Raw genomic sequence first — 225,184 nt, forward strand, 5'->3', positions numbered from 1 at the left:
CCTCCGAGAAAAAGGTCAAGCGCGAGGAAATTATTCACTCACCATCCAGCGTTCGAATAGAAAATGCATTAGTGCATCTATCTGTCTCTCTCTCGCGTACGTACGACGCGAAATGATCATGCTGATGAGAGCAACATTGACCAAGAAGGAAAGCGCGGCGCCAACTTGGATTATCGACACGTAATTTGCGTGGGAACTGGAGCGGCGAAAGAATCAATGAATGGCAACATATGCAAAATCCAGCACCCTTATCAAGATAATTATTTGCTCGCTATACCTGTGATGTTTTGGTTATATAACATAAAATAATATAGGAAGGAATGTCAAAATGAAACTGTGCAAATTTTAATTATGGCTGAAAAAATGAGTCGATATCAATTAATTCAACAAAATTATCGTTTCAAAATAGCACTGTTGAAATACATTGAATCACCGATTTTGCACGTACATAATTAGAGAAAGTTGGAATTTTTCCAAATTTTCATTTGCATGCATATATTTTAGTATAAAAATTGACAAAAAAAAAAATGACAAAAATTTAATACAACTAAAATGAACAAATTATTCTAATCAAAATTTGTTATTTAAAAAAGTACACCATAATTATAGTTTCGGTTATAGTCTGCAGTCCTGTTTGTGAAAGAAGAAACTGGAAATTTTTCAAATCTCTCACTTTTCATTGATAGAAAATTTAAAAACAATAAAAAACACCACTCTAAAACTTCTGAAGAATAGTTTTCACTTTATCATTCATTTTTTTTAACTCTTCAGGAATCTTCTTTGTGATTTCTACAGACTACAACGAAAAGTAGCTCTACTAATACAAAATTATACTGTTAACAACAACAAAGTTATTAAGAAGATTAGATTTTTTTTATTGCAGGGAAAAGGGGGGCCCTCTCATGCTACCCAATAATGTTAGAAATTTTATTATTTTCTATTTCTAGTAACATATTTATTCCATCTTGCTTAAAACTTGTTTTAAATTCCAATCATGACAAATTCTCGTCTGCTACATTATGGTGATCCGGGCAGTCGTAAAAAGAAATTTTATTCATCCTGTTTTGGCCAACATCCGCGCAGATGTGGGTTGAAATAGCAGACGGGGCCGTTCCGAAAATTGAATTAAATGTAGCGAGATGTGTGTGTAAGAAAAGTGTTCAGGCGTTAATCCGAGACCCCATGCTGTAGTGAGAGTTGCTCGGCCGCTATGAATTTCAAGAAACGCTCCGAAATTATGGAGCGACTCTCATTGTTTGACCCCGTAATCGTCGAGAAAACGTGCTGCGTTTACCGAGAAGTGTCAGACCGGTGAAACGAAAAGAAAAAAATTGCGCTGCAAACACGCGAAATTACTTTTTGAAAACGCCACACTTTTGCTAATCAAATTACCGGCGTAAAAATCGCAACAAAACAGCTGGCATGTCGGGTCATTAATGAGCTCTAAGTGCTCGTTTAACTGGTCCAGAGAGCGACGAGTGTGGAATATTTTGATGCAAATTAAGTGTGCACGCCTCTCTGTTCGCAAAGAGATGAGACGGGAGATAATAAAGGTGCTAATTCACGACTAGCGCGTGCCACGGCAAAAAATGGTATTTTATGAAACTGCGAGATGCACCGCCTGTTGTAATCCGAGTTGATGGAATAGGCCTGCAATAAATCACAATTAGCGAGGAATTAACGCAGGTGGAAACGGCAACATTAATTTTGCGAGGCAATAAATTTTCTCTTCTTACTTACTGAAAAACAAATATTCATTTTCATTGCGTGCAAAATTTAATTTGGCATAGAACAGTTAATACTGAAGGATAAAAAATTAATTTTCATGTTAAATGTCACAATAATGAACTTGTAATGTCAGTTATCTATTGAAAATTGATAATTATAACAAGCAATGTGTATAACATAATACAATTTACATCTATTGGCATGATTTAATAGCAACGGTACGTCAATAAATTTATTTTTAATTAGCTTTACATAAGTATGTACTTATATCATTTTAGAATTGCATTATCGTTAAAGCTTGGCATTGCATTTTATAATAAATAAATTAAGTTACTCCATTTCCTAAAAATTTGCAATATTCATATAAAAGTATTGATTTAAATTTTATATTATATAAATTACAAGTACAATATTAAATATAAAAATTATATTATTATAAAAGTTTGATGTTCATACTAAGTTAATGAGTACAAACTTTTCATAGTCGTGAGAGTCATAATTAATTTTTAATTTATAATTTTTATTCTTACTCATTTCATTTGATCCAGCAACTTTTTTCACTGTATTGTAGATAAATCAAAGTTGTTCTCAGTCTTTTCATTTCTCTTTTGCAATTATTTCTCCTCCAACAATTCCTAACCAGTTTTTCCTTTTCGTCTTTATCTCTCCGTCTCAAATTCACTTCTGCTCTCGCAATGAGGGCGTCCAATTTAACTACCTGTTCTGTTTTCTCTGTTTATCAGCCGATGCCCATCAAAATGCCTCATCACCGAGAATTATTATTTTGTTATCCCCCGACAAGAACACGTTTGTAGTCTAATCTCGTTGCAAGTTGCAATTCCCGCGATAAGCTTTTGATTTTCGACACCTCCGCGCGTCGGAGAGAATTTCCCTCGTTAATTGGCAATCAAAAATCGAGAATCTGCTCCTGTAACAAGCTCTTATCGAATGAATTATTATTATTCACTCTAGAGTCTGTGCGTTGGTTAGTTCGGCACGCACACAGAGTTTGAAATTACATTTTCCTCTTATCGTGAGGCACAAATCTGGCTCTCTCTACTTTTAATTACTTCGCAAGTCCGAACAGTAAATTCCACCTACAACTTTATTAATTCACGCCGAGAAGATTTTCTTCATTTTCGCCGAATTACGCACCGGAACATGCAACCCAGATTTAAAAAGGTGGCTTCGTTTTTGGCCAAATAGATACAATGGAAAGAAGATAATAAAGTACAGAATTAGGGGGCGGCCGAATTCAAATTTATTCAAATCAGGAATCACCTGAGCAAACTTCCTTGTCCACCTTCGGCTGTTTGTTTTCGAGCGTAATTAGCCCCCTCGATTGTTTTCGCACGCGCAAACGATTTTCGGGGCCCCAGTACGAGTTAATAGGGAAATAGGCCGGGCGAGATGCGATACCTGTTATTTGTTATTCCCAGTGTTTGTTGAATGCAAATTTTTGGCATTGTGGTTTTTGCACATGTGTGCTGCCGGCGCACAGGATGCGCTCCAAGGAAATCCGCGGAAGACCGTGCCAATGAGCACGAGTGTTAAGTTCATTCAGTGCAAGCGCACGACCTGTACTTTCTTTTCAATTTTGCACAAAATTTGCAAGTATAAAACCGTTTGAAGAAAAAGAACTACGTGTTCTACATGTATGCAATTGAAAAAAGTATTATTACTATTTTTATATAATAAAATAATAACACAATAATATTTTTTTTAATTATATCTCTTATTTTTACATTAAATTAGATTTATATATTATGTACTTATTTTTATATCTCAATATTTTACGTATTAACTTGGTATAACTCTGTAAGCTACTATGGGTACAAAAAAATAATATGTAAATATTGTTCAATCAACCGATTCCTTTATCACTTTTGTTAATAAACTATTCTCATCAACTGATTGTTTCTACGTCTCTATATCTATTGATATTGTATTTTACATTTTAATTTCATGACAAATTGTTGATTGAAAATGAAATAAATGGCCTTTGCTCAAATATAAAAAGAGATAAAATTAACATTTTTATTTAAATAACTTGAAATCTGTATCGTTGCGAATTTTTATCACTTTTAAAATTCACTGCCAGCATATAGTCATATAAAAATTTGGGCATAAGGTTTATTTTGTGAAGATAGTGCTTTTCCTAACCCAGAGCTTTCGGCGCCCTCCATATGTAGATCAAGCTGCAAAGAAAGTTTGCCATTTAATGACCTCCGCGTCTGTGTATAGATTTTGATGATTAGATTTGCTTTTACCGCGCGGCGCCCATTCTGCATACTATAATATAGGGCAGTCGATTAAAATTCAATTGCGCCTCTTTTTTTGCCGTTCATGCATGATGTTTTAATTAAATTCGGCCCCCTCGGAGCTCGATTGAATTAGAAATTATCTCTTTTTATTATTCGCATTGTACTCGGCGTGCACACGCGGTTTGCGTTTCGCGCAGTGGATAATGGAAACAATAATTTCACTGGCCCGAAACCGCCCGGCAAAAATAAATGAACCGTCGTGACATTTTGAGCGTTTAATTCATCATGTGCCGGGCCTGCGTCGGTGCAACAACAAAAAATGTTTGGGTGGATATAATGTAAAGCGAGAGAGTTGCTTTTGAGGTCGCATTGTCGAATTACACCAACGACGACACGAGCATTAATTCTCTCATCTACTTGGTCGTTGCTCGATTTTTTCCTGCCATTTCTGTGAACTCGACACGGCAACATGTCTGTTCACCGCAACACAATTTCAATTCTCACAAATGACATCTCGCAGCGGCAAAAAATTCGTCCGGCCGTAAAACTGGAAGATGTGCGCACGCTTTCATTGAGACTCTTTTGCTTTTTTGAGAAAATTGTTTTATGTCGCGCATCTCTCGCAGCAACTGGAAATTTGAGCAAAATTGTATGTCTGCTAATGGATTTAATGATTCCTATTAAGTATTTAGGTCATGAATTTTGTTTACTCACGTGCTCAACACAAACGAATCATTTATAATGTGTGGCTTAAGTTTGCTATTCTTTCCCCCTTTTCTATGCTGACCTGCGAGCACTTTCTAGCTCGGAAGGAAAGTTTCATCAATTTGATAGATTAGGAGTTTTTTTTTGCATTAAAATTATCCAATTTTTAAAATTGGATGTTTGTGTTAGTTAACCTTTATTCCAAAATTGAAATTCAAGCAAAATCAATATTCTAAATTACAATATTTAAATCAAAAGTAAATAATTATGTTAGAAGATTTGGATCATGTCAGAAAAACGGCGTTCATTTTCAATAATTATATAGAACGGTTAAAATTAAACATAACGAGTAATGAAAATTTATTTATTTAAAGCATTGAAATGAAACACATGAAAAATTGAATCATGTCTTTAAATTATTTGATCTACCACAATGGAAAATCTCAGAAGAAAAAATCGTAATCAAAAGCCTTTTTTTGATCTCTGCACATATCATTGCATTTAAACGTCTAGTGGTATCAAATTTGTGAATCTCTAGAGATATGAATTGTAAATAAAAAGCCGCTTCATGTGTTTCCTGTAATCCCTCATGTCGCAACGGGTCTCGCAAACCGCAAAGAGACGCACCGCTTTTGAGCATAATTTCCGAAGCGGGGGACATAAAACAATAAAAAAGTGCAGCGTGATGCATTGTGTGAGAGATGAAGCGATCATATATGCGAAATAAAAGGCGCCGAACAAGTTGTTTGTTCCCATGCGAGAGTGTAAAGAAGTGTCCCCCTCTGCTTCTTTATTCATCTCGGAGAAGTCTCGTCATTTTTCCATGTCAGTTTATTGAGCTAAAAAGAACCGGTGTGTGGCGTACTGAGCCATAAAAATGTCCAATACAGGCTCGGGTGGGTATTCATTATCTGGCGGGCATCGTCGTGTAATTATACCAAAGCGCATGCGATGAGTGTGCACTATTTATCAATTATTCCATCGTTGCACGCCGAGAGAGTTTTACTCAGCCGGAATTATTATAATAAACTCGTTCCGATGCATATAATAATGCACCCATACAATGCGGCGCCGTGTGCTTTATTAATCTTAATGATCGCCAAGCGTAACCATTTCTGGAGCACTTTGACTCTCGCCGGTGACTCTATCTATTTGCATCGGGGACCTTTCCGCGCTTGCCCTACAAGGGTATGAGAGAAAGAATATGAACTTGAGGAGAATTTATAATTTAGCACAGAGGAGAATTGTAAACTGTGGTTGAGTTTAATTGAAATAGGCTAGCTTCAGATATTGAGATAAAAAAAGTAAATTTACTAATTTATTAGTTTTAAAAAATAAGAAGAAATTGTATCTATTATATTAGTTTTTTCGGGTAAACGTCACTAAAATTATATTTTTTTTTTCAATAAAAGGAAACTCAGAAAAACAATTAAATTAAAAAAATTTACAAAATTAATCTAATTTGTTGACAATGGTGTGCCTTTTAGCGTATTTCCAGAAACTCCAACAGATTATTTTAACCGCTGCTGTGAAGTACTCGCATACATGTAGTCGCAATTAAATTACATAATTGCGCCTATTTTCTGCACGGTATTAACAGAACTTTAAAAAGCGCTCTGTCTCTTTTAACGCCGCAACAGTAGCAGCTTTTTACGAGAAATTTTAATAATCACGCATGTTCTCTTGTCCAGATTTGTATCACCGACTTCCAAGTGACATTTTTTCCTGCGTGCACAAAAGCACAAACAAAGGAGAAATAGATTCATCGCACAAGAAAATTTGCGGCCCATAGCCAGCAGCAGAATATGTGTCAAAGCGATAAAGCTCAGGCTGATGTTATTCCCAGATATTCGTCACTAATTCATAAAAGAAACAATAAGACACATGAGAAAAGAAATGCATTAAAGAGAAGATATATTCATGTATATGCGCCGAGCAGTGGCAAAAGAGAAAGAAAGAGAAACGCGCGCAGAGTTAAAAGAAGTTCCGAAGGAGGAAGTCTCATAATTCTGCTCGGCATATTCAGCTACGAATGAATCTGTGGGAAATTAGCCTTGCTCCTTCTCACGCGCTGCACTGCGAAGAATCAAAACAAATTAGCTTAAGATGCGACCGAGAATTGAAATTGGCATGGGCCTAGTTTGTTTAATTGAAGTTGGTTTTAATTTTTAATCACCACCGCCTGATATTTGACGATGGAATAGTGAATAGAAAATAAAATTAGCCGCAAATAAATGAAGCAATTATTTTAGATCTATTGAAACATAATTTAATTTTAAATCTTAATTAACTTAAAAGTTTTCTATGGGCTCAGGGGTAACAAAAAAATAATTAGTTATTATCTCCTGATGAAGTATCTGGTTAGTAAAAATTTCAAATATTTAAACAAAAATGTGAAAATTAATGCGTACATAACGGAGTGAGTGAATGAAAAATTAGGATGAATAAACAATAAAAAAAATATGATTCATTTATGTCCATAACATGTTGTATTACATCAAATTTATTACGGAACTGATTTAATTAAAATATTATATTTAGATACTGAATTCTTAACATAAATTTGAACCATCAGGAGATTTTAAGCATTCTTTATAATAATTTCCACTTGTTTCCTCCTTCACATCTCTGTTCATATTCGTAAAATTAATATTAGAGAAATCCGCAGCAGAGATGAAAATTTGACACCACAGTACACGCTTTTTCTTGGAAAGCAAATTATTCTCAATTAACGCCTGCTCATCTTTCTTCTCCGCCAGATGCAAAGGTTAATTTGATCGGCTGTTGCCGGAGACGAAAGAAAGTAAATTTCGCAAAAGAGAAAGAAACGCGTGATGAGAGACTCGACCGGCGTCAGCTGACGCCGACTTTGCCAGCGAAGTGTGCGGTGCGTAAAAAAAATATAAATAAAAATTTCGTGTGCTCCGTCGACCAGCAAATTGCTCACTTAATCTAAATTAAATAAAAGTGCGTGTGCGAGTCTCGTGCGACGGCGATAAATAAACAAATCTGCACATGGCTGATTTTGAGCGCCCAGTGAAAATATCCGTGATGAGTTTGCTCGCGAAAAACACTTTCGCGAACTTTGCATGCATGCATGAGTTTGAAATTAAAAACGTAAATAAAATATAACCGTGCTGCACTTGATCTGTATCACGCTCAAGGAATTTGATATTCCAACTCTTATGAAGCGATGTTATAAATTAATATGGTCGCTATTTGAAGTCAAGTGTATAATACTATTTGCATAATTAGTCATTACCATAAAGACTGTGAAATTAACCTAGAATATATCAATTAACTATACACAGACTGTAAAAGCTTTCCTATTTAATGCAAATTTAATTTTCAATCATTTTTTTTTGCAGATTCTGAACAAAAGTGCCTCTCACAACAATAATGGAGAATCGTTAACAGCCTGGAAATGATTCCTAGGATTTTAATTAGATTTCCTAATTTTGCGGGACGAGTCTAGAGATTTTTAAACTTGCATATTCCCAAATTTTTAATACCATAAATTAGTCCTCTGGTGAATTTTATTATCTTTTGTAACAATGCAAGAAGATGTAGATAAGACCATTACTTTTTTTAAATTTATTCCATTCCGTTATATAAAAATATTAATAATTTTTACAAATTATAATTCTTTTTTAGTTTTAATTCTTTTGTATAATTAAATAGCTTTTTTTTTTAATTATTTCACATATATAAGTCTTATTTTAATTTATTATACAAGTGTGCAGTACAATTCACTGGTGACAACTATTGCAAAAAAAATTCAATAACAATTTCTCCTGATTATGCTTTTGATATGAAATTTGATAAAAATTAATTTTGTTAGCCACTATTTTAAGTTTTTAATTAAATAATTATTTATTCAGAGAATATCACAAATTTAACCCTAAAACTTCATATTAAGTGCATTAATAATACGAAAAATACCATAAAACAGTAAAAAAGACACGCTCCAACCTCGAGTTGAATTAAAAGTGTCAGTTTTACTTTTCAGAGAGCCCAGCATTGCAGAGAGGCATTCATACCATATCGCAAGGAAAGTTGCTCCAGTTATTAAATCCCCCTTGCCAGGAGATGCACTTCTTCTCTCATCCTCCCACCCAGCGTTGGTTGGCGCGAGAGCTGCCTGCCGTCGGTCGACTCCTTCTATCTCTCTGCTGCTCACGCCGTCCGTTACGTCGGCATACAAAAAGCTTGTGGCCATCTCCGGCAGACTCATATTCCTCCTGGCGTTCGGCAAGGTCGCATCGCTGCCAAAGTAACCTCCGAGCAACCCTTCGTCGTCCAGGATACCCACCAAGGATCAATCTCGAAAGGTAGGACTAATTCAATATATACTTTCAATACCCTTTTAAGCAGTTTCAAATTTTAATAGAAAATAACCACAAGAACAATTTAAAATTTAAATAATTAGGACATTTTTATTGGCCTTACTTTTAAAGTATTTGATTCAATTAAAATCCTTTGATTCCGTCAAATGAGATTCCAATTTTTTGCTAAGTTTACAGACACCGCGTTCTAAGTTTTTTTATTTTATTTAATTTTTTCCACCGTCCGCACACATTCAATTTAAATCCTACGTTATATTGGCATCTGCACGGACAAATAGAAATAGTCCTGCGGTCGCGAGAGTTACACATCATAAATTTTAATAGCCAATCATTTCTTCAAATCAAAGCGCACTTAATCATTCAGCCGTTTCATAAAAACGAAGATAAATCAACTTCAATTTTCTTCACTTGTCGCCAAAAGTAATGGAAGTCGGTATTGAAAAAGAAAAATGAACCCGCTCTGGATTAAAAAAAAAAACTCGAACTTGACGCAATGCAATTTCGATTGGCCACAGGGCAACGTTCGACATTCGAACGACCTTGATTGTTTTACGCGCTCATCCCCAGCCGGCGCCTGGCCGCAAGTGAAAACTTCGCAACACCTATAATAACAACAAAACCCGTTCTGTTTTTACGCAGAACACGCATCAGCGTTTTTTGTGTGTGTGCTGAACTCAGCGATTGGCGTTTTTTGATTGATTACCATTTGTAAGGTTTCGGCAATGTGCAATTATTGAGCTTCGAAGCGATTTCTCTTGAAAGAATCAACATGAAAATCACATCACGGTTTTAAAACAAATCTTTTTTTTCAACAAATTTATTTTTGAAATTTTTAGACCTTTTGAAAAACGAAGTATTATTCTATACGTTTCACATAATTTGCGGGGTATTATTTTTGACTAATTCTTGATTTTAAATTGAAACTGATAATTATTATAAGTATTTTAAAGTAACGTTCAACTGTGGTTCAGCCACTTATTGCCTCTGATGGTGGGCGTTAATTTTTACGTTCGACCCACAATTGAAGTGCAAACAGAGTAGAAAGACCGACGGTGAACGCCCCCGCGCAATTAATTAACCAAGTTTCACGCCCGTTTACAAAATTCTGGCTCAGAATCGTCAGAAACCGGAATTGGGCCGCTCTTTGTCAAGGTGGCGCGCATTGTTCGGTGCTAATTAGCGAGTGCCGCCTTTGTAGGCATTTTCGGCGTAAAACGAGCTCGCCGTATAATTTTCATTAAATTAATCGGCCGCAAACAAAGGGAGTTACCTTTTGTCGGCGCAGGCAATTAATCGCCTTCTTTGAATGGCCCAAGAGCTCATTTGTAATGCTCTAGTGGCACATCTTTGTCCGGCCCGCAAATTATGTTATCATCTCGCGCGGTGCGAAAACGGCGCTTTTTTGCTGCAAACGCTTCTGCGCTGACAAGCCGATGATAAATCGAGAGCATGTCACAAGAATGAGCCATTCAAATTCCGAGTTAATTTGCTGCCTTGTACACGTAATAGTGCTGCTTTGGTCGCATTCCGCGCGGAAAAAGGGCGATTTTGGACGCTTCTCTTTCTAGACGGGCAGCCACTTTGTGAGCCGCGGATCTCTCGTGTTTTAATTGTTTTCCCCCAAGGTTGAAAAAGTTGCCGGCTTTTGAAAAGGAGCGAGTAGGATGGATGCTACCGTCTGCGCGTTCATGCCAGGGAAGCTGCAAACTTGCATGTGTATAATATGAGGAGGTGTGAAAACGCTTCTTTCAACTTGTAGAATAAGAGGCGTTTAACCTCAGGCCAAGCTCACTTGAATCTGGACTTTGCAAGTGAATACTAATTATTCAAAACCAGACGAAATTCTTTAATGATCGTTCTAATTTAAATTTTCTCCTAATTTCTTATTTTAAAATAATTGAAAATAATTTTACTCTTAGGAAAAAACAATAGAAATGGGAAATTATGAATATTTTTAAGCCCTTCCAAATAATTTAATCATTTATACTCAACTTTTTTTGATAACATGAATAAATAATGCAACCATTAACATTATAAGAAATGAAAAGGAATTATGTTTCGTTCCGTGCCTCAGTTAGTTTTAAACACTATTTTAAATTTAAAAAATATAAATCTGACATAATTTACAAAATTTTTATATGAAATTGAAGGAAAAGTGAAAAATTATGTACACTTATTTCCGTTAACAAGAAAGTTTGTGTTTTTTAATCTCTTGTAATTGATATTTGTTTGTGTCTTCTGTAACTCTACCTTGAGATTTTCACATTAAAAAAATAAAACTTATAATTTGTACTAAGCGTTTTGTTCTGGATGGCAAACGAGACACCAATTTGGGTAAACACGTTGAGAGGAAAAGCAGTTCGCTCTCGATCGTCCGTAATGAGAAAACGACTTCGAAAATGATTATTATATTGTAAACAGAAACTCATCTTCTTGCTCGTCACTCAAAGAAGAAAGGCGTCCGTTGTTCGATTTTGCGGTCGGAGCTGCAGTTTAATAAGATGTGCTGCAAAAATGGAAATCACCGCAGAATTTACTTTCACATCTCATCGCGCACTTTTGTGCTGTTTTATCATTATTATTTTTGCCTCTGCTGATTTGGCTCACTGATCTACTTTTGCCGCTCTCGCTAATTGCGCGCTTGGTGTCTATTTTCCGGCGAGACGCGCGATCGCTGCTCGCCCATGCGAATTCTGCAGATTTGGAAACAATGCACTTTTGCATCATTCATGAAGCGAAAAGGCAAAGGGAAATATTTCGGAGCTCGAGTGAGACAGTGAGAGAGAAGCCATTTTTAGGCGGTTTGTTCTCACGCCGACTGAGGAGGATTTTATTAAAAGAATCCGCAACCACGTTTCCAAGACGTTCGCCTGTTGAAAATATATCTTTTGTCTTAATTTATTTAGTCCGTTCACTATTTTTCTTCTTAATGAAATCTTTAAGATAATAGCTTATTAATGAAAGTTTAAAAATTTTCTCCCTTTTTAATTTTGTTTCAATCAACAAGTTGTAAAATGGAGTTAAATTACTTCATCCTTTATAACGAACATTAAATTAAAGTAATTAAAAAAATTTAAACGTTTTTAAACGGTTCATTAGCAGACGAAGTTAAAAAGGTTACAACCTAATTCCTTCTGCAGGATCTAAAAATAGGATGCAGAAAAAAATAAAAGTCATTTGCCAATTTCAAAGATATAGTTAAGAGGCTAATTAGTGCCAATCGTCAATAATGTCAATTAGCTGAATTAACAGTGCTGGCCGTTGTTCTGCCAAAGTCTCTCTTGACAATGGGCGCAGAGAGTTTCGCGTATTCGATGCGGCGTCGGTGGCCGTCCGAAGCGATTGCACGCCCTCGCAATTGTCTTTTCAGCCGGCCATTGTCGATTTGCAGGCAGGCCAAAAGTGTGTGGGAATGTCACGGCTTTGCATGCGTTTGCATGAGAGCGCCTCTCGCGCCGTCTGTCTCTCTCGATTAGGCTGGTCATGGACTATCGCCCGAAATCGCCGCCGATTACGCGGCCTTAATTGCCGCCGAACAACGGCAAACTGTCACAGCGTATGCACACCGTGCCGATTGTCTCGGAAAAACTCTGATGAATTTGTTTCAACCCGCATAGTGCTCCGGGCAGCACGGCTCATTGGTCAACGCGCTCTTGAACGCTTTGTTGGTTGGTGGCTAAGTTAATTTACCGGCAATTCCAAATTTCCAGCGGCACGGCCCGTTTCTAAAAAGCCTCTCGGATTAAAAGCGGAGTTTTTGTTGGACGCCAAATGATCCGGTAAGCATTTAGCATCAACTCAAATTTAAATGCTTATGCAACCCGCTTTAAAGAGGAGAGACAGGGGTTTCTTATAAAAATAGAACTGCTAGATAAGTAGATGTTCATAATTAAGGCATTAAAATAGTTTTTATCAATAAATATTAGAATAAATAAATTTAAGTCAATTATTCAATTATAAGCATCAATTAATATTTATTATTATTATTTTAATATTTAGATGCTTTAATTTTGACTTTTAACTTTTCGATTAAAATTCTATTTTTGTTAAAGTTAATATATTTTTTATTACATATATCGTAATATATATTGTAACTGTACAAACGCTTTGAAGCCTATATAGTTCAGTAATGGTATTAGAGAATAAAACATACTTTTAACAATACATTTTTATTCAGAAGCAACTGGAATAACCATTTCTATTTGATCATTTGATCAATTCTGCATAGGGAGACGCAATCTTCTAAGTAGAATAATTTTGAAGGCAGTAGAATTTTCAAGAGTATCAAATAACGGACTGTGATTTTCGAGCAATATTAGAGCACTTGAAGCTCAATTGATGGGCACACTTGCGCAGGCAAACATGCGAAAAAGCACACAATCATGCCGACACCCCTTCGTCTGCGCCTTGAACGGTAGAAGCGCAAAAACCGCTAAGACGAACAAAACTTGTGAAATGCGCGCATCATTTGTTGCGAAGAATATTTTTCCGAGTGCGAATTCATTAAGGGTCAATTTCACGAGAGGTTCAACGAAACTCGTCAATGCGCCGCAATTTATGTGTTATTGTCAGCGAGACGGGTTCAATCACACTTGGGTAATAAGGCACATGCATGTAAAAAGGAAAATCGATAATAATTCAATGCATTGTTGAAACCGTGAACCCCGACGGGGAAGATTGCACCTTTCGCTTTTTAATCTGGTGCTGCCCGGGTCTTAATGATGTGACTGCCGGACACACACTCACAAAAAGAGCAACAACCCGAGGCCATCTCCGCTCTGATGATACATTTTTTCTCGCTCTCTTCTAACTCCTTTTATTGCCGGTTTCGTGTGTTATTAGTTATTATTCAGCGAGTATCCCCACTGATTATAACGAACCGCGCGTCTAAATGAACGCGTATTAGGGAGTGACAGCTTTTTAATCAGTCGCATAATGATACGGCGGCTGCCTTTTTATTTACCGTCATATATTGCCAAATCAGAAAGAAATAAATAATGACCGAGCGGGACTGCACAAGAGACGCCTGATGAGAGGTTTTTTCTGCCCGTGCAGGCGTCAGCGGCACCGAGGCGGCGTTTGACGTGATAAACAAACACACTTCATAAAGGCAAACACATATTTCGCAAAGTTGCCAAGGCTCTGAAAATATTTGCTTAATTCACTGACCAACATTCGGCACGATTTTCACGTGTTTGATTAACTGCCCAGGCCATCATAAATTTGAAGTGTTTGATATACGACTGTGGTTTTTCTCTTTAATTGGGACGTTTCGCTCTTCTAATAAGAAGATAATTATTTGCAAAATGTGCAAAATGAAAATAATAAATTATTGACTTACCTTTAATTTTAAGATTAAAACTTTATTCAAATTTGGCAAAATTCTCATAATTTTACAATTTTTAGGGACAATTGAAGAATAAAGTACTTTTAAATAGGCAATAAGAATGAAATAAATTATGCTCAACAAAATCTAGAGTTGTGATAGTCGGCAATAAATTAATTTTTATTTTATTCTCTTGAAATTTTTGGCTACAAAAACTTTTAAAAAGAATTGTCCTTTGAATCTCTCTCCCTGCTAATCTTATTCACATTCGTTATGACAACCTGCTAATCCTATAAAATTTAAGCGAGTAGTTTCAAAATGGAAAATGAAATTCACGTTGAGACGAAAGTCTTTAAATTTTACATCAACGGCTTACTTTGTCAGTGCGGAAATCTGCCCACTCACGGCAAAAAGGCGAAATTAGTGTTAATAACCAGCGGAGAGCATGTGCGATTTGCTCTCTCGTTGTGCCGCCACAAAAGCAGAAATCTGCAAGGAAAGTGCTGCGAAACATAATGAGCCAGATGGACAGACGGAGTGCAAAAAGCCGGGTGAATATAACGCTACAGCCCGAGTGATTTTTCGGACGAAACAAAAAGCAGCGACGACACCTTGGTCATTTTCAGCTTATTTGTGTCCATGTTATTAGGCCCCCTATGCGCGTCCGATTGAGAAGAAAATACGTTTATAAGAAGCCAATTAGCGGACGGCATTTGCGGGCACCGTTACTCTACGTACACGTCGCGTTTTCTTCTTCCTTTTGCCAAATTACTCGCATCTCGGACACCCCATAGTTGCAGCATCATTCACGCCGGATGAAAGTTCTGTGCTGTCAACGCGCGCGGCGCACAAAAGAAATCCAGAAATGAATTTAAAATTGCTGCAATTGTCTGCGCCGTGCTCTTTGCCTCACTCTCGGTGCCAGAGAAAAAAGTGAACTTGAATTCATTACCCCTGCTAGGCGTGGAAGTCGGAAAATGGGCTCAAATCGGCAAGGTCGTTGACCAACGGAATTTCACTGTTAAAGCCAAACAAAGAGGTGTGTGTCCTCTCGCATTGTCAGTCTGACCAGCAGACTGTAAGTTGAATTTTTTATCTTCACTGCCCACACCACCTGTGTTGGCGCGGGAGTTGAGCTTTTGGGATTATTCTGCACCTTGAACACGTGCGCAAAATGGTAAACGCTCAGCTATTCACATAATCTGGCGTGAAGGATTCCCATTTTGCAGAATGAGAAGTCGAGCAAATAGAGATTCACAAAACATTCTCACTGTTAATTAACAACAAATATTTTTTTTTAATAAAACATCCACTATAATATAATTTGCAGTTTTAGTAATTTTACATTTTTTTTAAATATATTTTATTAGTTTAATTTTTTTTATTTATTTTTTAATTAAAAAAAAGGTATTTTTTAAGCACAAATGAAAACGTTCCAATCAATTGACAAAAATTTAGTAATATTTAAAAAAATATATTTAAAAAAAAGAAGTAATTATAAACATTTTGTAAAGCAAAATCTTATACTGATATTTTTTTCACACTTAAGATTTATGGAATATAGATGTAAATTAAGAATCAAAATATTGAAAAATATCTTTACCTCCAAACTCATAAATATTGACCAAATTAAATGTTCTCCGTCCTCTCCCTGACGTTTGACAGTTTAATCAATAAATAATAAATCGATTTCTCACTTGGCTGCCGTTCAAAAATATTAATAATAATAATCCACTCAGAGTCAAGTTGGAAAACAGCCATCTCTTTACCTCTCTCATGCTTCTCTCCACAGAATATTTAAAACTAAACGGCGATTGGAATTCCGGCGCGCCGCAGAGAGCAAGATCAATACCGGTCGCCGCGGCATAAAAATATAGTTTATTACCCGAGAGCGAGGTCGGAACTCGGAGATAAGTGCAATTAAACGGAGGCTGTGCTGAGCTGCAGTCGTGTAATTACCGCGAGAAGTAAGTCACGTCTGCCGGCTTTTATTTTCGCAGAGCCGTGTGCCAATTGATTCGAGCGCGCGATAAACGTCGTTAGCAAACTCTCTCGCGGGGTGGGTCTCCGCCGATGAAATGCAGCTCTGCTCCTTTTACGGCGGGGCAGCCGCGCATTAATCGGTTTATTATATATTGTCCCTCTCATTATACGGGTGGAGTGGAGCGTGAGAGCCGAGATGCGGCGGCGGCCAACCTAGTCCGCGTGTTTACTTAATGTCACCTTGTTGCTTCCCATTAAGGAAGATAAGAGTCACATGCAATAAAATAAAAATAATTGTACGTATAAAAGAAAACAGACTGAGATGCACTTCTTGCGACTCTTCTCTCTCAAGCTGCAGTTCTCCCACAATTTGCGCGTGGTGTGAGAGAAAAATGCATTTGTGCAGCGACTCTAGATGGTCAAAGGATACACCTTTCTCACGGAAACTGCAAAAATGCATTTGAATAGATCTGCAGACGTGACAGCAATGCAACTGGAATCTATAGACATATTTATAAATATTATATTCATTAATGAGTTATTAAATTATGAGCCTTTGTATGCATATTTATTAAATTTAATTAACTTCAGTTAAAGAAGGTTTGAAGGAAGTTTTTTTAATTTCTTTGACTATTAATTAAAGTATAATTATGTACATTTGTTTTTATAGTTTTTTTCCTATATAACAGTTTAAATTTTCTTAATAAGAGAAAATTATTAATTTGTGAAATATGGAAAAAAAAATTTTTTATAAAGTTATATTACAATTATAGTGTAAAATATTATGAAATTTTGTAAATTAATTAAATATAAGTTAAAAAATAAATTTTAAGTGGTAAAATTTCACTATCTAGGGTTGATTTATGGTAATTATAATTTAAAATCGGCTTTTCCTCGATGGTTTTTGTGAGTTGTTTATTGTTTATATTATTATTTAACAAAATCATTATTTAGGTTTTGATTACTTGTTATTTATTGCTGGTTGTGTTGAGTCTAATTAAAAAAAAAAAAAAAAACTAAATGACAAGATAATTTCATTGCAATCTATTGGCGAATTCCACAGCATATTGTATTGTCGCCCGACGTGAAACAGAAAGCACATCGGAATTGCATTCCTCCACAGGTCGGAATGCCTCTCTGTCGCATTAGTAGCCAACAGAAGTGCCACGATTTACAGTTCAGTACCGCTGACCATCAATGCAGTCAGTTGATCGCACCAACAATGGGCGATCAGTTACGTAAGGCATTGACTTTATTATATGGCCACATTATTATGGGCGCGACACCACGCACTTTAACCTCGTCTCGCGTGTAATTCGCCAAAAAAGATAAGCTCAAATCACGTTCCACACAAATTTACACGCCCTTCTCTTTATTTCTCTCCGTGCCAAAAAAAGTGACGCGCATTCGATTCTTTATAAAATAAAATCTCGGCTAATTACCCGGCGCCGCAAACGAAAGAAAGCACTTACACCTCATGCGGAAAATGGGGTAATGGTTTTCAAGTGCAATTATTATAATAAAGCTTAGACATTGACGCCCGGAGAAAGATTTGTGGCTGCTTTTGTTCACCGTGCAAAATTAATACATAAAACATTTCTGCATTGTTCAGCTCGAAACAGGCATTGAAACCTCTCTATGAAAGTACTTTTGCTCCGCGGCCAACCTAATTACTAATTAGAAAATCTGTGGCCCGCGAAACCAACATTTAAGAGTTGTCACCGAAACGACAAACAGATCTGCAAGTCGCGGAAAGAGAGAAAGAAAGGATAAAGAATAATCGGTTCGTTTGTTGGCCGTAAAGAGTCAATGGAGTGTGCTGGCGATGAATCGGCTGCGTGGAAATCTTGTGGGAACACTATTGCTCCGTGATGTGTGTAATTTGGTATAGTTTGTATAGCCACGGGCGGACTATGAGACTGAGTACAACACACTTGACAACAACTGTCTATTGACCCAAATAAGTAAATCAGATTTAGCAGATTTTAACATGTTTTACGTTAAATATTTTTTATGAATAAATTCTTTAACTTCAAATTTTTAGTCACAAAGATAATTTTGATAAATTTTCAGTCTCTTATCAGTCTGAATTTAAAACAAAATAATATTGTCCAAAGTTAGCTCGGAGTCCCATGACCCATGAGTATATTAGTGCTGAAGGAAACGACAGGTAGACACGTTATTGATGCCTTCTTGCACCGTCAGAAAAGGCAGAAGTGATTCTCACGCAGAGATTATCCCGTCCAGCCACCTTTCCTCACAAATCAATAATCGCACAATCCGAGAAAAAATGTAGGTCTCTGCTTGAGCAGGAAGGCATCTCGTCGGTTTTGCTATGAAAATTTTATTCCCATAAGCATGCGAAATTTGCTGGTGATTTATTTACCCATGCACTTTGTCTCGACGCTGCGTGTGGTGCCGACAGAATTACAGGTTGCAGTTGTACGTGCACTTTGTTTGCAAGCGCGGTGAGCAGCCCCCGGGAATTAATATTTGCTGACCTCGGGTAATGCGCGGCTCTTCGCCGCGGTAATGATCACTTTGTCGAACGCTTTTTTACGACGTTCAATTTATTTTCCTTTCGCGGTGAACATGCACTACGATACTTACAAGTCAAACGCATTAAGCGAGTTGCGGATTGAGATCTGATCCCTGCACCGACATTTTATGTGCTATTTATTTGCAATCAATTATCTTTTTGCGGTTTCCTATTTCACTATAGCAGAGAAGTGAAGCGCTCTAGCTCAATACAATGTCCATTACATTTTTTAATAGAGTGAGATTCGAAGGGATCTGTCCAGTTCTGTTGGCCTTAATTACAAAGATCTAGAAAAATTGATTTTCCATTCTTTATCATTTAATTAAATGATTCATTTTTTTATTAATTCAATTTTGACAAATAATATGATTCAGAAATTCCTAATGAGTTTATTAAAAGATGGGACAACAATTATTGCTCACAAAAATTTGTTACAAATTCAAATTTTCTTGGGACTAATAGATATGTTAATTCTAGGATTCAATTAATTTTTGTAACGAGCGCCGTGAAAGAAATTTTCAGGAAAGTTTTAGCTGCATATCAGTTTATTAATTTTTTTTTTCAATTTTAAGAACATTTTTTGGGTCTTATTCATTTCCTGGTTATTTACTTGCCAATCATTTTCCACTCAAATTTTAATTCAAATGCAAGAAAAAAAATATATACATATATTTTGGCACATGTTATTAAAAGTGTGCGGAAAGGAAACTTTTGCCAGTCACTCGAAGCGTATAGAGAATCGTATATTGATAATTGCCTCCGCGAAGTTTTTTGCTATTCCACCTGTGCATTGCGGCTTAATTACCACAATCTTGTATAATGAGCAATTAAAATCCCATTTAAAAACGCCGATTCCTTTGGAAGAGCATCATCTGTGAATTCCAACCAAGGACGCGCTCTTGAAAGGGAAAAAGTATGAAAAAACGAAAACGCTGGGCCGTAAAAACCAGTTTTTACGATCGCATTTAACATGAATCTGATTTTTTTTTGTCTCTCAGCTTCAAATTGAGTAATTTTTACTACTCGGCCGAAATTGAATTGGCTGAGATCATCTCGCGTCTGGCGCACTGGAAAAATTAAAATTGATGAGCCGAGGTTAGTCACGACATCAAATTAGACAGACGCTTTTGCTCATCCGGTTTAAAGGAGCCAATTTTTTTCAAAGGTCATTTGCTGATTTGTTTTCGATTTGGTTTAATACCAGAATAATAACGCCTATTCCAGGCAAGGACAACAATAAACTCTCATTTTCTAAACCAATTATATATTAATCGAAAAATTTCTAATAAATGAGACAAAATCAAAAGTTTGCAACTAATTAAAACTGAGAAAGTAAATTGGGAAAAGCGGGTCTCATAGTTGATGATTTATTTATTTTTATAAAATTTTTGGACTTGGGGCTAGAAAAGTGAAAACCAACATGAGAATAGATGCCTAGCCGCAGATTATAATGTCTTCTTTCCTCGATCGATGAACGGAAATCCACAACAAAAGAAAAGAAATTTGTTCCGAAAGTGGTTTGCAATTACGCGGCAGCGGCGTTTTAACGGGATGACTTTGAATACGGCCTTGGATGATTGCTCCGCGAGCACCAATTTTGAGCCAAAGTGGACCGTGGTAAAAGTACACACATCTCTGGCTTCATCTGGCCGAGAGGAAGTTGGTTTTTCTACACGCGTTATTATGTACTTCTTACACGTCCTTTTCATTCTCTTTGATGTTCGGCAGAGGAAGTAACGCGGCCAAGTTGGTGCTGGCAGATTTACATCAATTACCGCTGATGTGTTTATCTGTGCCGCCTCGATCGGCCATTAAATCGCCTGCATGAAGCGCGGAAAATTATTCAGAGAGTATCATCTCTCTTGTGACACTTGGCACATTTCTTACGAATTCTAGTTCATCGCCAGTGAGAGGGAAGTTGCTTCCTACCTGTTCAGGAAACGCGCTTTTCAGCAGCCGATCTGTAACGGATTTGACTGAATATCATATCTGTGGGCGTATAATTATGCATTGCTCCACGATTCGCTTTGCTTCAAGTCGGTCAAAGTTCTCTCAAACCATGAAGACTTCCGTGTATTTAAATTTAAATTTTATTCTCGTGAATTGATTTCTTATTCAGTCTAGATAAAAATCCCAAGTATTCCAGCTGTATGATTTAAGTTTCAAGTTATGTTTTGCACTGATAATTGTTGATAAAACTGGCTTTAAGCTGCTTAAATTGTGAGCAAAAGCATTAATCAATTTGTTTAAATACAGAATGTAACACAAAATTTGAATATTTTAAAAGACCATTTTTGTTGATTAAATCTGTTGTTGGCCACTAAAATTTAAAAAATTGTTCTACTTTATAAATAAATTGAATTTAAAATGCCATCAAATTATTTGCTCTGCTTATAAAATCAATTAATCAATATTCGTTAACAAATACATATTGCTTTGCAAGTTCAAAATACAATTGGCGGTGACCTAACCCAACTGCGCGCGTAGTAATTGGCGCAATTAAGCGCACAATGCCGCGGCATACGTAATTTAGCCCGTGGGTAGATTCAGATGCAATCACATATAATGTAATTTGCCACAATTAAAGACAATGCAGCGAGAGTAAGAAAGAATTAAATACTCATAGTCGAGCGCGCGATACAAACTATACAAAGTCGCAGTTCAGCGCCTACGGTGCATTTCTCGCTGAGGTGCAGAAGTTTATGTTTCAACCCGACAACATGAGTTTGTTTTAACACTGGTAGCGGTCGTTGATAATTAAATAGGCATCAGATGCACTGATGCTCTTTGTCGACATTTAACTGCACTCGAGAGAAGATGATTAATCGAGGGAAAATGAGTTCAAACGAATTCTGCTTTTCTAGGTGATGGATTACTTGAGCTTTTCAAAGGAATTAAACACTGCAGCCTATTTTTCAAGCCAGGCCAACGAGATAAAAAATTGAATTTAAATCGTTTTCTTGCTCGAGATGCGAGCAGGAAGTCTTTAATTTTTTTGGAAAAACTGACGTTTAAAGTAGAGAGCTGCCCTGAAAAGATAATATGCAACTAACGGTTCTATCTGATGACTTTTGAATTTATTTTAGATTAATACGTGCATAAAATTATCTCACAATTTCAGGGAATTTTAAATTAGTATGGATAAGGTATTTTTTACGATTCAAAAGTACGAAGAAATATTAATTTATGTCACTTTTGCTTTTTATCGGCGGCAAATAATTTTGTGTTACTTTCAATACCATTTCTCATTCCTGGCAAGTGAAATAAAAATTTAATTCTCCTTTAATGTTACCCAACTTTTCAAGTTAACATTTTTTTGCTTGGCTGGGAAATAATTTATCTCGGACGTCTTTTTACTGCGTCTTGTGCAAAAATGGCGTAAAATCCGAGGCATAAATCATGATGTGTCCGATGCCTCTTGCAATTTTGCAATGATTGAAGTCACCGCAGCATCAAGGCTGCCTGGTGGCGAGCGGGCAAGAAGCTCTCGATACGCAATTCAAAGATCTTTGACCACTCGTTGGCGACTGCATTCCGATTTTAATTGCCCGACAATGGTCGCAATAATTAAGTAATCAATTGCCGCCCAATCTCGTTCAGATGCTTCTTTTTTCCTCGAAGTGCTCAATTAAAAATCTTCATTCCGTGGGAATTAATCTTTATATCGAACGCGTGGGACTCCAACTTGACCAGCTCGCGTTTATAATATGTGCCATTTGTAATTGCTGCTGGCGTGCAGTCGTAAACATTGACCTTGATTATGGAAGAAACTGCAGCTAGCCGAGAATGTCCATCTTCGTTTGTGCGGTGAAATCGCCTGGGAATAATAATAACACGCGATTTAATCGAATTATTAATTCTTTCTCTTTTTATGGCGAATTAAATTTATGACCGTCTGCTCGGTCAGTCATGATGCAGAAACAAGCAAAACGACAATAAAAATAGAAATCTTCCTTCATTTGAATAATTTATTTGTTCATCTCAGTCATTTCATATGGAAATTGACGTCCATAAATAATTTTCTTTTTTTACTATTACCCCGGTTAAACTTATAATTGCAATTTAAATTTATAGAAACTGAGAGATAAAGTCACAAAAATGAGTTATGTAGGAATCAACTATCAATGTAGTTTTTGTTGGTTTCAATTTTTTGATTGACGTATCAGTGCCACCGCACACGCAGCTCTAGAAACTTGACACCGAGCAGTTCGTCTCTGCTCTCATGAGTCAGTACTTGCAAGTACAATAATTATTATTCGTCGAGATATTTTAATTTCTCTTTTTGAGCGAGTCACAGCGAGTGTCGTGAGCAGACGGTGGCACGTCTCTGCGGTGATTACTTTGCTGCATTCCATCTCAGCTTCTTTTAATTCCAGCAACATGTTTGTTTTACGATGAAATCGCTCTCGCAGAAGTTAATGAGCCTCCGAGTAATTAAAACTTTTTCAATAATTGAAGAGGCATTAAAAAAATATATATTAATTAAAAGGAAATTTGTAGAAAGTGCTGGTTGAGAACTAATTAGCTTAGTTAATCAGTGAAATTGGTGATTTAATAATCAAATTAATTCGCCACATTTTTAAAATTTCCTGTCTTCCGTTTTACTTCAAGCAACTTTGGCGTGAAATAGAAACGATCAGTGCTCCACCTGTTGCTGTCAGATTTTTCTTCACTTTTGACAGAAATTTAATGAAGAAAAGACGCAGAAACGAAGCATGTACCGTGTACAATTCGCAATTCCCGAACTCTTTCATCCGCTTGCAGCATTTACGTGTCCATCAATATATGCAATCGATCCAAAGGCGGTGTAACACGCGAGGAGAATGCGCCGCAAGTGGAGCGTGCAGAGAGCCTTATGAAATCCCGTCGCCCGCCGCGCGTCAGCGAGATGCACCGGACACAAGAGATGGATGAGAGCTGGAGCATCTCAGTTCATCAGAGAGAATGTGTCTGACACGGAGAGAGAAAAAAAATTGGGCAGCTCATTCAATGAAGCATAATATCTCTTTTGCACCTGATGCGCTGTCCCGTATAATTTCGCCTCTTTGTGCTGGCCGTTTTTATCTTATAATTGCATCCAAAGTGGAAAATTGGTGGTCAACCCACAATATTGTGTGGTTCTTATTCTCAGGATGTCACAATGTAAAATTTACAATTTTATATAATATCAAATCAAAATGAGCTTATGGAATTTTGTTTTGCTAATATTTATAACAAGTAGTGTTGAGAAAAAAAATATAAAAATTATTTATTATTTCAAATTATTTGCTTTCTTTTTTCTATTAAATATATTCTGAAAAATTTCTTAACAAAAAATTATTAAAATATTCATAATATTTATTTAATTTTTTTTTTAAATTTCTATGCGTGCTACATATTTATCTCATAATAATAAAAAAAAATTGGGATTATAAAAATTTATAATTTTGCTTGGATTCGCACTTAATTATAAAGTATTAATTTAAAAAAGAATCCATGATTCTTACTTGTATGTGTCAAACCAGGAACAAGATATTATTGGCAGACTCATCTATTTTTATTCCATACGTACCTCTTGATGCACTTTAGTTTGGACACAATCCAGGTTGAATATGACGGACAAGTCGGGTGCACCAGAATGACTTTTGCAAATGAAACGTACGATCGTGAGCCAAGTCACACAAGCACTTTTTTGTTCGAGCACGCTGTTCCAGGAAATGCGGCAATCGAAGAAGTGCATTATTCTCTTTGCAACTGTAACGGGCTTTCATTCAATCAATATATTCGTAATTGGTGTCTGCTTTTTATAGGACCAACAATCGGTGCAAAAATCAACACATAGGAAAAGAAAGGTACACCCTCTCTTCAGATTATCTGATTTGCGGAGCAAAGTACCGCTCAGTAAAATTCTGCTCGAGACGAGCGATGGGAAAATGCGGAATCGACGATGGATTGTGATTGAATCGTTCCCAGACGCCTCAAAGGTGTGCCAAAAGGTTGGAGAAAAAAAATCGGGCGTGAAATGCGTGTCGGAAAATTGAAATGCATTGTTGCTCAGAGGTGCCATTTTTATAAAAACTATTCTACCTGAAATGATGTCTCTTTTCGCAGCTTTGGAGGAAAAAGTAGAAATTTTATAGCGCCATGAAAAGTTTTTAATTTTAAAGTTTAATAAATAATATTTTATAATTATAAATTTTAGTTTATTTTGTTTAGTTTTTTATAAATAAATTTTTAAATTATTTAATTATTTGTTATTTTATAAATAATATTTTTTATCTTTTTTTTAACTTGGCAAAATGTTTATAATTACGTACTGGTATTTCTGTTCCTATTCTTTAAATTTAAATTCTAAGTTATTTTTAAATATATCATGAAGCTTCATATTATTTCAGTATAATCATCAAAGCAAAAGAAAATGGAAGAGTTTGTTAACACCATTCAGTCGATTTATGAAAAAATTATGTCACATGTAATATAATTTTCCATTAAAATATTCATACACAATTGTGTAACAATCTAAAGTCTGGCATATGGCTAGCTGCCTTAATAACAATTCACGCTAACTGCTGTTTGACAATTTTACCTCCAGAAAGAACAAGGACCAAAATCAAAAGCGCATTATATCCAACAAAATCCGGCGTGCACCTTTCATAATCGCCTCTTCTCGATCAATGCTCATTTTTATCTCTCTCAGTGAAAAAAAGCGCAGAATCACTTTTCCGCTTACATACATTTCTCGCTGTCTGCATGAGCAGCATCGAGGTGGTCACAATAAATTAAATTTATCTTTCTCTCGGCGGTTGGAGCGAAGGCGTTATAAATCAAAAGCTCTAATTGAATTTCGTTTCTTGGGCGCACGAAAGGAAGGATTTAATTCGAAACTGATTGATCGATATCGCGGAATAAGTTGCTCTATCTCTCTCGGAGTACGGTTCCTCCGCCTGAATTATTCTGCACGCCTGCAGGACCACACATTGCTGCACAAGAACAAGAGGGTAATCTGCCTCCGACTCAAATAACCCAAATCCATTCGAAATCGCCGCAGGAAACACGCGCATTGCGGGATCTCGGTGCAAAAATCACCGACCAAGTATAATTAATGCTTTTCCTGCGTTTCCTCGGCTATACCGAACTCATTGTGCACATATTGCTAGATAAGGCGAATTTGTAGATGGAGTTGTTAGAGGAGGACCAAAGATGGAACGATAACAACTGGAATGGAATCAAACCATCAATTATTTAATTTTGACCTAGCTTATCTAAGAAGTTAAATATACAAGTTCTGACCTGCCTTCAGGTAGATTGTGAATTTTTATCCTGGCAGAATTGACGTTGAACTTTTGTCCATTTCACATATTCATTTCTTGTGCAGCGAATTAAAAACTTTCTTATTGATTCAAAAACTTCCAGATGATAAAAATTCAAATAAAATTAAAAGCTTCAAAATTTTTGATACACAATCTAAAATTATCAATCTGCTTCTGCTATCATTATCGGTTTTTTTTTAAGGAAGTTCACAATTAATTAATTGCGAATCCAAAACTGTGCGGCTTCGCAACTAAGCACGTACGCTGCTCGTTCCGAGTTATGCAAAAACAACGAAATCGCGCTCTTCAATCTCAATAATAGCAACATTCTACACGGCAATTATCCGTGTCTTCCTCCGCCCCGCCGGACTTTAATTACAGTATTTACGCAGGGTAACAGTACTCGGCGTGGCGTCACATGCTCAAATCGCTTAATACAAAAAGAGAGAGACAGTTGAGAGCAAATAATGCTGCGAAATAAAAATATTCGCTTCTTGCTCGTTTTTGACCAAGAGCATTGGAGCCGAACATGCGCGCTTTCAATCAGAATCGGTGCCTTTTTTGCCCGCTCAGAAGCAAATGACTTACTTTTCTGCTTTGTAAACACGCCAAAAATGAGAGGCACTATATTTGCAAGCGAGAGACGAAGCGGGCAAAAAATTGGAGAGAGAGAAATGGACAGAGGCGTGGAAATTGTCATCCGCTTTTTCCGAATTTTGAAGAAAGAAGGGATCCAGCAGTGAAAGGAGAAATGACAGTTTGCTTTGTTTGTTATTCACGGTTAAACGGTTTCAATGCCATGCCCTCACTTGATATGCAGAACAAGCAAACTCTGCTCCTGTACAAAAGGTTAATTGGCACTTGATTGAGGTGGAGAAAAACTATTATGTGGAGCAAAAGTGAAAATGACCCTTTGTTTGAGAATGCAGTTTTTTTGCAATGATAAGCAAATAAAAGAAAAGGACAGGCTAGTGGTCTGACTTTTCAAGTTAAAAAGATGAATAGTAATGGAGTTAAAATCTTTTAATAATTTTTAAAAGAATTTTGAAAGAGCTGAAGTGAATAATTAAATTTATTTATTTGGTATTTTTTTCCTCTTTTCATAATTATGAATTCGCATTGTTTGTATTTTCCTTTGCTGGATAATGCAGAGAGAGCCAAGAGAGACCACGCACGTCACATTCCACTTGGCAGTATGATTAACAGCTCATTAACGTCTAATTATGTAGATACCGAAGCAGCGGGACGTGAATTGTTAGGCCGCTTATCGCACAAATTCGCTCTTTCGCCTACACAAAGACTTTCCTCTCTGTAAAAACAATAAATCACGGGTAAAAATCCTTCCCATTTGTTCTTATCAAGATGTAACGTTTTCTCCGAAACTGTACAGCTTATTATTGAGCAGCGTTGACCACCCACCTGCACATAGACCATAACTCATCCTCGCCTCAATCTTTTTAATGAAGAAATTAACGTGTTTCTTGAGGAAAATTTACAATTGAATGGTTCGAATGGAATTAATTCCGATTATAATTTAATTCCTAAGAAAAGGCCGAGTTTCGCCGTTAGGCGCGAGAAGCAGCTCTTGGGCGCTTCAAAGTCAAGAGTTAAATTAATTCTGGCGAGATAATAATCGTGAGAATAATAACACCATTCGCGGTGGCGAGCCTTTTTCTTTCTTTATTGTGCCGCACAGGAGCAACATTTTTGTCTGAAAACATAGCCCCGCGTATTTGGGTCACTCATTTGAATTTAATTTAATTTTCGTGTGCGTTCCATCGTGGCCGCCCATTGTATTGTGCCCGGGCGTAATTGAAATCCGCTCATGTAATAATAACTGTGATAGGAGAGATTGATGCTGTCTGTCTGCACCGATAGTATACAAGCGGCCTTTCATTGCTCTTCGATCTCGACCCTGCTGTCAATCGTGAATGGCCGTTTTGTAATTCTGCTTTTTACCGCCTACCTAGTAAGCAGAGAGTCGGTCAGGAAAGCCATTTAGAGGTAGAGTGATTGAACTTTGGGTGCAAGAAGGACCCTGCAAAAAAGAGGATCCAAAATGAAGCAGTGAAATGCGCAATACTGGAACAAAATGAATAATTTTAGGCGAATTTGATTCTGCGGGTTTTATTTATTTATATTTTTCATTGGATAAATGATAAATTTTTTCATGTTAAAATTTGTGCGGTATTACAAAATCAATAATCCAAAATTGTCATTAATTTTTTAATTCTAATTAAATAAATTAAATTCAAACAAAAAAACCTGTTTGCCTGAAAAAAAATTGAAAAGCTGTTTGAACTGACGGGGCCGGCGCTGACGTCAATGTAAATTTCGCATTTGTATGGATAAAAATTAATTAACTTAAAAGCTTTTAACTAAGCAATACTTAAGTCTAAACATTCGCATCTCCTGGGTCAAGACCCTATTTAGTCACGAAAGCGTCGGCGGCAAAATTAATTAAGGCGAAACTTTCTTTCGGTAAAAAAACAATCATGTATGTGCGAAAATCGCAATCTCGCGAGTTGATATCTCCACGAAACTGAAACACGCGGTTATTGTGAGCAAAATTGGCCTCGTTTTCAATTTCTCTTCGTCTCTCCACGTACAATGGGAAGAAAAACTAGAAAATCTCGTCTCTCTCTATCACATGTCGGCGATGACTCTCGTTGGCCAACAAAAAATCACCACTTTTCATAGCGTGTTTTGCCCCCATTCATGACAGTTTCGACTTAGAGAAGTGAACTCATTCGCTCACATAATGATATGAGAGATGAGAACCGAGTTAGTGTGTTACACTTTCCGCCGACGTGGAAATGATATATCCTCGAGTTTAAAAGTGGGAAAAATCGTCTGACGAGACGACTTCTGCAGGTTTAAATACATACACGCGTGTAAAGATGCATATCCGCATGAGTAATGTGTCGTATCATAATCCTGCTCTAGAGTCTAATCACAGCTGCGAGAAAACATCTTGCCGCAACATTTAATTGCATGTCTCGCGCGGAAAATCATTATGCACCGTTGTATGAGAGTGGCGAAGCACAGAAATCCACAAAAATTTCTGTCTTCTTAAAAAAAATAAAGAAACGATGTAAATTGAATACAGAATATCTATATATAGATTATTATTATCACTTATCACTTAATATTTTACAGTGAATAATAAAATATGTTTTCATATTTTAGTTAGAAAAGGTGCGATAAGATTAAAAAAGAAAATTACTTTAATTGAATTATTTTCATATATGTTACTTTGAAGACTTTGCATTTTCTTTAACAAATTTATTAAAAATAAAATAGCATTAGAGGATACAATAATTACTTATAGTTTTAAAATTTATACTTTTTAATGTAGTTTATAAAATATATAATATTAAAAAAAATAAAACTTTTAATAATAATGTTTAAAATTTTTATTTTTACAATAATTACAATTACATTTATTTACAATTATTATTATTTCTGTATTTTAATTACTTTTTAATAAATTATTATAAAAATGTTGCAAAAATATACTTTCATTTATTTTTATTTATATATATTTAAACTTCTATAATGTAAATATTTTTATATAGATGTTAGTATTATATGTTGATAAAAGAATTATGATTAAAAAATCATTGGTTCTGGTTTGCTGTTCAATTGGCAATAATTATAATTATCTAATGGGAAGTGATAAAAACATTTTTTTTTTTAATAATCAATAATCACTATCTACAATAAGCTAATTATAATGATTAATTTCGAAAGGTCAATTCTTTTAGTGTCAACCACCAAAGGAAAGCTAATGACAATATTTTATTCTGGAAAGAGAGATAAATCAGTCGAAAAAGTGCGTCATAAGAGAAACCGCGAAGTACTCTCTCGCGCTCATTACACAAAAGGCAAAATACTCATCGGATCGCTCGAGAGCGTTAATAAGGGGATTAAAGTGATGACCACACGCGATAGATGTACAGGCGAATAATAACTCTCGCGACCAGCAGGTTAATGGGTCACTCCAGCTCGTTTTCTTCTCAACTTGGTGTAAAGCGAAACCGAATGGCACTCGCAGTCTCGCGCCGCCACCGCCGTGGTCACCAGCACGTTTTCCTGCGGATTTATAGCATTTCTCTGCGCAACTATTGAGAGAGACTCGCTGTCGTGCTTTACAGGTAGTACATCCTTGTTTTATCGGCCTTTCGTTAGCCACTGGAGGATCAGAGTTCGATGTCATTTTCTCCTTTTGGAGAAATCGCTTGTTAGATATTTCATTAGATTTGGCCCTAATCAAAGTTTTATGGCCTCGTGAAATTAAATTATTTTGAAAGTGTTGCTCACATCTTTCCAAATTTAATTATAATTTATTGCGTTATTGTAGGCCTAGTTTTAATATAGCCATAAATTGAGAAATACATAAACAGTAATGGATGTTTCTCTAAACAATCAATAATTTTTAAGTTGTGGACCAAAGGAACTAGGATTTTTAGTTATATTCTTGCACAAAATGAGAAAAAATGTCTAATTTTTTTTTTCAGGATTTCATTCTTTGCTGATAATTATATCTGATTTTTTTTATATAAACCAACCTTCTACACAAAACTGACATTTAATCTTATTTCGAATTCGGAACTTCATACAAAATTATCTGTTTTTATTTTATTTATTTTTTTCAAAATACTTAACGACTTTACATCTTTCACAAAAGCTAACCAAATCCAAGAAAATTGATCCTATCCGCACAAAGGTATAATTTTCCGTGTTGCTTTTTTTGTGCTGTTTGTTTTCATCCTTTAAAATGCAACAATAGACTTGCGGTTTGCGAAATGGAGATGCTCCTCCATAAATATTTGGCACGCTCCTCTCTCTCTCTCTCTCTCGCTGCGGATGCTGCCCGAATCCGGAATGCGCTGCTCGTTAAACAGAAATAAAATCTTTAAATCTGGCGTGGATGCGCAAGGATGAGCCGCGGCAGTCAATAATTCGGCAACTAAATACTTTTATGGCTATTTTCCTCTCCATCATCGAAAGTGGGCTGCTAATAAATGCTCAAGGACGTCTCTTCTAATAATTGCAGAGAGCATGCAAGGAGCAATAAAATCCTCGTGCGTTTGAGTATAATTTTTGGCCAAATCGCCCCAAAAGAGAGGAAAATTCGATCCAGCCAAGAGCCATAAATAAAAACTCGAGCTGCAATAAAAAAAGTTGGAGTCTTCCTCGAATTTCGTTCAGCGTCTGGTTGTAAAATTGAAGCCGAGCTGAATGAATCTTGAGAGACGAATGTGCGTAATAATAGAACAAAATGAAATTATGTCACTAGTCGCACTAAAAAAAATCCGAAAAAGCGTGAGATCCGGGCTAACCGCGGCACATTCACATGCTAAAAGCACTCTCACGTGACTGCTGAATTTTACGCCGAATTATATCAAACAAAAACCGTTTAGCACCTGCGCTTCAACATTCCTGCTCTAGCCGTCTTTTGTTTCTCTCTCACTGCCCATGATTACATCTGCATGTAATTTTTAATAAGGCGTCAGATAATCGCAAAGCTCTCTAATTAATAGCGAGGCAGGTGCTCACGACTGTCAAAATTCAAATGAAAACTCTCACGAGTGTAAAAATAGGGGTCTTGCTGTAAAATACATACGTTTCTTTCTAGCCTGTGCGCTCATTGTCGCTGTGAAAAGTCACAAAATTTTAATTTCTTAAAGTTTTTCCTCATCTGTGGTTCTTGGCAGGATCGATTTACTTGTAAATAATTTTTTCCTCCTACGGGCGTCACCTGCAAATTAAATTAAATTCGATACAATTATCATTTTTCAATTTCCTGCGGCACCCATGTAATCATTCTCGCGCACAGCCTCAAGTATTCAATGGACACTTACATTTTTTCACCTTTTCCGCGAAGACGATTTGGGCAGCTGTGTAATTTTTGTGGCTGCGTGACCGCAGAATGTTGCTGGGAGGGGTGAATTTTGTTCTAGCCTTTTTTTACTTAAAGTGACTAATATGATTTTTCCTGTCTTTATCTATTTTTTATGGTAATAAAATAAGTATTTGAAGGTATTAGCAATAAAGTGTTAATGTAAAATGTTCAATTTTCATTATTGTCAAGAAATACAAGCGTCTAAATTAGAAATAAATAAATAGACTGAAATAAAATTAAAACGGAAAGTAACATAATTTTTAGTTAATTTACTAGTAATTAATTTCTATTTGTAAAAAGCAGATTAAAATATTAATTTAATAACATAATATTATAATATAATAATAATTTTTATTATTTTAAATATTATTTACTATGTTTTTATTTTCATTTAAGCTTGCATTTGCAACAGACAAAAGACAAAAGATTGTTAGTGCTATTTACTAGAATAATAATATAATCAAATAACCCAGTCTCGCACATTTTATACAGAATTTATTATAACCAAATATCTTAAGCAGATTAATAACATCTACGTTAAATAATTGTATCTTATAAGTTGCTAAAGAACATTTTTTAAATCAAAATATAACATCGGTTGTACCAGTGGGAATATAATCAAATTAAAATGATACTTTGCATTCCTTATATAGATGTTGATAAAATAATATTCAACTAAGCAAGCTCACAGGCTTTAAAAGCAAATTTCATTTTCATACTCACTGAAATCAAAACTTGCTCTTACTTGCTGCCGTAGGCGTCGACAATAGTCGTTGATTTTCAAAGCACAAGACTTCCGTGTATGAAATTAAAATCAATATTTGTGCACAGCCGAAATGCGCGGTGTGTGGGAGCCGTGCGGGTGTAATCGACGGTCCTGTTATATCACACAGCAGCAGATCGAGCCGGACATTGCATGTGTGCAGTGTCATAAGCCAGTGAGCATTCACAGGCCCAGAGCGCCCACGCCGGCCGGCCAATCTAGCGAGTTGCATTATTATTGTGATTTATTTTTCTTCATATTTGCGGTTTGGCACGGCGTCTATTGATTCGCATCTACCGTTTTTCTTTCTCTCTGCGGCTTGTGTATATCTTTTCGTTTTTTTTTTAGTCAGACGCGCGAATTATTGAGAGTTAGTTTTCGATTCGGCCAGCGGCGGCCAGAGAGATCAACGTCCTCGGGATTCTTTCGCACACGCAGATGCTCCGACCTTCCAAGGATGCGGCCTTCTCATCTCGTCGCAGCCAAACACAAATAATCAGCGGCCAACAAAGGCGCGCGCTAGAGAGAGAGAAACTCATTTTCGCCGCGGGCCAGCCTTTAATCAAAACACCTTTCTTTCTTCATCTCCTTTTCCTTCTTGGACTGACGCACCTCGTCACGTACAATGAGAAATGATAATTTGAGAGATGTGGATTGTCTGGTGATTGCCCCGCTTGCCGGCACTCAAGCGGCGCTCGTTATGGAATAATTCCAAAATGGCTCGGACCATTGCAGTCCTATTGAGAAATGCACACACAGAAAAAAACTGTCCGCTCATTTATTATGTGCTGAATCTACACATTTTTTAGTTTTTTGTCCTCATCAGAGAGTAGAAATAATTTATACCAACAGGAAGTTTGTTGCTTTACGAAGTGCCAAAATTATGATTTTTGTTTTAAAATTAAAAAAACAGCAAATTATGAAATCAATATGATTTTATTTTTATAGTAGAAAAATTTAAAATAAAAGTTTATAAAATTAAAAGTTAAATAATGCTCTATTATGTAAAAAAAATTGTATATTCTCCTAATTTATTGTTTTTATTTATTTCATTAATTTAATAAAAAATATTAAAAAAAATTTTGAGTTATTTAAAAGAAACTTGCTTTAACCCCTTATAAAATTTTTTCATCATTCTCATTTCTCATTTTTATAAATAAAATTCAATTCTGTATCTCACAGCAAAATAAATAAATTAAAAATTATTCTCCTTTGGGATTTTGTATTCATCTTTGTTCAATTGTACTTCTCATCAGGAGATTATATTCCCATCCCAATCAAAAGTGCGAAACGGAAGCTGACTTGCAATAACCGACACGCAAAAAGGTTGGACGTTAACGAGAAATTCTGCTGTAAACTTAAAATAAATAAATAAATGAAGTCAATTATGTATTATTATACATCCGTCTCGATTATCAAGACAAAAAACTAAAGCAATAAATATGCGCATACACGATCGTCTCGCTTTGAGATTTCCCCGTTTCTTAACTTTCAAATGTGCCGGGTAAAAAAGACACACAATTACATGCAAGCAAAAAATACTCTCAACAGCTGTCGAATTTATCCACAACCCCGTTCGGGGCGTTGACCATCAGCGAATTATTTGTGCTGTGATTGCGCTCCGAAGAATTATTATTATCGCCAAGTTGTTGACGTCCTGCTGGGTGATGAATAAAAAATCTGATTAAATTCACCAAGGGTCTTTCGGTGCCGAATAATGAGCCTTGTATATTTTAGTTTGAGCAGCTTTGGAAAAAAAGAATCGGCTCGAGCTCGCACACATAATTACATCCCTGGCCGCGGCAAGTAATAAATTGCTTACGCGGAAAATAATTTCGAGCGGCGGCGCCGGTGCACACAAACGTAATGATATGCCCTTTTTAGCAAATGATTCTTAATGACTCACTCTAAGTGATGGTTTAAATCGAAAGTTGTAATTTTTCTGATCTGCAGAACTGGTTTTTATTTGGAACAAAGAATAGAAAAATCATAAATTAATACTAACATGGGAGGTTCAAGGATGCTAATGCGTTTGTGGTTCGTTTCAGTGGAATCGTTCATATTTGATTAGACGTTTTCGCATTAATTGTATAATAGCACCGACCTATAAGATAGGATAATCGGTGATTATGCTATTAACAGATTAAGAAAACGATCTGCGATTTTTTTTAATTAACTTGTTTGTTGAGGTTTGCAGGGATAATCGGCATCATTCACAAATCAGACTGCTTATTTCAGTGCTTTTTTACTGCTGTTCATAAGTTCATCTGAAGCAATTTAATTAAAATATTAATATTTTCATAGTAAATAATCTAAAAATGGAATTACATGGATATTGGCTAAAATTTAGGAAAATTCTATAATTAAAATTTGTAGTGAGAAACGAAGTTATGTATTTTTGCCTGAAGAGACGGGGATAAAAAGAATAGTTATTCAGCTTTGAAAAAAAGGTGGCAAATAGTATCAATAATTTTTGCTTTAATTTCAAATTTTTTCTATAAGCACTTTTGCCAATCTTGTTATATTACATTTAAAACCAGCTCTTTTTATACTTCCTGCATTCCTCGGTCTTAAAATAGAATTAAACTTTTGGCGTCTTTTTTGCTTTGAGAGATGGACGGCGACGCTATATATTTACTCTCCATTATTTCAAACCAGCTGAGGACAGAAGAGTATAAAAAAAAATACAATTTTCTCCTAAGAAAGAGTCACTGTCGAGATGATGGACCTGTTGACTTAATCATTGTGGAAGGAATCTCTTTGCTCTGCGCGAGTTCTGAGAAGCTAAAACCGAAAGGAGATTAGCAAACTGTAATAAGAAACTCGTGCTCTAGGACGCGTAATCGCCTTAAACGTCACAAAAGATCAAAAATTGTTGCTCTGCGACCGCAGAATTGCTATTTAACTTGTTGACACCCCACTTGTTGTGCGAAATGGAATTTTTATATACTCGAGTTTATTTTTCCAACGAGTCATTTTGTATAACAGTGAATCCGCTTCATTGTGTTTGGAGCTGCACACAACACAACAGCGTGCAGTCCCTAAATTGGCCGCTGCTGAGCGAGATGATGGACCAAATATGAACGCGCACACACGCCGAAATTGACAGTCACTTTCTTCCGCTTCACTTTTATCCGCGCGCGGTGCTTTTCAAGTGCCGTTAATTTGCGTCTGGAAAAAGAGATTAATTCGGTTAGGCTGCGGAGACACGCACAACATCTGTGTAATTCTGCGCACCGGTGGATGCACTTGATAGGCTTTTCATAGAACTGATTAAGATGCTCACGGCTCGCGGGCCATTTACCTTGCATATTTGGGCAAATAATAATTTTCGAGAATAAAAACACTAAAAAAATTAAGAAGTTCAGATTTTTGAAACCTCACCTTAAAATATTTATCAGGTACGAAGCCATAACCTGCACTTTATTTCAACTTCAAGCAATATCGACAAGCAAACTTGCGAGCGCCTGGCCATTTATGCAACCGGCAGCACTTGCTTGCTTTCATGCAAGAAATACAGAATTCGATGCAAGCATTCTTTTTTAATATATTCAACATGATTTAAAATTTAGTTAAATTTGTTTCTTTTTATAATTACAAAATAAATAATATATATAAATGGATTGAAATTTTTAATTTATTCATTTTTTAAATGGAGTCGCAAATTTTACCACTTCATTTTTCTTCTTGTAACTATATTATAGAATTGAAGAAACTTTTTCTTATTCTGAAATTCACTAATTTATTCATACTTCATATTAAAGTACTTAATTAATTTATTATTCTATTTCATTCAATTAATAACGATCGATATTATTTTATTTTTCCAGATGACGTCCTTCAGCACCTTTGCGACGTTGCTGTGTCTCTCCCTGTTTGTCCTTCTCGTGTCCAGTGCCCCTCTGAACACGAAAGAAGACACCCCTGATCCGGTGGCCAGCACCAGCAGTCGCTCCAAAGGTTCTTCGAGGAGCGCCAGGTACCTCGGCTCGTCGTGGTTCGACTTTCTGACGCCAGGGGGCTTCCAAGAGCAGATCCTTCCCAGGGCCGCCGAAGAAGACACCTCTTCCAACAACCAGCCCGACTCGCCCATTTACTACATCCGACTGCCGGCCAACCCTTACGTCTACATGCCAGGCATGGGCTACGTGAGCCGCCCTGCCCCCGTGCAGACCCCCGTGGCCAGTCCTCCCCCCGTCATCCCCCCACCCGTCAGGAGGCCCAGTCCCTTCTACCAGCTTCCGCTAGATTTCGTTTCTAATGGCAAGCCTGGCAGCACCGTCCAGATCTGGCCCAGGGACCCCGTCCCCACCACCACCACCACGACTACGACCACCCCTCCTCCTCGTCCCCCTCCCGTCATCAAACCCTTCAACCCCACCAACATCAACCGACTGCCAGGTCCGTTCTTCTTCAACGGCAAGCCCAGCGGCTTCTACATTTTGCAGCAGGACCCTTACAACTCCCTGTACGCGGACGTGTTGCACAATTTCTACCCCTAAGAAAAGCGCAAGAAGGTGGGAAGCACCGCTTCGGACTGAAAGTTTTTAATCCAAGCCACAAGCTGTGATTGCCGCGCTAAGTGTTATTTAAAACAAAAATAAAGCAGTTCACGCAGGGGACGATGACAATGAAGTGTGTCACAAAATGAGACGCGATTCAAAACTATTTAGTAATTTTTCTATAAAAAAAAACTTATTTTTTGCTTCATAAGTTATTTACCCTATTAAAAGCACTAGTTTTTAGCAATTAATTGAAGCCATGTGAGAGCAAGAGTCGATGTGATCCTTTGTAAATTAATGCTTGATTGTAATGCCTGTGCAGCGAGTGAACGCCAAAAATGCTTAAAAATAACCTAATAATTAGCGTAGGTATAGAATATTATTTATAATTAATATGTTCTATATTTAAGACGAGTCGCAATGCAACGTGAGGAGTTACGAGAACTTACTTAAAAATAAATTATTTTGATTTGTTTGACTGTGCTGCATGAAGCGATTGATGAAAGTGTACATGGATTATTTAAGATTGTCAAACTTTTTAATAAAGAAATTGAAAAAAAAACGCAACTGATACATTATTATTATTATTAGAAACACCTTACAAAAGAAATAAAAAAACAACATAAATAAATAGCTCATAGAGTGTTTTGAAGACTGAATAAATGACAAAAAATGTTCAAGTAAAGAATAACAAGAATAAATATTATAAATTAAATATTGTTAATAATTTCCAAAATAATTTTACAATGAAGAAACAAAAATGAATCGTCTGATAGACTGTCAAATAAAATGAAAGATAACTCCGTTTTGTTTATTTTGCTTTATTTGTTAAAAATTACAAATTACTACTTGGCAAGAAAAATGAAACATATAGACAGAATTGTGTGTTATGAAAGAGTTACATGAAATTAAAAGTAATGAGAGTACAGAAGTCACCTTAAAAAACATCTAGTACAACCTGATACATATGAATATGAATTTTTGTTTATAAATTACAGTAAAAAGATTTTCAATTATTTACAAAAGACACATTCTAAAAATTCTAGATAGCAAATCTCTTTATCTCTACAGGATGCGTTTTTACTTCATAATGCAACCTGTAGAAGGCACCTGCATGCATATTATGCTGCACCGTGAAGCACGTGAGCACAGCAGGTTGCATAGCTACCAGCTACTTTTGTTCGTGTGCCGTTTTAAAATCCTGATGATTGCTACACAGAATACTCGCTCACTAGCAATGGCACAATCAAATCTCCGCGCAACTTGATATTAAATTTAGGCTTGGGAAAAGTGAATGATTTTTCTTTACACACATTCTATCAGTAACGCACATCATGTATTTAAATTATAATAAGATTTTTATTCAAAATGCCATTAAGGAATACTAATTAATTGTCATTAAGAACAAAAATGTGAAATTTGATTCACTTACTATGAATGGTTCAAAAGAGTAATAGAGGAGATCGCTTACTTTTCCCAAGTCTGTTTTCAAATCCAATCAATCTGGGCTAAACATTTATCTAGCATTTAGTCCAGAGATTCACAATTTTTATAATTCCTCAAATTTTCAGACGGAGATTTGTACTTAACTTTACCATTATTTATTTATAAGTATAAAAATGCTTTGTTTATAATTAGTCTTACTGCTAATTGCTTTGAATAGGTGCTTGAGCGCAAGAAGCCTGTTGGGTGGATTTTGTCTAAATAAATATTGTGGAAGGCGAATCGTGCTCAAGTACCGCTCTTGCCGAGGACAACCTGCTCGAGACTTAATTGATTAAGAGCTTTTAGCCACCTGTGTTTGAGTTTGAGTAAAAGTGGAGAAAAACAGAAGCCTGAATAAATAAATGGGCAAAAAGCAGCGTTTTTTCTTCTTCACTCGAGAGGTCCGTCTCAGTACTTGTTCATCTTCTTGTTGCCGGTGCCGCTGATTCTGTGGATGGGACTGTCCTCGGACGACTTCTTCCTGTACCTCTTGATTTGCACGGTGGTCTTGGCAGGGTAGTGGTCGTGGTGGGCGGTGCGCTGCTGGGCGTGTTGGTGGTCAAAACTGGAGCGCCTTCGCTGCATGTTCTTCTCAAGCTCCATGTGCTGGATCACTGGAATGTTCCAGTGGTAGACCCTGGCTGGACGACCGTTGCCGGCAAAGCTGACTGGCAGGAGACGACGAATGGCCGCATGACCTAGAATAATAAATTTTTACTTCAATTAAAATTTTTCACACTAGTATTTTAAAAAATTACCATAAAACAAAATTTGTTAACAATCAATGATATTTTTGTATAATGATAAGACGGCACTTCTTTAGAAAAATAGAAAATTATCTTATTTTCTAATTTTAAATTTTATCTGATGCTTTTTTTTAACTGAATATTAAAAGTTGAAGTAAAATAATCCATTCGCTTTGACATAAACTGTATAAAATAAAAAAAAAACTACAAATGTATAAAAATAACAATTGATCAATATTAAAATATTTAATAATTTTCTTCATTTTTAAAAAAAATTATATTGGTTTCCTAAAGAAGGACCGGCTGCTAGTGGTTTTCTGACCCAAATATTTTGAAAATCATACATATCGTTATTGGCATCAACATTATTTTAACAAACCCAAATTCCACGCATTTCATTCCTTGAGTATCATCCGGTAAAAATCGCTGAAAAATTGCACCGTTGCTAAATTTTAAATATTCCCAGCAACTTGTGTGTGAGCGTGAGCCTCTTAATCGATCGCTTTGCAGTAAAGGATTAAATGGCGCGGAACTTATCAGCGGGATCGGATGAAATAAATTCTCTTTTACGACCCGTCGCTTCGTTTAGCATACGGCTCTAGGCAAATTTTGCGAACGCGCAATTATACGTGCCAAAGAGAAGCGGATCATCTTGAAATCTTCAAAAAGACAGCTCACAGTCACGGAAGTAAAGAGCATAATTTTATTCCAATATGATTTGATTTTCAATTTTAAATTGATTAATATAATATATTTTTCTGGCTCAATTAAAAAATATTTTACTTCAATTTGCTTCTCTTAATTAAAGATCTGGTCGCGCAAATAAAATAGCTATTTAAATTACAAATTTAAACAGTTCAGGAATTAATTATTGCGAGTGTGAAGTGTGATGTAGTAAAATGACTTGCCGTGAGGTTCGTATGGGATTTTGCTGCTGAGGGAGCTGTAGTAGTGAGTACTGGCGGGCAGTTTGACGTAGTAGGTGTTGGAGTCGCCGGCGCGGCCTGCCACCGACCTCAACGGCATCAGTCCGGACGGCTTTTTGTGGTGCGAGTCTTTGCCCACGTACTTCGAGTTGAGCAACTCGATTCGCGCCTCCGACGCCAAAAGCAGGCTGCACAGTATCGAAAACAGCACCAGCATTCTGGAAACAAGCAAAATTGTTCAGATTAATATAAATTTATAAGAATTAAGAAGAGTAACATATTTTGCAAAATAAAATAAAATTTTTGCATACGAGACTACTTTCTATTTGTTTGCATAAATTATCGTGTAAAAAATATTACTATTTTTACAACTTGATTAAAAGAAAGCAAAACAGTTAATTCATAGTTTTATAAAATTTAAATTTTATGATAACTTACAAAGGTTGGAATATTTTTACACATAAATACAACTGTGTGTCACAAGAAAAGCAATTAGTGCATTATATTTAATTTTTTTCAAGTATCTAGAAAGTATTAATATGTTGATTCAAATGTGACTGATGTTTTTTAGGTTCGAAGCGAATTCCATAGAAATTATTATTTTATTAGTATTTAATGAGCGTTTTGTTCACGTTTTCTTCAAGGTTGCGGATTGCAGATGCAAATTTATGCTGACAATCGCCACTTTTGCTTTGCAGCACACGACGAGCGAACGAGAGCAAAAAGCGAAACGTGCGCCGAGACCAACATCGGCCGAGAATAACAAACGCAATCAGCATAACAAAGGGATTCGATAAAAGCAGGCCGAGCAGCATCCTGCAGGTAAATAAATCAAAGTACCCTCTCATTATGCTCGCAAAGGACATGTAATTATACGCATGTATTTTCATATGCACCGCGACTTGTCGTAAATCAGTCGCGCAATTCACCAAAGAGAAAATTAATATTTCGACTCTCAGCGGCTTTCGTTTTCCTCGTGGCGCATTGCGAACAATAAATTGTTCGAAGAGCGGCTGCTGATAAATTGGCCCCTCGCGCGCCACGTTTTACAAGCAGGTGCACTCCTGAAATTCGTTTTTCCGTTATTCTAGCGCGTAATTATCGCTTTTACAACGTGCAAAGAGAGCGTGCGGTGCATTTATTTTCTTTTACCAAAAGCACTTGATTCTTACAAAACGCCAATTTCGGACAATGGGCATTTCAAAAAGCAGGAAAACACGGCGTTTTATTGCTCTTTCAGCTAATTGTTTTACACTCGAATGAAAGAGTCTGGTTTCTTTCTCTTTGATAATTTGTGTAAAGGCGCGATGACAGGGTCCAGAGCAATAAAAATTGTAACGACGCAGGTGGCCCGGGTCGAGTGGTAAGAAATTCGGGCGAGGTCTTTCTTTTATTATGCATTGATCCGGGCGTTGAACCCAAACTTTTGGCAACTAATCTATGTTATTATTGAGTAGCCGCTACCATTGTCTATTTCCTATCTATCGGACTATTTAATGGCTTGATCCCCATTTGTTCCTAGAAGCTCGTGCGAAAGGGCCCGGCGCGTGCGTGCTCTATCATTAGCATCCATTCTTCCCACAGGGTCAGCTCGAGATTGGAATCTGATGCTCATTAAATTTGTAATGGTTTAATTGCTTAGAGGTGTTTTTGAAATATTCAATAACCTCTACCGCAGGATTATAGATCAATATAGACTGTTATTCATCTTTCATAATTATTATGAACTAAAACACTAAATTAGTTATTGTTAGGATTAGTTAAAATTAAGAACAATCGTTTATTCATTTCAATATTATTGCCTTGTTTATTTATAAGTTAAAAAAAGGTTTCTTATAATACAAAAATAAAATGAAAATTGTAGATTATAAATTAATTACATTAAGCTATAATATTTTAATAATTAAACACAACACAAAATTAATTTTTTTAAATGGAATAAATATTAATCAAATCTATAAATTCGCTCACCGTTTGTGAGTATTATTTTGAGCAAAGCTCTTATGGAGTATAGGGTATAGGTATTAAATTGTGAAATTGTGATTGTTATAATGATTGAGACTGGTTGCAGCTTATTAATTATTATTTTAATCTCAATTATACTTATGGTATTATGAATTGAATCAATACGATTTAGTATTTTGGTATAGAAGCAAAGAAAACTATATCTTTTTGATTTTTTGCATTGACCACAAGCTTTCAAAATAAATAAAGTCATGATTATTTGTACAAAAGCGAAAAATTTATTTTTGATATTGCTTAATATCATCAAATTTGTATTTTCTGCGGCTGATAATATCCACATCAATTTATTGTACCGTAATTTGAATCAGGTGCGCAAACAATTAAGGGAAGTACCGTGGAATCGAAATATGCTTGCAATCCGTGGTGAAAAGTAATTTTGTTGAGAGGGTCCTTCCAAGAAGTCAATTTTCTGGTGACCGCCAGCGCAAAATTGCAAATTTAATAAAATATAAACCAACCAGCTGGCATGATAAAATCTTCAAAATCTGCGTCTCGGCATTGAGTTAAGCAATTTCGATCGGAAATGCCGCGTAAATTGCGGTAAATAACTGGAAATGGTCAGTGCATTTGCCTCTGAAAGATTATTGACCATCATTAAAGTAAGAGGGAGAGAAAATAACGAGTGCCCAAGAGAGTGGTTGTTGTTGTTATTATTTTCACATAAACGTACATTGCAATCGCTTAAGGAAGAGCGATTTTCCTCTTCTCGTCAAGGTCGCACAAGGCTGTTCCCAATAAAAGATCTCGCGCCCAAGTTAATTACCCGAGTCATGCAACACTGCATTCCGATCAAACAATGCAATAAAAATCCAAAACACCGCGAGCGGAAAACCTTTTAAACAATAAAATGCACTTTACAGACACAAGTTTCTTTGGTTCGAACTGCGAGGCGCTTCTTTTGATGAACGTTAATTATTTAATTATTCATGTTGCTCAACGATAAGAGCAAAAAACAATTTCGCCGACGAATACAGAAAGAAACAGCCTGCAGGCTGATTTGCAATTGAAAGGAAACTGCCAGTGAGCATAAAATTGCACAAGAAACCAGTTTCCTGAATAAGTTGTTTTATTAATAAAAAGCGAATTGAAAATTAATTTAATTGCACTCATGCTTCATTCATGAGGAAACATGTACAAAATTTCACCTTGCGCAAGACAAGATAAATCTCAACCAATCTTATTATAACTTGCTCAATCGTCAGACGCCAGTTTAATGAAGTTAATAACTGAGGGAAAAAAACGCAAATATTTTACGTATAATGTTAAGTAAAATCTTTCTCTGTAATATTTTTTAAAGAACTTGCAGCGAAGATAAATGTCGAATAAAAACTCCAAGTTATTAAACTCTGGAGAATTCCATTTTAACATCAGCAAAAAAGTTAAGAGAAACTTGAGAAGCAAAAGGCCTGAGCTGTATAGTGATGTCACTATTCGCATGCATGCTTTTTTAACCCTTTCTTGTTCACTCTCTCAAATTAAAAAAGGGCGTTATAAGGAGAGGTGCTGGAGGTGCTGCGCAAAGTGATGTTTTGCGTGCGGAGAAATTGTCAAAAATAATTGTGACCGTGTAAAATTTAGTTGTTTAGACTGCAGAATCAGTCAGGTAAATAACAAGGAGGCGTAAATTCTTCAAACTATAATCAACAAAACGGATCTTTGCGCACCGAAAAACGCAATTATCGCCGTAGCACGCAAGCAAGGGCTGCGTTTACTTGTCAAAAGCGATTTGCGATGATAAATTTATTAGTAAGAGCCTTTCGCACGCCATCAACAGGCGAGGTCGGCGTTCGTTTAAGAACTCATTACTGTGTAATATTATAAATAATTTCTACTATTTTATTAATTTAACTAATACAAAAATTATCATTTCGAATATCATATAATTGCTTCATATTTCAATAAAAAAAAAATATCCTTCAGCAAAATTTTCTATCAATAGTACAGAAGAAAGACGTGCATTTTGCCTTCTTTTTTTAGCTCTGTTCCTCTGATGATCCACTTTTGCGCGTCAACATTTTGTTTTCTTAATAGCAAGTAGTGACAAAAAGGAAGGCGTCTCTTCACTTCTTCACTGAAATAATATGCGTATAGAGCCTTTTTCTATGTGGACCGCGGGCCAAATAAATTCCGTTATTTAATCCTGCCTCTCATGCAACTTTTTTGCAAACTAATCTCTCCATTAAGGAAGCCGTGGAATGCAATCGAAGCTCAATTATCGCAAAAATAGTCTCGGAGGAGCTCCTCCTGAATCACGAGTTGGCTCGTCTGCGACCCTTGACCCGCTCGTCGTGTCCTCGCAGGGAAACGACGCGTCGTGCCTTTGCATCTTTTCTTATGCTCAAGTTCAAGTCGGCATATTGCGGCAGCAGGTATGTAAAAAGGTACTCTACCGGAGGGCTTTCGTAGCGGACTCCCGAGAGCTCCTCCTACCGCTCTCTCCGAGGTGTGTGTACGAAATTAATAATTCATCAGCAGCTGCCTTTATTTGTGCACTCTGGCAGAATGAATAGAAAAATGAGGAGGAAATAATAAGGAAATGGGCCCTCGAGACGGGCAGCACAGTTATGACTGGAGCTGTGTTTTCGTATCTCTCTCTCTTCGGGATTTAATTTCTTGAATTTCTGGTGCCTCGCTAATTGGAAGTTTTTCGCACTGGCGCTTGGCAGGAAAATTAATTTGGATGCTGGTGCTCGCAGCCTGAATTCCATTAATTCAATTCCATCAACACTAGAATAAATCTTTGGTGGAGGTCAAATATTTTTTTATATTTAATACTAAAAAAAAAATTTAAGCTAATTTTATTGTCTTATTGTTGGAAAGATTTATCATGATTTTAAATTTATTTAAATTTATTTTTATTATTAATTGTTTTATAATAATACGTCTATGATACAAAAAATATTCGTCAAAGGATTTGAACTTTCTGTATTTTATTTTGTTTCCAATTAAACTTTTTTATTAATTATTTAGCACCCATTTCCCACAAGATTTTATTTAACTTGATTTAAATATTTAATTCCATATTTGAAAAAATTATGATGCAATTGATTGAAATCTATGATTGTGAAAGTTTTTATTTTCAAATTTAATAAGACCCTATAATCATTCAAAATCTCTTCACTCATCACCGAAGATGAGAAGTCTGTTGTCGGCGTCTGTTATGAGGTTACGACCAAATACAAAAACGCGATGCTCAGGCGAACACAATGCTCACACGTCCAAAAAAGGGAATGCGTTTTAGAGGGCCCTTGCTAAAGACTGGTGCACACGACGAGAGGAAAAAGGTGCTAATCACCGCAGCAATTTTTCTCCTATTAGGTCTCCATCATCCGTAATTATTATCACTTGGAGTCCAGACGCTCGGAACATTTCTTTTGACTCATTTTTCAGTGTTTCCAGTTTTGAAGATAAAAAGTACCTCTGCTTTCGAGCTGTTTCCGCGTGTGTCTGGTCTGGGTCAGCGATTATTCTGATTGGATCAGAGCACACGTTACTCGCGCGATCGTAATCGCATTCTGCCTGCCACTCGCGTATTTACGGTGCCGCCTTGCAAAAAGGGTTCGAAATCGCCAATTTAAGATTTCACATGCCTCAGACCGTATGTCTACTGAGCTAATAACAAAGTGTAACCGACTGCAAGAGAGTTTTATCGCTGCACCATCATTATTTCCAGCGAGGAGGGACGCCGAAAAAATCACCCGCTGCTGGATTTAGCGTAACACACAATTGCAGTACCTGGTAAGTGATAACGTAACGTGGCAGGTGCTGAATTGAATTGAAATTAAAAAAGTGCTAACTGTACTCCTTGCTACTGCACAGGCCGGATTCGGAATTAACTGCGAAATTGCGCCAAATTCAATTATTTACCTTTTGAATTGAAATGATTTTCCAGCTGAAGCTACAAAAATTTAATTAAAATTTGTAAGTTCACATTTAATTTTTATTGTATTCAATACAATTAATAAACGTGTTCTACATTTATAGCTTTCATATCCTGGCTTGACGATGGTTATATTTTAAAAGTACAAAATATGAATTGTGAAAGATGAAAAAGTTAAATAATTAATAAAACATCGAGTTACGTGTCACGAAAAGTTGAAGCCAAGCAAACCTCACCTTGAAGAAATCTTTAATAAAAAGTAAATATAAATTAGTTTAATATCAACTAATTTTAGTATATTCTTTTCGTCATTATTAACGTCTCTGATCACCTATTTCTCAGGCATTTTAGTTTCAATAATTAAATTGTCTCATTTTCACACGTACAATTTTTTTTAAAGGCATGCAATCCTTTAATTATTGACCTTTGCATTACTTCTTGCAGATCATTATATGCTCCACATCTCTCACAACATTATGATCCTTCACATCGTGGCTTCCCAGAGTGCAATTTAATTATAATTATCCTGATAATTCATCTTCGCAGTGAACGTGAAACCAGTTACTTATATCTTTAAGCAAGTCAACGGTCGGAATGCAAAACGAACCGCTTCATCAATTTTTCAAAATCTGCCTACCATGCTGCTGCGCACACGGTTGAAAAGGCAGCCAGAGGCCAAAGGGTTAATAGATCAGGGAATATTAACGACGTTCACACGTTTGTTTTAACAATGTGAACCGACATCAGTTCAAAAGATGTTACAAAAAAGTTAATTAATTCTAGAAACTTTTTGAAAAATATATTCAATACAATCTTCACGTTAAAAATTATAAATCTAATTAAAACAAAATAATTTAACTAATGTATATCAAAATCACAGAAGAGAAATTTATAGCTGTATTTTATAAATTGTATGTAAGAATTATAATACATATTTCTCTGCATCAACGTTGAGATACATATTATTATATTTTGGCTACTTTAATTAAATGCTTCATATAAACAAAGTGCTTTTAAAATTACTTGTATATCAAAATAATTTGTTGTGAGATGAACATTTTTTGAAATTCTATGAGCATAATATGTATGAAATTATGAAAGACCTAATGGTAAGAAAAATCCCAATTTTACCTTCCCATCTGCAAGATCGAGAGAGACTCCTCAATCACAATGTCAACAGTCAACAATTGTGGACCTGTGGTGCTTGTACAGGTTGAATGGCCAGAATAAAGCAATACAAATTGAGCTGCGCCTGCAAACGAGTTGACGCTTACTGCGAGGAGCATATTTTTTCGAGCCCACTGAAACGCAGCAAGCTTTTATGAATATTTGCGAGCAGCATTCTTGCGTCTTGTCTCTTTATCCTCAACGAGACTGCGTGTTAAAAGGCGGAGGCCAGTTTTTATTATTGGCTTTTTTATTCGCAGACACGGGTCGCAGCATGTTTGTTTTTAATTGAGGCACGACGCCACCTGAATAATAAACGCGAAAAAATCCCGTATGAAGTACAAGAATATATGTATATATGCATGACTTGTGGGACCACTTGAGAGGAACCCTATCGGAAGATTCGATCATTGTGTGGCAGAATTTGGCAGATGCCAATTAACCTTTAACACAAACAACGCAACCTCTTCGTTATTGGGGTCTGACAGGCTGCATGGGAACGAGATGGGAGGAAAAATCAAGGCTTGACCTGGGAAGGTCACGGGAAATGGCTAATTATCATCGCACGCCACTCATTAATTATTGGTTTGTAAATTTATCACTCAATCTAAAAAACTAATAGACGAATTTCCTGTTAAAGATCTTTTAAATTTTATTTTATTTAAAAAAGAAACTTTGAATTAAATCGAGACAAGTGACCTTCTTCTTCACTTGGAAATCATTTGTTCGTGTTCTCGGTTGATGCCAATTTTTAGGAATTTTCCGGTCCACGTGCAAAAAAGCAAAAGTGGCCTCGGCGGGCGAAGATGCACTGCTTTTCGTCTTGGGAGGTTTTGCTGATTTCCTTCTCGATTTCTGCAGTAGCCGCGGTAATCCACCGTGAGGTCGGCGGCAGCAAATCTCATTATTCGCTAGTCAGTCTCTCTTGGCAAAACTCCACTGGGAAATTAAAATGCTGTCCGCTTTTTGCACCACTCCTTTGCACTTGAAATAATCAGCGCGACCTATTCTTCTCGTGCGCCCCTTAAACGATTCGCGCACTCGCTTTTTGCAGGGCTACTCACAATCAGTACAGAGACGCGCCGAAAAAGGCTTGCGCTTTTTTCCGCCTTCGGCCCTCCGCGGGGTCCAATTATGATACATTTTTACAGTTTGTGTCGCGATATTGCGAACAAATTTGCAGTTGCAGAACCAGTTTTTGCGACGCGCCACTACTGCGAAATTAGACGAGGCCAAACACACAACGGTTGGACCTTTTCTCGGAGAGGAGCGGGTCGAGTCAAGTGTGGATTATTTATGGTAACGGGTGTCCATTTCGCGTGTTTTGGGGCATAATTTGCCTTAACATAGACATAGTAGTTGGCCCAGCCTATTATGCCTATGCGAGCATCTACGTCGTAAAAATGAGAAAATAAGGATGTGATTTTCAAGTGTCAATAAATATGTTCCCAATGTCCTGATTTGGCTGAGCATAAACAAATGTAGACTAAATTTCGCATTTATCTATGAAATTATAATAAAAAAATTGACAGAAATTAAATTTTAAGATGGGAGAGAAGTAAATAATTATTACTGCATAAATTTACATACATATTAATGGTTTTGTGAGCAATGAACTACTCAGTTATTAATTTAGATCAGCAATTATAATTAGCAGGATTTCTATAATATTTTATTCTACACAGACAGAACACCAGCTGTAATAAAGATAACTATTATTAAATAAAAAATATAACTCTAGAGAAACTTGTTCAAAATTAATATTTGATGACCAACAATATGTAGATTTGGTGTAAATGCAGCAAAATTTCCTATTAATACTTATTAATTTCAATAATTTATGCTAATTTAAGCGTAAAAATAGACTGCATTAAACAAGAATAAATTTTAAATAAAGTTTCAAGAGAAGAGACTGAATAGAGTAAATCAGAACCAGGCAAAATCAATGATAAAAAAAGGATGCATTTATATAGATTGAGGTTTGGCTGAATGGCATCGTGACCTCCTCGTCCGTCCATCTCTCCGAATTTAAATCCGCTGTTTGTCTGCGGAATCAATGCATTCGTTCTAGGAATTCGGCTGGTAGCGAAAATGAGGCCGAGCACCATAATTGCATATCGCGGCGTCCGTCCACTGGCCGGTCATCTTCTATCTACCCATCTGGCGGCCTTGCCATTCTAATTCCACAGGCACAAGCAGCGGGGCCAGTGACTCTCGGCAGTCCGAAATGATCATCATTCAAATGTACCCTGGGGTGTCGGCGATACCTTTCCTCCTCAGCACAGAAGCACACGAAAGAAAGAAACAATGAGCGAGAAAAGTATAGTCGAATGAAGCATTACGCCGAAATTGTTGCTCTCGCCAGCAAACCGCTATTTTCTCTTTTCCCGGACGGCGCGCAATAATTTGGACGGAATTCCACGCAGATTGCCAAATAATTGCATCTGAAGGACGTGCTTTCGATGAAGGAAAAAGGAAAATGACCTTGCCGAGAGATCGATCTGAAAATTTCGCCTCAAGACGAGTGAAAAATAAACGCTATTTAGCTTTTTTATCCGACCTTGTTGTTTTGATATGATTAAATTTTTTTCTTCGTACTCGGTATTTTCTGAGGAAGATAAGCGAAGGAAATGCGCTGTTTGTTTGCATTTTATCTTCATTTGCATTGATTTGCATAATTAGTCTTACTTTGTTAGTTTCAGATCAACTCGAGCATTTGCATATTTCCTAAGAGCGTCTGATGCTTATCAGAATTGGCGTTTTTTCTGCAACAAGGCGTGCACACCATAGGAATTACGACTGCTTTTGAGTGACTAATCGCAAGGCAGAGAGCGGTATTTGTGTACGCTTGGAAACCCAGCAGCAACATAAAATATAAGCGTAATATTCCCGAGCATAAAACCGAATTCTCACTTTTACAGCTCGGTTTCCGGTCAAGTATGCGAATTTTAAAATTAAAATGCGTGTTTCGGATTTTTTATTGCTGAAAATGGTTTGCATGTGCAGTTACAACAGTATTTTATTGGTGTATATCTTCAGCTTTTTGCACGATTATGAAACAAAATCAGCAGTTTAATAGCAAAATGCAAGTGTTAAAATTAATTTAATAAAAAAAAATACTTTTTAAGTTTAATAATTGAAAACATTGTGAATATCAAATTTGTACTAACATCAAAATAACATCATTAAAATTTGTCAAAAATTTTAATCAATTTTAATTATTATCATGTTTTTAATATTTTATTATTATAATCAATAATTGCTACATTATAAAACAATAATACATGTGGAGGATGAATTTTAAAAATATATTAAAACTTTTCATTCATACACTTTTCTTCACCGTGTCTGACAAACGACAGATAATTTTTTCTGCTGCACTAATATTATCGTTGATTACTAATTATTAAAAAATTTAACTACTGAATATATGAACGTGTATTAAAATAAATTCTAATTTTTTCGTTTCTACATTTCTGATAGTGATATTAAATAACCAAATTGTAATGGTTCCTTTTAATTGTCACTGCCGTCTTGAAATAAATTGCATTCTTTTGAATTCAAAGCAGGCGCCTCCTGTTAATTAGTTTGATGTTTAGGGATAACTGTTCAAAATTAGGAAAGCAGTGGCCGATTTTTTAACAATTTAATTTCAGAAAGCCGCATGTGGCCGCTAGGGGCTTCCTGCAGAAGCAAAAAACCTATTAATTCTTGAGACAAGCGCGCAGACGGCACCGTTTCGGCGAGGTGCTTCCTTTTCAGATTTATTTCAATAATATTTCGCGCGGCATCAAACGTTGACGACTTAATACCTCCTTAGGCATACTCGTTATTCTCATAAAGACGTCTAATAAAGGGGATAATGACACGCCGGCTGCGTTTTAATAATGCGCGCTCCGACCCGTTATGAATAGAAAATAAAAATCGACGCGTGCAATAATGAATTATTTCCGTGCCGCGGCCGGCAGATTATTATTTCGGCCGGTGGCCGCAAATTACATTGTGCACGATTCGCGCCTCGGCTTTTTGCGCGGTGCGCGCCGATGGCGTGCATAATGAGCACCGTGTAATGCGCTTTTTGCCCGTGGCCCTTGAGCACCAAATTCGGGTAATCGCTTTTTGATTGAGTCAATCACTCGCGATTATTCTCCTCAATGGCCACTTCAAAGAAGCTCCGTAGGGAGCAAGGAGTTGAAATGAGCAACTGGTTTTTTTTTGCCAAAAGTAAAAAAGTTCTCTGCTGGGAATTAAGAGACAATTCAAAAATTATAAGCTGGCAAGAAAGTTCACTTATCAATCTTAATGCCATTATAAATTTCGATTGCTGGAATGCAAAAGGAATTCCGAGAAGATCGTTTCGCCATTTATTTCACAAAAAGCCAGAACGTGTTTTTTGAACATGCCCAAATCGGAATGTGCAGGAAGACAAGTGTAACTGTTTTGCAGCTTAAAATTTGCGCACGTTTCAACTGCTATTGTCTGTATTTGCCATTAAATCAATCTTTGGTAAATTTATTTATTGGATAATTCTGTAAATTCTTCATTATTTAAAAATTAAAATAAAAACTTGTTTTCTGCAAAAAACATCCATAAGTATAGACTTTCCTTAATGTATTCGCTAAATGTGAATTTATTATTTTAGTAAACAAAAGGAACCTCATTTAAAACGTAAAAACTGGAATAGCATATTTTCTTATTACATTAACTTGTTTATTTCATTTTGAAAGAATGTTCGTCAATCAAATATACTTATAATTCATCTCTTATTTTAAGAAGTAGAAACAGGAGAAACAAGAAGCGTCAAAACCGTTGTTACTTAATTGCAGCCAATTTCAATTTAATTAAGACATAATTGTACAAAAAATTCCAATCGAAGCTTTGGAAAGCGCTTGGAGCGACACGTGTGTGTGTGTTTTTTCGATATTCCAAAGATCTGCTCCAGATTCAGATGGCCAGCAAGGTCTCCGGTTTCCCATGCACTCTGAGGCGTGGGGCGATCAATTGTGTGCTTCAGTTTGCAATGCGAACAATACGCGTTGGTACCGCTATCATCAAATGGCACACAAAAATGCGCGATTCTTTCATTCAACTCTCCTGCCTGCTACAGAGAGCGAATTGTTGGCGCACCTTTGGAGCGAATTGAATTGTGAAAAAGTTGCAAATTTTTAACTGTTCCCATTTCATTTGAAGAAATTTAATACAAAGTTAAACATGAAACTAACAAAAAGAAATTTCAAAATTTAGGTTATAGAACTACAGAGGAAAACTAGAAACTGTCCTTCATATCATCGACGCGCGGCTCAAATTGAAAATCCCGTGAGGTCTTGTGGTACCTGTGGACGGTCTTTGCGGTCGTTGCTGGGAAAATATCGATTTCAAGCTCAGTCTGGAAACCGATTCGCCTCAGAATTAATGGATTGGAAGAGCATTTCACATGCCTATTGGTGGTTAAACATTCTCAATCACTTTATACACGACAGACGTAATCAATTTTTATTTTCACGACTGATGAGGATTTTAAAAATTAACAGTTTTATTTTACATTTATGTAACGTGTTGGCATCACTTTGTTCCTTATAAGTTTTATTGATTTGCTCACGCAAATCTTTTAGGCGTAAAGAAATTATATTGCATAGTATAAAACTTGGCGAAAAAATGAACATTTATTGCGCCGCCAAGCGGGATGGGCAGCCGTGAAATGAGCAGACGAGAAGATCCGTTTTCAGGAGGTGTAAATATGGGCAATAAAGTAACAAATTCGTTTTTGGCGTGATCAGGATTTCGAGAGTTTTAAAATTTACATAATATCCATTCAAGTGCCTGCGTGTGGTCTTTTGACACCCTTTCCCAAAGGCGATGGAACCATTGGCCTGTTATGGTAACGAGATCCTGAATGTGATTAATTACTGAATGCACTGCTGCCGGAGTTCAAAAGCAGGGTGAGAGATTTCGAGCGCAGGTGTGCACTTCTTCACAGAGAGGCAACGGGACGCAATTTGTAATTGTATCGAGTGAGCAGCGATTAATCAAAGCGCAGTCAATCAGGCCTGATGAGTTGCATTCAGCTTTTGTTTGATATCATCTTGCTCGTTTGATCTCATCTGCGAAACGAGTGCTGAGCTCACTCCGTTGATCTTGACGGGAAATATTATATCAACGGTGCTGCGATGATTCAGTGCGAGGGAAAAATTCTTTTCGCTCGAATCATAAATACACGACGATGCGTAAGAGATTAAAGTGGTCAGGTCTAAGAGGTGGCAAATTCTGCGTCATCAGGCAGCCGAGAGATATACGCACCTGGGAATTTAATAAAAGAAACACTAAAAGCCACGAGAGAGAGAGAGAGAGAGAGAAAAAATCGGTGAAAAATATTCGCTTGTAAGCAGTGGCAGAAAACAACTATTATAACTGTAGTTTTTCTACAACAATATCAATTTCATAAAAGCTTCTACATATATTAACAAGTTTTAATTTATTCTTGCTATAAAATATTTAATTTCATTAGTTGAACTTTTGAAAGATGAAACTTAAAAATTCGTCGTTTTCTCCTTTTTTTGTGAGCATTAAGGATTACATTTCTTTTAGGCATAGTCAAAATAGTCTTCACAGCAGTACGCACAATTTTTTGGCAATTATTGAGAAAACAATGGGAAATTTTAACCATATCATTATTGTAAAGATAGTTGCCCTTAATTCGAACCCAATAAACATTTCTTGAAACTAAAGACTTGCTTTGGTTATGCTAATATCGAATTTAAAAGTTTCATAATTCTTGATTTTTGTATATAATTTAATTAATTAATTGAATTCCCCTTCATAATTTGTATCATTTTCTAGCTATTTTTTTTTGTCATTTTAAATTCTATACAGAACTCTCTGTGAAAATTATCTAATGCAACACCCAACTCATCAAGTGGCCATCTCGCCGGCAGGCACATGAATTTTCCGCAGAGACCACGTCCGCCTGCCATTGTTGCTCGCATGCATGATCGCCAATCCGAGATGACACTGCACTTCGGATATTTCTCATTGTGCATCTCATCTCCGCGATTATGTCCTCTATCCCAGGCAGACAGTTAGATTAATGGTAATTTTAAAGGTCCTCTTCGAACCAAAGTAAGTTATTTTGAGTGACACATTTTCTTTTTTGTCACCGCTTCTTTTACAGTTGCATCACGCACTCGGATTTTCCTCCGAAATGTCGTGTACCATTTTGTAAAATTTTTGCTTGCTCTTGGGGTCGTGCGCGACCGTCTCGGGTTCAGTCACCTTGGTCGATGCGTGTTGAACGCTCAATGGCAATTACATGGCGAGTACGTGCCCTTACGCCTCCGTACTGCACTCGCCCTCAGAGTTCACGAGAGAGAATGTTATTTGTTTGTCCGTTGCATACGTAATCTGCGCACAGCATCTCAGTTAGTGCTGGACCATTATTAAACAGGTACGATTAAAAAGGCTGTTTGCGATTTATGCGCCAAGAGAGACAGCTGGCCGTAAAATTGGAAATTTATTTTGCATATACGCACCAGAGGTTGGAATGATGTCAGACTTACGACTGAGATTAATCTGCTTGAACACAGTAAGCCAATTAATGTGACTTTAAAAAATAATGTTAAAAAACATCAGTGGACTTTTGCGGCGTTTCAAAGAAAATTAATGTAATAATCAAATCATGATGATAATTTTAAAAAACATAAAAAGAACCTATGAAATCGATTCAGAATTAAAAACAAAATACATAAACTTTAAATTTTTTAATTTATTGGATGTCATTATTAAAAAACTAAATTTTCAAATTTAATAGATACTTTTATAATTTATAGGAGAAAACTTGTTGCGAGGAGAATTTTATGTTTTAATCAAATCCTCTTCAGACGCTAAATTGATTAATTGATGAACATCAGCCGTCTGGATAATTAGTTTGAAAAATTCAACCTAACACCAAACAGATTCTGGATGGAAAACAGAAGAGCGTGATCGGTGTGCTTGATTTAATGATGATTGATTACATGTTTCAACTTTGAGCTAATTACGGTTTCCGAAGCTTCAAAGGCTGCGCCACTATTTGAGCTCGTCTGGAAAATTGAATTTTTGAACTATTTTTGATCCGCCGGCAAATCCGTCAACGATCACAATGAGAAAACGGTGTTTGACATAAATTCCTTCCTCCAGCGTTTGTTGCCCATTCTAAGGAGGTCCACTCGCTTTTAATTGCCGTGCCAAACCAGTTTTCTGTGGCAATTATTCTCTTCCCATTTTGATACATAATAATTTCGTCGTAAGCGCGGTGCTCTACATTCGAGAGAGCAGACACCTCCGAACTCCATGTGATAATATGGTGTGGTCATTTCAGAGTAATCACGCGGATGTGAACCGAAACTGTCCAAATAAGGACGCGTCGTGAGAAATACAATTTAATATTGGGCTCACGGGCAATTACTTGGCTAGATATTGCCCGGACATCTAAAATTACATTGATCTCGGATGCTGCTGATGAAGAAAAAGAACTACAAAAAATTGTGCTCTACATTCTGCAATGGTTCAATCTGATATTTACCTATAAAAAATTTACTTACGAACGCGAGAATTATTTCGTATGAAAATTGAAAAATTCTTTTTCTAAAAAAAAGGATTGACATTTTTTGTGCACTCGACAGTTTTGTGTTCAAAAAATCTAATTATTACTCATTTTTAATTCAAAAACGGTTAAAAGTTGAAATTTTAACTTTAAAAATCACTTGCTCTTCCAATTATTTACAGTTTATACGAGTTTAAAACAATAAATCACTATAAATTCAATTTTATTTAACAAGAAAATGGAGAGATGAGGTGTATATTTACATTGCCGCACGGAGGAATGTGAATCAGTAGCATTTTCATTGACAAATCGCGTCTCATTTTACTTCTAAATCGGTGGTAAATTGCACGTGGAGATATTTCAATTGGCGATTCATTGCGAGCTGCTGGGGGAATCGCTTAGAATCCGAGAAGCATCGCAGGCGAGAGCGAACATTGAAACAAGACGCGTCTCCGCAGAATGAGAAATGAGAGTTCGACGGATGGAGCAGAATGAAGAAAAAAGAGAGCCGCGATGTAAAAGGTAATCCTGAGCGGAGGCACCGCCGTATCGTAATAAGCGAGTGCATGCACAGCCAATAGGTTCAACAACCACTTACATGCAGGCTGCTCTTTTATGGACTGCACTTGGCGTCCCTCCAGCCACAAGGGCAGAATTCTGCTTACAATTTTATATACTCCGGCGGTGCTCATTATGCATTTTGAGCCAGAGCAAAAACCCTGGCGCGAGATTTATAGTTTCGCGGCGAAAAAACGAGACCTTTTCTTACAAACGAGAAATAATCTTCTTTTGTCTGCGCGTTGAATTTCAAGCCACGCATGCACAGTGCATTTGCATTTAATTGTGCAGAGCCGAACGCTTTGCCTCGAAATTGGAATATGCAAATGAGGCGTGGCTCAAAGCCTCAAAGGGTTATCGAGCAGACAGCCTGTTATTATAGCTCAGCGCATCTTCTTCGCGGCTCAAATTTTAATGAGCAGCGAACGGTGCAGTGCAGCTACGAACGAAATTAAAATCGCTTCCAGCTGATATAGCGGCCGACGCAACAGATTTCCGTAAATCACCGTTTTCTTCTGCAGTATGAAAATTTGTCTCTGGAAGGGAATGCCCATCGAAAATGACCGGTATTTAAAACGTCGTTTTCCAGGAAAAAAACAAAGCGAGGAAAGCAAAGATTATTGTACATGATGAATGGGCCATGGTCATTGCCTTGCAACTCAGTCAGAGATTCAAGGTGCATCATAATGTTTAAAAATAGCTACTTATTCCAACGCAGGAAAGGATAACTGTTAAAATTTGTTACATTTTCTGAAAATGAAAATCCAATTCATAAAAAGCAGTTTTTTTTAAATATCTAAATAAATGCAAGGATAATTCTTTCAAGATATAGAATGTTCCTCTAATTCTTATAAAAATTTCCACAAACGCGTGCGTTATTTTCTTGTTCGTCCACGAAAGTTTAAAAACCACAAAGAATTTCCATCGTTTGCTGGCAGACGTGCACACAATTTCTGATGCCGCAATTGAAAATCATTCCCGCGATGTCTATCGCTTTACAAGGTGTCATTATGCATTTTCATCTGCGGCACCAGGGAATGTTCGCCGCGCGTCTTGCCCATCGTTCTTGCAAGAGCCAACTTATTACAGCCTCTTATGTATCTGCGTGGACAACAGCAGATGTGCGGGAGATAAATTCCGAGAACGCCGGCATCTAATATAATTATCAGACGTTTCATCGAAATTTGCTCAAGTTTGCAAAACTCATTTTTATTCTTGGGCTAAAAGATCAGAGGAGGAAATTTTATGAAGTTTGTATGGTTGCTTTTTGCCGCCCTTCCTGGGCCTTTTCATGGAAGAGCCAAAAAATTGTTCAAGCGAGAAGCAAAGAGGAAATTTTATACGAGTTATGAAACACGTTCCATTTATCATTTATATTCATAAAAAAGAATAAAAGTCTAACTTTCAGCGAAACTCTTGTATAAGTTTTTTTTAATATTTTCCGCACAATTGAGTTAGATCTGCCGAGACTTTCCCTCTAGAGATATTAGAATGTAGAATATAAATAATTTTATATTAATAATACTAATTGTAAGAAGAACGCTATGTTAAAAGCTTAAATTCATAAACGTCAAAATAAAAATAATGAAGAAATTCAATTTTTTTCAATCTTAATAATGTGATTTATATAATATTACTTTTATAAATATTTAATTGTATTTTCAAGTGTAAAAGGTAGAATTTTTGGTTCGACACGCACTGCTGGTTCAAATAGAGAAATTAGCGTGGCCGCGCAAGCGAACAATGCGAAAAAGCAATAAAAAGATTTGTCGTGGTTTATGTTAGTTTAACACTTTTGCTTTCGTATATCTCAGAGTCCCATAAAACAATTTCGCTAAGACGAGTCGATTAATTTCATCTCGCACCGCGCGCTTTTACAATTTCGCTGCCGTCACGGGATGAGCAGCAGATTTAATTGAATAGCATATGAGAGATGGTTCTGTGCAATTAACTGCTCGCATCAAGTGCCAAAGACCCAGCCTTGACATCGGATTCTCATGCTTCAGCAAGCCGAGCATCCTTGTCTTTGCACACACCGGAGGAAAAAAAACGGGAGCACCGATCGAGACACACTCGCCGGACCGACATCACCAGTGCACCCTGCTTGAGTGATCTCGCAAATGATGAATTCGTCATTTCCCACACCGAAAAATTCGCTCGTTCGCTCTCTGCCGATTTTCTTGTTTACTTTTAAGGATAATTGAGTAGCCGCTCAGCCGTTTTGTTCATTGTGTTCGGCGACGAGATGAAAGAAAAAACATATTTTATTTATGGACTGCCTGATGTGAGCGAGCACGTGTTGAGTTGCCATTCAAGTGTTTGGACGATGACGTTGGATAAAAAGGGATCTGGATTTCTCGTGTGTATTGACGATCGATCGACGCATGCCAATACAGTTATCGAAAAACGGAGCCACCATTCTGTTAAATTCACTTTTTGCTCCGCTGCTTTTTGTCCATTTGTTTTGTCTGCCTCCGATTGTTTACTGATCGTCTTTCTGTGTTAAGTATGCGGCGAACAAAAGGTGAAAACGTTCATTTGGTGATGAAAGAACGCACAACACATTCCATTATTTAATTTTATGGCAGCCGCCTAGACGGAAGATTTAATTTTGCTTTTTAGCACGCCGCATATAAGAGCTAAAAGCATCTACATAAAAGGTTATCATTAAGTGCCATCAAAGAATGGTAAAATAATAATGTAAAAAGAAGCACAAGAGAAGAGACAAGGTTTCTCAATTAGATCTGTAAAAACTATATAAATAAACAAAGGAAAAAATAATAATTATAAGATCCATTCTGAGCATTACCACCACCATTAAAAATTTTGCCAAACACTCTTGTAAAAACAAATTTGATTTTTTTTTTTTTGTGCTAAAATTTTTCATTGATGTTATAATTTTAGGAGACTTTTTTGAGATATATATAGTTAACAAATAAATTAAAATGCTTTTGAAATAATTGAGAAAATTATTTTTTGAATAAAAATTCAAATATTTTCAAAGGAATATAACAACATGAAATGAGAAAAAAAAACACCTCCTTTTGGTTTTAGTTGTTATGCCAATTAGAGACAAAACTGCATATCCACTTGAAAGCGCTCCTAACTCACGCTCACTCTCAACTATACCAGCATCATTATCTGGAGAAGCGTCTTCGCCGGTGGATAATAAGTGCAACAGCAATAAATTGAAAGCGCGTGCAATCCCCGACGAGAAGAGTGATTACGGCGAAAAGCGGCGGAAAAAAAGCACCGACCAGTTTCCAACAAAGAAACCTGCAGGAGAAAAACAAACGCTCCCACGCATTTCGTATTCTGTGTGTGGCACAAAGTATGCTGGTTGAAATTGAATTTTTCTCGCGTCTGCCGAAGCAAAAAAAGGAGCTTGGCTGGTGCGATAAATAATGAAATGCTTGTTTGATTGCGTGAAGGTCGGCCATAAGTCACACACTTCTTCAACAACCAGAGTGCCGCAGAGGCAAAAAGCAGCGAGTTAAATACAGGCCGTCTTCCATTCTGGGGTTTTTGTTCTTTTCTGTTTACTCGGCTGGAATAATGACTGGCGCACATCCTGAAGCACATGCTCAAATAAACCATTCCTTAGTCCGCCTCTCCAGAATCATAGGGCTCTTCACAAGTGGGAAAAAAATAATGTAATCATTAATCAATAGTTTCAATTTTTGTTATGTAAAAATGTTTCTAGTCATTTAAAAAAAAAAATCAGCAGTTCAAGTAATTAAGCTTATAAAAATATGCTGATTGTCAGTGGAGTTATTTTTTCAGATATCTTTTAAAAAGATGTCTGGTTTATAATATAATTTTTGAAAATGACTTTTAATAGAAAGTTTATTTATAAAAAATTTAAATTTATTATCATTTATATTTTTTATTTTCATAATAATTGTATTTAATTAGATAAAATTATAGTGTACTGCAATAACACATCAGGATCTTAAAATGAATAAAGTAAAATTTTGTAATAAGTATAAATTGTATGGGAACTTGTATAATAGTTAATACCTTGGACTACTTGAAATCTGCTGGGCTGCAGGCTGCACTGCTTTTGAGTGTTTATTTAATACAATATTTAATGATTTAATAATACAATTTCAACTTTTAACATGTAATTGTATGATTATTGATTTGATTCAGTCGTTTTAAACTTTTCTGCTTAATTAATTTACTCCATTTAAATCAAGAATTATTGTGTAGCTCTTTATTTTTTCATTCCACGTGGTCATAATTGTTAGGCTTTGATGGAAATAGCACATGAGAATTATATGCGAAACAACCCAGCATTTATGCACTTTGCTTTTGAGGAAACAATAATGCCGTGATTTTATTTTTTGAATAGGCCTGCGGTTCCTTTGGCTGCCTCCATAAATGCATTATCAAGATGTGGCCGCGATTAAAATGTGCCTCCGCGTGGTGTGCAAAAGAGCTGCGGCGGCATGCGACGGAAGACGATAAATCTCGCAGTTTTGAAGGAGCATGATTTTTCAAAATTTGCTGTTATAAAATTCCTGCCGTGTGACAATGGGCAGCGCAACAAACGTGACATCCACTTTACATGACGCGGCGTGCATTACTTGAACTTTATCGCAAAATTCGCGCGCGGATAGCGGTTTTTTGTCGAAGCGAATCCTGCACAGCATGCGTCACTTAAATCCGACATGCCCTCAGCATGGGCTCTCTGGGACACGATTTACATACGTTCTCATGATTAGCCTAACCTGATTTTGCATAATGATAGACTTACGGCGGCAAAAGTCCTTTTTTACCCAATGCAGTGCTTGCCGAGGATCAACTCTGACCCTTTTATTGGACAATAATGGCTTCATCGTGTCTGCATTTTTGATTTTGTATTGAAAGGCGGCGTTACCAGCAATTCTTACAAGTTTTATGGAGGCGATTGAGGCAAGCACAGTACTCTACATGGCAAATTATTCTCACGTACATAAGGAATAATAGATAGTGTAGTACCCAGAATTACATAAAAGCTGTTCTATTAAATTATTAGAGTCACAGGATTAAATTAATAATTGTTAATTGTTTAAAAATTATTAAAAATCTTTGTAAGCTTATTTGCAAAAAAATAATGCTTTATTCTAATTCTGAGCAGAGTTTTAATTTTCAATCACATTTATGCAGAGCTACTAATCTAACGTTATGAAAAGAAAAGTGAATTTTATATTTTGTGACATTAATATAATAATATATTGAGTACTTCTATGTCTCAGAAATCCCAGATTTTATTGATAATTATAATTAACTATTTTGGTAAGTTTATATTATTTTTCAATTTGAATATCAATACAGTAATTTCAGTTGTTGATTCCGTAATTAAATTTAACTTGTTTTATAAAGCCAAAATTTGTAAACTTTTTTATTCCAGCTATTATTACACTTTTTCCCATGAATTTTTGTACTTATTCTCCATTATTCTCGTTACTGATGGGTGAACCAGAGGATATTGCCGAGTACATAAAGGGCTTTTTCACTGCAAACCACACACCAAATCAAACAGACAGCAATCACCGAGCTACGAGATTGTATATTAAAAGACGCCGCATTTCTCAGGCGGGATATTTTCGATTACATTTCAGCGGCTCCCATTCGTCTTACTTTAAAACTTTTTATCTGCCAAAGGGGAGATCAAATCGAGAAGCAAAAATCATAAATCTCGATCCATTATATTCCGGGGCAAGGCGCAGGCGGTCCGCCGAGTAATAACACATAACAACGTCCAAGAAAAGAGAAAAAGAAAAACGCCTCCCTCACCTTCGCTTTCAATACGTACTATAATTTTGATTTACGCGCGATGCAGGGAGCTCGGCGGCCAAATAACAGAGATTATACCCATTGTGAAGCGTTGTGTGGCCGTAGATTTTCGGAATTAGTCAGCACCATTCGCTTGTGAGCAGCATTCCAACTTCTAACCCTTTCATTTTGAATGTCAAGATGCGTTTTTCTCTTTTTCCAAAAGGAAGACGAGCGAGTTATAGAAAAAAGTGATGAAGGACGATGGATGCGTTTTTTGTAGCAACTCGTGTCCAGACAGACATGGAAATGAGTTTTTTTTTTACTTTTACTCAGCATGGGTCTGAGAGATCGTTTTGTTATTATGCTTCACTGATATCATCGATTTATTCCAACGCCTATTGTGTTTTTACATTTTCATAGGGTGATGTTCATATTCAAGTTCTCGTTCTTTCCAAGGCCAGCAATTTTTTCAATTAGTAAAGCACGCGCTATTTTTGGAAGGTTTGCGGTTGAATATTAAAAAAAAAAAAAACGATAAAAAAGCGTTTTAAATTTTCTTTGAGGTTTCATAAATTTTATAAAAATGAAGAAAACAATAAACTTGAAGGGTAGTTGCAATGCGTCTTTAATGTTAATTGTATAATTAAAAAAAAGAAAATATGGCGTAAAAATTATATTTAATTTTCACGATTTATTATATTATGAGTTATGAGGTGAATTTGATAAAATTAAATTCTATCCGGGGCTATTTTAGTAATTTAGATCGATACTTTCATCCTAAATAATTCACCTATGAGAAATGTGAGAAAATTGTTGGTAGAATAAAATGACAGTATTGTACGAAAATTAATTTTGTATAATATTAGAACATATGAAATTGAAGAACACTACTATTCTATATGTGCTCTATGTTAACTTTGAAAGCAATCTTATAGTAACACTTGAATTGTTTTAAGACGAAATTTTTTACAACTTTTTAAAATTAAAGATTCTTAAAATAATTTTTAACAATAATCTATAAATCTTTAATTGATCTTGATTGAAATTTACACAACATTTTCAAGTTTTCAGTTAGCAATGAATCTTACCTTTGAGTTGAGTTGAGCATGTTGAGGTAGTCTTGCTTCTTTTGCTGCTGTTCAAGGCAGGGAGTTCGAGGAGCGACTGAGCACCGCGGCGTGCTGCGTCCCTGAATTTACCTAGGCCGAGTGAAGAGAGACCAGCCAGAGGGGGGAGATGCAAGTGCTAAACTCTTCTTGCTCCGTTCGTTCGTTCTTCATGGGCCGGCTGGTGTTGCGGCTCAGATCAGGAGAGCGCCGACGGTGTTTGCACTGTCAAATGGAAAATACACACAGAGAGAAAAGAACCCCTCGCGCCGCAGTAAATTTCTCTCAAGGGGGCTCGCAATAACCACAATACTTGCATATTTAAATAATGGATCAAAGCCCCGGAGCTCTTGTTTGTAATTTCGCGTCGCATTTTGCCTTGTAATTTGTGTGCAAATGCACCTCGGCCTGGCACATACATAACAAGAGCGGAGTCGAAATGAGTTTTCAAGTGAGAGACGATGATGCGCTTGCAATAAACTTGCAGTTGGGAATTGTTAATTTAAACTACAGAATTTAAATAAATAATACGATTGTTAAAACAAAGAGTTATTATATGATTAATGGTATAAAAAAAATGTTAAGAAGGAAATTCAGAAATAAAATTAACTAAGTTTGAGGGGTTTTTTTAATTGAGGTTTCTCAAATATGTAATAACAATTTATTACTTGGTGAGCACAGTTTATGTAACAAAAAAATAATAATGATGCGCGGCGATAGAAAATGTGCAATTACTGATTGAAATAATTTGATGGTGGCTTCGCAGTTGCTCAAAAGGTAGATGAAAATTACCTATAAAGATTGATCTAAATGCGCATCAAAACGCTTGATTTTACATTATTTATCCTTCTGCGATTGTCGTCTTATGATTAGATTCCTGTTCCAGTTGCCTTTCGAAAGCGATTTAATGATAAAAACCGCAAGTTTTTCTCATTTCTGTAATAGCGCCCTAAATCTACTTCTCTTGGCGATGAATAATCACAATAGGAACAGGAATCGGAGAAAAATAGACATTTATCAAAAGTAAATTTGAGAGTGCCGATTTCTGTGTTTGTGTTACGCTGCGGACTCTCTCCTGACCATTTATAATTGCCTTAATAACCGACACAACACAATGCATTAAAGAGAATTATATCCAAAAGCGCTTCCAGCACATTAACATTGGAGGAATTTTAATTGCGGAGGCAGTAATGAAGCCAACAAGTTTCATGACGGAATAAATACGCGTTTAATATACTTTAATTTTCATAATAAAAAATTGATAAATTACATCAAAGTGCACTTACGGCCAGGCAAGAATCAGGCGCAGTTGTTGCCCCAAGTTAGACGGAGGACATGATCTGCCTTTCTTGCCGTTGGTTTTATGAAGCCCAGGAACTGCAAGTCTGCAATGGATTGTGTAAAACGAGCCCTGAATTTCAGTTTAAGGTTCATATCCAACTAATGACTATAATATATAATAACTTTTTTTTCTTTTGAACTATTTTTTACAAAATACCAAGAATTAAATGCAAAAAAAAGGAAACAGACAATTAAACATTTACTGAGCTTTCTCTCAAAAAGGATACTGCGTTTTTGTGCTTATTTTGCAATCTTCTTCTTCATCATCATCATGTTTGCCCCCTCGTTCAACAATTAAATTGAAAGACTGAAATACATTTATTTATATTTTCGAATTTTTGTTATGCTATAACTGAATCTCACCTGAAGCCAATCATAAAGGTTGATGTGCTTCATGAACTCCAAATGCAAGTGATAAGAAATGCAAACGTCTGGGTACGAGGTGCTGATTCCTTCTTCATACTTCTGCTCGCAACATTTGCACTGGAGGAAATAATTTTAAAAATGTTACAAAGCCCCGGCTTTGAATTTAATAATCCTGGAATTACTTTTAGGTAGTGGTGAGGATTGAAAAGAGCTTTATTCAGTGCAAGTCTAGAATTTCCCATCAGTTCCTTTTTGGCCAGATCTAGGTTGTCGAACAGCAGCAGCTCATGCAATGGCAGCTCTTTAGGTGGCACCAATAATGTTTTGAGCATTTGCTCAATCGATTTTATGACCTCATCTCTGGCCAGTTCAAATTTATTTTGAGAGGGCGACGACTTTGAAAGCTCTTTCAGTTGCTAATGAATAAAAATATTAATGAAAAATCAGATACCACGGCAACAAAACCTACTTGCTGCAGCTGAATTCGACTGAGTCCGGACAGCTCTGTTGGTTTATTCTGCTTTTTAGGAGAACAGGAGGCACTTTTTTGTCCTGAGAAGATCTTTTTCAGTTTTTCGTTAGCAGCAGTAATTTTTGTGATCCACTCTTCCAAATCAGGAAGGTCGCCCAACGACTCTGTTCGAAAAAATAATGCATTTTGATTTAAATTATCAATTTCAAATCAAACCTTCAAGGATCTCAAGAAGTTTGTCAACTTTTTCTTCCATCTCCACCCCTGACAGGTGTTTCCACAAACTGACACATTTAATATATTCAGGTTTAAGCCACACTTTTTGGGACACAGCCTCAAAGTACATGTCACTTAGCTAGAATTTAAAATTTTGTGTTAGATATTTAATGCAAACCTGAATGAAAAAAAATACCTGACGTCCAAGTGGCTGTTGGGGCAGAAATGCCGTCATCTCTAACAAACACTTTAGTCCAACAAGGAAGTAATTGAAGTGCTCGAGCAAACCAGTGGCAAGACAAATCAGAGTATCCTTTTGAGAAAATAAATTATTATATAAATTTAGATATAAAATTTAAATAAACACACTTTGATATGTTCGTCATTGGTCAGCAAATTCAGTTTCTCCTCGCCTTGGTGCTTTTCGACAAATTTGCGATACGACTTAAGCTTGGGCACAATGGACTTAGCAAGTTCTTTACTTTTCATAATTTCAATTGTCAAGTCTTCTTTGGAGTAGAGTGCAAAAATTCCTTTGTCAGCAAAGTGAGTGAGCAAGCAAAACTGGAGAAAAAAATCATTAATGATGTTAACTTACACTGGTAATATTTTCTATACCTTAAATTTTTGCAAGAAACTCTGAATTGAAAAGTCATAGAACAGGAAGATATCAGTGAGCATTCTAAACACGTCTCCACCAAGTCGAAAGAGACACTTGGGTGTTAAAATCACCTGTTTGATGCAAATTTTCAAAATAAATATCAGAACTGTTACTAAAATGTAGAAAACTATAATATACCTCATTAATGAGATGATTGAGAAATTCCTTGGAGTTTTTAGTGGCAAACGTTTCCATGGCCAATCTGGACATGATTCTATGAGGTAATGAATCGTGGACAGCTGTCTCTGTTGTAGCAACTCCAAAAACAAGAGCCATCGGTAAAACTTTTCTATGCTCACTATTCAATACAAAAATAAAAAATAATGGTTTTATTTCTTTTGAAATCTGATATTCTTTTACCTAGCTAGGTAGATGAAATCTCCCAGTACATTGGACGCAAAAGCTTCAAAATCAGTCAAGACAACTATGATGGGCTTTTCAGAGCCCTGGTTATTGTACCAGTCAACGACGTCAGCGAAAGTACATTTGATGGCCCGTTTTCTGGATTGATTACCAGCGAATTCACAATCAGAGTCATCCGCAGATTCTACGTCCTAAGTAAAAAATTCATTAGTTTACTAATAAGAATCAAAATGTATTGAAATACCATTTCAAACTCTCCAAACTGGCATTTATTCAAAATTTGGCCTAGCAAATGCCTGGTGGTGGAGCATGTTCGCGACGAAAGGAGCACCACATGCGGAGTAACATCAGACACCAATCTCTTTTCCAAAGCATTGTAAATTATGGAATGATCAGGGAGGTTGATACCTGCAGCAAAATACTAATGAATAGACTGAAATTTTTAAGTAAGGACTATTATGGTACCAGTCAAAATACACGCTGTTGGGATTTCATTTGCGTTTTTAGCACTTGATTTGCTTTCAAAGAACGAAGATACATTTTCTAAAAGCTGAGCAAACATCTGACTGTACATTTTCTGTAAAAAAAGAAGAAGAAAACAATAAATTAATAATAAATAAATTCTATAAAAAAATGTATGTATCACAGTGAAAGAAAAACATTGAATAAATACAAATTTATCAAACAAAAATATGGCGTAGATTAAAAAATCTGTATTTTACTTCAACTTCATCTTCCAGAGAGGTTAGAACACTTTTGTAAGCTGGGTACCAGGGTTCACTAGGATAGCCTGTCATTTCTACGTGAACAGCTCTTCTCGCTTTATTTGGGGAACCTTTATACGGGGAGCCTTTATATGGAGATCCGCTGCTTCGAGTTTTTGACTTTTTCCTCTTATATACAAACACGCCCTAAAAGCAAAATGAGAGGAAAATTACGAAAATTAATAATATTAAAATGTTGAAATTAAAATATTCTGTTAGGTAGCTCAGAAGTACTTGCCACTGCAAACTTACAGTGGACATTGAAGAGGTTTCCATTGATGATTCCATGGTCGATCAAGAACGGATAAAGTATTCCTTGATAACGATTAGGTAAACGGAACGAATCAAGTTTGTTTCAAAATAGATAAATAAACAGATAGTAAAACGGCCTCCTTGTTGCCCTGTTGTTTTCAGTCGTTTGCCGCGGTTTCTGAGTGTTTCCATATGACGGGCCAATGATTTTCGCATCGGCGCATTCCACATCATCGATCATCAGACACACATGTGCTTTTGTTGTGTTTACGTCGTTTTAAAATTTTAGCACACTTTACTTCGCTTCCAATTTATAAATCTACAGGCAAAATGAAAATTTTGAGTGACGAGAGGACAAAAATTCTTTTCGAGAAACTGGCAAAATTGTAAGTTTCTCAAAAAATTTGATAAAACTGAACTTAATTTGTATTTTTTTACTAGCATTGGAGGAAATGTCAAGCATCTCATTGACCGGCCTGATGGAAAATACTGCTTCAGAGAGCACAAGGACCGAGTCTACTACATGTCTCAGGCAATCCTAAATCTGTCCTCAACGTGCAATCAGGAGCAGCTAATCTGCGCGGGAACGTGCTTCGGAAAATTCACAAAATCTGACAAATTTAAATTACACATCACTGCCCTTAACTACCTAGCACCTTATGCTCAAGTGAGGCTTTAAATTGCTAGAAAACTTTCAAATCTGATAATATTCATCTCTGCTCCAGTATAAAATTTGGCTAAAATCCAGTGCAGAGCAGCAGTTTCTTTACGGCCACCACGTTTTGAAGTCTGGATTGGGCAGAATCACGGAGGGCACACCAAAAAATCAGGGTGTCGTGATCTTTTCAATGAACGACATGCCATTGGTAAAATTTATTTAATTTTTATTTTACTTTAGCTTACAACAATTAATTTTTCAAGGGTTTCGGAACTTCTGCCAAGGCAACAGCTGACTGCAAAAATGCTGACCCAATCGCCATTGTTTGTTACAACCAAGGAGACATCGGAGAATATATCAGAAACGAGGATACTTTGTTGTAAAGCAAGAGATGTTTTGGACTGAGCGTAAGCTACGTTTTTTTAAATAAAAATACTTCAAAATTCAATTCCACTGGATTTCACTATAATATTGAGATTAGAATAATTTTTGTAGAAATTGAAAAATAACATCATTTTTCTGGCATTGATTTATTCTGCTGACAATAAATTTTTTTAATAACAGGAATCAAATTTTTCTCAGTTAAACAACATTAACAAACCTTAGAGTACGTATTTTTTCAATGAAAAAGAACTATTGAATCGTGAGCTTGTTTGACGGAAAATTAAACTTCACTCTCCTCAACATTTACGATGAAGTTTCTTTATGGAGGTGTAATGTTTGAAAGCTACCAGTTTGTCTGGGAGTTTTGAAAAAAAAAAACATCCAAATCTTGTTAATCAATAAGTTCGAAAGGTATTTATTCATTTAATTCAATTAAAAAAGGATAGAATTTTAAAGTGATCTTTGATTTAAAAATTTCGAACTATTAAAAAAAGAAATTTTGTAGCACATGAATTTAAAATGAATCAATCTCCTTCAATATTGTGCTACTGCGTTGGCGATTGACTTATATTTTCATGGGTTGCCGCCGTTGCCGGGCCATTGTGGGTGTGGGTGGCAAGCAGGCCGCAGATGTTGAGCTCTCCTGGCACAAAAACTAATTGAATGTGTTTGTGTGTTGGAGCAGCTGCAAGCCATGCATTTTCGCCCTACACAACACAACCTAAGGCAAAATTCATTGAGTTTTCCTGTTGCACATGAAACCCCAAAGCAACAAAACCAACGATACCTCCTCTATTTTTATGTATTCCTTGCCACAATTTAACCAGAGGGTGATGATTTTTATCTTTCTATCTATCAACTATTTTTTATTAAAAAAAAAAAATGATTTTAATATTTTGTTTGTTAATAGGATGAACCAAACAAAAATTCCCCACTATATGTTATAATATTAATTATATACTTAAAAAAGTTCATATTTTAGCAATGCCCAGGATTGAACAAAAATTGTCAATAATTTGCTAATTAAATTATAAAATAATTATGAAGCGCGCGGTGAACAAGAAAGGCCATAACTACTTGACCTTCCTCACGTTCAAGGCGATTGAGGATTTTGAGGAATAAACAAGGTCAAGACCTTGTTTTCCAAGGCCAGGCGATCGCTGGGCTTTTCTGTGCCAAGGCTGAAGGAGATTTATTATTGAAGGGTGAATCACCCGACAATATTGATAGCTTAGGCGCATAGGGAGCAAGAAAACCAAGGCCGCCGTTATTTTTCTTTGCTACACGGTGTGGTAGGGAGGTTTTTGTGACTTGAAGAATGAACCTCCTATTTGCTCCGCACCCGCATCAATCATAACAAAAGGAAAAAATGTTCGCGTCTTATCTGAGATCTGATCTTTTCACCCCTCACTGCAGATTGCTACTGGGATTTCATGCAATTCTAGGAGTTTGAGGGAAAATGAGTGCCATGGGGTTGCAATAGCCAACGCCGCACCTTTGAGGAGCAAAAGAGGGCCCCCCACATGAATAACACCACTCACCGCCACTATGAGTGAGTAGGGAGCTTATTTTCAGCTTTTTAATAAATTCTTGCATGCTCCTTCAATGCTTATTATTGGAAAAGCACGCATAGTGAAAATTAATTATGTACTTTTTAATTTTATAGTTTTTATAGATTTCGGAAAAAAAGTAAAAGGAATTTTAAAGTCTTTTTAATTATTCTGGATTTCAAAATTACTAAACCCTGTACCCCTGTATAATATTGAGAAAAAAATTTAATGAAAACGTTTCATCTTCCACGTGCAATACATCTCGTGTGCAACTCTTGCGTATTTTTCATTTTATTTTATTAGTTTTGAAACACATCAGCATTATACTACTTCATCAAATAATTAAAAGTTCAATTTTAACACAATTAAATAAATTTTTATAGAGGTCATACATTGATTTTAACCGCTCGCCAAAATCACAACAGGAGCAGCGCTTTTTCTTCTCCGCCACCAAAAGACGCGATCAGGTCCAAAATGCTTGTATAAAGTCCGGTCACAAATCCAAGGAGGCCGAATAAGAAAATTAAAATATTTTTAACCAATTTCCAGTTTCCCCAGCCCCAGTCCTCCCAATAAACAATCGTCTCCACAATTGCAGGAAACATGAGCCCAACGGTTGACAAGCAAACTGCTCCGATGAGGCCCATCAAGGCAGACAAATTTGGGATTGCAAGAGCAATTGCCACTGAAAATTATAAATAAAATAAAACTTCACATTTTTTGCCCAGTAGATTTTGGAGAAGAAAATATATGCAATGATGCAATTCAAAATTGATAAAGTTTATAAATTGAAGTTTCTATAATTAAGAAAATTCTAATCTTTTAAAATTAATTTGAATTCATTATTGACAGTAACAATTAAAATAATTTTAAATCATTTAAAGCTTACTTGTTAGCAAAACCAAAAGCACTCTGTAAATGTACTCTCCAAGCAAGCCACTAATTTTTGGCACTTTTCGCTGAAGGAATTTATCTAGCGAGGGCCACGTGAACTCCATAGCGCAGTAGAATTGCAAGGGGTAGGTGAAGGCCACTGCAGCCGCAAGCATGATTTGTGCAGTTTGGGCCGGGCTAAAGTTAAATTTTTTAAATATAGATTTTTCAGTTATTAACAAATTTTTGCTAACATTTCGCCTTCAGGTAAATTCAGCGATATGCTGCCCTCGACTTCATCGCCGTATTTCAAGTAACCCATAAAGCCGACCAGCGCGTAAATACTGACAATCATGGCCATGGCTGTATTTAAAACTCGGAAACAGCCCGTGAAATGTTGTGGCGTTTTCATATTGTTTTCCAGCGGCATAACCTGGATGAAAAATTTTACATGTGTATTATATTATAAAGTTAATTAAATTATTAAATTATATAATTTACGAATTAATTTATTGCAAAGATTTAAAAAAGGAACAAATTAATATTACCACTGTGATTCCTTCAAGAGCAAAAACGGCAGTGCTGAAAAATACTGGCAGTTTTGTAATGGACATGAAAGCCTCTCTTTCGTTCACGCTTGGCAAGTCTTGAAAAACGTAGTAGAAAACAATGCCTATTGAAGCCAGGAAGAGGACGTTGCTAAGAAGCGAAAAGGGTGAAAGGAGTCGCAGATTTCTGATCATTGCCAGCGCCATAAGCACAGCGGTCACCATCAAGATATAGAGCTTGATGTCTATTGTGGTGCCTGTGAAAAAGTCGATCACCTGAAAAATTGGTGAAATTATTGGCTTTCATAATTTTAAATCTAATTTGAATAACCGCATTGAATAAAAAGTAGACAATTTATATAAGGGATAAAAAAACTCAGTCATAGATTATTTTTAACTTGTTAATGTTTTCTTTTCCGAGTCATTTTTTTCATGCTTATTTTTATTCACAAATCACAAAGAATGAATAAAGGAAAATAAAAATTTAATTAGTGCAATATTAAACTGCTTTTTAATTGCACCGAAAAGATATTGTAATTAATATTATTATTCACTCATAACATCTGTACTTGCAGTGTAAATTAAATAAAGTACGTAATGTAACATATTAAAGTACAAGATATTAACTGTCAATCAAGAATCTTTTTTTTTTTTAATATTAATCACGCGCGCTTCTACAAAGATAAAGTCTTGTAAATCGATTATAACTTTTTCTTTATGAAGTGACGAAGAATATATAAAAAAAATCGCAACTCTTTATGAAAAGGGCGAGCCCCTGGCACTTGCATGTGGTTATTGTTAAAATGATTGATGGCTTCATATATTAATATAAATCAAAGTTATGCTGCCACCAGATAAAAAAGTTAATTAGCAAAAGTTAATGCGCTCGTCTTTTTTTTATCAAACCATCAGCTGTACGTTTTCCCGCACCCACGTGTGTTTTAAGTCGAATGTTGCAAACTAACGATTAAGATTATTCCTGATCATCCGGCCTTAATCTTTAATCATGCATATTTTTGTAATCAGACGGCATTTTTTCTTAATATAAATTCATTTACCTGTTGGAGATTGGAAGAGACAAACACAATATAGACACAGCAAGCCCCCAGAGCAACAACCACAATGAGAGTTTGAATAAATCCCCTATTTAGGAAGAAAATGTTTAAATTTTTTGTCGATTTAAAATTTATATAAATTTCCAACCGAGCGAATCCAGACGCCGGCCTTAGGCTTTGAGGGCCGTTCTTAAACGCAGTCTCAGCAATGTCACCAAAATCAAGAGCTGGGATATTATGCCTCCAGCAAAGTTCTTGCGCACTTTTAACCTGCAAATAAATTAAAATAATTAATTTTTTCATGATTTTACTCGTCAAAATACCATTATATGAACGCAGTGAGTGCAAACGAAACCAATAAAAATGGTACCAATGAGGCCGAGTGCAAGTCCAGCGTTGCTAAATGCAAAGGGCATAGCCAGGACACCAGTCCCAAGACTGCCCTTTGCTAGATGGATCAAAGTTTCTATATCTCTGAAAAATTAGGCCGGCATTTTTTTATTCCGCTAAAAAATTAAAAGTCTTTACTTACGACGTTGGATGTGCCACTTCTCTTTTTAAAAACGGACTTTCGTTAGCATTGCGCTGATTCTTTTTAGTGACCACCACTTTGACATTGTACTCCGCCATTATTTTGTCAGTGCTGTAAAACACGTGGTCATTTTTTTAATAAAATCTCATTTAAAATAAGGATTTCGCTCATACTGGATTAAATACAATCATCTATAAAAAATTTATCTTAAAAAAATATGGCTTCTTGGTATGATGATTTTCCAAACTATATTTTTAAATTAAAAAAAAAAAATAAAAAATTTGAAAGAGCATCAGAACGCAGTGCTCTTGAGCAAGCTGTTTGCAGCAGCTGTAGCTGGGGGCGACGAGCGTGTGAAAGAAAACCAGCAGCACCCCCAAAGTGCCTGGCCTCTCATATTTCACACTGCGACATTCATCCTTCCAAAAACAGCCCTTACCCCAAGGTCACTTTGCTTATCCAGCCCTGCTAGAGGCGCATGAAGGCCTGGCCAGAAATGTCACTTAATTATTACCATGACGAATTGTGTTCTTCCACGTGAGCGAATTTGCTTTGTTAAAAATCTCAGCAGGACGCACTTTTAAGTGCCCTTGTGTGAAAAGCTGTTGCGCTTTCTAAGGGGGAGAAAACTTTGTGCCGATCGGGAGGAATTTTCATTTCAACCACCTACCCTTAAACCAATTCACCTCCTAGACAATACTGAAAACCTAGTCCAAGCGTCTCAAGTTTAAAAACAAGTGGCATCTTCAAGAAATTTGGGGTAGCGAGGGAGGATGCAAGAGCAGGGGTGGCTCATTTTTAACCGTAAGCACAACTTGAATTTTTTTGCATCGCTGAAACTGCTTTATTCTGGACCCATCTAACGTAATTTTAGATAATGAGAACCTCTCAAGAATCGTTTATAATTTAATATTTTTATCTTCAAGGGTCGGCATTGTGCCTTATATTTCTGATAGTGCAAATATTAATGTCATTTAATACGGCACGCATGAATAGCCAGTTTTTATTGTATAGGAGTGAAGATATCTGCGCACTTAAATAATAATAGCCTACTCAACATGTGACTCTAAAAAACTAAAAAAAAGTATTAATTAACTTACAAGTTGAATTTTAAATTTTAATACAATTTTTATAATGTAAATATGTCTTTGGATGTGCTAAAAACCTAAATTTTCAATACAGCCTTTTTTTCTCAGCTTGGAAAGCAGTTTTTATGATTCTTATAAATGAACTCCTTCACGGAATAAAACATGATTAAATTTTTTTCTGACTAAACCAAAGTTATGAAATTATAATTTAAAATGCTCTGTGAACATTCAAAATGTTCTAGTTTTGTGTTATTTGTGTCAGAAATTATTGGAAAATTAATCTAAATTTAAAAATGTAAATTAAAGCAATAGGGCGCTTTATAAATTCATAATTTAACTAATTTAGTTTGAGGAATAATAAATTTAAAATACCTCATTGTATTGGTGAGCTGAGAATATTTGGTCTCTCCGTTCCTCCTTCAGTGCGGAGAGCTATGACTCCAATAAATCAAATGAGATTGCCCAACAACCCTTCATGTCTACAATCTGACAAGCACCTCTTTATCTCTCTTGACCAGATCAAATATTCAAAAGCAATATATGAAAAATTATACGCCTTATCGCGTGGTCGATACTCCACGCGCTAATCAAACAAATAATGCATTTTTTTAACAAATAATATTAACAAAATTCTATCTCAAAATTAATAAAATTTAAGCAAATTGAGGATTGAGGGTCAGAAATTTTTGAAATTAGTGAAGCTTTTTTAATAACATATTTTGAACTTTATTAAAATAATTTTTTTCATTGATTAAAACAAACTATCAGAAAGCTGCTTTAAGTTTGATAATAGGCTGCCCTCTTCAGGGTCACCACCTTGGAATGAGACAATCAGCTGCAAAATGCTTCCAGCAAAGCCAGTTATGAATACCAGCATGCCAAACAGGAAAATCAAAATGTTTTTCCACAGCATCCAGTTCCACTTTCCCCAGTTCTTCCAATAAACGATCGTTTCAATTGTTGTGGGAAACATCAGCCCCAATGTTGAGAGACAAACGGAGCCTCCAATCCCAATTAAAGCTCCCAAATTTGGAATGCCGACCGCAATGATCACTAAATTTTTTATTATTAATAAAACTTTTTTAGATTTTTCTTATTAATAATACCAGTAATTAAAATCAAACAGAGTCTGTAAATATATTCTCCTAAAAGTCCGCTGAAGCGAGGAAATTTTCTGCCAATCATCGGCGCCAGTTTGGGCCACGAAAATTCCACGCCACAATAAAATTGAAGAGGGTGGCTCAAGAGAATTGCGACCGACAGCATTATTTTCGAAGACTGCGCCAAACTGAAAAAAAAAATGATTTCAAAGATGTAAATTATTTGAGATCAATGAGAAATACATTTGGTCCTCGGGGAGATTTAATGAAATACTTCCTTCCGTTTCTTCTCCATACTTCAGATAACCAAAAAATCCAACCATTGTGAAAAGGCAAACGATCATTGTTAGAGCTGTGTTCAGGACGTTAAAACGGCCAAGAAAATTGTTTGGAGTTTTCATATTATTTTCCAATGGCATCACCTTTGTAAAAAAATTATCTCTTTGAAAAATGCAATCGTTGAAGTCTCTGCAATTAACGATTGTATTATTTATTTATTTATTTTATTATACCACGTTGATTCCTTCAAGCGAGTAGACAATGATGCTAAAGAAAATAGGAAGCCTTGCTGCGGGCATAAAAGCTTCTCTTTCGTTTATGCTCGGCAGATCGTCAAATATGTAAATGAAGACTATGACGACGGAAGCCATAACCAGTATGTTGCTCAGAAGGGAAAACGGGGCGAGCACTCGCAGATCTCGTATCATTGCCAGTGCCGTCGCCACCACCGCGACCATCAAAATGTACAGCTTTATGTCTATATTCGAGTCTGTGTAAAAATTAATCACCTAAAAATTGTATTTACGAAATTAAAAATTATAATATGTAAATATTACTGGGTTCCACCTGCGCTATATTGGATGCGACGAAAACTAAAAAAATGGAACACACGCCAATTGCGATGATCATGATAAAGCACTGTATAATTATCCTAGAAATTATTAATTTAAGTTTTAAGCCATTTAAAATTAATTACTTAAAATCCTGACTTTATAACAACTGCTAATTTTTTAGTCTTCTCTGGACCTTCGCGAAATGCAACTTCCGCTATTCCTCCGAAATTTAGAGCTGGAATATTATGCCGCCAATATAGTTCGTGTGCACTTTTTACCTAATATTGCACAATCAATTGCAAATATTTTATATTCAGCAGATTTTGTTAAATTTTTACCAATATGTGAACACAGTGTGAGCAGATGAAACCAATTACGAGCGACCCTACAAGGCCCGTCACCAGACCAGCGTTTGCAAAGGCAAATGGTATGGCAAAGACGCCTGTTCCAAAGCTTCCTTTTGCTAAATGAATTAAAGTTTCCAGATCTCTAAAATATTTAATTAATAATTATTTTTTACGCGAATAACTTAATTACGTTGTGGGATTAGCCAAATTTCGTTGAAGGAATGGATTTTTCTCAGGATCCCTGATAGCATTTTTGTACTCGCGCCGCGGCCGCGCAGGTGTCAATGCAGCTTCTGCAGATGAGGCGGAGCTGCAACATTCACAAATATTTTTCTTTCAAAGATTATTTTTTCTTTTCTTAAAAGCCTCCCCCGCCTGGTCCAGAGGGAGGCTTTTCGGTGCACCTCCTCAAAACTCCTGCAGACCTGGCTCAAAAAGCCACGTTAATTGCCTGCGTGACAAATGAAATCTTCCACATGAGTTGTCCGAACATAAAAGAGGCATTAAGATCTCACATTCCCATGCACTCTGCAACCCCCACATGCTGTGAGGGTAGCTCGTAAAAAATTCTCGCTCTGCAAGAGGCCTAAAATTCTTGAGAATGAGCGGGGGCATACATCACACGCACAAAAAAATAATCTCGACCTGGGGAATTTTGTAAAAGCGCTTTCAACCTGCTGGCCGAGCATGAAATCCTGGCCCCAAAAACTTCTTTTATAAACAAGTGTCTCATATTTCTGGTGACATTTTTATAATTTATTGTCACTACAGGGGGAGAAATCTACACAGGCTATGCTGCTGTAGATGAGGGAATTATATTGCTCCTGCTGCGCGTGCTGTGAAAATCCAAACAGTTTCCCGTTCTATATAATAAGGGCCGTAGCATACGAATACGACCAGCAGCCAGCAGGTTGCATTATCTATTACACCATTGTTCCCTACTTAAAAAAAAAAAAAAAAAATCATTTTGCGATATTGAAGCTTGCGCAGTTATCTGATAATTAAAACATCCAGTTAAAATAAAAAATAAAATAGAGAGGAAAATTTAACAGAAGTTCAAAGAAATTGATTGATTTTACAGGCAGAAGCAAGAGGAAAGCTGACAATGAGATAAGATTGTTCACAATAAAGAGATAATAACAGGCGTTTTTCCCCCAAATCAAGGCTAATTCATTGTGTATGCATGCTACCGGTTTCTGTTATCGTAGTGGAATTGATTTGACGTTAGAGATTGTTCATTTTTTATGTGATATAGCTTCCGTGGCCACATGCACCCTTTTTATCGCAACTGTGGGTCCATGTACAAAACAATCATTTATTTTATTTAATCATCAAACTCTAGTACTCATTTGATTTAATGAGCAAAAAATTACTATCTAGAAATTGAATTAAATTGGAGAAATAAATTTGATTAAAATGTCTAGTGAAACAATATTAATTTCCTTCTCTAACAATGTTTTATTTACTATTACTAATTTATTAAATTTTTTGATTAGAGAAATTAAATATAATGTATTATGTGTCAATTGTTTGTGCTACTAATGCAATTTGATCAAAATCTGATTTTTATAAAGAATTATCTGAAAAAAAAGTTTGTTTGAATCTCACCATCTTTACGTTTTCCTTTAAATTGGTAAGATTAAAAGGTTCTCATTCTATTTCGAATTTGTCAATAATATTCAGCCCGCTAATATGAAACTTATATATGGGATATTTAATATTTATAAAAAAATAAATGAACTTGTCACATTTAAAGTTACCTGGCCGAATCTTTGTGTCTCCTTCCGAAACGCATGTTGACTGTTGCAAGATTAATAACACTGCTGAACAGTGCCGTCTACTCATGGCCACAGGAGCACGTCTGTTTAATCTGTTATCGATTGACAGTTTTGATGCCACATGCGCTTATTATTTTTATATGAGAGTAAGGCTCAATTTGGTATCTCTTTTGTTATGTCTTAAACGTTTAATGTTTTGAATTTTTAATCATGACGTCTAAGCCTAATTTAATATTAAAATAATTTTTAAAACATTGATAAGTGGTTAATAATTTATCAGTGTATAAATATTATGACATATTAAATGTTTAATAATTGCTTGGAGACCTGAAGCATTACCATTTTTATAAAGCAAAATATATCTAAGAGCCATTTCCAGCTATTTTGCTACAGACGCAATTTTTCTATGCATTTCCGTATTCCTGTATTCTAATGGTCAGCAAGGATGTAGCGCACGACTGGCAAAACTAGATTTTTTGCCCCGCAAGTGGGAGACCCAGGTATAAATGCAAAGGTTGGCGGCGATGTGTGTTTTTCTGTTGTCTGGCCGTTCAAAGGCAGAGACAGCGGCAAAGGGAAATTCGTACGCCCAAAGTTGAGAGCTAATAGTGTGGTGCTTCCTAATTCCATCAGGGCACCATGTCATTCGTTCAGGTAAAACATTTTTGCAAATGTTTATACAACTACTCATAAGTGTCTTGATATTAGACGTATTTTTTTTTCATTAATGTAGCTTTTGTGTCAAACTTTATTATAAAATGTCAAATTATTATCTTATTATACCATACAAAATTAAATATATTTTTTAAAGATTTCTTTCAAAAATCTTTTCTAAAACAAAACTTTTTTAATTAACCAAAAATAAATAATTTGCAATTGTCATAAACAATTTATCATTGTTTCCAGACCGCAGTGGGTATTACACCCTTGCTGTGGAGCGCGGTGCTTTTCTGCGCCACAGTGCCTGTTTTGGTGGCGCTACAGCGTTGGCTAAGGGTTTTCCTGATGGCCCAGCGCCTGCCTGCCCCAAATGCACACCCAATTTTGGGACACGCTGCGGATTTTGCATCCAAAGAAAGTACGTAAAATTTTTAATTGTTTTTAATTTTTCAATTCTGACGACAATATTAATTTTTTAGAATTTTTTGATCGGGCCCTAAAATGGTGCAAAGATTTTCCCATCTTTCACAAGACGCAAATCCTTTTCCACCCTCTACTTCTTGTCCACTCTCCCGAAGCTGTTCAGGTAATTTGAAAGTGTGTTTTATTATCTTATAATTAAATTAATATTTTTAACGCAGGCAATTTTGAGTCGAAACAAACATGCCGAAAAAGGGTTCATTTACAAGGGTCTGAAGGCGCTACTCGGAGAAGGCCTGATCACTAGCAAAGGTAAATAACCAGCAATGAATGACCTCAGCACCTGAAGGTCGCCCTCTTACGCGCTGCACTCTTGCTGTGCTGCTCTTATTATGCACCTATGTACAGACCGGTTTACCTACTTTCGATTCATAGTGATTTACCTGATTACGCGCGAACACAAAACTGGAACTAAATTCACTTCCTCTTATTTCTTAAGTTGATTTTCTTATAACTAATGTAATTAAAATTCAGGAAGCCGCTGGCATGCTCATCGTAAACTGATCACTCCGACTTTCCATTTCAATATTCTGGAAAGCTTTCTGGACGTGTTTGTGCGAAGGAGCAAAGAGTTGATGGAGAGGCTTAAGGAAAAGGAGGGCACTGGAAGTTTTGACATCAGTCCATACACCCAGCGGCTTACTCTTGATTTTATTTGTGGTAAATATTTTTGTTTTTATTGAATTATGAAGAAAATATATTTATTTTTTTCCTATTAGAAACTGCAATGGGAACTCCAATTCAGGCTCAGAGCAATGAGCGTCTTGAAATTGTGTCTGCAATTCACAAGTATTATTGTATTTAATTAATAATGTAACCGGTTATTAACATTTATTTACACAGACTTGAGGAAATCGGCATTTATCGAATGATCAGGCCTTGGCTCTTGTCTGACTGGATCTTCCGTTTTACTCAAAAAGGAAGGGAGCAAGTCAAATACAAGAGCATTTTGCACAACTTTACGGACAAAGTGATCAAGGAAAGAAAACAATTTATAGCGGAGCAGAAAAGCAAGGATAAAAAATTGCAAGTTGTGAAGGAGGGTGAAGAATCTGATTTTGGTAATTAGGCTTTAATCCTACTTTGGTTTTTTTTTAGTTGCAAAATTGTGTTTATTGATCTATCTATTTTTTATAAATATTTTTTTTCTCAGGCCGCAAAAAGAGAGCTATTTTCATGGACTTGCTGATTGAATCTTCAGACAACGGTAACCTTTTGACCGACGAGGACATTAGAGAGGAAGTGAACACTTTCATGTTTGCTGGCCAAAATACAACCCAATTGGCAATCAATTATTGTATCTACCTTCTGGGAAATAACCCAGAAATTCAAGTACGGTTAAAAAAAACGAGAAATAAAACAATAATTAAATAACTTATTTTTATTTTAGGATGAAGTTGTGCATGAATTGGACTTAATTTTCCAAGGATCAGATCGCGACCCAACAATGGACGACCTCCGTGACATGCATCTTTTGGAACGATGCATTAAAGAGGCCCTGCGTCTTTTCCCCAGCGTTCCAGTTATTGCCCGGACGCTGACTGAAGATCAGCCCATGGGAAAGCACATCCTTCCTAAGGGCGCAGACGTTCTCATTCTTCCTTATGTGCTTCACCGAAACCCTGAGCAGTTCCCTGACCCAGACACATTCAACCCAGACAACTTTTTACCAGAAAATGTAAAGAAGCGCCACGCTTTCAGCTATATTCCTTTCAGCGCCGGACCTAGAAATTGCATTGGTAAAATGATAAAAATTACAATGGGCGTCTTTTACTAATTCTATTTTTTTAAACAGGCCAAAAGTTTGCCATGCTTGCGGAAAAAACTATCCTCTCCACCATCCTTCGTCGCTATGTTGTGAAATCGAAAGATCCCAGGGATAAGCTGGTCGTCGTGCCCAACACCGTGCTGGTACCCAAGCATGGAATCAAAATTACTCTGACTCCAAGATAACACAATTTTTAATTACTTGTTATGCTTTCCCCTCCTTTGACTGAATTTTCCCCCTTGATCGCCCCATTTTAGGATCTCATCAAAGTATTTTGTCATTCATTGTTTCATACATTTACTCATTACTTTAATATTCAATTTTTTATTAAACTTGGCCAATAAAATAAAAAGTTTATGTATTTTAAAATGCTTGTTTGTCCTACTTATTTAATGATTTTACCAGTGCCTAATTTTATTGCTGCATATGCTTTAGCTTGATGGATTTGCTGGCGGCAATTTTAATCACCCAATAAGTTTGTGTACAATACAATATCAACATTATTATTATTGACAAGTGTTTTAATTAGCTCACGGGCACTAGCCGCACCACATTAATTATGACCAGTGTTTCAAGCGAGAAAGAGAAAGGATGCTTTTATTATATTTATACAATAAACTTCTTAGTTATATTGTTATTCCTTTCCAATATAATTTGAAAGCAATGCGTCTAATAATCATGAATTATTTTTTTAGACTTAAATTAGTTTCTAATATAGTTTTTGTTTCGAGAATTATTTTTACGCCTTATTTTTCACAGACACTCGAAACGTGCACGGTAGTTTGAGTTGTCTCTTAAACTCTTCACACCGTAATGGATCAATTGCTTTCATTGCGCTCAATTTTGCAGCAATCTCGCTCTCCATAACTGATTTGTATTGGTCAGCTTTTCCTAATTCAGCAACGTCTTGCAAAAATTGGCATCGATCGTGAATATCTTCAATGACTGAAAATATTTTCAATTATTGCAAAAATTTTAATTGAAAAAAAAACCTTCAATAGCAAATGACTTACGCTCGTCGAAGCGGTCCTTTCTTTCTAAGGATGGAACTCTTCTTACAGGGCCTTTCCCTCTATCGGGCCTATCAGAATATTGAGTCATCTCAATGCCAAACGCCATGATATTCTGCAGTTTTAATTTTTGTACGTCTTTGTCCACTTCAAATCATCATTAAGCATATATTTAATTTTTTTAAACTTGCATTGCAATTAAAAAAAGATATACCTCCAGGTTTGGGCTTGCAATTTTCCCTCTCATACGCACCCATTGTAGCTATAATAGTTTTTGTTCTTTTCCGACCGATTCTAACTTGCTTTACGCCATCTGTCACAGCAGTATTTTTTATTGATCTTGAAGTTTTGTTCATTGTTGTCGAATTGAGATCACTCTTTGTCAAAGCTGGAAGCGGCTCGCCTCGGTCTACGAATTGCTGCAGACGTTTTCTCTGAAGCATTGATAAGCGGCACTCTTCCATCATGCCTTACGAGATTGATGGAAGTAATGAAATTTACGAAATTTAAGTTACATACGATTATTACGATTTCAATATAATTAAATACAAGGTAAGATACTTCACCTTTCAAAAGTTCTAGAGTTTCGTCACTGTACTGTTGAGTAGCGGAATTTGGGGCTCTAGAAATTTCCCTCATTTTACCCTTTTTGCTGTCCTTTGTAAGCATCTTGAATTTAGCTAGAGTGTTGGAAATATAATTCAAAAATACACAATTAATATCTATATTGCCTATATCGATTGAAACGTTTTCTTGTTTCCACAGTAACCATCGCGCTATAATCGCACGCACGTCACTTTCGCGCCACTTGCTAACCAAAAGGAGCTCTACGCATGCGCATTCATTTCCCACGTGAACGAACACGAATGGCCGCTGATCTGCCGGAAATTTTTGTTTACAATCGAAAAATCACTTGAAAAGCGGATAATTTCCGAATTTCTACTTTTATCAAGGTGTGTATCTCTTACAGTAAATGTTTTTCACTTAAACTTATCTTAAATTTTTATCTTCAGAGGAAATTTAAACTGAAAATTATTGATTTTAAATACGTGTTTTTGTGAACACCAACTTGTAAAAAATTCCCATCTCCAACTCTGGTTTTTGCATGGTTTGATTTACCACTTATTCATAACTACATATTACTTTGTATAAATTGATTTAATAACCAAAACAAGTGTTCATGTCCGAGAACTGAGGCTGTGTGTCCACATCCACAGCAAATCAGAATGGAGCGAGTGCTGCAAAAACTGGTGCATTCTAGTCGGATGCTACACTTTCTGCCGAAGAGACGGTGCCTGAGCAATCTGAGCAACAAGAACTTTTTCATCACAACGCCGATTTTCTACGTCAACGCCTCACCGCACCTCGGACACCTGTACACCTCCCTGGTGGCTGACGCTGCCCAAAGATTTCAGCACCTTGTTTCAAAATCGCCGTCGTTTCTCAGCACGGGTACCGACGAACATGGCTCCAAAGTGCAGAAAGCGGCTGGGAAAATTGACACTCAGTTGTACTGTGACCAAATATCCAATCAGTATGTAGAAATGCTTGAAATGTACGGCGTGGACTTTTCTAAATTTGTCCGGACAACCAGCACGGAGCACAAGAGAGCCGTACAAGCCTTCTGGAAGAAACTCGAGGGTAAAAATTTAATTTACACCGGTGACTACTCTGGATGGTACTGCGAGGCAGACGAGGCTTTTGTACCAGAAACGAGAACTGAAAAACTTTCAGATGGGGCCAGAATTTCCTCCGAGTCGGGCCGTCCTGTTGAGTGGACCAGCGAGCAGAACTTCCTATTCAAAATATCTGCGGTAAAGGATGACCTTCTGCACTGGTTAAAGGACAAACACGTCATCCAGCCTCGCAAGTTCCACGACTTGGTCCAGCTGTGGGTCGGGGAGGGATTCCATGACGTTTCCATCACCAGACCGTCCCATCGAGTGCCCTGGGGTATCCCAGTCCCTGACCATCCTGGACACTCCATTTACGTCTGGATGGACGCCTTGATCAACTACCTGACGGTCGCTGGCTTTCCAGACACTTTGCAGAAGTGGCCCGTCGACGTCCATGTGATAGGCAAGGACATTTTACGTTTCCACGCCATTCTGTGGCCTTCGCTGCTCATTGCGGCTGGTCTGGAGCCTCCGAAGCAAATCCACTGTCACTCACACTGGAAAGTGGACAGCGAGAAAATGTCAAAGTCCAGGGGCAATGTCATTGACCCTAGAGGAGAGATAAGGTTGAAATTTACTGCAGAAGGGTTGAGGTACTTCCTTCTTCGAGAAGGTACAAACCATAGTGATGCAAATTTTAGTGAGACGAAGGTCTTCAACATTCTGAATGCAGAGTTGGCTGGAAAGTTGGGCAATTTGTTAAACCGCTGCACAGGAAAATCTTTAAATCCAAAACAAGTGTGGCCCGTTTATGTTTCGGGACTTGTTGGCGACCAATACTTAGTGGAAGCCCTTCGAGAGTTACCGGATAAGACGAAGCAGCATTATGAGGATTTCAATTTCTACAAAGCAGTTGATGAAGTGATTTTGGTGCTGCAGGAGGCGAACAAGTTTTTTGAAGACCAAAAACCGTGGACGCTGCAGAGAGACAGTGCGGAAATGCATTCAATTTTGAGTCTGACTCTGGAAACTCTACGTGTAGTTGGAATTGTTCTGCAGCCAGTGATTCCTAAGTTGACTGGACAGTTGTTGGAAAAATTAGACGTTCCTTTAGAAAATAGATATTGGGCTGATTTGAAAACATTTGTTTGGGACAAAACGTCTGCAGAGAAAACTTTGCAAAGCCAAAAGTTGACCTTGTTCCCCCGACTTGGAGATGGGAAATAAATATGAAATTAGTTAATTAATTTTTCTGTATTATTCTGTTAGAAAATAAACACCTATTGGTTTAAAAATATTCTATAATTTTCATAATTCACGAAAAAAACTTAAATGTTCTGTTGAAATAATTTTAGATGGGAAAACACAAGGAGAAGTCGCACAAACGCGATCGGGACAGACATGGTGAGAGTAGTAGCAAGAGGAAGCGAGATTCTTCGTCAGAAGATGAGTATGACCGCATGGAAAAGGAGCGGCTTCGAGATCTCAAGGAGCGAGACGAGTTTGCCGAGCGCCTCAAGCAAAAGGATTTGGACAAGACGAAGAAAGTCGTGGATAAAAGCAGTATGTTTTCAACTATCATTTTATGAAATAAACTGAAATAATCTTAATAAAAATTTCAGATACCAAATCATATGAAGAAGCGGCAAAGAGATTGAAAATGGAGGCCTTGGATAGAGACAATTTGTTGCCTACCTTGAGAAAAGAGTCGAGGCGACAATATTTGGCAAAAAGGAAGGAAGAAAAGGTGGATGAGTTGGAAGCTGACATTAGGGATGATGAATATCTCTTTGATGAAAGAAGGTCAGTTTTAATAATTTTTTTTACCCTACTTTGAACTTATTGGTAACAAATTCCATTATTTTAGTCTGTCGAAACGAGAAAGGGAGGAAAGAGAGCATAAAAAGAAATTGCTCCAGCTTGCAAAAGAACATGACAAAGCGAGGGAGTTGGAAAACATTCAAAGATATCATATGCCCGTTGGAAAGAAAGTGAGTTCTTAATCAACTTGTAAAATGTGCTCATGTAATTTTTTGATCGTAGGGAGAAGAAGACAAATATGTTGAAATTGACGAGCGAGAAAAGGCTCCACATTCAGAGCAGAGAAAGTGGGAAGAGGAACAAATGTCTTCTGCACAATTCAGATTTGGGGCCAGGGACGCAGGCAAAAGAAAAACCCAGGACGAGTACGACATGCTCCTTGATGATGAAATCGAATTCATCCAAGCTTTGCAAGATCCGGGAAACAGGAAGAAAGATGAAATGGAAGAGATTTCGGAGGCCATGAAAAAGAAAATGACTATCGCAGAGACCAAGAAAAGTTTGCCAATTTTTGCATACAGAGACGACCTCATCCAAGCAATTAAAGACCATCAAGTGCTGATTATTGAGGGCGAAACTGGCTCAGGAAAAACCACTCAAATTCCCCAGTACCTGCACGAAGCTGGCTTCACAGCCGACAACAAGAAAATCGGCTGCACTCAGCCTAGGCGTGTAGCTGCTATGAGTGTTGCAGCCAGAGTAGCCCAAGAAATGAGTGTAAAATTAGGAAATGAGGTCAGACTAATTAATTTTTTAAATTCTTAATAACGTTGAAATAATAATTTATTTTTAGGTTGGGTACAGCATTCGGTTTGAAGACTGCACTTCCGAGAGAACTATCATCAAGTACATGACTGATGGAACTTTGCATAGAGAATTCCTCTCAGAGCCAGATCTCCAAGGTTATAGGTGAACAATTTTCAATTTTTTTTTCCATTTTTTCTTATGCACACTATGATTTTTATAGCGTCATGATCATTGATGAGGCTCACGAGCGAACACTTCACACAGATATTCTATTTGGCCTAGTGAAAGACATTGTTCGCTTCAGGTCAGATTTGAAACTGCTGATTTCCAGTGCTACTTTGGACGCAGAGAAATTCTCCGAGTTCTTCGACGATGCGCCAATTTTCAGAATTCCAGGCAGACGATTCCCAGTGGACATTTACTACACAAAAGCCCCTGAGGCTGACTATATTGATGCTTGTGTTGTGTCAGTGTTGCAAATCCACGTCAGTCAGCCTCTGGGAGACGTTCTAGTTTTCCTCACTGGCCAGGACGAGATTGAAGCTTGCCAAGAGTTGTTGACAGAAAGGTCAAGGCGCTTGGGAAACAAAATCAAAGAATTGCTCATCTTGCCAGTTTACGCAAATTTGCCATCAGAAATGCAGGTACCAAGTTTCGTAAAGTATTTTGCATCCAATATATACTAAAATAATTATTCTCTGCAGGCAAAAATCTTTGAGCCAACTCCTCCAGGTGCTAGAAAAGTAGTTTTGGCTACTAACATTGCTGAAACTTCGCTCACTATTGACAACATCATTTATGTTATTGATCCTGGCTTTTGCAAGCAAAACAACTTTAACTCAAAGACTGGTATGGAGTCACTTGTGGTAGTCCCCATTTCGAAGGTAAAAATATCACAATTTCCTATTGATTTGAATTAAATTAAAAACAAATTTTTTTTTTTAAATTAGGCTTCAGCAAATCAGCGGGCAGGCAGGGCAGGTCGGGTTGCCGCTGGTAAATGTTTCCGTCTTTACACAGCTTGGGCTTACGCTCATGAGCTGGAAGAGTGCACCGTTCCTGAAATTCAGAGGATAAACCTGGGAAATGCAGTTCTGATGCTTAAGGCTCTTGGTATTAAAGACTTGATGAATTTCGACTTCCTCGATCCGCCTCCTCATGAGTCACTAGTTTTGGCTTTGGAGCAACTGTATGCTTTGGGGGCACTCAATCATGAGGGTGAACTAACCAAATTAGGTCGGCGAATGGCTGAATTTCCTGTTGATCCGATGATGGGAAAAATGTTATTGGCTTCAGAAAAGTAAGAAATGATTGTAATTTGCGCCTTTTTTCTTAAATCATAAATTTAGGTACAAGTGCTCAGAAGAGATACTGACAATTGCAGCAATGTTGTCAGTAAACAGCTCCCTTTTCTACCGGCCGAAAGACAAAGCCATTCATGCTGACACTGCCAGGAAAAATTTCTTTGCCCAGGGTGGAGATCACCTGACCCTTTTGAATGTATACAATGAGTGGGCTCAGTCTGATTTCTCAACACAATGGTGCTACGAAAATTATATTCAACACAGGTAAAAGCCAAAATAATTCATTGAACTTAAATTTTTATATTTATAAACTATGTTCATATTTTAGGTCAATGAAGAGGGCAAGAGATGTTAGAGAACAATTATCTGGGCTGATGCAAAGAGTCGAAATCAAGTTGGAGTCCAATCCATCAGAATCTATTAATATTAGAAAGGTAGTTAATTTATTAATTTTATTTATTGTTTATCATTATTATAATTTTTTTTTCAATTTCAGACCATCACTGCTGGATATTTCTATCACATTGCGAGATTAGGCAAAGGGGGCCAATACAAAACAGCAAAGCACAACCAGACTGTTACAATTCACCCTAACAGCTGCTTATTTGAGGAGTTGCCACGATGGGTTTTGTATCACGAACTAGTAGTCACAACTAAGGAGTTCATGCGACAAGTACGCTATTTTAAGTTAATATTTGAAATAAATGTTGTGACTTAAAACCATTGTAGGTGACTGAAATTGAAAGCAAATGGCTTTTGGAAGTTGCACCGCATTACTACCAGGCCAGGGAACTGGAGGACTCTACAAACAAGAAGATGCCGAAGGTAGTTGGAAAGTCAAAAAGCCAATTAGCAGGCACCTCTGCTTCGTCGTGATTGTGTGAGTGGTCGATTGTTGAATTAAGATTAAACTTAAAGAAATACTTAAGTATTTTTGAGTAATTTATTGTCTTCAAATTGAGAATAGTAACTGATAGTCTATTATAGTTAAGATATGTTAGTCGATGAGCATGCACAATTTTACACATTTTAAAACCAAGCTAATTAATTAACATCAGAATTTAAAAGATAGTCGCACACGCAATAAAAACAGCTTGTGAAATTTAAACAGAGGTTGTCTCGTGTTGGGATAAAGTTCGTTGATGCATCTCCGTAGCAAAAGTCAGGGCATCTGCAGAAGTAGGTCTGTCGTCTGGATTTATGTTCAGGCAGCAGTATGCCAAGTCATGCAGCTGAGAATTAAATAAGTTTTTATTTATCGACCTAATAATTATCCACATGTGCTTACTTCGTCTGAGTAAATTTCATTTTCTATTGGAGGATACATTGCCCTCTGTATACGCTCACACAGGTTTTGTAGATTTATAGTTGCCGAGTAAAAGGGAGAGACGAGAGCAGCCATCTAGGTGTTAAATTTCTCTATTAAAATTTTTTAATTTTTCAATGAAGTTGTATTACCTCATAAAGAATACATCCCGTAGACCAGATATCACTAGCAAAATTATAGCCTTCTTCTCGGAGGCGTTCAGGACTCATGTAGAACGGAGTTCCTAGCAAAGAATGCGCAGACATAGTTTGAGCGCTGAAATATCGTCCAAGTCCAAAGTCTCCTATCTTGACTTTGCCATCAGCAGTGACCAAGATATTGGCTGGTTTGATGTCTAGAAATATTTATTATTGCTTACTCCTGTTTTTTTCTTCAAATTCTCAAGTTTATTAACCTCTGTGCATGATTCGCTTTTGGTGCATGTGATTTATTCCAGCACAAATTTGCACAAAGAACTTCCAAATTGATGCTTCAGGGATAGGCTTCTCTTTTTCTTTGAAGTGTTTTATCATGGCAGCAAGGTCTCCAGCGTCTGCCAACTCCAAGGCAATGAACAACTCCAAATTTGACACCCAGGAGCCCATGTACTTCACAACATTAGGGTGACTGAGGCGCTGTAATGATCAACTTATAGATTATTTTGACTTATTGATGAAAGAAAAATTAAATACTTGAAGTAAAGCAATTTCTTTTAAGCAATCAGCCCTGGCTTTTGAGTCGGCCAGCTCTATTATTCGCACTTTCTTCAGGGCGATCCTTTGCCCAGTAGATAGTACACGGGCTCTAAATACTTCGCTGAATTGTCCTTTGCCAACCCTCTTCTCAATTATCAGTTCATCGTTGTTAGAAAGGCAAGCAGGGGACAAAAGCACAGGAACAGATTCGTTGACATTATTTGCCTTTAGGTTCACCAAAAATAGAGAATGTAATAATATCTAAGATCTTTTACTCTTAATACTTTATAGTTTGACATACCATTTCTAAGCCCAAGAGACCACAACTCTTGCACCAACATATGACAGCAGACTGCCTGTGAGTTGTGGTCTGGATTATAATTTCCAGCACATTCATGAAATCAATATGCTCGCACTACTTCCTACTGCACTCTAGGGGCAAAATAATTGCGTGCACATTCCAGACTCGCTATGAAATGCTGGAAATGTCACATTTTATGCATAGTGAAGATACCATCAGACTAGATGGAAAGATAAGAAACTACTGTCTCTTGCGTGCGTATAATTTGTCAAAAATAATATCATATGATTTTTTTGCTGCAAAAGCGCAAACAAATATTATTCAGCGTACAATCAAGTTAATCAAATAAATAAAATTGTTTGCAATTCAAAAAACTTTTTTATATTTTATTTTACAAGAACAGGTCCAATGGAAACAAATTATTAAAACTTGTCCACCAGATTCAAAATGTGCTGTTGCTCTTGAGACCTCCATTCTTTATCTCCAAGTTCGCCAAGATTACCAGCGTATTCTACAAATTATAATTCATGATATAGTTAAGATAAGACCATTAATTAAATCAAGTACCTCTCATTATCTGCTTGATTGTTTTGGTAGAACCGCCCCGAAGATTCAACATTTGCAGAGCTCTCTGCTTAATGGATGGTTGTCCACTGCTGCAAATCTCCAAAATGACATAGTCAATTAATTGTAATGTGAAGAGCCCAGCATCCAAGCGCTTCAAGTAAATAGTGTCTTCGTCCTCCTCATCGTCACTGTCATCACGCCTCCTCTGCTAAAAAGCCTTATTAGTTGAGTGCCTGATAGATATAAACTTGCAGCACCTTTCGCACATCTTCGTCAATGGCTAAGTCAGCTTTTTCCATCTTCTCAAGATACTTAAAATGCAACTCTATGAGCCGGTCAATTTTTTCGTGGTCATTTTCAGCAAATTTTGTAAGCAGTCTTGTTCTTTGGCCTCCTCTGCAGTTCCTCAACATACTTGCAATGACAGAGCTCACATGCTCTAATAAATAACATATTAACAGAAAATTTATTTGGATTGTTATAATATACCTTCGTGTTCTTCTGTTGAGATTGTTCTTTTCTTGCTTCGTGGTGGTGTCTTCATGAAAAGAGGGAAAATTGTCCGAAGTCCCAAAATGTCCACAAACTTGTTGCAGTTATCCTTTCCATCGGGCCCCGACATAGCATGATCCAAAACCTTCAATGATCCATTCCTTGACTGCTTCTTTTCCCTGAAAATCAATTTGATTAATTTAAATATTATCACAAAAACAATTTAAATGTTACCTTAGCATAAGGTTCATTAGCTGCAAACCTTCACCCTTGAGAAATTTGTCCCTGTTGGAGGCAAGCATGAGGCTACTGCAAAGGCAGTCAAACAGATTCTCCATCATTTCTAGCTCCTCAGAAGATGAGGGGTCATGTCTCTTGTAATACTATGATTAAAACGATAAGTATCAAAATAATTAGATTGGAATTTATAATTTACTGCAAGCTGCTGAAGGAGAATATCAATGCCTTCCAAATCTCCCAACAGCTGCCGGTTTTCATTATTGCTTTGCAGCAATATTGACAACATCTCACTAGTGTAGAGTTTATTTGCGTGGAATGGCATTTTTGCTTTCAGCCTCTTCAAGAGCCAAGACAGGAGTCCTTGACTGGCTGCATCATTACATATTTGAGACCTTACTTCCGTTATGTTTTCAAATATTGCTAAAAATTAAAATATAAACAATAATTATGATTTCAATTTAAAAAATCCTTACACAATGTGTTGTGCACACCCTCAGCCTCCTCAGGTACACTCTCGTCAAGCCTATCTAAATTTTGTACGAGCAGAGCACAAGCTTGCCCTGCCATCAGTGCGTCCACAAGGGCTTCAGAGCCTTCCTGACTTTCTGTTAGGGTATCAATGTCTGTCAGCTCTTGGAGAAGATTCACAACAGCAATCGCAATGTCAGTGTTCTCGTGCGCCAAAAGCTCCAGCATAGAGGGAACAGCTCCTAATTCCACAAGCTTTGGGTATAGCTCTGGAACGGTGGCCAAGGCTCTGAGTTCTGTCAGGGTTGTGTGAAGTTCAACTTCAGATTCCATGAACCTTCATAGGTTAAAAAAATCAGTTTTGGAATTAATTTAATGATGTAAATTGATCATCATACTTTTCAGGCGAGTCTGGAAACTTGATCCTCATCTCTTGGTTTTTCAGGGCCCTCTTTTCGAAAAGCAGGACCATTCTCTTCATAGCATTTTCGTCCAAAACGTCAGACTCACCAGCGCCTCCCTCATCCAGCGAATCGACAATCTGCTTTATTTTTTGTCGACCTTCTTCATCTGCGTCTTCTTTGAATTTGGGCTTTAAATATTCATAATACATAAATAAGTCTCGTGAAGTATTTTGAATGGCGATAATCATTAATAAATTAACTTACAGGTGCCATTTGCTCCTCTCTTCTCCGAACTTGTGTTGGCCGCTCATCGAGCCGCCGCATTTTTCGGTACCGTTCATACTCGCCAGGGCCGTCATCTGACCTGCCAGGCTCATCATCCTGCGGCCTTTTAGGTGTGTTGACAGGCTGAAATTAAATTCGAACGACAAATGGTTAATTTAATTAGATTTTGGCAGATATTTGAGCGGTACCTTGAATGTCAACAATTCTTCGACATCCATGTTTTTTTTAAACTGACTACTCTGATTAACACGCCCCTTTTTCACTTTCGACATGTTTTGAAGGGTTTGAATTTAGGCGCGAAAAATCACATTTTCAATAATGGCGGCTGTTTTTGGTGTCCATGTGGGTAACACCACTGCTTGTTTAGCTTGTTTTAAGGTAAATTTACCAAGAAAATTAGGTTTTCCTGGAGCTTTCTTAAAAATATAATTTATTTTATCCTAATGTAATGCATTTTCAGGACGAGAAATTGGATGTTGTTGCCAACGAAGCCGGGTATCGAGTCACGCCGGCTGTTGTTGCCTTTCACGAAAATGAAAGAGTGAGTTAATAAAGTTTTATGCGATTTCTGTTTTGCTGTTCATTCTAATGTATGTATTTTTAACTGAATTTTTAATTGTCTATCAAAGGTTACTGGACTTGAAGCCAAAGCAGGCGCTGCAAGAAATCTCTCGTCGACCATAACACACAACAAATTCTACCTGCACATTGATCCAAGCAGTGAGGAGTTTGACAGCGTTTGTGAACGCAGCAAGGGAAAAGTTTCTGCCCGAAATGGGCTGGTTAAATACACCATCCAGGAGGGTGATAGAGAGATCTCCATCACTCCTGACGAGGTTGCAACATGCATCTACAAAAGCATGCAGAGTAAAAAAAAACTTTGATGAAACCAGAGAGATCTTTAAAATGATTTTTGTATAGGAATTGCTGACACAGCTGAACGTTCCGTGGAAGCCCATAAAGCTGTCCTCACAGTGCCTTTGAAACTGTCAACACCTCTGCTTGAAAGAACAAAAAAAGCTGCAGAGGCCGCTGGTATTGAGGTTTTGCAGATGATTAGCGAGCCCTGCGCGGCTGCACTGGCTTATCAAGTGGGCATGCAGGATCAAAGTCAAAATTGGTATTTATTTTTAATTAACCTTGTAATTTGAAATTTCTAACAGCACCTTAACTTAGCTTATGCCTTGTGTTCCGTGTGGGTGGAGTCAGTTCCGACGCTACTATTGTGAAGGCAGTTGGCGGTGCCTATTCGATAGAAAATTATGTCCACTGCCAAGACTTGGGTGGCGATAAATTAAACAGACTATTAGCTGAATTTGTGGCTGATGAGTTTCAGAGGTATTTCGTGTTATTTTTTTTGTTTTAAATATTGAGTTTTGAGGATAACATTATGATTTTCTTTTGGCAGAAAATTTAAACTAGACCCTAGAGAGTCCAAGAGATCAATGGCCAAGTTATTGTCGGCAGCTGAGAACTGGAAGCACATTTTGTCCAACCTCAACTCTGCAGACTGCTTTGTGGAATCTTTGCACGAAGGCATCGACTATCGAGTCAATATTTCCCGAGCAAGATTCGAAATGCTTGCTTCATCCGATCTGCAGGAGTTTCTGCAGCCCATCCACTCAGTTTTCAAATCTTCAGGAATCAGTTCTAAAGATATTACCCATGTAAGTAACAATTAATAAGCAAGAAATTTTTGACTGATTATCTTTCCTAGGTAATTTTGTGTGGAGGAACCTTGAAAATCCCCAAATTGCAGAAAATGGTTTCTGATGTGTTTGGAGAGGCAACGATCCTCTCCGGTCTTGCCCCTGATGAGGTACTAGCCATTGGGGCTACTAGGCAAGCTAGCTATCTTCCTCCTACCTGGGATAGAGACTTTGACGAACAATCAATAACAGTTCAAGCATCTTCTAAGGCAATTTATTTTAAGGTATTTACGGGTAATTTTATTTGCTTTAAAAAATATTCCTCATTTTCTTTTTCTTAAAAAATTCAGCCTTCCGATGGAAAGTGGCAGTGCTTGATACCAGCTTTGTCTCCCATACCTTTCATGAAGAAATCGAAGCTTCAAGTACCAGATGGAAGCACTGAACTTGTTGTGGAAATTGCTGAGGAAGGAGCAGAAAATGGACAACTCAGCAAATTAGGTTCAGTCAGCTTGAATGAAATGAAGAGTGGGGCGTCTGTTTTAATGGAATTTAAGTGGACAAAGTAAGCAGTTATCATATTTATTTTGTTAATTTATTCAAACAATTTTTGTTTCTAGTACTGGCCTTCAAGTAAGCTTAAGCGACGGACGAGAGAAACGTGGAGTTGCGGAGTTTCCAATTAGCGATTAGCTGGCTTTGTACAGTTTCTAATAATTAAAATGCCATTTGCAAACTTTTTAATGACAAATTAATTACATATATTCAATTTTCTATCAAAAAATCCCTAAAATAAATTTTAGATTATTAATTAAAAAATTTAAGGCTTTTCGTAGTAAAATAAATAAGAAGTTTGATGAGTGGCCCTCATTTCGCGTTTCAGAGTGAAAAATTCACGCTCCCAAGGACAAGTGAGCAGGAGCGCAATTAGTGCAAAGATTCTGTTTATGGAGGGCGCGAGCGGAATTGAGTGGAATTTTGAGCTCTTTTGCTGCTCTTTTGGAAATATGATTTTGAGCCTATTAATTTCCCTGCTTTTATAATTTTATAGTATAATATATTCTGATATATTCATTTAAAATTATCTTTTAGATTAAAAATATTGCCATTTGGAAATAATTTGATTTTTTCCTACACACTTAGAAGTTCGGGCAAAAAAATTTCTTGTGCCACTTGAAAAAATCTGATGTGTTTTCTTTTTCGGAGAATTACATTGAAAAGTTAAATTAGCCATTGATTTGTGAACATTTTAAAGTTTTTCAGCATAAAAATCTACATCAATAGATGAACACAAGTATAGAGAAGAGTTTGAATTGGTTAGAATCAAACATACAAGATTTATTTCTTTATTACTTCCCCCCCCCCCCCCCCCCACCAGAAAACGTAATTCTTTTCCAAACTTACTATGACGTGTAATTGTTGCTGATGCTGACATTATTATTTAAACTTATATTTCGGTTGGTATTTCAAATTTGTTTGTTTAATTTTTTTAATACGTAAGTTGTGGGTTAATAAATATTTTTAAAAACTTTTAATAAAAAGTATTTTCTTCACATTTTGTAATCTTTTTCTTTTCATGACTTGATTTGACTTGTTTTGTGAAGCATAAACAATAATAACAATAACAAAGACAATTTTATCAGAGAAATAGAGCGGGAGACTTTATTTAACAAGCTTGAGCGGGAGCGAAAATCGGCAGTGTGATCGCAGCGGCCTTGATAAATAATATTTTAAAAGTTTTGTTATAATCTTGTAAGTTCTTGTGTGCTTCTTGAACGGCTTTAAGGAGATTTAAAGATAAAGAAATTAGATATTGTTTTTTTTCTTCTGTCAAAATTAAAGATAAAAATGACATGAAAGATGAAAGCAACCCATTATTTTGAGTGAATGATAACAATTTTCAATAATTCAAAGTGGCTTTTGCACACGGCTATTTTCTTAAGTATAAAAGCTTTGATCAAGTACAAAATAGTTTTAAAAGTAGGAGCAACTATGAAGGGATTCATCGTTTTTGCAGCACTTTTTGCGTTGGCAGCCGCACAGAGTAATTATAAAAATTGCTCAGTTTTATTTTACAATAACCATTAAATTTTTAATCATTGACAGGCTGCCCCAATATTATCTCTCGCTCTCAGTGGGGTGCCCGCCCTCCCACTAGCATCTCGTACCAAAACAACCCTGTGCCCTTTGTTGTTATCCACCACGGTGCCAGTGCCTCCTGCAGCACCCAGTCCTCTTGCACCTCTATGGTGCAGTCATACCAGAACCAGCATATGGATGTCAACGGATGGTCTGACATTGGCTACAGCTTCATCGTAGGTGGAGACGGCAACGTTTATGAGGGACGAAGCTGGGACAAGGTTGGTGCCCACGCTCCCGGCTATAACAGCCAGAGTATTGGAATCTGCTTCATTGGAACCTTCACAAGTGAGCCAAACTAAAATATTCTTCCACAAATTTAGTAATAATAATTTTTAATTATTAAAGGCGCCACCCCTGTTAATGCCGCACTCAACGCCGCTCAGCAGTTGATTGCCTGTGGAGTTGGTCAGGGCTACATCAGCGGCAGCTACGGCCTCATTGGCCACAGGCAAGCCGTTTCCACCGATTGCCCTGGAGATGCCCTCTACTCTGAGATTCAGGGCTGGCCCAACTGGACTGCTAATCCTTAAATCATGTCTTTGATTTTTATAATACAAATTTGACAGAAAAAAGAATTAAACAGGTGTGTCTTTAAAATTTCCTTCCATTGGTCCTCTTAAAATGATAGAAAAAAAAATGAAAATAAAGAAAGCTTTGAAAGAAAAGTGATATTGTAACTTCATGTGCAGTGCTCATTTAAAACCAATTTTCAATTAACTGAAATAAAATAAAAATATTTTGTGGGAAAATTTTAAGAGACAAATTTATCACAAAAAAGCTTTTTTAAGCTCCTGACAAAGCGGTAAATAAAATACAGATGAATTAATTATTTCCTGCATTTTTAAAATTTCAGAAAAGAAAATAAAAATAATGAGCAGTTAATTTTATATTAAAATTGTAACCAAAAGCGCAGAAGTTAAAATGTTTTTCTCTGATAAAATAGCGGAATGTAATTCTTTTTCAATTCACCAAACCGCGGGAGTGCTTTGTTTTTATTCGGGAAGAGTGCATCTTACAGGATCGCAATGTCCAGGCCTATGAAATGGCTGCAAGGGATACTCCGACATTAGTTGGCCAGGCCAAGGAAATACTGTAAATGTGTATATGAGGGAAGGGACATTGGACAGAATCAGTGTGAACACATGATACTTCTATATACGCGCGCAATAATGCGGAAACAAGAAAATTGATAATTCAAAGAGACTAGTTAATAAATTTGGCAAAATTGATTATATTAGATTGAAAAAAGAGGTATAAAAGTTTGGTATACAAAGTTTTCATTGGTTTTCATAGTTTTTTTCCTTTTTTATATTGCAAAAAATGCCAAACCACGCAGCCAGCACTTGCATGCAGCTTTGGCCGACCCTAGCTTTTAGCAGGGTGGAAGAAAACGGCTCAGCCTTTTAAATTTTCAACGCAAGATGAATTTCTTGTTTGTTGTTTGCTGTTATGTTTGCCAGGAAATTTCGTCAAACGAATTGTTTCCAAACGAATAAAATATTTATCGCGCAGCAATTTAATAAATTATATTATTATTCTTTTAAGCCTCTATCTGGCCACAAACTATACACGCAGGGGGCAATTTCCTCAAACAAATGTTTGCGCACATGAAGCTAGACAATAATAATGTTTTACGCACCTGAGTTTTTTCACATGATGTTTATTTCAAGTGGAAAATTGTCATTTAAATGGTATAGATTTCACACTACTTGCATTCGTAAATGGTGGTAAAACGTCACTGAAAAACGGAGAACGAAAAAGCAGGTTCACTTGAGTCGCTGTACGTGTTTATAATATAACTGTGGGAGAGCAATTCTCTGTGGACAAAGAAAGCCATCCATTTAAAATGGTATGTAATTTTTCATTATATTATATTATCAATTAAACATTCAAATCCTTGTTTGGTTATGGTGAATATATGACTCTAAAATTATTTTTTAATATGCTTATTCATTTAGGCCAACAAAGATGACGACCGTGTCCTGATTTTCTACTCAAGGAAACTGATTATATTGTTGAAAATCAGCGGCGTTTTGCCAATGAACCCAAAAGCAAAATTGCTGAAGTTCTTCTCGAACCTATATTGGATATTCTCGGCGTTTTGCTGCGTATACACCATTTTTGAAACACTGCTGTTTTTCTTCATCAACGCTGAGAACATGCCAGCTTTGTTAAGTGGGCTTTGGATCAAAGGCAGTCTGCTGATTTCAGACTTTCAAATGATCGGCTTCTTTGTCAAGAGGAACGTTTTGTACAAAATTACGCACAACTGTCCTACGGTGGTGAGCAACCGGCTCGGAAGCAAACTAAGAAAGTACTACATGAGGAGAGCCACCAGACTGTGCTACTTGCTCGTGTGGCTTTACATTTTAATATCTGTGGCTGTTTCGATTACCATAGAATACAGGTGAAGTATAATTCAAAGATATTAATATTTTTTATTATATATAATGATATAATGCTTCAAAAAAATATGATCGTTTTGATTTTGGGTCCTTGAATAGTATATGAACGAGTATTATTCAATCACATATATTTTTAAATTATTCATTTTGATTGCTTTATTTATTTTATTACTTTTATTTTTATTTCTATCCCTCCTATAGCAATTGAGGTCAATAATTAAATCATTTAATTTTATTGAAGGACCAAAATATTTAACGATGGCGAGGAAGAGGCTATGCACAAATCGGAAAACAAAAATGACGATTTCTTATTCTTGTCAAGTACGGCGATTGGCGCTTACGTTCAGGAGGCTATTGAATATGTGCATATCTTTGTCTTCACCTCCGTTGGGCTGTATCAACTTGGATATGCCATGATTTACTTCCAGATCTGCTGCTTTATTCAAGGATATGCAGACCACTTGGTGGAGAGCATGGAAAACCTTCAAATGATGCAACAAAGATCCAATGAAAATCGCCAATGGGCCTCTATTTCCGACTCGGAAACCGTTGATATCAGATTCATTGCTACTCTGCACCAGTTCGTTTTAACGTAATCATATATAATATATATATATACTTATAATTAGACTAGTAGAATAATGATTTTAATATCATTAATAGGCTGATCAAAAATGCAAACGAGGTCTTTTCGATTCAAATGCAACTGAAAATGTGGCGCATAATTTTGGTCCTCTGCCTGACGGCAAAGGAAATCACCGACCACGTAATAATTTTTAACACAAAGTAAAAGTGTTTTATTTAACAAAAATTTTAGGCTGAACTTTCAAGTACAAGTGCTGTTCTTGCGTTCGAGTTTGCGATTAATATGTTGGAGCTTTTCATTTTTGGCTGGTTGGCGGAAAATTTGATTGCTGCGGTAAATTTCATCTCCGTTAAATATCTGCTAACTTATAATAATCCTCAACGGATATAGGAAAATCGTTTTCGGCTCGCAGTTTTGAACCGTCTTGCTGCAGAATCATACATCAATTCGGCAGACTACACTTCACTTCAGATAATTTCCATCGGCAGCAACATACAATATTCCCTGAAGGCTGGACCTTTTTACAAGTTGTCCAACAAGACGTTCAACGCTGTGAGTATAAAAATTGATTGAATATATTTAAACTTTTGATTGATAAATAAAACAGTAATAATTAAGCCACAGCGTTCACTTTAATTTTAAAATATAATTATTTATTTATTTTGCAACGTATTTTAATATGATACAAGTTATTTTACTTCTAGATTATCGCCGCTTCTTACAGTTACTACAGCTTTCTCAGAAATGTAAAAACACGTTGAAGAGTGGAATATGTAATCAATATTATTATTTTACAATTTCAGCACTGTGAGATTTTTTAACTATATAATTATTGCGATTGACTAAAATTGTAATTAATAATTATATAAATCAAATTCATGTCTGCAAAATTAGAATTAAGTGTATGTAATTAGGTTGCTTTAGACAGAGAAATTTTGCTCAATGTCATGTTTAAATCAGCATAAATTCTAAAGAAAAATGCTAATTGTTGTCGATTTGTATTTCATTTTTTTTTTTATATTTTGCATTGATTTTCTTTGAAGATTTTTCATGTAATTTTTGGTGAACGTAACTCTGGTATACTTGTATATTCAACTTGTGTATATTTACATTAACGCACGGTGTGACGAAACGGCTGCCGGAAAGGAGTAAGTAGAGGTTTTTCCCCAGTTTCCCCACATTTGAGCACCATTCATAATTTCATTGCAATATCCCACCCAAGCAAAACTTTCCACAAGGCCAATGCCAATGTGCTGTTCACTCTTTATCCGCCCAAAAATCTATTGCACCAAGAATTTATAAAAGTACGGTGATCCACAAATAGTGATCTCAATTGCATTTATTTAATTACTTTAAAAAAAGAATAAAATTGCGTGGCACTCAAGAAAAAAAAACGCTATATATGACTTTGCAAGTTTGCAGTGGTGCACCCACTCTTTTTTAACTTCCCGGCTCATAAAAGCCGGAAATGACATGATGAACTTGGAGAAGGGACAGATTTTTCTCAAGCATTTTTTAGTGTTATCAAGGCTTGAAGAAGCTAATGCAGTTTGTCTCGCGTTAGTCACCATGAAGCTTACATTGACAGCAACTCTCTTGCATATCTGCAGTGCCCTTTATTCAAGTATTGCAAAGGCTGCTCCTACATTTGCTTTACCAGGTACAGTCGTCAATTCCAAGCTCAATTCATTTAAAAAGTATTCGAATCTGATTGTAAATTTAATTCAATTTGAAAGTTGCAAAATTAAATTTAATAAAAATTTCACATTTTTTACTTTTCTAAAAACAGATGATTGTCCGAAAATTGTGTCCAGAGATGAATGGGGTGCGAGACCGGCGCGTAATTTCACGCAGCGAGACCCATTGGCGCCCTACTTGATAGTCCATCACGGTGGTTTCAAAAAATTCTGCAGCACGCACGACGAATGCGCCAAAATCGTGCGCTATTATCAAGATTTCCATATGGACGATCGTGGATGGGACGATATTGGGTACAGTTACCTGATCGGCGAAGACGGGAATATTTATGAAGGGCGAGGGTGGCAGAGAGTTGGCGCGCACGCACCGCCTTACAATAATATTAGCATTGGTGTTTGCTTCATTGGAGATTTCTCAGGTAAGTCTTTGAACCTTGTGTTAAAATAAAAAGTAAGAAATTATTTTAATCGATAAACATTTCTAAGCACAAATTTTGCAGTCTGTTTTGATTATAATTTTAAATAAACAATTTTGAATGAATGTTATACATTTTTTCAATTTAAAATTTTTACAAAAAATATGATTAATCAAATTTATCCATATGCATCCTTATAAGAGGATTTTTAAAATTTTAATAATAATTATTTTAAATTTACATAGATCGATTGCCTAATGAGACGGCTTTAGCTGCTTTACGCAGTTTGATCAAATGCAGCATCAGCTCTAATTTTTTGATGAATAACTACACAATGTTGGGGCACCGCCAGGCAAAGGCAACATTGTGTCCTGGTGACGCTCTTTTCAAAGAAATCTCGCAGTGGCCTCATTGGAAGAGCACCCCTGCACCAACTGAGATTCGTAAAGTTGACGACGTTATATCGCGCCCTAACAACTGGGCGTACGAAGCTATTAATAATATTTTGGATTTTTTTAAATCACTTTTTTGAGGGGAAATAATTTAAGTTGCAAAATTTATAGTTCATAAAAACTTGTTGTGTGAAAATAAAAAATAAACACATTATGTTATTCGTTTTGATCAAGTTGAAATTGTTTATTTTTTGTGTTTAAATTTAATTTATAATTTTAATTTTATGCTATACCTATTTGACCTATTGCATCGTCAGAAAAAAGTTTCTAATCATTCAGTTATATTCTAAAACGCTAAGAGATAAACAATGTTTCTTTTATATTGAATCATAAATCATAAGTAGATCAGATATCAAATATTTATAAGAATAAAAAATTTAGAAATTCCCACAGCAAATATTATTCCATTAAAACAATTGCGCGGGTGTTGCATCACAGGTTTCAATTCGTCGGATCAACAGAGCGCCTTATTACAAAAAAATATAATATGAAAGCAAGGGTGCGAGTGGGATTGAAAATAGATTGTTGAAATATATACGAGGCGGAGTTTGCGGCGGAGTTCGCGTGCCGCCGGTATGATAATTTGAGATCTGATTAGCGTGTGGCGCACATTAACTCGCAGCAGTGGCACCAGCAGACTCTGCTTCTTCTTCTTTGAAAATAAAACTCCTCACACGCGCTTGGGCAATTATGTACGGGACGTTCAAGGTCTCGTCGACGGTCAGCGCCGGAAAAATGAGATGATTGAGGAGTGCAGGCAATTTGCTTTGTGATCTTTTCAAGGGCTGATCTCGAAATTGATAATATGAAAGGCGCTGATTCTGCCTGATAAATCGCACATTAACGCAAAAAGGCAAATTAATTCTCGACACAATAATTAACAAAAATAAATACAAAAATCGATCTGAATATAATACATTATGTTAACGTCCAAATTCCAAAATAAAAAAGTTTTCGACTAATTATTGAATTATTGGAAAGGAAAAAAAATATATTAAATATTAAATAAACACTTATAAAATGGAACAATAGTATGTATTGAAAGCACGCCAAATTTTATATTTGATATTATATTCATATTGATAAAAATATAGATCCAATAGGATGAACTTAACACCTTTATTTACCCAAAATGATGCAAATGCTTAGAAAGATGGAGATAATTTTTGATTTAGAGAAAAAAAATAATTAAAAATATGCACAACAGGAATATTTAATTTTTGAATAAAAAAAAACGAGAGAACCACTCTGGAACCACTGTTAGTTTTGCACCTTTCCTCTAAAAATTTTTGTCTGCCAGTTTGAGAAAGTTGCCAAATTTAGCCTTTTTACGTAGCGGCGATTTTGGCGATTTTGAGTGGCATGAGCGTGTGGGGGTTTCTCTGGGTGCCTGCTGGTCAAACACACACGCAAGGCGAGGGGTGGCCGGTCGGGGGTGCGCCGTTCTCCATTGCCAAGGTGAAACGTGACGCAGCCCTAGCCAATATTGGCCTTAAGGTGACCACTCGCTTCGCTGCATCACCACGGAGAACAAGGTAGGCTCTCGCTCCTGAATTATTGAGCGCAATTCGTTTTCTTTGAACTTGGCAAAGCGCCTTTTTCCTCTCTCTCTTTTGCCTTTTCCTCCCGGCGCACAAGGAGAATGAGGAAAAAAGCGTTTTGGTACATCCTTGGCTTCAAGGGCACTTTTTTAACTCTTACTTATTCCTTTGTCTTGTAAAAGTAATGTTTACCTATTCTTTTTCATTCTTTTTTAAGTGTTCTTTTGTGGTCAGAATTGTTTATGACGTAAAATACAATATATATATAATCAACATGATTTATTATCTGGTTTGTGTTAAAATTATTGGCAAATGGTTTCAAAACACACCAATTTTTGATACAAATATTCTATTGAACAAATTGTTTTATCAATGCATTATTGTTAAGCAAACTGTAATTAATTTTTTTTAAACAACCACTAATGTAAATTAAAAAGAGGGAATACAAATCAAAATGAAAAATTATTGACTTGTGATTATTTTTGTTCGCAGATAACATAGTTGTGGGCAATTTGAATCACGTATGATAAAAATAATTATCATTATTTGCACAATCTGATACTGCTTCATATTTTGTAAAAATAACCAAAAATGATAGCAGGCAATAAAATATCTAAAAAAAATTAAATTAATTTTAAATATTTCAATAAGGTTTAATATCTTCTGTTTTAAATTTTTGAAAGTATTTTTAAGGAATAGTGAACTAAACAAATGGATGCAAAAATTGCAAAATGCCCAGAAACAACTTTTCATTATCACTTTCGTGGTTGAAAAGTTATAAATATTGTTCATTGTAAAACGCTCTATACCACGTACGGTTATAATTTGTTATAACATAATCAGAAATTATGCAGCAAATTTAAATCGAGATTTGAATATTTTTGTATATGTCTGATGCATTAGAAATAAATAGTTTGTTAACTAGTACAGGTACAAAAATACGAACTATTAAGTTAAAAATGTTGTCCATTGCACTCAATGACTAATTTTAAAAAGCATGAATTTTTACGCAAATGACGCTTACACACATAAGACACATCAATATCAATATATTTTCAAATTCTATATAAATTGACCATCTGTCCAGCTAGCAAGAAGGATCCTAAAATATTTTACACTAACTTTTGAAAAAAAAAATTCATGAAAACTTTTAAAACAACATAATCTCCATTTTACGAAAAGAAAAATATATAAATAAATAAACTTCTATTTTGATGTATCAAAATTGTGTATCCAAGGTTTTTTCTATCACTTCCTAAGGATTTGTGTTGCCAATATTATTGATTAAAGTATCATTATCATGTACTCTATTTTACAAGATAATTTATATTAAGAGCAAAACTTATAAAGTTAAGTACCAAAACACTTCAGCAATTTAATCTCAAATGCAAATCCAAATATGCAGATATAAATTTTGTTTGTCTCATTTAAATAGGTTAAATGTTATCAATTTTTATTATTCATTTATTTACTCCAACAAACTATCTAAATCACAGGTGGTCCCTTGCTTTTGCGGGGCGTGCTGGGGCCCAATGGTAAAGATACCCTCTCGTCCAGGACGTGCCCTGGAAGAGGCGGTGTCTTTATGGTTGGAAGTGGGCAACCTGGCCCCTCTGGAGCACGCGGTGCTCAACGGCTATGGCCAGCTGCTCGAGGGCAGAACGTCGCGCATTCCCAGAGTCAACGCCTTCCTCAAGAAAGTGCCACGATTTCAGGTCAGTGTCAATAATACAGTGTTTATTTGTCAACTGTCTGATTAGGGCAATTGGGTCAAAAACAAATTAATACACTCTCTCAAGCGGAGAAGTTTCATTCACTTTCGATAAAACTAGCGTTTCAATTAAAGATAAAGAGTAATAACACGTCGTGTCGTGCAGGCAAGGCATTATTCATCTGCATGCACACAAAAACAAAACCAAGACCTTGAGACGATAGAAACGCGCATTTTAATTTAATGCACTCACATGCCACCACGTGAGGGGCAGTTGATCGATAATACACCTTGCTTTTATGTATGCACAGTGTTATTTTTGTGAGCTCGATTTGCTTTGCGAGCGTCAGTGTCAACATTATTGTGTGGGGCACGCGAATGTTCAAAATATGATCACATGAAAAATGCATGAGAAGCGTTTTCGCATTCACACATCAAAAGAAATTGGTAACTATTTTGATGCGCCCGAGAAATTTTTATTTTTTTTTAAACTTATTTATTTCCTTTCTGCTGAGACTGCAAGTAATATTTTTTTTTTTCAGTAAAATCCAACGAAAAAAATTTATTAAAAAAAGAAACTAAATTATATAATTTAATTACGGTATTTAAATAATTTTTGGGCACTGTGTTTATGTCTACAAAATGATCAAATTAAATTATTAATACACCCAATAGCGTTACTGAATCGTTTTTGCCTGTTTCTTTAATTACTTTAATGATAATGTTGTTATCAGAAAAATTAAACATTAAAATTTGAATTTATAATCGATTGTATCATTATTAAAAGTATATTATTTACTCCTCTGGAACTCCATCAACAGCAGCCATTTACTTCCTATTAGATTTAACGCGTTTTAAGTATTCAATTGAAATTGAAACTTATTTTAAGATTGGTGTTCTCTTGCAACGCTAGAAAAGCTAGAGCTCTCGAAAAAATAATAGCTCTCTCAAGATTATCTAAAAATAATTTGTTATTTGCTTAATTGCAGGGCAGGATAGCAAGGGTACATGAGGCAGCCAAAAACGGTGACCTCACGACCTTGGCCCTGATTTTGGACCGCCCTGAGCTGGCGGTATCAAGAGATGACACTGGCAGCACCCCTGTCCACAAAGCGATGATCACTAATCACATTGCCGTCGTCAGATATTTGCTTCATAAGGCGCCCAAGAGTCTCACTGCCACGGATAGGGTATTTTTTTCTATTAAAAATTGCTTCCAACACCAGCCAAAAATTCCTGAACTCAGCAGAACGAAAAAAAATTCTTAAAAGCAAATACTAAATCCAATCTCTCTCTTAAAGCTTGATTGCGGCTAGAAAATGTGATTATTTATTCAAAAATCAGCACGGCAAATAGTAAAAACTATGCTAATTAAAATATGACTAAAATAAACTAGTGATCTGCGGCCAAGGCTCTGGCCGTTTTCAATTTATAAATTCATAGTTTTATGATATATTTCAGCATTGTTGCAATTTCATAATTTTTTCCAATATTACCAAGTAATATGAGTAAATTTAAAAGTTGTAATCTAAAAGTCAATATATAGTGAAAAATTTATGATTTTCCCAGATGGGGCGCTCGCCGCTGCATTACGCTGCCGCTCTGGACGGCGTCAAGCAAGGCGGTGGAGGCACCGGTGGATTTTCGTGGTACCAATTTTTGCTAGAGGAAGGTGCACCCGAGGACTCAATGGATTTGGTATGTTATAATTATAATTATGGTGGTTTATTTTAAAACTAACGCAGAAGAAATATAATTTGAAAGCCATTCTTTGCAAAAGCATTGTCAATTGACATAAACTTAATCATGAACAAAGAAAATAATCAACTGAATATGAAAGAACCCAAAAGCATTGTTTTTTTTTTGTTCAGATTGAATTTTGATTCTTATTGGAAAATTCCAAATAGCTCTCCTTGAATTATTGCAATATTATAACAAATTACATTGACACTAGGAAAAATTATTAAACTGATAATATTAAAATTAATAAGTGAGTTTTAATTAAAATATAATTTTCAATTTTGCATTATAAATGCATTATAAGGTAAAGATAATAGAAATCAAAAACTTTTTGTGATTTTAAATATAAAATAGAGGCAAATTTCCTTATTACAAGGGATGCAAAAAATGACTAATGCGCCATTTAAAGCCACAAAGGCTAATCGTGTGTTGGCAAAACAGAGGCAATAATGTTTCTCAAAGCCTCTGCCAATCCACCTAATGCGTTTTCGCCCTACGATGGCAAGCGACCCAATTTCTCGCTGAATATTTACAATACCTTGTTACATCCGAAGCGAGTAACCACGCGTGGCAATATTTTTGTTGTTTAAATTGCGAGGAGTTTGATTGATGAGGATTCCCTTTCATAAAATTTGTGTCGCGGGAGCGCCTGCATGTTAAGCATGTGCTGCTCTCATCAATCCTGCCCTGATGGAATTTCGTAATGAGAACGATGACTCTATTCGCTAAGTGTGAATGAATAGGGGTCACACGCGCCCTTTGCTGCGATTTAATTAATCAAAGTGCTTTGTGAGCGAGCCTAGGGTAATTAAAATTTGCGTATGACAATCTTCATTATCATGCTTGTCACTTTGCAACAAAACTAATCCTTATTGGACACCCTTGGAAATTTAACTTGATGATATTTATGCATTCATTACAGCTGGGGAGGACGCCAAATTTCTACCGAGAATATTGCGAGGAGATTTTGATGCGATCCGCGAGCAGTTGTTCCACAGAGAGCAACTGTCCAACACCGGACTCGAGCAGAAGCTCAACTGCCAATGAAAGTGAGAGAGAGGACAAAAGCAACCTAACCTTCCAGGTCACAGTTAGGATAGAAGAGGTGGACTCCGATAAAGATTCTACTGGTTCCGATTATTCATAAATTAAAAAATTAAATTTAATGTTTAAATTTATAAATGATGTAATAGTTTCCAAAAGAAAAATGGTCCTTATAAGATATTATGCCAATGTACAAAGCCATGAAATTTAGCAATTCGCCAAGGCTCAATTAAAGAATTTTATTCCTCCCCAAAACAAGGATTTTCATTTCCATCGCAATTGTTGTTATAAGAATTTTAGTTTACGTTGATTTGAAATTTGTTAAGGGTTATCAAAGATTTTTCAGTTTTGGTCAAGCATATGATAAAAATAAAAATTGTGGATTACATAGGTATACTATGAAATTCTTGAATAATTATAAATAAACTTTTAAAACAATACAATACTCCACTTCCTAACTTGAAAGAAGGATAACGTTTTTCAACTCGGTTGAGCTACCTTAATTTTTAGTTATTTGTGATCTATGTGAAAAAGTTGTAACATAAAGAATCTGTGCCTCTTAAATCAGTAGTGCCTGCAATACGTCATAGGCAGTAGTTAGAATAAAAATTAATTACAAATTTTGGGCTGACGTCAACTTGCGTCGCTGATGCAAGCATTCAATGCCGTGTGTCCAAATGCGGTAAATAGGACAATGCTCCTGTTATTGACTCATTTGCAGTTTATCGCGTGCTTCTCATCAACCCCTGCTTTCGACGTGTTTATCTAAACACTAACGCGTGTGTGGCCACACCAGTCAAAACTAGGAAATTTGATCTCACCACTGGATTTGTGTCTCCACATAACGCGGAAGCATTTTTTTTTTCATGTTGGATATTAAGAAAAAAAGAGTATTAAAATAAATAAAAAATTACTTGTAATAAAATTTTACACATGTAAAATAATCAGCAAAAATAATAATTGTATTACTACTATTATTGTTGCTATTTCGTTCGCAATGTTACAGATACTTTGTTTGCATTCAATCATGGAAATAAATTATTTAAAAAAGAAATTGCTGAACAAAACGGTACAACCAGTAGCAAGATTCTTGCTAAAACATCTGAGATCAAAAAGCCGTCGCGGTTGACTTAGTTTTAGTTCTTATCACTTATAACAAACTTTGCCACAGGTAGGCCTTGCAGAGGGTGGGAAACTGTTCCATTGGGAAGCGCTTGGGAAGCGCCATTGGGAAGGTTATTCCAGGACCGACGATCCTGTAGGAAAAAATAATCCTTGGCAAACTTGCTCTGGATTTTATTTTTCAATTTTTTTCATTCTATACTTTAATTAGCATAATATATATCATGTATTTATTTTAATATTTAGTATTTCTGAGAGATTTGAAGCATAATAACAATATAAAATTATAATGACAGGACTTGCATTATGAAAATGATTCTACCAAAACTATAATAACAATTATTATACCTTTCTTACAAATATAATAATCGGCTCTATTTCAGCAAAAAGAAAAAAATCAGTTCAGAATTCAGGAAAATGGCTCGTATTTAAATATTAATAATTAAAGTTCGACTGAAATTACTTTCTTTATTATGAACTACCCAATGGTGACTTTTGATGCAAAACACAAAAAGCCTTACATATTGAGCAATTGTCACATTACTTTGCACTCTAAAATCCATTTATGTGGCAATAAAATAAACATTGACCAAATCATCTCGATTGGAAATGAGCTAGTCCAAGGACAGACAAACAATCGCATCTATATTGGCCACGAGTTGGAAGGCACGCCAGCAGGTCAGTGGGCCAAATTTTTCCGATGCAAATTAATCATAATCTCTTCAAAGGAAGCTCTAGTTGAACAAAGGGAGGAAAAAAGCGGCGAAATTGCGGTGAGATGAATAATTAAAAAGCAGTGGTCACTTGGATACCCGTGTTGTTAGCAACACACGGCGGCGGCGGGACATAATGGCATGCATGCCATCGACCCACGCGGCGCCGCCGCCGCTCCCTTGATCACTCGGCAGGTGTCCGTCGAACGTCCGACACCGGCCATGCCCTGACTTCCGATTCGCCGCATGGCAAAGCCTAGGGCCGCCAACTGCAAGCACCCTCACAGAAACTTCACCACGAACGGACTTTACCAACACATCAGTCCGCCTAGAGGTAATGTTTTTCATTTAATTGCTTGTGATAATTGTAATTTTAATGACGATTTTGGCAACAAAATAAAGTTAAGTAAAAAAATGTCAAAATTTGACAATTTCTATATTGCATAATTTACGATTTTTTTTAAATGATCTTATTATTTTGAGGACAAAATGAAATAAAATGTAGAAACAAAAACACTCAATGAATGATAATTATTGTCAAATAACGACATCACCAGCACAGAAGCAACCGATTAGTTTGAAAATTTAATCGTATTTGTAAAAGCTGATCTGAAGCTGATATACACTTTTGATTTACTATATTTTTCTTACAAATATATAAATTTAAATTTATTGGATTGTGTTATTTTTATTGAAACTTGGAATTAATTTTAGGGATTTAGTTAAATGTGGTGATGAATTGTTTTACAAATGCATTAAAATATTGATAGGTCTTTTTGACAACCCAAGCTATAATAAAAGTTGCTTCTGACTCGGGCAAGTGCACGGTATTTGCCAACAAGTGGGAAAATTTCTCGCGCGCCGCACTTGACATCGCGTGCGGTCAAAGTTTCACCTTTGTTTGATACTTATATTAATCCTAGGATGATGGAATATCGGAATTGTATTGGAATTTTCTCACGGCTCGCGTAGCGAAACTATTTATTATTGCATAATACTAATGCTATTTTTCTTGCAATCAATCCGAAAATGAGTCTTCTTCTAATATATAATTAATAATTATTAATTGGTATCAGAAAATGACAAGCTTCAAATGCAAAAATTCGTTTTTCCGGCAATAATTTGGGGACATCTGGAATAGAATTTCAGTTTGTGTTCAATCTGTAAAAAATGGAAGGTATTACATTAAAATTTTCTTTTTAATAAACGAATTTAAATTTCCAGTTTGCTGACTTATTTTCTGTTTTTCAATTCAAAATATTACAGATAAATTTTTGCTAGATTCCTTTGCGGCAGAAATAGGAAGCCAAAATTACTTAGCTAAAATTCTATTTTAACAATGAACTTATAAATAAACAGGAACTCTTTTGTTATAAACAATTTTCTTATGATATTAACCCATATTTTTATCTGGCGGCGGCCGTGACAGGCGTGTTCCTGTTGTCGTTTTTTTTAGCTGACCTCTGCTAGTTGTGATACCCTTTCTGCTCATCTTTCAGATTTTTCTTATTCAATTTTCTTTTAAAGTGATTTGAGTAGAGCAAGCAATAATGTTTTTGAAATAAAAAAAATTTATCAAGATAAATTAAAATTTTCTGTATAACCAAAAGTTACTCTCAAACATTTTACATCAAATTAATAACCAAGTTTTATTTTGCACTTGTGCTTTCCGTTTTTTTCTCCCACGTTATGAAGGGGAAAGAGTAGAAAAAATACCATTCTTTTTATATTGTCACTCTGCTGTGCCAATTTACAAATAAACTCAATTATTATAAAAGTAGGTTATCTGCCAATTTAAAATTTACAAAGTCGACTCATAACAACGCAAATTTCAAATTAGAACACTTTTATCTAGCGTCATGGGGGCAAGGGGTGATTTCCATTGAAAGAAAAGTAGGCCAAAAATGAAACGAATCAGGAAGAAGTGACACCCTCACGCATTTTCACGTACGTGCGCGCGAGTCGCGGTGAATGTGTGTCACAACAAAGTGCGGGAGGGCGGAATTGTGTGTCACTATCTCATGCACACACGTGAAAGAATTGAATAAACTACGAGTTAGCACGTTTAATCGGGCGAATTATCGACCAACCTGATTTCCCCGTCCGATCAAAAGGTTCGCCTCACAAAGGACGCGAGGGTGCGGAATTTCCCGCGCCTTCATGAATGCGTACCACGCCGTACCCCTTTTGGACCTGGGTTCGAGGTTTGCCCGTCGTGAGCCCACAGTTGACGGCCCACCCTTGGAGCGAGGACATACTCGCCAATCTCACGCCTGATTTCAATAATCAAGACCTCGATCGCGTGCCCTGATCAATTAGAGCGTTTGATTGGAGCTTCTCAATTATTAATCGGGTTTGGTGTGCTTTTGTTGTTGGCACCAATTTAGGGCAGTGGGCACTGCAACTAGATATTATTTAGTGTGCTTTTAGTCTTTGCTTACTAGTGGCGACTATGGTCAGCAATTCGTTCTGTATATTTTGTAAGTCTAACCTGAGGAGCAGCTGAACGTTTTAGGATGATTTTTTCTAATATCATAAAATTAATGGAATTTATTATACCTCTCAGTAATCTAACATTCTTTTTGTGCAAAATAAACTTTCACAGTTTAAAATTGTTACGAAATTAATTTTCCTGAAAACATTAAATAAATTTTACGTAACATATAGATTTAGTGTGGCTATATATAGAAAGATATCACAGCGTATCACAGAAAGAAAACAGTTTTTTTTTAGGTTATTATGAATTTCAAAAACAAAAATTATCTTTTGTTGATTTATCAGCGGTACCAGCGCTGAAGCCTGAAGCGTTGCGGCAGTGGCTAAAGGAGGGCGACGTCGAGAGACTCCGCCAACTGGTCACCGACGGTCAGGGACACCGACTGTTGGGCGAGCGTCCTCCTGTGCCAGCTGCCAGGGGATTTTTACGGACGCTACCTTCGCTCATGGTAAGTTTTTTTATTGATTCCATCAACATAGTGTTTAAATTTTATTTTTTATCTTGAACTTAAAATGATATATGTAAAGTAGAAAAAAAGGTCAGTAGTCAACAACAGAAGCATGATTATTTAGAAATAATTTATGTTTATCTTAAAGACGTAATAATTTAAGTCTTTTTTAAAAATTAAATTATTAGTTATTTAAAATTTCTAGTTTTTTTATTCTTAAATTTGAATAATTTTTTTTAACTTGAATTTAGTTTTTAAAAATAATCTGGATTTTAGGCCAGACAAGAAGAAGTTCACATCGCTGCTGAAGATGGCAAAGCAAACGAAGTGGCCGCCATGCTTGAAAAGGGCGATGAAGGTGCTCGCCTGGCCATCAGCAAGGACGCCGCGGGCCTTGGTCTGCTGCACAAGGCGGTGCTCCGAGGGCACGTCGCCCTTGCTGAATTGCTTGTGGAGAAGTACCCTTTGACCATAAACCTCCGAGATCATGTGAGAACCAAAACTAAAATTTATCAAAACGATTATTCACTTTTAAATCATCTAGGAGGGTAGGACGCCTTTGCACTACTGCGGGGCGAGTCCAGAGGCGAATTTTATGTGGGGCCTGCTGGAGGCAGCAGGAGCGGACTTGGACGTGGTGGACAGGCGTGGCAACAAGGCCAGGCATTACCTCAACATGAGCAAAAACGCGTCTGGCAGCAGCCTAGGTTCCTTGAAGCGAGTTCGTCGGCAGGAACCAGGCAAGTTTTAAATTTTATTTAAACGTGTTCATTAACTCAATTATTTTAAAAACGAACTGATTGAAAAAATATTTTATCGCTGGTGCAATTATTGCGACTCTCTTTAAATAATATTTAGTTATTTTTATTTTTAATATCACGCATTACATTGAATTTATTAATATTTTTTTTAGATAGGCAACCTGTTTGACTTTAATGTAAGTTGAATTGCCTATCCCAACATAAATATGATGTTCAGACGTTTAAAATTGCATACTAAGAATAAACAAATAATTAATCAATACCAACAGTAAAAAAAATAGGAAGTATTTGAAAAAACTACACAAAACTTTAATGTTTAAATATTATATAATTAAATATTATTAAATTAATTTAGATTCATAATTTTGCAGGATTGATTTTGAAATATGTCTTGCATTTTATAATTAAGCAAAATTAAGATAAGAAAATCAAAGAGCCCGCAAAGCAATTAAACTTCGCGCAGCAACCACTCGAGTGCAATTATATATAATTGAGACGGCGGCACAAGAGTTTATTCGCAGCTGAGCTCATTAAGTAAGCGGAGGTGTCGGGTGGTATTGACTGAAAGGGCACTTATATTGCAGCATGTTACGTTACGCGACGAGGTAATTGACCGACAAGTTGCACATAAGCGAATACTAATATTCATACGCGAGTGCCTGTCAACCTTGTGTGAATCGCCGCCTCTGACTATTGATACGGCAATTATTATTGAATCGAATCGAAGGTAGTGACAGTTGCCGACCTAGATCAGTCCATCTAATAGTATGTACGAGAAGGAAAACAAGAAAGAGAGCCTCGCTCAACTTTGAATTAGTCATTGCCTGCGACCTTGATTTAAAGGCAGTTTGTTTGTTAGCGACTCGCACAAATTCGATTTCCGACACAATCAGTTAAAGAGGGTAAATTATAAAAAAGCGGCTCAGACATTTTTAGGGGGGGGGGGGGAATAAATATAGAGAACAAACAGCTCTTTTTAATTGAATTTAAAAAATGAGGGCAAAAAATGATATCAAAGTGTAGTATTTCTAGAATAAGAGACCTTCATTGATAGTATATTATAAGAAAACGACCTATTTAACTCGACATCATTGATTTATTCACATTCACACGTCCCTAATATTTTCTTTAGCCTTCTTTTTAATATCAATTGAACCTACACTATCATATTTTTTTTTTTTTTTAAATTAAATGGAAACATTTACGATCGATCTTAAGAAGGTCAGAACTTACATCCAACAATTCGCAGCCCAAATTATATAATAAGTTTCTTTATGTAGCTCTAGAGCATTCTTCGAAATTCAAGTTTGATTGATTTTTTTTTTTTAAAATAATAACAATATTAAAAATGCCTAAAATTGAATTCAAAATATAATTATCCCTATTATCAAAAATTCTTTTACAACTTTTTTAATTTATGGAATGAAAAATAAAATGATTAAATGTAAATATAGATCTGCCCGTCATCGTGACGAGGGCGCACATTCGCAAGTGGATTCACGAGCGAGATTTGGGCAAGTTGGAAAAGCTGCTTTGGGCAGGCCACGGCGACAGGCTTTTGCTCGAAACCAGCGCCAGTCCCAAAGTCCGCGGCTTCCTGGAATCAGTTCCTTACATTCTGGTAAGAAACCCACGTTCAAAAGTACAAACTCGCAGGCTATTTAAGCTGTATCAATCACCCACAGACGGTGATAAAAGAGGCGCATTGTGCTGCTGTCACGGACAACATTCAACTCTGGCGTTTGCGAACGTCGCCTCCAGTACCTGAACACGTAGTTATAAGTAAAGATAAGAACGGTCTCGCCCCACTCCACAAGGTAATTTTTCTTTCAATTTGAGTGGTTTTCATTCTTTTCTTACAAAACGTCTTTTTTGCACAAAAAGGCTGCTGGTCTCGGCCATGTGGACATTGTACACGAGATCCTTACGCGCTTCCCAGACGCTCACAAAGCGACGGACGAAACAAAAAGAACTCCTTTGCACTACGCCGCCCTTTTGAAAACGGATGGCCCTACTTACAGAGCTCTCATGGACGCAGGAGCAGATGAAAACGCTCCTGATAAGGTAAAATGAATTACACATTTTTTTTTCTTTCAAAAGTTAGTTCAGTTCGCTTAACTTCCACTATTAGCCATTCAACTCAACTCAAGAAAATTTGATTGAAAAAATAAGTCATGGTTTTAAATTTAAAATGATTTAAATATTGGAAATTAAATGGTCGCAGACCGTAATTGAGACTGGTAGAGCTGTTAAAATGTAAAATATTTATTTTTTTTAAAAAAAAAAAAACCTATAAAAATTAATATGCGTTGATAATGTAATAAGTTCATAACAATAATTTTTTTTAAAAATTACATTTATATTTAAAAAGTAATTTAAATGAATAATGTTACGCATAATTGGTATTTAAAAATTATAAAAGGCTTCTTCTTGCAAAAAGAAAAATAAAATAATAATAATAATTGATATATTTATTATACTAACATTATGTTATTTATATAAGTTTTGTTTTTAAATGCTATATTAAAAATTAAATATAAAAATGAATTTTTCAGAAAGGACACACGCCGTTGTTCTACGCACAACATCCACATGATCACATAGACTCGTCCTTGCTGACCCACGTGCCTGAGGCCCCAAGGGCGCACAGCAAGTTGCCCACGAGCTGGAATTGGAACTTGCTCACGTTGGCTCCAAACGCGATCGCCACTAACATGGTGCCCGAACCTCTTCCTCTACCTCAGCTGCCGAAAAGGGCGGAAAAAGCGCCGTTGCCCAATATCAAAAGACAGCCGCCCAAACCTGTTCAGCCCAAGAACGAAAGCTCAAAAGAATTGGACTTAAAACAAAGTCAAAATAAAATAGCGAAAAACCTACTTGACTCCAGCGAGACGAAATTTTCTGCTTACCAGCCGCAAATCCCAAAAAAGAAACCAATCTTAGACAACAGCAGTTCCAAAATTTCTGCAGAAAGTCCACACAAACCTTTGGAAACTTCCGGTGGCAAATTTAATAACCTTCCGTCTAGTCCGATTAAACCAATTGACACTTCTGGAGGCAAATTTAATTTGCCGTCAAGTCCAATTAAACCAACTGACTCTTCGGGGGGTAAATTTAACCTTCCCTCTAGTCCAGTGAAACCTTTAGAGACCTCCGGAGGAAAATTCAACCTGCCTTCAAGTCCGAAGAAAATCCTGGACCAATCAGGAAGTCGCCTGAACACCTCCCTTGTTCAAACAAGTCCTATGCGTGTATACGACTCGTCTGGCACCAGGATCATTTCGACCCCTTCCGTTTACGTCAGTCGGCAACCCCTTTCGACCATCCCCCTGGCGGCCACCGCCTTTCCCAGCTCTCGCGACTTTGACATCGCCCAAACTCCTCCGACCACGTTCTCCTTTTCGCCGAGCACGTCCAACCGCACCCCTTTGGGCATCAGCAGAATCAACACCCCCTTCAACCCCAACATTACCAGACCTCGGTTCAACCCCCCTGTGCCGCCAAGTACAGCTCCCGCTTCCACCCCCAACCAATCAGCCTTTGCAACCACAACGGTGCCCAGCACTGCCCCTTCGGTCACCACTTCGACAGTCAACAAACCGTCAGAGGGTGTCAAGGAAAGGGTGGAGGTGATACCTGAAACGCCACCCTTGGAAAGAGTTCAGAACCTTGCCACGGACGAGGAGCTTCTTCAAAAGGAGCTGGAAATGATTGAAAAGGAAGAGCAAGTTGGTGCAAGACTTCCTGAAAAAGCGGAGGCGGAACTGAAGAAGGAAGATTTGGCTTCGGTATTCTTTCATTAAAACACACGTAGAAAATTAGAAATCAAAATTGCCTGTTTTTCAACTCTAATTTAAGTTGTTGGTTTAAGGATAAACCGGTTAGGCCAATTTCACCCCCCGGCACTCGCATGCACGCACCCCTGATCGAAAAGTGGGTCAATAACGTGGACATGGCGCGGCTGGAGGACGCCCTGCTAGAAGGTCGCGGTCAGAGGGTGTTGAAAATTATTTCAAACTCGCCGAAGAGTGGCGATTTTAAAGGATTCGTTGCAAGAGCACCTGGATTTATGGTTAACAATTTTTATAATAGCTAATTGATCATGTATTAACTTTCCAAGTTTAAAAAATTAGGAAGCAATGAAATTGATCCACTCGGCCGCCAGGACTGGAAACCTCGATCAACTGAATGAACTCGTCGGAGTTTACAAGAGGATTGCTTTGGCCAGGGATGAGGAGGGTGCGCAACCCTTACACGCGGCCGTTAGGGCAGGAAACGAGGACGTTGCCTTGAGAATTTTGGAGATTTTTCCTCAAGGTGCTTCTGTTCCTGATTGGGCAAGTCTCAATTCCCTCTATCTATTTTATTTAAAAATCCTATAAAAATTATTTGAAAAATGAATGCTGCAAAAGCTAATTATTGTTTATATTTTTTTTTCAACATTTTGTGATTTTAAGTACCATCAATAATTATTGAAAAAATTGTTACATATTCAAGACAAATATCTTGGAGTGACAAAATTTTAACTTTTCTCATTCTCATTTTCACGTTTGATTAAAAATATCAAATATCAAAAGTTTAAATTTTAGAATCTTCAGAACAATCAATATCTATCATATGCTCAAGTGGTGGCCAAATGGAAATTTAATAAGTGATAACTACATAGTTAATAATTAAGATTATTAAATAGGCTTTACGATACACATATTATGAATTTTTTAGCATTTATGATAATAAAAACTTATTTATATACCAAATACAAAAGCTGTAAAATTAAAATTAATATAAAATAAATAAATAATAATAAAAAAATTCATTTAATAAATTTTAAGTTAAAATTTATATTTTTTACACTATACTATTTTTATAAACAATGTCAAAAAGATTATAATTATACTTTAGATTCTGTGTAACTAATAATAACTAATTTTATAAACAATATTATTTACAAGAAAATTTCAAGAAGCAACAGATAATTTTTTGTTCGTTTTATTATACTTATTATGACAAATTGATATAATATTGTAATAAATTTAGGAGGGTCGAACTCCCTTGCATTACGCAGCAATGTGTCCTGACATTGAGCGCGGAATTTCATGCTATCAACTTTTATTGGCGCACGGCGCACCGGAAAACGCAAAAGACGCGGTGAGTCCCGCGATTAATTCTTTTTTTGTTTGTCTGAAAATATAAATAATAAAAAAATCTTGAAATTTAGACTGGAAACACGGCGCGAGACTACCTGGAAGAAACTCAATCGCAAGTGCAAAATTACGATGAAGTTGTGAACACGCAAGATGCGATCGTCAAAGTGGCAGAGGAAAACTCTGCCATAACTCAAAGTTTACCGCCGAAGCCCAGCAAAGTGGATGCCGTTTTAGAGGAGGCTAAACGACTGGTCGCTGAGCAGAACACGGAAAAACTGGCCGAGATGGTGCTTGACGGCCACGGCGAAAAACTTTTAGGGCTGCACTCAACCAACCCCTACGTGCAGGGTCTTTTGGAAAATGTTCCCGAGTACATGGTAAGTATACAATTATTTTTGTGGAAAATAAAATTATTTTGAAAGAGAGAAATAAATACTGCATTAATTTAAATTAAGCATTGACAAAATTTGAATTTTTTTAAATTATTTGTTAAGATATACAAAAGTTGTGGTTTATAATTTGACTAAAAGTAAATCACCTACCTTTTTGTGCAGTCAAAAATCAAGAAGGTTCATGAGGCGGCGGAGACAGGGGACATGGTGGCCCTGCAGAAGGCCTTGGAGCGACGCAAGTTCGTCACATCACGTGACAAGTACGGCGCCACCCCTCTGCATAAAGCGGTGCTCCATCAGCAGATGACGGTGGTGCGGTACCTGGCCAGCCGCTTCCCTGAGAGTCTCAAGGCGCAGGACCAGGCAGGACGCACGGCCCTTCACTACTCGGCAGTCCTACCTGACAGAGGCAGCGTCTACGGAATTCTGGCCTCTCTCGGGGCTGACGTCAACATACGAGATATGGTAGGAAAAATTAATTTTTATCAATAATTCTTCTTATGCGTGGTCAATGCAATAATAATCTCCAATGCTGTCTCTCTTTTTAATTTGTATTTTCAATTTTTTAAACATCAAAAATATTAACTAGAAATCATTAAATTTCGAATATTTCTAACAGGAACATGATGAAAAATCATGAGTTTATCAGGATAATTTATTTAAGCACATCAAACAATACTTTATTACGCATTAATTTCAAACTGCATGTCCTTTAATAAATCATAATGTGAATTTAAGTAAAAATATCACACCACAAGATTACGCTTTATTCTTTCTCAAATTTACTATATTCCTTTTAGAAATGATGAGAATTTAAAAAAATGGAGTGAAATAAAAATTACTATAGGATAATATTTTTTCTATTTTTTCCTCTACATGTACATTTTTCCAAATTGTTGAAAAAATATGAAATTATATTCTCATTATTCAATATTCATGCAAATTTAAGCTGGTCATCTAGACACTCCGTACGCTTTTGAATTAATTTTAATTTTAGAACCCTCAACCCTCAACACTGTAATTATACTTGGAATTACAATCTATTACCTTAATGCACCACCTTGATACATCTCTGTAGTGAAAGATGAAATCTGAAGTTTCCGAATGTTCATCACGGTCTCGATTAGGATAGGATTAAGCGATATTTCAGGCACTTCATTTGATATGTTCACCTTGTCACCTAAACGCGATTAAAAACTGAACGTAAACAGCAGTAAACAGTAAAAACGTCTGTTGCGGTCTGTTCCATTTGACCCTCCCACTCCTTGTTTCCATTGTGAGTAATTATAAGGTAATATTTACAGGAAGACGCCAGAGGGCGGCGGGTTTTGTGTCTTTTTGGCGGCAATAACAGTGAACAATAATTGTAACAAAGAAATGCTTGCATAATTTGTTCTGAAAATTTGTGGTAGACGAATGAAGAATATTATATTTTTATATGATTTTACTCACTTCGTTGTATCTTATCCTAAAATAGAGTCTTAAAGTTTGTCTAATTAATACATGTTTCAATAAATTTTTTTCAAATGCAATTTTTAGTAAAAAAAAACCATGTACTTAAAATTTAAACTATAGAATTAGAGGAAATAATTGTTATAATATGGTACAAGGTAAATTGATAAATTTCACTATCTTATTGCTAGCGTGGACATACGGCCTTGGATTACCAGCTTCACCACGAGCAGAAACGGAATCACGCGCAACTTCTGCTCGAACTGGGCGGCGACCCCAATCTGGCCGCCCTCGACCCGATGGACCCGACTGCTACCCTGGCCACATCGGCCGCTGGGGCCCTCACCATGGACATGCTTGAACCCGACCCAAGGGACATGACTTTTGGTACCGAACCGTCTCTTGGTATAGCAAAATAAAATGCTGTTATCGTAGAGAATTTTTTATATAGAACTTAGAAATCCTTATTTTTTTAGCTATTAGTATTTTTTTTTTAGTTTTATGCTTAATCATAAGCTGACCTTTCTGAAAATTCTAGTGAAAAATTCTTTGCCGCCGGTGACAGCTCACTTTGACGGAAAAGGTAAATAAAAATAAATTGGTCCACCCAAGACGCGGAAAAATATTTTCGTTGCTCCTTCACAAATACACATACAATTTTCCTCTGCTATACGAATTTTGGCATTTCTCCAAACACACACACACAGAAAGAACAAGAGATGCGTTTTCCACTCGTCCAACAGAGATCACACACGCAAACAAAGGAAACACTCCCGAGTGATTCGCATACATTTTTTTCTCTCTACAAAAAGCATGTCCACTCTTTGGTTTTCAGCGCTGCAAGAGCCGCTGGTCGAGGCGCTGAAGGAGGTATCAAAAAAGCGTCCCCAGAACCCAATTTCCTACCTGGCAAATATCCTCCACCAATATGCGAACAAAAGTGCAAAAAGCGATGCAAAAAAGCTCAACGCGTTGCTTGATAGCCTCGAGCAGGTAGCATCTCCCAAGTGAGAGCAATTTTGCATGGCCGCATGTCCACCACACCGCACCACCAGAATGCAAAATTCAGACTTCCAAATTGGTATGAATGTTTGCGATTAAAAGACAATGCAACTTTAGGTCTATATTAGTTGGTAAGGTACAGTACGTACAGTTGAAACTTAAATCAATCTTATACTATTTTATTTGAATTGCAATAGTACTATAGTTGAATGTAAATTTTGATACAATGTGTAAAAAAATTTGATTGATCATTTTACACAATGAATTTTTTATTCATTAACACAATAAAAGAATACAAAATTTTTTAATTTTACAAAATATACTATCATTAAAATTTTTTCACATTAAATTTGTTCAATTTTATTTTCTAACACTTTTTTTAAAATAATCTTTTTATAACATATTTAATGTTATTTTTAATTACTCTTCAGAATGCATGAAATTTTCACAGATTTATTAAAAAAAAATTATATAATGTGCATCAAACATTATTAGGAGATATGAATTAACAATTCTATCAAAGAAATTTCCAGTCAATAACGAATAAAATCCTTCATGTTTCATTACTATAATGTATTTCTCGACATTCCTTAATTAAAGAATTATCTTTTTTTACAACTGAAGTGCAGCCTAATAATTTGAATTTTTGTTGTATTTTAGTATGATGTATAGCAGGCAATTAAATAATTCTACAAGCAAAGAAAATGTAGAAATTTTTTAAATTGTTTTCATATTTTTAATTGAACTTGAAATAATAAAATGACTTGCGTTGCTATAACTCAGTACTCTTTTTTTAATAGCTTATTATTGGTTCTATGATTAGAAGTTGATTGTAATAGTAGTGAAACATTTAAGCAGAAAGTTAGAAGTAAATTATTTTGAGTATTTAGAAAGTTGAATTTTCGTTAATTTAGTCAGTACAATTATCCTTCAGAAGTTACAAAATTATTGCTGTTTTCGCAGCAAGAGTCAGGTGGCGTGAAGACACCCGAAGTGGGCCCTCCCGTCCCATTCAGTCCCTCCGAGGAAGCCGATGAGGAGGACAATGGCAGACTGACGGCGCCGCCGATGCCGCAGAGCCGCGATCGGCGCCTCGAGACGGCCGGCTCGATGACGAGTGGCGTCGGCAGCACCAACAGAGTAACAAGTCGCCCTCGCTTGCCCTTCTCTCTGCTACTATTGTCTCGGCAGGACGAGTACGGCCAGAGCATGCTGCACTTCGCCGCCGTCCGCTCGCACAGCCGCAACGCCTTCGCGCAGATCCTCAAGGAGGCCGGTCTGAGCGTTGGACAGCGGGACATGGTGTACCGGACTCCCAGGGACGTCGCCCTAGAAGCTGGTCTTCCCGAGAACGCCAGGGATATTGATGAATGGGTTCTGCACCTTGCAATGGAAGGTGAGAAAGAAGAATATGGAAAAATTAATGAATGAATTGAATGAATTTTGTGAGGTTGATAAAGGTCGAATGTTTATAGTGCAAGATTGACTTCATGATATTTTAAATTTAACATATAATTATTATAATTGAAAGCAAAGCAGACAGTTTTTTTATTTTTATTATTATGCTTATGCATTAAAAATAAAAAAACTGAAATGAAAAGAAAATCTTATTTTTTTTATTATTTATTCAAGTTCTAAAATAGAGTCAGAGTCATTTGTGATTGCTTTTTAAATGGTTAAGAGTGAATTGAAAAAATTTTGTTAATAAAAGAAGGGAGAAAAACAGAGGAAACAAAAATTCCATTAGATAAATTTAATCAATTTATTATTCTTTCACATTTGAAGATTTCCATAGAAAATTATTCATTACAAATTAATATATTTTTCAATCCAATCAAAAAATTTTATTTAGCAGCAATAATTAAATTATTTTAGCTATCAATTTTATCATTTTATAAATAAAAAATTTGATTATTCAAATGAATAATTTTTTTATAGAATTGAAAAAAATTTAGCTCAAGCACCCAAAATAACATTTTATTTTAATTTATAATTTTATTGCTACAATTTTTTTTTATCCGATAATTATTTTAATCTGCATGAGGTAATATTTTTCAATTTCTCCTACCAGGCGACACAACGAGATTAGAGGAACTTCTATTAGACGGATACGATCACATTTTGGATATTGCAAATTCAAGAGGGGTCGGAATTATAGACCTAGTAACGCATGCTAATGTGCAGGAAAGCGCTGCCTTTTTAAATTCCATCTCGGCTTTTGAAGTAAGTTGGTTAAAAAATAGATACAGAGGACAAAAGATAAATGGGGAGGAAATTCGGTGTGTCATTAGAGTCGTCGCGACTGGATCCACTCTGCGATAAGGAGCGGTGATTTGGGCAAAGTGCGCGAGGTGCTCAACTCGAGCCGGCTGGCGGTGGCGCGCAACAAGTTCGGCAGATGCGCCCTTCACGTCGCTGTCCTCACTGAGCAAGAGAAAATCGTCGAGTTCATCGCGATCAAGTTTCCAATTTGTCTCGCCGCCGGAGACAATGTGAGTTATACGATTGCTTGAAATTTCATCTTCCTCTATTTTTTTTTTCCAAGAGTGCAGAGGCTGCAAGAAAAGGTCGCATTTCAAAGCTGATTGTGAGATTTTTTGTTTCAGCTCGAAAGAACGGCGTTGCATTACGCGATGGCAATGGACGATGCAGAGAAGCTGAGCATGATTTTGGTCAAGGCCGGTGCCAAAAGGGTTACCAAGGATTTGGTATGCATCTTTTTTACATTTGATTTAACTTGGAGCAAACAAAATTTTAGAAAGGAAGACAGCCGTCGTTCTACTTTGTCAACAGGGAGGAAATAATTAGTTTGAAGGAGGAGGAGATGAGAGAGGTGCATGGAGTAGTAGCCTGAGCCTAATTTACAGGATAATTAATTACAATATGTACCTGTAGCAATCTGCATATAAATAAAATAGGGATATAATAATTGTCTATGTTTATATAGCAACGCTTAAAAAGTTTATAAATTACTATTTGTAACGCTTTAGAAATTAAATTTCGTAAATTTTTGAGAATAGAATAAGATTTTGGGTTTTCATTCAACAATAATAAAAACCATTGTTAACAATATAGCCGTCATTTATTAAATGATACATGGAACACCAAATGTTAAAAATGCTATATGATAACTTTAATCTCCTTTGGTTTAATTTGATGGGGGCGTCAAGTAGCATTTTTATTTTCACAAAGACACTGCGCTATTCAATGCCAACATCAGGTTGAGGCCTCTACATGTTAATTTTTCTTGATCAACAATAAATTCAACAGTTTTATTAATTCTCAGTTTACAGTGGTGAGCGTTCTCGGTACAGTTTAATTCGGTTTGAAACACTTAGATTTGAATTATTTACAAATAGGCTCACATCGATTTTAAGTAGTTTTTATTCTGGCAGCATGTCTAACTGTTAGCTAAGTTGATTTCCTTCCACTTCATTTCGCAAAATATATATTTATTTATATTTTATGTATAAAATTTCACTGTCTAAATTCGAAATGGGAATATATTTTTCAAATCCTAAATCGTTATTGTAATTTTTTTCAATTCATGTGGCAAAAGAGCATTTTGAAAATTCACCCCCGCGATTTGCCAACTAGCGTCCGTTATCCTCAAGTCTATTGGTCCTCTCTGGTGATCAGGCTGAGTGAAGACAATCACTGGCGCTTCAAAGGCGACTGAGAGTGGTGCTGGCTGTGGGCACTTAGGGGGTGATTTTTTGGTGGCATCGCCTCGTCAGACGCCGGTCTCTCGACGCCGTCGTCAATTTGCCACTTTTGCCTGAGGTGTGAGTGAAGCCTTTCAAGGAGCATCAGTTTTTCCTGAAATCAAACACCGTGCAAGTGCCCTTGAAGGATAAAGTACGCTTGCTGACAAATTTAATTGACACTTTTGTCTTTAATAGCCCTATTCAACCAACACGATAAAAAAATTATGTAGCTAAAAGCAAAAGCTTTTCAGAACTAGTTAAAAAAATTCAAAATTTTTGCAGACGCTAATTTTCTTTCAAACCAAAAACAAAATATTCTTGTAACTTCTAAAATTTAAAAAAAAAAATATTTTATAGCTCCCAATTTAAACAGTTAAAAAAAGCTTCAAAATTCATAAAATAAATTGTTTGACGTAGGAATTTGAAATCAGTTTGATGTTATTAATTTTGCTTTCAAAATTTCAATCGAATATTTTGACAATAATAGTGATTCTTTAATCAAAACTTATATGTAGAATAAATTACGGCATCATTGCCATCAATAAAATAATTTGACCTTTTCAGGATTTTCATACGTACTCTGACCCAGTCCTTGTTTCTCTGATGGTTCCATTGGCCCTTAATGGGTGGCGTTCGCAGGGAGAGGAGCAGCTGCTCGATTTCCAGCTCCTCGTCGTCAACAGAAATGTTCACAGGCACAGGGGTGTCAGGCTCGTCCAATGAGCCGGTGCTGGCAGGGGCACTGGCGGACGAGGAGACCCTGTGCAGTGGCAGTCTCGCTTTCACTCCACTCGCGTTTTCTGTCGCATCAATCGCAAATTGGGAAGCAACCTTCAAAAGATAAGAAGAAACAGACAGCATGAAGTTTCCTGTTTGGGAATCTTTCGGAAATATTTCACCTTTTGAGGCTCCACTTCCTTAAGATTTTTTCCTCTCAATTTTGGAGGGGTCACGTCAGATACTGCCACAAACGCATGCGAGTGATGAACTTGTGAGGAGCTTGTCCTATAAATCATAAATTGAAATGAATTAAAATTATAAATTTATTTGTAATGAAGAGAGAAAGTAAATTTTTTTTTACATAAATAAAATTCTGCTTAATAATAAAATGTTCATTATACATATTTTCCATTATATTATGATACTGTAATATAATTTCAAGAATGAAAATAATTGTTTTTAAAGATTTCATTTAGTTAATATTCATAAAATCCAATATAATGTGAAACTTTTATTGCTATTTATTATAAAAAAATTTTAGATTTCATGTCCTCCTTATACTATTATGGCGTTTAAAATTGTTTATTATAATAATTAGTTCACAGACTAGGACAGTCATACCCTTGTTCATTGTAAGGACTTGAGGTGACTCGGTGATAAGCAAACTGAGGTGTGTGCTTTCCGCCATGGTGCTCCGCTTGGCCACTCTTGGCAGGGGTGGAAGGTGCCGCGGTGGTTGTGGTCGTTGTCGGTCGGGCCGTCGTTTTTATCAACTTCTGTAGCGACTGCAAATACCGCTCTCGCGCCTTGTCCATCTCGTTCTCCAGCAGAAGGGTGTCAGGGATGCGAGGCACAAGTCGCAAATTGGGGTGACGCAAAGCGACCACCCCTTCTCTCAACTTTACGGGGGTGGATGACGAGGAGTTGGCAGTCGCCGCCAACTTTCGAGAAGCCACAAGTTCCTTATCGAGTTGCTCTGAAAAATAAAAGAACAAAAAAAATTTGAGCGAAAATTTTAATTTATTTGCTCTTAAGAGTTTTAATTAAAATAATATAATAAAAAAAGTGTTTAGCTTAAAAATACTATGAATTTAGAATCAATTAAAAAAGGCAGGAGCTTCAAAAATTAATTCCTGAATGTGTAAAAAGACAGCCGAGCCGGTTTTTTTAAAGACAAATATCAAATATCAGCATTTTTCAGAACCTATATAATCTAAGCACAACTTTCATTATGCCAAAAGATCAATGCTTTGCTGCAGATATTGAAAAAAAAGTTCCTTTTTATCTTTTCAAACAGCACAAGTTGATTAGTTCCGCCTCGAAAACCAATAACAGTAACAGCCTGTTTACGTTTTTTAATCCTTTGCGGACCGATCGCGAACTGCGTATATTTGGTGTGTTCTACCCCAGCTAAAAAAGCGATGTTTTTCATTCCGATGAAAGCCACTCTCGCGCATCTCAGCAAATTTAATCAAAAAGCTTATCAATATCGCAAATGAAAATTGCGCGCTCTGCATGATTATAAAATAACATGGAGCCGCCGCGCGTCGGTTGGTCGGAAAGTTTCTGTGGGAATAAATGAAGTAATGGGCCGCCGCACACGGCCCGCTTTTTCGCAACGTACCGATGAGAGTTGGAGGAGAGAGAGCAGCCGAAATAAAAGCCAAGTCTCATCTCTTTGTCCCGATGGGATCAAACATTTACGCATCAGTTCGCAGCTTACGTGATTAACTCTGGCGGGAGTACCGAGTAGTGTTCTATATATGGAGGAAGCAAAAATCTAAGGCGCACCAGCTGAATGAGAAGGGCAGTGAGAAATAAAACAGCAGATCAAAAGGCCCCAAAATTTTGAAATGAAATGTTCTCATTTTATAAATAATTTTATTTTTATTTCAATGCACAAAATCTTTTAACATAAAAAAAAAATGCTCAGACCTTCAGTAGATTTAAATAAAATAATCATTCTGATTTCGATTTTGCATATAAAGATACAAAAACTCGACAAAAATTAAAAAAAAAATCCAAATTCAATTAATTTTCTCGTATAAGCGCATTAGCGCAGTATTCTGAAATTTTCACGCCCTTTCCCTTTCCCTAAACTTGGCCAGTTACCCTCGCGCGCAATAAATCTCCACCAGTCGGATGTGATCATGAGTGCCTTCTAGCACTTCCCCAATCGAGGGGAGTATATTCTTGAGAGAGTTTTTGGCCGAGACGTGCCGGAAAAAACGCAATTTATTTCCAAATTAACTTCCCAACTAGTCGAGTTTATGGCGCGAGAGCGGGATTTTTAACGAAAATCGATCACGCCGGATTGGATTGCGACGGCGGGACGCGCGGCTGCTGCTTCTGAAATTACCTCGGGGAGTCTCAGTGCGGCCATTGTTTTCACTCTCGCCGCCCGACTAACTTGTTTGGGCGAGCGAATGCGAAATCGGGAAAAAGTGAGCTGGCGAAAAATTGGGTTCGTTTCCGCACTTCCCTATCACGACGTGGGCAACTCTTTTGCGGTTCTCTGATCCTCCATTCCTTTCACGGTCCTATGTTCATTGTTCTTGAGGGGATCAACGTCACAACAAGAAAAGCCTTTTCTGGTTTTTAAGAAGATGCGGATAAATATAAACATCTTTGGACTAATTGATCTGTCTACATGGTTTTTATGGAAATTCTATAATTTGACAATATTTTATTTAATGATTGATTAATTTTTCATAGTTGCTACCAATTTCTTTTGAATGTAATTAAGGCACGTAATTTAATTTAGAATTCTAAATTCACTGTATCAACTCCCTAAATTACTTGATCTTCATTAATTAAAAGAAAATAATAAAATTATAAAAAATAATCACATTCCGTCTCCAGGTTTGAATAAGGCCATTAAAATAAAATAAATGTGAGCCAACTTACGCAGCTCCTGGTGAACTTTCTGCCACTGCGCCGGGTGCTCTGCCAGGTCGACCATCATTTTGAAAAGGCGCTCGCCAGACTCATCACCGTCATCATCATTCTGCAGCGGAACAAAGGCAAAAAATATAAAGAACTATAAAAGAGCGAGTTGCTCGTCGCTTTCATCCACCCTCTTTTCGCCCCAGGCCGTATTATTTTTTTCATCATTTCTCTCTTTTCGCTCGCAGCTCTCACTTTTTAATACGCACCTGGGGAGCGTCGTTTTGTTTCGCTGGTTGCCGACTGTAATTGTTTCCCTTTTCGTTGCTGCCGAGTTGCACCGTGCGTGCTGCTACCCAGGGCTGGGCCCTTTGAGATGGGGTGGGCGACTCCAAGGGACGCACCGTCGAAGGTAGGCTGCCGGAATCCTAAAAGTGTGCCAGACAAAAAATTACACACCTTGTATGGACCTATTCGCAACTCACTTGCCGTTTATTAGTATACATCGTATATGTACATTGAATAAATTTTTAAAATTCATTAAAAAATTCCAAAAGAGAAGGAAAAAATAATTTATTTGTTAATTATTAATTTAAATTTAGTAAGTTTTGCTTTTAAATAAATATATTTAAATTTCTCTAAAAAATCAAAGCCCTTATTTAGAAATTTTAAGCGTTTGGTTTCACGTATTAATTTTTGTTATACTTGAAAAATTTATAATAAAAATAAGCGCACAAATCTATTAACCTCATCGTCGTAATCCCCATCGCCCTCCTCGTCCTCTTCTTCCTCTGCAGAACTGGATTCGGTGGCTTCACTCGCGTCCTCCTCCACTCCAGCCTCTCCATCTTCTTGCTCTTCCTCGGAGTTTTGGGGCTCGTTCACGACTCGCGAGTTTTTCTCGCCAAGTCGCGCCAACTGTTCCTCGAGGGCGACGCCGCCGTTTGAACCTGGAACAGGGCACAAATTTTTAATTAAATGGCACGTTTGGGAAACAACGCGAGAGGACGCATCGGCAGTCGGGTCACGCGCACCCCGCCACCAGAAATATAAATATACGCGCACCCCTGACTATTCTGCTCTCTCGCGCTTATTATGGGCCACCAAATAAAGAGTCAGTTTTATTTGCGGCGCCAAACACTGAAGCTGCGAGGGGCTTACGAGGGGAATTGCTCGTGTCCTTGACTGCAATAGGGACCTTTGACACTGCTGGTGGCGGAAAATTCATCGATATATCTGTTTTGTTTATTCATGCTATGAATTTGGTTAAACAAATTTATCAAAATTGAATTAAAATCTTTATAGAAACTAAAATTAGGCTAATAAGCATGCATTGCAAAAAAATTATTTAATTGTTATAAGGGAAATTCAACTAATGCTATTTTACAGCAATATTATCATACAGTAATAATATCAATAGAAATGTAATAAAAGCATAAAAAAAAAATAGAAATTGATACATAAGAAATAAATAAAACTCATCTTCAGAAAATTATTGCCATGAAAGGAGTTGGTTAACTTCAAACTACTAATCAAAATTAAATTATCCAAAAATACTTCTTGATAAACTTTCAAAATTAAAAATAAAAGATTCAACTGAAAATTATAAAAAGGCTAAGAAATGTACAACTGATTGGGTCTTACACAAGTTTTAAATGAATGGTTTTCAAAAAATTTGGTTAATTGTATGATTAATTTAAAAACGTTATCACTCCATGATTTATATAGTGATTTGGAATACATACATAAATGGTAAATTTAAAAACAAATTTTGCTATATTTTAGGGTAAATTTACAAAATTATAATAATTGATTGCTTTTGAAGTCAAACTTAAGTGAATCGATGTAATAAAGTTTCCATCAATTTGTGATAAACCAACTTTGCGGACGGACCAGTTGCGGCGAAACTCATTTCAACAAACGACTTGTGCATAATTCGCCAAATCACCCGAGACCGCCGAACTGATTTCTGCGTCAGAGACAATTGGCAAAGTTGTTCCCCACGGCGAGGTTTTGACCGCAAAAAGGCAGAGCCGGCGAGATTGCCGAAACCTGCTCGGCCCTTTCTGGCGTCCTAATTGACGGCAGCTGTTGACGACACCCCATTGTGGGGCGGCGAACAAGCTGCTTAAACACGGCGTTTCTTGATAAACGAGGTTTTGGCGGTTTGCGGTGGAAAAGCAGAGCAGTCAAATAATAATCGTCTTATTAGCGCTCAATCGGAACGGAAGAGGCGGCGTCGTTTCCCCCTCGAGAATGTAATTTTTTCGCGGGATGTGTCAAAAGAGTCAGAAAATTGAAAATCGATACGGCAGTTGCCGCCGCGAAAGGAGGCAGTTACAAGCCATTTTATGCGCCGAACCAATTTTTTTTAACTCAATACACAACATTGGAAAATTCCTGCCTTGTCGACTATTGTGATCGTCGAATTCGCTCTCAAATTTTATTTTCCACAACGTGGAATTCCATCATTTTCAGAACGAGTAGATCGATACACCACCAACAACTGTGCCCGTTGCAGATGCTGAAGGGAGATACGCTTTTCTAAAATCTGAAACCATCATTTTCTTCGGTGTCTCTGCTCAATTCAACTATTCCAATTAACTAATACTTCTATGAATTTATTTTATTAAAGGAATTACATATTTCTGGAGGAATCTTTTTAAACTGAATTTATAGCAATTTAAATATAAAAAATAAGTACAATTAAAATAATTTCACTTATAGTTAATCAACTAAAAAATTTACTTTTGTGGGGTTTACTAAAAATAAAACATGCTTAGGCAAAAGTATCAAAATTGACTAACTTTTAAGTAAAAAATTTGATGGCAAAATATTCTTATAAATTTTGCCCGTGTGACTCTCCGTTCAATATCTGCACTGCTCACCCGAGTGGTTGGTGCAGAGATAGCGAAAAAAAGCGGCCGCCTCTCGCTCAACAACTTGAGCGGCAAGAGTGATAAAATTCCAATAAAAGCAATTGAGACCCGCCGAACGGGAGTCGATGGGGAATCCAATAAAAATTCTGTTTACCTTCATAAAGCGATTTTTGCGCCTCGGCTCTAGCCCTTTCTTCCTGCCGCGGCTCCGTTTCAACATCGGGTTGCTCTCGAAGCCTGTGCAGCTCCAATTCTAGAGGATCGTCACCCTGCTGGAACAAAATACGAGCGGGAATTAAGGCTTTTGGACGCACCATTAAACAGGGGAATGGGACACACTGCGCCTGCAAAAAAGTGCCAATAAAGTGTCGTCGTGCTTTTTTCCTCTCAAAATAAGATTAAAAGTCGACGATGGCACATACTTTTAGAAAGTTTGGTTTTAGGTTTTACTGTGAAAATTTCCAAATAACTAATTCATTGATAATTATTTTATTTAGTTATTATTTAATTTATTTAAAAAAAAAACAGCAATCTTTTTAAACCTTTTAGCGATTAATTTAATTTGTAAATATTTACAAAAATTGATTAACATATTTGAATTTAGTTTTAAACATTTTTGATATATTATTTCTTATTTATCATCGTTGCAATTCGTTAGTAGAGCCTGACATGTTTTAAAATTAAAATAATCTAATAGTAAATCTTTATATCTTACAGGTATTTCTCCCCTATAGTTCATAAATATTTTATATAATAGGTGGAACAAACAAAACAAAACAAAGATAACGATATTCCCTATTCCCGCAGACTCCATCAAATTTGAATGCTTTTCACTTTCGCCCATTCGCCGAAATTTCATTTTGTTTCAACCTCTTCCACTCCCAATACATAGTCTGATAAGGTCGCCCAATTAGATAAGGGTGGCCCCGCGGGCGGCACATCAAACGCAGCATTGTCGTTTGCGGTGCTCGTCTCTTGCTTATCTGGCAGGACATTTCGGGAGCAGCCGGCAAAGGTCACAGCATTCGAAAGTGGTTGTGTCGCCCGGTTGTAATATGAATGTGATGGCGCTGGCCATAAAAAGAGAGAGCGAACACACTCACTACACAAGTACATAATATCGCAGGCCGACAATTTTGCCCGGCAGCCCTTGCACTTTGGTTGTCGCGCAGGAAGGCGTGAGCAGCGCCATAAAAGAATCGTAGGCGAGTGCAAAAGTGCCGAGCGAAAAAGCATCAAAAGCGAATTACATGTGGATGGGGAAACTGCGGCCTCCAGACATCGATACACCGATAAAAAAGAGCGAAAGGAAGAAAAAAAAAGTAAGGAGACGGGCCGCTTACTTTTTGTGTGCAAAAGAGAGGGTGAAAAACGTGCTGTGTGTCGTTTCGCACTTTGCTTCCGGAGGGGGAAATTTAGTGAGTGCAAAAATGTGCACAAAAAACCTTTTGCTATATATATTTATTTTATAACGTCAATTTTAATAATATTTTATTGATGATTCAATGAGTATTTGACACAAATTTTATTTCATTATATTGCAGAAACTATTAATTATAATACATAATTATGCAACATGCAAAAATCACAACTTTTTCATTGTTGCGCATTTATTTTTCTTTTGTTCTGAATGATTGAAATTTCTTATTAATGAAGTAAATTTTTTCTTATTTTCAAATTCCTGTATAGTGCATCATAAATCATAAACAATTTATAAAAAAATATTAAATAAGACAATTTAATTATGTTATAGTTCTTTAGCAATTTGAGACACACCACCTCAATGTGTTTTTCTTTTCTTAATAACTTAATTTATCAAAATTCAGGAGGAATTCCAAAATCTAACATTTCAAAATATGCAACCAAGTTATTTTTAATTTCAACTTGAATAAAAGTGGTGAAAAATAATACATTTTAATATTTGTAAAGAGCAGGTTATCCAAATGTTGTTTTAAAATTATGCAAAGCTTGGAGGCACGAATTCGGTGTTTCCACGCTTGTGATTTTCAAAGAGCATATTAATTAGCCCAAAAAGCAGGGAAGACTTTCAAATAAGCCACTGCTTGGCGGTGCTAAAAAAAACACGCTTTCGGCAGCCGAGGTTTAGAAACTCTGCGGGCTGGAAGGAAGGTGAACGCTTGCTTTTTGCTGATTCACCTGCTAACTAACAAGCTGTCGGTTTTTCCACAGCCAGCGGCTGCGTTTGACACGCCGACTTGTGTTTGCCTGGCAAATCAGGAAAGGAAAGCAGGGCAAAAAAATCGAGGTTTTTGCTACACAAGGCTTTCCGCGAAAGAGCGACGCTTTTCCAACTGGAGCGGATGCTTTCAATCGCTGCCTCCGCTTTGGTGCATTTACTTTTAGCTGACCGACGATGATTTGCATGTGGTGCACGTCGAGCTTGTGATTTGCATCTGGCATCGAGGAATTACTGGTCCGAGAGTGAGTGAGCAATAAAAAAATGGCAAACCTCAATCTGACAGCTAAAAATAACAAATGACTCTGTTTTGCATGGAAACTTTTTGAATACGGCAGCAGTTGACATTTTGTGGAAAAAAATCTAAATTGAATTTTGTTTATAAAAAAATCTCTCTGTAGCACTTGGACGTGGTTTTTCCATTTATTGCTTTCAACTGGCGGTAGAGTTTTTCATTTTTGTTCTGAATTAACTTGAAATTTTTGCAAATTAAATTTTGAACACAAACTTTTCAATTTGCACCAACATATTATGAATTAATTTTATTTCAATTTTTATAAACAATTCATTAGCAGACACAATGATAAACTTTAAAAAAAGTTCCTCATTTTTATAAACTCGCGAGTAAACAAACAAAGTTTTTAATGCAATCACTGGTGGAACGTTGACTTTATTTGAATGTATGTCAAATGCAAATGAATCTCCAGCGAATGCAAACTGATGCATGCATAATGCGTCTGATTGGCTAATGTACTAAACAAGCTCTACTCTGGCTGTGTTGTACGTATATGAAATTCAATCTGCGAGGACCGCCGGCAGAGTTTTCCATTAACTACTGTAATGGATCTGCACGGGTCTCAATTCAGGTCTGAATTTCTCGCTAGACAACAGTTGCGGAAACCACTTAAATCGAGATCCCGTTCGCCAGAGCAGAACCAGCCCTCATTGTGTTTGTCCAAACTTGCAACCCGACCCGAGAAAGAGCACTCGCAAAATCACTCACTCGACTACCAGTTTGGAACCAAGTGCATTAACTACTTAGCTCCAAGTCACGTCAGTCTTGGTCAAATAAACACCAACTTTTCAATAGTGCCCTGCGTTGCGTTTGAGTAGGATATCCTATTTCCCTCCAAATATTTTTCTGCGCATTCTTTCTTTATGGACAGATATTTCAACAAAGTCGCGGAACAAGGTCTATTAATTCGCTTTTTCGATTTTCGTTTTAATTTCGTTTCATGTGTATTTTAAATAGTGCGTAATTAAAGTGAGAAATTTACCAATATAAATTCTAAATTTAAAAAAAAAATGTTTATTTTCATGGAAGAACATAGAAGAACAAATTCAAGATTTTATTTTGCATCTTTGCAAAAAGTAAACATTAATATTACAACATTAATATAAAATGAGTAGTAATAAAATATATCACAGTATTTATTTGAAGTCCACTAAAAAGAAATAATTTATTTACATAGGAATAAATAACCAATGCAGACAATTTATTTAATTTTTATTGATTTTCTTTTTTACATATTGAGTATTAGGATGCATAATGGGCGAAAAAACTACTATAATCTTAACGGTATTACAAAATTTATTCAATAAAAATGGAATTTAAAATAATTTAATATACTGAATTATTTTATTTGTAAAATTGTAAATAATTTTATTAGCTTTAGTTTTGCTTTTATTATAAATATTTTTATTAATAAATGAAACTTAAATTGATATTTGCATGCTTTTTACTGTCAAATCATAAAAGCCCATTTTAGAAAAATAATGAAGATATAAAAACTGGAAAATTTCAAACGAAAGAAATACGTTTTCAAAAAACAGCACCATGTTCAGTAAATACAAAAAAAATTTCAGGGAAGTAGGGTGTGTTTGAATTGTTTATAGAAAAAAATCAAAATCAATTAAAAAGGGAAACAGGCGTTGGAGTCATCAGGGATACTGCACCAATTTCACGGCTCGTCAGGCATTGTACTCAAACACCGGCGATTGAATTTGCCACAAAAAACCAGAACAGCTCCCTCCACTCTAATTAAAACGACCATCGCGAGGAGAACGCAAAATATTTGCCAGTTTCGCACACAAACCAGTGCTACGTTATTAGCACACAAGGCGACGACCAAACAGAAGTTGCTGCGTCAAATGTTGACGTTCAGGGCAAGGGCTGCGTTATTAATGACCCCGGGGCGTTGGGAACGTCAAAGTAGTGCAGCATGTTGCTTTAAAGACTTGTGGGAATATCGCTCAGTGTTCTGTTTATTTTAAGCTTCGCTGCAAGTGCTTGATTTCATGCAGACCCAGTTGATTTTAGTGACCAATTTCAAATTTCTCATTTGATCAGTTATTTATAGACAATTTTAAGAGAGGATGCTTTCCAGTGGCGGCAATAAGAGTGTTTCAACATTGTTCATTTGATTCCCTATTTCATTATAATATTAACACAGAATTTATGCATGCTTGCTAAAATACACAGAAAAATTTAATCTTGAAATTCAAAATTTAAAATTAAATTTTTTACTTTAATATATGTTTGCTTGAAGAAATTGACACTCAAGGAGATGATCATGGAAATGAAGAACTCAGGTTTTTCCTCGTTGTTATGCTAAAAAATATGGTTTTTAAATTTTCTGATTTTTTATTTTTATTTTTCTTGCTCATGAAATAAGATCGCAGGCCGTGACTAAAACCGGTCTTGGTTTTTAATAAAAACAACCAGGGAAAAAGCCCGAGTTACTGAATGTTTATTCCAATTGTTCCAAATCTATTTATAGCTTTGTTTGATGTTTTATTATTATTTTTTCATACGCAACTTTGAAATCACATTTGATATTTTTATTAAGCTTTTTTTTTGTTATATTAGAAAAATTGCTTTTATCGTTCATGATTAAACGTGAAATTCATTGTGGAAAATTTTCCGTTGTTAAAAACCTGATGTTCTATGCAAATTTTCCAAGATTTTTTCCTCGTCTGTTTTTTTTTTTAACAAACTGTCAGGGCAAAGCGTTGGAATGCCCAGAGGCTTGAGCCGAGTATAAAGCTAATTATTCCCTTGTCAATACCTGCGCCGGCGAATTGTGACCTGATTATACTTCCAAATGAATTCTCGACTTCAAAGGATAGACTGCGACGCTTTGCCTGCTCTGAATCTTTTGATTAGGAGCGTAGCAGGCCATTCTTTTTGCACAAGAGCAGTAATGACACGCGTTATTTTCCGGCGGGTGGAATTTTAACGAGGGATTGGCCAATAAAAGCGCCTAATTGACCCGAGGCCAATTCATGGGTGGAATTTACTTTGGCGCGTTGCTGGGAGACCGATTTAAAGGAAGAAAGGCAAGTTCAGTCACAAATTGCTTCTGGAGCAGCTCGTCAAAGGCGAACGAGGTGCTGGAGTGGAAATTGTTGAGATGGGGCGAAATTAAAGCCACATCATTGTGTTCCAGCCAAAGGCAAAGAAATGACTTTTGTTGCTGCCGCGCCACACAAGAGACTTTTCTTATTTTCCTCCGCCACTCCTTTGCAGAACTCAAAAGAAAAGCAAAACGTCGGAAATAGTGTGGGCGAGTGGGTGGCTGGCGAGCATGCAGAAAAGTGAGTTTCTCCTTTTGATGTTGCCTCTTTTAATAACGTGCGCCCGACTTCGCTGCCTTTGCGTGTTTTGTAAATAATTTTGGCAATGCTCGACCCAGCTTGAAATGACATTTCGCTAAATTTTGCTGCGTGTTGAAAGTATGCTTTTCATGAGATTAAATTAAATTTCTTCCTTAGCGACTTCTTTGTTTTAATTTATCGGCCAATTCCCAGAATAACATAATCTATGAATTAAGGGAAAGTTCAATTGTTTCTAGCATGGCAAAATATTCGGATATCTACAAAACCGAAAATGAAAAGTTATCAAAACTAAATTTTTTATTTTAAATCTTGATGTATACGAAATTATTCAAGGAGGACATTCTCTAAATTGAACGTCCACAGTTGACAAATCTATCTTATTTCTTATTGTAAGTGTTTTAGCATAATAAAATTTGAGTACATAAATTACTAGAAATATAGTATCTGGGAACATCCTCAACGATTTTATCTGCTCAGGAAAACAATTTATTTTCAACTGCGATTAAATAGAATGAAAATGTATGTCTTCGAGCCAGACCAACTGACGTCAGGAGCTGTCTAGAGATAGGCAAAAAAACAAGTACACAAGGAAGAGAGTAACTGAAAGGAGGAATTTCTCGCTCTCCTCTCAATTCTCCCGCACACATCTAGCTGTTGGTTTGCACACAAAGAGCGGGTGTAAATTTCCAACGCGCTGCATTAAGTGCAGCTGCAAAAACGAGATAAAGATGCGAGAAGAGGATTTGCGGAGGCTGCTGGTGAGAATTGCAAAGCCTTTTATTATTCACGCCGCTCCTCAGTGAGCGCTCAAAGAGTTAGACCCATGGGATGCGAAACCACCGGATAAACTGATGGACCAACTTAGAAAACCGCTTGATACGAACTGGCAGGCAGCGATAGTGAGATCATTCTCATTATCCAGAAATGTTTGGTCAACCATATAGTTGCAAATAATAGTATACGAATGTAATTATCAAGAATCGATACTCATGTGAACGTACACTATAAATGTAAAGTACAATTTTATATATTTGCGAAAGAAACACAATTATTAATGATATTATTGCAGTTTTCACTTGAAAATTTAAAAAAATTGAGAGAGTCAAGCGAAAAAATATTTCACTTTCAGCTGAGCTCTTGTCTTTGGTCTCTAATAATTTTTAGAGGAACTGTTTTTAAAATTTTTCCTTGTTGTAATTAAGAAGATGAAAATTGTTCTTATTTTTAAAACTTAAAACTGGTAATCATGTTCTAATTAAAAATTTATATTTCTGAGTAGAATTTTAAATAAATCTGTAAGTTTACTTAGATCATGCACTATTTGGTAATAAATACCTCATGAAAGTAAAGGAACATTAATTAGTTAAATGAAATAATGCATAATAAATTGAATTTTGTAGAGTGGCATTTAATCTCAATATATAATTAAGGGTCGAAGCATTAATTATTAATTAAATATAATAATCATACTTCTGACTAGTTTGATGAATTATGTAGTTCCCCAGCATCAAAGCCGTGGCAAATTTTGTGCTGCTCGCACACGTGTGCAAGTCTGCATGTTAACACGCAAATTAATCAAAACGTCTCTCTATTAGCATGAAATCAAGCCGGGTCAGCGGGGGAGTTGGAATTACAGGGCACGAGTGTATGTAATCGCGAGATAAATACCCGCTGTATATAATGCAATACGTCGTGCCAACATAACATCATAATGCACCGATACGTGGTCATTATTATTTCGGTCCGTATTTGCTCTCGGTGGTCCCAGGAGAGGCGCGGCTGAAATTGGCTTTTGTAGCGCACCGTTGTTGTAGTGTTGCTACATTAGCAACATTGTTATTAGTCTCGGCTCGGCGGAATTTGCATTCCGAGCAAGAAATGCCATTTCGTCCCGTGTACAATGTAATCATCATATTGTGTGCACGAAAAAATCTCTGCGAATGTGACAGCGCCACTCGTGGGAAAATGAGAAATGAGGTTTCTTTCGCAGATCCTGTGAGCTGGAAAATGGAATAATAGAGTTAGTTCGTTGGGTAGTACAATAATTCCCGCAGCTAGAGATTTTTACAAAATGAAACGGAGCTGCTTCTTTCATTTGCCTTCACTTGACGCGCACTCTTTTAATTCCCATAACAATGTTGTAGTATGAATAGAGTAAACCTCTTTTTTTGCCAGATTAATGGAAAAGTTTTCACAGAAGTGGTTGAGAAAAGTAGCACAAGCTCTTGAGTGTCGTTTCTGCAGCAAAAATTAAAGAAGCTTTCTTAGCAAATCGGAGTCCAATTTGTTTTTAACACAGAATTCGTAAGTATGCGGGATTCTCTTTGTGTAGAAATTTTAGAATTTATTTTAAATTGAAAGAAACTCACTGACGTTAAAATTATTTTATTAATATTTTAAAATAGTTTATTTATATTTATATGAACTATACCTTCACGTCCTCATTTGCAATATAGGCTAGTATTTTTCAGTTTTGTCATTTTGTGTACAACGAAATTCATCAATTATGCTGACAAAAAGTAATTTAATAGATGTATTTCTTTGGCAGATTTTTTAACCTCCGCATTGGCCTAAATAAAGCAGCATTCCTTTAATAACTGCAAGGTGAGGAAAGCGAGAAGTGCCAAACTCCACTTAAAAAGTAGGATGCACTGGAAAACTTTTCCAACGCCTGCAGATATCCAAAACTAACTTTTCTTTAAAAGTCTAAATCCTGGTAGTGATGCAGCCGATGCTCAACTTCGCCTCTCTTTCCGCGAGGCTACATGGACGTGTTTCTGTTCGATCGAGGGTCGCATTCGAGAACAAATGTTGCATAAATCTCCGCTCTGTGTGCATTATTCGTTGGCAAGCGCGATGCACTTTGCAGCAGGATCAGCAAACTTGCCCGCGAGAGAGTTCTTAATTCTCCCGCAAGCAAGTTGCTGGGAATGCTATTAAATTTTATCGAGCGGAAGTAAGCCAGCGTGAAACATTCATTCTAAACTGCGCAAACATAGCACCTGATAATTATTTCTCCGCTTGCAAAGTTGACAACGGAGATAAATTCGAGTTAAAGTTTCAACGTTTCAGCTAAATAATTGCCCGTTTAAGACGAATTATATGTGGATAAGAATGGTTAAGAGGTGCTATAAAATATCTCCAAAGATTTTGTTTTGGGATATGAGGAATTTAAAAAAAAAGTGATTTCACGAAATTTAAAAATGGTTCTATTATAAATTTTAATATATGTGATTTGAAAAATTTTAATAAACGTGATTTAACGAATTTTAGAAAACATGGTTTATTTTCAACGCAATAATTTTCATTTTAATCCGTTATATTGATTAATAACTTATTTAAATATCTGGAAAGATTTTCCATAAATCAAATATAAATTAAAAAAAAGTGAACTGTAGGAAAAATATAAATTTACTTAATAAAATTGGGCTCTTATTGAAAAATTCTAACGTAGAAACATGAAACATTGAAAAATTAAAAAAATTCATCTACAATAAAAAAATGTTACATTTTTCAATTCTATTAACTATTAAAATTTCTCTTCGAGAACAATTTTCCCGCACTTTGCTCTTAACAAATTCGCCCGTTGCAAATAGAATTTTCACTCTGTCAGACGTACTAAATTTCACCGAGCTGGCAAAAATGTCTGCGGGTGAAATCTCTTTTTTAGGCTGGAGGTCGTAAAGAGAGAAGAAAAATTTTACTTTCGTGAGCGGATTAGGTGGCGCGTCCTTCCCTGCTCTCAACCCAAATCTGCATTTCTCACGGAAAGGCGGAAAACTGATTTATGGACTCAACGTGTCTGAAAATAGCAGAAAGTTATGGAAAATTGCACGTGTGTGCGACTCAAACACAGCGGACGATGGCGTCGAGCTCGAAAAGGGTAAATAATAAATATGAATGGCCCTCGAGCCAAATAGCCTGCTTTGCTCTCTCGCACATAAATTTATGTTGTGCCGCCGCCGCTGCTGAATAAATAAATAAATGCGCACTTTCATTTCAGATGACAAACAAACGGGCCTCTCTCGCTCCTCTGGCGTGCGCAAGATTTATTCTGCCCGACGGAGTAAAACTCGCCAGCGGACGACAAATATTGCCAAATGCTCCTCCATAAACATGATGGGAACGTCGTATTTTTATGCTATGGCGACACAGACAGCAAACAGCAACCTCTTTTCTTGTTTGCGTGCGCAGAAAAATAAATTAAATGGTGCCTTGATTCCTTTGAGAATTAAATACAATTTTTTATTTTAAAATGGAATTAGGGAAAACTTTTCGTCTTGTTTATACAAGTTGCGTTGTTCATCTCACGATCAGATGAAGCGTGGGAAGCAAAAAATACTTTTCCTTGACTAAAAAGCCTATTCCGCATTTGCAAACACGGAAAGGAAAGCCGGAGTGGACACTAAGCCTCTGCGAGCATTAGTGATGAAGTGGAAAAATACCACAATCTCCGTAATTCCTAGTAAGCTGCAAGGGTCCGAGGAAAAGCACGATTCGTAGCAAATTTCGATGCTTCTCTGCTTTTTGTCACCTGAGGGAATAAGTAGAATGGAAAGTTAGGCTTGTAAAAAATAATTGGAATCTTCTTGTAATTGTAGAATTTTTTTTAATTGTGTATAAAAGGCAGTTTTTTTTTTTATGAAATTTTATATAATTAGTTGGTAATCCTGCTAGCTTTCTTTACTTTGCTTGGACATAATTCTACTACGGAAATGCTGGTAACCTTTAAATATAATGATTGTATAATAGAAATTTTGATTGATGATAATTAAAATATTAACTATAACATATAATAAGTGCAGAGGTGATCAGTGATCACACTAATGTTTCTTGTCAGTGACTGCTTCAATCTCTCTATCTACCATAAATAAAAAAAACTCCCTTAAAAAGAATCCCGCACTTATTCTTCTTCCTTTGGTAAAGGAGATCGTCTTTGAGAGGGGTCGAAGATTGCCAAAATATGAAGTAAATTCTCAGCGGCGCGTGGACGATAAATCTCTCACGAGATCTGGCGCTGCACTTTTCCAATTTCCTGCCAGCCGATGAAATAGTTCGCCATGATCATGCAGGCGCCTCGGGCACCCGATTCGCACATTACATTATGATATCACACAAACACACAAAAGGTGCAGCGAATGAAATATTGCGTTGGCACATTGATGGATTCGGCACCTGTTGCCCCGCCACTGAAAAATAATATAATCTCCGGGCGCGTGTCATCAATTGTCGGCTTGTCGACTTCAAAGACTGACATAAAACGGCCTGAATGCAGATGGGAAAGGAAGCAATCGTAAGAACGGATGGATGGATATGCGATCGTAAAACACTTTACTGCCTTGAGAATTATTTTCCCGTTAGGTTTGAAGTACCTTTCTTATGTCTGAATATCTTCGAATGGATTCCAAGTTATGTAGAAAATGCGTGGTTTTCGTCTTTTTTTATTGATGTGCAAAATTCTGAGCCCAGCGAAGTAATAATGTTAAATATTCTATTTAAATTGACTAAAATTTGACTAAAAATTTATTGACTGGCTTTCTCTCGTTAGGAGTTTAAATTAAATTTAAACTGATTTAAAAAAAAAATTATTTTATTACTCCGATCTGTTTTAGATCATTTATTTAGTTCAATTTGGTTCATTAAAAAATTTACATCTGAATTTCACGCTCTGCAATTTTCTTCATTTTTTTTTCACTGAAATTCTCATCGCTTTCTTGGAAATTCCATCCGGCCTAATGTGTGTTCTTTTCATGCCCACGCCTGCACGATGAGTCTAATTAACAAGATATTCCTGTAAGAACGCTTTTGCTCTTGACAGTTTGGCAGCGACACCCATCTCCTTCATTAAAGCCTCTTGGCCTAAAACCCGTTCTTGAGATCGATTTTGAATTAAAAATTGCGCGTTTTCTGCAGAGGCAGACAGCAGACGAACAATTCATGCACAGTCGAGTGCTTTTTGTTGTAACACGGAGACAGGCGCCGTGGAAACACGTCGTCGCGGTTCGCGGCGCACCGACCGCCGACGAACCTTTAATTAACAAAGCAGCAGCCAGATTGTCGACTTCAGCAGCGTCTCTCTTTGCTTTTGTCTGTCTCTAGAAGCAAATTGGATAATCCTCTTGCGCGAGAGCTTTGGCAAATAACTACTGAAATCAGCTCCTTGATTCAAACTGATTGCGAATCCTCTCATTCGAATTGGCAACAATCGAGAAGGGCAAGAATTTAAAGCACATTTGCTCCAACATCTTGAATCCAACCCTACTAGGAGTGGAAGAGACAGCAGCTCGATAACTTCTCCAGTTACGCAATGATATTCCTATTTATTGGCATCTTATCAGTTTTGGGACTTCTCCAAGCTTAAGGCACGCGAATGTATGAAAAAGAGATCTTGCATTGAGATTGCTCGTCTTTATGCAGGGAAAAGCATCAAAGAGATTTTGTCAGCTATCCAAAGTTCCAAATCATATGAAAAGAAAAAAAGGAATTATAAAAATGAATTGTATTGTTCTTAAGTGTAAAATATCTCAGAGTGCCATTATTACTCTAACTAATTTATAAAATAATTCAACCATAATAAGTTCACTGAAACTTATCAAATAAAACCAAATCTAGTTTAAAATTATGTTTTTCTAACTGTCCATAAAAAGACATAATAAAATAATTTAATCAGTTAAATTATAAAGTATTTGCACTTAGAGATTTAATTTTGTTAAATATACTCACTATATTTGCAGATATTGCCTTGTGTAAATTTAATAATCTTCATTTATTTATTTTTAACAACTAAATCAGTAACTTCCAGTAACTTCTACAGTGTAGTTAAAAGGCGAATATTGATGGTTTATGTAGTTGAATTTCTAATTCTTAACGAAGGATTATATACAATAATAAAAATTTAAAAGTAAAATCATTTAAATAATAGTTTGAGAACTGAGACGTAGGCATTGCCAAAAAGTTAATTTATAATAGGAAAAATTAAGCTGTAACCCTTGAAATAATTTTGATCTCTAATCAAGTATAGAACGACTTCTAAAATCATCATTTTGCGACATTCCATTTGGTGCCTCTCCATGCAAAATCGCAAGTTTGAAATACAAAGAGACACGCCCAAAAGAAACTTTCTGCGAATTTTGAAATTCAACGCAACTCATAAATATGCGTATACAAAATTTCGCGCTTCTCCGGAGAGAGAGAGGATTATTTCTTGGGCACAGAAACCATGCGGGTGCGAAGAAACAGGCCTTTTCCATTTGACGCGAACGAACGAGCGCCCCCTTTCTGTAGAGCAAACATATCTCTTCATTATTTGCTTGATACAACAGCCTTTCAAAACTCTCTCCGGCGACGAGTGCTCTTCGCCATCCTCTCCACGCTCCCTCCCGTGGCACTTTTTCGTCCGAAAACATTCACTCACGCACCGTGTACGCTCCTGGCCTACGGTCGGCAAACAAGACCGATAGCGACACAGTTTCTACAAAAGTTTCTACTTAGAAACAATCTGCAGAAAGCAAACAAAGTTAATAATTCTGTTAGGTTTTGTCATCAACATTTGCTTTGTAGGAAATTATCAAATATTTTTAACAAACTGATTTTTAAATTGACTGTGAAATTTGATTAATTACGAACCATAATGGGATGGTTTTAAAAAGAACCCTTATTAAAATGTGTATTATGTAAAAAAAAGAAATGAATTGAAATTATCAAAGTTTTTGCTACATTTTTGTTTATAAAATGAAAGAATTAGTTTAAATTCTAGAAATTTTAAATTTTCTCTGCAATGAACTTGGATGAATTTTCTGAAATTATAACTTCCCAAATTGTGATAAAACTGGCAAACAGAAGCAGCTGGTAGTTTTCCTACACACGGAAATCAAATATTAATCCTGCCTAAAAACAGCACCTGGCGGCACCGTTCCGCACGCCAGCAGCGAGCGCGCTCTTGTCAGAGCAAAAATGTGATTAAACTGGAGCGCCCGAACAATGAGCAAACATTTGCACAGAAATTATTTGCACCCCTGGCTGCGAAAGGTAGAGGGTAATATCCGGTGTCGGGCCTGAAAGCCGCTTTACCCAAACGTAAGCTGCGCTCCAGAGCAGTAGAGTCCGCCGACGGATGGACGAATTTATTTCGCGCCAGACAGATTCGCATTATGCTGCGGTCGGGAAAGGGGCAGAATAGATTGAAATAGCGGCACTTACCAGCGTAGGCACCTCCTGGCCGCGGAAAAAGAGACGTCCGGTGTTGCTCGAGGTCTGCGGAAAACCAGCAACTTGCGAAACTGCAACAACATGAAAATTGTATTAGCTTAACTAGAATTTTGTTAATGTTTATATACATTTAATTGCAAAGTTTCTTTGACTTATTTTTTGATATACCATCTGACTAATAATACATCAATCATATATAATTATAAAAATAAAATTATAGAATTTGCCATACACAAAAGAGAAAAATGCAATTCATAATTCATTTAACAGGTACATCAGGTGTAAATAAGTAACGAGAATTTTGTGGGAATTTTCGGTTTCACTGAAATAATTTTAAATGTTTATCTGCTTCATTTAGATATAATAAGCAAAAAGCTTTCATAATTTTATAAAAAATTAATTTAATTTTGAATAAGACAAAATATTTAGCAAAATATATTAAAAAAAAAAAAACGGAACATATAATATAGGGTTAGTGGAATATTTATCTTTTACGTGAATGCTTGTCTAAAGCTGCTCATATATGAATGATAAATATCACCACTATTTTCACTATTTTACTGTAAAGTTATATTATACCATGATGTGTTAAAAAATTCTATCCATCCATTCCAGGAATTTATCATGCGATTAATTTACATCTTTTCATTTTTTAATGAAAAAAAGGTATGAAGTTACAGCGGAGATATTCATGCTCCTCAGTTTCTATAGAATAGGGCGCAGAGGTGGAAATTTTTAATTAATCTCAGGCGAGATGTACTTCAATCATCCAGGTCAAGTGAACGTTCTTTGTTTGTCGACACGAGGAGTAAAAATAGTTAGTTGCTTACTCTACATTAAATGCTCGGTGCAGGTTTTCAAAAGAGGCACGTTTTATGAATGCAGAGTGCATCTCTCTAGAGCGACGAAGAATGGGTTGCACTCCATCAGCACCGGACCAGCCAGCAGAGCTTAGGCAAATTGCTTGTCACGTGTGCCGAGCTGGTTTGCCTAACTCTGTTTTGTTCAGGCGCTCCTCTTTGAAGATGGCCACGCTTGACGTGCATAGAAAAAAACTGTGCTCTCACGGCAGTCTCTCTCATTCGCGTTGACACTCGACTTTAGCATGTCGAGTTGATGAACGGGCTCGGCAGTTTGTTCAGCTGCTCCTCGACGGGAGAGATTCGCGATAAGCCGTGCCTAGGACTTTCTTTGGAATGTTAAAAACTCAAGATTGCAAACAAACAGCACTGAACTTCAGTACAAACCCGTCATAAGATAGACTTCTTATTTTTATTTTAGCTCAATTTTTATCTCATGTTAAATATAATTTTTTTAAATCCCCCAGCAATGATAAATAGCGATGGTCATTTGCAATTGTCCAATTTCCTGCGCTTGACGACTCGATTAAATTGCGCATCTCGTATCGGATGCAGCCAAGAGGAGGGGACGAAAATCCGAATATATATTTCTGCCCGGCGGCACACCCATCACAGCCCTTGTTCCCCGATGCGCCGTGAGCATTAATGCTTGATTATTAGTCTCCACCGCACACGCCGGATAATTAATTTGACAACACCCACCATGTAGTCTGCTGCGGATGCATCTCTACTTCCACGTGCGGTACTAATAGGCTTGGGCGTAAACACAAAATTATGGTCTCAAATTCATTATGTTCACAAATTAGTATTCCATTCTGGCAATATCTCTACTCTGCAATACCTTGCATGTTTCTGCCCATAAATTTAATAATATATTATGCTCCATTACATTAACTTTGTATTGTTGTTTTATCAAACAAATTTACTTAAAAATTTAATATTTTTTACTATTTTTAGTGCTCAAATTTTATTTAAAATAATTTATTTTAAAGCTCATAATATTAAAACCACGTTTATTGATGCAGCGGTTTTGAATTCTATGGAGTAAAAAATCATTTTAATTTAAAATAAGCATTAATTTTTTTTTTTCAATTTTTAGCTGTAATAAATATTCAACCAATTGACTCACTAGTATATTCTATACAAAAGTCAAAATATTTAGTATTTTATTTAAAAAATTCAATAAGACAATTCACAACAATGAAATTGAAAATAATTAAGGCTTATCTTAGAAATGAAGATATAAGCTTAGATTTGAGTGATGGCTTTGGTTCCTGGCCTGTGAAGGGGCCAATTATATCGGGATGTGCATGCGATCTCCCTCGTCAGATTATCCCACACACGTGAAAGCAGATGCGCGAATTTTGGTGTTTTGCCTCCCTGAGGGCCTTATCTCGGCGCATCGCAGGTAAGAGATAGATGCTGCTCGGAATAAATGAGCATCCACACGCCATCAACCCAATTTGCTCAAATCAAATTTGGCCCTGGTGCGCAACTAAATTGCCTGCTTTTTCGAGCGTAAATTACACATTACACGCGGCTGCGATTGAGCAGCGAGAGGGACGTGAAATTACGAGGCAATTTTGCGCGCTTAAATTAGATCGCACCCCATGCTTCGATAATTTTCTAGAATGGCACGTGATGCTTAATTATGAGGAATGATTAAACTCAAACTGAAATTGAAGAGCGCAGTATTCTGAAGTGGAAATTCAATAGAACAGCTAAATATTGATTTAAATTGAACACAGCAAAGTTATTAATTAAATTTGTTGAAAATACTTCTGCAGTGTCATTAATTTATAATTTAATGATTCAATTTCAAATTTCTTTCAACGGTAATTTAATTTGGAAAAAATGTTGGATTTGACAAAAATTATGGAAACTCCAAAAATATTATCTATTTGCTCAATTTGAAGCAAGCAAACTTGTGGATAATTTATGAATTTGGTTTGCCGGCAAAGCACTCACTGATCAGAAACGGATCAGGCGATTGAATTGAGCCGGTGGTGGAGTAACATGTGCGGAAGGAAGGAAGGAAATTCCAATCCATCAGTCGAAAGTCCGTCCCGGCATTTGGCGGGACAGGAATTTGCAATTTGGTTGGCTGCCCATCCGCATTACTCGTCGTTTTCCAAGGCAATAACAAACGAACTCTAGTCGTAATGCGTACCTGCGGATCATTGCCAGGATTATTGCGGCTTGATTGATGTCTGGACTTTCGGGTTATCTGCCCGCTCGGACTTTGGCGCTCTCATGCAAAAAATCGGGGCGGAGTTTTTTTTCCTCTGCGGAAATTTCGTCCTCGAGGCGCTGGTGCCCGGCTGATTGATTGAAGGGATTTTACAACACGTGCGGCGGACGCGAGTAAAAAATAAATTTCAGGGGCGCAGGGCGGCCGGGCGGAAAATGAGCGAGAGCGCTCGCTTCCAGATGAATAACAAAGTGGGCCGTTCGTTGAGCACAAAAGATTGGCTTTTTTATTTATTGCAAACGCTGTTTCATCCTGACGTTTTCAATAAGGGTTCGCATTTCAGATAAGGTTGTAAAAAGTTCCCTTTTTCAATTGCCTTTTTTCATCACAGGCTTTGTCGCGTGCACTTGGTGGAAGTAACGAGAGGAAAATTAAGCCTTTGTAAAATAAGGGGAAATTCTGCCCAAAATTACAAACGAGTCGTTATGTTTGCAATCCAGGAAAAAGTGTTAAAATAACTTTCGCAAACAAGATCTTGCTCCGCCACCATGATAAAATGTTCAACAAAATTTAATTTTGTTATTTGACAAATAAAAATATTTGACTGCTGCAAATTTATTAAATGACAATATAAACTGTCGATTTTGAACTTTTTTCAACTTGTAATTTCGTTAAATTTGATCAAATTCGTTAAATTTTTCCATCTTTAACAAGACTATTTTATCAGTTAAAATTCAAAACACAAATTTCATCTGTTCCTTCTGTAGCAACAAACCATTAAGGAAAATCGATATTTATTCTTGTGTTGCTGCTGGGTTAACCACACGAGGAAAAGATAATTTAGGTCATAAAAAGTCTCCAATGTTGGCGAGTGGTGTTTGGCGTGTAAGAAAGCTGGGGTTAATGCAACATGTGATAAATTATTCGCTCGTTACGGCGATGAGGAACGAAGCTCGGAAATAACGACCGCGACGCTCCGGTAGCATAATGACATCCCGCTCGCTCTTTCCGGTGAAATGCGAGAGCGGTGCAGATTTATTATAATTGGAAATTGACGATGGGACGCCAGCGGCACCGCTGTTGCAAATAAATAAATCCGTTTTTACTCTCACGCCGCGAATCGATTCCCCGCGCGAGAAATTGCGAGTGTAAGAACCGTTCGTTACCACAGATGAACGAAGTGCGACTGGTATCTTTTTTTTCCCGAAGTCGCCGCTCGCGAAAATTGATTGCTGGCATAATGGGATGTTGGATTCTGATCGCAGATGTAATTTGCTTGACCTACATTTCTAAAAAAACTTTTTGATTCATTCTCATTATTTGTCATGTCACATTTTTTGCTCAATGTAAAAGTTTTTCAATCACGATTTTTCTTAAGATAAAACTTTCTTTGTTTTTATAGGTATAATATTTGTTTATTTTTTACGTGCAAAAGTGAGCCAGCGAAAAACTATGTATCCGTAGCAAATCTCTTTTGTTTTGTTTTGTAGAGAAGAATATAATTACGATCAAGGGTAGATTCAAATTAATTTAATAAAAACGGCAATTCCTCGGTGGTTTATTTGAGTTGATTATTGTTTTACAGGAAAAAATAAAACAATATCCTGCTGAGCGATGAAATTATTTGGCAAGAATTGGTACATAAATTGAATTGTAAAAGTGTTCTAACAAAATTGTGTTCAGATTAAAATTTGACACAAAATGTTGATTTTAAATAAATTACTTTTTATTGATAATTTTGGTCAGAATAGAAAAACGACTGGTTTGAGCGTACTTTTCTCGAGAGGTTTTCAAGGTAAAGGTAAATTTTCTGCGAGTAGAAATGCATTTTGGCTTAATTATCCTAAAGACAATAAACGACTCACAAACCCCATTATGGAACTAGCATTTTTTAATAAAATCAACAAAAATGTGTGTATCATTAATTATTATTTTAATAAATATATTTGCGCTTAAAGTACACTTTCCGAGAAACCTGCCACGCCATAAACACGAGATGCAAATAATGGCGGCGGGCGCGTTTTATCGCGAATGCTGTTGGTGATTTATATACGGCGCACCGCTGTATTCGCAACGCCGATACTGAAAAATGAAAACGCGCGTACCGTTCTGCAATGTGTGTGTATGTTTGTAAATAATGTACATATATATGTATCTTGCAAGCGTGCGAGTTTTGCCGTCGACAGAGATAAAAAATAAATAAAATGAAACCCATGGAATCAGGCAATATGTGTTAGCGGTTGTGAGATTTCATTATACCTTGTTTTTGCTTATTAATGGCAAAAGGATGCGTGGTCTGGAATTTTAATCAGAAGCTGTAGGAAAAGTTTTTCTGAATCAGACACTGCCGAATAGAGTCAAGAAGCTAGGTAGGTACGATATTAAGGCTAAATTGGCTTGAGACGAAATTGCAATCCTGCTTGCTCATGTGCGATAAAGCCATGTTTATTCCACGGCCGAGAGTTCATTGAGGCAGAAAAGTTGAACTTTGAAACTTTGCCTCTTTATTCAATGCAGACAGACAAGTTTAGTCAAATCCGTGCCCAAGATTGCCTATCCACTGAATTACCTGATTGAGTAGGAAGTTTCATTTGGTTGAAAAGTTTTAAGCTGAAAAAACAACCATGATTACCTTTTATATGAAAATACTAAAACTTTTTGAATGTTTTATAGAAGTTTTCTAATAAATATAATAATCCCATTTATTTCAAGCCAGTTTCAATACACTTCAAATAATGTATTAGGCCAATCGCGCATAAGATTTAAATATGTCATATAAATTATAATAAATTTAACACCAATTTATCTCACCAACAGAAAGAAACGCAAAAAATGCACCAATACACAATTAAACACTTCTTGATGCAGCATAAAAAAACAGTAACTAGAGCATTAAAAGTGAACTAAATGAAGCCAAGCAGCTGTAATAAGAAACACACCCACTAACAACCATATTTATCCATATGTGTGACGAAAAAAATTGCGAATAATTTACTATTTAAAACAAGAAAAACACAAAAAACGCACTGATACACAAATGAAATATATTTTGAGGGAGCAAAATAAACTGTAACTCGACAATTAGAATTTAAGGAAGCAGACAATCAGCTATAGGAAAAAATAGTCATAATGATAAGAAAAACCGGTGCATTAAAACCGATTGTCAGCTTGAGATTTTGTAAGACCCAGCTTAATTATCAAACGATTACACTGAACCGAATGAACGTGCGTTGCATTTCTAACCACCAAACACGGATACATAATCTGGGGCTCGGAAAAGAGCGTCAGCAGATTGCTGGCCATTCAAATTAATAATTTTGTATAGCCGCCGGCGTGCACGGTTTGCGGAAAGTTTCAACACGGCCCCGGCAGACAGACCCTCGTCCACGTCATTTGTACTCGCTCAAAACCCAAATGACCCTACTCAGAGCACGAGTGTAATTCAAGCAAAAAAGAGTTGGAGAGAGAGAGTTGCTGGTTGCTGGTCTGCAGAAAAGTTAGATAGGCCGATCCACTTTGCGGTCGGTTCATTTGATGATGCAAGGAGAGTGATTTCGTCCTACGGAATCGAATTTTCCGGCCGCTGCAATCAGACTTTTGATTCCCTCCCTGCTCTTTCTCGACCAGCAGGTTGATTGCTAAATATTTCACGCCCGCACTGATGGGCCTCATTTATCAGGGCCCAGTTTCCATGCAGGCCAAGTGAAAGCGAGCGCTTTCCTGTAGAGTACGCTCTCTTATCCCAAGGACGAGTATCGAAATCTGTAAGCCGAGCACGTCAGCGATCCGTCATCAAAAATAAAAAACGTGCGCCACGTCAGCCACCCCTGCATGTTGCACTTCTTGCAAGGTATCAGCACAGCGACGACGCACAGGGAAATGCAATTTGGGAATTCAGAGGGTGCATTGAGACCTCGCTACATTATAAGGGAGCAACGAGGAAGCTGAGATGAATTTTTAGGAGGAGATCTCGTGAGGAATTACTTAAAAAATTTATCAAAAATGGAATTTTTTAATTCTTTAGTTTAGCCGAAATTAGATTTGCAATGTTTCAGGAAATTTTGGCAAGGGTAACAAAATTTTTAGGGATACACGTTTTAACCCGTGGGTTAAATTTTTTTTTTATTATTAAAAAAAATATATATTCATAGAAATTTCATTAGTTTTACTATTTTATTTGGTAATTCACAAATTGCGAGATTGCACAAATTTCATTTTTTCATTTCATTTGCTCTTTTTTAATTCAAGGATATAGTAAATAATTTCAAAACTATTTTTGTGGTATGTGATTAAAAGAGATTACATTAAGTAGAGATTATGTACAAAAATTTCCATACATAAAATAGAGAATTGAAAATATCATGGATGAGGTAACCACTTTAACGTATGAGTTTTGACATTCACCCTTTAATATTTTGTATTCCCCGATACGCAGAGTAAGGTCAATAAAAATTTCTTACCCATAGTAGATTTTCAGCAAAAACAAATACATTCCGCCGATCGAATTTCTGCATTGGTTGGAGGAAAAGCCAAACAGGCACGCAAAACAAACACCGACTCGATGTTTTCACTGCCCTTGAGTGCCTTAATCGTAAATAAAACGCTTCGGAAGAGGGAAAAAAGCTCGGGAGGCCACTTTACAGGCTGGAGTTTGGAAATTTCGCCACCGATAATGCGAGCAGATTGTGTCGCCGCGGCGTTGCAGATTTATCGCACTCCAGGGATTGCTGCAAAACGCGCGGCACTCGCACGTTACTATCAATCGACAGCCACTGAAAATGAGAAAAGGAGAAAAAAATAACAGTTCAAGCGGTTGCTGAATAGTTTCCATCTGATTTAATTCCTTTGCAAAGTGAAATTAAAAGCTGCAAGTTGAAAAAATTAGAAACAATTTTTCCCCTTTTTTTAGCTTTGAATAAGTTTATTCTATACACTCGATGGTTTATATACATAATTTATTTCCAAAGATGAAAGTTACTTATTTGTAGCTTGTAATAATTGTAATGATTAGATTAGTTTGAAATTGAATTATGTTTTAAATCATTACAATAAAATTGGAAGAGTTTCTTCAGATGAATTAAATTTTAGCCCAGATAATAATTGAGTAACATGTGTACCACACAATATTATAATGAATAATTGTATAAATTATAGCATTATTTTCATTTAATTTTTGTGTGATATACATCCAAAAAAACAAATATTTTTAAAATATAAAATAAAATAAAAAAACATAAAAAAATTAAAATAAAAATAAACTGTGTGGTAGTAAATAAGTTAATAATTTTTAAATTTGAATTATTTTTCAACATTTAAGGCTTTAAAAAAAGTATTATGTATGCATATATTATTTAATTTTTTTTTATTATTATTATTTTGCAGGTCAAGCCTTACCTTGTTAATAATTAAGCTGTCGTTCAGCGTTTGGCTCTCTTTTATCCGAAGCAGGCAGTTTACATGGACGCCTCGTTAGAAGGGCGCTCTCTTTCAAGCAGCCAGCCGACTTTGAGCCAGTGCAAAATCTAATCTGCTCAAATTTGCTCAGAAAAGGGCTCGCAAGCAAGCGAGTGACGGCGGCCTACACTTTGAAAAAGCCATTTGGAGTATATGAGGTTTCCAAGCCGAGGTGCAAAAGCCCGAGAGACCCTCCAAAGTCTGCATTGGCTTAGGGTAAATTATTAATGAGCCGCACTCGTAAGATTTCTTGAGCACCGCGAGGGCAGATTTGCCTTTCATGTTTGCTAACACATTCGACAAACACACGACACGTCGTCACGGGATCAAGCACTATTGCGTAAATTCTGGGTCACCGCCGAAAAGTAAATAATGGGACCGAAATAATTGTGAATCCTTGTAAGGACTGTAATCACCTTAGCACGTGCGAAATACGTATTCTCTGGCAAAAGTTTCGCCTACCTGTTCTTGCATAAATCTTACTTAACTGGCTTATTTTCCGCTCGCCGAACTCGAAGAAAAGTTCTTTCCAAACCCAATCCGACGAGAGAGAAAACTCGGTATGTACTTTCTCTTTATCTCATTCGTGTGTCGATTCCCTTTCTTTCGCCAGCGTTATCAAGAGAGAGGCGCCGGCACAAATCCCTGGGATTCGACTTTTCAAACTTTCCTGGAAGTGCATTGAATTTGTATATTCGGCACGCGATTAATTCAGAAAATAAATTGAAAAAGTTCTAACAAAGGGATCTTGCAAAATATTAACAAAAAGTCGTAACTTGGGAGTTTTATCGGCCACCTGTTTAAAGAGACGGTCGTCGCAAGCGAAGCAATTAAAATTGATCACTCAGCCATATTGAGCACTTGAACAGCGCCGTATTTACATCGGGCGCAAACTTTTTTTCCAATGCCGAGAAATTTTAATTAAACCTCTTGCCTGGCGCAGAAGCGGTGTCCCCCGCCTTTGAAAAATCAAATTTTAATAAACGGAACCTGCAATTAACAGCTCTCGCGAATTCATTTCTGAGGCGGGCTGGACGCTTTTGTCTAACGAGCAAAAGGGAGTGATGCTCTCGATTTTTCTCTCTGGCTGTTGATGACAAAGTAATTAGCATCCAACCGAGAAATCGACAAAAACTTTCTCGCTTGCTAGATGGTGGGAAGTTTTCGCCTTTGGAACGATAAAACTTTTCCATCAGTTAAGAGTAAAAAAAAAAAAAAAAAAAAAAAAGAAAATGATCGCAAAAGGTCTGAGGGTCTATTTCAGAGTTGAGGAATATGAAATTTAATAAATTTTTGGTTCATTGATTAAGAATTTTTTTATAAATATTAAATTATTTTTATGTCTTTAATAAAAAACTGATGTGTGAATTACATTTTTCAGTTGTATATTATATGAAAAATCAAACTAAATTGCTGTTTTTATAATGACGTACGTCAATATAAGATATAATTTCGAAAGAGTATGGAGAACTCTCACTGCATAAATTTTTCATTCAGTTACAAGTAACAAGATTCCAATCCTGTAATCAATCCTTTCTTTGTGCCGTTGCCAAAGTGGATTAATTTTTGCATCGTCTTTCCTCTCAAAGATTCACCATTTTTTTCCTTGCCAAAGGCCGGAGATTTTTGTTTTGATGAAAAATGCCTTTGGCGGCGAAAGCTCAGCGAAAATAAATCCCAATTAAGTGAGTCGACGCACAAGAGCATGGTTAATTTTTTATGAGCAGCATGAAATGAATACACACAAATTGCCCACTGAAATTTATTCGAGCTTGAAGAGATTTCTCGTTCTGCTTCCCTCGTTTGCAGCAGCAAATTTAGATGCTGCTGTGTCTCAAGAGAAATATGCTCCCATTTCCATACAGCATGCGTCTCCGTCCCGAGGCTTTTGAATAATTAGCGCTGGAAAGCCAAGAAAACATACTCTACAATCAGAGTGCTGAGAGAGCAGCGTTACTTCTAGGTTTGCTCACAAGACTGTCCCTGTTACTTTGCACTAGAGATAATATTAAGTTAATGCAAGTTGTTGTGTTAACACGGGGGCAACTTTTAGCTCTAATTTTGCTAAAAGCTTGTTGAAACATAGCGTTTCTTACTAAAATTAAGTGTAATATTTTTTTTAATTAAAACTGAATTAATTGTACATTATTCGAAATGAATAAGAAGAATTGCATTAAAGAGGTCAAATCACTAAACTAAATTAGAAAAATTTAAAAAAAAAAAAAATATTAAATTATGCAAGTATGTGTAATGCATATAATCCAATATTAATGCAATATTAATTGCTGTTTCACTTCGATGAAAAATACTTTTTTAAACTATTAAATAAATGAAACAGAAAACAAATTAAATTAGTAAAAAAGAGCTCTTTTGAATTAAAGTTTTTATTATTGTTATAAGTCTTTCTGAACAAATTCAAAGGAAACAAGTGGGCATTTAAATTTTTCACCAAAAATGCTTGTGAGAATTGAAATTTTGTGCTCAAGAGAGGGTGAAAATTACTCGCCTGGCAGAGAACGAAACAAAGCTGCGTTTGGTGTACAGTTTGGCCTCTGGCACGGATTTATGGGCGCACGCAGAATTTAAGCAAACACAAAGTTAGCAACAATTTGAGCCAACTTTCGCGATTAAACGGCGGCCGGCCGGGCGCGCACGTCGGAGTTTTGTTGGGGTTGAGGGCATCAAGGGGCATAAATAAAACATTCCGTGCAGACCCGGCGCTGCGTGATAAATATGCCGCAGAGAAATGAGCCACAAATCACACTATCGTTTGCTCACTCAGCAATTCGTGCATCTCCAGCCTCCCTCACTAGAGACTATGGTAGTCAGCCAGTTCACCCACCACAGCTTTGCACGCAGTTGCAAAAGCTCCCAATTTTCGGAGAGCGCGCGCGGTGCCGAGAGCAGGGAGATGGAGAGGGCCCATATTTTATTTTTGCTCCTTCAGCAGATCTCCAACCATCTGATTTATATTCCCGGCACTCTGATATACTCGCGGATAATACTTTTAAATCCCATTTGATGAAGCCATCAACCCCTAATCAATACTCACTCTGGGAGATTTCATCTCCGAAGCGCATAAATGTAAACATTATCTGGTATGATGTCCTGACTCATAAATCTGATTCATAATAAATAAAATTAATAAATCCTTTTTGTAGGGAAAGTTACAAACGGAATTTAAAAATTGGACTAAAAAAAAAATGAATGTATGAAAAGGTACAAGAGATGAAGTTAAGCTATTTGCAAAGTTTTGAGACACTGCTGGACACACTTGTTGAGGATTTCCATCGATTTTAGGCCACTCTCCACGCCAACTGTGTTGTGCTGGCTGAATTTTCACTCAACTTTTGACTATTACCTGAGACCAAACTAGTTTTGCGAGCTAAGCAAACTTCAGCACATTTAAGTGGCCGAGAACTGTCAGGAATTATGCAGCAAAAAACTTGTGGTATACTCAGCGTTCCCTTCTCATATTCTGATAAGTTTCATCAAAGCAATATTATATTGTCAAGAAAGATCAAATCAATATTGAAGGAAATTGAATTTAACAGAAGCTAAATTTCTATTCAAAAAAGGTATTAAATTTTTGATGGTCAAAGCAAACATACTTTCCTGGGAACTTTCATACCTGCATTATTTATTAGTTTATTGAAATTAATTTAATTTAAAACAACCAAAAATAGCAGACAGTCAATTTTTTTTACCAAATCAACCTGAAAACCACCTTTTTTAAATGCACACCAATTGATCGCAGCAATGACATTCGTGAAAAAGGAAAGACCTTTCCTGAAAGCAAAGCTGAATCTCGACGGACCACACAACGCAAATCTTTCCACCCAGCTTTTAAATAATCCCGAGCTTCACACAGATTTATCCTCCGCTACGCCTCTTTCCCGGAACATTCGCGAATCCGGCTGCAAAATAATAGTGGGAGTGAGAATATCGCATAAATTATAACGAGAGGCGCTTGTTTGCCGCCGAAAATCGATTGCTGCGACCACGCGCTAGGGGTGCGAAATTTATTTCGCAAAAACGACGAAACAAAAGCGTCTCAAATAGCTACGCCAGTCGACGGTTGGTTCCTTTAATAGTCGAGAAAGGTTCTCGCAAGTAAAATGGACGCAGTGCGTTTCTTTGTGTGTAGGAAGAGCTCCATTACTAATAAGACTTGTCCCAGAGTTATTTCAAGCAAAGTTTTAATTCTTTTGGCGGGATAGTGGAAGCTCAGTGGAATGCCAATTTGCTCTCACTTTTTGTTTGAAATTTATGATGCGCAATAAAAGTTTGGCCTGCCTGACCTTTTTATCATCCAGTGTGTGATGAATTTTAAAACATGACTTTTTTGCTGATGATTCATAATTATGTTGTAATGAGTATTTAAAAAAGGGTTTTTGAAGAGAGATGCGAATTTATATAATTAGGCACAGACTTTTATAGTCTCACACTGAGGATAAATTTTTTTTATTTATTTATTTATTTATTTTTTTTTTTAAGATATTTATTTATTTAGTGCAAGTTTAAATGGTACGTTACCTATTATACTTAATCCAGGTTTTTTGTGTTTTGCTTGGATGGATATTTTGTATATTAAAAAAAGTTTCCTCTAAATGAAGGACAAAAGTTGCATATTTCTTCAATATCTCTACTTTGGTACAACGCTTTGAGCATATTGTGAATGTGCCGCTTCACAAATTTCGCAAAGTGTTCTTCTCTCTGCGCTTTCCACTCTCGCACAAAGTCAAAATGCGCCATGTTTACACTGAAGAGGACGTGCTTTTATTTTTTGCCTGGAGCCCAATTTCCAAGTTTCCGCGGCTGTAGCACATGAGGCGCCCATTTTCCCATTAATATTCAAGATACAACACACAAGCATGGGAAAAAAGGCCTGTTGTTGGACCTGGAGTGTCGCAGAGAGAAACAATATAATAAAATCACGCACCCAATTACAATAAAAACAAAATGTGTTCTCGTTTTGGTGCAAATTTCCAGCTATCTGAGGCAAACAAATGGAACACAAAAGCCCGACAGGACGTTATCAAAGTCGGAATTTATTGCCGTCCAGCAGGGCAAAAAGTGTCTACAAGTGAGGGCACATTCACTGCTAGTCAGATATGATAGGGCCGCTTTGAATTATTATATTATACACACACGCCAGGAGCACCACCCTCTGCCAGCAAACCAACCGTAATGCATTCATATTTGTATTAATAAAACAATGGTGTACTGCCAATGCAGCTTGCGAGCGCTGGCTTATATATGTGGGTCGAGAATTGTATTCTCAATGGCGAGACCTTATTGATGGTGATTTGCCATTCTCTGCAGCCACAAAGCAATATCCGTGCGGGCACCAACTGCAAATGTGACCAAATATTTCTAATCTTTGTTGATTGCGGCAGTATCAACTAAAGCTTCCAATCTGAAGCAGAAATGGTTAATTAATTATAGAAGCATATAGAAGGTTAACACATTGCGGACTTAATTGGAAACAGTAAAATTCCAATACTACGATACGTAAGTTTTATTTTTGATTCCATGTCAATTTAAAAAAATGTAATTTTTTTTTTTTTTTTTAAACTTATTTATAATTGTCCAATCTTTAATCTTTTTTCTTCAAATTCATAGATGTAATAAGATGCTAGTTTTTCTAAGTATTTTTATCAATGTTTATGGCTCCCATTATGTCCGTATCATTTGGTGAATTATTCCCGAAGAAAATATAGAACCTGATAAGAACTTTAGATAATTATTTCTGATTTCCGTATATCTTTTAATAAGATCTGCACTTTCTTTAATAAATAATTAAATTATTTTATCTATTTAAAACAAACAGCAAGAATTATTATGATTAAATTTGTGTCGTTGCTTTGCCGAAAATCCTGGTTTCACTTGAAGGGCAAGCAGCAAAATTCTAAATATTCTAGAGCCACTAGACGGATTAATATTTTTTATTGAAGATTAATGTGATATTTTCAGTGTAGAAAATTACTGTTTGACTTGTACAATGAATTTTGCAATGCTTATTAATAATTAAGTGCTTTTAGATAAAAGTTGATGAGCTCGATGAAAAAAATATAGCAAAATGATGCTTTCATCATGTAACATACGCTAATTAGAACGATGCGATCAACCTCATTTCACTATTGATCGATCAAGTCGATGCCTCACTGCATTCAAATTGAGCACTGACAACAGCCAATTTGCCAATTACAACGAGCCGGTGATTATCCATTGCAATTAGTTGCATTTTTCAGTTCAATTAATGGCAAATGCGATCGCTACGTAAGCTGTGTGATGAGGGCTGATAAACCATTGGACTGTTCCGCTGTTTGCTTTTTCAGCTCATTTGCAATCAGTTCTGTGTACATATTCAATTAGTTAAGAATTTAATTCTTGACATTTAATTTGGAGAAATTTGCTTTCTGTGCCCAAAAGTAATGACAGAGTGAGTCGGGTTCCCCGAAACAATTTTCGTCAAGAACAACTTTCTGCTGGCAAAAAGTTTTGTCATAAAACACACACAGAGAGTGTCTTGTCACTATATCTTGTACGTGCAAAGAGCCTCTCAAAATGAGAAATTCCATTCGTCTGCAAGGCAGAGTTAATTAAAATTATTGCGTCTTCAAGGCAGCATCGCGATAACAAGGAAGAAACAAGACTCACTCTGGCAGCACAAACTGCGGATTGCGTCCCAGTTGAGAACAGACAGACACCATATTTGCATGTTTCATTAGCTGCTTTCGGCCTAAAAAGTACACTCGCGCAGCCAAAGTTGGGCTATGCTTATGTATCTCTCACCACCTTGCCAACTCGGCGTATTCTCTTTGCGTGCGAGACTCAAACTATGGGGATAATAAAGTTTACATACATGTTCTCACACAGGAGTAGCGACCGTGGGCTTGAATTTACTTTGGGGCTTTGCTACACAGCCCGCTTTGTTCCTCTTGGGCACAAAAAGATGGCAAAAAATTACGTTGATAATATTATGGTCTCTGTCAGAAAATGAGGCAAAATTTTGCGCTCTTTTGTAGCATTCATACTGCTAATTAGAATGCCAAACTTGTTTTAATAAAATTATTTTTATCTTGTTTTCGGAAACTTTTTGCTAAAGTCTGAATGAACTAATTATTTTGTGTGAGGTATCTGAGCATTCTGTCATTGCCTGAGGTACGAAGATTTAAATTAGGTTAATATTGGATCTTATCTATCATAATATGTTCAGGTTTGAAGCAAAATATGTATTGAGATAGTTCGAAGATTAAGAACGTGCCGGACTACTTGGTGCAGGAGCGGTAAGCAACCAGAACCAGTAATTGTGACAATTTTATTTGATAATGTAATTGTATTCAACAAGGATTAAAATAATCACAATATATTATTCTTTAACCCTTGCTCAACACAAGTAAACTGTTGTATCAATTGATGTATATGTATTTAAATTTTTAAACTAGTAAATATTCGGTTTCAAATATTTTAAATTAAATTACTTTTTATTCAAATTTATATAAATTATAATTATGTAAAATCTTTAAAAATAAATAAATGAATTAAATTTGTAAAACAAAATGTAAAAAAGTATTTTCATGAAATAACTATTGTAATATTTTTTATTGAAAATAAAAATTTATGGCAAACAGGTAAATTATTTTATTTTCTGTTTTATTTTTAACACATATTTTTCTTAATAAATATTCTTCTCAAATATTTATATATATTGTTTTTTAATTTTTTGAAGTCTGCAGATATTTGACTGCATGAGTGGTCATGAAATGCTTTTGAGGGCATCCACTATGGAAAAATGAAGGGCCGCTGAAGGGAAGGCCTAAACGCTCTCAGCGATCGTTTGGCCCAATCTGCCTTTTCTGCCGGGGCACTCGCCCACCCACTGCACTACCCTTTGAGTGGCTCACTCGAAACATCCACCCGGTGGCGTCGGCGGCCTACCTGTGACGGTTCGTTGCGTCCCTCTCTCTCTCTCTCTACCCTCTTTCCTTGCAGGCGCGCGCGTATTTGCCCCGTTCCCGAGGGACTGCTGTTCCGACTGACTGTTCGGGCCAAGACGGGAAAGGCACCCGGCGTGCGTCTACGTGGTCACCAGGCCACAATCAATAGTCAACCTCACTCCCACGGTGAGAACTTTGCCTGGATTCGCAGACGAACGCGAGGGAAACATTTTGAAAATGAATTTCACCCAAATTAAAAAAAAAAACTGAATTTTTTATAAATGAATTCCGTTGAAAGGCTCAAAAGGTCGAATTTTTAATTAAAATAATTTATAGAATTGTAAGTGATCTTTATGATTATGAAATAATTATTATTGTTATTGTTTATTCTTCACTAAAAATAAACGCTATATAAAAAACGCCTAGTATAACATTACAGGCTTTCCTTTCTTATACAAACAGTGCTGATATATCACAGAGGAATTAATGCCCATATTGAGATATATCAAACAATTACAGTAAATAAAAATTAAGGTGATTGTGAGACAAGCAAAAATTTAACATCAGAGAGGGAAAAGAATGTACCCCATTGAATGCATAGAAACAAGCACGTTCAATTTGCATGGCGCATGGAAAGGAAAAATGGCAAATGAATGCTCATGGCTGCGACGACCGTCCGAGCGAAATAAGAATCACGTCGCGAGCATTTACTCTCGTTGCTGAATTTTTCTTTCTTATATTCCGCTCCACCAGCGCTTGTGATTAGATCACGTGTAACTCTAATGACGGCCGTGCAGTACTTTCTTGTAAATTGTAATGCAAATTCCTCTGCGCCCGGAGCACGTGAAGCTTGAAATAGCGAACAGTGAATTTATTATGTGCCTCAGCGAGCAATGATTTGTTTCTTGAACGACTTCAACTATGAACTCTATGCGATTTTTCATTTCTCATGTGCATCTATTGTATTCACTAGAAAAATAGCTAACTGTGGGCTTCATTGGCTATGTTGACCGAGTTTGATCGAAACAGTTTCAAACTCATAAGCAAATAGAACTTTCACGAATATCTTTAATTTCCAACCTCTAATACTCCTTTAAGAAGGGCAAAATTGTTCATTTATTATGTTTGTGATATCTTTTTTATAAACTTAAAGGTATTTGGTGAAGTGAACGGGAAAGAATTAAAAATTTAATAATTCTTGATAATTAAAACCATTTTTTATTTTCATAAGAAAAAGATTTTAAGGTTAAATTAAAAAAGTAAAAAGTATCTAGAAAACTACAAAAAATCATGTAATTTTCTTGCTGTTTTATAATAATAATTTATTATTTTTTTTTTGCCATGATGCCTATTATGTAAGGTGAGCAATTTATTTGCCAATAAAACTGTCGATGAAGTCATATTGCAGGTTTCATAACGGCAAAGTGGCACCGCGTGTGTGGGTTATATTGGCAGTTAAACTAATTGAAAATGCGCCCAGCAGCAGCGAGGCCGGCGTGCATGTGTCACCAGCAAAGTATTTTATTGCCATGCAAGGAGCGGTCCAGTGTGTGCATCGTGGTGCCCCGTGGACGCAGGGGTTCATGAGTGCAGCCAATAATAATGGCTGGATGCACTTCAAAGACTATAAATCGAGATTACGCCGGGAGCACTCATTCGTGCAGAGCAGTGATAGAGTCGGCGGCGTTTTAGCCGCCGGCCGCACCTAATTGCGGCCGAACTTGACGCCGCCTGCCAATTCGCAAACGCAAAATCGATTCGCCGGTAAAAGCATCGGCTTTCAGCTTTTGAGTTTCTAGTTGAATTTGCAGCACCACTGGGAAAATTTGATGTTCTGAACGCTACGGAGCGGAAATGTGTGCGGCTCAAAACTGCCAAACTAGAAAATCAACATTGACGGCGATTTGATTGTTTTGGCGTGTGTACAGGACTCGTTGGCAATTATTGAGTCTTTGATTCAGAATGTTTTATCACCGGTTTATATCAGCCAATTCAGCTTTCAATAAAATCGTGAAACTTAACAAGCAGGAAATTACTTAGGAACAAGTCAATAAAGAAGGTAAGAAATTGGAAAGAAAAAATTTTTGTAATTGAGTGAAACTTTTTTATTGTAAAATTTATTGCTTATATTTTTTTCTTAATTATTATATTCCTACAGTTTTTAATAATACCTTTGAATTCTTCTTTTTTTTACAATGATCTTCGTTTGGTCTCTATTAGAACGTGAAATTAATTTAACTGGCTAAATAAAGAGAATATTAATACTTGAGGCTTATAAGGCCTTTCAATTTAACAATTAAAGAATTTCAAACAGATATTTAATTAATATTTACTTTAAGAAAGAGTAAAAATATAACAATGAGATCAAATAAAGTAAGGATTGATGCATCTTTAAACTAAAACATTTTATGAACTGAGCTTTTTTAAAGTTTTCTTTCATTAAATTTTCGTTGCCCATATCAGAACAGGAGATGCAAACGAGGATTTTCTTTCTCTGCATCTTCTGCTATCAAACTTTATGGCTGAATGGAAAAAAAATTGCCGAAGTAAGATTGCCATGAGCGAATTGTGAGGAAAGGCTAGTGGAGAAGAAAGTTCCACATTTGAAACAGCCCTCAGACGGGCCATTCAGTACCGTCGTAACACTTTACGATGGGCAAAACATCTTGGTTGGCCGCCGAAGTCTCTGCATGTTGGATTGCCATATTTGTATTCTCCGCAGAGCATGTCAACCGCACACAATGCCTGTTTGTTATCTGCGAGTGCCAAGCAACACACGCGCGCAAAGTGCAGCGCAAAGTTCGGCCCTCGGCGCTAACTTGCCTCACTCGCATTAGTCCAACTTTGTGCACCGCGCGATTTTTCTTGGCGGCCGAATTCTCCCGCTTCTTCTTCTTCTGCGGCGAAACGAGGCCGCATTCAGCGCCGCAGACCATATATATATATATATATATATATTTATTTATACAACAACAAAGTTGGCGCAAACTTCGGAAGCAGCCAACGACTTCCAAACGCACAATGAAAAGATTGCCGGGCGCAAACTTGCCCAGACGCGATTCGTGGACCAAAAATGTACAGGAAGTTTGGAAATGGAGAAAAACGATCAGCACAATATAAATTTAACTGTCAAAAAAAGCTTTTGAGAGAAATTAAATATGTTCATCTATGTGATATAAAAATTTTGGTCTGAAACTACTCGAGGTATAAATGAAAATAATGAATAAAAAGTAAAAATTTAATTGATATATTGCTCCGATACTGTTGAAATGACTAAACTTGGAAAGATTAAATTTAAATTTTATGCTAGACCCACGCTGAAATTATCACTAAATAGTCCTAGTGCTTTTATCTTTCGTGTAAATTTACTCTTAAACTTGCGGAGATATCAAGCCTTTCAAATATCAGAAAAATTTTAATTGATAGGTTGCTCTGACACTGAAAAAATGACGCATATTGGAAAAAATGAATTCAAATTTTATGCTAAATTTGGTGTAAACAGACCCACGCTGAATTATCACTAAATAGTCCTAATGCTTCTTCCTTTCGTGTAAATTTACTTTTAAACTTGCGAAGATATCAAGCCTATCAAATATCAGAAAAATTTTAATTGATAGGTTGCTCTGACACTGAAAAAATGACTCATATTGGAAAAAATGAATTCAAATTTTATGCTAAATTTGGTGTAAACAGACCCACGCTGAAATTATCACTAAATAGTCCTGGTGCTTTTATCTTTCGTGTAAATTTACTCTTAAACTTGCGGAGATATTGAGCCTTTGAAAAATCAGAAAAATTTTAATTGATATGTTGCTCTGACACTGATAAAATGACTCATATTGGAAAATTTGAATTTAAATTTTATGCTAAATTTGGTGTAAACAGACCCACGCTGAAATTATCATTAAATAGTCCTGGTGCTTCTATCTTTCGTGTAAATTTTCTCTTAAACTTGCGGAGATATTAAGCCTTTGAAACATCAGAAAAATTTTAATTGATATGTTGCTCTGACACTGATAAAATGACTCATATTGGAAAAAATGAATTCAAATTTTATGCTAAATTTGGTGTAAACAGACCCACGCTGAAATTATCACTAAATAGTCCTGGTGCTTCTATCTTTCGTGTAAATTTACTCTTTTAGTTCGGGAGATATTGCGCCTTTAAAAAATTAGAAAATATGAACAATCAGAATAGGTGTTTTGAGAACTCGTTATTGGCAGAGTAAAATTAAACGTTTCCAACAAAAAGAGTACATATTTAGGCAATTATTGTATAGCAATCAAATGAGTAATTTTAACCATCGTTGTTGCCAAGACTTGTTTACACTTAAGGAGTCTTTTAGATCAATTAAAAGAGAATCCAATTTTTCTAATGTATATATATATATGAAAATTATTTGTCAAACTTATTTGTGTTTAAAACACTTGATTAACTGTGGAAAATAAACGTAATTGAATTGATTCACATTATCAAAAAGATTTTTTAGAGCTTGGCATGACAATCGGAATTGACTTCCGAGTCATTAAACTCCTTGAAAAGCTCCCTTGTCATCAAAAGCGCATTAACTTTAAAAAAAGGTCGATTGCAACATCCCTAATTGCCGGCAGAACAAAGTTTTCTCGTGGAAAGTAATGAAAAAGAGACCCTCGCCAAGTCGGTTCACTGGTAATCGGAGCAAAAGTTGGTTTAGGTTCTCTCCTTGCTAATTACTAAAGCGCAGCTCTTAATGAGCTTTTCACATAAAACTCTGCCAACTCTTTGTGACAGCGACGCTATTTTTCCCCAATTACCGACCAATTGCCGACGTACCCGTGCTCTGAAGAGTACGATAAAGCGATTATTGTCGCGTACAAAAACATTTTTGGTATTACTTTTTTCAGTCTAACGAGCTGATTGCGAGATAATGGGCATCGGCAGCAATAGGGTGTGTGTATCGATTGATAGCTCGCGATGGGAGCTCGTTCAATTTCCGCTTATTTGAGTGAACAAGTCGATCACTGGCAATTTTTTACTTCGAGACCAGTGGGTGCCTTAACGATGGTGCATCCAATCTCGGTAATTGTGATAAAAAAAAAAAAACGTATTGAAACGGGAGAAGAAGCTCTCAATTTCACCTGATACCATTGATTATTTTTTCCGCGTTCGTTTCTCATAAATTTTAACAAGGAAAAAAGAGCTTTTTTCTCTTTACGACGACGGCAAGAGCTAAAATTATGAGTCATTTAAAAAGTCTCATTTGGCACGGCTCCTGAATTTTCCAGGCTGGTGAGAATTGCATACGCAGCGGGCGAAACAGCATTTTCCAGCATGCGGGGGTGGAAAACTCGGAGGCAGATTTCCTTTATTTGTGTTTCTCTCTCTGCAAATTTCGGCTAATATGAACAGCGCCACGGTTTTTATTGTTATGCTCCGTGTTTGCCGGCGGATTGCAAGCAATCCTCGAAAGTAAAATAAAAGCGCACGAGAGAAATCACAAACTTGGGTGCGTGAGGGAGGGGCAGACAGCAACTTTGGCACTTGTTTTCAGCAACCCTCCCTCAGGATAAACTATATGCAGCGCGTCATGTTGAGAGCCGAGCCTTTTTTGCTGCTGAGCGCCTGTCTGATAACTTTGTAAATTTATTCCTTCAATTTTAGCCGCACAGAAAAAAGAGAGGGCGGTCTGTGAGTGAAAAAGTTTGCGAGAGTAAACTAATAAAGTAGCACCGGCCACGCATTATTATCTGGGTGCGTCTCTTGCCTCCACAAAGAGGATCTAAATTATAGTAGACAATCCAAAAGTTTAGAGTTTGCTCAATAATGCCAATAAAATATAAATTGATGGAGCTAGGTGCAAATTTTTATTTTTATTAACTAGTCACTTCTGTAAATAATTAAAATTAAAATAAATAATATGTATTAAATTTATTAAAGATTAAAAAGTAGCAAAATGTTAAAATGGCCAGTTTAAAAATTCATTATAATTATTGTAATTCATCAGAAAAAATTTATCTTACTAAAAATCGTTCGTTCTTATTTCAATTGAAGAGTGACTTTTCATATTCTACAAGCGTACGTTGAAATCCGCTGCTTTGACAAACCTGATTGCGCGACTAGAAATGAGACTAGTTTGCATGCATTGTCTCCGCCAGCGCACGGCACTGACAGCAGAGAAATCGCGGACGTTTAAAAGTCAAAGGAGACTAACAAAGAGTGCATTTAAAGCTCTCAGCGCCGACTATATCAACGTCAAAGCGTTGGATAAAATAAAGAGCACGCCAAGGGAATGAATGTGAATTGATTTGATGTGTCTGTCGTCGTCGGCCGGGCCGCTTGATGTCAACCGCAGATGGAAAATTGATGTCATTTGGCAGAATAACTCGGCAAATGATGGCGAGCGCTCCAGAGCAAAATAAACGTTCCCGCGCGGAAATAATAAAATTTAGGAGCGTATATTGGTCGGGGCACAATAAAACTTGATTGCCACGAATGTGCGGTCGAAGTTCCGCGCAGACTGGTGCTGCAAATTTTTCGGCACATACACCCGTGTTTTGACATTCATTTTGCAACACTCATGACCGGCGACCCGAATAAATTTGCCTGCCGACTTTCGTCCTGCGGCTGAACAAAAATAACTCACCCTGGGTGAGCATTAAATCTGTCCAAACTGTCAAGTTTGAAATTGAAAAAGGGATAAAAAAAATGGAATTTTACATGCAAAAAGCCTTTATGAAATTTTTTGAATTTATTCTTTACAAATTTAATCATTTTTCAAAGAACAAAACCGCGGGTTTAAAAAAAATTAAGTGATTCTTATAAAGAGATACTTATAATTTAAGGATTATTTAAAAAAAAAAAAAATGTTTACCGATGAGAAAATTCCATAGTAAATACGGTAAAAATACCTTTTTCAGTAGTAATTTTCATGAAAATTTATGCTAATAAGTGAAAGATGCTTGTAAAAATAAAAAAACTATGAAAAAGTAATAAAACTTGAAAATTTTGAGGCCAGAATTTCTGTACATTATAAGACATTGCTTTAAAGGAAATCTGATTTGACTGATTTGATCATTTTCAGATAAGGTGCCTTTTAGAACTAATATTAAAATTTATTCTTCCAAGAAAAAGTTTGTTTTAGTGTAAAGAATCGAGCTTGGGAAAAAACAATTTTTTCATTATTAAGTGCACACAGCAAATATTTGGCATAAATTCTGGTGGCGCCTATTGCAGGTATACAGCCTCATAGGAGGGTTGGCAAAGGAGGCGAATTTGGAAAAAGATAAATCCTATCTCCGTGGGTGGGTTCTGCGCGCCTGGGTTTTGTCCCAATTTAGCACAAAAGCAAACACACACGTTCCAGTTGGTTTTTATTTATTCCACCCATCTCGGGAAAGAGCAGCTGCCGCCGAGCCGCAAAAAAGGAAAGTACAAGAAGCGTAAAAAATATATATTATTAGAAAAATCTGCTTTTTTTTCTTTCACTGGCCGAAAGTAATACACACCAGCAGCTGCCTTCGCCAACTGTGCGAGTATTTTCTCACCACGTCCTATCAAGATATTATTCCGATGGTCGTCATATTGGTTCTCGTCGCTAAAAAAGATAAAGAAAAAGTGCCGTTTCTTGACCATTTAAATGCAGGCGAGCGAAGCGAATGATAAATTGCCTCCAGACTCGATTTTTAAGAATGTGGTGTGTGGTGCTCTACTTTTGCGCCGCCCGTTCCACTGTCTCAACCCACAAGTTTGATTTACGACCCTGCAAAATGGGTTTCAGAAGCTGTTTTGTTTGCTCATAAATTTATATAGAAGAAATCATTATTTATTGTATATAGCAAAAAAAAAAAAACATTTGTTGCAAAAAATTCTTATGCAAAACAGGAAATATTCTTTTTGCATTTTTATTTATTAACTACATTAAGTATTATTTAAGTACTATTTTTAAACCCTTTTCGTAAGTTCGTGCAAAATATCAACCAGATGACCAGCATAAAGTTATGATTGGTTCAATACACGTTGGAAGCAAGATTTCATAATTTAAATAATAAAATAAAGATAGAATCTTTAAATACAATTTTATTTTATAATGTTTTATATTAAAATAACTATGAATTAATAATTTTTCAAATGCAGAAACTAGCTTTGAACACATAAATAAAAAGAAAAGAAAAGCAAATATCTCGTTGATTGATACAAATTGTAATCTGATTGCGCCGACTTTGTTGGAATTTAGAGGTATAAATTTTGCTTGTAATTAATTAACAGAGCAACGCACAATAAACAGCGGTTAGACCGTCATAACATGACGCACACCGGACCTAATTAACAGCAAACGTCATATATATTTTATAATTGTGCGTGGATGTGCCGCGCGAGTGAAATACAAAACGCGCTCTCGAATGTTTGTGGCGCCAACGCACGAACGAAATGTGATGCAATGCAGAATTATAAGCACCATCAGTGGAAGCGCAAATTAAATTAATCAACGGGTAGGGCGGGCGATAGCATTTGGTGTGACAAACTGCTGGGGAAGTCGCGTGATGTTGCCACCCCGTCGGCTGTCATGTCGCATGACATGTGGAGAGAGCGGAGGGCCAACAGCCACCCTTGTATGCAAATTTTGGTATATTGTCCCCGAGCATTGTACATGATATGATGTAGCCAAAATATTTTGTCAGGGAATAAAACAAATTTAAAAATAAAATGAATTTAAAACGTCAAAAATAATAAATTGTGCTTATGGTGAAGTTTTATTATCAAAAATAAATTTAATATAAACATAATTATTTTATTTACATAAAAAAATTTAGCTAACTCTCATTGTCGGAATAACTATTTTAAATTTTGAAATAAAAAATGGTATGATATAATAAATATGGAAATAAAAATTAATAAGCCAAATTTAAGCGTTTCATTTGAAATTGCAACTATTTACATTTTTTTTTAAATATAGTTTAAAATTAAAATGTAGGGAAATGTTTGTGGCCATACAGCTTTTTACCTCAGCCTGTATGTAACACACATCAATCTCTCTCATGCCGCCCATGATAGAAATCCACTCTGCAAAATCATTTTTACTGACCAAGAGATAAAAAGCACGAGCTGGGGAGTGGTTTGCTGACACGCAAAAACATGCGAATTACCGTCGTTGTAAAAATGATCCACCACGAGCGGTAATTAAATTTGGCTTGTTTACCCCGCAGGGGCACATTCACGACCCTCGCCATCCGACGGACAAAAAGGCAAAGGGAATATTATTCAACAGCGGGCAGGCTAAGTGTAATTAATGCTGTTAGCTGTACACAGACGCACGCCACGGTCGACGAGAGCAAGAAAAAAAATCCACCGTTTGATCACTCGACCTCAAACCAACCGGATTACGGCCGGTAAAGAATTAGTCGTGTTTGCGCGATTAATTAGTTTCATCGTGGCGCGACACGAAATGAAATAAATGTGCCCCGTTCTGAATGTGTCACAGTCACGAAAACACGTTGGACGTGTGTGGCAGGTCGGTTACTAATTGAATTTATACATCACAAAAGAGTTGGCAAATCGACAGCTGATAAAATTGTGCGCCCCCAGGGATTGGCTCCTGTGAATAATTTTTACACATTCCGGTCGCTGAGTGAAGGGCCGATTCATAAATCTAGGCGAATCAATAAAACCAAGCTCGCCAAATGCCGGCGGAGAGAAGCATTTTTCACGCGGGTAAAAAGTCGGACCCTCTTCATATCTCCGTCTGCTGCCGGTTTGAAAAATAAATGGGCGCTGTGCTGACCTCTCAACGGGGTCGTCCACGTCGTTCATTGCATCAATCCCCAAACACCGGAAATTCAAGAGCATCCATTTTTTTTTCAGCGGGCGCCTTAGGGATTGTCTTGGTCGGAAACTTTATTTGAATTTACTGTAGCTGCCCTTGATGGGGGCCATTTATATGCGCATTTATCGGGCGCCTGCGTTTCTGTATGAATTTGCCATTGAATGCAGATGATGGGGCGTTGAAAAGGAAACCCTACGAGGGACAGGAAGTTTTCCGGCAAATTCAAGGAAGCGACGAAAGGGGTGCTGCTCCCTCGTCAAGATCGATCTGCCGAATGCTCTTACGTGAAAATTGAAGGAGCGTGTTTTCATTTGTATGAAAAGCACGGTTACATTTGTGGAATTCGTAATTGGTGCAAGTCAAAATAAATTTAGAATTTGGATTTACTTACTTAAAAAAGAGCTCTCCCAAAATTCGCAAGAAAAAATATTTTGCAGAATGTCTTACCTGAAACAAGAGAAATTTTGATTTACATATAAATATGAATGAAAAAATACAATTATTAATTACTTAATTAACATTTTGAGATATTTTCCAATATTTTCTACTTTAAATTAATATTTATCAAGATAATTAAACATTTTTATATGTTTTAAAAACGTTTGATTTTATTTGAAAACATAAACAAAAAGTAATTAATAATCTTCGTATTTCAATTAATTAAACTATCACAAATTTAGGTTGAAAAAATATGAAACTTTAGTACTCCTTAAATAATGACATATAATTTCTGAAATTAAATTAATTTGGTTAAAATAACCTTTAAAAATAATTAAAAATGGTACAAACGGTTGAATTGCAAATTGAGTGGGATTTAGGAGATAAAGGCAATCAAAAAGTCAGCGTGAGCATAATCAACATAAAGTTAGCATGATTAAAAAAGTCCCGACTTTTTACGGCCGACGCTCCACTCGTCAGCTAATTAAATGCTAATTTCACCCCGAAAGCAGTAAAACCCAAGGGCCGTCTCGTAAAATCGACCATCCCGCCAGCTTTTTACGTCTCGTTGCCTGCACCTAATGTTTTGTGTGTGTGATGTCTGCGCTCAAGCGCGAGCAAAAAAAATAACACGTTTAACGACAATTTAATTGAACTGCTGACACGTTGAACGTGCGCTGCAAAAATTCATAGGGACATTTGGCGCCTTTTTGTTGGACTCCATGAATTGAAAATTCTCATGAATTAATTTTATTTACCAATTTCTTCTCGTATTCAATCGCCAAGTTAGGCAAAGTTTTTTTCAGAGAGAGGGAGCTTTGTTTGTTATTTGAGTTGTCTGTTAATTGAAAGCCTTGTGTCACCAGAGCGAATTTGCTTTGAGCTATAATTATTGTTTTTCAGGCAGTATATTAAATTTCAAAGCAAGTCTGAGCAAATACAAACGAGAGTTGGTAGCAGGTCTGGATTTATTTGTGACTTTAATGATGAGCAATGACAAAAAAATCCTAGCCACGTAGAAATATAATATAAAAATGTTTCCGTGAGGTTGTTAATGATTTTCCTCTTACAGGACTTCATAAGATTTTATTTTATTAATTCTACTTTTCATAAGTAGGGACAAAAAATAAGTGATAAGAACAAAAACCAAGTCAACCGAGATTCACTGCAGCAGGTCTTTTTAATCTCGGAAGTTGTAGCAAAATTCTTGCAACTGGACCAACTGGTGGTGCCGTTTTGTCCAAAAATTGCTTTTTTTTCTTCAAATAAATTGTTTTCAACAATTGAATGTGATGTAACAGTTTGAACAAATAAACAACAACAATAATAATAATAATTCATCATGACTGATTTAAAAATTTGGAGAAGAATCGTGGTGAAATTTCAACTTAAAAAAGTAATGCTCTTTTTTATATTATGCATTGCATACTGTATTGTACAAATTTATTTTTACATAAACTGATACAAACACAATATTCTCTTTTAAGAATCAAAGTACGGAACTTTGTAAATTCTGTCAGGACATTAAAGTGCTCAAGCTCGTTTAAAAACTATTTTGTAGAAGCGTTCATGCAGATAAAAATTTAATTTTGCACGACGACACTTTGCAAAAAAATAGCACTGCCTCAATATCATTGTGCCACGGCAGTGGCGACAAAGGCAAAAATGCAATTTACAAAATTGCATTCGCCATACATAGTTTTTCGCTCGGAATGAGAAATGCCGGCGTTTTCACGTCTCATTGCAGAACAGCAATTTGCAGTCGGCATTCACACATGGCTGCAGAGGGTAAAGAACATCTCTATTTGCATTTTGCATGCCCCGAGCAAAACATTCCGAGACCATCACACAAATAGAACCGCGGGCAAAGAACGTAAAAAGGGGTGAAATCGGCTGCTTTCATTTCGAATGTGTCGTTCCACGATTGCATGAGCTACGTCATTTTATTTCTATGTGCTGCTTTGTTATACTTTATTATACGACACGGCGCAGATGAAACTAAACTTTTTATTCATACCCCGCCATTCTCATTCCTAGCTTTTTCCATCGTCAAGATCATTCCTCGTGTTTTACTTTTTCCCAAATTGCGGCACCGCAGCCTTTTCTTCCCACCATCTCCTCATAAAATATTAATTGGGCGATAAAATGGTCGTGTGTGTTCGTAATAATTTTGCAGCCACTCTCATAACTCCACCGTCAGGACGAGGCTGTTAATGGAAAGTAATGGACCTACCGTAATGAAAAACTTCACAACCACCAAAAATATAATTTAAAGGGCACTTTCCCCTTTTCGTCTCCAGAACAGCAACAGAGCAGAGAAATTAATGGCCGTGTACAATGTTAAGAGCACCCAAGTTGTAAATTTTGGTTTAAGAATCTACCGCGGTATTCCAGAAAAATGTATTAACTATGAAACATATTAACTAATGCAAATTTTTTAATACAATAAATTAATTTATAAGCTTATAAAATAAGATAATTATGAAATAAAATTTTATGTGATTTTGATATTTATTTTATTATGCTATTTAAAGTTAAAAATAAGATAAAAAAAAATAAATCTTTGAACCATTTTAGCGCACACTAATTTTATTGTGCGGGAATAGTATAATATCTATTTAATTTAAATATTTAATGTAATTTATCTCCATGTATCAGAAATGTTATAAAACTTTTCATTTCCTCATGTAAGCTATTTTTACAGTGTGGTAAAATAAAATTATAATATATTCTTGTATTTGTTCATTATTAAAAACTTAAAATAACAATTAAAAGTGAAGGCGGCCAATACAACTGTATCAGCTGATCAAATTTTTTTAATACATATTTTTAGTATGTTACTAATAATATTTCATGAATTATATAATAGGTATTTTTTGATAAAAATAAACTGGATCATAATTTTTTTCCCGCAGTGAATGCTTTAAAAAGGTGCTTGCCGTGCTTGTTTGTAAGAAAAAAGAAGAAGAGTTTGAGACGGGGTAAGAAAGACGTCCAGACCAGCTGGACAAACATTTTTTTCTCTCGTTTTTGCCTTTCAATGAAAAGGGAGTTTTTTTGCAGGGGAGGCGACAGAGCCTTCTCTCTCTTGGGCAGACGGTCGAAAAGCCTCTTTTTTTACTTTTTTTTTACAGAGGGGCGGCGGCAGAAATTACTCGTGGGACGCAGCTAGAAGGGACTGATGATGGCTGGTTGACTTCAATTTTCATCAAGTCTGATACTCGAAGTGAGGAGAAAAGTTGAAAGCGCTGGTGAGTGTCAAAAGAAATCTCTTTATCCCAAGATGTGTTGTCACAAAAGATTTTGATGGCGCGCGCGCTTGGCTTTTAATTAAATTAATGCGTTTACTGCGATTTAGGCGCTTTCTTCGGTGAGCGTCCCTTTTTGCAGTTTATTCTCATGTCTCATTCAAGGCACTTTCCGGTGGCACAACCCACCGACAAGCCGCGCCACTTAACTTTCTCTCGCCCCCTTTTCATAATAAAATATTTCGCCTCCAACCTTTCTCGCGGAATTCGGCGGTAGCGCAAACATTCTTGGCTTTCCTCTATATAATGCGTGAAAGGCTCACGGCGCTTTTGTATTCGGGATTTGCATGCAGTTTCTGGCAATGAGGGTTTTCGCCTTTCATATATGCCGTAAGTCTCGTCGCTGCACGAATTCCAAAAAGGGCAAAAAGCTTTTTGTGCTCCCTCAAAATTTCCTCATAAAAAAATTAAATGACTTGAGCAAAAAATTCAGCCAAAGAAATTTAGTTTTCCTTAAAATGTTCAAGCAAAGAAGAAATTAAAAGAATTCTTTAGGGAAACGCTAAAATCCTCCAATGGTTAATTTGAGTGAGACAGGAAAGAGGAAAAATATTCAAAAGTCTGAACAAAAGAACGTCAGTGAATTTCTCGAAAGAAATCGCCGATTTTACTCAAATTAGGTAATATTGAAGGCTTTAATAAAATTTTACAAAATCTATAACTATAATATAAACCTTTATACCAGATTAAAAGGATAATACAATAATCAATTTGTGTCTTACATTCAGAGGAATATCTTTATACATTTTAAATATACAATTATAATTATTTTCTCTTAAAAAAGGTCTAATTTTGAGCAATTTGATCAAAAGTTTCGCTAAAAGATTTATGTTCAAACAATAACAGTTTACATAAAAAAATATGTTTTATAAAATATTTAAAATAAAATAAAAGTATAATGTATAAATAAACAGATCTATAATTATAAAAAAGTTATTTTTTGTAGTTCACAATACTTCAATTTAAAATTATTTTATTTTATTTAAAAACGTATCCTTAGCTTTGGCTTGCACATAATTATTAATCATTCCCATTTTCCTTTGCTATTGCACGGGAAATTGTTTACTTCTGAATAACCAACAGATCAATAAAGCGAAAAATCACGCCTGAGGTGATCTGTTATTCTGGCGCAGAGAGGAGGATGGGGAAGTCCAGCGCAAAACTGAAATCAATTTGTGAGAGGACGAACGAGCGGAAGTAAAAAGATGCGGGGGAGAAAAATTGCTCGTCTGATTCAAGCGGACATCCGCGCGCAAGTAGGACAAGACGGGATGATCTTAACAGCCTCTTCGGCTGCACAATGATGGTGCAAGCAGCTTATGCCACGGGAGCAGAAGAAAGAGAGAGAGAGATAGTCGGCCAGCGCTGAATTGAGTTACCGCCACGAGGGGTGTCATCCCCAATCAAATTATGTCGGGCTCGACCGCCGCCTCCTCGCGAAAATAACGAGAGCCTGGAGAGCCAGCCAATTTTTCTGACAGCCAAATTTGCGGAGCAGGGAAAATGGGCAAGCAGTGACGTTGCCATGACATGTTATCAACCCACTATGTTGCATTTTCCAGAATAAAAGTAATTGAAAAGAATACAAACAGCGAAAAATGTATCATTTTTATTTCTATTTATTTTATTATACTTATTTTAAGCCACCTAAAATATACACCTTATAACATTAATATTTCTGTAATTCAATTTTTAAACGTATAACATTTAAATTATTTTAATACGCGCTTGAAATATATTTTTTCCATGACCATCAAATACTGTGTAAAGTATAAAAAGTATTAAAAAGTTAATCAAGTTTTTTTTCTTTTTCTTTGTTAAATTTATAGCCCTTGGCCCATAAATTAAAAAAAAAAAAAAAAAAACAGAAAATAATTGGGCAATAATTGGGCAATAATTTTGTTCTAATTTAGTTGCAAATTGTAAATTAATTTAAATCAATAAATTAACGAAAATAAGATTATATCTTGCCCTTATATATCACAAGATAAGAAGTCAAAATTAGGCTAATAATAAAATATTCATGTTTCACAGCCTCATAAATCACCCTTTTTGTGCAATTTGAAATTTGTGTATTTTGTGTCGTTCTATTCTCCCAATCCACCCTAGCACTTTTAATAAAGACCAGCACTAAATAACAAAATAAGCCAAACAGCTTGCCAGGTCGTGTTCAAATTGTAATTTGCGAGCGCTTGCACGAGGTTGTAAATTTCTTTACAGTCCATAAATTGCACCTGCAACAGAACGTCGCGCACACCGCGTATTACATGCATATTTTACAATAGGTCGACTGCCTGCCGGTGCCTAGTCATAACGCAGGACGCTTAACTCGCACTGTGGATTTATGTTTCATTAACCACTTAATAATTGCTGCAAATTAATTAATTAAAAAACCGCACAGAGCGCGACGCTATGAATGAATTACAACCTTTAATTAGTCGCAACGTCATTTTATGTACACTGCGCCCTTTCATTATCCACCAAGCTTGTGGCTTTCAACTTCACTTTGTGTTTACTCAGCACTCAGTTAATAAATTACAATGCTCTGATGCAGTGAAAATGTAGAGAATATAAATTATTTTAAATTTTGTTACTTACTTTAATAACTTAATACTTAAATTATTTTTTACATGTGATGATTCCCTTTGAAAGTTAATAAAATTCACAGCATTACTTTCAACACGATTATCTCTAGAGGATTGCGGTATGGATTTATCCCCCGTTATCTTCAGTTCATTTTGAAATCTTGCCTGCGAAATGAAAAGAAAAAATGAACGTTCGAAGAAGGTTTTTTTTCAAGACCCCATTGATTCGTTCACGAGCACCCAACGCCTTTTCCATTTTATCGCGTGCGTTTTCCTGAGAAGAATGGACGGTGCTCGAACGCAACCACAAAGACATTAATGCATTGTGCTGGTGGCAAGCATTAAATTATTCCGTTTTATAGCTGGAAAACACGCCACCCGCCGCGGCTCCCTTTCCCCTCTTCCGTCTTTTCTCTTTTCCTCGGTTCTCTGTTCTTTATCTCTCCAAAATATGTACGTACTCGTGTTCGTACAAGTGAAAATGTTGTTGGCTTCAATTTAGTGCCCTGGATGTGAAAAGGAGGGAGGATGGCCGAGAGTGCGGGAGTTCTCGCCCTCGGGGTCACGCGAGCTGGACTCGGGGTGGTAATGAATGGCCGTTATCAAATGACGGTGATTAGCGTCGCCGATCGCGTGTTCATTGGTTCCCTTCTGATCGGCGAGCAGGGAGAAATATCAGAGTTAGATGTTGTTCCGCTATATTCATGAAAACCGGTTGATTTTTAGGTCAAATAATTTTACGACCAATGTTGAAAACGTTAAAATTTATTCCTCTTTGCAACACATAGTTTACGGAAATTTAAAAAAAAAATTCAAAGTAATTTTTTTTCTAATAATCTTTAAAATCTCAATTCTTCTGTATGAAGAATAAAACAATCCTAGTTAAAATTATTTTGATTTAAGTCCATTTTTTTTGCACAAATTACAGACAAGAAAAAAATACGAATTATCCTTTTTGGGCAGTTGTTATAGAAGTATTCCTTACCCCCGGCGGTCAGAGTAGCGAGAAACCATTACAAACTCTTGTATTCAGCGTGTGAAAACGAAAAAGAGGAAAGCGGTGGTGAGCATTTTTCACAATTACATCCATTATTCAGGGCTCATTTCCCGAGACGCATAGGGGCGCAGTTTCCAGGAAGGAAAACCGTCTCATCTGAGCTGCGTTAGCAGGCATAAAAATAAATTGTTCGCAAGCATCACGCGGAACAGCAAAAGAGGCTGCGTTGCTGACAGGCTAGAAGTCGGTCGGTCTCTCTCGTATTAAAAATGGAAATGGAACGCACGAGCTTTTTGGGCGGACAGGGCGTAAAACATGATTACCCAAATGAATTCAAACGACTCAATTGCGACCGCAAATGTTCCGGTCCGGGCAAGCGCTGATTACATTAGCCTATTCAAACTGGCCGGAGAAAGTGAGCTGCTTTAGGGGTTCGCAACAACGACCAGCGGTTTAGAGAGGGTGCTGGTAATGGAGCACCAAAAGGGTGAGATTTAAAATGTGTAGGACACTTTTTCATTAAAGTTGTCGCAGAAGAGTGGAAATGTTTGCAAAATTCAGTTTAATTTTTTTAACCATTAACAGGAAAAAATTAGTACGTTAAATAAATTGAGACAAAACACATCAGATTCTAATTATGTCTTGAGCAACTGGTGCTAAAAAAAAGGCTCACGACAGTTGGTGATGTTGATATTCTTTCTTATATTTATCAATCCATTTTGAAAAAAAAAATACTTGATCATAAATTAAGCCCGTTTACTTCTAACCTAAAAAAAAAATAATAATAATGATTAATTTCAAACTCTTTCTCTTTTTCAAGTAACTTTTAAAAATAATATATAATCCTTTTAAGGTTCATTTCAAAATTTTACCTTCAATTTTTTGAAAAATTAAATAATTCCTACGGTTTCAATTAAAGTCCCACGCAAAAATTTGATCAAATTTTCGGCTATTTGAGCAAATGGGATGCCGTTTGGATTCAAATTTTCTCTTTCCGCGGTGCGAATTTGATGATGCGGACTTTGTGAATGAGCCCAAGGCGCCCTCGTGCCAAATTCATGGTAAAGAAGCGCCTCCGCACGGGTCTCTGAGCTTGAGCGTGTGTGTTCGCATTATAATGATATGATCGGCCGCAACTTTGATGTAACATCTGAGCGAGCAGCCTATGCGGTTCCGCCGCCAAATTTGAGCAAACGCACCCAACTGCGAGCACAAACACTTCTGACGGCTTCGCCGATGGTGTAAACACAGAGGCAGAGCCTCTCTCAAATTGTTAACACGCTCTAAGGGATTAGGCACTGCGAGAACGAGTGAGTGCGCTCAAGGGCCGCCAACTTTTCGTAGAATTCAAAATACGTATACGCGCCGTGTCAAGCGTGCTGGAGAGCTTTGACAAATTCCACTTTCACATACTTGTCTGCATCGGTAAGTATTAGTATAGATTGCATTGGTGCGTGTTGAAATGAAAATAAAAATCGAACAATATATATTTTATTTTTACTAAATTATGAATTATGAATTAAACATTGGATGCTTAAGCAGGCTTGAAGGTTAGCTAAACTTTAAATATAGTTGGTTTAGATACAATTTTACAGATGTGAAATATTGATGATATGTATTAACCCAATTTGCCAAAAAAAAATAAATCAAGTGTATTACTTAAAATGACCAAATGTCAATTATTTTAAAATTTTATTTTTAAAATCACATTTTTGAAGAAAATTAACTTATTCAAATATTTTAAATTTTAAAATCAAATATTTATTAAAAAATGTATTTTATCTAACCTCACCTAAAAGAATAAATTATTGAAAACCAATTATCCACTTTTTTAGTTTCTATTTTTGTTTATTGAATAATCTTTTTCTGCGTATTTCAAACTGAAAATATCACTTTCTTAGATTAGTGATTCATAATGTTAGTTATGTACTGTGTTATCAATAAGATGACATTGGTCATTATTATTTGGTTTCTGACCAGTTCTCATATGAAGCCATTTATTGAACAACGGCTCATTTATAAATAGGCCGTTATTCAATAAATTTGATTTGGTTTCCTCTTTTTGAACACACAAATTTATAAGTTCAAAAAAAGAAAAGAATAAATGTTTTACACAACATTGGTTATTGCCTAAAATTATTAGAGCCCTTTTTAAATAAATGTCATGATTTTATAAATTTATTTGTAATAAAAGATGATTTTAAATTACAGATGTGACATAATTTCTAGTTCATTGGTTGTGCGATTTAATTTCTGCGCTATTAAAAGCCATTGTTGGAAGGCTAAAAAAAGCCCACAGTTAGCCCAAAGAGGGGCAGCTACGTGCAATGGAAGGGCGCAATTAAAGTAATCACCTCTCTCGTATGAACCGCTCTCGACTTTAGCAACGCAACGCGAATTCCAAATCGCTTTTTCGCAGCTGCGAATTCTAATAGACGCCCCTCTTTTCCCGGGGAAATTGCTCCAAATTGCCCTACATATAGCCTGTGTGTAATTTAGCACCCGAAGAGTGGCGGATAATTGCACTTGAAGAGACTGCTGCAGATCCGCGCAGGTGCCTCGTGTTGCGGCGGGTTTATAAGAGAGAGATTTACTTTGGAGAGAGAGATGAGCGTTTATCGTCACGCGAAGCTTCACTGTAAATTACCGGCTGTGCGCTGGCGGTCTTTGCAAAACTTTGCATATACGTTGGCATGCATGTGTACGTGTGTAATTGATGGCCTTGAGAACCGCTCTATTTTACTTTGCCTTGCTCAAATTGCCCACGAGATACTTTTAATTATGGTGCTTTTACCCACTGAAGTGCTCTTCAGTTTAACATGACGCAATTTTTGGTATTCAGAAAGATTATATTTTCAAGAAAACTTAATATTCAATTAAAAAAAAAAAAATTGTTGTCTGCTTAAAGAAATGCACTGAAAACACGTGTATGCAGAAAAAATCCAATGAATTTTTCAAGCTAATCATTCATGTCAATTAAAAGAAAAAACTTTTTACTTTCTTTGTGTGCCCTTACCAGAGAAAATTGCGAAGTTGATTTGTTTATTGAATTTTTCCTGATAATAATATGCATCCAAGCAAAATGTCAGTTTCCACAGAAAACAATTTTGCAATGTGAACATTGAAATGGAAATGTTCCTTCCTCTATTGATTCCCTCTGACGTTTCCCCAAGTTTTATACGTAATCAGCTCAGGGCATCACGTGTCGATTCACTATGGAAAAGTGAACCAGTTTTTTTTCAGGCGACAGGCTCAGGCAGAAGAGTCGTGTGCTGCTGACAGATGATTTTCTGTGCGATTCAAATAATGCTCTGTTTGAATGATTTTTCTGCATCTATCGAGAGAGTTTTTTTTACGGGGCTTTGCTGCTTGCGATTATTTTCTCCCTTTGCAAACGAGAAAAACAGAGCAATCGAGAGGCGTGTATTGGTTTCAATCGTTTCCGTTTATAATTGGATTTTTAATCGAATACAGAGACTGGTGGGTATTTTCCGTATTTTCAATCCCCATCCCACCCTCAGTGCTGAAAATGAAAGGGCGAAAAACACAAGGACTGTGTAATTAAACTTTGCAGCCTGCAAACATAAAAAGGGAGTCCACAAATATTCTCTCTTGATTACGCAACTCGTCTGATAATGCTTTTTAATGGCGGCAATTTAAACTAATCTTTTTTAAAGATATGGAGATAAGTTTATGCCCAGTTTTTCGGGAGGAAGGACGCCGCAGCCTTTCCGGCGGCCGCATTTCCATTCCCGCCCGCTCGCGGCTGTGAATTTTACGCCGTTTTTATTGTTCCACTCTAATGTGAGTTTTATGGACGCCGGCTGAGTAAACTGCGCTTAGTTCCGCACTGTTAGCCCGTCTATCTGCAATTTGCGAAGTGTAGCCGCCTCGAAAATGACTGCTCGTTGAAATTACACGGAATAAGCAAGCAGAACTTACTTTCGCCGTGGGTACTTTTTATCCATAGACTTTTTGCCGCACAGCCAAGACGAGCACGTTGCATAACTAACTAAAGAAGGCACTCTTTTGTGCCCATAGTAATTTCTAAAAAAAAAAATTAGACAAAAAAACAATATTATAAATGAAATGAAATCCGGTGCAAAATTCTTGCTACTGGTGGTGCCGTTTTGTCCAACAATTCCATTGTTTTTTATCAAATACATTGTTTTTTGCAGAAATGAGGAAATAAAATAAATAAAAATAAAATTGGAAAGTTCTATTGTACTACCCAATTTACTATACAAGTAAAAAATCTTTTGTTTAGAAACAGTTATTTTCTTTAAGTTTGAAACACATATTTTACTCTCCAAGTGCCACAGAACATTCGTTGTGAAACTCATACACGGAAATGAAATAAGTTTGATTAAGCCTTTTTTCGGTTGGACAAGTTCGACTTGGTGCTGACGTTCCACATTATGATTCCATTCAACACACGTGGCTACGTGCAGAAGGTTGGAATCACGTAAAGAGCGCGTTGCCTGTCTCAAACAATTTCCTCAAATCCAAATGGAAAGCCTCTAAAAATAACACAAGTAGCGCAAGTCATAATGGAATCGCATGTCACAAGTAAATGTGACGTCAAGAGATGGGGCATTGCTGGGAAATTCGGTGCACGCGAATGACTAATGCGGTCGTACCAAGCGCCACTCGAAATTCAACGTCAGGCTGTCGGAAAGAGGCTCGGTTAACATTTTCACTCGGTTATGGGAAGGTTTGCTTTGTATTACTTTTTGCCTTGAGTCGCGGTCATAAATCAATACGCAAGTCAAGTGTATAAATCGCTCGTCCCAGTTTCATCAGCAGAGGTTCTTCATTGGCGCGCTGTTTGGCTTTTTGCAAAGTTAAAAGCGAAAATATTTGTTGTTACTAACATTCCAGATAATAAAATTGACAAAAAAAAATTAAATTATGAAGTTCTGATGTGATCGGTTGTGTAAATTAGTAATAAAGGTTGTTTATTTATATTGTTTACATTTCAAAATTTAATCATTAATATAACTTGCAATCACAATTTAAAAAATACGTAAATCACGATCATCGCCTCTTGGTAAATACTAGGTTATGAGTTTCAGTGAGTTGATCCAGTGATCAACTCACTGAACACCTATTTTTCTCTCAACCGGTTTAAAAGTATCATTTCATTAGTTCTGACTAATTAAATACTAGATAATAATTAAATTTTAATGTGAAATCCATTCTATATAATGCGTTCTGTTTTTGTGCAATGAAAACGATTACTTTGGAAACACATTATTATCTAAATAATGTATTAATTATGAATGACATTTTCAATCAAGGCTTTAATGATTCTCACTCAAAATTTCGATGATAATATAATAGCAAGTCCATTATTTTAAAGCTAAATTAATTATCAGTGAAGGTGATTAAACAATTATTCAAAGTGCAAAACACTCAGGGGAGCGTAATCAGGGCAACGTAGAGCAAAGTTGCGTTGTAAAGCAACATAGGCATGAAATGAAATTTAACGTTTAGCTGACGCAGCAAAGTCGTAAAAGGCAAGTGTGTTTGTGCAAAATTGTAATCAACGCCAGTTTCCCGAGGCCTCGAGTGTTCCGCTTTGCGACGGGGACAAACACGCTGGCCACGCTTGTAGCGAGCTCGGGCGAGGAAGAGTTAAGCGACGACATCATCATTCGCGAGAGGAAAGCGGCATTCTTCCTGCGCTCTTTTGTTTTCCATTATTAAGGCTCGGATGCTTTTTCGCCCGCTTTTGTGCTTCTGTTTACACTACGTATGTACAAGAAAGATCAGAATCTGCTGCCGTGTCATTGTGATACCGCTCGCTCCTTATCTCGCTCGCTCGCCCCGAGGCCCGTTGAAAGCTTGGCGCGCGAATGCCTCGGCAGCAAATATAGACAGAGGAATTCAGCACGACTTGAGCTATCTGATCCATCCTGGAATTAAACCCGATACTCGCGCATAACTCTTCTTCTTCTACTTCTACTCTATTCTCACAAGGGCTCGTCGCCAGCTCGCTCAGCAGTTTATATATTTTTCCTGCCTCTCTTTATCGCCATCCAATTCTCAACAGAGAGACTGCAAAGTTTAATCGTTCGCAGCATCTCTCGAGACTTCCCGCGTGTTATTTCAAGAATTTGTTCTTGTCTACTCGTATACGACAAAGTCGGGTGATACTTTTTTTGGCTGGACAATTTTTCCGCATTGGATTTTGTATTGATCGAAGTGCAAAGTGTTTACCTTCTAAACGAAAATCAAAAGCAAGCATTAAAAAATTGTAATAAATCTTTTATGATGTTCAGTGCTACCAAACATACGAAATAGATTTTTATTGGAGAAGCATGGATAAATTTGCACATGTTAAGCTTCTGAAATTTAGAAGTATAAACTAAGTTGGCCTTTAAGGCAAAGAAATCAAAATTGTTTAAAAGTTTATTGTTAGTTTTAAAATACATCATTGTGTATAGATATAATATTTTAAAATGAAACATATTATTTAATTTATACAGAACTTCACCAAAACTAATTATGTTTTTCTCATTCTGCGTTTCGTAAGAAAACTTATTTAAAAAAATTTTAATTGCTGAAACTGACACAAAAATTATAAGCCCTGATAAGCCCATAATAAAATACTACCATTTACCCTTTTTGCATCATAAATTGTTTTTCATACTAAATTCAAAAGTTTTATAATATTATTTAAATAAAAACAATAATTTACATAAATAGCCTAGTTTGATAATTAACATAATAATTGTTCTCGAGTAAAGTTCCTTTGATTTGAGCAATTTTCCCTGCCAAATTATGTCAATTGCACTTGGAAATTTTAAAGCTAAGCTTTGTTGATCGTCCTATGTTCAAAAGTAGGGACGATCAATTTACTTGTCACTCTCGTCGCGCGCGCTGAAAGAGAGATAGATAGAGATGAGTTCTGGTTAAGACGAAACAAGGCCTTCTCGTTAACTATTCCGTGCGTGCAACCCTTTCGAGCCGGAGGACGTGAGAAGCAGAACTTCGTCTCTCTGCGTGCTCCGCTAGGGAGGCTGCTGCTGGCTGGTGTTCATTCTTTGCTTGAGTGCCGGAGAGGTCCATTATTATTTTGGCCGGCCACCGCACATCTTAATTTCTATTAAAAGGAAAGTTTGCGGTGCGCGCGACGTTTATTTGCGCCGAATTGTTTTGTGGAGGATTCGCCAGGCGCTCTCTCTTCAAAGTTTTTCAATTTATCGTCGAAACAAGAGTGCGCTTGGCGGAGCCAGGGCTTAAATTAATGAAACCACGCCACGTTTGCTGTATTAGACCGAATTAAAATTGAATTAAGCACTTAAATAATAGCCACCTTCGGCGTAAGGTTAATTGGGTTAGCTCCGTTTCCTCTCGCCCTGCTCGTGATATACACACCAGCCTTGCAATTACAGGGGGCAGCAAACCAAGCTGGACGTATGTATTGTTTGTTATTGAATCTGTGGGTCGGGATTACGTTTAATGGGATTTTACCATGTTATATACAATTGACCTTTGGATAACGAAATGTTATTACGCTTCCCCGGCCTCATTTTCATATCCAAATTTGTAAAATTGTAATGTAAAAACGTGAGTTGTTCTTTTGTTTTTTCTTCAAGTTCTAATATTTTTTATATCGACAATTATTTTTAAGACAAATTTATAGATAGAAAAACCTTTCCATTCAGATAGATATGTTATTTTTGCTAACCACCTTTTCGCCAATCCAAAGTAGTTTCTTGAATAAAACGAGAAATGCTACTCCTCTCTTCGGAAGTTTCAGCACTTAATCACTCTTGACTGTTAATCCCTTGAAAATAGCTCCTAGAGACTTTGCGTTATTTAGTTTTAGGCGAGTGCAGGTCCCTGGAGGGCTGAGAGGTCTAGTCGTTAATAAATAATTAAGAGTAATTACGGCGGCTGCATGGACGACGCAAAATTAGCCAACTCCTGTTTTTCTTCCGCCCCACTGAGAGGGCGAACGTGTATTTATTTTTCGGCGCAACAACAGTTGGTCCCTAGAATTTTTCTCCGTCAATAGAGTGGTCAACAGCCCTGCGGAGATGCTGTTTACCAGCCCCTTTATATATCTCCTGCGAATTCCGCAAAGAGAGGAGGAAAAAGTCGTCCGACAGCCCTCGACCCTTTATTTTTCCTAACTTCTCTTTCTCTTGTATCCTCTCTGACTGCTGACGAGAAACGCCGGCGCATTTCCATTGCTGCAAAATGGCTTTCTTTGCCGCTCTTTCTAATGAAAGCAGCCCGCCGCTTTTTTGTGTGGAGTGTGTGCAAAGTTCCTGTCTGCGCGGGTAATTGCATTAGAGGAATTAGTCTTTGTCGACAGTGGGTGCTTGAGCTTTGCAAAATTTCAGGAAATGGGGCAATTCAGCCACAGCTCCATCCTTCAAGCTGCCAGGGTGGTTTTCCACAAGCCAATTAGTCTAAGCAAAAAAATTCATCTCAAGATAGTACCAAATTTTCACAAGGAAAGCTGTACAAAGACAAATGCAAACTTTCCTAAAAAAAGGTAATAAATTTATATTAAAATTAATTAAAAAATTTCAGAATGAATCAGAATATTTTTTTTTTTTAAATTATTGATTTAATTTTTGTTTAATAAATTCCCCTACCTAGTGACCTGCAGTGACCTGTAATGAAATTTGTATTGGTATTCAGGCAATATTTTTTAGATTACCTTATAGAGATGTTTCGATTTTCATAGTTCATGAAAAACATAATGCGTTCTAGCAAAAGCTATTTCCAGCGCAATTAATTAATATACAGAGAGCGCGCACTCCCAAAGATTAAACCGAGATTTCCTTCGCAGAGCCAGCAGCACCTCGTCGGTGCGTAAACGCGTTATCTCAAGTTTTGGCCCTAAAGTGCAGTCAAATAATGAGAGGCAAGTGGCGTGTAATTCAGTCTTGTCTCTCTTTTGCTCGCACGCCTCCCAGCCTCCATAAATTCTCCCCCCTTTCTCTCGGCATGCAAATTCGTGAGCACGCGAAAACACTATCTTATTAGCGAGACGGCGCACTCCTCCGCTTAAAACTCCATTTCGCCCATTAAAACTTCTTTTTTTAAGTGTCTGCAAATTTAGAGAGCTGTGTGTGTTTGCTTTCCTGTTGTACTTTGTGCGCTCGTTAAAAATCGCGTGCGCGCTGTTTTGCATGTCGGCCGGCGTCTCTGATAAACTGGACTGACTGAGAGATTAAGATTGCATGAGCTCCGAGGAAACAGCACGTTCAATTAACAGAAATGGGCTGCAATTTCAATTAAAACTCACTTCAAACTGCTGAGATAGTTCAATTGCTCGCTCTCCTTATTCTATATTCTTATTACATGCAGACATTTTTCAATGTTTTTAAATGTCAGTACTATTTTTACAAAGCTAGTATTTTTTTTATTATAATCGAAATGTATGGAAAATTGAGAATTGAAATTGGTTTTCAATTTAAGCAATGTGAATCAAATTAATTTATTTCCATTTATGTTACAAGTCCCTCTATAGTAAACTGATTAAAACACATTTTTTTTAGGCACGTCGATTAAATAATTTATAAAATTTATCGCTTCTGTGTAGCCATTCCATTTAACTAGAATAACAAACGAAAAAAAAAAACAAAAATAACGAAAATATGCAAAATGGGTTGAAATTACTGCCCACTGATGTGGCTAACAAGCACGTAGTGCCGATTAAAATTTCACTCTGGGTGCGCCGAGATGAAAGGACGCAATAATGACCACGCGCGCGCGTCCACTCATTATTTCCGCTCGCGCAGTGGCCAAAAACTGCGCGTCCAAAACGGCGGTGATTACATTGCAGCCGAATTTCGTTGGCCGGCGCTGAGAGCATAATGTTGTTAGTGGGCGCATTAAAAATGGAGCGTGCATGTCCCTCTCAACACGGTCGCGGCCGTTGTTATGATAAAATAATAACAATAAACCTGGCCGTGCGGCTTTTTGCGACCAGTCGACGTCCGCCTCTCACGTCCTCCTCTGCAAGCTCTAATTAAACAATTTTAGCTCCGACTCGGGACTACCCACTCGCTTTCTCCTTTGCCGAAAACTCTTTTGCCGCAGTGTGTTGAGTTCAGGCTTTATTTCGCACCCAGAGAGAGCAGTCTACGGATGATGCGGAGCCCATTCATTATTTGATTTTGTGACGCAAAGCTTGTACGTGTAGGGATAAAGTAACTCCCGCCGCCGGGTTGAAATTTCAGAGATGAGCACCTGCCTGCCTGTTTGTTTGCCAACAAAATTACATTTTGTCACAGTTTTGTTTGCTCTGCGAAAATTGGGAAATAACCTTTTGCAAACAAATTTCCTTAATAACAAAAGCTCAAAGCTGAAAAATGGTACAAAGAACTTCAATACAAAATTTATGTTTGCAAAAAAATATTTATTAATTTTAACAAAGTGAAAAAACCATGTTTTAAATAATATTTTAATTTAAAAAAAACTAAACCAACTTTTTTTCAATGATACAAAATTATACTGCGTTTGATTAGCTTTTCAATTGAAGCTTTTTACTTTTAATTGGTTTCCATCTCCCTATCTGCTGCAGTCGGCTTTTTCAAGTGCCCCTTTTCAATTCAGAAATCAACGTCGGTGGCAGAACCCGCAAGGGAATGTCTGCCGTTAGTGTGGCAAAACTAGCTGCTTTTTATTATGTGGCCTGCTCACGAGGATCGCTTTTCTCTTCGAGGCAGAAAATCAATTAGAGGCGCAATTATTTCAATTAAATACGTCTGGCTGCTACTCGCAGATAATAACAAGGCAAAAAAAGCAGAGATCGATCTGAATAAGGACGATAATATGTATGCAAATTGTGTTCACCAAAATGGCGCATGTTTGGATAGGATGATGGAATAATTCAAATTTCGAAACGCGATGGCAGTTGATCAAACAAGCAAATAATTTGCTCTAAAAAAAGTCTGAACCAAAAATTCAATAAGCCTTAAGCCATCATCTATTCATAAGAAAATAATCATATTTAGATTCTCGTATATAGGCAGAGTTGCGGCGCTGGTGCGTTAAATATATAAAATACAAGTTGTTTTGAATTCGGACTATTTGATTAATAAATTGTATCAGAATTTTATTTATTTTAAATAGCCTCTGATTGAACTATTGATGTTTATTGGGGGGAAATATTGTTAATATTATTTCGGATTTAAGATTAAAAGCAGCGCTTTTGCACATGAAAAAGGGTCGCAGACCCTGACCGAAACTGGTAGAGCCAAATGTTAAAAAAAATCCCAACGAGGAATAGCCAGATCTCTTCATTTCCTTCATCATCTCCTCGAATGTCAATTTCTTCAAACAAATTTATTCAAATAATTTAATTTTTTTGAACATTCACACATAAAATTAAAAAAAAAATTATTGAAAGATGGCAGAATATTATTAAAATTTAAAATACCTTACAAATAAATACTTTATAAAATTTTATCAATTTTTTGCATTCTTATTCTAATTTCAAGCTCCTTAATTGAAGTTAGACTCTTATTTACATGGGATTTCCTAAGATTATCAAATTTTTATCAACATTGAAGCACCTTGGCTATAACAAAATACCACACGTGCATGGATTGTGTGATCTAACAATAAATTGCTTTCCAGAACCAGAACAGTTTGTACGATAGACCGAGACAGTCTCTAAAGAGTACAAAAAGCGTCATGAAATATGGATTTGCAGCCAAAAGTTTATCTTGCAAGTGTTCATCCATCAAAGAGAGTGAAATAAATCGTCAGCGTCCGGCACGTTGTTCAATAAACAGCGGCGGCTCAAACCTCAGCGAAAGCAGCAGTCAAAGTCGGTTAACTCAGCTTGCTCTGACGCCTCGTATTTCATTATTGGCAATAATAAATCTGCCCTATCGCCTTCTAAACTCGGACAAAAAGTAGTTTTTGCCAGTTTTGCACTCGCATCGCAGCGCCCCCGCTCTATCTCTTCGCAAGAAAGAAGCAAAGAAAGTGTTCCTCAGAGACACATTTATAGCACCTGCCTCACCGCTCAATATTTTTCCCAACGACGGCGCCTTCTGCTGAACGAATGCATAAAGCCCGCGCTCGTCGAATTGAATTCATTTCCTCCTGCGTCTCCATAGTGGGAAATGAATAGAGATATCATGAAAGCCTCTCTTCACATCGGCGAACGTCGGCGTATTGAATTAAGCGCAAATAAAACTTGAATTTTTCCTATCAATTTATTAATTTTAATTTATTTTATTCGATATAAAAAAAGTTTCATCTCCAACACGAGAAAATAACTTGCAACTTGGCTTTGATTGGGCAACAACAATGGCTTTTGTAAAGGCCGTCGTCTTTGTTCAAACTCAAATATATATAAAGCTGACGTGGAAAAATTGGCCTAGATAAAAGTAAACAAAGGCCGTCCCCGACAGCAGCGCGAAGCCAAACAGAGAAATCGCGCAGACTTTTTATTGCGTGCCACACCTGTGCCTCGTAAAAGGGGAATTGCACACTTGGCTCTTTAACCTGCTTTGCATACTCACTCGCCAATCTGGCTCGAAAACTATGGCAAAAATCCAAAATCATATAATAATCAAAATCTCTTTTTACGAGCAAAATAAAATTTAAAACGTGTCAACAGCACGCTCGAAGATGATCAAGTTTTCAATTGTGCGTTTTTTTCAGGCTGTCATAGCTAAAAACAAAGTGCAATAAAATTGAACACCAGAGAAGGGCGGAACAAGTTGGCTGTGCACGCGTTGTTCAACTTTATTTGAAATATTGTTCCGAATATTCCACAGCAGCCGCCACTTCCATTCTTTGCGCGAGCAAATGCGTCTAGCAAAAAACAAAAAACAATTCTCGGCAGCAGATGCTTTGGCCACCCTCTTTTTTTCTCGCCAGCCTTGTCTGCCAAAAGTGCGTGCAAAAGTCACTTGAAATAATGAGGGCGATTCATAAAAGCCGTACCGAGCGGGTTGCAAATCATTTCATAATACTTATGCCGTTTACTGAATGTTCGAAACAACTTTTTGACGCAAAAAATAATAATAGGACTCGAAACACTGAAACCTTTATAAAGACCAAAGTTGGGTCAAAGAATTTAAATGTTTTCATTTTTAACGTCAACTTAATTTGATAGCTCATGATTTTTTTTTTATTAATTGGCTCATATCATATCTCGCATTAGATTAGAGCATTAATTAGTTATCGATAAAAAGATGGTATAATTTCAGTACATATTTTAAAAATTTTCACCTAGTACATAAAGTATATCCTCAATCACGACAATTTTTTATAAACAGAAGCGGGCCTTAATAGACAAAATGTCCAGGGGCACCATTGATCTTTTGACAATAATAAACGGTCGCGGCCGCTCCTCAAGAGTGATTCGCTTACCTTCTTGTTCAGAGTTTCCTGTTTTTCTGCTGATTTTGCCACCTCAGCCTCCATCAAATCAACTTTCCTCGGTTTTTGATGACTTAAGCACATTAATTGTCACAATCGGCCGTACATTCATTGCGATTAAAACTGTTTAAAGAGAAATTTTCTATCACACGCTCGTGAACACAAAAATAAAATCAGGTGATTTTCTTTTCTTCCCGCCAGATTTGGAGTCACCACATGTTTTACTCTCATTAGAAATTATCATGACATATGATTTGATGTGATTGATGAGCATCACGTGACCTATCGACCAATAGCGTGTTTTGTCTACAAAATTGACGTAAAAGTGCGGGAATTCCCTTTAAAGGCAAAGTGCAGTTTCCAGATAAGTGGCAAAATATGTTTGAAATTGATTGCATATGACAATAGTGTTTTAAAATGCTAAATTTCAGTATCATAAAAATTCCTCAGGAGTTATTGAGCGGGATTGAGCAAAAACTGGAGTGACTCATCCAAGCTGCAGGCATTAGGGGTGGCAATTTGCAAATTGGCGAGGCGCAGGTTAGACATTTTGCCTTTGCCCATGGACATATTTTCTAAGGCTGGGTTCCGTGTAATAGTTTCTGGGCTTGCATAATTATATAATTTAAATTATTACTGAAATCAAAATAATCAAGACTGAAGTATTTCTTCAAGATACTCTCTTTTGATCTGGATTCCATGCACAATGTGTGGAATCCAGCGGAACAAATTAGCCAAGGCAGCATAGATATTGTTTCCCGACTACAGCCGCCGCAATATTGTGTAACAATTAGACGCCGCAGGAGGAGAGAGACACGGACGCTCTATCAAATTAATCAGAGCATTGTGCGAGCGTTTCTCTTGTTGCCGTCGCGCCCGAGAGGAAGTAAATGCGACTGCTGCCTGCACAATAAGTTTATCGGCGCTGACAACTTGCGAGAGCGAATGTGTCCGCCGCAATCAGTGCGCCCTATAGAGTCTCACGCATGCAGAAATCCCGCGCGCCATGCTGTTTATTGCACACTCGACGCTGCCTTGAGCGGGTGTAATTTGGCATCGCTTAAAACCCCATGCGTGAACAGACATCAACACAGCCATTATCAATTTGCGAAAGCAAGCAGTCGAGCGGCATTCCTGCGGCGAGAAGAGCGTTTTCGCACTACTCGAATGAATTGGTCGCTATTCTCTGGGCCGTTGGTTCAGTTTTAAAATATGTAGGACAGATTTTTTTACAAATATAATTTTAAATAATTTCGATTATTTCGACTGTAGTATAATTAGACTGAAATTGCCTACTTATGAAAAATTTGTTGTGCTTTACAAATAACAATTTCGATGAAATATATATATTTTTAGCGACCCACATATTCTTTTTTGCTGTACGTTTTGAACAGGGTTAAAACCGCATTCAGTTTGCTTCAGTTACTCACAATATGCAATTAATTTCTTTGATAGGCCATATTTTTATATCGGAAATTTTAGAATTTCGGGGAGGCCACCAAAAAAATTTATTTTGAAACATTCAAGAAAATTACAGAATAAAAGTTGGACCCAGATAGTCCCGTTTTTTTCTTCATTTTTTTTTAATTGGATCAGAAAAATATCTTTCCATTCCCTTCCGTACGTAATTGCAAAGTTAACCTCAATGTTCTCTGTTAATTGTAAAAAGTTTCTATCATCGTCAGAACACCAGTGGCGATAGTGATGAAACAGATAAAATAAGAAGAGGAGCAATAAAATTAAGTTTTATATTGAATGGTTCCGAGTGAGTTCTCGGATGGAGCCGTGGGGGTAGAAACGAACAGATGGAAAAGAGAGTTGGCGCGCAGTGTAGCAATTATCAGGGCGTGATGCACCCCGACAAGAGACTAACCGAACAAAACCCTTTTTCCTAATTAAATTGAAAAAGTTTTATGAACAATCAAACTTTGAGTATTGCGGCCAACACAACTTGCGGCGCCGCCAACTGCTGCACTTTTCTCCGGATGAAATGCAAATCGTCTCACAGCTAGCTCGGCGCGCTGAGAAAGCAATTTTCCGTCCGTTTCAAATGGCGTTTCAATTATCAAGCGAGAGCTGAGAGGAAAGTTTCCTTTTTCTGGGTGCGACGAGAACCGACCGACGCGAGACTGTTAAGTGGAAAATTGACGGGCATGAATATTGCATACTGCAGCAGCACGCCTTGGCATAATTTCATTGGACTTAAGAAAAAAAATACTATATAAAAAGGGGGTGCGTGTGTGTGCAAGCGATATGGAAGCAGCAGCCCACTCTTGTCGGATGAGAACCCTCAAGACCTTAGCGCAATAAGCCACCATGAATATTCACAATATGCGGGAGAGAGCAGAAAAAAGTGGAAAAGTTGCGTGGCGTCCTTCTTAGGTGCATGTGCGGTGTATCGTGGAGAGCAATAATGACACGTCCCTCTAGCGCGATTTGCATTTTCGAGCAGACACACTCGACTAGATTATTCTCGACTTTCGTGCCCATTGCCAAGAAGCAAGTCAGGAGGGCCCACCTTTCTTTTCTGATGATGAAAATTTATTCGCCGCGTGCTCTCGCTTGAGCCTCGTGTGTAATTAATGCAGCCAGATTATCATAATTGTGCGCTTGAGAATTTTAACATTCAGGAGAGAGAACATGAGAGGAGAACAAAAATAACAGAAGTCGCTGGGTAATATTTTGCATAAAGCAATAAAAATCCCGAAGGGAGGGTAGGAAATTGGTCCTAAAAAGAGGAAAAATGTTCTGCTCATGAAAATTATAAAAATTATTTAATTTAATGAGCTTGTGCTGGATTTTTGTAGGCTCTTCTAAAGACTTGCTTTGATTCATCTTGTATATTTAATTCTCAATGAAAATAATTATTATTGGCTGTTTAAAGAGACTATGGTAATATTAATAGCATTTCAGAGACACTAAGAATGAAAAATATGAATACTAATTAATTATATTGAATTGGACAGTAAAGGAAAAATATTCAATTGCTATTAAAATTAGTAGATAAAGTCAATAGCAAAAATGATTATAATTCATTATTATAATTTATAATAATTTTAATAAATTTCAGAACCATTCTTTACAACTTAAATTATTTTTAATAATTTCAAAAATTATTTAGTTTAAAATTTGTATCGTACCGAAATGTCTAATTTTTGATCATTTATTTAACTATCTATCATTGTATTTTAGAATGTCAAGTTTTTTCGCTCAAATTTAAGTCGCAACATGATTAAAATTGTGTTGATTCTCCAAAATAGTGTGAAGAATGAAAATAGAATAATGTGACATGTAAATAACTTGTGATTTATGAGATTATGAATATATATCGCACACACCATTTCAAGATACAATTTCGCGGAAGGCATTAAAATTTCAGCAGAGTTATCCTCGGTGGACCATAACCCATAACCGCCGCAGAATAAATCAGCCAAAGCCGGTGGGCAATAAAAGCGCTCGGGAAATCGCACTCGGCAAAAGCACACCAGCGCAATTTTTTCTCCCAGTGTGTTTCCCCCAAAGCACTGTGTGCAGTGCAATATGATTCAGGAAGAGCAAAGAAGCACTTCCGAAGCGAGCCACTTGATATTTTTCTCACACTCGTTCACCCTAGCTCTAGTGTAAATAAAGCTTTTTTGTTTGCTTTCTTGCATATGTTTGCTGCGCCTATTACCAACGAGAAAGAGCCAACGGCCAACGGGAATCTGGGACTGTGCGAACTTGGATGTTGAAAACACACACGTGTGCTACGCAAACAAACCAATTCAGCCAGGACCCGCGGGTAGAGCACACGGAACTTCCTCGCCACTCATATTTAGGCTAAAATAACGATTTCTTTGTGTGTCTCCGCTGGAGAGCTGTTTTGGATTTTTTTTTCAGCACAGAGGATCCGATGGAAAATAGCTTTTTCAATTTTCTTACTTTTAATTTAAGAAAAAGCTGTGCAAAATTTTTTTTATCTATTTTAAAGTTTTTACCAAATATTCCAAAAAAAATCTTTCCTTTTTTTACATTGTAAGCAGAAAAACATTATTTAGGTTCACATTGGTTTGATGATTCAATTGTATAATAAATATCTTCGAGTACTGTCACATTATTAACTCCAAGAAGTTGCTGGAAATGTGTTCATTGGAGTGTGACCCTTGCCGGGGTTTTTTACGGTGATGCGTCTTCATTTACGGAAACTGCAGAGGCGGAAAACAAGCATAGGTGAACAAAAAAAGCTTTTTTTTGTGCAGAGGTGAATCGACGGCGGGTGCATCCCGTCATAAACAATGAGGAATTTGCATATATTCACTTGAGTGGCTATAAAAATGAAGGCAGACAGTGTTCATACGAGCGTTGCGCCGGAAAATATTGGACTCAGTCAGCATAATATATATTTATGTATGTATATGTGCGACGCTCTTGCTCTTTCAAAAGCCGCCGGCAACTGGGAATTGTGTTCGCTCTCGTGTGAAACATTTTGCTTTTGTTTCACACAGACGCGAGCAGCTTGGACAAAGTGCGGGGAAAAAAATATTGGTAGGAAATTTGGCTGAAAAATAAATGATAAAATTCCTCTAAAATTGTGTGCAGGGGAGTCTGCTAACTTAAAAAAGCCCAGACGAGTGTTTGGTACAAAAAAATTTCCGCAATATCAAGGCATAATAAACTTTGATTTATCCATAATTCCATTCCAACTGTAGAAAAAAATCTGAAGAAAATCTTTAATGCCATTTAGAACTGCGATTAAATGTTTGATAATTTTGATCATCTTCTTGAAACAAAAATTTTTGTCACCACGTGGATCGTGCACGCTCATTTTTCGCTCCGTGTGACACAGAATAAAAAAAGCGCGATGATATTACGACGTCGACTCGTTTTTCCGGCGGTGACAGAATTTTATAGGTGGGAAACTGGGAGCATTACAAAAATGCATGCCCGCGCTCTGCGCCTAATGGTAAGTAGGAGCATTACTTGACGAGCTATGAAACGGCGAATAATATAACGCCATCAGCGCGCACCATCATTTATCACATCAGTCTGCGTGAAAACTTAATATGCAGACCCGATATATCACTCCTTTGCAGAGCGGCGTGTGTGTCATTTTTCGGTTGGACGTGTTCGCCGCCACAGCTCTTTTTTCTCCACCTTCCCATTGTTCCGAGCTTGGAGCGCGATTTTTGCAGGATTTCATGAGCGCGCCTTGCAATCAGAAAATCGTTCCTTTGTCACTTTTGTGCTTGACGCAAAATGACTGGTGCTCTCAAATTGGATTTTTCGCAAGCCTGGGTCGTTCAGATGGACATTTCATTTTTGTATATTTCACATAGAAATGCGATCTCAATGGAAATATAAGTGAATGCTATATTGTTGCAGAAATTTTCAAAAGATTGAAGGTGCTATTTAAAAAGGAAATTTTACAATAAAAATCATGAATCAACAAAATTATTAAAAAAAAAAAAAAACATATTCATATATACCAATAACAGTTGGCACAGAAATACCATTTGAAAACGCCTTACTGCTCGCAAGTTCCATAAAAAAATACGTCATAATTGTTTTCAATTTTCAAAGAAATTTATTCCGCCAAAAGCTAACTCGTGCGGTTTTTCACAACAACACGCTGTAGTGCTGTATATTTGTGACGGTAAGTAATAAAAAATTCTAATGTGAAGTTTAGTAACTTGGCATGTGGGTGTGAGTTTGATTAGGTGGAAAGAAGTTTTCGAAGAAGTGGTTTGTGAAATCTCTGCGCCTCAAAAAAGCGCGTCTGAGAATTCCGATATTATTTAATTAATTTATTTTAAACCGCGTGTATTTTAGTTGGTGAATATATAGATCAATTACATACAAAAAATTAAGAATAAAAATTTCAATTAAGAAATCAATTAAATTAAAAAACCTGTCCTACCTGCTATTGTTGCTAGCAGCAAACAGGTCAAGCTGACCAGATTGACGGCCATGGTGATGAGTGAAGTTTTTGCTTTTCTCGAAAGCCGGTGCAGATCCGTAAGCAAGTACAGACCACGCGTCGTCTGAAATCAACCCTGTGCGAGGTGTGCGATGCTCGGCGCGAGACTGCCGCCGAATGATCGGCACCCCCGTGAGGGCGCGCAGACGCCCGCCGCTTCGCCTCCCTTCCAACTTTGCTCCACGCGCCAAAAGCAGTAGAAATCGTTTGTATAACAGGGATCACGTCGGTTCTCATAACAAAAGCAGGTGCGCGAGAGGCGCCGGCCGGACAGGGTGACCCCATATCCAATTAAGCTTGCTTTCATTCACCTCTGCAACCCGTGTGATTGCAAGCGTTTTTGTCACTCAATTCACTTGTTTTTTTTTTTACTTGAAATGGAAAATAAGTAAAATCCTCACACAAAAAGAAAGATTAATTACTTATGCAACCTGCACGACACCGCTAATAACCCGGTTGCATAACCTTATAATTCAATGCTATTCTTGGTTGCATTTCTCATAAAATGACTGAACTGTTCATTGTACATCAATCCTTAGTTATAACTAATTTTAAGTTAGAAAAAATAAAGTCAAATAGAAATATTTAATTTTTATGTTTGAAGAAATTGACACTCGAGTAGATCAGAGTAGATGATCATGGAAGTGAAGAAGAGATAATTTTTTTATTCAAAATCAAAACGGCTCTACCGGGGGTCTGCGACTATTTGATGAGCTAACGCGGTGATCGCTGACTAATACTAGAACCCTTCTTGCAGAACGTGACGGAAACTGGTAGAGCCGTTGTTTTTTAATAAAATCAATTTTTACAAAGAAATGCACAATCTCATCACTTAATTTTTAAGCTTTCTTTAAATGAATTACCGCAATTTTAATTAATGGTGCTTGATCGTTAAAGAACCCGATGAGAAAAATGGACTCCATTGCGTACGAATATCCTTGGAGATCTAAAGTATGTTCTCTCGTAACTGCCTAAATCCCTTTCCAGACTTAAGTTAATATAAGTAAAAAGATGCGATTTTTTTGTTTTCAACAAATTTATTTGCAAAATATGCAAAATGGTGGCTGCAAAAAACTAGGCTTAAGCAACCAATGACAAGGAGCTGAAATTTTTTTAATAATTTAAAATTACCTAAAAATTCAGGTGTGAAATGAAATTGCGTATTAAACAGAAAATTCTCAGCTGTAGTTGTACTTGAGCTTTCGAATCTCCATAAATTGTTTTATGACCTCGGTGGTAACTTTTGCTCTTCTTTCCTGGTGTGCCCCAACCAGAGCTGTCAGGATTGTGATCAGTTCTTTCTTCAACTCGCCAGTAAGAATTGCGCCACTTGTATAATCCTATGCAAAATGTATGCATTTGGTTAAATGCTGCGTATAATATTTTAATTAATTACTATTTTAATCTGCATCAGTTTGTCGTCGTCATCTAAGAAGAAGGTCAAGTACTGATAAGAAATGTCGACATCACAGTTACCACCCTTTTCTCTGTGTTCTTCAACGGTTGCACAACCTCCAGAGAAAGCATGTTTGTTTATCTGCGTAATTTAATAATTAATCTTTAAATCACATCATATCGTCGGCATTAATTACTTTATTTTTAATCTGCTTGGGTGTGTCTGTCAGGTAGATTGCAGTGTTATCATCACTTGCGGACATTTTGGTTTGGGCACCCTGCAGGGCAGGGAAGAAGGTGGAATGCATCAAGGCCGGCTTGGGCATTCCAATTCGAGGCGCCACGTCTCGGGTCATGCGGAAGTAAGGGTCCTAAAAAAATTTTTTAGCTCCTTTTTAAAAGCAAAAATTTTTTATACCTGGTCAATAGCGCAGGGGATGAGACAAGGGAGCTTGGCCTTTCCAAAAATAAAGGGAAATGACGTTGAAAATGCAGGGCTTGCTTGAATTGCTGGAAAACTAATTTTTCCAATAACGTCGCTGTCTCCAAAACCAAAAATCCCCTTTACTTGGTTAAAGGTTACGCACTTCTGGACTCGAACCATATTCTGGTAAAACGCAGGGCATTGCCTACGAGATAAATTGTATTCATATTTTGAAAAATCTGCATATAATTTACCCGATGAACTCAAGATCAGAGAAGATAAAAGTCTTTTCTGGGTCAAAACCTACGGCAATGATATCCTTCACATTTTCATAGGACAACCTTATAGCCTCTTCCAGTTTGATATCTTTCCACAAAGTCTTCTCATCATCAGTCAGTTGGATTACTAAAGGAACATCAAAAACTTCCTGAAGCCACCTGAAAATATTAAAAAAAAAAAAAAAAGATAACAAATGTATGTATGTCAAAATTATAAAAAATACTTTGTAAAGATAAAGGGAATGAGGTGCCCTAGGTGCATAGCTGCAGATGATGGCCCTCGCCCTGTGTACAAGTAAAAGGGCTTGCCCTGTTCATGGGCGGTGAGGATGGTGTTCAAATCTCGATGCGAGAAAAAGATGCCTCTGCGGAGAAAAGGGTGGGCCTTGTGCCCTGTGACCTTCTCGAACCGCTCAATGACGGCGGCGTCGATTTTGGAGCTACCAAATCTCTCTGAAAAAATTTGCAATTTCTTGTAAGGAAAAATTGAAGAAAAAAAATTGCGAACTGACTTATGAGCTTGTCATAATCGATGCCAGTGTCAGACTTGCTCGTCACGTTCCACGGGTCGACCACGTCCTCGTCTTCAGCACTCGCCGTAATCTGGACACTGGACATGTCTTCGGTCACTTTGTCCTCTGCCATTCGATCGTTTAAATTGCCAAACTTGGGAGAGAAATGGGATGCAGCCTGATGAAAGTTGACATTACCCTCAAAAACCGCATTGGAACGTGGAAATTCTTGTGATCAATGAAATTTCTGCAGCAGATGTGAACGTCAATTATTTATACGCATGCGCCTTGCGCAAAAGTAAACAAATAACAAAATTTCGGCTGAACCGGTGAAAGGTGAACCACGGAGCAAAGGCAAGGAGTGACCACATTTTTCGTGTTTTCAGAGCTTATTTCGTCCCAAATTAAATCTCAAAATTGATTCAATTTCACATTCAGTAATTTAAAACGAGCCATGGCAGCCCAAGGTGAAAAGCCTCTTCTAAATGAGTAAGTTAACAAAACACAGTTTCATATTTGCCTTTGAGATGACCCGTGTTTAAATAAAAATGTGTAAAAATGTATATGCAATTTTCAAACTAAATTTCAGGATCCTTGAGGTTTTGGAAGGATTTCCTGATGGGATTAGCGATCAGAAAATCAACGAGCAGTTCAGCAGTCACAATCGTCAAAATGTCTTGGATGCCATGAACAAACTACTTGTCCAGGTACGAATGCTGTATAATATATATTTTATGCCAATTTTTTAAATGGAATTGTTTATTTATCGGGGGTTGAAATGTAATTGATATTGACCCTTTACATACGTCAAATCTTATAAATTATAAAATTCGTGTAAATTTGTGATTGTTAGATTAAAAAAACTACTAACTTATTATATTTTAATATAGCTTCGTTTAAAAAAAAAAAGTTAATTGATATTTATTTGAATACTTTTCAGAAAAAGATTGAAGTTCTGCAGTTAAATCAAGAACTTTTCTACAGACTGAAAGCCCAGACTGCTGGTACTAAAGATCTCGAGAGTATTGAGGAGCAAATCGTTTATGAGCACATTGAACGCTCGGGGAACCAAGGGATATGGATTAGAGACATTCGCTACAAGACCAATTTAATGCCAGGGCCTCTAAACAAAATTTTGAAATCTCTGGAATCCAGTAAGAAAATCAAATCTGTCAAAAGTGTTTTGGTAAGGAAATCATGTTATTTTTCTCTGACTGGATGTGGACAATTTTTTTTACAGGCTGGAAAGAAAAAAGTTTACATGTTGTACGATGTGATTCCGGACAGCAAAGTTACCGGTGGAACCTTTTATCAAGAACAAGAGTTTGACGTTGAGTTCACTGATCTCCTCACTCAAGAAACTCTGAAATACTTAAATGAAAAGTCTGCAGCTGCTGTAGTAAATGGGAAAGGGAGACCTTTGGAAATTCGCAATATGTCTTTTGCCACAATCTCCGAGATTCAGCAATTCATCGGAAGACTCAAGATTTTTACGGTTAGATATTAATTTAATGATTTGTGAAACCTAATTTTATTTTATTTAAACAGGTACAAATTAAAGAAAATGACATTCAGAAAATACTGCAATGTCTGGGTTACGATGGAAAAATCGAAAGCTCGACCAAACCAGGGCCTGACGGTGACCCTGTTGATTGTTTCAGAGCAGTTGCTCCTCTCATCAGTCAGCCTAGCATTGTCCGTATGCCATGTGGAGCATGTCCAGTAAGTTAATTTATACGGGTTCCAAATATTGTAATAACTTTTTTTTCCTTGTGACAGATATCAGAAAAATGTTCTGCAACTGGCGTTATCACTCCAAGCAAATGCAAATACTTGACTGATTGGTTGAACGTTGATGTGAATGAAATGATGTAAAGCTGATAGAATCTATGATGAATTAATTCAGAATTTTTTAAGTCCAATTTGGACATGCTTTGAAAAATAAATATAATTCAATGGATCATTTTTCGCATTTTTCCCTTATTTTTGTGTGTGCATTAAAAAATACAAAAAATAATTCCAAAATCACAAAATGAATTATATTTTATGCTGTTAAAAAATAAAAAGATACATAAATGAAAATTTAAATCACAATTCAATTAAATTGAATTGAATTACATTAATATTTTTATGTATATATTTTTTCCTTTGAATAAAAAAAATGCGAAAACTATGGTAGGCAGTAGCCAATAGCATGTAGCAAATATTTATAAATTTTTAAACTTTATAAATTTTCCCGCCCTTTTAAAAGATTCCCATCTTTTTATTCAGCTGTTCTTGCTTCATTGAGATCTGTGTCCAGTGTTAAATCTGTTCCTTCGGCTGATCAATTTCACTCAAAAAACAGGTATTTTCTTTATATTTTTATAAATATACCACAGCCAGGGTAAAAAATAGATAAACCAAGTGATCAATTCTTAATGCTGTAACTCGAATGACCATTAGAGAGACATTCATAAGCATATTTTCACCTTTAATTTTTGCTGTTCCGAATCCATTTTTTTTTGCGCCCTCAAATGATCTTCTTAAAACATTTTTAACTTAGATAAACTCATTTATTTCTGCAGAAAAATGTCTGGCGCCGCTTCCGGACCCGTGGGACGTCCCATGAAGTACCCTTACACCTTCACCGCTAAGATCGCCCAGTTCCCTTTGAAGTGGCACATTAACAACCAGTGGATCTGGAAGTACTGGGCTATCGGATTGGCAATTAGCGCTCCTATTTTCTACAAGATCCAAAAGGCATCCAACTCACCCGCCAACAAAGCAAAGTGGGCAGAGTCACAGAAGAAGTCTGGACACTAAAAGGGGGTGTCTTGCTTGTATGAAATATTCGTGTACATTTGCTGAAGACCGTGGGAAAGTGGTAGAAACAAAATGAAAAATAAATGTTAAACTCTAGTTATACCTACTTAAAAATTTTATTCGATTAAAAAAATTCACTTCCCTTACAGATTAAAGTTTCACAAATCATGATTGAAAGCTCCGTTGCATTGCTTGCAACCGTTCCCTTAGTTCTTTAGATGAATATTTTCTTTTCTTCTCAGGTTGGTAATCGGTTAAATTTTGACTTTGGGCTTGTGGCTGTAAAAATATTCAAGATTAAGCAATTCAAATAAAGCAAGTACTATTCTGTACTTACTAAGTTTGAAAAGTATTCAGGCGATATTCCCTCTAAGAAAAGAATCCGATCTTCAATAACTTTTAACCTTGCATAGACATCTCGAGCCACAGGCTTTTCAGAATTTTCTTCAAGCTGCAGATGCCTTTCTATATTTTGAAGTCTCTCTGCTACACCTTGTGGCAACTAGAGGGAAAAATTATCATTATAATTTGACTAAGTAAAATTGAAAAGAAATTACATCCCGAGATTTGTTTTCTTCGGCCGAGGTTGAGGGCCCAGGATCAAAACTTCTGGTTTGAGGTCCCCATTCGTTAACTACTCTGCGGACTTCACCATGTATTTTTGTTAATAATATTTTTTTATTTTATTTAATTAGCTCACTTTTCAAGTGGCTCTTTCCATCCTTTCTTGGAACAAGGACAGCATTGACTCGGGCGCAGGAGTCATCCATGTCTGCTGAACCACTTTTGTCTCCGTCATTCTTCCAAGCACTGCTGCAGAAGTCGCGGATATTGATTCTGTTGACGTCATCTCTTTTCCTACTGATAAACGCCTCAATGCGGCGTCTGACCTAGGAATTTAAAACTTGATGCTTTTTTTAAATTGATTTATTCAATTAATTACTCAACCTCTTCAGGCTTTGCTTTGATCTGAATCATGTCGCTGGTCACAGCTGGGACTTCCTCAAAATTGTCTTCAGAAATTGGCTCCTTTTTTATTACTGAAATATTGTAATAGGAGGACTATAAGTAAAAAGAAATAAAAAAATCTTTTTATTTGAAAATAAGTTTGTATTTGAAAATATTTTCTACTACAACTCTCTTTAAAAGGTGGGTGTGGTACGCAGTCTTAATTGCTTTTACTGCTTACCACAATTCTACATGTCATTTTATTTGTCATGTTTTTTATTTTATAGATATCACAATATAAATTGGGGCAAAATAACTAATAAAAATTAACAAAATTATTATAAACTTTCTCCATTAAAAAGCTTTAAAACACTTTAAAATTTCCTTTCAATTCTGCGCATTGAAAATATTCAACAATAACGTGGAGAAAACTTTAAAACATCACATGCAGATATTGCACCAAAATATCCAACCCCAAGAAAATGAACCACCAAATCACCAACTAAACGAAACTACTTATTTTGAGGGAGATTATTTTTACTCCACGCACATTCCTTGTTCGCCTTCCATTCAGGTTGGTTGCTGCTAGCATCATCATAAACCTCCTTTTTCCATATCGGAACAAGTGCCTTCAATGCATTTATAGTATGCTGCACAGCTGCCAAAGATTCGCCTCGGTGCTCCGAGGAAATAGCAATTATCACGCTTGCTTCACAAACAGGAACAGTCCCTAGCCTAAAGATCATTTTTTTTTTTTCAAATGCATGTTAAGTTCTTCCAAATTTTACCTGTGAAATATTGCAATATTCTCCACTGCCCATTTGCTGCGAACTTCACTGCATAATTCGCGCATTACTTTTTCTGCCATTGAGTCGTATGCTTCATAATCCAATTGAACTACCTAATAAGTAAACAAATAATTTTAAATAATTTTCCAACTAGAATAAACTTGCCTTCTTTTCTTCAAAATTGTCTCTTGTTGTCCCTACAAAAAGAGATATGGCACCACATTTTGGAGATGTGACGACGGTTGTTGCTTCGTCGACACTCAACTTGTCATGTGTCAATTTAACAGTATCCATGCTAACCTAGTTTAAGTAAATTTCAATTATTTACCAATCCATTATAACCCAAATCTAACCTCCACTTAATGGGGGAATGACAGCAATTTGGTCACCAGATTTTAACGTTAAAAGAGCGTCGTCGGATGAAGGGTACTCTTCATTGATGGCAAGGATCAAGCTATTTTGAAGCTTCTCAAGCTTGAATCGCTGAACTATTGTCTTAAATAGATTGCTGTAAGTTTCTTCTTGGCACACTTGGATTTCAGCTTCTCTCTCACCACTGATTTCCCTGGCACTGGCAAACAGCAACACCTTCACGATGACGGACTGACCCTGCCAGTAAAAGGTTTACAACATTAATTAGAGCATTTAATTCATGTTTTACATTATTCATACTAATCCGTACCATGCCATTTAGTGTTTCCAGATAAATTCATCAAATACATAGGCTTAATCAATTTTGATTAGCCCGAGGATAACGCTGAGTTAACTTTTGAAGGCTCCTAAACCTGCCTAAACCCACTGCAGCACTGCAATGACCGCACACTTTTTGAACACAGCACACAGCAGATCTGAAAGATAAAAAAATTTACCCTTCACGACGTAAAACACAAATCAGCACATCATACTATTCTTGTAAAATAGATAATAAAATGCTGATCGATTAAGTGGATGAGGCAAAATTTAAAGATAATTCTCGTGTGATCAAGAGAATAAAAATATGATCACATGCTTTCCTCCCAATCCCACAAATGGTTACGCCCCCATGTGTTTCTACGAAGCGCCAATCACAACGCAGAATTAAACAGTATTTGGCCAATAGAAATAAAGATATCTTAATTTTCAAGATCAAGCGCGGGAGCAATAATATTATATCGCCCTCATAGAAGATCGTACTGTACCGTATGTTTGTTCGCCGAGTTTGGAGTGACTGATATCTGATAATATGGAAAGTGTTCATAATTACATAATTTTAAAACTAACTTTAATAAAGAATTCAGTATTTAAATATTATTAAAATATTTAAAATTCCTAAAGATTTATCAATTTGGACAAAAAATATTACAAGTTTTTACTCCTTGAGCCTTATAAAGTCGATCAATATAAATATGAGTATTTTCATCTACAAATGAATATCTTTTTAATCGGGATCTCTCATAAATTTATAATTTTTAAGGAGCATCAACACAACATTTTATTCAATAATAGGTTATTACACAGCAAATTTGAAATCAGAATTGCAAATTGTTCACTGGGTTCACATTAAAATTTGTAAGAATTATTGGCTGGCCACCAATTTGTGACAAATCAACAAAATCAAGTGATGTGCCAGAAACTGTAATCGGTAACTGAATCTGCAAGGTTTGGGGTACTTGATAAAATTGTGTGGTTTGAGACTGGTACGTCGTTCCTGTTGGAGCCAGGATTTGCATAGGAAGAGAAGTTGGTGTGTGCAAAATAGTTTGAGTAGGCCCAATATTTTGCGATGATGGAATGAAAGATTCCAACGAGGAGAGCGTGAGTGTTTCAACAGGGTCTCTAATGGTAACATCTTGAGAGTTTTCTTGGGGAACGACGTCTTTTATGCTAGCGGCATCAAGAGCCTTGTTGCCTCCATCCAAAACTGTAGTAGCTCGATCTTCATCACAATCCGCTTCGTCTTCTTTTTCCTCGACAATATTTTCCGAATTTGATTTATGGGTCCTCCTAAAAAGGTGTCGGATCAAAGTTAAATATATTTATTTTTATTTAATTTTTGCATACCTCTGGTGAGCACGAAGGTCTTGACTACCAAAAAACTTTTTTAAGCAAACGTCGCATTCATGATTCTTTTCACCCTTATGTCGTCGTAAATGATCATCAAGTTTTGTTTTTCTTATGAATTTTTTGGAACACACTTGGCATTCAAATGGCTTCTCCCCTATTAAAAATTGGATACATTAGACAAATAAATGATATTTTTTTTCTTTTTCACCAACCAGTGTGCGTACGAGTATGAAATACAAGTTTATCTTTCCTCGTAAATCTTGCATCACAGTGTTCGCAACAGAATTTTTTCTCTTTGTTGACATGCCTAGCAACATGAATTTTCAAGCTCTGTGGGTTACTGAGGCCCTCCCCACACACCTTCAAATGAAGAATTTATATTTTTTGTTATTATTCGGATTGCGATCTTATACTTGACAAAGATAATTTTTAATAAGATTATGCAAGCGCTCTTTGTGTTGAGTAAGAAGAATTTTCTTATCAAAAGTCTCTGGGCATTCATCACATTCAAAGTTGTCCACAATTTTTTCGTGTTTTTTCACTAAGTGCTTCTGAAGTGATGGCCTATTTTTATATCTAGCGTTGCACTGGTCGCAGAAAAAACTGAGCGTGTCCCTAAAATGAAAACCCATTAGTACTTGCTGAATAGGAAAATGATTAAGTTTAAGTTATATCACCGGTGCGTTTTCTTCTTGTGGTAGTTCAGCAATCTCTTGTTGTCAAAGGAATTTTTACAAATTTCACAAGAATAAGGCCCAGGCTTACAATTTGCCAAGTGGCAAATCATTCTCTCCAAACTTCTGTATTCTTCACAACACTGGCCACAAATTAAAAAACTAAGTGTAATCAGCTTCTCCCAATGACGTATGAGACGGTCACTTCCTTCTTTAATGGGAAGGTCAAGCTGAAATTTAAATGTTGAGATGTAAAAAAAAAAATATTTCAAATCAATTTTAATATCAACCTCTTGAATATCCTCCGGTTTCAAATTGCAGTTATGCTGATTGAATTCCTCTGTGATCCTATAAGTATGGAAGCACTGGCAGCAGCACAAAATATCAACACTGTCTTTGTCCATTTGCGAGTTTTTGTCGAGCTTCGTTTTAAGATCTGAGCTACTACTTTCTCCATGAGCAAATTTAATATGGGTATTGCATATTTCCGAGTCAGAAAATATCCTGAAAATGAATGTGTAAAATTATATTGTATATTCTTCAGGCATAAATTTAAAAATTTTTACCTAGGACAAAGAGAGCAAGGCCACTCTTTAGGTTCTGGGGTTGTTTCTCTAACTTGTCTAACTTTCCTTGTTATTATTGAGCAACCGTTGACTAAAAAATTAACCAGAAAAGTAAATTACAGTAAAATCATTTTGATTATTGCAAAATACCTTTACTTTTAGAATTGTCAGTCTGCTTCACTTGGGAAGCTCTCAGCATACGCTGGTGTCTAGTTTCATAATGATGAGTAGAGTCAAGAGCACTTTTCAAGGCTTTCTGTTTAGAAACACAATCTGTGAAAAGATTAATTTAATACATAGGAAAAAAATTTTAAATAAGAAATTATATTATACAATCAACGGCTGGCTTTGGATCATCTATGTCCATGCTATTGTCACTGTCCCCTGCAATATCAGATTTCCAGACAGAGCGCTCATTTGTGTCTGTTCCGTCGTTGATAAAATTTTCTTTGGGAAATTCTTCCAGTTTATTGTCCACTCTTGTGTAAAAAGTTTGCACTAAAAGCTAATAAAATTAAAAAGTAAAAAATTTTGTGTTTTTAGTGAAAGATGATAACAAACCTGCATTTCAGATACAAAATTCTTAGTTGTGTCAAAAATCCTAGCAGAATTTATAGTTGAGGAACAGAAGATGGTCATGGCCATAATTTCTAGTTCTTGAGTTAATTTGGAGGAATCAAAACTATGCTCTAGTTCAGAAAGCTGCAAAATTGAATTTTTATATGTAACTGCCTGATGCAAAAACACAAAATAAATTAACACAACACACCTTTTCAAAATAATTTTGCAAAGCGTGTGCTAATTTTTTAAGCAATGCCTCTGTTGACGCCATATGACAAAAGTTTTTGATGTCTACTCTCTTGATAATAATTTTTGTTAATTTACTCAGAATTTTTACTCTCTCGGCGGATCGAATTATGATAGTTATAAGTGAGAAGCAGGTATTCAATTTACGAATTAAAAAATTAAACACCAAGAACAATGATGCTGAAGTTAGCGTCATCCACATCCACATCCACATCCTCATCCACATGTGGATAGAATTGTTCCGTCAAACTCGAGCCTCATATATCGCCATAAGGTTAACATGTCCACATCCACACCGTGTGGATGACGCTATCCTCATCCACATCCTCATCCACATCCTCATCCTCATCCACATCCTCATCCACATCCACATCCTCATCCACATCCACATCCACACGTAAAAATATTTTAAATTGAAATTAAAAAATAAAAATAAAAAATAATTTTTTTTTTTATTTTTGTCAAAATTAAATTAAATTATCTTGTTATCTTCTGTAATAATTATCACATTTAAAATCACGCTAAAAAGTGTTTATCCACACGTGCACCCTCCATCCACACCGTGTGGATGACGCTATATCCACATCCTCATCCACATCCACATCCTCATCCACATCCACATCCTCATCCACATCCACATCCACATCCACATCCTCATCCACATCCACATCCTCATCCACATCCACACGTAAAAATATTTTAAATTGAAATTAAAAAATAAAAATAAAAAATAATTTTTTTTTAATTTTTGTCAAAATTAAATTAAATTATCTTGTTATCTTCTGTAATAATTATCACATTTAAAATCACGCTAAAAAGTGTTTATCCACACGTGCACCCTCCATCCACACCGTGTGGATGACGCTATCCACATCCTCATCCACATCCACATCCTCATCCACATCCACATCCTCATCCACATCCACATCCTCATCCACATCCTCATCCACATCCACATCCTCATCCACATCCTCATCCACATCCACACGTAAAAATATTTTAAATTGAAATTAAAAAATAAAAATAATTTTTTTTTAATTTTTGTCAAAATTAAATTAAATTATCTTGTTATCTTCTGTAATAATTATCACATTTAAAATCACGCTAAAAAGTGTTTATCCACACGTGCACCCTCCATCCACACCGTGTGGATGACGCTATCCACATCCTCATCCACATCCACATCCTCTCATCCACATCCACATCCTTATCCACATCCACACGTAAAAATATTTTAAATTGAAATTAAAAAATAAAAATAAAAAATATTTTTTTTTTTAATTTTTGTCAAAATTAAATTAAATTATCTTGTTATCTTCTGTAATAATTATCACATTTAAAATCACGCTAAAAAGTGTTTATCCACACGTGCACCCTCCATCCACACCGTGTGGATGACGCTATCCACATCCTCATCCACATCCACATCCTCATCCACATCCACATCCTCATCCACATCCTCATCCACATCCACATCCTCATCCACATCCACATCCTCATCCACATCCACATCCTCATCCACATCCACATCCACATCCACATCCTCATCCACATCCACATCCTCATCCTCATCCACATCCACATCCTCATCCACATCCACATCCTCATCCTCATCCACATCCACACGTAAAAATATTTTAAATTGAAATTAAAAAATAAAAAATAATTTTTTTTTAATTTTTGTCAAAATTAAATTAAATTATCTTGTTATCTTCTGTAATAATTATCACATTTAAAATCACGCTAAAAAGTGTTTATCCACACGTGCACCCTCCATCCACACCGTGTGGATGACGCTATCCACATCCTCATCCACATCCACATCCACATCCACATCCTCATCCACATCCACATCCACATCCTCATCCACATCCACATCCACATCCTCATCCACATCCACATCCTCTCATCCACATCCACATCCTTATCCACATCCACACGTAAAAATATTTTAAATTGAAATTAAAAATAAAAATAAAAAATAACTTTTTTATTTGTTGTGTGGATAATATTACTTAATTTTGAGAAAAATTAAAAAAAAAATTTTTTTTTATTTTTATTTTTTAATTTCTTTTTTCAAATATTTTTAGGTGTGGATGTGGATGAGGATGTGGATGTGGATAGCGTCATCCACACGGTGTGGATGGAGGGTGCACGTGTGGATAAACACTTTTTAGCGTGATTTTAATTGTGATAATTTTTACAGAAGATAACAAGATAATTTAATTTAATTTTGACAAAATTAAAAAAAAGTTATTTTTTATTTTTATTTTTTAATTTCAATTTAAAATATTTTTACGTGTGGATGTGGATGAGGATGTGGATGAGGATGTGGATGTGGATGAGGATGTGGATGTGGATGAGGATAGCGTCATCCACACGGTGTGGATGTGGACATGTTAACCTTATGGGAATATATGTGGCTCGAGTTTGACGGAACAATTCTATCCACATGTGGATGAGGATGTGGATGTGGATGACGCTAACTTCAGCACGGTCAAGAACAAGACGATTGCAAAATGTTTTGTTTCACTTGTCTCCGAATCGACACACCCCCTTTTTCTTGACAACTGAGGGGGCGTGGTTTGCTTTTTTATGTACTAAAAAAAAGATAAAAAGTCTCCAAAGTCTCACTTACTTATTAAAGATCTGCAAACTAATCGCACGACAGTTACAGCTAATAACCTGATAGATCCCTGTTATCACGGAAAATTAAAAGTTCTCAATTGCAATAATCTGGAAAACTAAGATTAATTGGTACTGAAAAATGAACAAAGTTGAAAATGTAGTCTGCAAACAGTTCTCTGAGAACTCAATTTTTGTGCGGCCTTATCACATGTATTTTACTCAGGTGTGTAGTTTTTAACAGCAACTATTCAAATTATTTTATATCTCTTATGACCATTATTAACATTTTTTTTATGAGTTGTGTTACGACGATTTTAAAATTTATAGTAAAGCAATCAAATTTTGCTCCAGGATGGACGTCAAAGACGGTGGGACCTCCTTAAACTCCACGATAGGTGAGACCAGCAGAAGTCATCATTTTAAAGTCCAATTTTCTTTTATATTTGCAGCGTGGCAATACTGATTTTCAACACATCTCGAAACGTCCTTGTACTAGTGAAACAGTTTCGACCGGGTATACATAAATTTAAAATTATAATTGCAAATGTCTTGATTAATTTGTATATGACTTCAGCTGTATACTTGTCAAATGTACAAGAGAATGACAAGAAGTTAGGCGTCACGATTGACACCAAACAGTACCCAGCCGAACTGGGTTTCACAATTGAACTGTGTGCAGGAATTGTAGACAAAAATAAAACTTTGGAAGAGATTGCCTGTGAAGAAGTCCATGAGGAATGTGGATATTCAATCAAACCGACCGATTTGCAAAGAATTATTTCATATAGGTTTAATAATTAATCGCGTAGATTACTGACTTGTGGCTAACACAATAACAATATTCAGGTCTGGTGTTGGAGCTTCTGGTGATAAACAGACCGTGTATTATGCAGAGGTCACTGATGAGATGAAAACGTCCAAAGGTTTGTATTTAACTTTTATAACTTCACCCAAGGATCTTGATTTATTCACTTTCTCTAAGGTGGTGGAAATGTGGATGAAGGAGAACTGATTGAAATCGTTGAGATGAGTGTGGATGAAGCAAAGGAGTACATGCAGAGAGAAGACGTCCTTAGTCCTGGTGGTTTCTTATTTGCCCTCACATGGTTTTTCCGTCTAAAAAGTCCATGAATAATAAATGATCCAAAAGACTTATCACTATTCATACTTTGAACTATACGTCTTCGTCCTCATTGCTGAACTGGGCAGAAACCCACGCCAATCCCCACTTTAAATTGGTCAGCAAGAATTTCAGAGCTTTTGTCCACTGCTCTTCCGAGTTAAATTGTATCCTTAAAAAAAAAAAAATATATATTGATATTAGGGACGTCAGAAAATTTGCTAATTATAAGCTACTTGATTGAGTAGGAGTTGCCTGATGTGGTGTCCTCAACTTTTCCCTTTTCCACTCTGTACGGCAGGCAGAAGCCGGATTCTCCTCTTTCAACTTCTTCTTTGAACTGCTGCATTAAGTCTAGGAATGCAACCATGGCAGCATCAAACTTATTGTCCCACAGAAATCGAAAGCCACCTGAGCCGTACAAGGGCAGTTCCTTGTGGTCGGCCAAAACCTATGCAGCATTTTATTAGCTATAAAATACTAGAAAAATTAAAAAAGCCTTACTTCAATGTAAGAGTGATTCCCGTAAGGAACTAGCCGGTATCTCTCAAAGGTCAAATTTATTTTTCTTGCAAGAGAGGCCAACAAGAGAGCAGTTTGTCCCCAGGCAGCATTAATTTCGCTCCAGTCGACAGGTGCACTTGGTAAACGTCCCAGCCTAAAATTATTTATTGTGCCAAAGTGGCCACTGTGCCATATGTGGAAGGTGGCATTGAAAACATTGGTGTCTTTTAGCTTTTTAAGCTGCATCCTAGAGGAAAAGAGAAGTCAATTTTTACTTGGAGGAGTATGTCTCGTAATTGCCTTGTGTAGACGAGTTGGCACTCCAGAGACCTAGTTTCGTCCTCCGTTAGAAGTAAATCTCTCCTGTGCTTTGTGTACTCCCTCCAGTATTTTTCTTCCTCTTTTTCCAACTGCAATCGTGCAGCCTGCTGCTTTTCTACAGCAGCCTTTGCCTCACTCTCTTGTTTCTTAAGACTTTCCAAGTCCTGAATGAGCTGTTGCTCCTCTAAAGTTAGCTGTGTGTTTCAAAAGTGGATTAAGAGTGTTACGTGCAACATTTTTGTTACCTTTTCTAATTCGGCTTCAAGTTCCTCCAGAGAATCATTACTTTGCTCTTCTTGCAGTCTGAAAATTAAAAAAAAAAGCTCAAAAATATTACAGCTTATAGAAGCAAAATTATTTATTTATACCTTTGTAAGTACTCCTTATAGTCAGCCTGCTCATTTTCTGTGAGACGCAATTGGTGATCCAGCAACTCAAGAATGGAATCAGTGCATTCTTCGCAAAGTGGATGATCGATGTCCGAATTGTTAGAGAGAGCATCAAAGAGTCCAGCAGTCACCTGATTCAAATATGCAAAATAATAATTACAAAGTGATGAGAATAATGCAAAAAAATTTCATGCATTTTCCATTCAATTTAATTATTCAAAAAAATTATGAATTAGTGAATTATCATACTTTATAATGGTGACTGAATCCTTCGTACTCGCCGTCTCCGCCAACTAACATAAAACCATTAGTGCCAGCAGCAGTCGAGTCTGTCAGACGAAAAGGAGGAATGAATCGGTCAAAACCAGAGGCTTGGGCTTCGAGATCAATTCCAGGACTTGGACACAGAGGCACTGGACAGGACAAATACAACAGCTTCAATCAAATGCAACCTTACAAAATAGTAAGAATTCAATATCAAATTCTATAGAAAGAAAATGACGACTCTGGACAGAAAATTAATTCTGCATCCAATTTAAATCCACATTCAAGCCCTCCAGATTCCATTAACAAACAGAGTAATAACCCACCCACAAAGGTACAGCAAAGATTTTTATACCTGAAAGTTCACCGATGGTCTGTTCAGTAAGTGCACTGAAAGCAGGGTCTAGTTTCAGAGGCTGCAAACACCTTTGACAGGTGAAATTGACGTGAACTTTGTTTTCCACCATGTTTCCTCTTCACGCAAAATACAAATTCAAGCAACCATATCACTAAAGCAGTCAGGTATGAAATTATCACAGTCGTGTAAAGGTGCAAAATGCGAAATTGGCCTCCTTTTTAGGTCAATTGTGTTTGTTTTTCAAGAGTCTCTTTTCTTTGAGGAAATGCAAAACAAAATCAGCTGGTAATGACGAACTTCTAGGTGGTGCTGCCACCTTTGCGGCGGCCTAAGCCAGTAGCCCCAATGAACCGGCAACCAGCACAGCACGCAAGACAGCACTATTCGTCAAAAAAGTTAAATTTAAAATTATATCGTTTATTCGACTCATAATTTGCAAATTTACTACTAAGTAAATTGAATAAACACATAAATATAGAGCCAATAGCACAATATTGATTTTAACTAAACACTCTGATAATAATGGAAATGGAGCAAAACTTTAAGTTTCTAATTATTGTAAAAATAAAAATATTAGAATTAGATACAAATAAAATGACAAAAAAGTGAATGATGTAAAAAGAGAACAATAATGGCTAGGTTATTAAATTTTAAACATTTGTTAAATTGATAATAGAATAAAATTTTAGCGTATTTGGTGTGTTGAAGAGTAATATTGCAAGATTTTCCCTCCCATCGACTTTTACTTCTCATAATTATGTTGAATTATTCTATACTTACTAATAGAAAGCAAGTTAAAAATTGGGGGCAGAAATCTGCAAAAAAATATATAGTATTTTATAAAACATGAATATACAGAAAAGTTATTTTCTCAATTTTTTACCTTTCGATGAACCCGCATCGCGTTTTACGGCCTATTCCATGAAAACGACCGGCCCGTGGGCCCCAATTAGTGGTTCACCCCAGTTATCGTCAACCGTATCATTTTCCTTTTTTCCTCTTCTTTTCTTCATGCGGCCGACACACTAATAATCGCTTAGGTCGCTGGCGGGGCCTGCGGGGGTGGCGGCAGCTTCGGAGCCTGGCCGCCCCCGAGGCGGAGGGCAGAGGTGGGTGGAGGAGGTGATTAGCCGCCTTTCTGCCGCCCCCGGGCTGCCAATTCCGAAGAAAACAAAAGCAAAGAAGCGGAGACGCCGCCGCGTGCGCGAGAGCAGAGATGATTATTATTATATTAGCCGGGCACCTTTCCTTTCGAGGCCAGGAAAATTGATGTGGGTGCTGCTTTTTTATGAGGGCACGCTGATATTAATACACACACGCCGAAAGGAAATCTAACTATAACAGCTCTTGGAAATTGGAGTGTTGCATGGGCTGCTCTTGGCGTTTTCATAGGAATGCATTTCGTTTTGTGCTATGGTATGAGGAAAGAGGAAAATTTTTATTAATACATGCCATTTAATGAAAGCTGCAGTTGCATGACATACTTTTTAAGTTTCCTTGTGTAACATTATGTTTTCTGAATATTCATCAGTTTAATCAGAATAGCGGTCTGAAATGAGAAAATATTGTGGGAAATTCCATATTATAATATCAGGAATAATATTTTTGAAGCTGCAGCAAAAATTATGCAGGTTAAAATTGAAATTGCAGACTAAAGCTTATGAAAAATGAAGTAAAAAGATAATAAGATATAATTGTATTGTACTACCTCATAGTAAAACTCTTAAATAATCTTCTAAGACGATTGTCATGTGAAAACTTTGAAGTAAAATTTCTTGAAGAAAGAATTAATTCTGAAAAGTTGATTGCAGGGTCCTAAAATTGAAGTTAAAATTATTTCAATATTACACAAAACAAAAATATAATGAGAAAAAAAAATAAAACTTATTAAAGCAATATTATTTTCCTTGATTGGCGATATAAATTATTATTAATATATTTCATTTTAAATAAATTTAATAAATACAAAAATTTAAAATATCAAAGTAATGGAGAATAAAATAATAATAAAAATTGATAACTTTTTCAAAACCCGGGAAAAAGCAGCTTCTCATTGTCATCAGTGTGCAGTGTATGAAGAAACGTCTCCGTAGTTACTCATGCCTCATGCCGCTTGGATTCGATCTGAAATCGCATTGGAATCACAATGAGAACAGCACTCTCTTAATTTATTGGGCCGGCAATTATCGCGCGGCAGCACAACATAAGCATGAGAGAGCAGGCGGTATCTTTCATTTGGCTTTCATTAGCATTAAAACACGAGTGGTAAAAGAAAAGGGCTTGTCCGGTTGCGGGATGAGCGAAAACCACGTATATAACAAATGGGCCGGTAGCAGAGTTATTATTATTGCTATTATTACACGACGCGCTTAATCCAGAGTGCTCTGGAACGAGAGCTGCCCGCTTTATCATTCACTCTGTGAGATATGTATTAAAATCCTTGGCGCGAGTAGCTCAGTAGCTTTTGTAATTAACAACATATCGGCGTGAGAGCAGCTCAAAGGAAAACTCATTATGCGGCGTGGTTGTGTTTGAATGCATATATATCTTTCGTGGGCAGGACTAATTAACGATTTTTTAATTATTCCGCCCCAGTGGTTCTCCGTTTTTATTGTATTCATTAGCTTGATTTTAATGTATGGAAAAATGGAAAAGGCTAATTTTTCTTGTAAGGGAATTAAAAAAAATTTTTAGCGTGGAATCTACAGAGCAATGAAAAACAAGACATTTTTTATAAATATATGTTATGAATTTTCTTGTAGGGTTTATTTAGTTTTTAAACGTTTTTTTATAATCAAGTTTTTCAATTAAAAATCCTTAAAGTTCATAAAATATTTAGTTCTACCTATTTTTGAAAAAACATAATGAAGAGAACAGAAAACTACTTTATCTCTTATCCAGCTTTCACAATTTTGCATTTTTATAATGTGATTTTGATTTGTTACAACTAAAGCTGATAAAAAATAATTAAATTTCACATCAAAATTTATTTAGAACATTTCAATTGATGGAGGAATTCCAAAAAACTGATAGAGAACCTGCGGCGATAGGCTGTGCGAAACGTGTGGTTTCATCTTAGAAGTGCTTGGTATATAATTTGAGAGATCTCTTCTTTCCAGTCGAATTCCTCCCTAAAAGGAATCTAGTAGGAATCTAGTAGGAATCGCGCGCGGCTCCAATTAATTGAGGCTTTTTGGAGCGCGCCGCAAGTATTTCATCATAATCGCCGGTTTGACGGACACTTTTGCTGTTGATACCTGCTGGTCGGGGTATATAACCGTCAATTACCCTGGATAATTTTGGCAGGTTGCGATATGGGGGTGGACGAGGGCCGCTCGTGGATTTGTCTGTAATAGAGAGGCGCCCGTCAAACACCCCCTCCAGCCGTAACGGCACCCATCTGATGGGCACCTACCTGGCCGCACAATAAAACAAAGAATAGTTTTCTTATTGTTTACCTAAAGACACAATTTCTTAAAAAATGGTAAAATGGTTTATACCGGTTTATATATTGTAATAAAATATATTTTCAATTGAATTTTTAAACAGTGGCAAAATTGTTTGTTAGTATATTATATTGTTAAAAAAAGAATCAGTTTTCAAATGTTGTAGTGTTTCTTGTCTATCACTTTGATTTTTTTTAAATCTTAATTGATGGGCCCTCTCTATGGGGCACAATAAGTGATAGTGTTACATGATATTGGCGAACGTCTGTTTGCAACAAATTTTTATTTTAATCAATTTCTCTCCAAACTTGAAATATAATGATTTTTTTTAATTTAATTGTTATTTTATCAGCCACAAATCTTGAGTTAATTTCTTATTTATCCAACAAAGAACAAAATTCAACTTGATTTTATTCTGTTGATTATTTATTATTTCAGATTAGACGCAAAGTCAAATTTAAAGTATCTTCAAAAGGCCAATTTTCAGTTCTGCGAGTCATCCACGCGAGCTAGTGAGCACGGAAGAATAAATTCTGATCAAGCACGGGCCATTAAGCCCAATGTGGGCCCCATAATGTAGAACATTTAATTTTACGCGCAAAATTTGGGCGAATTATTAGACAAGCGCGGTAATAGACCTTTTGTAAGCAATTCCGTCACTCATTCGCCGCTTTTTATGGGAATAATAATAATAAATAATACGCCATAATAGTGGAGAAAAAAACCGACCGTCTTATGTGGGTACCTACACCTGACCATTCAAAATTACTTGTTTATTGCCTCATGTGGGTAGATTATCAAATAAATATATGACGACCTCAGAGAGATAGTGACACGTAGTCCTGAGTTATGGAATGACTCCTTTACGCCGGCACACTCTCGCGGCTCTGGAAACGCTCGAAATTGAGCAATATTTCTGCATTATTTCCCTGAAAAATCTGCTTAATTCTCGCCTTGCATCTACTTAAGAAAGATTTCTTAGGACAGTTTGACTAACCTTCTGAAAAAAGCAACACTAAAAGTGATTTAGAATTTATGTCTATCTTGTGCAAGGAGAAATAAAAGTGATGCAAGATTTTAAAAGGGCTGATTAATTCTAAATCAATAATGACAACGAAAGGTGACTATTTTTTTTTTGCCTAGCCTTTAATAAATATTTTTGAATAAGCGTGATTTAAATACAATGCATAACATACGATTTTTCCACGTCCAAATTATTTTCATACACATTCAAATTTTCTTTATGAAGTATACAAATCATAAAATTTAAGAGATAATTTGATAGATGCTTTGTTTTCAATCTGCTAAAAAAAGATGTGAAATAAATTTCAAAGCCCTGCTTTTTTGCATAGAACCATGGCTTTTGTGCGCAAGGTGCGTGAACCGCTTTGTCGACCGGCCTCGATTGCTTTGCACAGCGCAAATTGCGGGCTAGTCTGTTCGCATGGCCGCGGGTCGCGGGTGATTAGTGCAGCCGAGTGCGCGGCCACTGCATCCCGGGGCGAATTTCCAAGCGAGCAGCTCTAGAGAATGAGAGAAAAAGCGCGAGCGGCGGCGCGGAGATGTAGGCGAATCTCAGCATCAAAGGGCTTTAATTAAGTTAAAAATAGCCGGCGGCGCGAGTGATTTCTTTTTATGTGTTTTTTGTTTCCAACTAATTAAATGCACTTTTTCGCCCGTAAATCTTAAAAGCTTGTTCCATTACACCCACTCGGCGGCCTCTATTATTGAGCTAGATGATCCAGATAGGGATCGGTCCATCCATCAGCAGTCCACCTACTTTCATCATTTCGTATTCCACCCGTCGTGGTCGTTTTAATTTGGGCCGTTATATTGTGAAAATCTCATTATTTATGGTTCCAACCACTGCGGTCACTCTTTTCCTTTCTTTTTTATCAGTAGCTATCTCGCTCCTCACAAATTTTATTTCTCTGCTTTTTCTACCGTGGTTCTGACGAGCCTGTATTTAATCTCATTTTATTGCCCACCGACCAAAGACCAGAGCTGGAGATTACAATTTCACACATTGTGTTCTGGAGCACCAGCATCTTTCAGGCATATGAATGTGCATCGCCGAGTTTTCCACGCTTTTTATCCATTTTTGGACAATGCTACTCATTCATCAGACTTACTGTACGCGGGCCCTTAAATAAATGAGTGCGGAGGTGAAAAGCGGGCGCAGTAAAACTTTTTAAGGCGGCTATAAATAATTAGAATTAGATGTGGAGTTCTTCCTTTTCAATTTATGATTAGTTCCACTTTCAATATTTTGCTTTCTGCGCGGACCATAATTATATAAAAACTTGGTTCACATATACAGTCAAGTTGTTTCTAAGTAAGAAACTATTTTTAATTTATCAGAAATAAAGCTTGTTATAACTCCACTTAAAATATTGTTTTCGTAAACTATTTAAAGACTTTCCATCCAGGTAATTTTGAGTTGAGCTCATTTTATTGTAAATGCTACAACCACTAAAACCAGAATATTGCAAATGAGTATAGAGTTTAAAGAGTCGCTTCAACCTTTAATAACCAAGATGCAGTCATAAATGCACTTTTATTTTTGCACGTTTCTCCGCAATAACCAAACATATAAATTAAACACGCACGCTCACATGTTATTATCTGGAATTTATCCCCACGAGCGCGGCCGGCGCTGACAAGGGCAAAACACACACCAATATATCAATACACTTCTCACACGTTGGCGCGCTATTACAAGTCACCTGCCTGCATATAACTCCTAGCTAAAGCTGCCTCTAATCGTCGCTCTCGCTATTTATGATGCATTATATTTAAAGTCGTTAATCGATACTTGTGATCTAACATGTAAAAAGCATGTTTTATGCATGCAGATAGAATCGGCGAGAGCGCGGCGCGGCTTATCGCGCGCGCGGCATGCGGTATTTATTTGAAAACATACTCGCTCTAGCGAAAAAAACACAAACGTAATGTATGCTGATGCAAAATGTATGCTTAAGAGGAGCCTTTATCAATATTTTTTAGCATCCCCGTCAACAACTCCCACGCTAAAAATTCTCCAAATAGTGAAATTATTTATTGTTAAAATAAACGTGGGAAGACGTTAGCAAAAAATTTATTTCATTTTGTGAATATTGAACAGTTTAATTTTCCAGATTGAAATAGTGATAAATTTTTATTAACAAGCGCTTGATTATTTATTTATTTTATTAAAATACCTGTCTAGTGTACACCGCTTATGGTCTTCTTATCAAGCATGAGAATAGCACGTGGGAGACAATCAAATAAGCATGACGTGTTTTATTTGCAAATGAAAATTAATAGCAGGCAATAATTTCCAATAAGTGATTATTGGGTGCTGCAGTTACATAGAAACGGGCGCTTTAATCGGGGTCAACTCCTGGAGGTCGCGACCCCACACCGCGGAGTTACAAAGACAAGTCTTCGTCGAAATGCCTTCTCTCGACTACCGCATATCGAATGTCATTGTTATCGCCGCAACAATGGGAAGCGCTTTAAACTCATCGCCCGATCATTAGCTTCAGGTCCAGGTGGATAGGCGCCATGCAAATATAAATCCAAAGATAAATATTAAATTTTTTTTATATATAAACTTTTTAGTACATAAAATTTGATATTGAATAATATTAAGTATACAAATTAGTTTCGTTTTTTTTTTTGCGTTTCGCTATAGCTTATAGCGTAAACCGAATATTACTTGAAAATGGCAAAATTCTTCTCAGCACAAATTACATTTTCACGGTCAATTTTAAGAGCAGTTTCTAAAAGAGCTCTTTTCCGAATTCCGTGTCGAGAATGACGGTGGCAGATTACAAAAGATTCCGGCTTGAGAGCGTAAGGATTGCGACAAAGGATAGCCCTTTGGGGTGATCAAAATTGATTCTGAGAAGCGTCCGAATTTAAACAACGACTGCAATTACTTACGGTAATATGCATCAACGAAGAACAATTGACTTTTGTCCGCTACGTGTTTGGTAATTGAAACTCCGCCGTGTCGTCCCTCTGCCATTCAGCACGCAGACAAGCAAGACATTATTTATATACTGTAAGTACGTACACTGCAGTTCGTTATTTTCGATTCGTAAGCAGCGTTACACTGTGGAAGAGGACGCTTGATTGATTTTTTTCAATCAGCAGACATCGTTTTTCTTGAGATGTAATCAACTGCCTGTCTTAATTGAATGGGAGGCTTAATTGCAACTGTTGTACGAATAATTTTACACTTGACAATTTTTTCGGCGGGCAAAAAATAAAATTATCCTCTCGAGACGGTCAAAGCTCAACACCCGCTGCGAATGGCACAAACAATCTCACATTTCTGACCCGTCCGTGAAAATTAATTATCCCGCGACTTTTGACGCCTTCTCTCGAGGCGGCTGACAGAAAAAGTCACTCTCCGCCGCCACTGACAGAGTGCTAAAAACCAGGCAGCTACTTTGATTTACACTCGCGTGCGCGAGCCACTTTTCGCGTTGTTCATTTTTATAATATAATTGTATAGAGGCTTGGAGAAAAAATTTTGAATCATACATAAGAAGATTAATTAAATTGCTCACAGCGGCGGCCGGGTGGGTGACACCCGCACAATTGAGACGTTACTAAATTTACAGTGACATCAGCGAGCTCTCATTGAACTCTCGTGATTTTATATACTCACACACCACACACATACAGGCATTGTGCCGCGTATGAATAAGAGTATTATAATATGTTATTATTTATGCGTGCATGCGAGCGCGCCTCTCGATTGCATGGGGGTGACACGCAGTGATTGTTATTACAAAACCACTGCTGGATATATAAATGACAAGTAGTGTGACAGATAAATATTTTATCCAATTGTCAAGACAGATATACTGCGAGAGATGACGAATAATAAATAAATTCCATTTGTGTTGAACAGGAAAGGGCTCCTGAAACATTCTTTGTGTGTTGCTTATGGTACGTAAATTGGATAATCAACTTGAAACAACATCCCTATGAGACGAAGATGGGCGGATAATTTAATTTTGAAAGATCTTTAAAAATAAGAAGTTGTACAGTATATAATATATATCAGAAATACTAAAAAGTGCTGTATCTTGTAGCAAAATAAAAAGGCGCTGGATAAAAAATTTGAAAATTTGTATATCTCTATCAGCAAAAATATTCTTCAAAGAGGATTTTTTATGAAACGTAGAATAATGCATTGGAAATTTACAGTTCACCTTAATTTTGTTTTTCAAAGTTGTATCAATTGTACTTTAAGAAAATTTTGCTTTTAATTTCCTCCAGATAAAGCGAAACAAAAAATTTTAATGATTCTCCTTTTGTAATGAACTGCTCAGAACTGATTTGAACTAAATCTTCACGAGATAACACAATATTAAATTATGTTTAAAAAAGCAAAATAATTACAATTTTTACTTCAAACTTATTTAATCTCGTGTGGTCTTGTCAAGTACTGAGAGAACATTAAAAGTGCATTATTCTACAGAATTTTCTCTTGCTTGAAACCTTTCACGGCAATTAAATCGAATCAATTATCGGCGACGGGTCACGCTGCTATGAAGTTCAGGCGCAATGTAATAACGTGCAATCACTGCTCTGCAGCTTTTGTTTCCCTGCCCGGCGTTTTACGCTCGTGCAATGCATAATGCACCTACCTGGCATTGTTTTAATCCGAGCAGAAATGCTGCCTTTATAATGAAATAATATACTGTCGGGGTGGCATGAATAATTGGCCGGAGCACGCGGAACGTAATATTTTTGCATTAACAGGTGAAAATAACCTAAGCTTTTAATGAAATAAACGCAGGGATCACGGCGAGTGTGGGAGGCTCGGCCAACAGATGGTCTCGGCGCTTGGGCTGGTTTGTTTATTTCTAAATAATATTTTATATACACACACAAATGCGCTTGTTTTCGCTCTGATGTATTTCCTAGTGGGACGAAAAACTGCACAC

General features: G+C 36.5%; 25 protein-coding genes and 2 long non-coding RNA genes across 33 annotated transcripts; 15 read left to right on the forward strand and 12 right to left on the reverse strand.

The window, feature by feature from the left end:
• The first annotated feature begins 8,867 nt into the window (after window positions 1-8,867).
• Window positions 8,868-37,912, forward strand: LOC132196948 (uncharacterized). Of its 2 annotated transcripts, none has more exons than XM_059619916.1 (2): window positions 8,868-9,028; window positions 36,682-37,912. In XM_059619916.1, the coding sequence occupies exon 2, from the start codon at window positions 36,682-36,684 to the stop codon at window positions 37,351-37,353; it is 672 nt and encodes a 223-aa protein (XP_059475899.1). In that variant the 5' UTR covers window positions 8,868-9,028; the 3' UTR covers window positions 37,354-37,912. The 2 variants fall into 2 exon arrangements, with proteins under 2 accessions (XP_059475899.1, XP_059475900.1); XM_059619917.1 differs by lacking the exon at window positions 8,868-9,028 and adding an exon at window positions 30,183-30,337.
• A 242-nt stretch (window positions 37,913-38,154) lies between these two features.
• Window positions 38,155-63,729, reverse strand: LOC132196693 (uncharacterized). The gene is made up of 3 exons (XM_059619507.1): window positions 63,570-63,729; window positions 40,493-40,728; window positions 38,155-39,536 (listed from the first exon to the last, which is right to left on the reverse strand). The coding sequence occupies exons 1-3, from the start codon at window positions 63,587-63,589 to the stop codon at window positions 39,247-39,249; spliced, it is 546 nt and encodes a 181-aa protein (XP_059475490.1). The 5' UTR covers window positions 63,590-63,729; the 3' UTR covers window positions 38,155-39,246.
• LOC132197891 (uncharacterized) lies at window positions 46,000-47,287 on the forward strand. The gene is made up of 4 exons (XR_009441910.1): window positions 46,000-46,273; window positions 46,355-46,456; window positions 46,520-46,674; window positions 46,860-47,287. It is a non-coding gene; the product is annotated as an uncharacterized LOC132197891 (long non-coding RNA).
• Window positions 63,730-64,253: 524 nt separating the features above from the next.
• Window positions 64,254-68,210, reverse strand: LOC132196619 (origin recognition complex subunit 3). Its single transcript, XM_059619395.1, has 15 exons — window positions 68,023-68,210; window positions 67,729-67,917; window positions 67,472-67,583; window positions 67,251-67,414; window positions 67,004-67,197; window positions 66,782-66,941; window positions 66,601-66,714; window positions 66,352-66,546; window positions 66,179-66,295; window positions 65,983-66,121; window positions 65,764-65,930; window positions 65,477-65,710; window positions 65,292-65,411; window positions 65,156-65,235; window positions 64,254-64,998 (listed from the first exon to the last, which is right to left on the reverse strand). Exons 1-15 carry the CDS (start codon window positions 68,056-68,058, stop codon window positions 64,887-64,889), a joined length of 2,133 nt encoding a protein of 710 aa, XP_059475378.1. The 5' UTR covers window positions 68,059-68,210; the 3' UTR covers window positions 64,254-64,886.
• A 36-nt stretch (window positions 68,211-68,246) lies between these two features.
• Window positions 68,247-69,243, forward strand: LOC132196620 (60S ribosome subunit biogenesis protein NIP7 homolog). The gene is made up of 4 exons (XM_059619396.1): window positions 68,247-68,408; window positions 68,464-68,689; window positions 68,748-68,888; window positions 68,944-69,243. Exons 1-4 carry the CDS (start codon window positions 68,353-68,355, stop codon window positions 69,061-69,063), a joined length of 543 nt encoding a protein of 180 aa, XP_059475379.1. The 5' UTR covers window positions 68,247-68,352; the 3' UTR covers window positions 69,064-69,243.
• Window positions 69,244-70,856: 1,613 nt separating this feature from the next.
• Window positions 70,857-75,205, reverse strand: LOC132196646 (proton-coupled amino acid transporter-like protein pathetic). The gene is made up of 9 exons (XM_059619435.1): window positions 75,083-75,205; window positions 73,623-73,733; window positions 73,414-73,564; window positions 73,239-73,360; window positions 73,094-73,178; window positions 72,036-72,311; window positions 71,742-71,920; window positions 71,504-71,685; window positions 70,857-71,299 (listed from the first exon to the last, which is right to left on the reverse strand). Exons 1-9 carry the CDS (start codon window positions 75,085-75,087, stop codon window positions 71,031-71,033), a joined length of 1,380 nt encoding a protein of 459 aa, XP_059475418.1. The 5' UTR covers window positions 75,088-75,205; the 3' UTR covers window positions 70,857-71,030.
• Window positions 75,206-75,396: 191 nt separating this feature from the next.
• On the reverse strand, window positions 75,397-78,871 carry LOC132196645 (proton-coupled amino acid transporter-like protein pathetic). The gene is made up of 9 exons (XM_059619434.1): window positions 78,751-78,871; window positions 77,181-77,300; window positions 76,982-77,132; window positions 76,800-76,921; window positions 76,657-76,741; window positions 76,323-76,598; window positions 76,054-76,232; window positions 75,817-75,998; window positions 75,397-75,763 (listed from the first exon to the last, which is right to left on the reverse strand). The coding sequence occupies exons 1-9, from the start codon at window positions 78,783-78,785 to the stop codon at window positions 75,462-75,464; spliced, it is 1,452 nt and encodes a 483-aa protein (XP_059475417.1). The 5' UTR covers window positions 78,786-78,871; the 3' UTR covers window positions 75,397-75,461.
• Window positions 78,872-79,407: 536 nt separating this feature from the next.
• Window positions 79,408-81,927, forward strand: LOC132196303 (cytochrome P450 4C1-like). The gene is made up of 10 exons (XM_059618857.1): window positions 79,408-79,422; window positions 79,675-79,846; window positions 79,908-80,014; window positions 80,070-80,160; window positions 80,383-80,568; window positions 80,628-80,697; window positions 80,752-80,969; window positions 81,062-81,240; window positions 81,299-81,647; window positions 81,704-81,927. The coding sequence occupies exons 1-10, from the start codon at window positions 79,408-79,410 to the stop codon at window positions 81,859-81,861; spliced, it is 1,545 nt and encodes a 514-aa protein (XP_059474840.1). The 3' UTR covers window positions 81,862-81,927.
• Window positions 81,928-82,415: 488 nt separating this feature from the next.
• On the reverse strand, window positions 82,416-83,374 carry LOC132196305 (UPF0193 protein EVG1 homolog). Its single transcript, XM_059618858.1, has 4 exons — window positions 83,253-83,374; window positions 82,901-83,155; window positions 82,690-82,833; window positions 82,416-82,621 (listed from the first exon to the last, which is right to left on the reverse strand). The coding sequence occupies exons 1-4, from the start codon at window positions 83,353-83,355 to the stop codon at window positions 82,416-82,418; spliced, it is 708 nt and encodes a 235-aa protein (XP_059474841.1). The 5' UTR covers window positions 83,356-83,374.
• Window positions 83,375-83,538: 164 nt separating this feature from the next.
• Window positions 83,539-89,102, forward strand: LOC132196355 (pre-mRNA-splicing factor ATP-dependent RNA helicase DHX16). The gene is made up of 13 exons (XM_059618922.1): window positions 83,539-83,639; window positions 85,658-85,865; window positions 85,925-86,105; window positions 86,170-86,293; window positions 86,346-86,858; window positions 86,917-87,032; window positions 87,091-87,514; window positions 87,575-87,754; window positions 87,821-88,170; window positions 88,220-88,438; window positions 88,503-88,608; window positions 88,671-88,847; window positions 88,904-89,102. Exons 2-13 carry the CDS (start codon window positions 85,658-85,660, stop codon window positions 89,048-89,050), a joined length of 2,745 nt encoding a protein of 914 aa, XP_059474905.1. The 5' UTR covers window positions 83,539-83,639; the 3' UTR covers window positions 89,051-89,102.
• Window positions 83,541-85,578, forward strand: LOC132196358 (methionine--tRNA ligase, mitochondrial). The gene is made up of 2 exons (XM_059618925.1): window positions 83,541-83,639; window positions 83,904-85,578. The coding sequence occupies exon 2, from the start codon at window positions 83,913-83,915 to the stop codon at window positions 85,527-85,529; it is 1,617 nt and encodes a 538-aa protein (XP_059474908.1). The 5' UTR covers window positions 83,541-83,639; window positions 83,904-83,912; the 3' UTR covers window positions 85,530-85,578.
• On the reverse strand, window positions 89,096-90,687 carry LOC132196360 (serine/threonine-protein kinase Nek7-like). The gene is made up of 6 exons (XM_059618927.1): window positions 90,477-90,687; window positions 90,173-90,400; window positions 89,896-90,115; window positions 89,633-89,835; window positions 89,463-89,576; window positions 89,096-89,406 (listed from the first exon to the last, which is right to left on the reverse strand). The coding sequence occupies exons 1-6, from the start codon at window positions 90,570-90,572 to the stop codon at window positions 89,278-89,280; spliced, it is 990 nt and encodes a 329-aa protein (XP_059474910.1). The 5' UTR covers window positions 90,573-90,687; the 3' UTR covers window positions 89,096-89,277.
• Window positions 90,688-90,828: 141 nt separating this feature from the next.
• On the reverse strand, window positions 90,829-93,203 carry LOC132196356 (beta-catenin-like protein 1). 2 transcript variants are annotated; one of them, XM_059618924.1, is made up of 10 exons: window positions 93,121-93,203; window positions 92,912-93,055; window positions 92,642-92,835; window positions 92,249-92,580; window positions 91,972-92,195; window positions 91,770-91,918; window positions 91,533-91,714; window positions 91,301-91,482; window positions 91,044-91,248; window positions 90,829-90,987 (listed from the first exon to the last, which is right to left on the reverse strand). In XM_059618924.1, the coding sequence occupies exons 1-10, from the start codon at window positions 93,148-93,150 to the stop codon at window positions 90,899-90,901; spliced, it is 1,731 nt and encodes a 576-aa protein (XP_059474907.1). In that variant the 5' UTR covers window positions 93,151-93,203; the 3' UTR covers window positions 90,829-90,898. The 2 variants fall into 2 exon arrangements, with proteins under 2 accessions (XP_059474907.1, XP_059474906.1); XM_059618923.1 differs by having other exon boundaries at window positions 91,044-91,251.
• Window positions 93,204-93,228: 25 nt separating this feature from the next.
• LOC132196359 (heat shock 70 kDa protein 14-like) lies at window positions 93,229-95,797 on the forward strand. Its single transcript, XM_059618926.1, has 9 exons — window positions 93,229-93,310; window positions 93,393-93,473; window positions 93,562-93,799; window positions 93,854-94,052; window positions 94,109-94,270; window positions 94,341-94,599; window positions 94,650-94,865; window positions 94,932-95,146; window positions 95,202-95,797. The coding sequence occupies exons 1-9, from the start codon at window positions 93,251-93,253 to the stop codon at window positions 95,272-95,274; spliced, it is 1,503 nt and encodes a 500-aa protein (XP_059474909.1). The 5' UTR covers window positions 93,229-93,250; the 3' UTR covers window positions 95,275-95,797.
• Window positions 95,798-96,467: 670 nt separating this feature from the next.
• Window positions 96,468-97,405, forward strand: LOC132197020 (peptidoglycan-recognition protein SC2-like). The gene is made up of 3 exons (XM_059620044.1): window positions 96,468-96,625; window positions 96,688-97,008; window positions 97,069-97,405. Exons 1-3 carry the CDS (start codon window positions 96,469-96,471, stop codon window positions 97,251-97,253), a joined length of 663 nt encoding a protein of 220 aa, XP_059476027.1. The 5' UTR covers window position 96,468; the 3' UTR covers window positions 97,254-97,405.
• Window positions 97,406-99,952: 2,547 nt separating this feature from the next.
• Window positions 99,953-100,519, forward strand: LOC132198164 (uncharacterized). The gene is made up of 3 exons (XR_009441969.1): window positions 99,953-100,047; window positions 100,105-100,266; window positions 100,419-100,519. It is a non-coding gene; the product is annotated as an uncharacterized LOC132198164 (long non-coding RNA).
• Window positions 100,520-101,244: 725 nt separating this feature from the next.
• Window positions 101,245-102,454, forward strand: LOC132197292 (peptidoglycan-recognition protein SB1-like). Its single transcript, XM_059620488.1, has 3 exons — window positions 101,245-101,374; window positions 101,504-101,830; window positions 102,073-102,454. The coding sequence occupies exons 1-3, from the start codon at window positions 101,284-101,286 to the stop codon at window positions 102,357-102,359; spliced, it is 705 nt and encodes a 234-aa protein (XP_059476471.1). The 5' UTR covers window positions 101,245-101,283; the 3' UTR covers window positions 102,360-102,454.
• Window positions 102,455-104,316: 1,862 nt separating this feature from the next.
• Window positions 104,317-108,559, forward strand: LOC132197379 (serine/threonine-protein phosphatase 6 regulatory ankyrin repeat subunit B-like). Its single transcript, XM_059620632.1, has 5 exons — window positions 104,317-104,341; window positions 105,317-105,535; window positions 106,521-106,721; window positions 107,101-107,229; window positions 108,194-108,559. The coding sequence occupies exons 2-5, from the start codon at window positions 105,353-105,355 to the stop codon at window positions 108,416-108,418; spliced, it is 738 nt and encodes a 245-aa protein (XP_059476615.1). The 5' UTR covers window positions 104,317-104,341; window positions 105,317-105,352; the 3' UTR covers window positions 108,419-108,559.
• A 1,639-nt stretch (window positions 108,560-110,198) lies between these two features.
• LOC132196306 (uncharacterized) lies at window positions 110,199-124,868 on the forward strand. The gene is made up of 22 exons (XM_059618859.1): window positions 110,199-110,484; window positions 112,932-113,095; window positions 113,372-113,584; window positions 113,640-113,835; window positions 115,311-115,477; window positions 115,542-115,673; window positions 115,741-115,920; window positions 116,412-117,644; window positions 117,728-117,928; window positions 117,990-118,193; window positions 118,894-119,004; window positions 119,075-119,380; window positions 119,558-119,860; window positions 121,039-121,252; window positions 121,386-121,430; window positions 121,683-121,854; window positions 122,764-122,989; window positions 123,041-123,245; window positions 123,921-124,072; window positions 124,141-124,341; window positions 124,456-124,557; window positions 124,608-124,868. The coding sequence occupies exons 1-22, from the start codon at window positions 110,397-110,399 to the stop codon at window positions 124,701-124,703; spliced, it is 4,911 nt and encodes a 1,636-aa protein (XP_059474842.1). The 5' UTR covers window positions 110,199-110,396; the 3' UTR covers window positions 124,704-124,868.
• Window positions 124,869-124,909: 41 nt separating this feature from the next.
• Window positions 124,910-199,068, reverse strand: LOC132196890 (uncharacterized). Of its 2 annotated transcripts, none has more exons than XM_059619826.1 (10): window positions 198,907-199,068; window positions 146,056-146,135; window positions 132,196-132,310; window positions 129,910-130,112; window positions 129,432-129,590; window positions 129,184-129,283; window positions 126,898-127,252; window positions 126,456-126,561; window positions 126,136-126,387; window positions 124,910-125,668 (listed from the first exon to the last, which is right to left on the reverse strand). In XM_059619826.1, exons 1-10 carry the CDS (start codon window positions 198,956-198,958, stop codon window positions 125,504-125,506), a joined length of 1,587 nt encoding a protein of 528 aa, XP_059475809.1. In that variant the 5' UTR covers window positions 198,959-199,068; the 3' UTR covers window positions 124,910-125,503. The 2 variants fall into 2 exon arrangements, with proteins under 2 accessions (XP_059475809.1, XP_059475808.1); XM_059619825.1 differs by having other exon boundaries at window positions 132,196-132,313.
• Window positions 199,069-199,991: 923 nt separating this feature from the next.
• LOC132196510 (tryptophan--tRNA ligase, cytoplasmic) lies at window positions 199,992-201,826 on the reverse strand. Its single transcript, XM_059619222.1, has 7 exons — window positions 201,576-201,826; window positions 201,288-201,516; window positions 201,040-201,222; window positions 200,780-200,990; window positions 200,559-200,732; window positions 200,363-200,503; window positions 199,992-200,306 (listed from the first exon to the last, which is right to left on the reverse strand). Exons 1-7 carry the CDS (start codon window positions 201,706-201,708, stop codon window positions 200,145-200,147), a joined length of 1,233 nt encoding a protein of 410 aa, XP_059475205.1. The 5' UTR covers window positions 201,709-201,826; the 3' UTR covers window positions 199,992-200,144.
• Window positions 201,340-203,542, forward strand: LOC132197885 (DNA-directed RNA polymerase III subunit RPC6). 2 transcript variants are annotated; one of them, XM_059621476.1, is made up of 7 exons: window positions 201,340-201,929; window positions 202,014-202,064; window positions 202,165-202,282; window positions 202,516-202,761; window positions 202,816-203,070; window positions 203,124-203,297; window positions 203,355-203,542. In XM_059621476.1, the coding sequence occupies exons 2-7, from the start codon at window positions 202,030-202,032 to the stop codon at window positions 203,448-203,450; spliced, it is 924 nt and encodes a 307-aa protein (XP_059477459.1). In that variant the 5' UTR covers window positions 201,340-201,929; window positions 202,014-202,029; the 3' UTR covers window positions 203,451-203,542. The 2 variants fall into 2 exon arrangements, with proteins under 2 accessions (XP_059477459.1, XP_059477458.1); XM_059621475.1 differs by having other exon boundaries at window positions 201,343-202,064.
• A 288-nt stretch (window positions 203,543-203,830) lies between these two features.
• On the forward strand, window positions 203,831-204,482 carry LOC132196569 (uncharacterized). Its single transcript, XM_059619320.1, has 2 exons — window positions 203,831-203,922; window positions 204,143-204,482. Exon 2 carries the CDS (start codon window positions 204,147-204,149, stop codon window positions 204,378-204,380), a length of 234 nt encoding a protein of 77 aa, XP_059475303.1. The 5' UTR covers window positions 203,831-203,922; window positions 204,143-204,146; the 3' UTR covers window positions 204,381-204,482.
• On the reverse strand, window positions 204,473-206,607 carry LOC132196567 (molybdopterin synthase catalytic subunit). Of its 2 annotated transcripts, none has more exons than XM_059619317.1 (9): window positions 206,470-206,607; window positions 206,282-206,416; window positions 206,117-206,229; window positions 205,879-206,063; window positions 205,329-205,420; window positions 205,081-205,270; window positions 204,938-205,026; window positions 204,718-204,882; window positions 204,473-204,659 (listed from the first exon to the last, which is right to left on the reverse strand). In XM_059619317.1, exons 2-9 carry the CDS (start codon window positions 206,408-206,410, stop codon window positions 204,546-204,548), a joined length of 1,077 nt encoding a protein of 358 aa, XP_059475300.1. In that variant the 5' UTR covers window positions 206,411-206,416; window positions 206,470-206,607; the 3' UTR covers window positions 204,473-204,545. The 2 variants fall into 2 exon arrangements, with proteins under 2 accessions (XP_059475300.1, XP_059475301.1); XM_059619318.1 differs by having other exon boundaries at window positions 206,117-206,225; window positions 206,278-206,416.
• Window positions 206,608-207,554: 947 nt separating this feature from the next.
• Window positions 207,555-212,763, reverse strand: LOC132196565 (GDNF-inducible zinc finger protein 1-like). Of its 2 annotated transcripts, XM_059619314.1 has the most exons (12): window positions 212,705-212,763; window positions 210,169-210,372; window positions 209,961-210,101; window positions 209,733-209,904; window positions 209,550-209,672; window positions 209,400-209,490; window positions 209,124-209,337; window positions 208,837-209,063; window positions 208,573-208,774; window positions 208,372-208,519; window positions 208,157-208,313; window positions 207,555-208,099 (listed from the first exon to the last, which is right to left on the reverse strand). In XM_059619314.1, exons 2-12 carry the CDS (start codon window positions 210,229-210,231, stop codon window positions 207,625-207,627), a joined length of 2,013 nt encoding a protein of 670 aa, XP_059475297.1. In that variant the 5' UTR covers window positions 210,232-210,372; window positions 212,705-212,763; the 3' UTR covers window positions 207,555-207,624. The 2 variants fall into 2 exon arrangements, with proteins under 2 accessions (XP_059475297.1, XP_059475296.1); XM_059619313.1 differs by lacking the exon at window positions 212,705-212,763 and having other exon boundaries at window positions 209,556-209,672; window positions 210,169-210,397.
• A 29-nt stretch (window positions 212,764-212,792) lies between these two features.
• LOC132196568 (uridine diphosphate glucose pyrophosphatase NUDT14-like) lies at window positions 212,793-213,987 on the forward strand. Its single transcript, XM_059619319.1, has 6 exons — window positions 212,793-213,057; window positions 213,186-213,229; window positions 213,284-213,348; window positions 213,409-213,622; window positions 213,681-213,757; window positions 213,817-213,987. The coding sequence occupies exons 1-6, from the start codon at window positions 212,974-212,976 to the stop codon at window positions 213,963-213,965; spliced, it is 633 nt and encodes a 210-aa protein (XP_059475302.1). The 5' UTR covers window positions 212,793-212,973; the 3' UTR covers window positions 213,966-213,987.
• LOC132196566 (beclin-1-like protein) lies at window positions 213,599-216,079 on the reverse strand. Its single transcript, XM_059619315.1, has 9 exons — window positions 215,788-216,079; window positions 215,418-215,581; window positions 215,148-215,299; window positions 215,025-215,082; window positions 214,759-214,973; window positions 214,459-214,705; window positions 214,191-214,405; window positions 214,003-214,126; window positions 213,599-213,950 (listed from the first exon to the last, which is right to left on the reverse strand). The coding sequence occupies exons 1-8, from the start codon at window positions 215,897-215,899 to the stop codon at window positions 214,009-214,011; spliced, it is 1,281 nt and encodes a 426-aa protein (XP_059475298.1). The 5' UTR covers window positions 215,900-216,079; the 3' UTR covers window positions 213,599-213,950; window positions 214,003-214,008.
• Between the last annotated feature and the right edge of the window lie 9,105 nt (window positions 216,080-225,184).

Source organism: Neocloeon triangulifer, unplaced genomic scaffold, assembly GCF_031216515.1.
Source record: "Neocloeon triangulifer isolate White Clay Creek 2 clone unplaced genomic scaffold, ASM3121651v1 ptg000012l, whole genome shotgun sequence".
Lineage (NCBI taxonomy): Eukaryota > Metazoa > Arthropoda > Insecta > Ephemeroptera > Baetidae > Neocloeon > Neocloeon triangulifer.

Bases quoted from the DNA above. Each gene is read 5' to 3' on its own strand.
- LOC132196646 (XM_059619435.1), bottom strand. The intron at 72,312-73,093 runs GTAAATGAATTT...CCAATTTTTCAG, and splicing joins TCTCTTCCAATCTCCAACAG to GTGATCGACTTTTTCACAGG. The intron at 71,921-72,035 runs GTAATATTAATT...TTTTTCATCCAG, and splicing joins CTCTTGAAGGAATCACAGTG to GTTATGCCGCTGGAAAACAA.
- LOC132196890 (XM_059619825.1), bottom strand. From the start codon at position 198,958: ATGGCCGTCAATCTGGTCAGCTTGACCTGTTTGCTGCTAGCAACAATA. The intron at 132,314-146,055 runs GTAAGTGCCGCT...ATTTTGTTCCAG, and splicing joins GCCAGGAGGTGCCTACGCTG to CAGGGTGACGATCCTCTAGA. The intron at 129,284-129,431 runs GTGCGTATTAAA...GTTCCGCTGCAG, and splicing joins AACAAAACGACGCTCCCCAG to AATGATGATGACGGTGATGA.
- LOC132196693 (XM_059619507.1), bottom strand. From the start codon at position 63,589: ATGCTCAACTCAACTCAAAG. The intron at 40,729-63,569 runs GTAAGATTCATT...GCTTGTTTCCAG, and splicing joins ATGCTCAACTCAACTCAAAG to AATGCTGGTGCTGTTTTCGA. The intron at 39,537-40,492 runs GCAAGTCATTTT...TTATTATTCTAG, and splicing joins AATCCCATACGAACCTCACG to GTCATGCGGCCATTCGTCGT.
- LOC132197379 (XM_059620632.1), top strand. From the start codon at position 105,353: ATGGTAAAGATACCCTCTCGTCCAGGACGTGCCCTGGAAGAGGCGGTG. The intron at 106,722-107,100 runs GTATTTTTTTCT...TGATTTTCCCAG, and splicing joins GTCTCACTGCCACGGATAGG to ATGGGGCGCTCGCCGCTGCA. The intron at 107,230-108,193 runs GTATGTTATAAT...CATTCATTACAG, and splicing joins CCGAGGACTCAATGGATTTG to CTGGGGAGGACGCCAAATTT.
- LOC132196620 (XM_059619396.1), top strand. From the start codon at position 68,353: ATGAAAATTTTGAGTGACGAGAGGACAAAAATTCTTTTCGAGAAACTG. The intron at 68,409-68,463 runs GTAAGTTTCTCA...TTTTTTTACTAG, and splicing joins TTCGAGAAACTGGCAAAATT to CATTGGAGGAAATGTCAAGC. The intron at 68,690-68,747 runs GTGAGGCTTTAA...TCTCTGCTCCAG, and splicing joins ACCTAGCACCTTATGCTCAA to TATAAAATTTGGCTAAAATC.
- LOC132196306 (XM_059618859.1), top strand. From the start codon at position 110,397: ATGGCAAAGCCTAGGGCCGCCAACTGCAAGCACCCTCACAGAAACTTC. The intron at 115,478-115,541 runs GTAAGAAACCCA...AATCACCCACAG, and splicing joins AATCAGTTCCTTACATTCTG to ACGGTGATAAAAGAGGCGCA. The intron at 124,073-124,140 runs GTAAGTTGGTTA...GTGTGTCATTAG, and splicing joins ATTCCATCTCGGCTTTTGAA to AGTCGTCGCGACTGGATCCA.
- LOC132196510 (XM_059619222.1), bottom strand. From the start codon at position 201,708: ATGGCAGAGGACAAAGTGACCGAAGACATGTCCAGTGTCCAGATTACG. The intron at 200,733-200,779 runs GTATAAAAAATT...AAATTTTTTTAG, and splicing joins TCCCCTGCGCTATTGACCAG to GACCCTTACTTCCGCATGAC. The intron at 200,307-200,362 runs GTAATTAATTAA...CATTTTGCATAG, and splicing joins AACTGATGCAGATTAAAATA to GATTATACAAGTGGCGCAAT.
- LOC132196567 (XM_059619317.1), bottom strand. From the start codon at position 206,410: ATGGATACTGTTAAATTGACACATGACAAGTTGAGTGTCGACGAAGCA. The intron at 205,027-205,080 runs GTGAGCTAATTA...TACATGGTGAAG, and splicing joins TGGAAAGAGCCACTTGAAAA to TCCGCAGAGTAGTTAACGAA. The intron at 204,660-204,717 runs GTAAGTACAGAA...ATATTTTTACAG, and splicing joins CTGAATACTTTTCAAACTTA to CCACAAGCCCAAAGTCAAAA.
- LOC132196566 (XM_059619315.1), bottom strand. From the start codon at position 215,899: ATGGTGGAAAACAAAGTTCACGTCAATTTCACCTGTCAAAGGTGTTTG. The intron at 214,974-215,024 runs GTAACAAAAATG...TGAAACACACAG, and splicing joins TTGAAGCCGAATTAGAAAAG to CTAACTTTAGAGGAGCAACA. The intron at 214,706-214,758 runs GCAATTACGAGA...CTTTTCCTCTAG, and splicing joins TGCCAACTCGTCTACACAAG to GATGCAGCTTAAAAAGCTAA.
- LOC132196645 (XM_059619434.1), bottom strand. From the start codon at position 78,785: ATGCGTTTCGGAAGGAGACACAAAGATTCGGCCAG. The intron at 77,301-78,750 runs GTAACTTTAAAT...TGAATGTTGCAG, and splicing joins AGACACAAAGATTCGGCCAG to CTCCGCCTCATCTGCAGAAG. The intron at 76,742-76,799 runs GTCAGGATTTTA...AATAATTTCTAG, and splicing joins AAATTAGCAGTTGTTATAAA to GATAATTATACAGTGCTTTA.
- LOC132196569 (XM_059619320.1), top strand. From the start codon at position 204,147: ATGTCTGGCGCCGCTTCCGGACCCGTGGGACGTCCCATGAAGTACCCT.
- LOC132197020 (XM_059620044.1), top strand. From the start codon at position 96,469: ATGATAACAATTTTCAATAATTCAAAGTGGCTTTTGCACACGGCTATT. The intron at 96,626-96,687 runs GTAATTATAAAA...AATCATTGACAG, and splicing joins TGCGTTGGCAGCCGCACAGA to GCTGCCCCAATATTATCTCT. The intron at 97,009-97,068 runs GTGAGCCAAACT...TAATTATTAAAG, and splicing joins CTTCATTGGAACCTTCACAA to GCGCCACCCCTGTTAATGCC.
- LOC132196359 (XM_059618926.1), top strand. From the start codon at position 93,251: ATGGCGGCTGTTTTTGGTGTCCATGTGGGTAACACCACTGCTTGTTTA. The intron at 93,474-93,561 runs GTGAGTTAATAA...TGTCTATCAAAG, and splicing joins CCTTTCACGAAAATGAAAGA to GTTACTGGACTTGAAGCCAA. The intron at 94,600-94,649 runs GTAAGTAACAAT...TATCTTTCCTAG, and splicing joins GTTCTAAAGATATTACCCAT to GTAATTTTGTGTGGAGGAAC.
- LOC132196355 (XM_059618922.1), top strand. From the start codon at position 85,658: ATGGGAAAACACAAGGAGAAGTCGCACAAACGCGATCGGGACAGACAT. The intron at 85,866-85,924 runs GTATGTTTTCAA...TAAAAATTTCAG, and splicing joins GAAAGTCGTGGATAAAAGCA to ATACCAAATCATATGAAGAA. The intron at 86,106-86,169 runs GTCAGTTTTAAT...CCATTATTTTAG, and splicing joins TATCTCTTTGATGAAAGAAG to TCTGTCGAAACGAGAAAGGG.
- LOC132196360 (XM_059618927.1), bottom strand. From the start codon at position 90,572: ATGAATGTGCTGGAAATTATAATCCAGACCACAACTCACAGGCAGTCT. The intron at 90,401-90,476 runs GTATGTCAAACT...GTGAACCTAAAG, and splicing joins GTCTCTTGGGCTTAGAAATG to GCAAATAATGTCAACGAATC. The intron at 89,407-89,462 runs GTAAGCACATGT...TTTAATTCTCAG, and splicing joins ATGAAATTTACTCAGACGAA to CTGCATGACTTGGCATACTG.
- LOC132196565 (XM_059619314.1), bottom strand. From the start codon at position 210,231: ATGGCGTCAACAGAGGCATTGCTTAAAAAATTAGCACACGCTTTGCAA. The intron at 209,064-209,123 runs GTTGATATTAAA...TTTAAATTTCAG, and splicing joins AACCGGAGGATATTCAAGAG to CTTGACCTTCCCATTAAAGA. The intron at 208,520-208,572 runs GTATAAGATCGC...CTTCATTTGAAG, and splicing joins TTAAAAATTATCTTTGTCAA to GTGTGTGGGGAGGGCCTCAG.
- LOC132196948 (XM_059619916.1), top strand. From the start codon at position 36,682: ATGACGTCCTTCAGCACCTTTGCGACGTTGCTGTGTCTCTCCCTGTTT.
- LOC132196358 (XM_059618925.1), top strand. From the start codon at position 83,913: ATGGAGCGAGTGCTGCAAAAACTGGTGCATTCTAGTCGGATGCTACAC.
- LOC132196303 (XM_059618857.1), top strand. The intron at 81,241-81,298 runs GTACGGTTAAAA...TTTTTATTTTAG, and splicing joins GAAATAACCCAGAAATTCAA to GATGAAGTTGTGCATGAATT. The intron at 81,648-81,703 runs GTAAAATGATAA...TTTTTTAAACAG, and splicing joins CGGACCTAGAAATTGCATTG to GCCAAAAGTTTGCCATGCTT.
- LOC132197292 (XM_059620488.1), top strand. From the start codon at position 101,284: ATGAAGCTTACATTGACAGCAACTCTCTTGCATATCTGCAGTGCCCTT. The intron at 101,375-101,503 runs GTACAGTCGTCA...TTCTAAAAACAG, and splicing joins TCCTACATTTGCTTTACCAG to ATGATTGTCCGAAAATTGTG. The intron at 101,831-102,072 runs GTAAGTCTTTGA...AAATTTACATAG, and splicing joins CTTCATTGGAGATTTCTCAG to ATCGATTGCCTAATGAGACG.
- LOC132196568 (XM_059619319.1), top strand. From the start codon at position 212,974: ATGAACAAAGTTGAAAATGTAGTCTGCAAACAGTTCTCTGAGAACTCA. The intron at 213,058-213,185 runs GTGTGTAGTTTT...ATTTTGCTCCAG, and splicing joins ATCACATGTATTTTACTCAG to GATGGACGTCAAAGACGGTG. The intron at 213,623-213,680 runs GTTTAATAATTA...AACAATATTCAG, and splicing joins CAAAGAATTATTTCATATAG to GTCTGGTGTTGGAGCTTCTG.
- LOC132196619 (XM_059619395.1), bottom strand. From the start codon at position 68,058: ATGGAATCATCAATGGAAACCTCTTCAATGTCCACT. The intron at 67,415-67,471 runs GTACCATAATAG...ATTTTGCTGCAG, and splicing joins AACAGCGTGTATTTTGACTG to GTATCAACCTCCCTGATCAT. The intron at 66,715-66,781 runs GTATATTATAGT...TGCATCAAACAG, and splicing joins TCAATCATCTCATTAATGAG to GTGATTTTAACACCCAAGTG.
- LOC132197885 (XM_059621476.1), top strand. From the start codon at position 202,030: ATGGCAGCCCAAGGTGAAAAGCCTCTTCTAAATGA. The intron at 202,065-202,164 runs GTAAGTTAACAA...ACTAAATTTCAG, and splicing joins GAAAAGCCTCTTCTAAATGA to GATCCTTGAGGTTTTGGAAG. The intron at 203,298-203,354 runs GTAAGTTAATTT...TCCTTGTGACAG, and splicing joins TGCCATGTGGAGCATGTCCA to ATATCAGAAAAATGTTCTGC.
- LOC132196356 (XM_059618923.1), bottom strand. From the start codon at position 93,150: ATGGATGTCGAAGAATTGTTGACATTCAAG. The intron at 92,196-92,248 runs GTAAGGATTTTT...TTTAATTTTTAG, and splicing joins GGGTGTGCACAACACATTGT to CAATATTTGAAAACATAACG. The intron at 91,919-91,971 runs GTAAATTATAAA...TTTTAATCATAG, and splicing joins TTCTCCTTCAGCAGCTTGCA to TATTACAAGAGACATGACCC.
- LOC132196305 (XM_059618858.1), bottom strand. From the start codon at position 83,355: ATGCTTACAAAGGACAGCAAAAAGGGTAAAATGAGGGAAATTTCTAGA. The intron at 83,156-83,252 runs GTGAAGTATCTT...CAATCTCGTAAG, and splicing joins AACTCTAGAACTTTTGAAAG to GCATGATGGAAGAGTGCCGC. The intron at 82,834-82,900 runs GTATATCTTTTT...GATGATTTGAAG, and splicing joins TTGCAAGCCCAAACCTGGAG to TGGACAAAGACGTACAAAAA.